This window comes from Haliotis cracherodii, unplaced genomic scaffold (genome assembly GCF_022045235.1).
Source record: "Haliotis cracherodii isolate W230 unplaced genomic scaffold, xgHalCrac1.p SCAF_6, whole genome shotgun sequence".
NCBI lineage: Eukaryota > Metazoa > Mollusca > Gastropoda > Lepetellida > Haliotidae > Haliotis > Haliotis cracherodii.
Window position 1 is genome coordinate 3,170,356 of NW_027266319.1, and position 288,358 is coordinate 3,458,713.

General features: G+C 40.4%; 8 protein-coding genes across 13 annotated transcripts in view; 6 read left to right on the plus strand and 2 right to left on the minus strand.

Moving 5' to 3' along the window:
* The first annotated feature begins 617 nt into the window (after positions 1-617).
* LOC139445039 (uncharacterized) lies at positions 618-26,597 on the plus strand. 3 transcript variants are annotated; one of them, XM_071226103.1, is made up of 7 exons: positions 618-703; positions 6,486-6,607; positions 11,807-11,878; positions 16,406-16,550; positions 20,274-20,422; positions 22,823-22,955; positions 24,559-26,597. In XM_071226103.1, coding segments are annotated over exons 1-7 (858 nt in total). In that variant the 5' UTR covers positions 618-701; the 3' UTR covers positions 24,794-26,597. The 3 variants fall into 3 exon arrangements, with proteins under 3 accessions (XP_071082204.1, XP_071082202.1, XP_071082203.1); XM_071226101.1 differs by lacking the exon at positions 618-703 and having other exon boundaries at positions 6,164-6,607; XM_071226102.1 differs by lacking the exons at positions 618-703; positions 11,807-11,878 and having other exon boundaries at positions 6,164-6,607.
* Positions 26,598-110,460: 83,863 nt separating this feature from the next.
* LOC139446058 (uncharacterized) lies at positions 110,461-191,049 on the plus strand. Of its 2 annotated transcripts, none has more exons than XM_071227326.1 (4): positions 110,461-110,756; positions 184,393-184,540; positions 186,705-186,871; positions 190,441-191,049. In XM_071227326.1, the coding sequence occupies exons 1-4, from the start codon at positions 110,699-110,701 to the stop codon at positions 190,536-190,538; spliced, it is 471 nt and encodes a 156-aa protein (XP_071083427.1). In that variant the 5' UTR covers positions 110,461-110,698; the 3' UTR covers positions 190,539-191,049. The 2 variants fall into 2 exon arrangements, with proteins under 2 accessions (XP_071083427.1, XP_071083428.1); XM_071227327.1 differs by having other exon boundaries at positions 186,705-186,847.
* A 1,358-nt stretch (positions 191,050-192,407) lies between these two features.
* Positions 192,408-193,478, plus strand: LOC139445410 (paternally-expressed gene 3 protein-like). Its single transcript, XM_071226550.1, has 2 exons — positions 192,408-192,797; positions 192,837-193,478. The coding sequence occupies exons 1-2, from the start codon at positions 192,408-192,410 to the stop codon at positions 193,476-193,478; spliced, it is 1,032 nt and encodes a 343-aa protein (XP_071082651.1).
* A 5,036-nt stretch (positions 193,479-198,514) lies between these two features.
* LOC139445489 (uncharacterized) lies at positions 198,515-218,189 on the minus strand. The gene is made up of 5 exons (XM_071226631.1): positions 217,432-218,189; positions 209,097-209,205; positions 206,788-206,918; positions 204,399-204,546; positions 198,515-199,093 (listed from the first exon to the last, which is right to left on the minus strand). Exons 1-5 carry the CDS (start codon positions 217,472-217,474, stop codon positions 198,838-198,840), a joined length of 687 nt encoding a protein of 228 aa, XP_071082732.1. The 5' UTR covers positions 217,475-218,189; the 3' UTR covers positions 198,515-198,837.
* A 2,623-nt stretch (positions 218,190-220,812) lies between these two features.
* On the minus strand, positions 220,813-238,063 carry LOC139445149 (uncharacterized). Of its 3 annotated transcripts, XM_071226251.1 has the most exons (6): positions 237,904-238,062; positions 231,049-231,190; positions 230,287-230,429; positions 228,553-228,715; positions 223,815-224,073; positions 220,813-223,452 (listed from the first exon to the last, which is right to left on the minus strand). In XM_071226251.1, exons 1-5 carry the CDS (start codon positions 237,947-237,949, stop codon positions 223,839-223,841), a joined length of 729 nt encoding a protein of 242 aa, XP_071082352.1. In that variant the 5' UTR covers positions 237,950-238,062; the 3' UTR covers positions 220,813-223,452; positions 223,815-223,838. The 3 variants fall into 3 exon arrangements, with proteins under 3 accessions (XP_071082352.1, XP_071082353.1, XP_071082351.1); XM_071226252.1 differs by having other exon boundaries at positions 220,813-224,073; positions 231,049-231,187; positions 237,904-238,063; XM_071226250.1 differs by having other exon boundaries at positions 220,813-224,073.
* A 14,853-nt stretch (positions 238,064-252,916) lies between these two features.
* LOC139445106 (uncharacterized) lies at positions 252,917-257,958 on the plus strand. Its single transcript, XM_071226198.1, has 3 exons — positions 252,917-252,968; positions 253,768-255,763; positions 256,900-257,958. The coding sequence occupies exons 2-3, from the start codon at positions 253,786-253,788 to the stop codon at positions 256,965-256,967; spliced, it is 2,046 nt and encodes a 681-aa protein (XP_071082299.1). The 5' UTR covers positions 252,917-252,968; positions 253,768-253,785; the 3' UTR covers positions 256,968-257,958.
* An 11,985-nt stretch (positions 257,959-269,943) lies between these two features.
* On the plus strand, positions 269,944-272,415 carry LOC139445412 (IgGFc-binding protein-like). Its single transcript, XM_071226553.1, has 2 exons — positions 269,944-270,870; positions 272,215-272,415. Exons 1-2 carry the CDS (start codon positions 269,944-269,946, stop codon positions 272,413-272,415), a joined length of 1,128 nt encoding a protein of 375 aa, XP_071082654.1.
* A 10,237-nt stretch (positions 272,416-282,652) lies between these two features.
* The window catches only part of LOC139445547 (ZP domain-containing protein-like), a 23,740-nt gene continuing 18,034 nt past the window's right edge, over positions 282,653-288,358 (plus strand). The window contains exon 1 of the mRNA XM_071226691.1: positions 282,653-282,755. Coding sequence (XP_071082792.1) covers positions 282,669-282,755 — 87 coding nt within the window. The 5' untranslated portion in view covers positions 282,653-282,668. The remainder of the gene's footprint in view (positions 282,756-288,358) is intronic.

Sequence of the window (288,358 nt, forward strand, 5' to 3'; positions counted from 1 at the left end):
TATTCCCAAGATGGGTACAATGCGTGAAACCTATGTCTTCCGCAGTCACATTGCCAGCGGAGTAAAACCATACTCACTCACTCACTCACTCACTCACTCACTCACTCACTCACTCACTCAGTCACCCACCCACTCACTCACTCACTCACTCACTCACTCACTCAGTCACTCACCCACCCACCCACTCACTCACCCACCCACCCACCCACTCACTCACTCACTCACTCACTCACTCACCCACACACACACCCACTCACTCACTCACTCACAACCACCTACCCACGCACCCATTACCAGCTCACTCATTCACTCTTACTCGCTCACTCAAACCACCACCCACCCACACTCACTCACTCACTCACTCACTCGGAGCACTATAACTCGCCTGTAGCAGGAATGTGGTTCTAATAACACGACGCATTAGCGTTGAACGCTGTGTCTTTGTCACGCCAGCTCTACCCAGTGTTTCCCGCAGAACTCCAACGTGTGTCGGTGTGTGGCTTATCTCTACTGCATGGACGGAAACGACGTCGCCTCGGGCGCCCTCCACTGCGGACATGCATGATCTCATAAGACTGCGACTTGTTACATGGGTCTGTCACTATCATCTGTCTCGCTGACAAATGTGATACATATGACACCATACGTGCTCAAAACAACCCAACAGAGGGATTGCTGCCTGAAGTGGAGCATGGGATAACATGTACGTGGCACTTGTTGTTGTTGTTGTTGTTGTTGTTGTTGTTTTTGTATCCACAAACCGGACAAAAATATAATTGTTTATATTATTAATGAATCAAGAGGATAATATAAATGTAAATTGTGTCCTTGATCAGTTATGACTTATAAATCATTTATATGATTTTTGTCATTCATTTTAACGGATTAGAATGAGTGCGTGAGTATGGTTTTACGCCGCTTTTTAGCAATATTCACGGCGGGGACACCAGTTAACGGATGAGAAACATATAACGAGTGAGAGTATTAATATATTTTCTCTTTATCAAATCACAGCTGTTGAAATATATCTTGGTAGACAACTCGACATACAGGAATAAGCACCTTCTTCAATGAGCACTTGTCACTGTAAAGGGGGTGGTCGGGTAGCCTAGTCGTTAAGGCGTTCGTTCGTCACGCCGAAGACCCGGGTTCGATTCCCGACATGGGTACAATGTGTGATGCCCATTTGTGGTGTCCCCCGCCGTGATATTGCTGGAATATTGCTAAAAGCGGCACAAAATCAAACTGACTCACTCACTGTTACTGTAAAGATCGTCAGCACTGCAGGAATCCGCCCTTTTTGTATAGATTTAGTATTTGTAGCCAAATCGACCGACCCATACAAATGGAATGTGATCAACCTTTCACATTTGTTTTCATTTTATCAAGTTAAAATATTGTTGGAGGGAAGCCCAAGGTCACGCAAGTCGTTACCATTTTGATAAAACCCACAAACACAGTCACAGTGCTGAGATGCAAAGGGTCGTGATCAATGCAAATACGTGTCAAGGATTCGAACTCAACATTAGCGGATCCTGCATAACTATGGGGCACAACTCTGCTCGGTGATGTGAAGCTCCTTGTGTAGAACCACTGGGGCCAGGCAACATCTGGTCTGGTTCCGGAAATATGACTTAAACAAAGGGTCACATAAGTTAAAACAGAATCACATTTCGTGTTTACATGTATATGACTTTAACAAAGAGTCACAAAAGTTATGGGTACAATGTGTGAAGCCCATTTCTGGTGTCCCCCGCCATGATATTGCTGGAATATTGCTAAAAGCGGCGTAAAACCATACTCACTCACTCACTCACTCACTCACAAAAGTTAAAACAAAATCACATTTCGTGTTTACATGTATATAACTTTAACAAAGAGCCACAAAAGTTAAAACAAAATCACATTTCGTGTTTACATTTATGACTTTAATAAAGAGTCACTTCAGTTAAAACAGAATCACATTTCATGTTTACATGCATATCACTTTAACAAAGAGTTAAATAAGTTAAAACAGAATCACATTTCGTGTTGATATGTATATGACTTTAATAAAGAGTCACATAAGTTAAAACAGAATCACATTTCTTGTTTACATGTATATGACTTTAATAGAGTAACATAGTTAAAATCGAAACACATTTCGTGTTTACATGTATATGACTTTAACAAAGAGTTATATAAGTTAAAACAGAAACACATTTCGTGTTTACATGTATATGACTTTAACAAAGAGTTATATAAGTTAAAACAGAATCACATTTCGTGTTTACATGCATATCACTTTAACAAAGAGTTATATAAGTTAAAACAGAATCACATTTCGTGTTTACATGCATATCACTTTAACAAAGAGTTATATAAGTTAAAACAGAATCACATTTCGTGTTTACATGTATATAACTTTAACAAAGAGTTATATAAGTTAAAACAGAATCACATTTCGTGTTTACATGTATATAACTTTAACAAAGAGTTATATAAGTTAAAACAGAATCACATTTCGTGTTTACATTTATGACTTTAATAAAGAGTCACTTCAGTTAAAACAGAATCACATTTCGTGTTTACATTTATGACTTTAATAAAGAGTCACTTCAGTTAAAACAGAATCACATTTCGTGTTTACATGCATATCACTTTAACAAAGAGTTATATAAGTTAAAACAGAATCACATTTCGTGTTTACATGTATACAACTTTAACAAAGAGCCACAAAAGTTAAAACAGAATCACATTTCGTGTTTTCATTTATGACTTTAATAAAGAGTCACTTCAGTTAAAACAGAATCACATTTCGTGTTTACATGCATATCACTTTAACAAAGAGTTATATAAGTTAAAACAGATTCACATTTCGTGTTTACATGTATATGACTTTAACAATGGTTCACATAAGTTAAAACAAAATCATATTAAGTGTTTACATGTATATGACTTTAACAAACAGTCACATAAATTAAACCAGTATACATTGTGTCAGGGTGTTTATGCAGCTTTCAACCACTGACCACGTTGGTGAAACCTACGAGCACGGGTATGGTGCTAACAAACCTAGAAACATAATCAGGGCGAACCTGGGACTCGAACCCAGCAAGTCTAACGGACACAACTCGACCTCAGACGACTATATCCCCCGAAACTGCTCTCGTTAATCTACCACAAAATCATCTACCGATGTCATAAACGTAGCATGATACACGTGCGCAGATTTCTGTTTAAAATATCTAAACCAAATAAAAATGATGATTATTTCAAAAAGAACAATCAACCCCCAAGATGGACTGAGTGCCAAGTGAATTACCACTAACTGAGCAGTGCGATTAAGGTTGTGCTGGGTCACATCCTCAATCAGTTAACGTCACAAAACGCAATTTGGCAGAATTAAGTAATCGAAAGAGATCTGTTAGTGTTCACAGAATTGTGATTAACACTAGTAGCCCTCAGTGTGATCGACTGGGGTTGTTCAAACATTGCCTCCACTGTATATGATGGATCAGTTTTGGATCAATGACGAAAAATGCGCGAAAGGAAAATGTTAAACTTTGCCTTGGTCTGACAGAAGGGATAATTATCCACTGAAATATTTTTTCTGTAGATCTGTTTTTGATAACCAAGAAAAAATATCTCCGTTTTAACTCTTTATATTCAGCAGAACCCGAAAACGTGGATTTTCTGGATTTCGGCTCGTAGGTACGCTTAGAGCAACAACATCGGATAGTATCCACGTGTTGTTGCTTGTTGATCAACTATAAACAAAAAGTGTTTCACGTGTTTCGTCATATTACACTATTTATTATTTTGGATATGTAAATATTGATGCACACAACTGTCCTTGTTCCTAAAATCTGACAGTGCCACCGGACAGTGAGTGAGTTGTGTTTTACACCGCAAGGAGCCACATTGAAGCCAGATCGTTTTAATGGGGCGCATGGTGGGCTTAACATGCGAATACTTTAACCACCAGGCCACCAATGTAACCAATTTCACCAGACTATTTTCAAATATATCTCATTCACAATACTATTATTGTCGTTATGTAACATAGCAACCAGTAAAGAATTTAACCTATTAAACAGACACCTTTCATCGTTTCGCATAAAAAAATATATAAATGTTTTGTTCGATCAACTATAATTCATTCAACATTCAACTGGCAACCATAGCGTCATTAAAATTGATTATTTCGTGCATGCTGTTTAAAATGGCATGCTCTCGCCTGTGCATGTTCTAAAATTAGAGATTTTGCCAGACAAAACATCACAAAAACATTACTATTATTGCTTTTTCGCTACGCTGTGTCCCACTGGGAGACATCAACCATAACGACTAGCAATGATTGCTCTGACAATGGCACTTTCTTCACACAAATGACTGCCGTTACCAACAGGGGAAACTGTAGAGCCAACAGAATGAGCTTTGTTTCCTACTGGTGTTTATGACGAGTGACAGAACATCCTCATTCCTGTTGCCTTATCAAGAATCAGATAATACTGCGTCTAGCCAATAACCTCTGCCTGGACCCTTATCTTCTACGCGTTGTAACTTACACCCTATACAGCCTAACGCATAGATATGGTGAGTGAGTGAGTGAGTGAGTGAGTGAATGAGGGTGGTGGGTAGGTGGGTGGGTGAGTGAGTGGGTTCTTGGTGAGTGAATGAGTGGGTTCTTGGTGAGTTAGTGAGTGGGTTTTGGGTGAGTTCTGGCTGAGTGAGAGAGTAAATGGGTTTTATGAGTGAGTGTGGGTGGCTGAGCGGGTGGCTGAGTCAGTGAGTGAGTGAGTGTGTGTGGCTGAGCGGGTGGCTGAGTGAGTGAGTGATTGAGTGAGTGGGTTTTTATAGGCGAGTGAGTGGGTTCTTGATGGGTGAGTGAGTGTGGGGTTTTTATGAATGAGTGAGTGTTTTTTATGGGTTCTTGGTGAGTGAGAGAGTGAGTGGGTTTTATAAATGAGTGAGTGAGTGTGGGTGGTGGTTTGAGTGAGTACGTGAGTGGTTTGGTTTGAGTTTGTGAGTGAGCTGGTAATGGGTGAATGAGTTGGTGGGTACGTAGGTTGGTGACATGGGTAACTGAATGACACGTCATGTCAGCTAAATGTTGAAGAAAAAGTGAACCAATTTATTACCTTTTTAGAGAAAATATAAGCACCAAGCCTCTTCCCATAATTAAAGGAAATCATTGCTAACCCAAGAGCACATGTGCTTACAGACCAAGGATCATAATCAGAGGAATCATAGGATCCTGGCACGAATAAGGGACGCAACTGCGACATCCGTTTGTTTGTCATAAGTATGTACATGCATGCATGACCTGACGAAACACCGTCATCAGTAGCATTCACATTAGTTTCTTAGACATTCGCATCTTTTTAACTGGATGCTACTGTTAAGATAATGACATAATTGAACTCACATCTTGTTGTGTGTGAGGGAATCGTGTTTAATTTACACGTTTACCAGTTCGACGTAACCTACAAGCAAGAGTAGGGCGGGTCTTAAACTCATGACCAGCGGATCCTCCTTGCAGCCAAGGGACGCAACTCATGTGGCCACCATTGTTTCAACAACAAAACTGTATATGCAGGTGAGTGGCTGGAAACAGTTCCTGTAACTATTGTGTTTAGAAGAAAGGCACTGTTGGTTGAGGTTAAATTTGATAAAGTTCCTTGTCTTTGCTCCTAATATAACAAAAACGGACATCCCCTTCCTTGTTTATCTAGGACAATGCAGATTTCCTTGACACTACCAAACATCCGTGAACAGTGTGAGTGAGTGAGTGAGTAAGTGAGTGGGTGGGTGGGTGAGTCAGTGAGTGAGTGAGTGAGTGAGTGTGTGAATGAGTATGTGAGTGAGTGAGTGAGTATGTGAGTGAGTGAGTGTGAGAATGAGAGAATGAGTATGTGAGTGGGTGAGTGAGAGAGTGGGTGAGTGGCGTTCTGTACGTGTTCCTTAAAATTGAACAACCACACCAATTATTTAAAAAAAGGAGGAGGATATTAAATTTCCTCCGGTAACAGAAGGTAATTTGAAACATTTCATCTTTCCATATTTTCCCGATTTGTCTTATTCGTCCACGCAGCTTTAGAATCACAAGAGTTAACGCAGGGGCACGCATGGTAATGCTAATCGTTCTCCAATTCAGATTCCAGATACGCAGTGAGTTGGGGACCACGGGTCTGCCATGAAACGAGGGAAATAAAACTTTACTCTGTGAAATAGTCCGCCCTCCGGGAGAGATGCGGAAACATATTTATTCCTGCCTAATCGTGTCGCAATAGTAAAAGACGGGCAAGGAATCACACGGAACGGCAAACGCTCTTAAATCAACAGTTATGAAAATGTATGAGGAAAAACTTCAATGAGGCCGCGCTGAGAACGCACTCCAAGTCTATCGTTAGTGAATCTGTTTGCATCGCGATTGACTTGGAAGGAAATTTGAATTTCGAGATAGCACGGCTAGGCCTTGATGTTAATTTGATTATCGTTAGGGCAAGGCTAGCTTCCGGACGACCGGGCTCCTGCACGGGACCGTCCGTGAACGGCAGTCACATCACCGCCATGGCTGTGACGGGGTCGCTGTGTCTTCCCTGGTTGGTGTTTCTGAGTTTAGGTAAGTATTCACGCTACATCATTCATGTATTCAATGTTAAGTGATTTATGTCCTCTGATCATGTTCTACATGTTGACGCGGGTTTGTGATGACTCTTTTGTTTATGGAGGTCCTCTCTTTCGTGTATGGATATTCATAATTATTTGCAATATTTCTTGTATTTGGTATGTTGTTTTGAGTACGATTTTATATTATGTTACACGTGTCAATTCTGTTGTGGAACAAACCCCTGCCTATCTCCATACCTCGAGTGAGTGAATGGTTTGGGGTTATTAAAAGTATTTCAGTAATGTCACGTCATGTCAGTTTAATATGTAAGGGAATCCCCAAATAATGCCTGTTTTGGAGTGAGTGAGTGAGTGAGTGAGTGAGTTGGGTTTAGCGCCTCTTTCAACAGTATTCCAGTTATATCGCGGCGTGTCAGCTTAATGTGGGAGGAAAGCCCGAAGTGATGTAGGTTTCAGACGTTTACCACTTCGTTGAAACCCAGGAACGGGTATGGTGCTGACAAACCTAGTAACTCGTGGCGCCTTAGATGAATGGGCCAACCGTGCACCCCATTGGGCCATTGTATACCAACGGTAATAATCGTTGCGAATCTAGGATTTGTCCCACGCAGGGGTTATGATGAAGAACATGATGAAGAAGACATGTACGCCATTTCCACATGTGTCGAACATGGATGAGTCGAACTTATGGTTATCTCGAAGTGAGTGAGTGAGTGTATATTGTTTTACGCCGCTTTTAGCAATATTCTAGCAATATCACGGCGGGGTACACCAGATATGAGCTTTACACATTGTACCCATGTCGGGAATCGAACCCGGATCATCGGCGTAACGAGCGAACGCTTTAACCACTAGGCCACCCGACCGCCCTTGTCTCGAAGTAAAAGCATAGTCCATGCGTATTCCTTCTTTATTCATCATTTTCGGTTGTGTCGAACCTCGGATGACTTAAAGTATTTACGTAGGTCCCTTCAACTTCGACACAACGGTGTTTGACTGTCACCACAAAAACGTGTATACTGCTGACAAGGCCGAGGTCGTATTGAGACCTCGAACTCGAACACGTCGAAGACAAATATTCGTGTTCGATTAAAGATACAAAATTGATGCCCCATATATCTGAACAGATGGCATAGTTTGATCTGTTGAGTTTGAATAATGTTAACCCGTGATATCGATATATCGTCAAATTAACTCCTAGTACAAACTCCATCTTACATGTCATGCTCTCTCCATTGAACTCCAGTTAATTCGAAGCTGTTGGAATCTGCAACTTGCTGTGCAGGTATTACCTTAACTCCCAGCCTCCAGTGCTTTTGGTTTCTAATCCCTGTTCATACTTACAAACACATTACATTAAACAGACATATCAGAGTTATCTACACATTCTGATGGGGATGACATGGAACACTTACTTTTAGACACAGTAGAGTGCTGTGCTATCCGGGGTGGGGTAGAATATGTCTTCAGCAAATCATGCTTACTGTAAAAGGAGACTATGCTTGTCTTAGGAAGCGACGAAAGGGATCGGGTGATCAGACTCGCTGACTTGGTTGATGCATGTCCCATTTGCTTTGATCGATGCTCATGATATCAAGCACTGGATTGTCTAGGCCAGACTCAATTATCTACAGATCGCCGTCATATAGCATGAATATTGCTGAGAGCGGCGTTAAACATCAAACAAACAAACAAACAAACAAATATCATAGGTTCCTAACCTTCTTTACCAAATACGCATCGGATTCTGACGTGTTGAATTTGTATGCACGCTATATCTTATGTACTGACAGTCAAGCTTATTTCCCTATATTTTTCTTTTTCCCCTTAATCGTTCGTATGGGTTTTTACAAGACGGCGAATGGCCAGTCAGATAGTTCGGTATCGGTGTGTATAAATATATTACAGTTGTTCTATTAATTCTAAGCTTATCATGTCAAACTCTTTGGGGCGTGGTTACTGCACCAGTAGTTCAAGTCTTTAGAATTGAATACATCACTATACATTCAACACGAAAAGCAATTAGACTGAACACTTTGCAATGGATTACAATCGTGTTATGGTCAGTATGTGAGTATGCATTACGCCGCTTTGAACACAATTCCAGCGATGGCATACCAAAACTTGGGAATCGAACTCGGACTTGTAGCGTAACGAGTCACCTTATAACCAGCGGACTGCTCCACCATCCATTGTGACGTATTGCCCATGTCCCGTTATACCCAATGATGCATATATCCATGAATTTCTAATTTGTTTCATATTAATTTGGACATTTTCAAAAATTTAATTGCCAGTTATACCACGTTGGATAATTAACACATACGTGGTATAGGATTCAACTATATGCGCAGTGGGATTATCCTATTCCTAATATAACGTGACTCGAGGCAGCATGGCTAGACAATAGATGTCCTTATAGCGAGGTTTCAACGTAGAACCCGCATATCCGTATGGCGAGTTTAAAATACAGGATATGTCTGCAGTGTTAGCGTCAAGGAGAACAGGACGGTTAGAAATAAAACACACTGCAGTGTATTCACTAGATGTAGGCCAGTGTTCGACCATGTTGTAATCTCAAGTTTCAAATGCTTTCAAATATCTCTACAACTACTGACGTTTTATTCTGTTCTTTTAAGCATTACCGAATACGCTTTTCACAACGAGACACTGTCAATATCGCACCAGACTTCCGGGGTCATGGTCGGCGGGTCTAAACTCAGGATTTACCCTCGTCCTGTGTTTTACATAACCGTTATCTGCATCTGCAGCGTGGCCCCTTTAACTCGAAGGGGAAGAGGTGAAAATAACAGTTAAGGAAGTAGAGGTCTGTGACGAGCAAACCATATAGATTTACCCATCAGGAACTTGAATCTATTCAAACTACGTATACACCATGTTACCAACTGATCAAGGCTTCTGCTTTTTACGCTGAACAACAAAGAGGAATATTGACTATCTGCCGACAAGGACGGTATTTCAGTTAAATGGAAGTGAACTCGCAAACGTTTAAGAGAGCTTTTAATTGAAGACCAGACTGCTCAAAGCGCGTTGGCATCCTCTGTTGAGAAAACGTGTTCACAATCATTCTCTGCTCTGTTGAAAGGAAAGACTTGAAAGTTGATTAATTTGCCGTTAATTGACGTAACTGCTTTCCGTCAAGTTCAAAAACACTAAGAGACTTACATAGATTTATCAAGGGAATTCATGCTTCCAATCTTGGCTACATTCTGAAAAGAAGATGCTTAACGCTTCCCAAGTTGTGTCAATGTGGAGAACACCAGAATTGGAAGTCATTCATTGTAATCATATTAGGAATCGAACCCGTTTTTCATCGCCAGTTCGAGATATCGCTAAACCACTAGGCTATCCCACCAACTCATTTTAAAGAAGGACTCCGTAAAGTTTCGGGTTAGTATAGGTCTTCAGCAACCCATGCTTGCCGTATAGACGACTATACTTGTCCAGAGGGATCGGGTGGTCAGGCACGCTGACTTGGTTGATTCATGTCATCGTATCCCGATTGCGTGGATCGATGCTCACGAGGTCCATCACTGGATTGTATAGTCCAGACTCGATTACTTACAGACCGCAGCAAAATATAGCTGGAATATTGCAGAGTGCAGACAATCAATCAATATCAATAAAGGAAATGGTTCAGAATATTTTTTAACTATCAACAGTAAAAATATCGAACTTGTTGAACTTGAAACATATGTGCGGGCAGAGGTCTTATCAGCACTATGGTTTGGTCACCATATTTGTGTCGAAATACGATAATTTTATTTTTTTACATTTGTGTCACTGGGGACTCGATTTAACGAGGTTTAACTGTTTAACTTAATTAATTAATGTGCAGTCTCTATACGATGCTTCGTTAAAAGATTAAAGGCGCCGACTGTTTTTTTGTGATAAAGTACACTTTTTGAGTTAAGGTGATAATGGAATGACGTTAGAGCGCTGTTAAAATTACCTCCTTCGTATCCTTGTTAACATCGTTCTTTCATTTCTGTCAAACAAGATGGCGCTTCCACATCAGTTATCGATAAATTAGTATCTTTAAACTTGTTGAATATTACCTGAAAGAAATATAGACAGTAAACTACGGTTATAACGAACTCAAAGGACCAGACAATCCAGTCGCCTTTTTGTGGCAAGCATGGGTTGCAGAAGACCTATTGTACCCGATGTGTCCACCGTACAGATGAACATGGGCTTACACTAAAGTGAAAATAAAACACTGTCCGTTGTACATGTATTCAGTCCGAGTGTCCATAACGTTCACCTGATGCAGTATCAAGTATGCCGCCTTAATACCTATACTCACGTCCAAAAGAAAGTTAACATGTGTGAACATATTTGCTGTATCAATCCAAAATGTAATGTAACGCAAATATTGCATATTTATAATAAATCAATAATGTAGATATTTAACCCCAGCATTAAGGCTAACCGGGTACCTTATCCTCAACACAGATAAATCCCACATAGGATGGAAGGGTCGGGGGTGGGGGGGTAGGGGGGGGGGGGGGGCGATTCAGCTAATATGGTCCAAAAGATGCTCGACGGGAGACATGTCTGGAGGGCGTGCTGGTCATTGCAAGACATTGACGTTATTCTGGCCGAAGAAGTCCCGACAGAGAATGCAATGAGGGTTCTGGAGTAACACTTTTTGGAGACGGTTCCCTGTTACTGTAGGAATGTGAGCACAACGTCGTCCCTGTCAGATTACCATTAGTGATGTCAAGGCGCCCCACGCCATGACGCTGCCACCTCCGTCTTGTTCACTTTCGTGAATGCAACCACGAGCGCTGCGTTCCCTTCTTCGTCTGAAGACTTGTCCTGCCATCATACTTGGAGAGGCAGGACGATGATTCTTCGCCACCCGCGTAATTGCCAACGCCTTACACGTCTGGCCCATTGGAATCTTGCCTGACGATATCTTTGTCAACGTCGTCGTTCTGTAAAGACGGTGAGCTCTGATACCAGCAGCACGCAATCTTCTTGTTACTGCCTATCGACTCACGCGATTCCCTAATGTCATGACTGCAGATGACGTCACTGTCTGCAAGGTTTTACGCATGCGCAAAGTTAAGTATCTGCGATGCGTGGTTTCTGCTGTGAATCGGGAATCTCTTGGCGGTTTTCAATTGATGTACATACACTAATGTAGTTTTTGTTCATTTTATAGCCAAAGAGCTCGTGCAGTGTTTGAAGGCAGCAAAACACGTGACTCTATCAATTTGGGGACTGCATGACAAGTGTGAGACACTATGTTGCCGATGTAAAGTTGAAATGATGTTTTGTTTTGTCGATTGTTTACACATGTGGTTGCGTTATATAATTGATGAGGAGCGGTCGGGTAGCCTAGTGGTTTAAGCGTTCGCTCCTAAACGCCGAAGACCCTGGTTCGATTCCCGACATGGGTACAATGTGTAAAGCCCATTTCTGGTGTTCCCCGCCGTGATATTGCTGGAATATTGCTAAAAGCGGCGTAAAACCATACTCACTCACTATACTATTGATGAGTTTCGATCTCCTAAATACCTGTTTTCATGTGTAAAGTTTCTTATGGACTTGAGTATAGAAAAGCCTCACGTAATGATCCCTAAACCCATTCATGGTACTTAATATTGAAGATCCTTCTAAGCCGTGTCTTTGTATAAACAGTTTCGATCAGCAGTCGCGACGAAATATTATCATGATGTTGAATCTACTGATGGTGATGGTGATGGTAGTTGTAAGGATGCATGACTTGATGAAAGTATCGCTCAACTTCAAACATGTTTGTTTGCAAGTGCTTGAACTCGCTGACGAGATATGGCTAGGTTAATTGGGTGGACGTGATGGATGGACGTGTCTGCGGTAAGCCGGAGCCTCAGACCGAGTAGTTAGCTCAAGGTTAGTGGAGCAGTCGCACACACCACAGGTTGCTTAACAGCCGCAGAGTACAGACCACAACGCATTGGCGACAGCTTTTTTACTTTCCGGTTTTCGAATTCAGAGGAGCCAGAATGATAAAATAAATCTAATTTACGTTTCTTTTTCTTTTTGAAATACGTTTCTTTTATGTTTGTTTATCTTTGATGGAGGAGACAATTTATTCGACACCACTTCAAAATCATGCTAAAAGGTACATGCTGAGGTTTTACATAAATTATTGAGCAAGACGATTAATCCAACGCAAGGGGTAGCCTAGTGGTTAAAGCGTTGCCTCGTCCCACCAAATTCCCGTGTTTGATTCCCCAGGCCCCACGAGTACAATGTGTGAAGCCCATTTCAGGCCATGTACCTTGAACTTTCCTCAAAGCGACACATAACCACATTCACTCACTCACTAATCAAACGCATTTTGTATAGCAGGCACTGGCTACTGCAAACACCCGAACAAGGATTATACAAACTCAAAATTACAGTTAAACAAAATAATAAACATATCAAACAAAATAAGCTTTTATTTTCTCCCAAATGACCCAATCACTTCATGCCAAATGTACTCACGGCCTAAAGAAAAGTTAAATATGTGAAAATATTAGTCGTATCAAACAAAATGTAAATAACGGAATTTCTGTTGGCAGTTGTTTAATACATCGGGTTTATGTTTGTAGCCAAAGTGCGCGTGCAGTATTTGTAGGTAGACAAACACGTGATTTAAACCAACTGCATGATAAGTGTGAGACCTTATGTTGCTAATGTAAGGATGAAATGATGTTTTGTTTGCCCCATTCTTTATAACTGTGGCTGCGTTATACTATTGATGAGTTGGGATTTTCCTAAAATTTACTTTTTCATGTGTAAAGTTGTTTTTATGGTTTTTATATACCTACTCACAAGCCAAAATTAAGTACACCACAATATCAATTATGTGGCCTAACGTTGTTCCAGAGTGCTGACAACGGACAACAGAGTCGGCATAGAGCGAATATTACATACAAACCTCGTTTATCCGGTCTCAGCTATTCCGTACTATCACTGATGGAAACGTTTAACCACTACGTACCATCGACTCGTTAATCCGGACATTTGTAATACTGACAGTGACACTCGGGACGGTACCGTTCGGTTGAACGGGCCGCACTCTCACGCCAGGCATACGGCTAAATTTAAGAACTCATATTAAATTTAAGAGTCATATCAGTGTAAACAACTGGTACAGGTCAGTTAGACTGGGATTTTGATGACGAATATTTGACCTTGTATTCTCATATGTTTAGAAACACAATGTTTACATTGAAATTCTGGCATCCGCGCACCAGATAAACATTTTATTGCAGCCAGCGTACTGCCCCCCGGCATCCTGAATACCACTAACAGGGCTCCCCTTTTGCGCATCAAAGTGGGATTGGCACCCTCATCATAGGAAGTAAACATAGTCTAAACATATTCTCAAGTACACAATTTAAAACTTGGTTAAATCGTCTGTCTATTTGATAACGGGGAGAAGCGTGCCAGTCATTCCCTATTGTGTTCGAGGTCACGGCGACCCAGGCCGCTGAGGCACAATCCGATGCTCCTCCTCCTTGAGGCCGGTGCTCGTGGGGTTGAAACCCTCATAATGATCCCGCCTCCTACATCAAGCCGATCTAACGGAGTTAGTGAGTGAGTTGGGTTTAACCCCTGCGTATCTCCTTACATCGAGTGAGTGAGTGGCTTGGGGTTATTAAAGGTATTTTAGTAATGTCACGTCATGTCAGTTTTATATGTAAGGGAATCCCAAAATCATGCCTGTTTTGGAGTGAGTGAGTGAGTGAGTGAGTGAGTTGGGTTTAGCGCCGCTTTCAACAGTATTCCAGTTCTATCACGGCATGTCAGCTTAATGTGAGAGGAAAGCCAAAAGTGATGCAGGTCGCATACGTTTACCACTTCGGTGAAACCCACGAGCACGGGTATGGAGCTGACAAACCTAGAAACATAATCGGGGCGAACTGGGAAACGAACCCAAAATCATAGGTTTCTGGCGTGCCCAAGGGACGCAACTCTGCACAGAGAATCGTGTAACCGGATAATTTTATGATGAATGGGAGAGTTAGTGGAGATTTACCCCGGCTTTAGCAATAGTCAAGTCATAACACGGTTTGGGAAATAGAGTGGGTGAGTGAGTATGGTTTTACGCCTCTTTTAACCGCTTTGGTGTTCTCATCTTTATACTCTTTAATGACCAATGACCTAAAGCTGTAGAAAAACGGTTGGTCCAGTCGATTTAGGCAGAGTTGCGTCCCCTAGGCATGTCAGGATACTGTGATCGTGAGTTCGCATGACATATTCGCCCCTGATTTCTTGCCTGTTTGTCAGCAACCTGTGCTCCTGAGTTTCACTAAAGTGATATAAGTTTGGGTAAACTTCAGCTTTCCTGACTCATTATGCTTAAACACCGTGACATGGCTGAACTACATTCCGAGGGGCGTTAAGGAACGTCGAGAGCACTTGTATGTAGATGGAACCAGGAAACTGCTGCACAGTAGGGAAGTCGAAGTCAGGACTCAATGCAGTAGTGAGTGAATGAGTGAGTGAGTGGGTGAGTGAGTGAAGAACGGTAGTATTTAACTGTTGTTGTCTTCGGCAACTTTCAGACGTTCATTTACATCATGGCGTGCAGTCAGCTTCCCATCCAATTCAAATCATATAGCCCCACACACAGTAGTAGTTGTAGTAGTAGTAGTAGTAGTTATAGTAGTAGTAGTTATAGTAGTAGTAGTAGTTATAGTAGCAGTAGTTGTAGTAGTAGTAGTTATAGTAGTAATAGTAGTTATAGTAGTAGTAGTAGTTATATTGGTAGTAGTAGTAGTAGTAGTAGTAGTTATAGTAGTAGTAGTAGTAGTAGTTATAGTAGTAGTAGTAGTTGTAGTAGTAGTAGTTATAGTAGTAGTAGTTATAGTAGCAGTAGTTGTAGTAGTAGTAGTTATAGTAGTAATAGTAGTTATAGTAGTAGTAGTAGTTATATTAGTAGTAGTAGTAGTAGTAGTTATAGTAGTAGTAGTAGTTATAGTAGTAGTAGTAGTTATAGTAGTAGTAGTTATAATAGTAGTAGTAGTTATAGTAGTAGTAGTTATAGTAGTAGTAGTAGTAGTTTTAGTAGTAGTAGTAGTAGTAGTAGTGATAGTGGTAGTAGTAGTAGTAGTAGTTATTGTAGTAGTAGTAGTAGTAGTAGTAGTTATAGTAGTAGTAGTAGTAGTAGTTATAGTAGTAGTAGTTGTAGTAGTAGTAGTTATAGTAGTAGTAGTAGTAGTAGTTATAGTAGTAGTACTAGTTATAGTAGTAGTAGTAGCAGCAGCAGCAGTAGTAGTAGTTGTAGTAGTAGTAGTAGTAGTAGTAGTAGTAGTTATAGTAGTAGTAGTAGTAGTAGCAGCAGCAGTTGTAGTAGTAGTAGTTGTAGTAGTAGTAGTTATAGTGGTAGTAGTAGTAGTAGTTTTAGTAGTAGTAGTAGTTATAGTGGTAGTTGTCGTAGTAGTAGTGGTAGTTATAGTAGTAGTAGCAGTAGTAGTTATAGTAGTAGTAGTAGCTATAGTAGTAGTAGTTATAGTGGTAGTAGTAGTAGTAGTTATAGTGGTAGTAGTAGCAGTAGTAGTAGTTATAGTGGTGGTGGTAGTAGTAGTAGTAGTAGTAGTAGTAGTAGTAGTAGTAGTTGTAGTAGTAGTAGTAGTAGCAGTGGTAGTGGTAGTAGTAGTTGTGTAATCAGGGCGAGTATATGAGATTCCAACATGCAATCATAAAACCCAGGGAGCTCCAATGACGCATGCCATGAGGTTGAAGCAACATTTATATATATGATATGTCATGTTTCATGTTAAAGCGTCACAGACTAAAGGTCAGGGCTGTTCCAAGGCGTTTCTGGAGAAGGTACAGGTGTGCCACGCCGAGGTGGACGGCATGCCACTTCTCCTTCACGACACCCTGCTGGCAGTGGACAGCTTTGAAAAGATCACCGCTCACTGCAGGTCGGTACAATCAGAAATAACGACCAGCTGACGACTACAATGGTGGTGCACCACACACGTACACACGGACTAGATACACGATATACACACAGAGAATCAGGTTAATACGAAGACAGCACAGACCAAAGAGTAACTGTTTGTGACGTAAGGACTGTCGTAATATATGTACATAAATCATAGTGCGTTATTGTAATCACTGGGAATGACATTAATTATACACAGAGTAATGAAAACGCAACAGTCGTGTTTATTTAATTTTTTAATCCTCAGCAACAGCGTAATCGACAACAACGATCGACAAAGAAAAAACAAAGGAACATGAAGAGAAATATACGACTTAAAAGAACGCCCTTTTTTTCTTTGACGAAAGTGGATTGTTTTATTGAAACACACAGTCTTCCAATTGTGGGTGTTATTTAACTTGTGAGTGAGTTGGGTTTTAACGCAGCTTTTTACATTATTCCAGTTATATCACGGCGTGTCAGCTTAATGTGTGAGGAAAGCCCGAAGTGATGCAGGTCTCAGATGTTTACCACCTCGGTGAAACCCACGAGCACGGGTATGGTGCTGACAAACCCGGGAACCGGGGCGAACCGGGATTCGAACACACAATCAAAGGTTTCTGGCGTTCCCAAGGGACGCAACTCTGCACAGCGAGTCGCGGCGTCTTAGACGGCTGGGCCACCCGTGACCCTTTTTAACTTGTAGTATAAAGGGTAGTATATAACGATAGTCACTGTCCCAACGCGTGTGAAGTACTATGCTACGTCAGGTTTGTTCTGGTTGCATGCCAATACTTAATTAATTCCATTTGAAGAAGAAATAAACTACATTTACATCACGTTGTGGCCACGTGGTCATCTTTTTGCAATGTGATTAGAATCGCGATATATCGCTTTTAGCAATGTTCCAGCAATATCACCAAAAACACCAGAAACACGAGAAATCGAACCCAGGGCCGTGGCGTGACGAGAGAACGCTTAAACAACTAACCTACCCCACCGCCCCGCAAATATGCGAAAGTGTTTTCCACATTTAACCTGGAACACATTTTTTCGAATTAAAGAATTAATTCTGGGAACATGATGTGTATCAGTCGCCCTAGGTGCCGTAATTCAATGTCTGGTGTTGCGCCCCTCGTGTGCGTCACAGTGATATCCTTGTAGGTCGGAGTCCCCAAATCGCCTTGATTTGGATTCTTGCCTTCTCAGCACCGTCCCCGGGGGTCACCACTGTGTTAAAGGACAAATATCTGCAATACTTCCGACTATCCTCCAACATTAAGCTGAAACGCCGCGATATAACTGAAATATTGTTCAAAGCGGCATAAAACCAAACGTACGGACACATTTTATTAAATGTAAAGGAAGGGAAATAACTCTTTTGTCCTTATGTGTTGTTAGTGACAGAATCGTTGGCAAATGAAGCGCCTGTATAATATCTGCTATATACCCGCACTCAAATATTGATGTAGCTCAGCTGATACGAAGCACGTAACTGTACTACAGCGTGTTATTCTTTCAGTCGTTTGTTATAGTTACGTGATCTTTCGCTAATTTACGGGCTAAGCCGACTACTAGTGTCAATTTGTTTTAAAACTTGTCGTTGAGAGGACTTTTGAAGTTAAAATAGCAATAAAGAGAAAACAAAAAACAACAGGGTTGGGGTAATAAGGGAGGCGGTGATCACATTGTTGTGTATGCATGTTATCATACCCCGATTACGTGGATCGATGTTCATGATGTAAATAACTGGATTGTCTGGCCCAGGTTCGATTATTTACAGACCGCCGTCATATAGCTTGAATATTGCTGAGTGCTGCGTTAAACAACAAACAAACTTCTACAACTACTTCTACTACTACTACCACTACTACTACTACTACTTCAACTACTACTACTGCCACCACTACTATTACAAGCATTACCACTACCACTACCACCACGACTACGACTACGACTACTACCACTACTACTACTACTACTACTACTACTACTACTACTACTACTACTACTACTACGACTACTACTACTACTCCTACTACTACGACTACTACTACTCCTTGTAGGGGGCACGGGTGGCCCAGTCGCCTAAGGCGCCGCGATTCGCCGTCCAGAGTTGCGGCCCTTGGGCACGCCAGAAACCTATGATTGTGGGTTCGAATCCCGGTTCGCCCCAATTATGTTTCTAGGTTTGTCAGCTCCATACCCGCGCTCGTGGGTTTCACCGAAGTGGTAAACGTCTGAGACCTGCATCACTTCGGGCTTTCCTCCCACATTAAGCTGACATGCCGCGATATAACTGGAATACTGTTAAAAGCGGCGTTAAACCAAACTCACTCACTCACTCACTCACTCACTATTCCTTGTACCACCACTATGCGAACGTGTTTTGTACATACAACGATATATATATACTCTTCAAGAAAGGAAATGCACAGGTAGATTTTTAGTAAATTTAATGTACCTAAAAATCGATATATTTAATTCAATACCATAGATACAAATATGGAAGTTTTGAGCCTGATAGATACATGTTGGCGTTGAACAAATGAATTGAAAAGTGTTCATTTTCACCTAAGGCCACAAGGTTGCACTGAACTCGTGTGACCGCCCCGGGCAGCAACCATGGCTCTGCATCTCCTCGGCACTGACTGGATAAGTGTACGAATTCTGTCCTGTGCGATTCTGTGCCATTCTGTTTGTAACGCGTTGGCCAGTTGTGGGAGTGTCTGCGGCGTGTTCTGATCTGGAGATCTGGAGATGCCGACGGCCAGGCCAAGCCGTTGATGTGGGCATTATGAAGGTAGTCTACCGTGCCGCGAGCTGTGTGCGGCGGAGCGTTGTCCTGTAGAAACAGCCCCTTCTGGCGGTCAATGATTGGAAGAAGATGAGGTTGAAGAATTTGATTAATGTAGCGATTTGCTGTCAAATTTCCAAGAAACACAACAAAGTCTGATCTCGTAATGTAGGATCGCGATTCATCGCTCAACCACACTCGTCTCCAGTTTCTCAAATTCCAAGGCTGTAATTTATGGCACCAACGCAAGCGTCGCTGTCGATGGATCTGTTGCAAAACAGTGATAACTGGTCTTCTGGGTCGAATCCCAGCCTCGCGAAGATGGTTCCTGACAGTCTGGTCCGATATCATCCTGAAACTAGGGAAGCGTCCTACACTGTCCGTAGCTGTGGCATAGTGACGACGTAGGTGGAACAGTCGAATACAGCGATCTTGTGTAGGGGTGGTAACTCTCGGTCAGCAGGTTCTCGGACGGCCTCCAGTGGAATTGTACTGTGTGTATTGGTTACAAAGGCGGTAAATGGTCCTATGGTGGACGTTGAAGTGGCGTGCAACAGTAGACTGCGATTCACCTTTTTGAGTACGTCCTATGGCGATGTTCCGATCGACAGCTCTGAGTCTAAGCATTTTCGAACTTGAAAAATGTTGACAACTGACTTATTATAGGCTTATGATTGCCTTTTTATAGCACAAGTGTGAAAACAATGCCGTTTATGACATTGCAAATCGACAATGGCTTCGTTATGTCTGTCTGTCTGTCTGTCTGTCTATTATTAACCGGGTTGTAGCGTTCGAGAGTCGTGTGGTTACAAACTGTGGTTAGCCCTACTAAATACTTTGTAAAACCCTTTGGAATCACAGCAGCTACAAAATGGCGACAAACCTTCGTTTGATAGCTATACAAACGTAATGTTGTTATTGCAGACGCAACGCAAGTGCCTTCGTCAGGCAGTGCTTCACGCAGCTGTACGAGTGCCCGGAGCATGTAGCGACCAGGGAGCGTTGTGATCTGGCGTCTCTGTACCCGGAGATACTGGCACAGAGAATGGACCTCACGTGTCGATTCCTGGATAGTAAGTACACCCTCAATAAACAAGTCATGACAGACTTCCTGTAATCCATATTTCGCGCGGCGGTGAAGCAGGGAATTAAAACATGGGCCTGGCACACTGATTCTTTCACATTTGTAATATTGTCAACCGCTTCCGTTATACCCATCTGCGTGTGGAGTCTCGCACTCTATAAGTCTAGGGTTTCTAACAAGAGAGAGGACCTTCATTTCAATACGATATTGGAGGACAAGGCATTATATGAATATTATATGAATATTATTTTAATGTCATTCATTTTAATGTACATAATGTTTAAATTTATGGATACCTTTACAAATTCAAGTGGCTTTATGATATGCTGTGTTTGAAACAGCTTTAATAAATATGAATCAAATTCCTCATCAGGAAACAAAAAAACAACCTTTATCTATCGAATACTTCCTTTGGATAAAAATGAAATATGAAAAAGCTTCTACTTACAAAGCTTCGTTTTGTCAGTTGCACATATTTAATGAAGTATTGATATATAAGTAAATGTTAAACTGTTATACGTTGGACAAACAAGCAGAAAATATGTTTTATCTCCCACAACGGAGATATATATCTCCTGTAGAATGACAGTAACGACAAAGTCGATCTTCTCTTGGAATATTTTCCCACCTGCCCGTGTCTATGTGTAAATAATGACTTCCCCATTTAAATCTATTAAGTGTCTTCTTGAATTTGATACTCATCGATATTCCGAGATACTTTTTGGAACATAGTTCCGTTAAAATACCACTTCTCTGACATTTAAAAAAAAAAACTCTTCTGAACACTACATTTTTAGTATTTTCTTTATTTACCTTCATTCCTTATTCACTGCCAACGTCAGACAAGAGGTCAATTTGTTATTGAAGCTTGTATATACTGTGTCAACTGCATTAATCATGTCATATGCATATTACAACGTTGTCAAATTAGTTAAAAGGTCCCCGACGAAGATACATGTACCTCTGCATTCTGAATGTTTTATCATTTCAATATATTCGTTTAAAAGTAGGACAAACAATGTGTGACTTATCTTGCCTTGTTCCCACCAAGCAATTAACATAATCGCTTACTCCTTTTTATGTATTTACACACGAGTACATTGACTTAAGTAGGTTTAAACATTTCCCGGTTATTTTTTCACAACAAAGTTATCAGAAAGTGTTGCACTGAATCAACGGCTTTGGAGAAGTCGACAAATATTACATAAATTCTTCCACTTCGCTAGGATAAGTATTTATGATTCACTGATTGCGGTATGAACATACTATCTATCGATGAGTATCCTTCTCTGGTGCCAGCCTGTTCCTCGTAAAACTTTTACTATTCATTTCTGGCCACTCTGTGATTCTCTTATTTAAGATTCAAGATTTTCCCAATAACTTTCAATAAATAGATACCTCTATAGTTATTTGGTTGTGCCATGTCACCATCTTTGTGCAACGGTTGAACACTGTCATCGCTCCATTTCTCTGGAAACTGCCCTTCGTCCAAAACTTTATTAAATGTGATAGATAAGGTAGGATGTATGTCAAAGAGTGTTCTCCAAAACCTGTCCATCAGATCCAGGAGGTTGATTCTTAAATTCTTTAATCGCTCAAATTATCTCCTCCTCGGTGATGCTTCTAGTAAACTATACACTTTAGATCTCACGTATTTCATCTTTCTCAAATTCATGTCTCAGAAATTGTTCCAATTGTTCCAAATTATCATTTATAGCTTGTTGATTGTTCTCGAATAATTTCTGAAATACTGAATCCATCTTCCTAGCGTTATTTCTGAGGTAGCGGAATGCTTTATAGTCATCCACAAACCCTTCATGCTATATTTACATTTAAATAATTCCCGAAGGGTTGTATTCTTATAAACTGTCTTTTTCTGGTACGTACATTTTTGAATTTCTTTCTTTCTTTAATACACACCTGTAAATCAGAATTAGCATTGCTTTCCTGAATTCACTCAACAGCGTATATTTAGATGCTTTCAAAACATTCTTCATCCCAACAAACAGGCTGCTGTAAGGAATGAAAACATTTCTCCCTCTTCCTAAAGCATTCACCAAACTGATGTAATAGATATGTTAGGATATCAACAGCCCTATCTGTTAATACTGAATAAAATTATACAAGGCATTAATTTCATTGCCAAGATCTGCGATTCAATTGAATACCATATCGTGCAACATCTTATCCTTTAACTATTTTTGTGCGTAAACCAGATTTGAATAAGGAAGAGAACATTTGGATGTCAACTTCTTTTGTCAACGTTTCGGAGTATATGCTTACTCCATCAGGTGAATGGTTTTGTCACTTTATTTATGCATGCGTTAACTTCATAGGCAGTATATATGTGTAAGATAAATTATTTACATAACATCAATTGCTTTTTAAGCTATCAAGAGAGAGCTGGCTTGTGTAAATGAAAAGACCTGCGCAGTGAAGAATTGCCTAGCAACAATCCCCCAACAATCTGACGTCATCTCATTTGCTATTCTGAGCCCACCGCGGAAAGGAAGTAGTTGCGAGTAAGCTCCCTTTACTCTTCACTTTTAGACAGACATGGTGTTACAGATCTGATGTGACACTTCTATCGTCCATTATTTTCACATTCATGATTTACAACTGATTTCACATTTATTTGGACCGCCTCCGTGGTCTAGTGGTAGAGCGTCCGCCCGGAGAGCGGAATGTTCGGGGTTCGATCCCCGGCCGCGTCATACCAAAAGACGTTAAAAGATGGTACTTGTTGTTACCCTGTCTGGCGCTCGGCATTAAGGGGCTAAAACAAGGACTGGTCGGCTCGGAGTCAGTATACTGTGTCTGAGTGGGGTATTCATGTTAAACTGCGGCATGGTATCTCAGTGGGCTAGCACTATAAATCGGCATCAGCCCGGACTAGTACAAGCAGCCACACAAACACACACACGTACATGCACGTCGCTATATAAGTGCACTTATCTTGGACGCGACGTTAAACCCAATTTCACCTCACCTCACCTCACATTTATTTGACTGATTTGCAGTCTATATGAAAAATATAATTTAATATTGCACTGCTTTATGTGACAACAGGGGATGCCCAGCACGGGAATCGTTTATAAATAGAATAATCAAACTGGCTCTTAAATGAATCCAACTCTTTACACATCATGAAACTGTCTATCGGACGGGCACTCAGTTATTAGCTGTCATATGTATCTCGTTCTTGGTAGGTAACGAAGGTGCGGAGGTACAGAAAGTTCACTAAACAATGCGCCTTATTTGTGCGCGTCATTGAAGAGGATTGGAGTGGTTGAGTTGACTTGACTGAACATCAGATGTAGTGAACGTATTGTAAAATGCAAAAAGTAAGCTTTCAGTCGAAATATCCCCTAAACATAGAGTGTGCATGCAGTCATGCGCAATCGGAAAATGTTTAACATTGAATGAGTGAGTGAATGATGTTTAACACCGCACCAAGCAATATTTCAGTTATACCTCGGTTACATGTATCAATAAAAATGTAAGAAGAAACAGTTAATATTATGAGCAACTTGCCAAACTACCTGTGGACGATGACATGCTATCAACCTAGCTGCCGTGACGGTGTCTTTGGCCTGCTACATGTGGATTTGTCCTTACACAAAGCCACAGGCTGTCCGATAAAAAGTCACTCACTCACTGACCTGTTGATATAGTATTGACAGACACACACAACTGATCACACTGCGGCCATGGCTTTCAACCGTCCCGCTCAAAATATGAAGATTTCGAACGTCAAAATAATACCAGTTATGAACAAATCGAATATTGCATTAATTATACCATACCCATTTCATTCTGCATGCCGCCGTATGGTAGCCTAGTAGCTGTAACGTCACACCCACATTGGTATAATGTGTGAAGGCGTTAAAATCTACCTCGTCGTGATGTAGATTTTGTTATATTTAGTGTAAAGCTTTAAATGCCTCGGAGAATTTTCTGTCGATATGAATATTTACAGGTCACGTCAGACCAAAAAATTCATCATTTTAAGTCATTAACGGATATTTCACTTTTATGGAAATCTTGCCAGAGTAGATCGAGATGGAGCGTATGGTCAAATGTTTTCACTTACTATTAATTATTTAATGGTTTTTCTCTTTGCAGCTGGCTCGATAAGGTGAAAGTATGTTACGAGACACACTTGCGAAGAGGATGCTCGGCTATCATAACGAGCTACATGACAGCCATGTTGGACACCCACAAGCCGCCATCTTGCTCGCCCCAACAATACACACCAATGTCCTTGACATTGTCAAGTACGGCAGATAAAGCGAACTCAAAATGTGTCTTATCAACAGTGGTGGTATTATATGGTTTACTTTCGCATTCAAGGACGTAATTAATTTTTTTGGACGACCATCTTGCCTTCTCAGTGGTACTCAGTATTCTCATGTCTTTCGCAAGGTCTTTGTTACATGTCACGCCGGTTTGTATTTTCACCATTGTGAGATAAATACCGTTATAACAGATGGCAAAAATCAATTGCAGACCCTATAGAAATGTACGTGGGATTGAATTCTAATCCGAGCTTTTCTTACCTCACCATCTATTGCAAAAAATCGTCAGGTACATGTAGGCGTTATTGGTCCCCTATACTTAAGCCTATCGGAATAACCATAACTGGTAAATGCCTTTTTGGATTTGAAGTAGGTTAATCGAGCTTCATTTGAACAACCAATTGACAAAAATAATGTTTATTACAAACCATTCCATATATCCAAACGTTATTTCCAAGATACAAATGCAATTTGTACTTATTTTTTATATATTAAGTCGTCATTCAGTCTCTCCATTTCTGCGCAATTCAAAGCAACTCAGAGCAATCCAGAGACATCCAAAGCAATTTTCATCCAGGTCAGCTTGGAAATGGAGTTCATCGTCTCTGACATTTTGGTATTTGCAGCCATTCCCCAAATGGAAAGTTGACATGAATGTTAATTACATGTTCCTTCAATTTTTTTTAACTTTGCTTGTTATTTTTCATGCCGTCTTACACAGTTATATAATTCCTAATGCACGCATGTGTGTGTGTGGGTGAAAGCATGACATGAAAATGGACGCCAGGTTCAACGCTTAGAGTACAGTAAATAATTTGTTTATATGTGAATGAATGCTTTTCTTGTCGTGTATGTCTTTAACGGCCTATGGAATGTATTTCGACGGAAACTCGAAACTTATAGTTCTCTGGTGTTGACGTTGTATTTTGTGTTACATACTTGCTAAATGGATTTGAGGTGTTTAAAGTTTGAGTTTTTTTTGTGTTATGTTGGCTGGTTTGTGGAATGGGGGCGTGAGGCATGCTCAACATGCTTAGTGTATGTATCAGAAAGCAGTTAGTCTCATTTTAAAGCCAGGTCGCAATGCTGAGCTCTACCGTGACTGTGAAATTGACAAGAATTTACAAAATGACTTGATAAATTTGATACATGTCATATCATTTCTTCCTGTTGTTATCGCTGATTTTCATCGATCCATTCAATAAGTTTTACCGCTATTTAGCCTAAATGTGTCGGAAACCGAGACAGGTTATTCTAGAGCGTTAACGTAAATGTATACTTATTTTCCCGACAAATATTTGATTTGATAACAAGTTAACTTGGAAACATAATTACACGTCTCCTTGTTTATTCATATCAACAAATTCTCCATCAGTAAATATTCTTACAATCTGTGAAGATCCGGGGTAGAATAGATCTTCAGCAACCCATGCTTGCTGTAAAAGGCGACTATACTTGTCGTAAGAGGCGATTAACGGTATCGGGTGGTCAGATTCACTGACTTGATTGATGCATGTCATCGTATCCCAATTGCGTGGATCGATGCTCATGATGTCAATCACTGGATTTACAGACCGCCGTCATATAGCTTGAATATTGCTGAGTGCTGCGTTAAACAACAAACAAAGCAAACCCAATTGCGTGGATCGATGCTTATGATGTCAATCACTGGATTGTCTGGTCCACACTCGATTATTTACAGACCGCCGTCATATAGCTCGAATATTGCTGATTGCGGCGTTAAACAACAATCAAACGTTATATATAATCCGTGTCATGTTCCATTTATCTATGTTATATTTATATTTTCCATTCTGTAAATATTGTACAATATGATTTTAGGAGGGATCACCAACATAAATAGATACTATCTGACCTGTTTTGTATTGTTCATTATTTCTAAGCATAAGAACACCATGTAAATATAGGTCCAGTGAAAACGTACTTACGTCCTGTTGCTTTGTCCGTACGACAAAGGGTCCTTGATTACAATGTGAATCCAGACATTGAATCCTGACATAGGGAAGCGTGCCCTTTTCCAGCAGACCTAGGAGGTATCAACTCAGACGAAAGGCTTCCCTAATGCTAACAAGGCGATTGAATAAAGTTTCTTAAAGCAAAATGGCAAGAAAAAAGCCTCCATCAGTTCTAAAATCTAGGTGGAATTTTCGACAGTGCGGTGCAACTTGTCAGGATCTGTGATTCAGCTGCTGAACATGCCAAATAGTGTTTCAGTGACTACCAGTTTCCTAATGTGTTTGACAGATGTGCATGTTCATGTGTGTTATCAATGTTATGCATCCCGGGAGTAGTTTACCTTATTTTCCTAGTTGATCTGTCGAAATTACCTGATTTTCAGGGATTCAAGCACAAACGCTGGAAGCTCTATTGTATTCATCGGTTCATTATTTTGATTATGTCGCTGATTCTTCTACCAAACATAGCTAAATAACCAGAGCCCCGATTCTGTCCAAAATGTGTATTTACTGTCTGCTGATTTAGGTGACTGACATTGTTTCTCCTTTGAATTTTATCATTGGTCACGTGATTTGGAAGCCATATTGGATTCAAGATTTTCAGAGTGGAGTTTACTCTGTCATGTAAGTACATGACCTTAAAATATTCCTCCTTGAACCTAGTAAATAAAATGATCTCCATACTTCCGTCATCAAACTGTCTAAGCCGTTTCAGGATGTATTTTACGGCTATATTAGAGTTTAATTCAGATCGATTATTTCCTCATAAATTCTATTTTAAAAAATCATATTTTATAAACTACTTCATCGAAAATATTGGACGATGCATCGAGTTTTGATGCCAAATGTTTCAAATTTTGTGTTCCTGTTTCCATGTTAAAGATTACATGGCGTGGCGGCCATATTGGATTCACGATTTGTAGATTGTATTTTACTATTTTAGTGTGTCTTTAAAACCCTACGCCTTTGAACCTACCAAATGAAAAGTGTCATATCTTTCTGAGAACTGTCTCCATAGATAATGCATCAAACTCTGTTTTTTATATCCTTTTCATACGGCTGTATAAGATTTCAATACTGATCGTTTTCTTGTCATTGGTTCTATTAAGTTTATTCCCGCGATCTTTGCCGCAGAGATAACTGAATGACGAGTGGTCCGATTCTGCTCAATTTATTTTTACGGGGATGTAGACTGTGGAGTATCAAGGGCAGATAATTCAAAAACCACTTTTCCCTATTGCTCCGTACCCAGTCATCCAAATACTGTCATGTATCTGCTGCTCAAGACTCTTGACAGTTTATGTTATTTGGTCATCAGTTACGTGGTTTGGAAACCATATACACTTAATACTCCGAACCTACTACACATATGAAATTGTATTATTAGATGTAACTTCCGATCAATTTATTTTCTCATAAATGTGAAGTTAAGATCATATATTTTTCATGGAAAATATAGAAGTGTGCATGAAGGTGTGTTTTGTGCGTGCTTTTGTGCATCATTTGGAGTCCTTAAAGACTGCTTTCAGCAATACTTACCATTTTTGTTAATTGAGTTATTTATAATTTCTGGTCGTAAGCCTGATCATGAATCAGTGGAGCTAGTTGTTTCCCAATCACTTGTTGGAATGACGTAACATTGCAAGATGTCATCGCCTTGTGGCCCAGAGAACGGAAGTGCATTAGTTCGAGCCAGGGCCTTATCATACGCAAAGACATTCAGATGTATTACTTGTTGCATAAACGTCCCTATATATGTGCAATACTCTTGAACGCGATGTTAAACACCTTTTCACCTCACTTTTCACCGCGGACCTGGAAGTGATGTCCGGGCAATATTCATGTATGTTGGCAGATGCTATGGTATGAGGACTTGTTTGTTTAGTTTAATTGTTGTTTAGCGCCGCAGTCAGCAAAATTCAAGCTATTTGACGGCGGTCTGTAAATAATCGAGTCTGGACCAGACAATCCAGTAACAGACATCATGAGCAGCATTCTACGCACTTGGGATAGCATATCATAACATAAGTCAGCGAGCCTGACCATCCGATCTTTTACGAAAGGTATGCTCGCCTTTTACGTCAATTTTGTGTTCCTGAAGTTGGTTGGTTTGTTGTTTAACGCCGCACTCAGCAATATTCCAGCTATATGACGGCGGTCTGTAAATAATCGAGTGTGGACCAGACAATCCAGTGATTAATATCATGAGCATCGACCCACGCAGTTGGGATCGATGACCTATTCTACCCCGCTGGTATATCGTATCGTATACGGGAAGCACGTGTAGAAAGGTTTTAGCGGTCACCATCGCTTCCCTTGGTCCTGACGTAAAACATCGGTGAAGACATAAGAATGACATAATTCAGTTTGTCGCCCTTGTAGTGTCCTTGTTTTCATGTTTATGGGTATATCATTTATTTATAAAAAAACACATTCTCTTAAGATTGTTGTGTACATTTATAAAGCATTTACCCCTCTTTATTTTACATGTATTTCGATAAAGTGTACTTATAAGTATTCTGTCTCTGAAAAGGGAATCACAAGAAGTGCTCCAAAGTGTACACTTGTTATGTTCACACACTGATTCATGTCGTGAATCTCACCACGATAATTCCTGTCTCACTGAACGTTAAGGTCCCCTTGCTGTATGTATAATGTTGTGTACATTGGACGCTGGATAGGACAGGGTTTTCTACCATTGTTGCATCCTCGATTTTCCAATGTGTTATATCTCTCCCAATTAGCTTGATTTAACAAAACGAGGTTAAGGATTCTTGTATGTCCCGAATTCTTTAACGAGTTTTGCAAAATCAGTATGACGTACTTGTGAGTGTTATGATGTCTCCTCAACCTATTATTTGTTAATCGTTTTGAGCTCCCATTTAGAAATATGCACTGATCACGACCGAAAACCACAATTGTCGACTGACGTTAACGTCTTCAGCTATGACGTCGTTTATAGTGTAACGTCATTCCTAACTTGTCACAATAAGATTCGAATGACGCCCACGATGCCGTCTGGATGACGCTAACAATACACCGGTGAGCGTCAACCACTGATATTTGCCCTTGTACACCGACGAATTTTCTGAACAAGAGTAACTAACCCTATGGGTAATAGAGGATATTCCAGGTGTGGAGTGAAATATCATGTTTCTCTCATCGAGTGACGGGGGAAACCCTACTCGATCAGTACAACATTCTTACCTGATGATCCGATCATCCGACAAGGAGTAGATTAGACGTTGTACACTTCCCACGCATCAGTTTGTGGTTGACGTCATCCACATGACATTCTTGAGAAAAACATCCATCGAGAGAAACATGTTAGTTCATTCGGCACATGGAATATCCTATTTATTATATACCTTTTTTTAGTTGTCTACCGGGTAAATAAATTATTTCCTTACAAATGTCAAACCTTCAAACGTAAATTATCCTTACCTAACACGCAGTTTTACCATCTTATGTAAATGCGACTTAAAAAGTTGTTCCGTGATTGCAACATCTTTAAAGATATAATTTGTTAATGGTAACAAAACATATTTTATGTCAAAATAGTTCTTCATCATGCATGCGGATGTGATTATATACAAAATCAGCTTCAACAAAAAATATTCTTGAAATCTACGAGACCGTTGTTGGAGGCGAAAGCATACAGGCTGCTCATGTAACACAAATGGCGTTTTGCAAAAGGAACATCCTCGATTGACTAGTTAAACGAGAAATGTAAAGTATATATCGAACATTTTCAAGGAATAATAAACGGCATGAAGCGATATCAGCTCCATAAATGACCATTTGTCACCATTCTGCCTTCTCAATGTGGAACTAACGTAAATAGGAAGTCAACAGTTTGTGCGCACGCATGACACTTACCATAAAGGGAAGGTAACTGTTGTAAGACAATAGTTCTGTCAAATTGTTATGTTCACTGCAGTGAAATATCAAGTGCTATGTCCAGTGCAATGGAAATATGCCTTTTCTCAACTTCAGAAAATTCGGTCTTTCCCACTGAAGTATATATAAGTTCATTTAAAAATATCGACACTCTGTGATGTTCTGCTTTGGTCATACTGACGACAAGTCTGGAGGCTTATCGCACATTAACACAGCTTTTATGATCTGAAATCAAAGTGACATTTTTCATTTTTTCACGAGTAGATGACATAGATTGGTACCTTTTTGACTGATAAACACAGACTTGAAACCTTCTTAAGAGTTTCGCCCAGTAAAACCTTCATACATGACCAGCCTTAAACTTTTCTCATGCCCAAAGCAAACATGTTCTTATCAAAGCTGTGACCTTTCCGTGACAAACCTAACCAAGAAAAACTCCCAAGGATTTGCAGGTGTGTTGATACGAGCCTCAGAAACGTCCCTTTCACAAAACTAGACACACCTAACGCTGTTTTTTTAACCTGTGCTAGTAAAACACGAAGACTTGAATGTTATGTAAAATAAAAGCGACAAAACCCTTTCCATAATTATAAGACATATCTGTAAAACATGTTCACAAGAATTGTGATGGACAACATTGATTTTTCTTTTGCTTAATCAGTGTAAAATGTTTTCCTGACATCCTTGGATTGACATCACAGCATAAAACGTTTTTCCATGCCAATCCGAATTTATTATTTTTCTTTGATGTTTATTTCTGACGATGAATACATTATGATATTAATATGATGCTCTGGTCAGCACTAACAAAGTAAAAAGACATTATGATAATTTATTCCTCGAAGAAAACAAACGATTCATTGTTCATTGATGACGGTGTCCCAAGCACCGTTTTCCAGACAGTCGTTTGATAAAATGGTGTCAAAACCTACACTGAAACGTCACTTGATTATAAAGAAGTTGTTTATCCATCTCCTTACTTAAGAAGTTACGTGATATTGTTGCTCAGATAGCTCATGGCCACAAGAACATGAAGACATAAAAAATAGGATTGCTTTCTGATAGTCGTATTTAATTCATTTTCAAGTCTTGAGGATAGTGTTTTACAATACGAATGACTACGATAGTAACGAATGTGGCGATTAAAGCTGTTACCTGGCAGCATGGCAGTTTAGTGCGGCTGGACAGCCCAAAGTCACGTAGGTCGTAGTGGCTGACCACATTGATGAAACATAAGCATGCTGCTGACAAAGAAAGGATCATAAATAGGGTGACTATCAGAGGATCCCATTTCGTTCATCCACGTAACTATGCACAGAAGGCCACTGGACCATCATCGACTTAGGCCGTCTCATAACAATGACTGAAAAAAACATGCGTATGAAGCTGCCAGATCAAGGTTGATAATCGGATCCAGCTGGGATGAATCCTCAACCTGCGGATCCTTGTACAGCGTCTCAGAATGGGTTTTCTTTTCACTCAAACAAAAACAACCGGAAACTTTGATTTTAAGGACATGAACCATTATCATCCTTCAGTTTCACTGAAACTCGAATGAAACAAATTAGTTCTTGCTCTATCTTTGAAAATCTTTTAGAGTCTTTACTTGGAGATGAAATTTACAAGGATGAGTAGGATCATCGTCTGACTTGTACTTGTTCATCGCGTGATAATGAAGTTACGTTCACGCATCATCATCACAAGAACCTAAAGGCTTAACAAGTGTTAAGTAACACTACAATGAGGTCAGCAATTTTAGATTTAGAATAAATCGTTTCCTTAAAAATAAAATAGAATGTTAGTTTTCAAAAATATATTGTCCTGTGATCGAGCTGAAACCTTGAGAACATGATAATGATTCTAGTTTAGTGGTACGGTAATCTGCATCTATTGGCCATTTTTAACGGTGTTGCAAATTTAAAGTGAAATATCTTGCATTTTAGAACGACGATTTAAAATGTTTCACAAACGGAAAGAATATGTGCTTCATATAAAGTGGTGTCAATTTTGGGTTTATGAACATAAAAACATAACATTTGGCCATGCGTCACCAATATCATAATAAATTAACTGACAGAGCGACACGCCCTTAAAGAGGGGTAGTGTAACAACTCAGCTAACATTGTCAATACCAGGTGTGGTTTAAACTTCATATGGTATCTTGATAAGGAAATAAGAACAAAGACAATTTTTGATTGATCCATTCCAGTGTGACCAGAATGCATTATGTAATGAAAATCATTTTCTGAGTTGTTTTGAGGGGTCTGTTCTTTGGAAGCATTCTGGCGTGACCACCATTTGAGTTGAAACATGTGAGGCAGCATCGGCGAAGCGATGACACCACATGCTTGAAAACAATCTGTTGTATGTTGTCCAAATGTAAACAAAAGATATACCCGACTGTGCTAGCGTATCTGTCTGGTTCTGGTTCTGGTCCTGTCGTAGGCGTCGTTTTATCTCATCCACGAATTGTTCTCTTGGGTGAGGTCTGGAGACACAGCTGGCCAAGGCAGAACAGCAATGTCATGTTGCCTAAAAAAATATGTTACAACATGTGCAACGTGTGGGTGGACATTATCCTGCTGTAACGTGACGTTACGGCGGGGCGTTTGCACAAAGGGTAGGACATGATCTCGAACGATGTCATACCGGTAGAGTACGCTATTAAAATTGCCATTAACGTGAGTTGTGATGCCACTCCATACCATAACACGTCCATCCCCAAAACTGATAAAGTGGAGTAACGCAAGCATCGTTAAAACGTTCGCCTGGACTCCTGTAGACCCTTGTATGACCATCAGAGCTGCACAGATGAAACCTAGACTCATCTGTGGACAGTATACTGTCCCGGTCTTGTCTTCTGACTCTCCTATGCCGTCTAACCTAAGCTAGGCATGCCTGACGGTGGCGTGCTGTGCACTCTTAATCGGTTGGGAATAATTTTGCCACCCAGGTGTAAATGGAGCAGTTTCGTATTGATTATTGTAGTTGCGCCAACCGAATATGGTTGTCTCGTTGACGTGACGTCTCAAGTGGAAGACCCGCCCGTGGCAAGTCGTGAGCCTTGCCCTGCACGTGGATAACGTCTCCAAAAAGATGATATTATGTTTCGATGAACATTCAACTGTTTTGAGCCATTGCTGTTTGTAATGTACCAACGACGCTAGGAGATTTGGATTTCAGCAAACCGTGGCATTCTGTTAGCGTTCTTTACGGTTAGACAAAAATTTATGATTGCTAAGCAATCATTGTATGGTGTTCACATTTAAGGAAACCATGAGTAGCATGCTCCCAACAAACATCCAAATTGTGTGCCGTGCAGGTACATGCACCTGCAATCTCATTAAAATCAGATCTTTGTTCTCTCTATCGCAAAACAAAGGTCACGTCAGAACGATTTCTCGGGAAGTTATACCGACCAATGAAATGACAAAGGAAAAAATCGACATGAATATAATCCAATCAGAAAGCGGCTTTCTCGGGTTTTAGGGCATAAGAATCAACCTGGCGACTTCCATTCCAGACTCCCCTATGAAAAATATCGATTCCATGTTTAAAAACTGAATAAAGAAATGTCTAACAGATGGCCGAGAATGTATGGATGTACTTCCCATGAGCTATGAAAAGTCGTTTCAAATGTTTATGCCATTGAAGCGAGGGACAGAAGATGATTTTAACAGATTCAGTCAAACAGTTGGTAGGTGTCGTTTGAAATACCCCGTGTTAATCTTTTCGAGGTTACCTGATCAGAAAACACATCCTAACTATCACTTTCCCGATCTGGTAAGCGACGTTCTGATTTGTCTCATGAAAGGTCGTTCTGACTTGGCCCGTGATGGGATGTCCATAGATCTTTTATAAGCGATGGCATTAACTGAGATCTGATTCTATAAAGATTGATGCACGTGCAAATTGTGAATCACGACCTTACAGTCGAGATATCTTCATGAATGTGTAATAAAAAGATGCGTAATTAAATTTCAGAATGACTGAATTTTTATTATTTACTTCATATTAGTTTCTTTTTCCGCTAGTACATCTAGATTACTAAACGATTATTTTGCAACGTTTTTATTTCGTAATGTATCTAACAAGCAAAAGAGAGTTAGACGCCTTTTGAAATACACGAATTGTAATAAAAAACAGAATCAAACGGGAACAAGGGTAGTAATTTACTTATTACTCATTTTAACTTTGTACATATTAAAAATCAACGTTGAAAAACGACGTTATTGGCGTAAGAGTGACCCGTGAATGCAACATTTCTAGCTGATGATTCGACATTAGACTTGTCTCGCAAGGTGTAACCTAGCAACAAAATGTGCGACTTTCTCTGAGTTTGATTATACGCAACAATATGATGACGGTTCATATTTAGTTGGTTGGTTGGTTTCTTGTTTAACGCCGCACTCATCAATATTCCAGCTATATGATGACGGTGTGTAAATCATCGAGTCAGGACCAAACAATCCAGCGGTTGATATCATGAGCATCGATCCACGCAATCGGGATCGATGACATGCATCAACCAAGTCAGCGAGCCTGACCACCCGATCCCATTAGTCGCGGAATAACATTTCTATAGACAACCCAGTTTAGTGAAGGTGTGGGCGCGGGGAGCCAGTGAGACGATGAGCTCTGTTATGAAATTGGTTGTATCTACACCATCTGTTCAATTTCGGAGCGCTACATCACGAGACTGCATCGGTTGACATGAGGACGACATTTCTAACAACCGTCCACTTGGTCCAAGGGCCGCTACTCACATTTACAACACGAAGACGTGACGAAGATGTTTTAACTAGACTTAGTCTTGGTCACTGTGCGGTCAACGCCTACACAAGTGTTGATGATAAGAGGTATCATCTCTTTGTGACCAATGTAGTGATAATACGCCTGAAGCATTTCAACATTAAAATGTGCTCGTTATGTTAACATGAGACAAAATCTTAGCAGCGCGGTGCTCGAGAAAAGTGAAACGTTTCCTCTTGCAATATTGGGCCCCTACATGCAAGGCAAGGGTATGTGACTGCACCAGACATGTATGAGGCAATGTAACAGTATGTCGTCTGGTAGAGTGAGTGAGTGAGTTGGGGTTAACGCCGCTTTTAACAGTATTCCAGTTATATCACATCCTGTCAGCTTAATGTGGGAGGAAAGCCCGAAGTGATGCAGGCCTCAGACGTTACCACTTCGGTGAAACCCACGAGCACGGGTATGGTGCTGACAAACCTAGAAACATAAGTCATTTCATCAGAGTAATCGGGTACAATATGAATTAATTCCATTGGTGCAGTAAATCTACTTATTATCTATTTATTATCCTAAAACATCCTCAAATAGACTTTATCTCTGGTTCAGGTCGCCCTCAAGCTATACCACAACCACCACCACAATCTCTGCGTAGAAGATGTAGTGATAAATGCTGAGATGATTCGGCGTTTGCTCGTTACGCCGAAGACCCGGGTTCGATTCCCGACATGGGTACAATGTGTGAAGCCCATTTCTGGTGTCCCCCGCCGTGATATTGCTGGAATATTGCTGAAAGCGGCGTAACACCATACTCACTCACTCACTCACTCACTCACTCACTCACTCATTAATGGAAGTCTGAACCTTTATATTACCACAGCGCTTGCGCTGCTACAACACACATATGAGAGTCCGTTTCACGTTACATTATAGGCAACTGCAAAAAGTCACGGACATATTCAATAATAACGTGTTTTGTGAAAACTAGTAGTGTCTGTCGAGAAACGATTATCTCGGCTAGAGTGGACAGTTGCACAGTACTACCGACCCTCCATAAAAATTACCAACAAATGTCAATAATTGTCCGTCCGCACACGATGTTATTAAACAGTTTTTAATATGAAAAATGTGTTGTCATTTTAAAAAAAAAGGTGTATAGATATTAAACGGGTGATTATCTTCACCGGCAATTCACGTGACACTTGACAAGAATGCTTTTTACCATAACCATGTTTTCCTGAGTATAAAGAATTTGACACTTCTATCATGCAGTCCAAACATCCACATACCAACGTCACATTCCCATCACTTGACGGCTCAAACTTTTAGGAAGTATAATGTGGGGCTTGCCCTGAATAAACCTGATAAGCAGCAGTGCTGTGGCAGCATTTGTTGTATTATTCGAAAGGTCGCGAGTGTCGGCTGAAAGGTTACATACTGATTTGAAACTATTACCGACGGTTGTATCGGTGGTGTAGTGTTAAAGAACTGTCGGAAATGCTAGAAAAAATGATTTTGCCCTTTAAAACAAAATAGAATGTTTCACAGGCGGTAGCTATTGACATATAGATTAAGTACCGATCTACCTACCTGTGGTTTGAAGTATTTCACTCACAAGGAGTCTTATCGAGTCTTATTTTACAGGAGAAACACTCAAACGAAACAGTCTAATGAGGGAGGTCTGACTATAGAAATATGCGCATGCGCTTCCGTCATAATAATTATGACATAGCCTGTGCGAATGCACGGGGCGGTGTGAGGTCATCACCTCGGAACAGGTGTTAGGTAATAACCTCAGGTTAAAGGCCATTTCATACGGGCATGACAACACGAAACATCATTTTTATCTGTAAAAGTGGATTTTAGGCTAAGCACAGTTCCAGTTAGGCTAGGCTAAAAGCAGGTAGATTTGCTTAATTTTGATATATGCTATTTTCATAGCCCTATGATTCGCATTTGATAAATGAAGTCATAAAGGTGTTTTTCTAGCATTTCCGACAGTACGTTAGTTCTTAGTATTCCGCTTCTTCTGTGGGGTTGAATGGTGGTCTTATGAGCAACGGAACCCGTTGAGTATCGTGTACATTCCATTAACGTTAGCTGATATTTATCCGAAATCTGTCGAGATAGAGCCGATATATTTGGTTACATTTTGCCTCTCATTTCGGAAGGTAATGAAGTCTTGGCGTTTTCCTCAGTTCAATCCAGGATAACAAATAAATAAGCACGTAGTGGCTAATGAGGCTGTGTTAAACAACAATTAATTATCAGCTTTGAACGTTAGTATAGATCACTTAATTGCTAAAAGGGCAGTGGTGTTGCCTAGTGGTCCAATCCTTTGCTTGTCGTGCTCGGGGTCCAATTGCCCAAATGTGTACAATGTGTTGTGTAACGACCATTTCCAGAGTCCTCCGTCGTTGTGTTGCTAGAGTATTGCTAAAGGCGGTGTAAAACTGAACCCTCTCACTCCACCTGTCCCAGAGGTGGTGAGGTGAGGTGAAATTGGGACTAGACCACGGAGGCGGTCCCCAGAGGTGATGAACAGACTTCCATCATTTATTTCTCGCATATCGGATGTGATCACCACTGCAAATGTAGACAGAAGACATAAGAAGGATGGCAATGGGGATGAATTGGAATGGAGATGAGCACAGGGACGTAACGCTAGACTGGCAGTTATGGTGCCGTTGAACACTGCCTAACACTGCAATTCTAAATATTCCCACGGCAGTTACCTGTTTAATCAACAAACTAGACATTGACTGGTCCTACCAGGACGATTGGAAAAATGTCTCATTTGAAAATGTTTTGTAAAACCTCGAGATTGTAAATGCTGCCTTGAAACGTTTCACTCAGAGTCGTTGCATGTCACAAACTCATGCATCGGGAGAGAAACACGTATCCACATTACATTTCATGGATGCAGGCTTTAATTCTGAGTTATGAAATATTGTTTTTCATTCAGACAAATGAACAGACTGGAGCTGTTTGTGCTCAGTTGCCTCCTTCATATCAGTTAACGGTTATCACCGAGTCCTTCTGTCCGCGATAACAACCATGGACACATAATCATTGAGATCCCGACAACATTTTAGCCCTCGGGACAGAACACAAAGCTTCCATTTGGTTTATGCATTTCATATTCCTACGGGGCAATTCATTCCACAGATTTTCAGATGAATGGTTAAATCTAATTAGTCCCACATGGCATTAATCTGATTTCAGTACATTGTAGTGGGGTATGTGAACAGCTTGCCTACGGGCGACGTTTTTTAACGGTAGGATGTATCCTGTGCTGTCTCCTTTTCATAGTTTGAAGGTCTGGAATAATGTGTTTCATTCGGTTTTTCTCTCGTGCTTAATTGTAAATCCAGCAACGCTTCTAACCTGACGGGAAGACAAATTAAGTTAGACAGTTCTTTGAGTAAAGCTCTTGTCCCTTGTTCCGCGACCAAAGTTAGTGGTCTTAATGATTGACACAATGATACCAAGAATTATTTTATTAAAAAATCACTGTGGTTAGATAATATCAACTGTCGTTCTGTTCATATCTGAAACGTTTTGCATTAGGTGCAAATGTACGAAAAAGCTATGGTTGACGTCCACACACTGCTGCCAGAGATGCTGGGGTGCCTGGATCCTACCAGTGTAGAAGGCTTTGTCCTGGTGGTGTACAAATCATCCACAGTAGAAATGACGTCATCATTATTTGCAAAATGGTTGGCAGACAGTTCTTACGTCAAGTGTGGGAAGAGACGGCACCAAGTCTGGTTACTACGGAGGGTGTTCGAGCTCAAAGCCACCGTTATACATGGCAGCCTTGCATTGTTCTGGTGGATCATCACGTATGTGCACTAAATATAATAACTTCGTCACCACTGCTTACATTAAATTGTACTACATTCCTGACAACTAGTTATTGTAAAAATACAGTGCCATGAACTTCTACTGAATCTTATCAGAAAGAGTGAGTTTGGTTTTACGCCGCGTTTAGCAATATTCCAGCATTATCGCGGAGGGGGACACCAGAAATGGGCTTCACATCTTTGTACCCATGTCGGGAATCGAACCCGGGTCTTCGGCGTGTCGAGCGAACGCTTTAACCACTAGGCTACCCGACCGCCCCCTCATCAGAAAGAATGCAATGCAGTTACAATTAATGTTTAACAATAAGTTACACTGCCTTAAAACACAGAGGATGTTCAAAGCCACAGTTATACATTGCAGACGTGCAATGGCCCTGTGGATCAAAAAGTATACGCGGCAACTGTGTGGATGACATTACTAACGGCTGGATTTATTCGGGGTTTCCATTACAATACTCAAACTGTTATGCATCGTAGCACGACGTCATGAAAAGGCTTATTTCACACGAAGGAAATAACATGATGAATTATTTTGAGAGTTTGAGTTGTGCTTGATGATGATGACAAGACTAGAAAAGAACATATACTAGGTGTTCATTATTCAAAACTTCAGATAAGAAAATATACCTTTATTCTCCCATGACTTTGGTAAATACTCGATTTTGATTGGTAAATCAGAAAAAATCAAATAACAATAAACGCCCCTCTGATTGAAACAGCCAATTTGACCGTATCACTACAGAAGCAAATCTTTTTAGAATAGTACATGTACTTCAGGTAATTATCGGTGGGCATATTTAAATTATTATATGTACGATTATATGCTTCAAGTTGCGGTTATTACGATATTCATTGGTTTTTTGGCAATATTTTCATGCTGAAAACACGATAGAAATCTGCAAAAAAAAGAAATTGTACTTGAAGCCTTGACAACAGAGCGCTGGCTACTTGGCGCTTTTCTTTGTACGACTGTGACGCCACATCTTTTGCGTCACAATGAGCGATATATGACGCCACAATAGTGAATCGCGGTAAAGAACTTTGGAAAGCTTGCTTAGTTTTCATTTAGGGTGCTTAGCGCATGTCAGCTTACGATTTGCAGTGCTACATGCTTTTAGTCCCTGTCATGAGAACCCACGCCTTTTCACTCAATACATTTGCTTACACCAAAGCTCAAGCTGCGCGTTCGGTGCCAAATTCAATTTATCTCCTAATTAAACAGAAATGATATATTCCAACGACAGTCAGACAGCTTACCTCAAAATTTAACCGCTCTAAATTGACTTTAGAGTGGGTGAGTGAGTTTGGTTTTACGCCGCTTTTAGCAATATTCCAGCAATATCACGGCAGGGGGAAAATTGACTTTAGAACGCTGGAGGTTTCTAATGTTACATTTAGGGTTCTATAACGGGTCAAAGATACGTTTATTTGTTTGTTGTTTAAAGCCGAACTCAGCTATGTGACGACGGCCTGTAAATACTCGAACTCGACAAGATATTCCAGTGATTGACACCATGAGCATCGATCCACGCATTTGGGATACAATGACATGCAACCAAGTCAGCGAGCCTGACCACTCGATCCAATTAGTCGCCTCTTACGACAAGCATAGTCGCCTTTTACGGCATGTATGGGTTGCTGAAGACCTGTTCTACTCCGGATCTTCACTGGTCTCACAAAGAAACGTCAAACACTACATATGTCCATTTAATTTGCAATCTTTTGTCAACCTGTAGACGTGACAAATCCGCTTATTGGCGCTGTAGTAGCAGCTAATGGTTAGGAAGTTTCATGAGCTTGATGTGTTTGTATTGTTTTCTTGACATTTTGGGATAGCGAAGTGGTTGAAGCGTTAGCTCCTCATGCCGAAGCCCCGGATTCCATTCCTCACATGGGTACTATGTGTGAAGCCCATTTCTGGTGTCCCCCGCCACGATTTTGCTGGAATAGTGCTGAAGGTGGCGTAAAACCTTACTCAGTCACTTAATCTTAATCTCAATTAACTCAAACAGATGAGGTAGGAATGGATGCAGTGCTGTTGTTGCTCAGTGTCATACTATGATGAGATACTTACAACATTCATGTAACTAACACACAGAATATACCATTCCTTGTGATTCTACCAAAGTCGACTTGTACTCACATGGACACTTGTACTCACATGGAAATACCTTACAAACTTATAGGCTGTGAATGTCAAATTCATGTACGTATTTCGAGCAACACTTTCGGGCAGGTCAATCAAGTCACTGAGACGAGCGAAGTCTAACCTGGAATCCCCACCGTGAATGTAAATAAATAAATAATCGTGTGAGGACCAAACAATCCGGTGACTGACATCAAGAAAATCGATCAACGCAGCGAGCTTAAAACTCGTAAGTCGCCTCTTATGACACGTTACAGAACAAGTTTACAGGGAAGCACCTCTGTGAATGCACTCAGTGTACACTGCACACATGTATCTTACGGTTACATCTCCTCCTCTTTCATGATAGAATGCCCTGCGGTTTCTCGTCTATATCTAGAAAACAACACAGTTCTATCCCTGGCTTTTGATGCATATCTACGGCTATCTACTGGGAGATCATAAGAAACCATTTCATTGCAACTTGGAATTCACACATCAAAGCCAAATGGTGTACAACCGGATTCCCTCGGAGTGTTAAGGCATCATATACTAAATATACCCTGTAAATTACTCACAAGTGAATATATGTCTTCATATATCATCACTAAATAAGCCTAATGTGGATTAGAAAACAGAGAGGTTACCAATCCCCCTCAAGTAATTAGGGTAAACATTTTGGCATATATTTTTTGCTTTGATCTTCAATATCTGATGGCATCAAGACAGCATCAAGAACATAAATCTGTTCCACAGTACATGTAATATCTCATTCATCTTTATGTCTGCACTGAAGAGGCCACATGCCTACAGTATGAAAAAAAAAGGTTTTTCTATACGTCATACAATGATAAATCAAAGTTAACAATTGATGCCAAGTTGCACTGCTAGAGGAATTCAACAGCCAATGGAAAGACAAAGCAGTATTCTTATATATGATTGGTTGTTGGTTTGTTGTTTAACGCCGCTCTCAGCAATATTCCAGCTGTATGACGGTGGTCTGTATATAATCGAGTCTGGACCAGACAATCCAGTGATTGATATCATGAGCATCGATCCACGCAATTGGGATCGATGAAATGCATCAACCAAGTCAGCGAGCCTGACCACCCGATCCCGTTAGTCGCCTTTTACGACAAGCATAGTCACCTTTTACGGCAAGCATGGGTTGCTGAAGACCTATTCTACCCCGGAATCTATAACTATAACTGCCTGTGACCACTTTTCGGAATGTTCAATGATTGCGGGCCTTTGTACCCTGTGTTGTTACGCGTTGCAAGATAACACTGTTTTCAGAGCGTTGTTGCCGTCATCATCGTAGAATGGAGATAAACCTACTGTGTTTTGAAATTTAATGTAGTCCCACTGTAGAGTAGATACCTCTTATTAAAATATTTGAAACCTCGCGCTCTACAGTGTGATTACATCAAATTTCAAAACACAGTAGGTTTATCTCTGAATTAATTGAACCCGTTACTTGTAATCATACGCAACATGAACTACATGGTCGTGTGACCCCCAGAAATGAATTCTTCCTCGTAAGCCAGGACCCTTGTGTATCCCCAGTTGGTCAGGTCATTATCTAGCAACAAGGGCATTGCTAACCAGTGATTCATTAATCTAGAATTTGCGGTTGAGAATACCTCTGAGGATGGCTGTTCTGTGATCTTTACACTTTGAGTTAACAGAAACATTAATTATGGCTGGAAGGCAAGTCAATAATTGAATATTATTTTTTTGGAAAGTGACTACATTCAAAATGCAGAGAACACATCGGGAATCAATTTTTGAAAACCCCAGAAACGTTAATGTAATATTTTGTAAAGCTCATCTTTTGTTGTCAAGTAAAAAGGCAAATATACAGAGTAGGAATTGTTACATGACTGTTATACGAACATCTGACTGCTGAAAGGGAGATGTTTGATTGTTTAATTTGGTATGACTGATTCTGTTTTCATACCTATTCAACTGTGAACATCTTGTTTTTAATCCATGTTTCAAGTCAATAATAACGCTTTCATTTCTCAATTACAATAAAGATGAGTGTTTTTCAAATAGTCAGAAATTGGTGGTATTTTGTTGTAGAAATAGGGCATGGTTTTTTTTCTCCATGCTGATGTTTTTCTTGTTCTAATGTTTTCAGATTTCTTTACTCCAACATGAGGTGAGTGAGAGAATGAGTTTTAACGCCACTTTGAAGAGTACTTTAATTATATCACGTCGTGTCAGCTTTATGAGAGAGGAAAGTTTTGTTTGTTTGATATCACACAAAGCAATATTCCAACTATAAGACAGCGGTCTGTAAATAATCGAGTCTGGACAAGACAATTTTGTGATCGATATTGTGGGCAATGATCCACAAACCTGGAAACACAACCTGCCCAAACAACGATTCCATATGTTTGAAGCACGCTAAAGGGACGCAAGTTTGCACAACGAATTAGATGATTCTTATGCCACCCGTATGAACTTAGCAGCAAGCATCCCAACCACATGCAAAACAACTTAATCTAATGAGCCTGATAGAGACGTCCAATACAAACACACAACAGCAAATGTCACTTCATCCACTTTAGGTCATAATGTTCAATTTTAACCTCGTGCACCTGAACACATAGAACTTGGGAAAATAGATCGTGAGACGTCGACTTCATATTGCAATTCGACTATGCATATATGTATTGTAAAAAAAGTTCCGTTTGATTTACCCATGCTTACCGTAAAAGGTGACTACGCTTGTCGTAAAAGGCGACTGACGGGATTGGGTTGGTCAGGCTCGTTGACTTGGTTGATGCATGTCATCGATCCCAATTGCGTGGATCGATGCTCATGATATTAATCACTGGATTGTCTGGTCCAGACTCGATTTTTTTATAGCTGGAATATTGCTGAGTGCGTCGTTAAACAACAAACAAACAAACAAGCAAACAAAACTCATGCGCTGAAATGGTTATACTCCTTTTCAAACTCCAGTGGTCTTTGTTTTAGCTCCAATGGTAATGTGGTTTGCTTTTCTCAAAATAAAAACAAATCTTTTATCATTGCTTTAGAAATTAGTTCCTATATCCATGTTGTCTTTGTCGGTTTTCTTAAACCTAACGTATTTTAACAGCAATAAACAAACACTTTGCATTTCTATTTAATATAATTCCGGTCTCTGACATCTCTTTTCAAATGACACACGGTTGACCCTGTCGTTTTAGACGGCGCAGTTCGCTGTGCGTCTCCTAGACGTATCAGAAAACTATAATCGCGTGTTCCAATCCCAGCACCATACTCATACATGATTCAGGGATTTCCTCCCACATCAAGCTCACACGCTGTAAAATAACTGAAATTTTGTTCAAAGCGGCGTTAAAGCACAGGTCACGTTAGCCACGGGGAGTCCTTGGATAGGTGACCGTGTTCAGCTGCTTGGCTCCTGGTAGTTTCTTTGGCCTCGGTCCTGCCCCATACTGAAGCACACGTAACGCATGTGGTGTCTCTTTGGGCAAGTGACTTTGTTCGTAATATGCAACCACTGGTCAGCCAGCAGTAAGTGGGTACCCGGTAAGATGATATGACAATGTGGCTGTTAACCTTCTAGCACATCACAAGCAGCTTAGGTCGTTTACTCCCCTTGGAGATGAGAATGCCAGGACTAACAATGCGCTTTAAGCATGGTATTCAGCATGGAAGAAAGTACCATACAAATGGACAATTAGTGTTATAAATAAACTCGCTCAATCTGATAAATTCGCTGTGCAGAGTTCCCCGTTCCTTAAAATTCAGTTCACCTAATTCACAGACTTAGCTCCTTTACGGACGTACATGCATGTATGCACATTTGTAATTTTGTGACTAAGTTGGATCACTGGGCGCATTCATCTATATTCATAGATTATGTTTTGTTAAAATTTTACAAAATATGAAGTGACTATTGAAAGCGCGACAATGCGACAACGCGACATTTTGATGAAATGTCGCATAGAATTTTGACGCGTTGTCGCGCTTTTACGAAACGAAGCAAGTTTTCGCATGTGCTTTATAGTATTGAGTGTATGATCTAATTTGATTGGCTGAATGTGAACTGGCTGTTCACCCATGAATACAAACTGAATGGGACCAAATTTGGCCTTAGTTATTTTTAATATGTATGTTCAATAGGGCCAACCTGCGGATATCTATAAAAGTTGTATTAAAAGCTGGAAGGACAAATGGAATAAGTGTCTTGAGGTGAATGGAGATTATATTGAAAAATAAAAGTGCAAAAGATATTCTGCGACTTGGTCTTACATTGAAGTTGCAAAACTTATTGAACGCCCCTTGATAAACCACCAGGACTTACAACGGACTTGGTACACTATTGACATAATACTCTACACTTGAACCAAGCCAAGGTAATAGTGACAAGAAGAACTGACACATGTAACACAGATGGTAGCGAGAAGAACTAGACATCAACAGGTTGCTGGTTCATAAATGGGTGTTTTTCCTTACATATGACGTGATGTAAATTACAAGTAGGGTTTGGTGGCAAGAACGTATCAAAATTGTGAATTATATTCATCTTCAATACTGCATGTTTGACAGGCACGACATGCTTACACTTTTCGTGAACACCTGGTGTCATCACTGATTTTCAGTGATCAATTCACATAAGTTTCACCGCTATTTTGCTTATTTTAGGCCCAATGGAATATGTTTCGCGCTTTTAATAGTAACAGCTTTTTTTGTCTAGTTTTAACAAAACATGATCCATGGTTGCAGGTGAATGCGCCCAGTGATCGAACTCAGTCTGTAAGTTAAATGGTCGTCGGTTAACTGAATTTTAAGGTATTAACTCCGATTAATTATACATGATTCAAATACAGACATGGCAAAAACATTATTGTGTGTGTGTGTGTGAGTAAGAATATAAAGTCACATCGGCAATATTTCAGCCATATCGTGACTAATAAGGGTTAAACATATAAATATATGGGGACTTACATAAAAACCTGCCAACGAGGGACAGTAAAATAACTAGACTTATCACAGAAATTGATTTAAAACTAGTATGTAATATAAAATCAATAGCACTATACATAACATTACATTATAAAAACGGGCCAGAGATCGCCAGCAACTGAAGGTAGATCACCATACTAAGGACCATGGGGACTTACAGTACCTTTGCTACCTGTATGGACCCCAGCAGGATTTACATCATCCCTTCAGTCGCTGGCGATTGTACATAATTTTAGCCACAATTAAAATGACAGATATTCTACGTTTAAAAGCGTAGTAGATATAAATATTGTTTGAATGACATGGACTTACGATATCCTCTAAGGGGACAATAATTTTACACTACTTTAATCCCCTTCGAGGAAACGACCACTAACAATCTCAGATATAATTCATTCTACTAATTGTAAAAAAACATTTTACACAAAACATATTAATTTATTATACAAATTTCTTTCTTTAAAAAAAAATAAATTGTTAAATGAGTACTTATGGTAGTAAAAAGATCCTTTATAGATCTAACCTGGAAATATTTATCCCTTGTGATGGAAACATCAACACCGTCAAGCAAGACATGCATTACGGTGATTCTGTCATCACAAGGGATGAAGAACGGAGGATCCTCACCTTCCAACACATATTCATGGGTGTAACGGCAATGGCCAATACGACATCATCGTAAAATGACCTCTTCAAATATGGACTGACAACCCAAGTAGGTGTAACCGATATTTGGTTTGATTTCATGTAATTTATTTATACCTACTTGGGTGTCCCTAAGAGATTGTTGTGGAACCATTGGGATAATCACTGACTATTTTTTTCCAATATTCTTCATTGAACAAAGTGATGTTTGACCAATTACCTGAATCTTCTCTGATAAGTCTCCTATTATGACATTACTTCAAAGAATTCCATGTCAATATTTATTCACACGACCATCAATGTCAAACTGCCAACTTCAACTAACACACATTTTTATAACAGGATGTTTTCAGTGCATTAATATGAACTCGTATGTTAATTAGGGTGACAGATTATATCTTCCCCACTTGAGCTCCAATGTATTTCTTGTATGTAGGCAAGGTACACAGCAGTAGATATAACTTCTAAACTGACATATGAAATGTCTGATTCCAGTTCAATCCTACGAGACACTCTTCATTTCAAATGACGTACATTGTTGCACATGTCCGTGCAATTCAACCCTCACTTTGAAGCTGAAAATAATCAAAATACATCACACACACATTTCAATATTTGGTGTTCATTCTGATATCATCGACATAAACTTGAGCCATAAAACCAAAACGACATCTGAATCTCATCAAGACACCAATGAGAATCGTTTAGTATGTTTTGCAAAATATACCAAAACAAATACCGGAATGAACTTGCAGCCAAATTGGACAATATTTATTTAACAACCATTCGCGTTATAACACACCTGTTTCACACTGAGGTGCGATACATATACTCAAAAACAAAAGTTTCTGTGACACCAATATTTTAGTGTATTTTTCGAACAAGTAGAGTTTGGTTTTTAATAGTGTAGTACATGTAAGAAATCAAGTCACAAAAGCTACAGAAAAGCATGCATTCCATGCAAAAGTTGACTTTTATGCAAGTCCAATGCATTTCACCATCCAAGAATGGGTATAAAAACATGTGCGTTAACGGGATTCAATATGCATTGTTTAGCAACGTGCTGACAACAACCACTCAGAAAAAACAACAAAATTACGCAATTATTCAACATTACGAAATGCCACGCCTGTCCGAAAATGAGCGTCTGCGAGCCATTGGTATGCTTGAAGCAGGATCGAGTCAACGTGATGCTGCAAGACAATTTAACGCCCAACAGCAACACCATTTGGTGTTTATGGCTACGTTGGCAACAGACGAATGCAGTCAGAGACCATCCTGAGAGTGGCAGGCCACGCGTAACCAATAATCGACAAGACAACTTGATTCGAACAACACACCTACGAAATCGATTCCAGCCAGCAACAGTGACTGCAAGAAGCATCCCTGGCCTTCGACGAATATCTTCACAAACCGTACGTCGTCGCCTCAGATGTGCAGGGATTGTCGCCAGACGTCCCATTTTGTCAGGAAACCACCGTCAAGAACGTCTACAGTGGTGCAGACAGCGTCTACGCTGGACGGCCATGCAGTGGGGACAAGTTCTATTCACTGACGAGTCTCGTTTTCACCTCAGCCACAGCGATAGACGGATTCGAGTGTACCGACGTCGAGGTGAACGTTACGTCGATCATTGTGTCATGGACGATCGGTTCGGGGGCGGCAGCGTTATGGTATGGGGTGGGATTACAGCAAAACAGAGGACCCATTTGATAGTGGTAGAGGGAAACCTCAATGGACAGCGCTACCGCGACGAGATCATCGGCCACGTTGTTCTACCGTTTTCGCGTCGTCATGGCCCAGGCATATACCTTTTAACATGACAACGCCCGGCCTCATATTGCTCGACTTGTTCAGGACTCTCTTCAACAAAACAACGTGAATGTCATCCCCTGGCCGACTCGCTCCCCTGATCTCTCACCAATCGAGCACATGTGGGATGAGATGGATTGGCGCCTTCGACGTCAACCACGTGTTCCACAGACTCTCTTGGAACTTCGAAACATGCTCCAGCAGATATGGACAGATATCCCACATGACTTTGTGCGACGTCCTGGTCCATTCCATTAGACGAAGATGTGTTGCTTGCCTCGCAACCAGAGGTGGACACACACGCTATTAATTTGTAAATTGACATTTCGGCTTGTTCATGTTTTTTTTATGAAATCACGCATTTTCTGCGTCATAGACATAGACGTGAAAGGAAATGTGAACGGGTTTTGTTTATAATGAGGGCAAAGTGTGTATGGATACACCATGTGCAAAATGTAAACATCGAGCCACGCCACTTCCTTGTGAAACAACACGTTTTGCGTTGATAGGACTATTTGGCTTGTCATCGCGACTTCACATGATTGAATAGTTAGCATGCCAGTATAACAATATACTTCATGAAAACAATCATGATCGTTAATGATTTTTGTTGATTGTCGTATTTACTGCATGACGGATTTAATCGTCGTAGATCAGCCAGAAATGACAAACGGCAGTGTGCCGTCATATGAAAATATCACACACATAAAAAAAGATTCAAATGTTGCGTTTGGTCGGTCAGTCCACCTTTATATCTGACTGGATTTCATACATCTTTGATGGACTGCACTTTTGGAGTTGGATTGCTAATTATTTTTCAACATTGTCGGCTGGGAGGGCCACATATCTCCACCAACGATGCTGGAGCGTCTGGAACCCACAGCTGTAGAAGACCTCTCCCTGGTTGTGTTGAAGGTCAGCCATAGCATAAATGAAGTCATCAGCATTTACACAATATCTGCCAGACAATTCTGTCCTCACTTGTTTGGAAGGGGGACAATCTGACGATGCCACATCTGGCCAAATCAGAGCTTGTTCAATAAGTTCAAAGCCACAGACATGCATTGCAGCAATTTGTTTTTGTTTTCTTGTTTTTTCCCTTCCCCACTTATTATTTCGAAACATCATCAGTTGGATTGGCCGTGTGTTACAACGTGGTCAGTGCAACCATAGCTGGTACACGTGTTTATTGTCCTGGTGGAACAAAAACCCTTTAATGGGTTTTCCAATTTTTAATTCGGAAAGAAAAGACTAGAACTGGTTGTGTCGAGTTGCCTTATTCTCATCTGATCAGTTTCCGATTAGTGCAATCACTCTGCCCGAGAGAACAACCATGGACACATCATCATTGACGTCCTAAAAACCTCTTAGCCCTCGAGACAGAACACAAAGCTTTAATTTGGTTGATACATTTCATATTCCTACAGGCAATTCATTCCAAAGGGTTTTTTCAGATGAATGGTTAAATCTAATCATTCTCACATAGCATTAATCTGATTCCAGTACCTTGTAGTGGGATATGTGAACAGCCTGCTTACGGGCGAGGTTTTTTAACGGTAGGATGTTTCCGGGGCTGTCTCCGTTTCATAGTTTGAAGATGTTGATTGATTTGTGTCATTTGTTTTTTATGTTGTGTTAAATTGTAAATCCAGCGACGCTTTGTGAAATGATGGGAAGACAAATAAACTTAGACAGTTCTTAAAGTAAAGCCAAACATGTCTCTTTTTTTCCGAGATCAAAGTTAGAAGTCTTGATGATTGACACAAAGAATTATTACAGAAACCAAATCACTGTGGTTAGATAATGTAATATAACATTTCTGTTCCAAGCTGAAACTTCTTGCAATAGAGATAAAAGTACGAAGTGTGGCTGAAAAGGTCTGATTATTTTTGATGATGATCCCCTCCGAGGCCACATACTGTTGGCAACAAAGCTAGAGTGATTGGGTCCCATTGTTGTAACAGGTCATCCAAAGCAGCAATGATGTCATCATCATTTACATAATGTTTGGCAGACAATTCTTTCTTCAGGTTTTGGAAGATGTGGAAATCGGACGGTACCGAATCTGGTGAAAACAAAGGATGTTCAAGGAGTTCAAAGCCACAGTTATACATTGCAGACTTCGGGATTGGGTGTCAGGCTCGCTGACTTGGTTGATGCATGTCATCAATCACGATTGCGTGGATCGATGCTCATGATATCAATCACTGGGTTGTCTGGTCCAGATTGGATTATTTACAGACCGCCGTCATATAGCCGGAATATTGGTGAGTGCGGCGTTAAACAACAAACCGACCAACCAACATTGCAGATTTGCATTGTTCGGGCATATCAACATGTAACACGTAACTGTCTCGATACCATTGCTAACTGATGGATTTGTTCGGTGTATGTATTACGAATACTTACACTGTTATACATACTAGTACTATGCCATGAAAAGGTTTATTTCACACGAAGGCCGTGATGAATTATTTTGAAAGAGTTTGATGTGCTTGATGATGATGATGATGATGATGATGATGATGATGATGATGATGACGACGACGACGAGACAAGACAAGAAACCATTCAATGAGCTCATTGATGCCTCAGATACAAACATGAACATTTATTTACCAGAATAATTAGACATGTGTCTTTCCTACTCAACATGAAGTGAGTGAGTGAGTTGGGTTTCACACCCCCTTGAGAAGTATTCCAGTTGTTTCATGACGTGTCAGCTCATTGTGAGAGGAAAGACATTTAGGAGGTATTCTTAATATAGAGGAAAGTAACCTCTAAACTTTACTTTAAACTTGAATTTGAAACAGAACGCAATGTGGTGAAAAACACAATCATTGGCAGATTACAAGCTGGAGCAACTCAGCAATATGTGTCCAGGCACTTTGGCGTATCCCGACAGACAATCTCCGCATTATGGACCCGGTACAGCACAGAGTTGACGACAGACCAAGATCAGTGAGACCAATGGTGAAAACGCCAGTACAAGATTGATACACTACCACAGCAACGTCTACAACCACACAGATCTCTGGGCTACTCAAAATTTCAGATCAAACAGTACGCAAAAAATTAAGGGAGGCCGGACTTTTTGCATGAAGACCTGTTCGACGTCATGTATTGTCCCCATGTCATCTAGCAAACCGTCTGCATTGGTGTCAACAGAGGATGAGATGGGCACGTGCAAGGTGGAGAAATGTACTGTTCACTGATGAGTCCCGTTTTCTACTCACACGTGCTGATGGGCGCACACGTGTCTACAGACGTCGGGGTGAACGTTACGCCCCCAAGTGTGTGCAGCAGGTTGTCCCATTTGGCGGCGGGTGTGTCATGGTATGGGTCGGAATTCATCACGGTGGTAGGACGCTTCTCGTGCATGTGGCAGGTACATTGTCAGGCGTGCGTTACAGAGACCTGGTCCTACAGCCTTATGTCTGCCTCACTTCAACGTTCACGGTGGGAAATTCCAGCAAGACAACTCTCGACCGCATATTGCACGTGTTTGTCAGGACTTTCTACAGCGCAACAACAGACATTACCTTGGCCAGCGCGGTCACCAGATTTGTCCCTAATTGAGCATCTGTGGGACGAGTTGGATCGACGTGTGCGCAGGAGGACCCCCCCCCCCCCCCCCACCCCCCCCCACCCCCACACACACACACAAACACACCACCCACCCCAAACACTTCCGACGCTTCTTGTGGCACTTCAGCATGAATGGCAGCACATTCCACAGTGTGTTATTTACAACCTGATTGCATCTATGGGTCGTCGGTGTCAAGCGGTAATCACAACCGATACTGACCCCTGTGACATTAACTCTTTTGCGTTCGTGTGTCTGTGCAACACGATTAATGTTTTGAACATTGTGTACATTGATCCTCAAACGGTGTTTCAATTACGGTTTCTGTGTCCTATTTTCAAACATTGCTTTTATCTTAAAATTTTAAAGACGGTGTCAAGTTTCTTTTTTTGTAGAGTATATATTATTTAAAGGTTTTTGAGTTATGCTCCCGAAACGAACACCACCCTTATAGAACCTAAGTCCAACTTGTTGCCATGGAAACGTAAAAAATTAAAATTTGTAAAATTCCCAAATAGCATCAGGCACAATTTCACCACTGGAGTGCTAGGAATGCAAAGTTTGATGAAGAAATTTTTAACAGTTTTCGAGTTCTGCTCCGGAAACGATTCAGACAGACGGACAGACGGACGGACGGACGGACGGACGGACAAGCCCATAGCTATATCCCCCCGCATTATATGCCGGGGGAATATTGACTACCTCGCATACAATACGCATTGAGCTCCCTGTTTGCATCGATTCTAGTGACAGCATGGACATCCATAACATAGACAACATCAGTTCGACAAGTAATCTGTTTACAACACTGTTTACAACACCAGAGCACAATAGACTACATTATAATATTACGCAGATCACTGAATAAGTTTCATGTTCAACCGAGAAAGGTGAATCCTGCTTGAATGTTTGTTTGTTTGTTGCCGCACTCAGCAATATTCAAGCTGCATGACGGCCTTAGGGACCAGACAATCTAGTGATTGACATCACAAGCATCGATCCACGCAATTAGGATCGATGACGTGCTTCAACCAAGTCAGCGAACCTGACCAACCTATACTGTTAGTCTCATCTAACGACATGCATAGTTGCCTTTTACGACAAGCATGGGTTACTGAAGATCTATTCTACCCCGGATCTCCACATGCTTGTGACAGGGGGGCGGGATACACAGTTAGGGCAGGTGGCTTTTGTCTGCTAGATCAGTGCTAACTTTAGTCTTACACTGGAATGTCAGTGGTTCGATAGATTAGCTATTTTAGCTGGTTTTCAATCTTTAGAGGATCATCATCCTTTGGCAGTTACTTCTCAAGAGATGAGTAGTTCCCTTATTGGCAACATTAAGGAGCTTATAGAGCAGATATTAACTATGGGCAAGACATTTACATGGCTATTAAAGACCTATGATGGGAGTAAAGTAAATATCAAATGACACAAGTCACATCTGACACATCAGATGTGTCAAAGAAGTTCTCAATTAGGTTATTGTAGCGAATGTAAAGACGTAGGATGACCAGCGATCCAGTATCTCACTGATTACGTCAAATAAAAACGACAAACCCATTCCACTGAATCCCCATTGTCCGTTGTACGATTAAATAAATATCATAAGCGTTGTTTCGATTTTACGGTGTTCTAAAAAAATATGTATCAACTGCAAGGGAAGGTGAAATTGAAAATTGTATCAACGTTCCATTCAAATTTGACATTTGGCATGTGGTTTTTTTTTATTTTGGAAGCACCAAAAAACAAAGTTCAGATGTTAAGTACTGAAGAAGAAATATAAACATGAAATGTTAAGAGGCCGCGGCAGATCATTGAGGCCAGTGTGCATTGTTCTAGAATATTTAAATTAGATGAACGTCATGTTCTTAAATGCTCAAATTATATAAATGCACATATTTCATGTTTTATCGCAGGCGTATGATGTGTTCGGAGTCGTACATTAGACTCTGATTTGGGTAGAGATTTCTTTTTGAGTATGGAGAGGGCTTCATCGCTCTTGTTTATTAATTTGTTAAACTTAAACACGAGTTTAAGCAGGTCGATATTCGGGGAACAAAATACATGATACGTTGATCTCATATGCACAGTTCCCTTTTGGGATACTATGACATGCATCAACCAAGTCAGCGAGCCGGACCACCCGATCCCGTTAGTTGCCTCTTATGACACGCATATTCGCCTTGTAAGGCAAGCATGGGTTGCTGAAAACCTATTCTACCCGAGATCTTCAAGGGTCAAGCATTGCCGTAAAAGGCGACTATGATTGTCGTAAAATAATCTCATGATATCCCCTCCCCACATATCCGAAATGAAACGACAATCTTCGATTGAAATATCCACTGAAATCGGGGGTATATAGCGTTCCGTTCGTCCGTCCGTCCTTCCGTCCGAGCTTTTGTACGGCCCATAACTTTTTAACCATGCACCCTAACTTCACCAAATTTGCTACACACATTGACCACAATGAGTACTTGTGCTAGTTTGAAGATTCTGAACTTTTTAATTTTTGCCGTTTCCATGGAAACATTAGGAAACCTAAACCTTTAGGGTGGGTGTTTTGTACGGCCTATATCTTTTTAACTATGCATCCTAGCTTCACCAAACTCTCTACACACATTAACCACATTGAGTCCTTGTGCCTTTTTGCTAGTTTGAAGATTCTGAATTTTTATATTTTTGCCGTTTCCATGGAATCATGGTGAAACATAAATTTTGGGTAGAGTTTTTGTACGATCCATGTTTACAATATTATGTATCCTAGCTTCAGCAAACTTGCTACATTAACCGCTATGATTGTTTTTTATCTTTTATCTCTGAAAGTTTTGTCTTTTGCTGTTTTCATGGAAACATGATGGAATTTAGAAATTTTGATGACTGGTTTTGTATAGCTAATATATTTTCAGAAATTGTTTCCACACATGTAGATCATCATAAGTATCTGTACTTTGTGATAGTTTGAATTTATGGATTCTTTACCATATCTGTTAAGGATAGATGAAAATTATTAATTTATTGATTTTATTATATGATATTGTTCCATTTTTACGTGTTTTTATATCAACAATTTTTGGTCCTTTTGATCATTCTTCTTATGTAACTCCTCAATAAAATTTTTATTCAAAGGTGTTCATGGTGATCCACTTCCTCGTAGTGAACACTGTTAACATGGGAGATTTGGTGTGTGTGTGTGTGTGTTTGGGGGTGGTGGGGTGATCTTAGTTTTTAAAACATTGAAGTTAAAAGCAGTTAATGTGGAATGTCTTCATATGTGGAGCAATGGTGTATATACAGACTCCGCAGACACCAGTCGGTTTTGGTGACCTTGACCCCATTTTCAAGGTCACAGCAGGCAGATCTGCTTTTGGAGTTGGAAAACGGTGTTGCCGCGATATCTCAAGAACTAATCGCTGGATTGTATTCATATTTGGAACTGTGGTGTATATACAGGCGGGGGCCATTTCGTCACTTTGTGACAAATACTTGTGTTTCTAGAGTTTCATCGAAGTGGTAAACGTCTAAGACCTGCATCACTTCGGTCTTCCTCCCCACATAGAGCTGACACGCCGTGATATAACTTGAATACTGTTAAAAACGGCGTTAAACATAACTCATTTCAAAAGCTGTTTCTGGGATTTGTGGCGAGTTTAAGAATGACACTCGTCTCCGTAGTGGTTCCCTCCTGTGGAATGATTGTTGAGACAGCAATCTCTTAATCTTTTATCGATAAATACATTTGCTAATGTTGAGGTTGCTGTGTCCGCACACTGGACATTAAACTCCCGCAGAGGCATTATTTGAGACAGGGCTGGTTGTCTGGCTGACATGTCAGAAGATGAAATCACTGCAGAGTTGGAGAATCAGGTTGTCAGGGCTGTTAAACGCTTTACTGTTTAGAAAGAGAACGGCACGCAAAACACAAATACCTATTTGTTGACCTTGGCACGTGCATCTCTTCCTCAATCTATTAAAGCAAGCTATAACAAAATCGGGGTGGAGGTGTATGTCCCCAATCCACTCCGATGCTTCACTTGTCAACACTTTGGCCACGGGTCTCAATCATGTCGTTACACAGTCGTTTGTTATCGCTGTGGTGGCGATCATGATTGCACCAGTTGTGTAAAAAGAGTTCAAGTGTGCCAACTGTCGAAATGACTATGTTGCTTCTTCGAAGTCCTGCCCTGTGTGGCAGACAGAATAAAAAATAATGAAAGTTAACTGTGAACAGAACCTGCCATACCTTGACGACAAAAAGCTGTTTAAAAACCAGTCCACAACTCCCTCAACCTTGAATTGAGGTCTCTCGACCCGTCTCTACTTCTTCTATTCAATGTCAGACAGATTTGTCTTGGATTCTTCTGATCAGCCTGTCCTTACCAAATCTATCTCTCCAACAAAGTCATCTGAAAGTCAGCCCTGTTCATCAATCAGCCAAAATACAGTCCAAACTCAAACTGTGCGTCAATCTGACCCAGTCGTCAAAGAAACAGCTGTCCATTTATCTAAAAAAGAAAGGAAAAAACTAAATCGACAAACTGCCAGGATATCCACTCCATCAGAGGTACCGGTTCACAACTCCTTTGTGCTCCTGGACATGGAAGTAACCCCATCTCCAGAGACCAGAAGGAGGACTTCTTCCTCACATTCTCGTGAGCGATCGCCAATGGAGCCACCGTGAATCAATCATCACATTTAATACAGTGAACTGTAGAGGACTTAGTAATAAGTATAACAATTTAAAACTCTTAATTCAAGATTTTAAACCATCAGCGGTATATTTGCAAGAAACATACTTCAAAGAAACTGACAAATTTGATACAAGAAGTTATTACTCCTACAGTATCTTTTCAGCTCCTGGTGCTAAGGCCACGGGGGGTTCTTCAATCTTAATAAAACAAGGTGTTATCCATAGCCCCATCCATCCTGCAACCCCCCTTCAAGCTGTTCCCAAGTATTTTAAAACCTGTCCTCCTTCAACAAAATGGAACTTTACTAAGGCCATTATTTGAAATACTTGCATCCAATAAATTAAAACCTGATCTGTTTCGTGTTGGTACTGACGCTGTAAAATTATCTTCTGATGAATTAAGCAAAATCTCGTCAAAAGTCCTCGTCAAATCCACACATCCGTAAACCATGGTTTAATGAGGACTGGAAACAAGCTAGGACGGCATGGAAAAAGGCAGAAGACTACTTCCGTCGCCATCCCATGGTACATAATTTGAATAAATTTAGAATTTTAAAAGCTAACGCCAGGCGTACTTTTAAGCAAAATAAACGCCAATCTTGGATACATTATGTTTCTAAAATAAATTTACGTACGCCTATGTGTAAGGTATGGAACATGATACAGAAAACAAGCGTATAGTTGACAGTCATCTATATCCCCCGCCCATTTTAACCCGTTATGGTCCAAAACCAGGTAACTGACCCAACATTTCTCTTAGCCCATTTTAAAATAGCTGCAATGGAAATTGTAAAATAAACATTTCTTAATATCAAATGGCACTAGTTCAGTATGCGCTTTATATATATACATGCAATGTTTGGCAAGGGAATATTTAACAGTTTATTTGTTATACTCCTTACGTAAACCAATCCTATATTAAAACTTAAATGCAACTTGTCATGGAAACATAAACAATACAAATTTCTAAAAGTGCTATTTATCAAAAGGCACCAGTTCAGTATGTGCCTGGTAGACATGCAAAGTTTTGTAAGAAAGTATTTAATAGTTTTTGAGTTACGCTCTGGAAACGAACACCAGCCCTGTAGAACCTAAGTCCAACTTGTTGCAATGGAAACGTAAAAAATAAAAAAATATAAAATTCCTAAAGAGCAAAAGGCACCAGTTCACTGTGTGCCTAGTAGACATGCAAAGTTTTGTAAGAATGTATTTGGGGCGGGGAAAAATTAAAGGTAGGGGTTCTAATTCTAAATCTAGCATCCATCATCTTAAGAATAGGGATGAACTATTAACTAATAAATCTGATATTGCAAATAAACTCGGTAAAACGTTAGCAAAACATTCATCTTCCTCCAACTATGTACCTCAATTCCAACAATATCAAAAACAGCAAGAAATGAAAACTATTAATTTTAAATCAAATAATGGGGAAGACTATAATGAAATAGTTTCAATCCATGAACTTCATACGGCTCTTGGACAAGCACATGATACTGCTACAGAAGCTGATAATATACACTATCAACTCCTGAAGCACTTACCAGAACCGTATTTAGAAACCCTTTTGTTAATTTTTGATGATATATGGACATCAGGTAAATTTCCTTATTCATGGCTTGATGCCATAGTTGTACCCATACCGAAACCTGGACGGGATCATAGTGATCCCTCAAATTATAGACCCATTTCATTGACAAGTTGCATTTGTAAAACCATGGAATGCATGGTCAACAATAGATTAAGATGGTACTTGGAATCTAATAATTTAATTACTAATATTCAGTGTGGCTTTCGAAAGTACTGTTGGCAATTTGGTTTCATTAGAATCATTTGTCAAAAATGCAATAATTATCAACCAACAAACACTGTCTATCTTTTTCGATTTAGAAAAAAAGAACTTCTTGGAAATACGGGATTTTAAAAGATTTACATGATTTTAGATAGAGAGGCCGTTTGCCTCAATTTATATCCAAGTTTTTAACTGATAGACAATTTCAGGTCTGCCTGGGTTCTACCCTGGCTGTTCATTATAATCAGGATCAGGGTGTCCCACAAGGCAGTATTTTGTCTGTCACATTATTTAGCATCAAAATCAACAGTTTATCGAAATTTTTAAATGATTCAATTGATGGATCACTTTTAGTGGATGATTTAAATATTTCCTGTAGTGACAAAAACATGTATGCAATTGAAAGGCAACTGCAGTTATGTTTAAATAGTAATTTTCCAAGATTAACCTATATCAAAGGTGTGGAATTTGATCCAAAGGTTTATGGGCAAAGGCTCAAAATCAAGTATTCATCATGTTAAGGAAGGGGATAACTTCCTGGAAAACTATTCAGATATTGAAAATTAGCTTGGTTAAACGTTAGCTAAACACTCTTCTTCATCAACTATCTCCCAGAACCTTGCAGAAAAAGAACTGGATTTTGCAATCATTATCTCTCTACCTAAACCTAGCAAGGATCATTCAGATAATCGACCTATATTATTAACTGGCTGTGTTTGCAAAACTAAGGAACGAATGGTTGTTTGAATTGGTTTGTTGTTTAACGCCGCACTCAGCAATATTCCAGCTATATGACGGCGGTGTGTAAATAATCGAGTCTGGACCAGACAATCCAGTGATTAATACCATGAGCATCGATCCACGCAGTTGGGATCGATTACATGCACCAACCAAGTCAGCGAGCCTGACCAGCTGATCCTGTTAGTCGCCTCTTACGACAAGCATTGTCACCTTTTACGGCAAGCATGGGTTGCTGAAGACCTATTCTACCCCGGCTCTTCACGGGTCTGGTTAATAAGAATCTGATTACAATTATTCAATACAGTTTCTGTAAAAACCCGCGGTTCTTTTGACCATCTGGTACGTTTAGAATCTTTCCTTTAAAAATGCTTTTGTTACTGAACAACATACTGTATCTATCTTTTTTTATTGAGTTTATGGCATTGAAAGATCATGAAAGATCTTCATGACCTTGGTTTGAGAGGCCGGTTGCCTCATGTAATATCCCAGTTTTTAACAGACAGACAATTTCAAGTTTGTGTGGGTTCTACCCTGTCCGATCATTACAATCAAGACAGGGAGTCCCACAAGGCAGTCTGCCACTTTTATTAGTATTAAAATAAATAATCTTTCAAAGGTTTTAAATAATTCATTGATGGATCACTTTTTGTGGATGATTTTAATATACCTTGTCGTGGTAAAAATATGCATACCATTGAGAGACAGGCTGCAACTGTGTCTAAACAAAATTCTGAAATGGTGTCTTTAAATTGGATTTAGGTTTTCCAAATCCAAGACAAACTGTATACATTTCTGTCGTCAATATATACCTCATAAGGACCCGGAGCTGTATTTACATGGATGGTACTGTAATCAAAATTGTGGAGGAAGCCAAATTTTATCAACATTTATCCTTTCTACCACGCATTAAATATCTTAACGCTAAATGCCTAAAGGCTCTTGACCTGTTAAAAGCTGTCTCTAATTCAAATTGGGAAGGGGATCAAACAACTATCCTTCATTTATATCGTTCACTTATCCGGTGAAAACTTGATTATGGCTCCATTGTTTATGGTCGAGCCTGTCAAAGCAATTTTGAAAAGTTAAACACAATACACCATCAAGGACTACAGCTCTGCCTTGGAGCATTTAGAATATCTGTTGACAGCTTATACACGGAGGCTGATGAACCTTCCCACGCCGTATAAAATTATCTCTACAATATATCACTAAATTGGCTTCGAATCCTTCAAACCCAGCATATGCCTGTGTATTCAATCCTGTTTATTAGGAACTGTTCAATTATAAGCCGAATCTCGTTCAACCACTTTGGATTCGTATCTAACAACATGTCACTGGTGCTAATATGGATTTAGATTTAATCACCTCATATCAACGTCTGTCTATTCCTCCTAGGCAGTTGGTTATACCAGTGGACCTCTCACTTACCTCTTTAAAAACATCTGACACAAATGATTTAAAACACCAACAGGAATATTTACAATTATTACGCAAATATGATTCCTATCGTTCAATCTTCACGGATGGATACAAGGATAGTGGCAAAGTTTCCAGTGCCACTGTACATTGGATCAAAAATCGCATCTCCTAGAATCCCAGACAATAGCTCTATCAGTCTGACGGTAAACAATTTATCATTATTCCGATCCTCTTTCATTCCTTTAAGCACTAAACAACGTCTGTCTATATCATACACATATCCTTGACATTTTATAATTGTACAATGATCTGTCTACTGGTCAGTGCGACATCATATTGTTGGTTATTAGGCCACGTTGACATCGTGGGCATAACAAAAGCTGACGCTGCAGCTAAGGCTGCCCTTGAAAAGATTGTCTCTAACATTCTGATTCCACACTCTGATTTTTCATCTTTGATAAGAGATTATATCAAACATTTAATGCAAACAAAGTGGAATACCCAGTTAGGTATAAACAAACTTCATGAAATAAAACTAACTATAGGATATACCTATTCGGGTTGCCAGTCTCGACACGATGAAGTTGTTTGACGGCTATGGCAAATGCGACATCGTCGTATTTCATGTAATAATTTAGTCTGGACCAGACAATCCAATGATTGATATCATGAGCATAGATCCACGCAATTGGGGTCGATGACATGCACCAACCAAGTCAGCGAGCCTGACCAGCTGATCCTGTTAGTCGCCCCTTACGGCTAGCATTGTCGCCTTTTACGGCAAGCATGGGTTGCTGAAGACCTATTCTACCCCGGCTCTTCATGGGTCCAAAAATGTGTTTTAAGAGGCAGATCGGGGGCAATGTATCCAAGACTTAATTGCACTGCAGCAATATCAGATGGTATTCTTATTCCAAGTAGTGGAATGAGAGAATTGTTATTTTTTATTGTAGAGATTTTCGTAAAGAGGATTAGACTGGATTGGATTTGGAAGATCGTAATTTTGATATATATTACAAAGATAGTGTGACGTTGTTGAAGAGGCGGCTCATCAGCCTCCACATACATCGGCCTTTGTATCGGCAGAGTTCTGAAGGTTTCAAGGCAATGCCTGAGTCATTGATGGTGAATAGGATCTAGTATTTTTACATTGCTTTTACAAGCCCGACTGTAAATGATGAAGCCATAATCATGTTCCCATTCCCTCTCAGGGATTGAGGCAACTTTTAGTAGGTACAGGGCCTTCAGACATTTTTTTCGTTAATTATTTAATCTGAGTCAGAAAGGTTATGAGGTGATCGAAAATTATACCCGGAACTTCTTTTACAACTTTAATAGGAGTGTCATCTAAAATAAGTTCCGGAATTTTGTGCTTTTTCTACAAAAATGAATACAATTTTTCTTAGATTTTGATAATTTAAATCCATTTTCTAAAGACCATTTGTGGAATTTACTTAAACATAATTGCAGTTGCCTATTATTTGTATGCATGTTTTTGCCACGACAGGATCGGAGATACTAAAACCATCCACAAAAAGTGATCCATCAATTTAAACATTTAAACGTCCGATAAGCTATTGATTTTAATACGAAATAATGTGACAAACAAAATATTGCGTTGTTGGACAGCCTGAGCCTAATAATAATGATCAGACAGGGTAAGACCCACGCGGACCTGAAATTGTCTGTCAGTTGAAAACTTGGATATCAATTGTTCAACGGTTTGTTCTGTGGCGACTGTGTCAGACTAACCTAAAGTCGGAGTGATTGGCTGAGTTTGTACTGTATTTTGACTAATGAACAGGGCTGACTTTCAGAAGACTTTGTCGGAGAGATAGATTTTGTTGGAACAGACTGATCAGAAAGAATCCATGACAAATCGGTTTGACAATGGATAGAGTGAGTTGGGTTTAACACCACTTTTAACAGTATTCCAGTTATATCGCGGCGTGTCAGCTTAATGTGGAAGGAAAGCCTGAAGTGATGCAGGTCTCAGACGTTAACCACTTCGGTGAAACCCACGAGCACGGGTAAGGTGGTGACAAACCTTGAAACATAATCGGGGCGAACACATCATAGGTTTGTGGCGTGCCCAAGGGATGCAATTCTACACAGCAAATCGCGGCGCCTCAGGCGACTTGGCCACCAGTGCCCCCGACAATGGATGGAAGAAGTTGCGGAATTGTTCAAGGTTTTGGGAGATGTAAACTGTTTTTTTTCCCAGCTTTTTGGCATCAATGTATCAGATGTTTTGTTCACATTTAACTTTCGTTGTGTTTGATTCTGTCTGCCATATAGACCAATACTTTGGAGAAGCGACAAGGTCATTGTCACAGTTGGCACACTTGGTATCATATACACAACTGGAGCCATCATGATCGCAACCACAGCGATAATAGACCACTGAGAAACGACATGATTTAGATCGGAGTGAAGTGAAGCATCTGAGTGGATTGGGGATATTCACCTCCGATGTTGTTATAACCTGCTTTAATGATTGTGGAGGAGATGCATGTGCAAAGGTCAACGAATAGATATTTGTGCTTTTCGTGTCGTTCTCTTCCCTGACAGCCAGGTCCTCGAACTCTGATTTCAACTTCTGACATGCCAGCCAGGCAACGGGCCCGGTCTCGAATTATGGAAGAGTTTAATGACCTGTGTGGGGACACAGCAACCTCAACATTTGCAAATGTATGGATCGATAAAAGATTAAGAGATTGCTGTTTCCGCAAATAATCCACCTGGAGGGAACGACAACGAGTGACATTCTTAACCTCGCCATTAATCCCAGAAAAAGCTTTTGAAATTGCAAAAATGGTTGAGTTTCATGGGTAGTTGATCCTCAATCACAAGGAATCTAGCCCACGAATCTAAATTTTGAGATACATCGTCTGTTGAATTGTCAGTTTCAAGACGCCTCCCCATTTCAATCCGATTTGAACAAGGTTGTTTGCGAGCTATAATGACAGAAATAGTTCAGACCTCTGCTCCCCACCCACCACGGTGCGCCAACAAGGACGGTGCCACATGTTCATTGCAACGGAAATCCAAGATGCAAACACTAGGGATACAGGAGTGCTGTACTCCAACAAATATGACGCGAATAGCTATAATTATCTACCATCGCTATGCAAGACTGGTTCGACTTATTGGAGACATACATTATTTGGAAGTCAACATCACCTTCTGGCGTAGGACTCTAGGCATTTTATAACTAGACAGTTTTATCATTCTATTGATAGGACCGGGCCCATCCTACCACCCGTCTAGGTGAAGTAAGGGTCGAAGTGATGTGCTGGGCAAAAGGAACACCGGTTCCTGCCTCCAGTGCCCTCAACCACCCGTCCTCCACTGACACAGGGATGCAACCCACGTTAAACTGGTTGCACAACTTGTCGCCTCTCACGACCAGCAATGGGGTGCTGAGGACTCATTCTATTCTACTCCGGGTAGCCACAGGGGCATTTTGATAATGTCCTGTTCTCGCGTTGTCGCCCTTGTCGATTAATGGTGCGCATTTGTAGTAAGGAAATTATCTACGCATGCGCGGAAATGGTTATGCTCCTTTTCAAAATCAAGCGGTATTTTGTTAGTTCCATTGGTTCTCCGCTCTATACACATACATCACTTATGGGATTTCCTCCCACATCAGACTGACGCGCTGTGGAATAACTGAAATTTTTTTCAAAGTCACGGGGAGTCCTTGGATGGGTGACCGCGTTCGGCCTTTTGGGCTCTGAGAGTTTCTAGAGCCTCGGTTCTGCCCCCTAGGGCGTTCGGGTAGCCCAGTGGTTAAAGCGTACGCGCGTCACGCCGAAGACCCGGGTTCGATTCCCGACATGGGTACAATGTGTGAAGCCCATTTCGGGTGTCCCCCGCCGTGCAGTTGCTGGAATTTTGCTAAAGGCGGCGTTAAACCATACTCACTAACTCACTTGGTCCTGCCCCACACTGAAGTACATGTGACGCATGTGTTGTCTCTTTTAGCAAGTGACTTTGTTCGAAATATGCCACTGTTCAGCGAGCAGTGAATGGGTACCCGGTAAGATGATATGGTAATGTGGCTGTAAGCCTTCTAGTACATCACAGGCAGCTTAGGTCGTATGGTCCCCTAGGAGAATGACCGGGGTGATGATACGCTTTGAGCATGATTTTCAGCATTGGAGTGTCATACAAGTGGGCTATTATTATCATAAATAAACTTGGTGACTCACGGTTCGTCCTGAGAATGTTTCTTATTTTGGACCTACGTCACTTCCGACTTTCCTCCCACATCAAGCTGACATGCCATAAGAGAAATACTGTTCAGAGCGGCGTTAAACAATTTTCATTCACGAATTTCGCAATAATGTTTCTGCGTATATTTAAATCACATATACTGAATCGGAGTTAATTCATCAAACTTCAGTTAACCGACGACCCTTTAACTCACAGACTAATTTCCGTTACAGACGTATGTATGCACATTTGTAATTGTCGTGACTGAGTTCGACTCTGACTGAGTCGGATCACTGATGACACCAGGTGTAAGCATGTCCTGCCTGTAACACATTCGGTATTAAGATAAATATAATTCACAATTTTGATAGGTTCTTGTGACCGAATCATACTTCTGATTTATATCCCGTTATATGTAAAAAAAACCAAACATTTATGAACCAGGACTTTTAAGACCCCGGCAGTATACGAGTGAGTGAGTGAGTGAGTGATTATGGGTTTACGCCGCTTTTAGCAATATTCCAGCAATATCACGGGAGGGGGGGGGGGGGGGGGGGGGGGGGGAGACACCAGAAATGGGCTTCATACATTGTACCCATGTCGGGAATCGAACTCGGATCTTCAGCGTGAAGATCGAACGCATTAACCACTAGGCTACCCGACCGCCCCTGGCAGTATACGAATCTGCGAAGTCTTGATTTGGGGTCCCTCGCGTTACCACCTGTCCTACAGAGACTATTGACGCCACGTTTGTCAATTTTTTCTTGTCACCATTATCCTGGCCTGGTTCATTGGTACAGTATTGCGTAAATAGTACTAGTGTACCAACTTCATTGTAAGTCCAGGTAGTATATGTGTTATGCAAGGGCCTGTGACAGGAACAAAACCCCAGAAATTATCAGGAGCCAAGCACCCGAACACCGTCACCCACCCAAGGACTCCCCGTGACTAACGCAAACTGTGAAATAACTGAAATATTGCTAAAAGCGGCGTTAAAACAAACTCTCCCACTTGCTCAAATCCATGAATTGTCTGTGTAGAGTGGCGTCTCCTAGGCATGGCAGAAACCTTTTAATCGGTTCGAATCCCAGCACATAACACATGCATCATTAACAATTTTCCTTCCGCTTCAAGCTGTCAGGTTGTGAAATAACTGAAACAGAGCGGCGTTTAACAAAACGCACTCGCTCACTCGCTCAAATCCACCAATTCGCTGTGCAGAGTTGCATCTCCAAGGAGTGCCAGAGACCCATGATCCCCGGTTCGAATGAGTTAATGAGCTAAACTTTTAAACCGCATCGGGTAATATTGCAGCCGTATAGCGATGACAAGATTTCCGTTATAAGATATCTGTCAACAATGGACAGTAAAACAGTAGGCTCCATCACCGTTTAAGAATACAACGAATCAGATCAAAATTTATAAGGTCGTTATATATATCATAAAATAGATTAATAGATAACGCCAAATCAATTTAAAACAGGCTATAGTATATATATGATAATGGTGAGGATCATAACCAAAACAAATTCTATTCGTGAGCTGCATACCTCCTTGGAGCAAGCTCATGATACTGCCACAGGTGCTGATAGAATATGCCGCATCAGTAGCCAAAATGATATCTGACGAAATTCTCTATTTTCAAGACACGGGAGTTTGTCAAAGGTGTTAATTTATGCTTCAGGTATACTGATTCAAAGTCCAAAGCACGAGAATCTGATGGCACACAAGTTCAGTAGCGTGTATGGCCAACATGTGCGTTGACAACTGCCACACAACGCCTCCGCATGGACCTTGTGATGCTTGTGAACACATGATTGGGAAAACGAGGCCATTGTTGCTGCAAAATGGTGCCAAGATCTTGCAAATTCTGTGAGTGGTTCTGGAGAGTGCGCAGACTTCTGCCAAGAGCGTCACAGACCTGTCGATGGGATTATGGTCGGGAGACCTTGACGGCCAGTCCATGACGGTGACTCCCGCATTCTGAAGGAAATTCCTTGTCAAAATTGCTGTGTGGGGTCTGGCATTGTCGTGTTGGAAGATGAAACCGGGTTCATGTGCTGCCATATAAGGCAGAAGTTCTGGTGCCAGTACCTGGTCGCGGTAAGTAGCAGCGTTGAGGTTGCCACGGATGACAAAAAGCCTGGAACGTGCATTGCCACAGAAAGCACCCCACATCATGACACTTCCGCCTCGAAATATGTCAACACTGGGCGTAACGTTCATGACGGCGCCTCCACAACCTCGCCCTACCATCAGCAAATCGAAGATTAAATCGGGATTCATCACTAAAGACGACTTGATTCCAATTCCTCTGGGTCCATCGTAAGTGTCGCTGTGCCCACAATTGACGTTGACATCTGTGTAATTGAGTCAGAATCGGCCCGCAGTATTGCCGTTGCGCTAGAAGGTGAGCAGTTCTCAGACGGTTTCGAACAGTTTGCGCACTCAGTCTACCCCTAAACAGTTCATTTCTGGTTGATGTAGCCGTCAAAAATCGGCTATGGAGGTGACGTAAGACAGTCTGACGATCCTCTGCATGTGACGTCACACGTGGTCGACCTGGCCGAGGACGATCAGCGGTGGTACCCGTTTGCTGTAGACGCGTCTGTAAATCATAAACAGTCCGTCGACTACAACCCATCGTCCTTGCGACTTCAGCTACGGACGTTCCCGTCTGCAACCTGCCGATGACACGTTCACGTTGCACATTTGAAAGGCGTGGCATGACAAATGGCCGTAAAGACTTTTGTTTTCCTGTGTTTTTCTTTTTTTGTTAATGACTGCTAACAAGTATAGCTGAAAACACGTGCGGTGTTATGGCCACTTGACCAGTTGCACGTGAAAAAACACTTTTGCCACTATAGTGCTGTGCCTATGATTTTGATCGATTTCACCTGCACAAAAACGGGTGTTATCTGAAGACAATACGTGGCCATTACTGTTTAAACACACAATAAGGGTCCACAATGATAACTGGTCAAAATGTTAAAAATTTAGGATTGTGAAGTCTTTAATTTGGTTCAGTATATATTGCTGTTTTGATGTCATTCATACTTTCCCACTGATTTAACCACTAAACACTTGACTTGCCTTGGCATGTGTTTGTGACGATATGCTTACCTTTTTCCGAAAAGCTGGTATCATGACAACGTGATGGGATAGTTATTAATAAAACATGCCTGTGAAATCAAACAATGGATTTCCAGCTGCATCATGGTGGTCTGCTGACAATTGAAATCTGACGTCAACTAAGACAATGGAATATATCCACGTATTTTGAAATACACACGTACCATGGCTCATACAGTGAGTGTGAGTGAGTTCACATTTAACGTCACGTCGGCAATATTTCAGCCATGTCGTGACGAGAGAAAGTATTACATTCAAAATATATATATTTAGACTGTCGTTGAAGGACAGTAAAATAACTAGACTATAGTATAGCATAGAACCACAAAAAATGTATCACCATACGTAACAATACATGATAAAAACGAGCTACAGATCGCCAGCTACTGAGGGCAGGTCATCATACTAGGGATAATGGGGACGTACAGTACCTTTGCTACCTGCATGGGCCTGGTTCATACGGAATAAATGAGTTGTCTTGTTTAATAACTCTCGAAACTCCAATACAACTAGCTGGTATCTAATTATATAACCAGGTCTTGGAACGGGATTGCGTTTGGACATCGCTGACACTTTTTCCGATACATTCCGGCAGGAGATATTATAACAGATGACCTTTCTTTCACTTCAGTAAGGTTTGCCAGTAATTCAGGATTCTACCACTGTGGATACAGCGGAAATAAGCAGATAGGTGGCAAGTTTCCCTGATGGATTACCTTGCTAAGTGGTCTCGACAGCTCGTCATGCGCTGGCTTCATTTTGTTCGTAATGATAGTGTTATGACTCAGAAATGGTAGTGCTGACATACTGACGTATTTAGGTCAACCGGCGCAGAGTTATGAAAGTGTCTTCTTACTGTATTGCTAAACGAACACATTTCACTTTCACTATTTTCCTTACTCATGAATATGAGGATCTCTGCACTTGTACACAGTAAAAGTACTTTAAAAATAACTTATCGTTTTAATTTCAACAAATCAGTACATGTGGTATCGTGTCACTGGAGAACAGTGAAGATACGTGATAGAATAGCTCTTCAGCAACCCATGCTTGCCGTAAAAGGCGACTATGCTTGTCGTAAGAGGCGACTAACGGCATCGGGTGGTCAGGCTCGCTGACTTGGTTAATGCATGTCATCGTATCCCAATTGCGTGCTCCGTTCCTGACTCCTGAATAGTGTTGGATGCTGGCAGGAATTTGATGTTTTCAGATAGGCATCTCAGTCGTATTGGCAAATAGATGAGACGCAAATCAGGTCATCCACTGCCTCTAATCGCCAACGCCTCGCTGTAATATAGGTACAGCCAGCCATCTAGAAACTGTCCCATTTCTAAACTTCTGAAACGATTAAGACTGCCATGTGGTCAATAACCAAAAGAAGTCACTCTAATACACTCTTCTTGTTACAATCAAGCCACTACATCACTCGACATTGTACGAGCGTTTCAGTCATTTGCTGTCACTGTCATTCTCTACAAATACACTTACAACATCCTCAGTGGCGGAGATACACCTCAAAAGTTGGATGATACACGAAGTACAGTGCTGGTCAAAACAGCATTGTATAATACAGGGGTGGTATTTTCCTTCAAGTTAGCAATGATACTAATGAGCGCATCCATTATTCTCAATGTTTAGCTTGAATCCATTTGATGAATCTGCTTATAGTCTCATGCATTCCTCATACATAAGGTTGTAAAGTTGAACAGCTTGAATGTAATCCTTTAGCTTCTGTACAAATGTCTCGTAGACTTGCATCCCCAAAGCGCTTTTCCATGATGGTCAGTAGGTTGCAGATTGTGTGGAATAACCCATGATGCAGGACAAGGCTTTACTTCACGTTTCAATGTAGCAATCTTGGCATATATAGCTTGATTGAATACCACTATTGATTTCAGCTTCAATGCATCTTTGATATTCAGAGCCTGGCAGAGGACCTAAGGTACAGTTGACTGGGGTGTTGCTGGTGCATCAGTTGTTGGGAGGTCTTGACATCCTTTCGTACCTCTATGTTGTTGAATCCTGTCAAGCTTGAAGCAGCCTGGTTGGATGGATTAGCTTGACATCAAATGATCCAGACAAGGTCCTTCAACTTCATGAAATGAACATGACTTTACACTCACTCACTCACTCACTCACTATCTCACGGATGGTCACATATGTACACCACGCAGTTGCGTACATCTTATCATATTCAGTAAGGCATGAATGCAATTTTGAAACACCATTTTGGTTGCTGGAGATCTGCAGCTCTCTAGTATAGATATAGTGTCCATCGCAGACAGGTTTTTTCTCAATCTTAATGTATTTATTATTAATATCTTATTTCTCGTCACGACATAGCTGAAGTATTGCCGATGTGATGTTAAATTTTAACTCACATTTTGCAACACATTATATTACACCCACTTTCGCGCACATCTTGTGTAGGTTGATCATTGCCGATTGCAACATCTAGATGTTGGTCACGTATATTAATATCCTGTGGGGGAACTTTAAGGTTTATGATATCCTTTGCTTGTCGTACCCATCATTGAGGATATGATGGTCAGGTTCAATGACTTCGCTGTTTACATGTCCGGCTGGCGTGATGCGTTTTCCTTGCTTTCAGACACTCATTTGCCTGGCCCAGACTCGATTATTTCCAGACTGCCGTGGTAAACCGATACAACCACAGCATATCAACACCAGCAATCACTTCCATCGGAAAGATAAACATAAGATACATTACTCTGTCCTTCATCAATGTGTAACTCATTTATCGTCACAGGGTTTGTTGTTGATGTCATTTTATAGTACTGCTAACGCAATATCTGGTTGATATTGCACACTCAATTCGATGTTACTTGGACCAATTATCACATTTTAAGACACTGGGAAATGGCACAAAGGCCCGGAGTCCAAATCTTCTGTAGCTTAGATATAGTAGGAATATCAGTATCATAGTACCACCGAGGGCATCAGTTGATTAAAACCGGACTTCTTTTCACACACTATCAAGCCTTTGAACAGTTTTAAAAGCAAACTGATTGATTTCTTTCGGTAACTATAGCAGGGAATTACTGAAGAACAATTTTGGGGGAGTAATGATAGTTGTTCTTTGATGAGTTGTCCTTTGTTGAGTCAATTATGCATGTGTTCGCTGCACGCTCACTTCCTTCAATTATTCCGAGCCCCAATCCCTAACAGAAGATATCGCAATCATATCAAATAATCTAAAGACCGCTACAGGGGCATATGGGTTTTCATCATCTCAAAGAAAACAAAACTGGCTATGATAGCCATATACATTGCAGAACATGTCCACTGCAGAGAAGGGACTTCTTTAACAGGCTTTTAAAGGTTGATAGAACAGAAAGACAAGGACATTAATGGATGGCCTGATGAGGAAACAGGAAATGGGCATATAAAAACATGCATAAAAATAAACTTGTCATCAGTAATTACCTTGCTGTGGCTTATGATGATCTCAATAAGTGCTCAGTATCAGACCCAGCATGTGCCTCTCATCTTGCAGTTTAGCTAGACTGTGCTGTGAGACTGGTTGAATTGTGCTGGAAGGCTTGTTTAACTGTGCGGGGGGGGGGGGGGGGGGGGGGGGGGGGGGGGGGGGGGGGAGGAGGAGGGGCTGGCTTTCTGTAAATGATTAAGTTAAAATTTCACGTCACATCGGCAATATTTCAGCCATTTCGTGACGAGAACTGACTCATAACACTTAGATTTATATGAAATAAAAAACCTGTCCGCGAAAAACAGTAGAACAACTTGAGCATCACAGTTTCGATTTTAAACCTAGTTGAGAACATTTAAACGAATTCATTTTCAATCAATACAATATAAAAATTGGCAATAGATCACCAGCAACCACAGGTAAGCCACCTTTCTAGAGACTGTGGGGACTTAACATACTCCACCACGGTTCCCCAGCAGGATTTACACCATCCCTTCAGCTGCTGCTGAAGGTACGCAATTAAGCCATTAGTTTAAAATATTCTACGTTTAAAACTGAGGTATGAATAATGTACTTTAAATGATGACTTACTTATCCTTTCAGGGGGACAATAACTTCACGCTACTTCAGAAAAAAGAAAGACTGGGCTCGGACTGATTGCCAGTCCTTTCACATTCTCGGTGTGAAATACTTGACTTTTGAAGTTTATAATTATTCCTATTCTAAAGAAAGAATTCTCAATCTCGCACAGAGTAATACTTCAAACGCCTTGGCCTTGAAAGGAAGGGTGGACCAAACCGTGGAATGTTATATCCCATTAATGCCAACGTTTAATATGGATCTCATCATTAGTTTGTTTGCTTGTTGTTTAACGCCACACTCGGCAATATTCCAGCTATAAGACGGCGGTCTGTAAATAATCGAGTCTGGACCAGACAATCCTGTGATTGACATCATGAGGTTTGGTTTGGGTTGTAGTTTTACTTTGCACTCAGCAATATTCCAGCTATAAAAGGGGGCACGGGTGGCCCAGTCGTCGAAGGCGCCGCGATTTGCTGTGCAGAGTTGCGTCCCTTGGGCACGCCAGAAACCTATGATTGTGGGTTCGAATCCCGGTTCGCCCCAAACAATTTTCTAAGTTTGTAAGCACCCTACCCGTGCTCGTGGGTTTCACCGAAGTGGTAAACGTCTGAGACCTGCATCACTTCCCTGCATCACTTCGGGCTTTCCTCCCAAATTAAGTTGACACGCCGCGATATTACTGGAACAGTGTTAAAAGCGGCGTTAAACCCACCTCACTCACTCACTCATTCACTCCAGCTATTAAACGGTAGTCTGTAAATAATCGAGTCTGGACCAGACAATCAAGTGAATAACATCATTTGCATCGTTCCATGCATTTGAGATACCACTATGCGATGCATCAACCAAGTCAGTGAGCCTGACCACCCGATCCCATTAGTCGCCTCTTATAAGCATGCAAATAATTGAATACAAATGTCATGTGAAGTTTACCGAAACAATACGTTTGTTGTTTAACGCCGCACTCAGCAATATTTCAGCTATCTGATGGCGTTATGTATGTAATCGAGCCCGGACCAGACAATCTAGTGATTGACATCATGAGCATCGATCCACGCAAGTGGGTTGGTTCGTTGGTTTGTTGCTTAACGCCGCACTCAGCAATATTCCAGCTGTATGACGGCAGTCTGTAAATAATCGAGTTATCATGAATTATCATGATTAATATCATGAGCATCTATCCACGTAATTGTTTGTTCGTTTAACGCCGCCCACGCAATTGGGATCGATGACATGCATCAACCAAGTCAGCGAGCCTGACCAACCGATCCCTTTAGAAGACACATTCTTGTTTATCTTCCCCGGGACCCCACGGGGATCATATTTAGATCTATGCATAATCAAAGCCATGCAGGTTTTGGAGCTCTGAATGTTTTTATTTATTAAGATCTATGCATAAACATTCAGAGCGACAAAAAATACACGACTTTTTAACAATGGCGATGGCACCCGGTCTCATTACCGGTTTTGACTGAGCCATAAACATAATTTTCACTAATATTTTGCCTTTTAATCCCAATGTGATCCGTTTCGGCAGATAATAGACAGTTTTATCTCCACGCGTTCTTATTAATTAGGTTACGGATCCGCCGGCCGCACAAATCAATATAATTCTAGTTTAGGTGAGTGAGTAAATGCATTACGTCACATCGGCAATATTTCAGCCACATCGTGAAGTTATATATTTTTCATACATATATTTAAAACTAAATAAAACCTTTCATCGATGGACAGTAAAATTACTAGAATATCACAGATTAATGTTTAAAACTACCATAAAAAGATATCATTAAAAGAAATAGTACACTAATCAAAAAGGGCTATAGAACGCCAGAAGCTGAAGGTTGATCACCATGCTCGGGTCCATGGGGACTTATAGTACTTTTGCTACCTGCATGGACCCCAGCCGGATTGACATCCCCTCAGCTGTTGGCGATTATTGACAAATTTAGCCAGATTAAAGGAACATATATTTTACGATTAAAATTGTGGTGGAAAAAAATTACTTTGAATGACGTGGTCTGATGTACCCTCTCTGGGGGACAATCATTTTACACAATTCTAGCCCCCATCAAGGGTACAGCCACAAACAATCTCAGTTAACAAGCTTCTTTCTACCAATTCTAAAATGTTTACAATCTCATTAAAATCAGATCATAGTTCTCGCTGTCGCTAAACCAAGATCTGAGGACATCCCATTACGGGTAACGTCAGAACGACCTTACATCCGACCAATCAAAGCATCGCTTTCCAGATCAAGAAAGTGACAGTCGGAATGTGTTTTCTAATCATCGATCTCGAAAACGTTAAAACGGGGTATTCCGAACGACAGTTACGGCCTGTACGACTGATTCCGTCAAAATTATCGTCTATCTCTCGTTCCCGTGGGATAGACATTTGAACGGAGGAGACTTTGCACAGTACGTGGGAAGCACTGGCATACACTCTCAACCACATGTTAGACATTCCGTAATGTTCCTTTGTTCAGTTTTAAACATTTTAATCGAGAACTGTGTCGACATATTTTTCAAGCGTAGTCAAAATGGAAGTCGTCAGGTTGATACGAGTACCGTAAAGCTCGAGAAAGCTGCTTTCTAATTGGATGATGTCGACTTCTTGTTAGTCTTTTCTGTGGTTGGTCAAAGTTCGAGAAAGGTCGTGACCCGTAATTGGATGTCCTCAGATCTTTGTTTAGCGGCAGCGAGAACTTCGATCTGATTTTAATGAGATTGAAATGTTTATTAATTAGAAAACATACAATCAAAATTTATTTAATAATTCTATTTCTTTAAAAAAATCAATTAAATGACTACTTACCTGATTAAAAAATCCTTGAGCATGAAACCTTGAAACAACAGGATATGCTTGACCGTGATTCTTTCATCACAAGGAATGCAGAATGGAGGATCCTCACCTCCTTTTAAAATATATTCATGAGTATAACGACAAAGGCCAATACGACATCGTCTTAAAATGACCTCTTCAAATCTGGACTGACAACCCAAGTAGGTACAACCGATATTTGCTTTTACTGCATGTAATTTATTGATAGCTACTTGGGTGTCCCACTTCTGCATTAGATCTCTGATGTAACTTCTAATGACAGGTTTATAATCACTGTATGGTATAAGAAGTGGTGTCACAGATTTGTCGAGTGCTGCTTTTGCAGCAGCATCAGCCATTCTATTACCAACAATTCCAACATGGCTTGGTAACCAACAAAAGACGATGTCGTATTGGCCAGTAGCAAGGTTATTATGAAGTTCTATGATGTCGAGTAAAATTGGATGCTGACACGAAGTGATTATAATAGCCTGAAGACAGGAGAGAGAGTCTGAAAAAATTATGAATTCCTTATGTTTATTTAGTTAATTAACATATTCTAAAGCAGTTAAAATTGCTGTGAAAATGGATGAGTTATCGAGTAATCGAGTTGATAAAGTTCTAGATAAAGTTCTAGATCCAATGATAGTGGCGCTGGCAACAGCATCACCATCCTTGGATCCATCAGTAAAAATAGATTTATAAGTATCATATTCACACCCTAACTGATTGTATTCTTGTTGATATTGTAGTTGATTAGTGTCAGATTTCTTTAGTTTAGATAAGGTAAGATCCACCTGTGACTTTACCAACTGCCAAGGAGGAGAATAAAGCAGGCGAAAAGGAGATATATATTCAAGATCAATATTTGCAGCAGTAATAAAAGGTTTAATTCTTATTCCGAGAGACGGAATAAAAGATAATTTCTGACTGTACAGATCCTCATAAAGAGGTTTGGTTTGGTTTGGTTTGGTTTGTTGTTTAACAATTGGGATCAATGACATGCATCAACCAAGTCAGCGAGCCTGACCACCCGATCCCGTTAGTCGCCTTTTACGACAAGCATAGTTGCCTTTCACGGCAAGCATGGGTTGCTGAAGATCTATTCTACCCCGGATCTTCACGGGTCTCCTAAAGAGGATTAAATACAGTTTAAGCAGGGTAAGGCTGATTAGAATATAACGTTGTGATGTACTGCAGAGATAGTTTAATACGGCGTAGTTTAAGTGGCGGCTCATCGGCATCAACGTACAGACTGTCATTTGGTTGGTCGGTTGGTTTGTTGTTTAACGCCGCACTCAGCAATATTCCAGCTATATGCTTCATTTGGAGAAGTTCTGAAGGATCCAAGACAAAGTCTAAGCTCCTGTTGATCCTGGTGACCCTGGGATCGAGTAATTTAAGGTTACTTTTACAAGCTCCACCATGGATGATGGGGCCACATGAGGTAATCTTTATTTCTGTATAAATTACCACCAAAGACAATAAATAGATCTTAATTGTGCACCGCCCCTTTTCACTAAAGCTGTATCCGCCAATGAACCATAATCGTGGTTAGAACGGACAAGTGATCTAAATAAGTGACGGAGGGTCGTTTGATCTCCTCCCCACTTGGAATTAGAAACAACCTTTAATAAATCTAGTGCCTTCAGACATTTAGCTTTCAAATATTTGATACGTGGTAAGAAAGTAAGGTGATGATCAAAAATTATTCCTAAAAATCTTTTTACAATTATAATTTGAGTTCTAGATAGATGTAAATCTCGGTCCTTATGTGGTTTAGATTTTCGACAAAAATGAATGCAATTTGTTTTAGACTTTGAAAACTTAAATCCGTTCTGCTCATTGATTTTATTCGGACAAAGTTGCAATTGTCTTTCAATCGTGTGCATATTTTTACCTCGACATGACACATTAAAATCGTCAACAAATAACGACTCGTCAACAAATAACGACCCGTCAACAGAGTCATTTAAAACCTTAGGTAACTATTAATTTTCATGCTAAACAACGTTACCGATAATATGCTACCTTGTGGGACACCTTGATCTTGGATCGTAAAAAATAGACATGGTGGATCCCACACGAACCATGAAATTTCTATCCGTTAAAAACTGATATACGAAATTAGGCAAACGCCCTCTAATACCATGTCATAAAGATCTTTTAAAATTCCATGTTTCCAGGTGGTATCATACGCTTTTTCTAAATAGAAAAATATTGAAACCGCATGTTGTTTATTAAAAAAGTTTCCAGTACAACCAATTGGTCAACGGCACTTCTATTTTTTCTAAAACCACATTTAATATATACCATATGAGTAGGTTTTTGTTTCTAAATACCATATGAGTAGGTTATTTACCATTCTTTCCATGGTCTTGCATACACAGCTAGTAAGCGAAAGCCTATAATAAGAAGGATCAGTATGATCACGGTCAGGCTTTCGTATTGGTATTACAACAGCATTTCGTCATGATGAAGGAAAATTCCCAGTTGTCCAGATATGATCTAAAAAAATTACTCGGCTAAATGTTTGAATAACTGATAATGTATATTATCAGCACCCGTGGCAGTATCATGAGCTTGCCCTTGGGCGGTATGCAGCTCATGGATGGACAAAAAAATCGTTATAATCCTTACCATTATCAGAATTAAAATTAATTTTCTTTCTTTCTTGTTGGTCTTTAAATTTTTGAAATTTTGGTGTATAATTTGATGAGGAAAAATGTTTAGCTATGATTCTCTTAATTTGTTTGCTTTTTCACTTTTATCGGCTAATAGCGTGTCACCCTCCTTTAGATAGTGAACACTAGATTTTGATCCTTTACCCTTTATCCTTTGCACCATATTCCAGACCTTAGATATTGGTTTTCGGGAATTTATTGTAGAGACATAGCTTTGCCATGATTGGCGCTTATTTTGTTTAAATGCACGACGGGCTTTTTAATTTAAAATTTTAAACTTATTTAAATTGTGGACAGTTGGGTTCCGGCGAAAATATTTCTCTGCCTTTTTCCTTGAATTGCTTTGCTAGCTTGTTTACATTTGGTGTTAAACAATGGTTTACGTATATGTGGAATTGTAGAGGATTTCGGTATACATTCGTCAGCAATTCCATTTAAAATGTCAGAAAAATCCTGAATAGGATCGGTAGCATCAGTGAAATATTCAGGCTTTATTTTAGTTAAGCAAATTGTTTGAAACAAAGACCAGTTTGCCTTTGTAAAATTCCATCGTGCAGAAGGAGGAACATCAGACGGATTAACATTTGATAGTTGGGAAATGGTCACTTCCACAAAGATCATTGTGGACAGACTAATCGAAATCTTTGAAAAGATTAGAATCAGTGAGTGACAAATCCAAAGAAGAGTACAATGTAAGTCCCGGTTGCTGGATGCAGACATGTATGGGTGACATCATTAAAGATACATAGATAATCATTGGATTTAAAATCCTCAAGTACTATACCTTTAGTATTTTATATGTACCACCCCAGAGAGGATTGTGGCTATTCAAATCGCCCGTGATTACACAGGGCTTAGGGACCTGATTGGAGAGTGTTTGAAGATCAGACTCCTAGAGAGCTGACGACGGTGGAATATACAAAGAACACAATGTAAATGCAACGTATATAGTTAGTCGCACTGCAACGGCTTGCAGATAAGTATTAAGTATGACAGGATTGTGGATAACATTCTGTCGCACAATTATTCAAGATCCTCCAGTGGCCCTATCCCCTGGAGGAGAAAACGAATGATACACGCTGAACTGACGTAAATTAAATTGGTCCGACTGCTTTAAATATGTCTCTTGTAAGCAGAATGCTGATGGATTAAAATGATGGACTAATAGATCTGATTCATTAAAATTAGTCTTAATTCCTCTACAATTCCACTGTACAACTGTCTTTTCGGGGGATTGACTGGGGACCTACTCCTCACCTTCCTTGAGGGCAACAAGCTATGTGCCCTGTAATGGCTGATGTCGGACACATCCATGTCCTCAAGGGATCCAAATTTATTAAGAAGTTGGATCTTGTTATTTGCCCCTTTTGAGGCTCTGCCACTTTGATACTTTTTAGAAGGTTCTGTTTTTGATCTAGATTTGTTCTTTGCAAGTTGTTTGACGGGTATTTCTGACTGAGATTGTTCAGATACTTCAGTTGATGACTGGTCCTGAGTAGAAGCTGCAACTTCATCACGGGATGCTATGGATTGAGTCAGTACTGTGATGTTTGAGAGCTGGAATTCTCTCGTGGATGTCTCACCTGGGCTGTTACCTGGACCTGGACAGATAATAAAGTAGGACCAGAGGTTTTAGTTCACCTATAATCGGTCTGGTAACCTGTGGAATGACAGGTAACATGTTTGGTCTTAGAAACCTGCAGAGAAGCAGAAACAGCAGAAGCAAAAAATGGTCCTGGTTGTTCCTGAGCAAGAACAAACTTCTTTGCTTCGAAAAAGAAAATGTTCTGTCCAAATTTTGAAGTTTCCAAGTAGGACATTCCTTGGATGAAGACGGATGGTTGCCAGCGCAGTTGACACAGTGAGGAGGTTTGTTACAGAAGGCACTGTCTTCGCATGTTCCAGCACATTTGTGACATGCAGCTGGATCATGGCATGACTTTGAGCCATGTCCTTACTTTTAACACGAGTAACACCTCAAAGGATGAGGGATGAAGTATCCACCCTTTAACTGCGTTAACCAGCTTTAAGGGATTCTGGAAGAAGTGGGAGACAGATTGTAAACAGATAAGTATTGGTTTTATAACTTCATTAATTCTTTTTGCCATGAAACGTTTGACAGCAGTAATTAAATCCTTGGGAGTGTAACTCTGTCAATATTTCTATTTCAGTCATATCAGAAAGGCATCGTCCGATATCACGAACAATGCCTTTACTACAATTTAGTGTCCTGTGAGGGGTAACCTCAACAGGAACAGTAGCTAGTAATTTTGTTGAAAGAAGAATTTCAGACTGGATTTGTTGAATTGGATCAGTAGAGAACAAGATCAAATTTCTTTTTATTTCCTTGACTTCACCGACTAAATATTCAATACCTTTAGATATAGCAAATGGATTCAGTTTTAGTGGATCACCGTTTGGAGCAGACATAACGAGAAATCGATACCAAGCATCGCGCGAGCGTTTTTAGAGTGGGGGTACCAAGGTAGTATTAAATATGATTCGCCCTCCTAGCTCCCCACCCACCATGGAGTGTCTACGTGGACGATACCACACATCTGTGGATCTCCAACAGACGGCACAAGGGATACCAGAAGGGTATACTCAAGCAGAAGTATTAATTAAAAGATCAATAAATCCACCAGGTTGGCCCATGAGCCACCATCTGTTTCTTTATGAATATCAATCGGAAATTTCTGTTCGGATTGACAAAGTCAGAACAAGGCCAGGACAAGGCCAAGAAATTTAACTTCAGTTTTATCAATCATCTGATATCGTTCAATAACAATCAAATAGACAATTCCCTTCCACTGATGTATCCATCTGAACTAGAAATAAGGGAGACTGATTCATCCGTTCACTTGACGTAAAAGGTGACTATGCTTTCGTAAAAGGAGACTAACGGGATCGGGTGGTCAGGCTTGCTGACTTGGATAATGCATGTCATGGATCGCAATTGCGTGGATCGATCTCTGGATTGTCTGGTCCAGACTCGATTATTTACAGACCGCCGTCATATAGCTGGAAAATTGCTGAGTGTGGCATTAAGCAAACAATCAAACAAATCATATTTAAATCTATGCATAAAGATTCTGAGTGACAAAACATTCACCACAAGACTGTATGACTTGGGTGTGCGCAATCCTAGCCAATATTAATTTACATAGCGATGAGTTGGCTTAAAAACACCGGTTGGTGATAGTTACATTGATTATGATAGGATTACGTGTCACACAGGAGACAATTTTTGACGTTATGGTAACCACCTGGACAGAGTCTTCAGTAATGTCATTTGATAACATCACACTAAATTTAAAAACAAGCATTTATTTATTCACATACAAATTTAAATTTTATTGTACAGACAAATTTTTCTTTCAAATAGCTGATGATAAGATGCCCGCTGACGCGGGAAAAGAGATCTTTCAGATTTACGCTTTGATAATGTGAATCCCTTGCGATTGCAAAGTCCACACAGTCAAGCAATATATGCTTCACGGTGAACCTTTCATCAGAAGGAATACACTTAGGAGGTTCGTCCTCATCTGTCTTAAGCAGATATTCGTGTGTAAACCGACTGTGGCCAATACCACATCGTAGTAGAACGACCTGGTCACGTCTTCACTGACAACCCAAGTACATGTAGGTATGACCGATTGTTGGTGTCAATTCGTGAAGTTGATTGCTTCCTACCTGGGTGTCCCACCTCTTTTGCATGAGATACCGAGTGTAACATTTGATAGTTTGCTTAAAATCACTGTAGAGGATAAGTAGTGGAGACAACGGTTTGTCAAGAGCTGCTTTAGCTGAAGCATCGGCTTTTGAGTAACCTGTTATGCCTACATGACTTGCTAACCAGCAAAGGACGATGTTACATTGACCAGTAGAAAGATCATTATAAGAGTTCTAAAATGTCTAGAATAATAGGGTGATATGATGAGACACTTTGAAGTGCCTGAAGGCAAGACAACGAATCAGAGATGATGAAATTTTTAGATTGGTTTTGATGTTTGATATAGGTCAAAGCTGTAAGGATAGCATTGGCCTCAGCAGTAAAGATAAAACTAGAATCTGGTATTCTTGAGGAGGGAGTTCTGGATCCAATGACGGTGGCATAGCAACTTTGCCACCAACCTTGGACCCTTCTGTTAAAATGGACCTGTGAGAGTTATATTGAGTTCGCAATTGTTGTAACATGTTGATAAACCAAAGGATTTGTTTTATATTTTTAGAGGAATGGGTGCCGTCTGTCCGTCTTTCTGTCCGTCTGTCACATTTCGTTTCCGGAGAAGAACACAAAAAACATGAGAGATATCTTAACCAAACTTGGCACATAGATAGGTCTAGTGGTGAACTGGTGCCTTTTGATAGTTTGGGATTTAAATTTTTATATATTTTTCGAGTTTCAATGACAAGGACTTTGACTAAGACCGAAAATGGCGATAGTCCTTGTTTCCGGAGCAGATCTTGAAAACCGTACGATATTTCTTCACCAAACTTGGCACATAATGTCATCTCGCAGTATTGAATACATTTCCTTTCGTGTTGGCTAGTTCTGCATTGCTTGTGTGTATGTTCTCCAAAAGTGTCATGGACAGGGTTGTCGCATTCACTTACTAACTTCATGCAGAATGAATGTGAACATGTCCTAGTTACTGGGGATTTCAACTGTGATCTGATCTGATTGAAACACTGAAACTTGAAGCGTTCTTTAGTGTGCGGAAAATGACTCAACTCATTCACGCTCCAACTCACTGTCTTGGACCTACACTGGATTTGTTGTGTACTGATCAAGCCAGTACTGTAGCATTCCAAACTCCAGTCTACTATTCAGATCATCAGGTGATTGTTGGTGTACTTTTCAGTTCACCCCATGGTGACTCCTGCTCTCATTTATCTCAAAGTAAAGTAAGAACTCCCTTACTTCTCTGATTATTGTTTAAGTTATACCACAACTCATTACAAATACAACAGTGTAACTGATCTTAAACCTATTCAACTGTATAAACACTGGCCCCTATTCTGTATATATTCTGTCAACCATACGCTGTACTTAACACTATGTTCAAAGTAACACGGGTAGCAACAGCTTGTAGAGTAGTATTGAGTGGCACAGGGCTATGGATAATGCCCTGCCTCAAAAGGACAGAAGAACCTCCTGTAGCTTTAACACCAAGGGGGGAAAACGCGTAGTAAGAACTGTACTGGCGGATATCAAATAGATCTGTGTTTTTAAGATTATGGTTTCTTGGAGTCAAAAAGCTGACGGTTGAAAATATTGGATAAAAAGTTGTATTTCATTAAAATTATTTTTAAGACCTCTGCAATTCCATTGTATTAAGTTTTGTGGATTCATGGTGGTGCTTCCACAGGATAAATGTCACGCGAACGTGAGGAGTGAGTATGGTTTAACGCCGCTTTTAGCAATATTCCAGCAATATCACGGTGGGGGACACCAGAAATGGGCTTCACACATTGTACCCATGTCGGGAATCGAACCCGGGTCTTCGGCGTGACGAGCGAACGCTTTAATCTCCAGGCTACCCAACCGCCCCTTCGCGAACGTGAGGAAGACTTTGTAGTACTCCTTTCGGTTTCATGTGTTGTTATCTTCATGTCCAGAGGAACAAAAGGGGTAAAATAGGTCTTCAGCAACCCATGCTTGCCTTAAAAAGCAACTATGCTTGTCGTAAAAGGCGAGAAACCGGATCGGGTAGTCAGGCTCGCTGACTTGGTTAATGCATGTCATCGTATCCCAATTGCGTGGATCGATGCTTATGATATCAATCACTGGATTGTCTGGTCCAAACTCGATTATTTTACAGACCGCCGTCATATAGCTGGAATATTGCTGAGTGCCGCGTTGAACAACAAACCAACCAACCAACCAACCCAATTGCGAGGATCGATGCTCATGATGTCAACCACTAGATTGTCTGGTCCGGACTCGATTATTAACTGACCGCCGCCGCCATGTAGCTGGAATATTGCTGAGTGCGGCGTTAACAAACGAAGACATTTCTGTTGTTTTGTGAAATTGAATATCTGAACAGGTTATTGTGTACACAGACTCATCATAAGATGGGTCTGGCATAAGATCAGTTGAGTCTTCCTATTCCTCTTGGATGTAATCCACATCATTTTTATCTGTACTATCAGTGCCCATGTAGAAATGATCACATCTGACAAGTAAAATGACAAAGCAATGATATATTATAAACAGTACTATTATATCCACCTCTATCTCCATAGTTCTGATCACAATGCATTCCTTTTGGGCCACCCGTGAAGATTCCGGGGTAGAAGAGGTCTTCAGCAACCAAGGCGACTAACAGGATCGGGTTGTCAGGCTCGCTGACTTAGTTGATGCATGTCATCGTATCCCAATTGCGTAGATCGATGTGCATGATGTTAATCACTGGATTGTCTGGTCAAGACTTGACCGCCGTCAAGCGTAAAACATCAAAGCAACCATCCAATCAGACGTTGTTTGATCAAGGTTACAACATTTAATGCCTCAGTAAAGCTTTCAAAAAGTTTTAAAGTAGACATGTGGAGAACATTTCCAAATTGTACGCATCAGTGAAAAAAAATGATGGCCGATGCAATTACCTATTTGGTTTGTACTATGTGTTCTCATATTTATTTCGGCTAAATGATTGACTTGCCTTTGCAAGTGTTTGTGACGGGTGCCACCGGTGGGGCAGGATATGCTCACATATTTGCGAACACCTCGTATCATTACTTTCTTAATAGTGATTCATAAACACATGCTTATGATGAAGTCGAAATTGTACAATCGACTCTGCTTTATGCAGAGATTTTTAGTGGATATGGAAAAGGTTTTGTCGCCTTATTCATTAGATATATACTGTAAGGATAATTCAATTCGGCGTTGTTTTAGAGATTGCTCATCGCCTCAACATACAGACTGTCAATAGGAGTAGTTCGGAAAGATCCAATCCATGTGCCTGTCATATGTCAGTAATACCTCTTCTGAGTCGCAGCGTTATCATTAGAAAATGAATCAAGCACGCGAAGAGCTGTCGAGACTACTCAGCGAGGTAATCTATCAGGGAAACCTGCCACCTCTCTGCTTACTTCCGTTCGTACCGTGAGTGGTAGAATCCTGAAATACCTAAGTTGACTGAGGCCAACTTTACATACACGAAAGAAAAGTCATCCGTTATAATGTATCTTGTCGGAATGTATTTGAATGGCAGCGATGTCCACACGCCATCCCGGGGCCTTGATCGGTCAAGTCTCAAGCATGAGTCGAATGACATTCTTTAGAAAATGTCTGAAGAAATCAATCATCAACCTGGTCAATATGGTAACAATAAATCATAAATGTCTCCGTCTCTACCTAAATGGCGTTTCCTGTTACCTAGAAGTAACCAGACGAGTAGATACTTTTTGTCGGAGATGTTGATTTACCTTCTGACGAGACTCTACTGTACTTATAACACGGACATATAACAAGTTCCAATACACAAATCCTTATGGGTACTAGTAAATCCGTGAAAGTGAATTCGTTATTGGTTAGATAGATAGATGGTCGGCAGCTCAGTTCTCTTCCTCTTCCGCCTATGTACCATGGTGGCGAACTCTGTCTGTAACTAAACAGCTCCAAGATTGTTTAGAAGATACCGAGACGCATATTGATATTGATCGCCCAGCTTATATTTTGAAGCAGGCTGTACCATGTTAAAACATTGGCACACTGACCTATATATCTTTGACGAGATATACTACTCAAAAGAAGTTAAGGATCCCCTGATTCTTTCATATTACTAAAATAGTTAATCTCTCATGTCATGACAGATTACCTTTACCATTATGAAAGAATCGGGTGATCCTTAGTTGTTGTTGTTGGTTTGTTGTTAAGCGCCACACTCAGCAATATTCCAGCTATATGATGGCGGTCTGTAAATAATCGAGTCTGGACCAGACAATCCAGTCCAGATAGATAACATGAGCATCGATGCACACAATTGGGATACGATGACATGCATCAACCAAGTCAGGGAGCATGACCACCCGATCCCGTTAGTCGCCTTTTACGACAAGCATAGTCGCCTTTTACAGCAAGCATGGGTACGGGTTTCGGGCGATCCTTAACGTCTTTTGAGTAGTATATAAGGCCGACCCTATCTATAGCATTAACATGGATTATCATGAGAGAAAACGCGGTTCTTTCATAACGGGCCTTATTCAAATCAAGTGAAGGTTCATCGCGATGGATTATTTTTTACCCCGATCAATGGATCAGTGCGATTTCAATTTTCATTTTCGGCTCCGGGGAGAACACAAAGTGGGTGATAATGCAGAGCCAGTTTGTTTGATCCAAGAATCATATGTGCCTTCTTGGTAAGTTAAATATAAAAAAATGATACAATATTTTAGACTCGTTTTCGACTATCAAACTTGATTTGGTTAAGTCCATTTAATTATTGCACATTTGCGGACTCGGTTGTTGCATGTCATCTTATCTCAGTTGCGTAGAAACTGACCCGTGAAGAACCGCTTCATATAGCTGGAATATTGCGGAGTGCGGCGTTAAACAACAAACAAACAAAACTAAAAACATATCTAGAATGCTGACATTAACTTATCTTTCATGTGACTTTGTCTGAACGTTTCGTAAGTGCCATAGGAGTTCCCATAAATCAATTTAGAATAATAATCTTTATTGTGAATACTCTTTTTGTATTAGACCAAAGGTAATTCACCAAATTCCAACAAAACCCTAAAGCCGTCCAGTTTCACAGACTGCTCAGTAGCTTATAAAATTCCTACATTCCCATATGGTTGACATTTACCTTGAGGTTCTTCTCCATTTGTTTTTTGTAAATATCAGAGGCACTTTCTTCCCTCTTGTCCCTATTCGTTTGTGCGTTTCACACAACTTTTACCTCAGATTTATTAAGGCTCTGTTTTATATCTCTGGTTCCAGACTACAATTTTCATTTTTCAATCCACTGGAAGAGTCTGAAAGTTTGAGGCGCTGTATTTTTCCGCTCTGTTTTCTGTGGATGGATGCTCATGATATCTATCACTGGATTGTCTGGTCCAGTCTCGTTTATTTACAGACCGCCGTCATATAGCTGGAATATTTGAGTGCGGCGTTAAACAACTAACTAACCAACTCTCGCAGCGTGGGCACGGGCGTTATCATGCTGAAACTCGATAACATTTTATGTTCTTTGCAAGGAACTACAGCCGTATTTTCCTGCACAGGAAATGTATGTGAGGGAACCATTGGAGCTGGATCACAAGGCGGCCATAACAATTTACTGGCTTGCCTTCTCTGCAGAGTTTAGAACAATCAGCAACCTGTTTTGGGTTGGTATCTAAACCGTGCATAAATGTGTGCATGATATCTGCATAGAAAAGCTATGATGCAATCTCTGTTGCGAAATATAGCCCTTATGAAATTTCATTCGGAAATCTTTACTGATTATCAGTATCTTGGATTTAATATGCTTTCGTAAGCAAATAGAGAATCTGTTCACATGAACAGAAATACTCCAGGAGTATATATACTTATGAGTAAATATACTTTTACTAGACCTCATCAGTTGTAGCAAATATACTTTTATTCATGTCTCTTTACTACTGGAGTATATTTACTCACGTAAGCAAATGCGTTCACATGCCACCATAAGTAAATTTACTTATGTAAGTATATTTACTCACGTAAGTAAAAGTGTCCATGTGAATGGGGCTTTAGAAAGAATAAAAACAAAAAACAGAGCCAATAATGCTGTACGGTAATTATTATGAAAAAAATGTAAGATACGTCTATGGCATCTTCATAAAACTAAAAACTCGCTGGGCAAAAAAACAACTGACGTTCAATCTGTTATTTCTGCAATTCATTTGAAACGAGATAATAATCACGTCACTTCCGGAAATACATGTAGCACAAGACAGCAAAAGTTAGTTTTTGATGATAGGTGGTCATTATAAAAGGAACAAATAGTGTTACACAACTGATGACCTGTCTGGCGCTCGGCATTAAAGGGCAAAAAACAAGGACTGGTCGGCTCGGAGTTGATATACTGTGTCTGAGTGGTTATTCATGTTAAAACAGCGACATGGTGCCTGGCCGTCAGCTTGCTTGGTACACCGCTCAGGGGCCGCACTGATGACGTCGCGTTTTCAAAGACGTATACATTGTATCGAAAGTGTTACAACGTTCTTATTTCTTCACATAATGTAACCACAACTAAGTTGATTGTGTCAACTGTATCTAAAGTCAATACGAAAGATCTATGCACCGCCCAGTTGTTGTTGGTTTATTGTTTAACGCCGCATTCAGCAATATTACAGCTCTATGATGGCGGTCTGTAAATAATCGAGTCTGGACCAGACAATCCAGTGATTGACATCTTAAGCATCGATCCACGCAATTAGGATCAATGACATGTATAAACCAAGTCAGCGAGCCTGGCTACCATGTAACTATTAGTGGCAGTCAATGTGGCGTGTTGAAGATCCGGGATAGAATAGCTCTTCAGCAACCCATGCTTGCCGGAAAAGGCGACTAAAGGCGAACAAATATCTGGTAGTGACGATGAACATGTTCCTGTTGCCCTCTGCATAGCCAATGAACATGCTGTGAGGATGACTAGTTTCTAAACAAAAAAATGTTATTTCATATTCTTACTCGTTATTACCTTTGAGACCCGTGAAGATCCGGGTAGAAAAGGTCTTCAGCAACCCATGCTTGCCGGAAAAGGTGACTATGCTTGTCGTAAAAGGCGACTAACGGGATCGGGTGGTCAGGCTCGATGACTTGGTTGATGCATGTCATCGATCCCAATTGCGTCGATCGATGCCCATGCTATTAATCACTGGATTGTCTGGTCCAGACTTGATTATTTACAGACCGCCGTCATATAACTGGAATATTGCCGAGTGCGGCGTTAAACAACCAAACCAACCAACTATTACCTGATGAAAGGTCAGATGAGCTACAGAGCCCAAATGGCTCTTATTCTATATAGTCATTTGAAACCTAGAATCGTGCAACTACAAATAACGCGTCAGTAGAAATACGAGTTGTTAAATATCTGGAAGTTAAGGTTTTTACTAGAAAGTCACTTTGTATGCATACAATTTCATATATTTTGAACATATTCGAAGGACAATACATGTAGCTAACGACACAGGTTTACTCATCCTTCGTATAGGTAATAATGATTCAACTTCTGACGATTTTGCCTTTTGATGATTTGAGCTTTTTGTTAATAAGTTTTTTTTAACGATGACAAGTTGGACTTAAACTGAAAATGAGGGTAGTGCTCGTTTCCGGAACAGAACTGCAAAGCCGATTAATATTTCTTGTTGCAAAATTGCTTTGGAGATGAGCCCAGTCGTGAACTGTTGCCTTTTGATGATTTGGGATTTTGAAAATTTTTGAAGGCGACTAGGCTTGTCGTAAAACACACCAACCAATGTTGAGACGACACTGTTGGGTCTCGTAGCACGTTTAATTTAATATTAAGATATTTGCACGGCAAAGGAAATTGTATTGATGACAAGTTTTTTTTTATGCATGACGTTACAGGCCCATTTCCTGTTTCTTCATCAGGCCATCCGTTAATGTCCGTGCCTTCCTGTTCCATCATCTTCTAAATGCCTGTCAAAGACGTCCTTCTCTGCAGTGGAAATGTTCTGCAATGTATATGGTGGTCATAACCAGTTTGTTTCTTTCTGTGGATGACGTAAAGCCATATGCCCCTTGTGTGTAGGGGTATTTGGATTACTTGATATGATTGTCACATCTTCTGTGAGGGCTCGGTATTATTAATGGAAGGCAGCGTGCTGCGAAAAAAGCATTATTTACTCATTAAAGGACAAACATCACTCCCGATAAATTTACTCTTCTGTAATGTCTTGCTAAAGTTACCTTAAAAAAATAAATTCATTCGCTTTTATAACTGTTCAAAGGATTGTTAGTGTGTGAGAGGAAATCATGTTTCAATCAAGCCATGCCCTCAGCTGTATTACGATATTGATATTCTAACTAAATCTGACCGACTGAATAACTGGACTTTAGACCTTCGTGTAATTTCCCCCCTTTTCAAATAAGTCAAATTACCATTGGATTGAGACCGTCTCCGTGGTCTAGTGGAAGAGTGTCCGCCCGGTGAGCGGAAGGTACGGGGTTCGATCCCCCGCCGCGTCATACCAAAATGCGTCAAAAGATGGTACTTGTTGCCCGGAGAGCGGAAGGTCCGAGATTCGAGCCCAACCTCGTTATTTCAAAAGACGTTAAAAGATGGTACTTGTTGTTACCATGTCTGGCGCTCGGCATTAAAGGTTTGAAACAAGAACTGGTCGGCTCGGAGTCATTAAACTGTGTCGGAGTGAGGTATTCATGTTAATCTGCGGAATGGTATCTCACTGGGCATCAAATTGGCATCAGTCCGGACGAGTACAAGCACACACAGACACACACACACACACACGTACACGTGCATGCTCGTCGCTATATAAGTGAAAAGATCTTGGAGGCGACGTTAAACCCCATTTCACCTCACCTTCACCATTGGACTGAATATGTGTTATCAACAAGATATGCAATTAGCAATACTTTAAAATGAAATCGACCACCCGTCTAAAGGATTCCGGGGTAGAATAGGTCTTGGGCAACACTATGCTTGTCGTAAAAGGCGACTAACGGGATCGGGTGGTCAGGCTCGATGACTCGCCCAATTGCGTGGATCGATGCTCATGATATCAATCACTGGATTGTCTGGTCCAGACTCGTTTATTTACAGACCGCCGTCATATAGCTGCAATATTGCACAGTGCGGCGTTAAACATCAATCAAACAAACCAAACCGTCTAACGGGGTCGGGTGGTCAGGCTCGCTGACTTGGTTGATACATGTCATCAATCCCAATTGCGTGGATTGATGCTCATGATAATAATCACCGGATTGTCTTGTCCAGACTCCATTCTTTCCAATACAATTCTGGCAAATAAACTTAAAACCCAGCTTAATACATTCGTATATAACAGTACGAAATGCTGTTCATCTTCAACAGTCATATTGCTAACAGGACACATACGATAACATAATTCAATACATTGCCATCTACCCTCGTTCTGTCAGCAAGGTAAACATTACCTCTTAATGTATATTATAAACACTGCGTACATGTTTGCTATTGTAAATACCCAAATATCTTTCAGGTTAAAACAGTGTTTTATATTCTTCATTCAACACATATCATGTACTACTGTTGAGTGTTGACATCCAGGTTTGACGAAATTCATCTACAAACACGTTTTAAATACCCCAATGAAAGCTCATGCGAAAATAAAATGTTACGAACAGATGCTACCCAAGTATTATGACCAATGTTGTCGAAATACATCAACATGTTATATACATTTTTTGGAATACGCCCTTCATGCATTCTGGTTAATTTTAACCAATACTTTATGATACGGACCTGCGTATTGACATAAAGCGGGTAGCGAAGACGTTCACCATAGGCAATGGCATTTGCTTTCCCACCTTAAAAGACGTTTACATGCCAAAAGATGAACTCGTTCTAATGGATCATACCGCTGATAACCCCATACTTCTGACTCATATACAATTATTGGTATTACACGTGTATCAAATATTTTAAAATATTCTATTGGATCAATATTCCTATTTTATCCAAATTAATATTTATTTCTATCAAAGCCCGTTTTCCACAATTTGCTAGATCAAAAATACACTTTGTCATCTTGAAAGTTGACGAAAATATTACACCTAGTATTTATAACTGTTAACTATCCTTTAAACCACTTGCTTATCAGAATACAGAGAAGAGTCAATATTTAAAGATGTTCTGAAAATTATTGATAAAAATCATAAACGTAATAAGTAAACAAAACATTTCGATAAATCATAAGAAATATCTGAACAGTGTTCATTCTACGATTCCGACAATATCATAAGCATGTGATTAGGAATCACTACAAATAGTAATGCTACCAGGTGTTAAAGAAAGAGGTGGCATCCGTCACAAATACATACAAAGGCATATCAATAGAAGACGCTATCCTTCGTAAGTACAGTGTTAATGCGCATTGGAATGTCCAAAAGCTGTAAATCATATCAACCAATCAGATTTTGACGCGGCCATGCAACATGGTGCTGGGGCCATCATTGTCACTGTGCTACAGAGACAAATTTCAAATCATATGTTGAAATAACACCTGCATACGCCCACTCACAGTACCCACCAAAAGTTAATGTGACATCAGCATATTAATTCATTGTGTCCCCTTCGCTCCGTGGCATGGCACACGCAATCTCCCAAAGAACGTAACCTGCCAAAAGTGATAAATGAAAATGCCTATTTGAATAACACGAAGCCCGCATGTCCGAAGGAATTCGTGCAGGGTATGTACATCTAAACAAATAACCTGTCAGTTAAGAAGGTCACTTTGCGATATCATTGGCTAATTGTGTGTCAATGCTCCTGGAAATAGCTCTGATAGTGAATGATCTACACTTGATCCTACACCATTGCATAAGTCAACATGTATTCTGTGTTTTTTGTCGGAAATGTTTTCGAAATTAGGAAATAATTATAACCGTGCCTACGGCTTTATGGTTTTTTTCAACCCCTCCTGTACCATGTTGAAGTTGTGTTGGCCTGGATGATAGACAGACTGAACTGAAGAGAGTTTATTTTAGCACTCCTCAACACCTGTACAGTCTTGCATCCCGCTGGGGTACCATGCAGGAAGCAGATGTACCGTAAGTCCCCATGGTCCCTAGTATGGTGGCCTTACTTTGGTTGCTGGTGATCTCTAGACCATTTTTATAATGTATTGTTCAGAATAGTCACATTTTTATGGCAACATGCTAGTTTTAAATCCATATCTGTGATAGTCTGGTGCTTTTACTGCCCTTTGTCGACAGATTTTAATGTCTATCTGAATGTATTATTACTGTATAACTTGATTTAGTCACTATATGGCTGAAATATTGCAGATGTTACTTTAAATCTTAACTCACTCACTGTACAGTCTTGCTTGACATCGGCATAAGGATAAGGATCTATGCCGAAACGTCGCCTTTACACTATTTAAGTTGTAATCCATAAATTACCAATACCATAACTTTCGAATTTAGCAGAATAACGAAAAAAGTTCATATTCTGTAGAATTACAACTGCCATGTTACTAATTATTTTCTGAATCAAAGGGAGTCTTTTTTATATTCCTAGCATGTTTTAAATTTTCGTCCACTCGCCCGCTCCCTCAAAGGTGGATTGCTGAGGTTCAATTTGATGCCTTTAAAACACACATGGTATGTTCCTTACGATGAGGTGGTCTGTAAGTGGAGACTTTATGAGACAGAGCTATCAGGCAACGGATCATGAAAACATGTCACATTTGATTTTCCCTCAGGATTAATGTTCGAAGAACAATTGCTCACAAGTCAGAGAGTGTTGTTGAGTCTTTTCCTCCAGGCCTTGTATAACATACACAGACTCATTGGTTTTTCGTATGCCCAACAACTATCCCTATTAGTGGCAAAGATGAAAGAGAAAAAATAACAGTCTTATGATCAAATGCTGTGCGGTCAAAGGCGTTGCAGAAAAGGCCAATGATATCAGCACGGTTATTATTAGGACTTAACTTGGAAACCGATTTGCCGATGACTATCTCTCGGGATCCTTATCAGCTTTTTAGTATAATTATTTGTTTTGCTGATCACAGACTGAGCGAAAGCGAACTAGGCGGATTGTGTCCAATTTAGAGTGAGTGAGTGAGTGAGAAAGTAACGCCCTATGTAGATGATGTTGCAGATGGTAGAGAGTGTTCTTCTTAATGTTGTGTTGGTGTTTGGTGGCAGTGGGTAATCTTTTCGTGGACATGGCGTAGAGTGAGTTAGTTGAACGTGAGTGGCTGGACATACGAACTAAATATACGAGCTAAATATACGACATACTAACTAAATGTAACACGTTGCTCAGAAGTTGTATGAAAAAGGATCCAACATTCGAGGCCTCATTTAAAGATTTCAAAAATGTTTATGACGCATCAGTGACAACACTTAAGTCACTGTATTGCCTTGTACCATTTCCCGATTTTTTAGGTGAACAATTGACTTGACTTTGCATGTGTTCGTGATGGCCACCGCCGCAGGGTCAGAATACGCTCACCTTTCAGCGAACATCTGGTATGATCACGGTTTAATAGTGATGCATGAACATGCTCATGACATAGTCGGTATCGTACAATAGAGATTTCTTGTGACTATGCAAAGAGTTTATCGCCTTTTCTTTTTTTTGAACTCATTGCGCTCTGCTTTCCTACGCTATGTGTATTTTCAGGTTTGCCGTAAAAGACGACTATGCTTTTCGTAAAAGGCGACTAACGGGATCGGGTGTTAAGGCTCGCTGGCCTGGTTGATGCATGTCATCGATCCTACTTGCGTGGATCGATGCTCATGATATCAATCACTGGATTGTCTCGTCCAGGCCCACTGGATAGATCGCTGGATGGTCCAAATGCAATTGTATACTTGCCGCCGTCGTATGGCAGGAGTATTGGTGGGCGCGGAGTCAACACACACTTACTTTAATTTTAAGGGAATTGTTTCGGCGCGACTGCCGCTAACACCTGGTGTCATCACTGATTTTCAAAGATTCAGTCACCACGATTTTGCCTTTACCGCACTCAGCAATATTACAGCTATTTGACGACGGTCTGTAAATAATTGAGTCTGGACCAGACAATCCAGTGATTATCATGAGCATCGATCCACGCATTTAGGATACGATGATATGTATCAACCAAGTTAGCGAGCCTGACCTCCCGATCCAGTTAGTCGCCTCTTACGACAAGAATGTGTTGCTGAAGACCTATTCGATCCCGGATGTGTTTCGGCATGTCATAGAGACTGACTGGTCTCTGGATTGGACGTTTTGAGTTATGATAATGGAAGCTGTTTTTCTCCTTTTCTCTTTCAAGTATTGTTGGGAATTGTGACGCATACTCAACAAATAGCACCAGAAGAATATTTTTTTGTAATTCGTAAGAGTTTCAGGGTCTGGTTTCAGATTCAGGTTATAGATTTCACGAGAAAGTAGAAAAAATCAATTTCACAGCAAATACAGACTTCCTTCGCCGACACTTAGTCACACGCGGAGTAAAAATATATTGACAACCAGTCATGGCTTGCTCATTAGGGTTCATTCGTATTTCAAGAAACTATGTCAACGCACTAAATCAGTATCAGTCCGTCAACATCTAGAGTGACAAAGTATGGATGTAATTTGATGGTACGATACATCATTGAATACATTATCCATTAAACTTAGTGTTAGCGAACAACTATATAATAATCCTATCTAGTGAAGAATTGACATGCCTTTGCATGTGTGTGCGGTAGCAATTGGCGCAGGATAGATCTCCAGGTGTCACCACTATTTGACAACACATGCGAAGAGTCCGTATAGAACACACCAGAGAGTGCCAGAGAGATCAACTGATTTCTTACGGGAGGACTGCTGTACAGCGTCAGACACGTCCCTTTTTCATGCAAATTTTGTGACGGGCGAGTTTTACCGGTCGGGATTACCTTTTCCCCCTGATGTCATCACTGATTGTCAGTGATCCATTCATTTAATATCCACTGCTCTTTTGCCTTGTACGCGCAATGGAGTCTGTTTCGTCGGATAATCGGTTATTTTGTAACTATTATTTTCCAAAAGGAGTAAAAAATTCAAGACAACTCTAATGCTTTTAACAGTTTTTAATCATTTAATCATTGGATTAATGATTACTTTGTCAACTTAACGTTTCAATATCGTTTTGCTAAATATGTCTGAAAGTTTTTATACGCCCTGGTGCAAAGAAGTCACGTCATGTGTTTTAACAATGTGTAAAATATTGCCTGTTGCGCAAATGATTCATATTAGGTGACTGATTTGGGTTTGACGCCACTTAAAACCTTATTTTAGGTTCACCATGGCTTCATGTGGAATTCTGGCAGCAATTAATAGCAGCAACTCTGGGAGTAGTTTAACTAAGGGCGACTGTCCCAGTTTCCCTCCTTCTATAAAAGAATATCAGCGTAAATACAAGGTTGCAGAAACATGTTATAACCGAAAGGAGAAACACCAAAAATATATTAAACTGGAGTCAATGATTTGAATAGTTAAAAAAAACTTACAAAGTACTTTAAGGTAACACAGGCGGCCAAGAGTTGTATCAGATTCCTGTGAGACTGGGATTATTATCTCTAGTTGTAAGCACCATTTCCCGTGCTAGTAGATTCTTCAAGTAAACGTCTAAGACATTCATTACTTCGAGATTTCCCTTACATGCAAGACCCGTGAAGATTCCGGGGTAGAATAGGTCTTCAGCAACCGATGCTTGCCGTAAAAGGCGAATATGCTTGTCGTAAAAGGCGACTAACGGGATCGGGTGGTCAGGCTCGCTGATTTGGTTGATGCATGTCATCGATCCCAATTGTGTTGGATCGATGCTCATGATTGTTAGGTTCAGACTCGATTTATTTACAGACCGCCGTCATATAGCTGGAATATTGCTCAGTGCGACGTTATACAACCAAGAAACAAACTTATTAACTTTGGAATTACACTCGATAATAATAATGAAAATATTAATAGTAAAAGCCACAAATACTTTTGCTGTACCCGTCCTTTCATATTCTTTTGGTGTTGTTGATTGGACGAAACAAGAAATTCAGGGTATTGACACCCTCACACGATTAACGTTGGGGCTCTTCATGATAGAATTGTTTTGTGCACACATGTATTTGTCTGATGATCCTCTTGTGAAGCATGTCAAGACTCATGATGAAACCAAGGCATTCCACAGTTTTCGAAAACGAGCCAAGGATGTGGGACATAATCTCAATGTCGGTGTTGACTTGTTGATGGTTCTGTATTGCTGGATGGCACAGAAATGAGTGTCAAGCAAGCAAAGAGCCTAATCAAGTCGGCCCAGACTTTTTCAAGGAGAGGCTATCTGAACGACCACTGCATCGAGGATATGTGCAGTGTGTTGAGAAGATCAGCAATCCTGAAGTCCTTCGCTTGGATGATGTTGTCTGGCCTGAAAAGTGAAACAGAAGGCTTTCTGTTTGCTGCTCAGGACCAGTCACTTCCCACTCGAAACCGTGTGTGATTTTGCATCAAAATATAAATATGAAATGTAGTTTATACAAGGAATTTAATGAGACTGCCCAGCTTTAGTACAAACACAGTATCTTAAGCGACATGATGGAGTGGCTCGATCCTTTGATTACCGTCTTCGCTATGCTTAAAGGTCCATCCATTGTACGACCCTGAATATGTAGAGGGGGTCACGGAAAATGATAAATACAATTTTTTTGGAATAGGCACATATACAGCTATAACGCTATTAGCTCTTCCCCCATGTGGACTCGGGGTAGAATTTGTCCACAGCACCCCATTGCTAGTCGTATAAGGCGACTAAATCGGGCAACCCGTTTGCCGTGGGTTGCATCCATGAGTCGGCAGAGGAAGGGATTCTGGTGGTTGAGGACGACGGAACCGGCAATAGAGTTCCTTAGTCCTGTGCATCAATATCATCTTGCACCAGTTTATCTACATGTTGAGCAAATTTGTTTTAGTCTTGGCTGAATGATATGTTACTAAAATTCCAAATGTATTGTTTATATTTCTACTTTGCCTAGAGTCGTATGCCCAGAAGGCTGTGGCTCATGGGCCGATCTGGTGTATCCCTATGATGTTAGTTTGCTGGAATTCCGCTTACGTATGGCATCGCCCTGTTGGCGCTCCGTGATGGTCAGGGAACAGGTTTGCTGAACCACACTATTAACAACCATGGGTAAAAAAAATTAAAAAACAAAACAAAATGGCAATTATCAGAATCTGATTCTGAACTTGATTCATCGGATGATGAAACTGTGACGAGGTGATTGTATTCTGAAAGGGATACTTGGCCTCGGTTCCTTGTAATGGAAGCTAAGGGTGATCGTACTCTAGCTTCATATTCACCATTTCTTTTGGAAAAAGGACTAAAAGGTTAAAAGGTGAGTTGAAAGATGTACAGAAACTACGTTCTGGCGCTCTTTTGTCAGAATGCACAAGAAAATCACAAGCCATTAATTTAATGACATCTACTAAATTGGCTGATATACCAGTCACGTGTTCCGCCCATAAGACACTGAACTTCAGCAAAGGCCTGATCCGTGATCGTGATCGCAGTCTAGCGGATGAAACCATTGATGAAATAGTATCAGAACTTCGCAGTCAAGGTGTGATTGAAGCCAAACGCTTCACATATCGCAAAGATGGCCGTGTTTTTTCCATCCAACACATACCTTTTGACTTTTGATACGACAGCATTACCAAGTTTTATAAAAGTTGGTTGTTTTTCTATGCCTGTGGACCTCTACATCCCACGACCGACTCGGTGCTTCAAATGCCAGAAATTTGGGCATGGACAGAATTCCTGTACAGGTAAGGCTACATGTTTCCGATGTGGTGGCATTGATCATGAAGGGAATACCTGCACTTAACCTATGAAATGCTCAAACTGTCAAGGCAATCACATGTCCTCTTCAACTGACTGCAGTGACTGTAAGTTTCAATGCATTATACAAAAAAATCAAATGTGAGCAACAGATCAGTTTCACAGATGCCAGGAAACAGGCAAGATTAGTCGCACCTGCCAGTCTTATGCTTCTGTTCTTAAAACAGTTAAAACGGTCACAACAGTACCCGTACACTGTCAGATAGATCTGTCGTGGACAATCGGAGACACACCTAAGCAAGTGTCTGATATCAATATCAAAGCTCCAGTTCCACCTCAAGACACAGTTGCATCATAATCAACAGGAACAGAAATAACCACCAAAACTATGACATCAACTAATGTTGACATTCCAAAAGAGAAACATGAAACTGACCGAATGCCAAAGGCACTCAAAAATCCCATGAACTCTACAACAAGTATGGGTCGCTCGAGGATATGGATACGGAAGTATCCCCTAACATGAGCACTAGTGGCCGTACAAATGACCACTTTCCTAAAAAGAAAGACAGAAGTTGCTCCCATGTTATTCATGAGTACCACAAATTACTTAATTCAGTGGAATTGCAGAGGTCTCAGGAAAATTTGTAATGAGTTACACCTTTTAATACAAGATTATATGCCGTCAGTGATCTGTCTCCAAGAGGCATATTTAAAACATACAGACACGTTTGACGATACAACTGTCACCATTTCTTTTCTCCTCCGGGAGATAAAGCGACCGGTGGCTCTACCCTAGTAGTCAGGCAGGACATCATTCAAAGTGCTGTTAGTTTAAATCCTAATCTTCAAGCTGTTGCTTTCCGACATACTTTGCACACTGCATTGACTTTGTGTTCTCTGCATATACATGTACCACCTCATATGCTCTTTAACAGTCTGAGCTGCAGAATCTATATGATCAGCTCCCAAAGCAATGCATAATCATGAGCGATTTAAATGGGCATAACCCTCTATGGGGAAGTGCTAATACAAACAATAAGGGGAAAGTGATTGAAAATATTATTTCTGATAATAATTTGTGCGTCTTTTAATGTCGATTCAAACACCTACATACATCCTGCCACTGGCACTTATTCTGCCCTTGATCTGTCTCTCACAGATTCAAACGTTTACAATGAATTTGAATGGTCTGTGTATGATGACCTTTGTGGAAGTGATCACTTCCCCACTGTCCTTAAAACTGTAACACCGAATAATGACCCACCTTCATCACGGTCTAATTTCACAAAGGCAAATTGGTCCTTGTATGAAACATTATGTGTTGAAATATTGAAACATGACAATTTCAGAACTGTTCCAGATCCCACCAAGTTGTTCTCGTGTCAACAATTCTTTAAGTCCTCTGCAAATCCTCATATTCGTAAACCATGGTTTATTAATGACTGCCAACAAGCAAGAATGTGTAGGAAGAAAGCGGAAAAATATTACCGCTGACATCCTACAGTACATAACTTAAATACTGTGAAAATTACTAGTGCCAAGGCATGACGTGCTTAGAAACAAAATAAGCGCTAGTCTTGGAGAAACTATGTCTCCAAAATTAATTCACGCACACCCGTGTCCAAGGCGTCGAACATGGTTAAAAAAATAAAAGGCAAGGTTCCAAATCGACTGTACACCATCTTAAAGACGGTGACACATTAATAACTGCTTAAATTGACATTGCAAATAAACTTGGCGAAACTCTTGCCAACAATTCTTCATCATCAAATTATGTTCCTGAATTTCAGAGATATCAGAAACAACAGGAAAAGAAAAAAGCTACTTTTGATTCTAGTAATGGTGAAGATTACAATGAAGCTACACACCGCTCTTGAGCAAGCTCATGCCTTGGCAAATGGTAAGTCCAAATGTAGACCTCACATTAACTAGACTTAAGAAATCTGATACAAATCCACTAATTTAAAAACAAGAATACAATCAATTACAAAACACTTATGACACTTATAAATCTATATTTTACAGATGGATCCAGAACAGTATCTTCACGTTTACCCGATAATAGTTCTACATTCACAGCAGAAGCACACGCCAATTTAATAGCAATAACATATATCAAGAACGAATCCAAATATAAAGAATTCATTATTGTTTTAGATTCACTTTCGTACCTTCAGGCAATTAAAAATATGTCTTGCAAACATCGATTTTTAATTGAAATCTTGAGTCATTTAATGATCTTGCGACTGGCCAATATGACATCGTCTTTTGTTGGTTACCAAGCCATGTTGATATCACTGCTAAAGCAGCACTTAACAATTCTGTGACACCACTTCTTTTACCATACAGTGCTTATAAACATATTATTAGATCTTACATCCGTGATCTGATGCAAAAGAAGTGGGACATCCAAGTAGGTATCAATAACTTACATGAAATTAAACCAAATATTGGTAAAACCTATTTGGGCTGTCAGTCAAGATTTCAGTTCATTATGCGACGATGTCGTATTGGCCACTCGAGATATACACATGAGTACATACTAAAAGGTGAGGATCCTCCGTTTTGTATCCCTTGTGATGAAAGAATCACGGTCAAGCATGTCCTGCTTGACTCTATTGATTTTTCCATCACAAGGGATAAATATTTCAGTGTTAAAACAGGGAAGGACCATTTTAGTAAAGTTCATTCTAATTTAATACTATGTTTTTTTAAAAGAAATAGAACTTATTCATAAATTTTGATGTATTAACTGTATTGTTTTAAAAATTGGTAGTGCTAATTAATAACTTAGTTTGTTAGTGGCTGTATCCTCGAGGGGGGTTGAAGTAGCGTAAAATTATTGTCCCGCTAAGAGGGTATATAAGTCCCATGTCATTCCAGGTATTTTTCTGCATGCCAGGCTTTTAAACGTAGAATATTCGTCATTTTAATCTTTGGCTTAATTGATACACTGTCGCCAGTGACTGAAGGGATGATATAAATCCTGCCGGGGTCCATGCAGGAAGCAAAGGCACTGTAAGTCCCCGTGGTCCCTAGTATGGTGATCTCCCTTTAGTTACTGACGATATCTAGCCCATTTTTTATATTGTGTTGTTCACTGATACTTATGACTTTTATATATTCTCAACTAGTTTTAAATAGAATCTGTGATATTCTAGCTATTGTACTGTCCATCGTTGACAGCTTTATATATTGTATAAATACATGTATTATTAATGTACTTCTCGTCACGATATGGCTGATATATACTGTCGATGTGACGTTAAATCTTAACTCACTCACTCACTTGTTGTAAGAGGCGACAAACGTGATCGGGGATGTCAGGTTGGCTGACTTGGTTGATGCTTGTTATCGTATCCCAATTGAATTATTTTACAGACCTCCGTCATATAGCGTGAATATTGCTGAGTGCGGCGTTAAACAACAAACAAACAAAACCATTGTACTTGGTGCCTTACGTTTGGTACCTCCAAATCTGTTGACTACCATTGGAAGATTATTCCAACCAACTGTCTGGAATCTGTCGGGAGAGGAAGGGGACTATCAAAATAAGGGCACCTCCTGTTACATGTATACACTCTTTAAGGCGTATCATTGGTGTCTTATGGTCGGTGATGGCGAATACCGCAGTTACGTCCAGTAACACAATAAGTGCTACACACTGTGCATTCACGACACTCAAGAGATCGTTCTGTAAAAGCTCTTCAGAGCTATGACCTACTGTGTACGCTTACTGCGCTATTTCTCCATGTTTATTATCTACCATCTGCTTCTGTACGTGGCTTGCAAAATTTACAGATAACAAACAACGTTTCTTTAAAAGAAATTCCCATTAAGTATTAGTGTTCATGAAGTTCTGACTCTCTATTAAATACTGATCAGTGGTAGTAAGTATTGGGAGAAGTGCTTTTTGACAGTTACATGATGATGTTAAAAGAAGAAAGATGAGAAAAGATGTCAAACTGAATGCTAGCAGTCCAGCTATGTCATAACGGGGATTTTATCGAAAAAAAATATATTCTCCGAGAAAATAATTGAAAAGAAGTAATTATGCTTCAGACTGTGGAAAAGAAAAGCAGTGGCCTGCCACAAAAATGACATTGTTGCAAGGTGTTTTTCATACAAAATATCCAGGCTCAGTTTTAATTAAAAGCATCTGTTGCAGCTGTAGCTGAACAACTATCTAATCTCCAGAGAGGTCCCAGCCCCGTAACCATGGGACAGTGACAAATGCCAAGATGAACGCTACAACTGGGAGAAGGCGTTGGTAGGATACGTTAAGGAGGAACGCATGACCACGTCACCTGGCAATAGAATCCAAGAAGGGACATTGTTGCTCTGTCGCCCTTACAAAAACAACAACAACAACAAAAACGCGAAACGTGTCAAAATTAACCAAATGTCCCTTCTAAGAGACCCGTGAAGATCCGCGGTAGAATAGGTCTTCATCAACCCATGCTTGCCGTAAAAGGCGACTATGCTTGTCGTAAGAGGCGACTAACGGGATCGGGTGGTCAGGGTCGCTGACTTTTTTTCAAACTTTTTTTATATTGTTCCCAGAGTTGTAGATTAATACAGTATTCCATCAAAGACATATTTCGGATTGCGTAGAATGGCACAATACACTCTTTAAAAAATTAAAGGGTTGGAAACAAACATTGTCCTATTTCAAACCAAAACGGTTGCGACACACAATCAGACTCAAACATATCATGTATCAACAGAGAGTTATGAATCAAATGCCGAGAATAAAGGTTACCATTTTTTGTTAAAGTTATTTTTGTCATCCTTTTTATAGCAATAGATTTCTCGATTGATTATATGTTTTTAAATAGTTTTTTTTAAAAAGTATATCTAATTTTGGTTTGGCTCCTTTAATTCCTCTTACATGAATATGCCTTTTTCCCAATAAAACTATATGATTGATTAATGTATTAGAGTAGTTAGAACCAAACTAAATAAGATATTGTGTTAATTTCATTTTTTTTGTGAAAGATAATTGTTAAGCCAAAGTTCGAGATCATTCTAAAATTGTTTGGTTACATTACATTCACATAAAAACATGGCTGGCGTCCTCATTGACAGCATTACAAAAGCTACATCACTGTTCAAAATGCATTGTTAATTGTTCCGTCTTTGTGTAGATAATTCCATGTAGAAATTTGTAATGAAAATCTTAACGTTTGTTCCTTAAGTTTATATCAGTTTATATCTATAAACAGTAAATATCGTTTTCCAATGAAAATCAAAGTGAAAAATTGATTGCCATTTATCACAAACTTTAAGATTTGTTTCATTTGATATGAATTTATCATAAAAGATTCTAGCGCCTTTTACAGGCTTCATCAGATCACTTAAGCAACAAGGGTTACTATATGTTGTTTTTTTACAATATAATCTGAGCGAAGAGAGTTTTAGTGCGTCAGTAAAGGCTCTAATGCTAATCATGCGTTATCCACCTTCCTCATATTTTCTTGTCAAAGTGCTCCTTTTGATTTTGTCTTTTTCATTATTCCAGATAAAAGTGTAAAAGATTTTGTCAAGTGACAAGACAAAGTCCTCAGGAGGGTTAGGTAGCGTCGAAAATATATGAGCTGGTTTTCACAATGCTAAAGTTTTTATGACTGTAATCTTTCCTATTAGCGTTAGATTTATTTTTCTCCAATTGGGAAGCAATCTATTTATTTCTTCTAGCTTTCTTTTTGTATTGATTACCCTGAGTTCACTTAAGTTTGGATTAAACATAATTCCTAATACTTCAAATTCCTTATTGTGCCATTCTATTTGTAAGTCTTGACATGATAATATAAACGATCATTGCTACCCGCTTTTGAGCCTATCCATGTTGTTTTAGTCTTGTCTACATTAATTTTTAAGCCAGACATTTTGTAGAATTTATTTAGTGTTTCTATTGCTGCATATAAGCTTTCATCTTTGTCATTTAGAAATAATTCAGTATCATCAGCATAATGCCCAAGTTTGTATTCTTTGTCATTGACTGTAATCCCATCAGTTTTATTATTATTTCTAATCATACATCATAGGATTTCAGCTACTAGGAGAAAAATATAAGGCGACAATGGGTGTCCTTGTCGACAGCCTCTTTCATTTGTAAACAATTCTGAAATATGCCCTTTTTGTATTATGCTTGATGTGGTATCCTAAGTTATCATTTCTGGTAAAAATCCATATAATCCTGGTATATTTTGTCTTTTTGATTCAAAGATAATATCATATAACAACCTTGTGTTTTCTGAAATAGATCTTCCTGGAACAAATCCTGTTTGAGTATTATGAATGAGCAATTCCAACTTTGAATTTATACGGTTTGCAATACAAGAACTAACTATTTTATAGAGTACATTCAATAAAGTGACTGGTCTCCAGTTTTTTTTATCAATGTTTTGTCTTTGTTTGATTTTGGTATACAAGTTATAACTCCTCTTTTCATTGTCATACTCATTTTGTCATAAGCTGAAGTCAGGCTCGTTGAGTTGGTTGAAGCTTGTCATCGATCCCATTGCGTAGATCGATGTTCATGATTTCAATTACTGGATTGTCTGGTCCAGACTCGATTATTCAAAGACCGCCGTTATATAGCTGGAATATTGATGAGTGCGGCGTAAAACAACAAAACCGACCAACCAAGTCTACTATGATTCCATAGGCCTAGAACCTAGAAGTAAGGATTGTGCCCGTTCATATATCTGGAATACCCTAACTGCAGCCGAACTCATGTTCCCTCTTTTGTTACAACCCTTGGTGTAAACATGTTCACATTGTGAGTTGCGTATAAACCCTAATTGTGAAAATAATTCTACTAGAGTAGCAGGATAACACTTAATGTAAAACTGTTTTCATGAAGGTTTAATACGCAACTCTCAGTTTGTTTGAAACCAAGAGCTGGAGTGACATGACGAAAAAAACATTTAGGGTTATCACTTTGACATAATACTTATCGGCAAACTTCACAGGTTTAAATGGGTAGAATAGATCTAGACCTTCAGCAACCAATGCTTGCCGTAAGAGGTGACTATTCTTGTCGTATTAGGAGACTAACGGGATTGGGTGGTCAGGCATGCTGACTTCGTTTCCCAATTGCATGGCTTGATGTGCATGATGTCAATCACTGGATTGTCTGGTCGAGACTCGATTATTTACAGACCGCCGTCATACAGCTGATTCATATTGCTGAGTGCGGCGTTAAACAACAAACAAACAAACAAACAAGGTCCCGTTACTATCCCAAGAACGGATAACAACGAAAAGGAAGCCTTTGATAAATTGACATGTAGATATTGTCCGACTTTGATCAATATATATTGCATGTCATCGTATCCCAGTTACGTTGACCGATCCTCATGTCAATCACTAGACTGTCTGGTTTAGCCACGATTATTAAAGATCGCGGTCACATAGCTGGAATATTGCTGAGTCGAAGTTGGATCCTGAATATATGTAAGTTTACAATATTAATATCAGTATCACAGCATTGCCATGTTTACAACACTAACCAGCCTTGTGCGCGTACTCCTGTTGACCTCCAGTTCACAAGTGCTACTGTGAAATATTCAAATCTCGTTGTGAAAATGAACAGACCAAATATATCCGGTTTGCCTTCCGGACCAGTTGATGATCCCGAATGCTCATTCTCTTCTCCATGTGTACAGGATATTAAACACAGGATTGAAAAGATCATCATGAGTACTGAGACGGAAGTGTTCTGTTAGCTACTCTGTTGATGTTTTTGTCTGCCAGTTACATTGGGCCCATGGCTGAGAGGAATTCTAGGACACTAGTTTCACCAGCGAATCGTCCATACCATCAAGGGGGCACGGGTGGCCCAGTCGTCTAAGGCGCCGCGATTCGCTGTGCAGAGTTGTGTCCCTTGGGCACGCCAGAAACCTATGATTGTGGGTTCGAATCCCGGTTCGACCCAATTATGTTTCTAGGTTTGTCAGCACCATACCCGTGCTCGTGGGTTTCACCGAAGTGGTAAACTTTTAGACCTGCATCACTTCGGGCTTTCCTCCCACATTAAGCTGACACGCCGTGATATAACAGGAATAATGTTAAAAGCGGCGTTAAACCCAACTCACTCACTCCATACCACCAAAGGTAGGAAGCCACCCAAAGGACTGTGATGCTGGTAAAAGAATAGTCACAAGAAGCCAACCATGTTGCCACAGAACTAATTACAAGACCTTGTTGAAAAGGACATTTTCAGAGAAGTTTGAAGGTCAAAAGTAAAGCGTTTCTTTGTCAGTGGTATGGCACCATGAATGAAAAAACTATGCTGAAAGACTACTTACAGAAACGTGGTACGAAATCTACAATAGTAACGTTATTCATCGGTAACAGGAATGGTACATTCTCTGTAGATGGTTACAAGGTTATGGAAGATCAGACCCGTGACGATCTGGGGTAGAATAGGTCTTCAGCAACCCATGCTTGTCGTAAAAAAGGCGATTATGCTTGTCGTGAGAGGCGACGAACGGGATCGGGTATCAGGCTCGCTGACTTGGTTGATGCTTGACGTCGGTCCCAATTGCTTGGATCTATGCTCATGATGTCAATCACTGGATTGTCTGGTCCAGACTCGATTATTTACAGACCGCCTTCATATAGCTGGAATATTGCTGTGTGGAATATTGAGTGCGGCGTTAACTTCAAGCTCTACTGTTACTTCACAATGACACTTAGGATGTGTTTCGCACAAGATCCATATTTATAAACCTACTGTTACTTATTGAAGTGTAGGCATCTTCCGATCTCGTAATAACCTCTTGGGAAGTTTTACTTTCTATTGGTAAGACATGGTATGAGGTTTTACTGTTTCCTAGATGAAATTCGTACTTTGTGTTTCAAACGTCAAATGTTCTTCAATCGAAGACAGGAAATTAAAGTTTCCATTAGAGATGGCGGGAATCGACCCTGCAACCTCACATATAGTGTTTAGTTTTGTAACCCACCGTTTTCCCAGTGAGCCACCGGGACAGGTGATGAAAAGTTGTTCAGTTTTACTTGACATGACTTCAGTTTGTGCTGCATGCTGCACGTTGTCTTTCTCTCGCACACTTTGATCGAATTCCTTTTATACCGCCTATTGTTTCAACAAAAGGTAACCCGATGTTTTCTTATTTTATTCTGGTATTTCTTGCATTTAGAAGGTTCATAAGTTGGATAAAACATTCCTCGGTTTTGGTTCGCGGTTTTGCATTTCAACAATTTCTCGTGCAGCGACTGCTTTCGCCAACAATCGTAAACATGAACATGAACAGGCTTTACAATTGTTTCGTTATAACGCGCCAAATGTAAATTAGATTTTTGTTTCAACTAGCTCTTTTGACGGTTTATAAGCCAGAGAAAACACAACCCCTCGGTTCAGGTGGTAAATGTACACACTCGGGAGTCGGTATATCCTTCTCCCCCGTGTTTACATTTTCAACCTAAACTTCGAAGGCGTGTTTTCTCCTATACATCTAAATCGCCAGATTTGAAGCCACAAATATCGGACAAATCGGTTCGCCGTGTACGACAGCGTCATGTGGAACCCCGGACACAGACACTAGTTGGCACGACAGTGAGATTCGTACCCTCATTTCATCCTTGGACAGGAGGTGCCAGACAGTACTTCCGACAGCGGATCGTTATTTTCTGTGTAATGTCTTCATGTTAGGCATCTTCCTATCTCGTAATAACCTCTTGGTGTGTTTTACTGTTTCCCGGTAAGACCTGGTATGAGGTTTTACTGGTACGGACATGTTATTTCCTGTGTAATGTCTTCATATCAGTCACGTGTCCACTGTAGTCCTGTTTGCAATGTCACCGGGCATCAAGCGTTCAGATGTGCAATAAGTAAGTGAGTTGGGTATAACGACGCTTTGCACAGTATTACAGTTATACCACGGTGTGTCAGCTTACTGTAGGAGTGATTCAGGTCTCAAAAGTTTACCACTTTGATGAAACTCATGATGGTGCTGACAAACCTAGAATCATTACCAGGATTCGAAACCACAATCACAGATTTGAACGATTTGCGGCGCCTGGGCCACCACTGGGCCACCCGCGCCCACAGATGTGAAACAAAATATAACCGGCATTAGTCTGGACGAGTACAAGCAGCCACACATACATGCGTGGGTGCACATCGCTCCATACGTGTAATAACCTTGTACCGACACCAATCCCCATTTCACCTCACCTCGTTTCCAATATATTTTATATAGTAAAGTACGGTTACAACGAACTCAAAAGGACTACTAATTTTAGTTCGTTATAACCGTAGTTCGTTATAAGCATCTATATATACAGCATAACTACAGCAAATAGTCGGGACCAAAAAAGTAAATTCGTTATAACCTTAAGTTCGTTATAAGCGTGTTCGTTATAACCGTAGTTTACTGTACAATGTTATCATTATCTATTTTCACTTTCATTTTTTAAACAAATATGATTTGTCTACAGGAAAATATGATCATTCAATTATCCTGACACAATCCTGGTCGAACCCAAGATCAACTGTCATTCATGACCAGGAATATTAAAATGCAACAATCTTGGTTTCCATCCAGGCACGGTTAAGGGGCGTAACTCTACACAGCGAATTCCAAAGGCTCACACCTCTATAGGCGTCAATAGGATTATGTTACAGTGTACATGCTTGCTGTAAAAGGCGACTGTGCTTGTCGTAAAAGGCGACTAACGGGATCGGGTCGTCAGGCTCGTTGACTTGGCTGATGCATGTCATCGTATCCCCTAGTTGCGTATATCGATGCTCATGATGTTAGTCACTGGATTGTCTGGTCCAGACTCGATTATTTACAGATGTCGTCATATAGCTGGAATAATGCTGAGTGCGGCGTAAAACAACAAACAAACATAAACAAGCAAACGTAATGTTGAGTCCAAGTAAACAATTACAAATCAACACACGCGCGTACGACCGCACGTATATATATCATATACAATCACGCATTAAACGATATATTTTTTTAAGTATAAGTTGATCACAAAAACACAAGGTTTCAGTGCACGATCACATTCCATGCAACCAGATCTGTGTACCACGCGCCTAAACGCAAACCACACGCCTAAACGCAAACGCACGCTCTCAGGCACCGATGTACATATACACGACAACTGCATCACACAACCACACTCCACCACTGTCACACACAAACATACAGACACGTTCCAATAATTCAACATCAAAACCAGAAAATCAGAGACTTGTGTTCAGACAGAAACAGCAAGGATATTAACCTAACTTTATGACTGCAGCTGCTTGAACTATCAAGCCAAACAAACACGAGGGATGGTGGGATTGGTTTTTTTTCAAGAAAGCATCCATCATATCAATTGTACTTTGATGGAGCTCCACAGCATAGTGTCGGATCAATATGGCCTCTCTAAACACACCATTTAATTAGCCCAGCTAGAGTAACCCTCCAATCCAACGACCCAACCTTGACAAGCACTTACACATATAAGTCAATGCTTTAATATACTTGCCATTATTCTTGTAAAGTAGACACATTTAGGTTCATGCAGAAACGACATCATATGCTAATAGTGGACCCAACAGAAGGGTCGCCTTGTTGCAGGAACGATTTATTTTGCAATGTCATTTGTAACTTGTTAGAAACAAAAGTAAACCGTAGCACTAATTTGATGTAAATAGCGGACTAAACATGGTACCATTAAGTTGTCAAAGCTCTGTCAACATCGCGGCAGACTGAGTGTAGTAAGAATAAGATTGTATCTTGATGTTACAGGCTACTGAAGGGTTGTGTAGTCTCTCCCAAACCGTCTCCTTCAAGCCGCGTGGTTATTGGAACCAGCGCAGCGGCTTAGCCGGAGAACACTAGCATGTACAATGTCAGGAGTCCGCAGTTTACCCTAGACGTTTGTTTGCTGTGCCGGGCGTCTGGTGTATATTGATATTTATGGTCTTGCCAAAGTGACGTCACAGCCTCGTTTCCGTACGGTTTTCTCCAATATAGGACATGTATAAATGTGCCCTCAACTGCATCTGTATTTATGGGGGTTTGGAAGCAGGACCATTTGGATAGTTCATTAGATGATTAATCATCACTGTTTGGTTTAAGATAAGAGTGACACTGCAATGTTTGGACACGGGTCAACAATACATGGACTGAGCAGAAGTTTCCTGATTTGAAACCTTTCAGTACACTTCCCAGAAACAGATGTAAATCACCAGGCCTTGGGGCAGCTTCATATAGTCAGTAGCAAACAATGGATACAGTATCAAGCCGGCTTCTCAGAGCAATATGTTTTGCGTTCATTTGCCAAGGTAAGTTTTATATTGATGCACTCATTTTACCTGTTGCTTCCTGTGATCGGAAACTAAACCCAATATCATTTACACAACGACCATTTATTCTTACTTCAAAAGCAATTGGATACACTTAAGGTGTTGTGATTTAAAATTCTTCCAATGCTCTTGGCAGAATCCTATCGGTTAAAGTTCTTATACTTCGATAGTGATTCACAAACTCACGCGTATGATATAGTTGTAATCGTACAAAATATTTATATGATTATGGAGTGGGTTTTGTCGCTTTAATTACTCGTGAAATGTTCTGCTTGATTTAAGTAAAGATATTAATATACAAGTAGAGATTGCTGCACTGCAATTGTTCCCCGCCGTATAATGTCATGTGCAGACGAAGGACTTATTAGCAATGGAAGGAGAGGATTCGTTTTAAGTTCAAATTGTTTTTTATTAATGTAGTTAATAAAATGTATCTTTTGAAAGCACAATAAAAGCAACATTGTCTGTCAAGGAAAACCATACTGATACACATATCCATGTACACAACTTCATAAAATGGAAGGTTCAAAAGTTACTCACTAGGAAAGCCACGGGTGCTTACCATAGATTCACTTCAGTTTTTGATATGATATCCCTGTAAAGGTAGCAATAATATTGTTTAAATATATGTAATAATATAATAATGTAATCAAGTTCGTTTTTAATACAAAATTAATTAATTAAGCTAACACATTCATAACGCTCATATTAAGCACCAAGAAAGCGAAAAATATGGCGATTTTCGACAGTTTTAAGATTTCATTATGGAGTTGTACGCTATCTTGTTTCTGTTTTATTTTCCTTGTTGAAGTAATCGGAAAATGGCGATAACAAGAATTTGAAGTACGGTCTATCACATCACGCGAGAAAATACCGGGATATAACTCTGTTTTCGAAGCTTTGTATAAATAACACGTGCGAAGATTCGTTCGATGTTTGATATCGTTGAAAAGCTCTAAAAATCAATAATATTACAGTGATCTCGCCAGGCGTATGTTCGTAGCTGTAACATGTTATTTTATTGTATACAAATTGGTTTCTTATAACGTTTTTGCCGTAATCTAAAAATATAAGGATCGTGATTAGCCAAAATCAAGCACATGACATAAGGCAGCCAATCAAGTAACAGCAATGGATACCATCCTCATGTGCGTTATTTAGTGAGTGAGTGAGTATGGTTTTACGCCGCTTTTAGCAATATTACAGCAATATCACGGCGGGGGACACCAGAAATGGGCTTCACACATTGTACCCATGTCGGGAATCGAACCCGGGTCTTCGGCGTGACGAGCGAACGCTTTACCCACTAGGCTACCCGACCGCCCCTGCGTTATTTAGACGAAAGATTTAGACGAAAGTCTGTTGTTATGTCGTGTTATTTTGAACGTTTTAAGCAGGACATCGCTACCTTTATTTAAAATGTGGAACTTCGATAAATGAATAACATGACAGGTAGGTTCATGAAACTACTCATATTTTGACGTGGTTACGGTGTGGCCGGTACACCAGTCTGCTGTGTTGAAAGAGTTAACAAGCGTACCTTGAAGCTGGACCCTGTTTCACCAAGCAATCTCAGTGTTATGATTCATATACCATGTTTACAGCTTAAAAAAAACTACAGGCCGTATGGGCCTGCTGAAATTTAAAACTATTAACCCGAGAACAAATCTGCCAACCTCGGGCCTAAGGGCCGATGTCTATTTCGAACACCGAATACATCAAATGTCATTCTTGAACATGGTTTGACAGCAAATATCAATCTTTCTGGTCTAAATGTTAGATGGTTTAAACAAATCAAACCTTTGAAATTGTAAACACAAAGAAACGTAATGAATCCACTGTGAATAAACTTCGGTCCAAATGTCAAAATATGTTCAAGCATTCATTAAGGGATTCTCGTATATCCAACAGCAATTTAAGAACATAGAGGTAGGTCAAGTCTTCTATAAATATTGAATTATCTTACATATTTTAAACAAAACATACCTCATAGGTCACATTTCTCAAAACTTCGTCCTTTCAATCACAAACTAAAAATTTAAAAACATCCACCCGACTGGAACTACGTCTCTGTGAAAAATTGAATGTCTCAGACGATGACCAACACTATGAACTGTGAAAAGAGAATCACTTCAACAAATAATCCCCCATCATGTTAAAGAATTTGGAACACTCTGGTAAAAGGAACAATTCTTAATAGTTTGTTGTATAATAGTTTATTACAGTTCTTTAAGGGGCACGATTTGCCCAGTCGCCTCAGGGCTGCAGAGTTGTGATCCTTGGACACGTCAGAAACCTATGACAATGTGTTCGAATTCTGGTTCGCCCCGGTTTTGTTTCAGAATTTGTCAGCATCATGCCCGTGCTTACTTCGGGCTTTCCTCCCACTTAAGGCTGACACGCCGTGATATACGTGGAATACTATTCAAAGCGGCATCAAACCCAAATTCCTCACACACGGTACGGTTTGGTTAACTGGGTCTGTGTACTTCTGGATTAGATTTGAGGAATATTACTATGTTCAACCCAACGATCGTGAATATATCATGCAGCCGTATTATATTTTAGGATAATAATTGCCAACTGCAGACCAACCCGTATATTTCCTATGTATCCAGAAGCAAAGAACATTTGCGGGTTTATAATCTCTGCCGGAAGTTAAACAGTCACAGCAATAAACCATGCAGAACCGTAAACCACCGCATGAAACGGTATGAATTATACATTACATACAGTGAATTACTTGAAACAATACTGTGCTCAACTATGCACAGCAAGCACCATACATGTGATTATGAAGACAAGTAATTACAAACTTCTCATATCAAACCTGTTGTTTTACATGTGTTGTTTATTGAAAAAGTCATACTTTATAGAGGTCTGGTATTTAATCGTGTTGAACAATATGTTGCAATAGCAGTGTGAAGGGAGAAAGAATGAGTCCGCCTTATACTTCAAAGGTGGTGCGCAATAGAGCTATCCGGGTAAGGGAGATAATGACTTACCCTCCAAACACGCGGCAGCTTACAGCTCGACTGAGACACTATGTTATTTTTTTAAAATCTTTTTTGTTTAACTCCACACTCGGCAATATTCCAGCTACATGACGACGATCTGTAAATAATCAAGTCTGGACCAGACAATCCAGTGATTGACATCATGAGCATCGATACAAGCAAAATTTGGATACGATCAAGTGCATCATCAACCACGTCAGCGAGCCTGACCACCGGTTCCTGTTACTTGCCCTTTACGGGATCGGATGGCCAGGCTCGCTGACTTGGTTAATGCATGTCATCGTGTACCAATTGCGCGGATCGATGCTCATGATGTCCATCACTGGTACAGCATTGCAAGGTCAGTGCTATAAAATACGCCTATAACTGAAGGAGATAATCGCTTAATGCTTAGTTTATTCTGACAAAATATAGATTGGTTAACTTTAGCGAAATGAGATATATTTCCCCGAAACAATTTTAACTCTTATAAAGACAAAATGAACAAATTGCATGGGTTATCTACATTACGAAACATGATCAAGTCACAGAATGTGACAGGCGATTGGTAAAACACGTCCAGGTTAAGTCACTTTCGCTTCATTTTACAGACTCCATTTTTTTAGAGAAACCAAAATGGCGCACTCATTCAGCCAAAAACAAACAAACCCTTGAGACTTAAGGACCAGCATTTCTTGTTAGAAATATGGGGATACGGGTTGCTCGGTCGTCTAAGGCGTCACAATTCGATGTGTAGTTTTACGTCCCCTAGGAGTTAGAAAGACAGATTATGATCCTGTGCTTGCCATATCCTGCTCGTTGGTTTTACCAGTGCGGTTAATTATATACCGTCTTAGGCCTGCATCTTTCCTCCCACGTTAATTGCCAACATATATAACGGAAGCAGTAGTTTGCCTTTACACCCAATGAAATTGAGGCCTATAATGGAGAGTGATTATTTATCTGGCGATGACGTGTTCTATTATACACATGATTTATCCAGATACTTTGTTTCACCTACATTTAGAACCACTGTTTCTGTAAAATATAGCATTGATAATCATAATTCAACGAACATTGATGAAATAATATGTACATATTCCTTTTCATTCATCACATTCACAATATGTGCCGTGCGTTAGGCAGTGGGGTAGCCTAGTGGTTAAAGCGATCGCGCGTCACGCCCATGACCCGGTTCGATTTCCCTCATGGATAAAATGTGTGAAGTCCATTTCTGGCTAGCTGGATGAGATACCATGCCACAGTTTAACATGGATACCAGACACAGCGTACTCCAAACCGACCAGTCCTTGTTTTTAACCTTGTCGCAAACACCTAGTGTCATCTCTTATTTTCAGTAATCCATTCATAAACCTTCTTTCCAACACTAATCTTCGCCTAAGGAATGAGTATCGACTTATATGAGAAACTGATGTACAGAGAACTCATAGCAGGAGTAGTGTGGGAGGAAACAAGTTGAGACTGAACAGACATTTTAAGAGTGGTATTTGTGTTGAACCATATATTTTGAACTCGATTCCCAGGAGTAAATGAAGTGCCTTAGCCAAATTCAGAAGCGGAGTAGCCCCAATAAACATAGAGACTGGACGACACACAAATACACCGGTGGAGGAGAGAACGTGTTTTTACTGTAAGGATGAAGTTGAGGATGAAATCCATGTTTTATTACACTGTCCCCTTTATAGTGATATACGTTTTACCCTCTTAAGTAAATGCGGGGATAAATGTTGTTCTTTTAATGATATTACAGATGTACAGAAAGTTAGTTTCATCTTAGCCCATCCGGATGTTGTTTTTTAATCCGCCAAAACCTGCAAACCTTTAATACAGAAGCGGAAACAAGTTTTATACTGTAATCGGTAATGGTTTTATTTTGTGTATATTTCATGATATTTTAATGGTATATTTTCTATGTTCTTAGTTTTGTAGTGATAACCTTTTATGTGTATATAGTCTCATGTTTTGTGTATTTTTAGTTCATATATAGTCTCTCGTAACCCTTAAAGGGTGGCTCACTTTTTATTGTATTTTGTATAGCATATTTTTACCCTGTACTTGTGAGAGGAGACTTAAATAAATTATCTGTCTATCTGTCCATATTTGAGACTGGATCTCCTGTCGCTCTGAATAATTAGGAACTAGGCAGATCACCTTTCGACTCGTTTTGTTTCTTGCGAAAGACGAGACCAAGATGACTTCAACACCACAAAATGTAACAAATGTCTAATACGTGGAGAAATAATGTTCACAATGAACATGTACTGTACGCGTATATGTTAAAGATCCTGTGAGACAGTTTCAGCAAATTAGGGAAATTAATGTCATGAAGTGCGCAAGGAACATGGTGACCAAGTATATTCACGTTAGTATATGAACACGTATGTGATACCGTATTACTTTCAGGATAAGGAAATTAATGAGTGTAGAGATCACATTCTCAGTCACAATATAGCGAGAACATGACTTGAAGTAGAAATGAGAGCCTATTACTGATTGGCGCTATCAGCTTTCTCAGCCTGAACAAGACTCATCAGTTGCAGACAGCGCCGTCAGTTTCCGTAGAACATAACCCCGCACCCCCCCCCCCCCCCCCCTTTTCTTTGAAGATCTCAAGTGCACTGCTGTCTAAGTGGGCTGATACATGCTTCTAGAAAATACAGAACGGTCTAAATCTGACTATAAAACTTTTTTGTGTGTATGCTTGTGGTTATTATTGCAGAAAGGGAAAACCAGAATGATCCATGTTGCTGTAAAACTTTACTGTGAGTGAGTGAGTGAGTTGGGTGTAACGCCGCTTTGACATTATTCCAGTTATCTCACAGGTCTTAGACATTTACCACTGTTTGAAACCCACGATCACGTGTATGGTGTTGACAAAACTAGAAACAAATCGGGACGCAGCGTGATTCGAACCCACGATCACAGGTTTAGGGACGCAACTACGGTTATGCACAGTGAAGTGTCGCCGGTGCCCCTTCTAACTTCAGAGACACTTCTAATAGCGAAGGCTGAGAGGAAGTCATCAAAGTGTGCTTTCACTGTGCATAGTCCCTCAGTCGTACAATGATCCGATGATCGTTGATCTGATCGTCACATTGTTTCCCTCGCTCGGGTTCTCACTCACTCATACGTAACGTAATTTAATTTCCCTGAAGGACAGGTTCGTGACACTGGAGAATCTGAACGCTGCAAAGCGACATTAACTGATGCTGGCTATACGGACCGGTTCGTGACACTGGAGAATCTGAACGCTGCAAAGCGACATTAACTGATGCTGGCTATGCGGACCGGTTCGTGACACTGGAGAATCTGTACGCTGCAAAGCGACATTAACTGATGCTGGCTATGCGGACCGGTTCGTGACACTGGAGAATCTGTACGCTGCAAAGCGACATTAACTGATGCTGGCTATACGGACCGGTTCATAGTTTATGGTTCAATTCAGCGGGTAATATAGGACTTCGTGACCATATCAGGTAAATTTGACATATTGTAGAAATTAAATGTATACGTACATTGTGTATTGACTTTTTAACCATTTCAACAGTTTTCTTTTTTTGCCTGATCTGAGTTATTTTATGGAATTAGTTCTTCCTTTTCAGAAATAACAAAGGGATTACTTGGTATGTTAGTACGTAAATTAGACAATGAAGCAGATTAGATGAGCATTTCATTTCCTCTACTCACTTTGCTCTGGTTTGAAAACATTTTTGATGTTTTGGGAGCAAATAGACCTTTAATGGTCCAAGTCGACCTTAAACAACCATACCATACCATACCATACCATACGGACATTCCTATACAAATCCATACGTTCTGATCTCTCACTAACCGAGCAACACGTGAGTGTTGCGTTCTCTGGTCATGCACGCCTCTCTAAATCTGTATCTAGAGGCCTCCTTCCCTCATGAACATACGGAAGTTTACATGATTAAGCCTTGAGTTCCAGGATACATGACGGGACATCGTGAGGCTACACGCACATCCATGTTTATTCACAGCAGAAACGTGTCAGTAACGTGAACAATATGTTCAGGGATATAGATAACAAGATAACAACATACCGGCTTGGCGAACTAGGTGTTACAATATATGTTCAAAGACAAACGTAACCGTTAAAGTGAATATTGGTCATTATCATGACTATAAGGTCTACTTGAAGTAGACACAAATCTATAGATAACAACTTCTTTAATTACTGTACATGTAAAGGTGTAGGTATAGGTAAAGATATAGATCCTTATACCGTTGGCAAGCAAGGCTGGACATCTACAGTGATTAAAGAAGTTGTTATCCATAAAATTGTTTCTACTTTGTCAACGGTCAACTTCTAAGTTGCCCATCAAACAATTCAAGGTCCTTACGGATGTATTGTTTGGATGGCTGTCTCTGTAGTTTGAAACCTGCTCAAATTTGACAATTCAGTTTGGGTATTTGAATAGTGTTCACGCCAATGTAACGCCAATGATACATGATTGTTGTGAATCAAATGCACACGTGGCCTTAAGGTTGAACTGGGGCGCGTTGCAAGCCACGAATGGTTAAGATTAAGCAAAGTAATTGCGCACAGCTCGAAGCGCTTGCGCACTCTTCCAAAATGGCGGCGCAACTACCGCTTGGTTGCTTTGCTCTAATGAAGAACGTAATAGAAGAGGCTCGATGACTGGTCGTCGATGCATTTATGACTACTTTGTTGATGCAGAGAAGACTGGGGGTGGTGCGATTTTAGCTGCCTTTGCTAATTTCCCAGTTGATACACTCAAGAATTTCTTATTCCGCGGTCAAACTCACACGCCATTTTGGTTTGAGAGCGAAGCGACCTTAGCCAGCGATCGTTGAAAGTTAGCGCACCTTTGTGAGGCGAATGGCTTTGCATCGCTTGCAAGCGATTGACGCTTTGCAACGCACCCCTGATGACGGAAATGGTTTTGTAGCTTTAACTTGTCGTATGGTTCCTTCTCTGAAACAAACTATAAACAGTGAGCGCTTTCTTGTGAAACTTTACATTGGCTGGAAATTCACATTTCAAAAGAAACCTGGTAGAGAGGACATTTCCTTTTTCCATGAAAGCTTTTACAACAAAGGATGATACACCCTGTTTTGTGTGGAGGTTTTGGGAAATGAAACAGATGGTTTATGAGATAATTTCTGTGTTGTTATTGGCCTCGAGCAAACGCATAACATGCTCATAAATCCTTTGGGTCAGCGTATTTCTGACCAGCGATAGTGCCACTAAACTACAAAACTTCATAACACTGGCGTGTAATATGATCAATACATTTCCTTGGGAACAGTCACTGGTATGTTACAAATGCCACATTCACTATCATATGGCTCTTGAAAACTCATAAAAGACAAAGGATTGGACATTTTTCATTGATTTCACAGTAAATTGTTTTTAAGACATTTTGATGCTACAGTCTGGGTTATGTAATAAGTCTTGCGGGAAATTTTATAAAATCATGACGCTCTTGCAGTTTGGTCAAACCTGACCACCCGATTCCGTTCGTCGCCTTTTACGACAAGCATGGGTTGCTGAAGACCTATTCTTCACCGGAAGGTGATGTTTGCAGACATATTAAATAATTTGTCCTTTAGTTATATTTTGAAAGGATGTCATACACAACCTACACAAACTCCAATATCATCACACTTATTTAAGCGACAGTATAGAAGCTATGGTCTCAGGGGAATGTAAGAATCACGTCAAAGCTTCTTTTTTGACTCCAGCATTATGGTGTTGTTAGATGATGTACTGACATATTGCAGACAGTTCTAATCACGTCATGATAGGTCAATATTCGCACTCTGGTCAGGGTTGTGTGACCCTCCCAGGACTTCTGGTTACTTTTGTCAATGGCGATAGGCCAGGGAGTTTAAGAACTGAATGACCATACTATCGTTACTCGTAATGATAGTATGGTCATTCAGGTCTTAAACTCCCTAAAGGAATTATTTTCATGTGTGTGATAATACGATCTGTCTGGAGTCATCGTCCTTTCAGTTGGGTAATCCGCCGTACGGTCACTAATCAATTGTCACGTCACAATGAAGTGAAGTCACATCAAATATTATGTCAAGAGGGAGATCGGCCAATCCGATAGGTAGATACTTTAGCGAGTAATGCCACCAACCCGAACACAGTGCCATTGGCGTCCCAGTGTAAAGTGATTTCAACTGGGGATTCAAAACCTTAGCGGATCAAATTATGGAGTTCAAACGTTTTTAAACGCCACTGAAGTGACCACGTGACTTTTAACTAGTTCAGTGAAAAATTCGTGAAACTAGATGGGCTTTATCGGTATCTACACAAATGTCAAAATATCTAAAAAATAACCTTATATGCCTTTTTCAGCTTAATACAAATAGCTTTAACACAAACCAGAATCAATGAATCATGGAACGTCTCTACCACTTTATTGACGTGATACCATGCGCCAAGTGTGCGCCAAGGCCGAATCATGGAACATCCAGTAAATAATACAAGATGGGGATAACGTTATTGTCAGATTGACATTTGGGAAGCAAGAGCACATCTAAAATATTGATTTATCTAATTGGTACACTTTTATCATTTCTCAACAGACAAAGTGATGGCTAAAGAAGTTAACCCTCAAGGTTCCTGGCTGTCAAATGGCTTCGTATACTACGCAGTGCTGCACTGTGATGACATCGCGGTTTCAAAAACGAATACATTGTATTCAACGTCGTTATTTCGGCAAACATTGAAATTAATTTGTATGACATTCAACTCGAGTTCATTGCCTTTCAAGCCGTAGCTAAATTCAGCTAATCAAAATGATATATATAAGCACTGCCAAGCCATCGGTGAATGTGCCGGTATTCTAAGTTTCCTACTTTTCTACATAAACCGTAATTTGGAAGCACCCGAATGTGGCAAGTAAACGCTGTTGTTTGAAATCTGGAGTTCAAAATAAGTCATACCATTGAAAAGTGCATATCGTAACGATGACAGACACATGACATTCATGTCGAAGCATGCATTCATTTAAAGTTGTCCGTACGTTTAACTTACCAGTAACAATCCCAATGTGATTTTGTGTATTTTACGTCAAACCAAAATTGACGGAAGTTGTCGTGATTAGTTCATACACAGACTGTTTCAAATATAATGTTGCAAACGAATGGTAGTTTGGATTATATATCTTGATGAAAACGCGGTAACGTCCGTATATAGTCTACAAAAACAACAACACAAAAGTAGTAAAATCGTAAATATTTGTAAGGTTTTGGCGACATCCATACAAAATTAATGACACAATTGAATTGGTCATTTCATCATGGGATTGATTTGTGCTGAAAGCTTGAGGTACTGCAGAATTTTGGTGAAAAGATGAGCAAATCGCAAAAACACAGCCACGTGAGAGCCTGGCAGGGAAACACGCCAACATGACATGCACGTGCAACATCACTTGTTCGGTTATTAAACGTTGGGTTTACAGCAAGTGAACAGCGACATGCCACGACTGACCGAGGCCCAAAGCAACAACGCCATCGGCCGACTGCAAAAAGGAGAATTATCTTCAGCTGTAGCCAGGCTTTTCCACGTAGCACCAAGCACCGTTACAAGACTGAAACCGTTATCAAAAACACGGAACCTTCCTAGATCCGGTCGCCCACTCATCACTACAAAAACACAGGACAGATTCATACGGCTACGTCACTTACGTGAAAGAACTACAGCGAATACCTCTGAAACTAAGGCAATACCAAGATTGTGTAGGATATCAGCCCAGACAGTGAGGAACCGTTAACGCGCTGAAAGGATTCGCGCTAGACTATCAGCTAGAGATGTCATTTTGCATCGTCATTTTGTCACCTGCATCGTCGGCTGCAACGTGAATGGTGTCACGGTCACAGAGTATGGCCACAACTGCGATGGAGTAACGTTTTATGCCTCGCCGTGCGGGGAACGTTATGCACGAAACTTCATACAGGAAGTGGACAGATTTGGTGGCAGTAGTGTGATAATATCGGCAGCCATCTTCTTCATTGGTAAAACAGACTTGGTGTACGTTCTGGGCACGTTAACGATTCAACGTAACACGGCTGAGAGAGACACTTCGTCCACACGTCATTATGCAACACGCGAACGTCATTTTCCAACTTGACAACACCCGACCTCACGCGTCAAACTGACAACAGCCTTTTTCGGGAATGACAACATCCGGGTCTTGCCATGGCCCTTCGGGCCACCAGATTTAAACCCAATCTATCATTTATGGGATGCACTGGATGAACGACTGCGAGCACGTCAGCAACAACCACAGAACCTCGGACAGTTGGAAAAAGCACTGCAGACAGCGTGGGTGAACATTCCCCAGGCCATAATTCGGGATCTTATTGCCTCCATGGGATGACTATGCCACATGACCTTCACCTTGAAAATCTACTATTCCCTGCGTGCCATATGGAATCTGGCTCAATGACAATGTTGTGTGCCAATTTTGAAGAATCGATCACCATCAGTTGATTTTTTTATATGATATATAAAATATACATCTAAAATAACTTTTGCATTTCTTTTTATGCAGAGTATACATTCGGTGTCCGTGCTCTTGCATAAGTGACAAAATCAACTTTGGCGTAATTGATGTCGGACAATACCTGATCCAAACAATCCTCAACTTAACATCGCTCAATATTGGACATTATTATTATTTCTTAATAATTAACAAAGGTTATACTAGTGTACTATCACCAAAGAGTATGTACACGTAAATTCTCATCAAAATCGTTGTAACGTATTCATCGGCAGCAAATCTATTCAACAAACCTATTTTCGATCACTCGGAACTCGGGCGCCATGTGATACTTGTAGCATCGCTTCGTTGTGCAAAAACACACTTCGTTATTTACACATCGGGTCTTATAAATGATGTGTTGTTAATGGGTTAAATCTAATTCATACAAAGCTTGAAACGCTAGAAAATAGTTGGACAGTTTTATTACTTGAAGTTGAAAGCACAAGAAGTGTAGAGTATTTGCTATTTTTAATACAAGGAAAACGATCACTTACGCAGGTCAAAGAGGGAAATATTATAGTTTTGACAGTACGGTCATAATTCATATCAAGAGATTAAGTGAAAGAGAAAATTACGAAAATATTAATTTCTGCGTTTAAAGTACTGTTCAAAGTATATACAGTGCATGTGCTGAACAATCTGAAGAAAGTTGTTTCTCTATGACCACGAGAAAAAATACATCATCGTCTCACCATTTGGCACTTGGCTGCCATACTTCGACCTTTGCTCAGAATATACGTGTATGGCAAATCCATGAAATAAAACTATTTCTTTCATAGTTTTTATATAAATCCGACTTTAATTTTTTTTTTATTTACGCCGTGGTATACACGCACATTTAGAGACATACGGGATACTTAATTTCAAGTAAAGTTTACAATTTCACCCCATTCTACTAAAGGAAAGACTTGAAATAGATAATGATCATAGATATATAAAGCGAATGCAATTATTTGTCAGAACAGAAAAATCAGAATATTAAATAGTTTTTCTGTATTGAACTACGCAAACTCGTTTATATAAATAGTGTTCAGTAATTATATCTCGCATCCCTTTTTTAACTTTTAACTTTTATTGTGGCTAAAGTAAACTAGAACATGGAAGAAACATATAATTCAAGACTGTGAAAACCCATCTAGATAAAGACAAGACTGGATGTATCTTGGTCATTTTATAAATAATACAAACTAAATCAAATATGACTAAATACGTATGTATTCACATGGCATTGATCGAAGTATTTCATAATTAAGATAATGTATACTATTTAACAACAACAAAACGAAATTACATTTACATTGAAAACATTCAGAAATCAGTTACCTACCCTGTGTGTAATTACTATTAATATTCATGTTATTAATTGAACCATTCAAGAATAATATATGTGGTTAAAATATTACAAAGGCTGTTTAATCTTGGATCCAGTTTGACAACTCTCTCACTGTAAAACGTTCCATTTCTTTATGTGACTAAATATATACTATTATCTTGTGGACCGACTCCGCCCGGAGAGCGGCAGGTCCGGAGTTTGCAATTGACCCCCGGCCGCGTGATAACAAAAGACGTTAAAAACTTGTTGTTACCCTGCCTGACGCGCGACATTAAGGGGCTAAAATAAGGACTGGTCGGCTTAGAGTCAGTCAGTATACTGTGTCTGAGTGGGGCATTCATGTTAAACTGCGGCATGGTATCTCAGGGTGCTAGCACTATAACATCGTCATTAGTCCAGACTAATACAAGCTCTCTCTCTCTCTCTCTCTCTCTCTCTCTCTCTCTCTCTCTCTCTCTCTCTCTCTCTCTCTCTCTCTCTCTCTCACACACACACACACACACACACACACACACACACATACGTAGTTATAGACGTAATTAGGTGTCCATGGCAAAACCCGTGTAGCCATTATGAGACCATTATAAGACCATTATAGAGCAGACGATTGGTCACGCGAGATCAAACCACCCGCATCAGTCCAAAACGACATGTGCACAGTGGCGGGAAATCACCGACCGCCTGCTGGCCTACACAAATAAAATTGCAGATTATACCGTCATGGAACCAAAACAATCAAAGCGTTTACTCATTACTACCATATCAAATAATAGTTAAAGTGAGTATTCCAGTTACATCACGGCGTGTCAGCTTAATGTGGGAGGAAAGCCCGAAGTAATGCAGGTCTCAGACCTTTACCACTTCGGTGAAACCCACAAGCACGGGTATGGTGCTGACAAACCTAGAAACATAATCGGGGCGAACCGGGATTCGAACCCACAATCATAGGTTTCTGCGTGCCCAAGTGACGCAACTGTGCACAGCAAATCGCGGCGCCTTAGACGACTGGGCCACCCGTGCCTAAACGTTAAAGACTTGTGGTAGAGCATCATATGAAAATCGAGAATACACTCTCAAATTATATCGATTATTACATAAGGGCTAACATCCATTGCAGAATGTTGGAAATACGAACCTTATCGTGTTATGATACTATATTATCTGAGGAGATTTAAAATGCGTATTAGATAATATACATACATTATCAGTTATGAATTGCTTTGTACAATCTGTGAATAACAGCGTGTTCCATGTATATAAATATACGTTTATGTATATAAATATACAACGTAAATGCAAGAAAATAACTATCCTAGATTGTCTGCCGAAACTGATTCCACTTGACGTAAATTATATGAATGGACCACCGAAAACTAATCAGTGATAACACCAGGTGTTCGCGATAAGGATAGGCATGTCCTACCGGTAGCAATCGCCCTTCATATAATTTGCATAAGACGGAAAATACTATTTGAGCAAACCAATGACATGGGGCCGTTATCACAGGTACAAGACCTGAAAAACAAATCGAAATCGAACTTCAAAGCACATCGCGTCCGTGACCGAATAGCCCACATGTAATAAAGGGACGCAACTCTGCACAGCGAATCGCGGCGCCTTAGACGACTGGGCCACCCGTTCCCCCTGATCATGTTTGAAGTTAGGTTGATGTTTTAAATAGTTGTATTATCTCTGTATCGAGCGTATGATCGACAGAAACTAGGGTCGAGGTACCTGAAAAACGAACTTGACACAATTTATTTACAATATGGCGTCACCTTATGCTTAGATGTCGTGGCCACACTCTCCGTTTGGGACAAAATGTGACACGTTTAGGGTAACTCATTCACACGGTCAGGTAGGTTGATAAGTCACATGTGATTAGTGGTCATTTCAAATGAAAAGGGCCAGTTGTTTGCCGGGTCTGGCCACTCAGTGTTTACCCAGTGATCATGCACTTCGTGCATCACTAATATAGGTTGGTTGGTTGGTTGGTTTGTTGTTTTGTTGTTTAACGCCACACTCAGCAATATTCCAGCTATATGACGGCGGTCTGTAAATAATAGAGTCTGGACAAGACAATCCAGTGATCAATATCATGTGCATCGATCCACGCAATTGGGATCGATGACATGCACCAACCAAGTCAGCGAACCTGACCACCCGATCCCGTTAATCGCCTTTTACGACAAGCTTTGTCACCTTTTGCGGCAAGTATGGGTTGCTGAAGACCTATTCTATCCCGGAATCTTCATGGGTCAACTAATATAGGCGACCGACATTTAGGGTATGATTTTCGGACTGGTTCTATGTTCGTTCCCTTTCCGAATGTTTAATGAGACGTATCGAATTCTGACAAACGTTAAAAAGTATATCAACATCCGTATGTATAATTTATCATTCAAAACTGACTCCCACAGGAGGTATCGCTTTGGTGAGATCAAGCGAGATTTACATTGTATATCGCAGCAGTGAAATTGCATCACAATGCTTTGCAGATTATTGTGACGTCACTGTTACTTGACGTCACGATCAAATGACATCACTTATGGCTCTGCTAATGAAGGTGTTAGCAGTACCTTTTACACTTAAGACACTGCTTCTTACTGTCAAACTGGAAAAGTTGGAAGAATAATGTTGGTTCATACATACAATCTCACCCGAGTGTCTTTGGATATCAAATATATCAAAACGAGTTGACAAAAGTGGAAAAACTGCGAAGCCGAGGAATTTTTCCATTTTTATTAACGAGTATTGATATATTTGATATCCAAAGACACGAGGGTGAGATACACACAATGCTGAATATATTGAACTTATTGGTTATCTCAGTTCTACAGAAACTAGATTACTGTGAATTATGAACGTGCAACTGAGTTTCACTTACTGAAAGAATATACTTCTTTCCCATTTAAACCCTATATTACTTCAGACTAAAGGAGTTCGAGTGACGCAAAATAAAGTTGGTTGGTTGGGGTTTTTTATGCCGCACTCAGGAATATTTCAGCTATATGACGGCGGTCTGTAGATAATCGAGACTGGACCACACAATCCAGTGATTGATATCATGCGTTTCGGTCCATGCAATTGGGATCGATGACTTGTACAACCAAGTCAGCGAGCCTGACCACCCGATCCCGTTAGTCGCCTTTTACGACAAGCATAGTCGCCTTTTACGGCAAGCATGGGTTGCTGAAAACCTATTCTATCCCGGATCTTCACGGGCCCGCATGGTATAGCGAGAGCTTTGACTGTAACATGCAGTATTTGTATCTCTTGTTGACTTTTGCAGTGTGTAAATTTTACATCAATCAAAATACACTTTTTCCTATGTTCTCATTTCACCTTTTCCAAGATGGCGAGAGCGGCTGATTTGCGAATGTTCGTCTGAAAATACCCGTGTCACCCGCGCCCTTTGACATGCCACGTCACAAGGTTACAGGTGCCCTGGTCAAACAATAAAGTTCGATGTGTTAATCATCAACATTATTAATTAATACATCAAATGTAATAATTAATTATAAAATATAAGCTATAATCTTTACTTCTTGTCTACATTTTTAAATCAGCGCGATTAATACAAGTGGAACATAATAAGCTTTAACAGAGAGCATGAATATTCATGACGTAAAAATAGCCTATGTGAGAGACAACAGTGCGATCGAAGCTGTCAATGAGACACGATAACGATGACATAGATAAATTTTGGCAACGACGATGATTAGGGGGAGTCAGACATATCCGTCGATTCTCAAAATTTGGCTCCAGTTCCGAAGAACTAAGCGGTAAGTAACATAATTTCGTTTTACGGTAGACTACACTGAGAATGGCCAATGTCAATGAGATGAGATGGCGGGAGTATGATTATGTTTAATTCTTTTAATTTTGGTAATTGTAACATACTAATGACAGTTATGACGTTTCAGATATTATATATGTCTACCATATCATTATCGTCCCTGAAGAAATTACCCCAGGGTAAACAAACAGGCTTTCATGTGATTCTTTTGGCTTTTACACTAATGGTGACTTGCAACTTGTAGAGACTCGTTAATGACCCAATACGCATGGTGAAAAAATCAGCTGTCGTGGATGTTTTGTACGAATTCACATATTCAATACGCTTGCCGAGCTATTATACTTACTCATAGTCACGTTAATGCTTTATAGTTTTTACACAGTCAGTTTGAGAAATTTTATTGTGTGAAATTTGAAAATTACGAAAAAATGAAAAATATCATTGTTACGCTACTTCTTTTCCGGGCGAATGTATGCAGTTTTCACAGCGTCACTCTGAAATACACTCTGTACATATGCATGTGGCAGTGAGAGGGTTAACAACATTAGAAAGGATCCATTTGGAAATGAAGGGTAATGGGAGACGGCACTATCAAACCAGTAATGTAATTGTTCTCTTCTAGGTATGATTCAGCGTTATGAGAGTGCATTTCTCCAGAGAAACAGATTTCTAATTATCAATAAAGAGATCCATATTCCAGTTCAGTTAGAAGTATTTTCCCGCTTCTGTGCGCATAAATGTTATTTGATTGCATGATTCAAGTTCAGGTCAACGGAGTAAGAAGGAATGTTGAACGTTACGAGCGAATCCATAATAAACGTATGTCCATACACACGGGACCTGGGATAACATCATAGCGGACATAATCAACAACAAACAAACACAACACATTAAATTAGAAAATAACAATTAACCCCAAACATTCTATACCTTATATATGCTTGATGCAATTACCAGGACAATATTCATCGCCGTCAGTGCAAACTTCTGAAAAACTGCAATTGCGTGATATTCATATTCTTGTTTCAAACATTCTTGTTTTCAGACAATATATTAATCGTTAAGGTCACGTGAGGTGTATTACGATTTTCACACGAAAACAACATTTACATGTCTGCTCATATTCTGTTTTCGTAACAGATTCAGAAACGACAGTATGCATCAGTCGTGTCATCCAGTCTTGGCTATTTCAAAGCAGCTACTAATTCCTTCCAACTTCTTTGAGAGGTATTTGGCAGTTGGAGCACTAAGTAAGGATAAGATATATGAATCAACAGCTTCGTTATCACAATTAGGAGCGACGTCTTGGTTCAGTTGCTTGACAACGGTCTTAGAACACACACTGAAACGTCGTTCCTAATTGCAAGAAAGAAGTTGTTCATCCATTTATCTTATCCTTACTTAATTCCTCCCAGACGTCTCTCGCTTGATAAGTTACCAAGGTTACCCGCATGTATTTTTGTACGTTCATCTGATAATACTGATTAATTCAAAAACATAATACCATCTAAATTATGTCGATCTTGAGATATCTAGGAACGTAAGTTCATGGTAAATGGTTCATATTTTTCATAAATATAGCCCTTTGTATTAACACAACGATTTATAAACTCTAATGACACAAGAAACTAAGCCGCAAGCATTTGTTGTTAATCGCATGGTCACGACCTGCCGGAAAAATGAAACACGTCTTTATAAAATGCAGTAAAGGTGAGGGTGAATTGAGGTTAAACACTGCGTTCAAGATTGTGGCATTTACACAGCGACGTGCGAGTGTATGGAAGGGGGAAAGAGGGGACTGCGTTTACTATTCCAGACTAATCCTTGCAGGCTGATAGCTATCAAGGTAATTACTTACAAGCGACTGTCCCTCCACAGTCCATTTGTATCCGTCAGCTCGTCTTCATCTCCAGTCCTGCTTCAAGCTCTCGGCCAAACATCAGCCATAATTGCTGGTGTTATTTTCTCTCTTTCCATTTTGCTGGAAATTTACAAGATTACATTTTATGGCATCTACTGCGTCTTTTACCTAAATACACGTGGCTTTTTGCATGAGCAAGTGCACTGTGTGCGTGTGCACCGAATCTGAGTGAGTTCTTATGATGAGCAATAAGAGCAGGGGCCGGCTGGTATTTTGTATTTTGTATTTTGCGTCGAGATAAGATATTTTTCAGCTAATGTGCGTGGCTTGAGCGGTTTTGCCATCCAAATAACTTGTGAGTTTTTGAACCTGATATATTTTTGTGCAAGACGTGAATCTGCACTACAGGGAGTATATGGTGCTCCTCTCGTGGTTGTAATATCTCTGATAATTCAGTTTCTTGATTCTTGGCGACAAAACCCTTTCTATATTCTGAAAAATATCTCTGTTGAAAGCACAGTCGGTTGTACGATTCCAGCTATACCATGAACATGTGAATCCCTATTGAATTGTAACGACACCAGGTGTTCTGCTTCGCCGGAGGCACTCCTCACACACACACGCAGAGGTATTTAAAAACAGCTACAATCCAATTCTTGTTTAGTTCAGCAAGTGTGAAAATTGGACATTTATAGTCAGTTAACTGCCTTGCCTGGGGAAGATGACGTCAGATTGCTTCCAATATACTGCATACTTAGAAAGGTTTTGTTGATCATCATAACACCAAGACAGATCTAAATTGAAATGAGGAGATTAACTGTACATTGCCCGGATGAATCAGTCAGTATATATTTGCTGAAATTGTCAATCGATATACATGTTGCCTAATTAAAGACATTGGCTCTTATATATACATATACACACCTTCGGATGTTCACCTAAGTTACTGGTCAATCAAGTCGGACATTGATTCCGCTGAAGTCACTGACCCACGCTTAGGATAAACACAAAAATACATGTGCCCTGGACATACAACATTGGGAATAACAAGGTCTTTATGTGTACGTACATAGAAACAACTGATCTAATGAGGAGCTCTACAAACATGCACTTTGAATGTCGAGTTAAAGCTTCCATAAGATCAAACAAGCGTACGACCATAGCACAGTCTTTTTAGAAGTCGACCAGTATCGCCCATGGCGTTTTGGCAGCGTCCTTTGTGATCGTTGGCTGTGACGTTGACTTAATGGGGATGTTTCCAGTGTCGTCTATTTCTGCTGAACGCCGTTGGTGATTGCAGGCAACAGAAACAGGATGGTCCTCTTGAATATCATTTCAAAGACAGGGTCCCACGAGATACATTGTATGTACCATGCGCGCTGTAGACGTCTCCACTGTTGCAGTTTCACCTTTTTCTCTCCAGCAGTCACCATTAGCTTAGAAAGGTCACGACGTGTCTGCTCAATGTGGGAGAAAAGCCTCTGTTAGACGATTGTCATTCAGTGAAACCGAAAATAGCTGTTTGGTACTTAGGTACCAAGGATGACAGTCAGGACGAAATAATGCAAACCAAACACATGCAAAGGCAAATCAATAAGGCTATTGATGCCTGCGGAATTGTGTCAGTATCGTGATTCCCCATACCTCGAAATACAAACAACAGGAGGCTAGACATACATGTATAACAAAAAAATAATACCTTAATTGAGTTTATAGGCCAATAGCATACTCCCATTTACTTATCATTAAGCATGCCATCGAGGCTGACATAATTCAAGGCGAACTTTTGACATATTTAGAAGACCAATCAATGACAGCTGTTAAGGTTGATTTTATTCCAAAGCAGCTAATTGGGGAGTAAAATTCCGAGAAGTAGTGTTCAAACAAATTTCGTGAAAGAGGAAGATAAATGATTCATAACTTGTCGTATCCTATTTCAGTACGACAGATTTGGAACTCGTCGTTACAGATAGGGACAGTTGTACGTGACGGAGACCACTCACGCCCTCCCGAAAAAGATTCGCTTGCGTCATTCCTCCCGTATGAATAGTTAACTACTTAGACATACCCCATGGCCTTCATCGCCAGCTGTCTAACTTCATTCTCTATTTCCAGAGTAGCTGCATCCATCTTGGCAGTCCGGGGTATACTCGTTAATTACGTTGTGTGCTATAAATTTAAAGCTTGTACTACAATCCTGTGTCCCGATCCATAGAGCGATCTTAGGGCTAAGACGATAGTAACTCCCATATTTTACTACAGACTTACTACACTCGTAGCGTTTAGATTGCTTAGTGAAACAGGGCTTTAAAAAATGAGAACAGACGGCGAATACTTCCAAATTTGAAAAATTAATAACAATTCTTTGTTGACATGGATTATATAAAAATGATATCCGCGGTAGTTTTTTCGACGTGTCCTACAAATAGTTGGAGGCATGCATAACATCATGCTGAATGCTAGGACGTCATAATGCTTTAACAGGATTCATCCTGCTCAACAGAATGCAATGAAAATACAAGAAGAAGTTGTTTTCATAACGAAAATATAACTCAGAATACTATTAATACAATGCCCATGTCGGTTATCTTGAGTATATATCATATTAGAATGGACAATACCCTGGGTAATCTGGGGTGCGCCCCAATATACCCGCACTACCTCTATTTGGCATGGATACCCGTGAAGATCCGTGTAGAACAGGTCTTCAGCAACCTATGCTTGCCGTAAAAGACGACTATGCTTGTGGTAAGAGGCAACTAACGGGATCGGGTGGTCAGGCTCGCTGACTTGGTTGATGCGTATCCCAATAGCGAAGATCGATGCTCATGATATCAAACACTGGATTGTCTAATCCAGATGCTATTTTTTTACAGACCGCCGTCATATAGCTGTAATATTGCGTTAAACAACAAATAAACCAATATTAGGCAGGGAGGTAAAGTGGTTATATAAGCAATGCAATGAATTACCCCGTAATGGACGTTGGTGACTTATTGTGTACCTAGTTCTGCAAAGACGGATGTTTTCTTCTGTATCGTATATTCGTTGTACGCAGTTGTTTCATGACCTTTTGAAATGAAAGGCACAGGTTTCTATGTAAATAATAGCGACAAAACCCTGTTCATGTACATTTGACTCCAAACAATGATTTTAATTAACATGGATTCTGTTTGTCGTGTGACATTTCTAAGCAATGTCTTGCAACTGAACCCGTCTGGAACCGGGATAACAGCGATACCTGATCTCTGAATGCATGCTAATTACACTGCGGTTTATATACCATCTCACCACGCGTAGGATTGCATGCCATAATGAAGGATGGTAGTCTGGATGTCTCCATAGCCCGATAATATATTGAATAAAACGCCAATACCATCAGAGCTGGGCAGCCATTGGTTGGTGATACATCAACAGAACTAAGAGAGTGCCTTATCTCGCGTCACGGCTTATTATGGAGTTATTGAATCTTGTTCTGTTTAGTACATATAGGTAGAAGTGTTACGATACGAACCGCAGGATCAGGCAGATACAGAAATTATTAGAGGATTATGTGTGTACAATCGGGTAATATTGATATATTATTCTTAAATATTTGAAACCATAGACCCAGAGAAGATCAAGGCTCCAGTAAAGTCCGTGACAGATTCCATTTCATTAAACCAAACTATATTATAGAGAGAGTGAGAGACAGAGACAGAGAGAAAGAGAGATGTGAGGTGAAATGGGGTTGACGTCGCGTCCAAGATTATGGACTTATTTTGAGATGTGTTTATACGCCACTCGTGTGTAAGACCAATTTTATTATAATAAAGATCTTGATTATCGATCACATTCTCTGGACTGGGCGCCGCCATTTTGTTTGAAGAAAATGCAGGTGAAAGGAGAGGTGGAGTGTGATTTGACAATAGGAGAAACAGGAAGGGACATAACTCGAAACGGCCACTGGTGGCGCTACGATCGAGCCATGAAATTCAAGCCAAGTTCGGCAAGGGTGAAAACTAGACTTTTAAAGTCAGTTAACTCCCTTGCCTCTTGAAGATGCATAATATAGTTTAGTTTTTAAAAAATCCGAATTTCAAAGTCCAACCAACAACTGTTAACTGTTCTGGAAACACTGAGTGGAATGAAGTATGATGACCGTTCTCATCTTGAAAAGATATTGTGAATGAAAATAAAACTATATAAAGGCTTTTTACAGCCTTTTTTCAAATATTTATATCTCTCATATCATAATCCAAATACTAATGTAGTGTTCAGTATAGTCACTGAGGAGAAACGTCCACATACATCTACCTTACAAAACTAAGATGTCCATATACAATCAGTTCTGAAGATTTGTTAAATCTAATTATAAACTGAGGGCAAAGAAAGTTATACCTCTGATCTGAATTTATTATACATTCGATTATCAAAATATCTGAGGTTACCGCTATTACATGAACTGCACTGGAGCTTAGTAAGCTCCCAAGGAATACTCCTACGTGGTTGTAACCTTAAATTGATATAGATTGATTTAAACTATTTTTTTAAATCACAAAACACACAACTGCTGATGGGTATCTTAGACATTTTATCTTTGCAAATAAATAGATTTCTCCTTTTGGAACAAATTTACATTTCAAACATGGTAGGGGTGGTGTTGTTGCAAATTCATTTTTTACCCAAGCCTTTATTGAACCAATTTATTTTTACACAAAATTACCCAGCCACAGAATACCTTTTACAAACTGTTGCAGAAATGAGTGATGGTTAATAGACATAATCAAATTTAACAACAGTTCTTTTCAATTTTCAATTGCATAAAAAACAAACTCGGCAAACTTATCGTTTTTGCCTTAGAATATTACCATTGTCATACTGTGTGTTTGTACTGGATAGCGGAACTCTAATGTGTGTTTGTACTGGATAGCGGAACTCTACTGTGTGTTTGCACTGGATAGCGGATCTCTACTGTGTGTTTGCACTGGATAGCGGAGCTCTACTGTGTGTTTGTACTGGAAAGCGGAACTCTACTGTGTGTTTGTACTGGATAGCGGAACTCTACTGTGTGTTTGTACGGGAAAGCGGAACTCTACTGTGTGTTTGTACTGGATAGCGGAACTCTACTGTGTGTTTGCACTGGATAGCGGATCTCTACTGTGTGTTTGTACTGGAAAGCGGAACTCTACTGCGTGTATGTACTGGATAGCGGAACTCTACATCCACATGTTAAAGTAACAACGTAGAGATCTTAGTCCTTGTAATACGGAATGCCTATAAAGAGCCGTTGGAAGTCAAATTATAAGTTTCTGTTGATCATTTATCTTACGATACGGGGGTGGAGGGGTGTGTGTGGGGGTGTGTGGGTGTGTGTGTGTGTGTGGGGGGGGGGGGGGGGGGGGGTGTCACGGGTGGCCCAGTCGTCTAAGGCGCCGCGATTCGCTGTGCAGAGTTGCGTCCCTTGGGCACACCAGAAACCTATGATTGTGGGTTCGAATCCCGGTTCGCCCCGATAATGTTTCTAGGTTTGTCATCACCATACCCGTGCTCGTGGGTTTCACCGAAGTGGTAAACGTCTGAGACCTGCATTACTTCGGGTTTTCCTCCCACATTAAGCTGACACGCCGTGATATAACTGGAATACTGTTAAAAGCGGCGTTAAACCCAACTCACTCACTCACTCTTACGATACGTTAATCACGGATCCAATCCGCGGGTCTTAGACTTTCCAGACTGACCAAGAAGGAGCCTTGAAGTAATTTGAATCCCATCAACTTCACATGCGTCTTTCATCTCAGCAACATCAACAGCATCTGTGATCTGCCCACGACAAAAGCTTCTCATTCCCAGATCAGCACCTTAGCTAACACGCTATTGGGGTTCTCGAAATGAATATTTGCTGCAACCTTAAAACCCATCTGATCAGATACCCTGCCGGCATCGTCTTTGCGGAAAAAATCACATGAAATATCCAATATAATATATACTTTTTGTGTAGTTGTCTACCGGAAAGTCTGTACCACAGATATAGATATGCCAATGTACAATATCAACTATAGCAACAAAATACTCTTGAAAAATACGAGACCGCTGTTGGATGCGAAAGAATACATGCTGCTCAAGTGGCAAATATATTACTCTTCTCAACTTATATGCACTGAAGTATATAATAAAAGCGAAAATCCATGGCATACGAAGTAAGCGCGTACATCTTCACAAATCCTGAACTTGATACTTCCAGAGAACTGACAAGTCTGAGTTCAAACGAAGATAATTCTTCTTCCGATTGACATCTCCAAACAAAACTGATTCTATTTATGCTGCTTATAGGCCGTTCTTACTGACACTCAAATACATCATCGCAGATAGATCGTAGCAATCCTCATGTGTCTCTCTAGTCTGAGAGATACAAAACGTGGTTTAGGACGGCCTGTCAAAACGGTCTAGATGTTTCATTGATATGTACTCTTCGGGGACGTCTCAGGGAAGTGCAGGTTTTGTGAAATCAAGGCAAGTTCGACATGGTTTACAGCACTGGCAATACCTGTCTGCTTTCAGAATGAGTAATGGTGCTTGGATAGATCCTATAGGGGGAATTATCTTTAACAGAACTGATATTCATAATGCGTTTCAATCCCTTGTCAGACAGACTCTGAAAGAGTAATGGACTTAGAAACAGATATCGTAACCAAGTGACTTAGGATATCAACACAAATTGTCATAATAACATTATAGTTTTACAGACCAAACATCTGGTTTTGTTATTTGTTTCGTTGGTATCAAGGACATTCATTGCTCAAATTATTGGCAGTGAGATGACGTTTGTTCTGCAAATAGCCTCTCATGGGGATGCAAGTCCTTACCAAAGTTCTAAGAAGGACAACAAAATATGATGTAAAAATGAGCATCATTATTTTTTAATGGTCATGCATTGTTAAACATGGTGTCGGTCATTTTGTATACTATTTGCAAAGATACTCTCAAGACATTTTCCCCACAAACGTCTCCCCTTTCACTATTAAAATTATCACTTGAGGAAGTGAATACATTTAACGTGGATTTGAACAGTATTTCCGTTAAAGCACGGCGTCCCAGGTTTTGGTGAAGGGAAGGCCCCACGTGGTGTAGACTGTATTATCATACCTCCAAGTCAGAATGATGAGATCTGATGGTCGACGTGATCTTGATAAAATACTGTGTAACCCGCCTTGTAGGGAGGGTAATAAATTTCTCAGCGGGGCAATAAATCTCTTATACCCCGCCACGAGCACTACAGGCTGCACTGCATTTCTGAGAGACAGAAGAAATCCTTTTACCCCGCTTCAAAGCAAAAAAACTGCACGCTTTTTCCGAGTCAGTGGATGTCACGTGACATAGCCCAAGCTAGCCCAAGCTCAATCGAGCAGCTGTTTTCTATCATGTTAGAATTTATTTGAAATATTTCACAATTTCATATTAAAACATGTCGGTAAGATAAATTCGTTGTAGCAGGATCACTCGGGGTACATGGAGTCCCTCGTGGCTCGTGGTATAAAACCTAAAGCGGGACGCATCAAACCCCATGTACCCCTCAGGATCCTGATACAACCTATAGTCCACCTGATGTTAACCCGTGCAGTTCTAACCCGTGCTGATGTTAATCCGTGCTGACTTTATAATGCTGACACAGTGAACATCGTTAATCCGGGCGTATCTTTCCGACAGAAATCATGCGGATTACAAGCTTTACAAGTTTGATTATGAGGAGGAGTGACAAGCAGTAGCAGGTTAAGTGAAATGGAGTTTAACGTCGTGTTCAAGATTATTGTACTTCAATAGTGACGTGCATGTGTGTGTGTGTGTGTGTATGTGTGTGTTTGTGTGGCTGCATATACTAGTCCGTACTAATGCCGATTTTATGGTGCTGATCCACTGTGATACCATGCCGCATTTTAACATGAATACCCCACCCAGACACAGTATACTGACTGCGAGTCGACCAGTCCTTGTTTCAACCTCTTAATGCCGATATTCAGACAGGGTAACAAGTAACATATTTTTGGTATGACTCCACCGGGAGGACGCTCTAACACTTGGCCACGGAGGCGGTCGACAAGCAGTAACAAACAAACGGAGAACATATGATGGCAAACCGGAACAAGAAATGATGTCACCAATTGGACAATGGCGTCACTTACGATTTAAAACTGAATTGCCACTTTGGTTTCTACGAGATTACATTTTAGGACAGGGAAAACCATGTCGGTGTTAAGTTTCTATCTCGATCAGTACCTGTGTTTTATCACGGGACTTTCTTGTATAAACCGGATAAAGCAGGGTTTGTAATTGGGGCACAACTCCAACAAGGGTCCGGTACAAGCGGCTTTACTATTGTAACTATAACATCTATCCAATTAAAGAAGTAACAGTTCTCATATGTGATTATGTTTGATTGTTTGTTTGATTGTTGTTTAACGCCACACTCAGCTATATGACTACGGTCTGTAAATAATCGTGTCTGGGCAGACAATCCAGTGATTGATATCCAAACGCGATCCACGCAATTGGAATGCGATGACATGCATCATCCAAGTCAGTGAGCCTGACCACCCGATCACGTTAGTCGCCTCTTACGACATGCATGTGTTGCAATGATACTCTCATTCTCTTGTGTAGTAAATATAAAAAGAAAAGTCAGTGGTACCGTCATCATAAGAACAAGAGATTGTTGTGGAAGGACATACTGGCATACCAGCAGGCTTATGTAAAGTATAGGATATAGTACGTACGATATTGACAGTGAGTGAGTTTGGATTACAGCCGCTTTTAACAGTATTTCAGTCTTGTCACGGGTGATGAAGGTGAAATGAGCACAAACAGTATGTCGGAAACACACCCTGAAACATTCTGACGATTCTGGGGTTCAGCCCACCGTCAAAAGATCCTGCACAACGAATTGCAGCTCATTAGACGACTCGGTCTCCTGTATACCATATGGGATATATGGCACATGATAGGATAATTAACATGACAGTTCCACGGTGACGAATTGTTCATGAGAACATCGGGGCTAATAACAATAGTCAGGCAATTTAAGAGATGTTGGGGACTAATTGTAACAGACATAACGTTGTAGGTAGTCCAGCTGACTTACCAGAAATATTCGCAGGAGAAATCAGAAACGATAAGTGTACCCTAGCTGGTCACTTCTTGGCCTCACTTAGGGATCAGCTGTATGAGTCATTATATGCTCCACACCCATACCCACACACACACACACACACACACACACACACACACCCACACACACCCACACCCACACAGCCCCATCTCCGACCCCGCACCGCGCATACCCTCCCCCCAACACACACACACACACACACCCACACACACCCCCACACACACCCACACCCACACCCACACACACACAGCCCCATCTCCGACCCCGCACCGCCGCGCATACCCCCCTCCCCCCCAACACACACACACACACACACACACACACACACACACACACACACACACACACACACACACACACACACACACACACACACACACACACACACGCACGCACGAGAACGTCCCCTTAAATATCAACAACCTTTCGTGGATAATCAATACCAAGACATATCTTGAGGTAAAACATTCATTGCCGGTGTTGTGAAACTCTCCATCAAGAGTATAGTGTTGCTGGAAGACGTGTGGCTGTAAACTAATAGTAGAGGGGCCCTTTGTGTTATAATTAGGTGAAACAAGATCACTTGAAATGATGTTCTCGTAAATATCTCTTACGGTTCTTATCCTGGCTTCATTTTGATCTGAGTAACTCATACGTTTCAAATAACGAGTCATTGATTTCAATTGTGTGTAATCAGAATGTACTGTCGATTTTACATATCAAAACATCAGATTACAGAACTAGCTGAAATCTGGAAACATTGAATTCTGTATCTAATTTGAGTGTGAGCTTTAATTCTTATAATCTAATAGGATCTTTGATACGTCTATATCTATAATAATGGGGTTGAATCGGTTCAAAGTATGATGTTCATTATATTTTATCACTTGAATGTGAAATGGAGTTTCTAGTTAAACAATGAGATGTTAATTTTTGACATTGTGTAGTGGATGGTCGCATTGGAAAAATACCCTTAATGTTTCATGATGAGGCTTTTGTTCTGCCCCTCTCTCCTCACATACAGACCGCCTCCGTGGTCTAGTGGTAGAGCGTCCGCCCGGAGAGCGAAAGGTCCGGGGTTCGATCACCGGCCGCGTCATACCAAAAGACGTTAAAAGATGGTACTTGTTGTTACCCTGTCTGGCGCTCGGCATTAAGGGTCTAAAACAAGGACTGGTCGGCTCGGAGTCAGCATACTGTGTCTGAGTGGGATATTCATGTTAAACTGCGGCATGGTATCTCAGTGAGCTAGCACTATAAATAGGCATCAGTCCGGACTAGTACAAGCAGCCACACAAACACACATTCGTACATGCACGTCGCTATATAAGTGCAATAATCTTGGACGCGACGTTAAACTCCATTTCACCTCACCTCACCTCTCCTCACATACCATGCTGTGACATCAATGTTGCGGCACAACAGTTAGTTGTTCACGTACTCCACTCATCCCCTCCAGCAATAGGATGCTTTTTCCGTCAGAAACGGAACGCGATATTTGAATGAAAACGTGTTGTAGGTTAAGACATTATATCTGATCGGAAATCAAGACTGCTTGCTCGGTTCTGTTCCATTCTCGTTGGGTTAATAGGGAATTGACACGTTTATCAAATATACCACTTTGATTATTCGACTTTTTGTTGTCATGTAAAAGGCTTTTCCATCTTGATTACTGACAGACACAAAAATCAGAAACAGACAGAGTTTTGTAAGAAGCATATGGTATTTTGAAAACTTGTGAATGAAATTAATGCGACGAAACTCTCTCCATATTCACGCGACATCTTGGCGAAAACTTGTCTGTTGTACGATTCCGACTATATCATGAACATGTGTTTATGAATCACTATCAGGTGTTCGCGAAAAGGTGATCGTATCCTGCTCCAATGGTGAGAATAAGTATTAACGTATTAGCGAATATAACCATTCAAATAGATTGGAATCGGCATACAATAATAACAATAATAATAATAATAATTTATGCATTTGTATAGCGCAGCATTTACTGTGCATAAGTGCTCTGTGCGCTAAACAATAACCATTCAACAATTAATTACACATTGTTGATGAGAATTGTATTAATTTTGATGATTACACAAATCAAAAAAGCAAAACCCGTAAATGCATGAAATCTTCAGATGAAATTAATCGTATACAAAGATTGGTTGATGGCAACATTCACAGAATCAAGTTGAGCTAGGATTCAACGAACACTGGCCTTCCTTAAGAAGAACTAACAAAAGCAATTCTTATCATTAAAATATTCAAACATCCATATATACATTGGTATGATGGTGGCGTATTCTAGATGAAGGTTGTCGGTTTAAAACACCAATTTATATTATTGTATGACTCTTCATGGAGCATTAGGAACCCGGAAAATAAATCTTGGGGAAATATTTATTCAATTTCCAATTTATTGCAAAATAGGTTCAGATATATGTTATCTCTAAATTTGATTTTACTTACGTCTGTAGTCAAAGTCACCGGATATCTAACTAAAAGATATTTGTATCCCTTTGTATATTGATCATGTTTAGATTCCAGTTTTCAATCACGGAAAGTAATAATCGTTAGTTATAATACATTGAGCGGTATGTGCATAGGAGAATTCAAAGCATCATTTCTTTCTGAGCTATTAAGATGTAATTCACTCGGCAATTTGCGTCTTGAAATCACCCATTATGATTGATACCTTCGTGTTTAGATTGTACGTTTTTACTGCTTTGACATTAAGTTGTACCGTTTAAAGAGAGTTGTGTTCAGTGGATCTCATATTTCATCGCTTTTAAGTTGTCGCCTCAATTTGTCCACAAACTTCAAACACGATACTATTGATAGTAAAAAAATACCCCAAACACGTAGACGCGACAATCGAATAACATGTTTTGTGGCGCTTCCGTTTCATGCAATGCATATATAGAGTTCAAGCGAAATTGGCTTATTTTTCGGAAAAACTCTCTTGGAAAAAAACACATGGACACTAATTGAAAGACATATTTACCTATTTCACTTAGTTCTAATTAGCGATTGGAAACTAACCCTCTTCACTTAAGCTCAACGGAAACGACAACGTGTCATATAACCTTATGGCAAATCGCTTGTTTCAAAATGTCAAGTCAAGAGAGAGTGTAAGATCAGTGTTGTGCGTCATCCGCACCCTTCGGCACGAGCAGATCAAATTAAGGTTTACCGATGGAACCGATTGGCCGTTTTTTTATGTGGAAATGTTGATTGATATAAACTATTTACAGAATTGAAGGGGTCAGTTTACTGTGTCTGTGTATTCATGATAAACTGCGGCATGGTATCTCGGTGAGCTAGAACTATAAATCGGTATTAGTCCGGACTAGTACAAGCAGTTACTTTACCTGACTAAATATATACTATTATCTTGTGGACCGACTCCGCCCGGAGTGCGGCAGGTCCGGAGTTTGATCCCCGGCCGCGTGATAACAAAAGACGTTAGAAGATGGTACTTGTTGTTACCCTGCCCGACGCGCGGTATTAAGGGGCTAGAACAAGAACTGGTCGGCTTAGAGTCAGTCAGTATACTGTGTCTGAGTGGGGTATTCATGTTAAACTGCGGCATGGTATCTCAGGGGGCTAGTGCTATAAAATCGTCATTAGTTCAGACTAATACAAGCTCTCTCTCTCTCTCTCTCTCTCTCTCTCTCTCTCTCTCACACACACACACACACACACACACACACACACACACACACACACACGTGCATTCACGTCGTTATATAAGTGCAACAATCTTGGACGCGACGCTAAACCCCATTTCAGCTCACTTTACCTCTAGTCTCAAAGAATCGTAATCTCAAAGGTAGTCATTGAATTATACTGGAAGATCTAAAGCAACACGTGACCGAAATACAATGGCCACATCAGACGTTCAGCAACTTAATTTACTATATCTCGCAGATCAAACAAGTACTTGAGTAAACATTGTACTATGTCTGTGTTTGTGCCGAAAAAAAACATGCTCAATTGCTACCTACAAACTGACCGAAATGTGTTCTGTATTTAGCATAACAATCCAATCCAGGTCGATGTGTCTGTCTTCGCAACGTACCCTAAACATATCTTCAGAACCAGACTTATCAGCAGAAATCTGTTTAGGTCTTCCGATGGTGAACATAAACTGTTATATGAGACGTAATTGCCTCTCCAACTCCCTCCCCCGGTCGGGTCTCCATGATATATAGTGTGTGATAGAGGCTTCCAACTCCAGGTGGAGATGACGTTGTATTTAGCTAGCGTGGAGTAAACACACTGGGAGCGTGGAGTAAACACACTGGGAGCGTGGAGTAAACACACTGTAAGCTTAACGGAAGGTGGTAAGGAGATATTCAGCAGGTCTGGAGGGTCTCTTACGAACGAGGAGTTGTGCTGCCTTTGACGAAAGCAATGATTAGTTATGCGATTTCGACCTGCATTTTGTCATTAATTATGTGGATCCATGGCAAACGGTAAATTCCGAAGCAGGAACCGAAGTTGATTTTGTTTGCACAGTGTATCAGATTATGGGAACAGGCGTGTATGGATGTAAGGTTTGGAAAAGGTTCATGAATAATACCATCGTTGCATCTCACATGCCAGCAGAAGTCACCTCAATTAACTTGGTTCTAACCACGTTCTCAATTAAGTGAAAAGTACAAAGTTAAAATGCAGTTGACAGTTATTCCGATTTGGAAATTGCATAGTTTTTTTACACAAATATGTTTATACAGGTATTTACTGACGGCAACAAATACAGGAATATGGAGCGTGGGTGAGTATGGTTTAATGCCGCTTTTAGCAATATTCCAGCAATATCAAGGCAGGGGACACCAGAAATGGGCTTCACACATTGTACCCATGTCAGGAATTGAACCCGGGTCTTCGGCGTGACGAGCGGACGCTTAAACCACTTGACTACCCGACCGCCCCACAGGAATCTGGAAGCGTAAGGCTAGGATATGATGATCTCATTGTATTTTCCGGCGCGAAGGAATTTTAGAATTGTCACATGCATTTTCTTTTTACAGTTAAGGGTTTTAATGATTTGTTAAGCGTCGTATGACTGCTTTTGAACATCTGTATGAATTATAAGTCATCGTATCCCAATTGCGTAGATCGATGCGTATGATGGCAATCATTGGATTGTCTGGTCCAGATTCGATTACTTACAGACCACCGTGACTGGGTGGAGTCACTTTGTGATAGAATTGTATTGTGCACTTTTGCACACATTTATATATCTGATGATCCTCTTATGAAGCATGTCAAGACTCGTGATGAAAACAAGGCATTCCACAGTTTTCTTAAACGCGCCAAGGTTGTGGGACAATATCCCAATGCCAGTGTTGATTTTGTTGATGGTTCTGTACTGCTTGACGGTCCAGAAATAGCTGTTAACCTAGCGAAGTGCAATATCAAATCGGCCCAGTTTTGCAAGGAGAAGTTATCTAAACGACAACTGCATCAAGTTTATATGCATTGTGTTGAGAAGATCAGCAGCACAGCAGATTCCTTCGCGTGGATGACTTGCCTGAAAAGTGAAACAGGTTTTCTGTATGCTGCTCAGGACCAGTCACTTCCCACTCGAAACCGTCAATGTGTGCTTTTGCATCAAAATGTAAATATGAAATGTAGATTATGCAATGAATTTAATGAGACTGTCAAACACATTGTCAGTGGATGCCCTGCTTTGGCACAAACACAGTATGTTAAGCGATATGGAGTGGCTCGATCATTTTATTACCGTCTTCGCCATGCTTGTGGTTTTGACACAAAGGTCCATCCATGGTACGACCCAAGATATGTAGAGGGCGTCATGGAAAATGATAAATACAAAGATCTTTGGAATAGGCCCGTACACAGCCTCGGACATATGTCAGACAACCTGATCTTGTCATTTTTGTAAAATCTTATGAAATCATTTATATTATTGAATTTTCTGGCCCTTATGACACTAATGTGATTGACAAGATTCAGGAAAAACATGGCAAAATGTCACGCTTGCATCCCAAGTACCCAGTTGTTCGACTCCCCATTATTCTCGGTGTCTTAGGTTTGGTACCTCCCAATCTGTTGACTGACATTGGGAGAGTACCCGGGTTTGCTATCAGGAATACAGCCCTTCTGACAATCTGGTTAATGCAGAAGGCTGCAGTGTGCACTACCCGCAGTCAGGCTACCAGGCTACCAGGCTACCAGCTCTAGGGGCAGCCAGCAGGACCGCACTACCTAGGGGTGTGGCCGGGGCCCATACCAAGACTCAGAGGATTTAAAAAGTGATGACTCTCCTACAATAAAACTCTTTTATTGGAAAATATCTGGATTGAAATCTAAATTAGATGACTGTGAATTTGTTTCATATTTACATTCATTTGACGATGTAGGCCTCACAGAGACGTGGATTCAGAAGTTAGACTTCCAGAACAAGTTTGCTGATTATTTATATTATAATAGACCAAGTGATAAGTTAGCAAAAGCAGGGAGACTCTCTGGTGGCATCATAGTTATGGTTAAAAAAACATCTGAAAAAATATATTAAGCGGAATTGGGTGAAAGAAAGTGGTATTTATATTCTATTAGATAAATTACAGTTTGGTACTGTAACAGATACGCTATACTGTTGTGCATATATACACTCAGAAGGCTCAACCTATTATGATAAATGTGCTACTTCTAGAAATTGTGTACTGATGTTTAAAGACGAGATCCTGGATATTTTAAATCAGATGGATGACGTTTCATGTATTTTGGGGGAGATTTTATCAGAACAGGGACAGAACCCGACTTTGTGGAACAGACGTCATTTTGGATTATCTTGAAGGGCGTGATAACTCGTCTTGGGATTTCTTGATAGACCATTTTGATTTGCAGAGATACTTTGTTAACACTATTTTGAATAAGTTTGGTACATGTTTGTTGAACCTATGCTCTGTCTTAAATATTCATATAATGAATGGTTGTTGTGGCAGTATTGGGGACTATACATTCATCAGTAGTACAGGGGCAAGCGTAAATGTCTATATCATCTCCACCATACATATGTTTGAACTCTGTAAAACATTCGACATAGACACACGGCACGAGTCGCAACATTTTCCATTAACAATGGCTTTACGTACGTGTACGCTTCACTCAGTCATCGAGGTTTATGGACAAGAAAACACAACAATGGTTTGATTGGGAATGTCAGTTACAAAAAAAAGAGAGATGTACATGCCTCAACAAATTCAGAAGAGATAAAGATTTACAGTCTTTAAGGGAATATACAAGAATTTGAAATCTTTACAAAACCACGTGCAGGGAAAAGAAGATTATATTTCTTGAAAAGAAAAAACAATATTTGGAAGATAACATTAAGTCGTCGAAAGAATTTTGGACAACCTCCACAAGTTAAATTCACAATATGATTTTTAAAATAATATTGAAATTTATAAATGGTATGATTATTTCAAAAATATGTTTAGTGGTAATGGTGTTGGGGATGATACCTACTTTGAATTATCAGATCAGGAAACATGTGATAATGACATAACTGCTACAATTCTTCACTCGCCATTCACAAGAGAGGAAATTCAAAAAGCTATCTACGATTTGAAAAACTGCAAGAGTTCCGGCATAGATGGTTTAATTCCAGAATTTCTTAAACATTCTGTTAATATTCTACTCCCATACCTTGAATTACTGTTTTACATGATTTTAAAAACGTCTTATTTCCCAAAACAGTGGACTATCGGTGTTATTGTTCCACTACATAAATCAGGATCACATACCGATACCAAAAATTATCGAGGAATTACCCTTCTGAGTGTTTTTAGCAAAATATTTGTTTCTGTTATTAATAAAAGGCTCACTTTTTGGTCAGATTCATTAGATAAAATTTCGGAAGAACAAGCAGGTTTTAGACAAGGGTATTCAACCACGGATAATATTTTCGTACTTAATGCGATTCACAAATACATGCAGAGAAAAGGTAGAAAATTTTATGCAACTTTTGTAGATTTCAAAAAAGCGTTTGATTCTGTAAACAGAAATATAATGTGGTCATTGTTTCTTTCGAATCGTGTGAGTAATAAAATGGGTAAATTATTAAGCAATATTTATCAAAATGTAAAGTCATGTGTTTAAAATCGGGGAATATACTCTGATGTCTTCACATGTAACATTGGTGTACGCCAAGGCTGTTTTGTTAGCCCCTTCCTGTTCTGTTTTTTCATCAATGAACTGGCTGCACAAATTAAGGAAATTGTACGGATGGTATACAGCTGCATCCAGATATTGTTAAGATATTTCTGTTGCTTTTTGCTGATGATATAGTCCTGTTCTCTAGAACGATAAAAGGTTTTACAGAATTTGATAGATCAACTGGAGCGGTACTGTTCTAATAGTAAACTCCAAGTGAACACTGAGAAAACGAAAGTGTTAGTTTTCAAAAAGGGAAATAAACTATCAAGTAGGGAAAAATGGTTCTTCAACTCACAACCGTTACAAATTGTCACTTCTTATAAATATCTGGGGGTAACCTTCACAGGCAGATTATCGTTCAATTACCACACCAGTTATGCAGCAATGAAAGCAAAAGATACTAATGGGAATATTACATAGTTTAAAAACTTTCACTGATCTTTCATATCAAACCTTTTTTAAAATATTTGATACAAAAATTACTCCAATTCTTTTATATGGAACAGAGGTCTGGGGGCATACTGAATACATAACTATTGAACTGGTCCATCTATATGCTTGTAAACGATTCCTTGGCGTAAAAAAATTCTACATCGAGTGTTATGGTTTATGGTGAATGTGGACGTGTACCACTTTACATATTTCAACATATTAGAATTATCAAGGATTGGTTCAAGATTCTTAAAATGTCTATTGATAGATTACCTAGAAAATGTTACAACATGATGTTATTTTATAAAAAAACATGGAATCCGCAATTGGGTATATGTAAAGTCGTTATTAAATGATTGTGGCTATGGGTATGTTTGGCATAATCAATGTGTACCAAACAATCCAGATTCATTCATAGTATCTTTACGCCAAAGACTAAAGGATATATACTTACAAAAATGGGCATCGCATGTTTTATGTTCAGAAAAATGCAATTATTACAAGCTTTTAAAGACAACAATTTCCCCAGAATACTATTTGTTTGACTTCAACTTTAAAAGGTTTAGAATAAGTTTAGCACAATTTAGTTGCAGCTCTCATAGACTTAGGATCGAAGTAGGCAGGCGTGGAAACATAGACAGAGAATTGAGAATATGTGTGCAATGTGATTTAAATGTGATTGAAGATGAGTTTCATTTTCTGTTAGCTTGTCCAAAATACGACCACCTTAGAAGAAAATATATTGATCTGCCTTGCTATGTACATCCCACTCTACAAAAATTTACAACGATCATGTCAACAACGGATAAAGATACTCTAAAAAATATATCAATGTTCATTTATCATGCTATGTTAATTAGAATATGACCTGTTAAACGGATCTGTAACCCACTCCCGAAAACAGAATTGAACTATGGGCCTGAGGCCTTTCAGTATGGAATGAAACTTATCCTATCAAGTGTGGGGGAATCTTCACATTCTCCGAAAAGTTCTGGATGGGTTCGACCAAGCAGCGCTTCTTGGGAGAAGTCCCATTCGCTGTCTGTGCTGCGTGTAGAGGTGGCAAGGGCCATGAGCTGATGATGAGCCTAACCAGCCTGACTGTGCCAGGATCACCCAAACCCTCGTTGCTGTTTTTTAAAAATGTTAATTTGTAAAAATAATGATAACATTAATATTAATAATAATAATGGCATTCTTCAACTGAAACATGGCAAGGTAGAGGAGGGAAGGTCAGTCAGTTGACGTCGGGGAGGAGTTATTGACCATCTTGTGAGTCACAGGGCTGCAGGTTAGAGTTGGTTGGTTGGTAATATTCCAATATTACTGAAGTAAAATGTACATTTACAGGTAAAATGGTGATAAACTTAGAAAATATTCGTGTGTCACTTGGGTTGGAGAAGATCTCAAAATATTTCTCTTGTACTTAATTGACATTTGCGTTGATGGGGTAGCAATTAAGGATATGTAATGCATTATATTTGCTTGGGAAAATGGTGGAATAGTTAAAAGCTGTGAGTATTGGAAGGTTGCGGTTTTGGAGTCAAGAAGTATTTGTTGTTTTATTTCCTCCCGCATTTTACAAGTCTGGGGTACCCTCTGCTCATAATGGTTGTACACTATGTCCCGGTTTCGTTTTTGAGACCAGACTTAAACCTTTTTGTTTTAATTATCAATCCGTAGACTTAATGGTATTGAAAACTCCATAGCTTGGGCAGTTCGGTAATTCGCGCTAAATCTAAATTAAAAAATGGTTTCCCTCTAGCTCTCTAAAGTGTAAAGAACTTTCCTAATACAGAATCATTGTCGTGTACCTTGCTATGCAAGTAAAATGTTACATGCATCATGGGGGCAGTGTTGGCAAAACAAACGCAGCGTCATTTTGTTGTTTTAGAAGATGCACATCTCGAATTTTCTCAATATGATTTCTTTTGTGTGGATTAGATATGTTATTCAGACTGCATTACTGCCATTATAACGGAGTCGCGTTTTAAAACTTCTATAGTCCGTGTTAGACTGCCATCATTGGACTTAGAATAATGAGAAGTTACTGTTTTCGTTCGAATTTTTCTCCTGTATACTTGTCGATAGGACTTCTTGTGACTGAAATACGTCGAAACACAGGTAGGTCGATCGGTAGTTACTCGATATTACAATAGCAAGAGTCTGTGATTTTTTAAACCTTTTTTAACAGGCAAAATGCATTTTTCTAGCATTTCCAACAGTACCGTAGTTCAGCTGTGTGTTTCTTGTCTGCCTAGCCTGCGTTTACGCCCGTGGGGATTCCTGTTTGGACAAGGTCCCCAGAAAACAGGGTGGTAATAAGGGGCGACTAAATGGATCGGGTGGTCTGCTCGGTGACTTGGTTGATAGCATTTCTTCGTTCCACGACATCGTGAATTACAATAACTATCACTGGATTGTTTGGTCCAAACTTAATTATTTAACAGGCCGTCATCATACAGGTGGAATGGCGTTTAACAACAAATGGGAAAACAAACAAATTCAATGCTGCTTTTCTGGTCACCTTCACTGCCCTGGCTCCACCCATGTCCCTCTCCCCTCCCGATCTCCCCCCTCTCCCTCTGCCCCCTCCTCTCTCCCCTCTCCCTCCTCTCTCCCATTTCCTTTACCCCCTCTCCCCTTTCCCTCTCTTCAACTCCCTCTCCGTCCCCCTTCCTCTCTTCCCCCCTTCATCTCCCCTCCCCTTCCCTCCTCTCCCCTTTCCCTCTCTTCCCGCCCCTCTTCCTATCTTCCCCCCTTCCTCTCCCCTCCCCTTCCCTCCTCTCCCCTTTTCCCCTCCCTCTCTTCCTGCCCCCCTTCCTCTCTTCCCCTTTCATATCCCCTCCCCTTCCCTCCTCTCAACTTTCCCTCTCTTCACCTCCCTCTCACTCCCTCTTCCTCCTCCGTCCCCTTTCCCTCCCTCTTCCTCCTCCGTCCCCTTTCCCTCTCTTTACCTCCTTCTCACTCCCCCTTCCTCCTCTTCCCCTCCCGTCTTCATCTCCCCTCCTCTTCCCTCATCTTAACTTTCCCTCTCTTTACCTCCTTCTCACTCCCCCTTCCTCCTCTTCCCCTCCCGTCTTCATCTCCCCTCCTCTCCCCTCATCTCAACTTTCCCTCTCTTTACCTCCTTCTCACTCCCCCTTCCTCCTCTTCCCCTCCCGTCTTCATCTCCCCTCCTCTTCCCTCATCTTAACTTTCCCTCTCTTTACCTCCTTCTCACTCCCCCTTCCTCCTCTTCCCCTCCCGTCTTCATCTCCCCTCCCCTTCCCTCCTCTCAACTTTCCCTCTCTTTACCTCCTTCTCACTCCCCCTTCCTCCTCTTCCCCTCCCGTCTTCATCTCCCCTCCTCTTCCCTCATCTCAACTTTCCCTCTATTTACCTCCTTCTCACTCCCCCTTCCTCCTCTTCCCCTCCCGTCTTCATCTCCCCTCCTCTTCCCTCATCTCAACTTTCCCTCTATTTACCTCCTTCTCACTCCCCCTTCCTCCTCTTCCCCTCCCGTCTTCATCTCCCCTCCTCTTCCCTCATCTCAACTTTCCCTCTGTTTACCTCCTTCTCACTCCCCCTTCCTCCTCTTCCCCTCCCGTCTTCATCTCCCCTCCTCTTCCCTCATCTCAACTTTCCCTCTATTTACCTCCTTCTCATTCCCCCTTCCTCCTCTTCCCCTCCCGTCTTCATCTCCCCTCCTCTTCCCTCATCTCAACTTTCCCTCTATTTACCTCCTTCTCACTCCCCCTTCCCCTCCCTTATCCACCCGTTTCTCTGCCTGGTTTCGCTTGTGCAGCTGCCTATTAAAGTGCCCGTCACTACTTGACTTGATGTGAGTCTGCGTCTGCCTTCTCGACCAGGTAACGTGTAATGTCATAACTTCTGATCGGTATTATTATTACTGGTTGTCGTAATTACTGGGGCAGATAACCTGTCTCCACTAGTTCTATTACTCCTACACAGGAGTGTCCCCACTCAAAAACACCATCTCCCTCGGCATTAATCACGAGTCAGCAACTGTCTCATTCATTTGGTTGTCAGAGCCAGCCCATCTGTACACAGTCTTCAGCGACACGACTTTTATCTCATGGCTCATTCATTCGCTGAAGATTAGGCAGACTCTGTTTCCTTTTCAATAGAGAAATAAAAAAAAGAACATTTGCAAAAACCTATATTTTCAAACATTGATTAATCTGTTGAGCGATAAATTACTAAAAGAAATATGCCGCTGGTAGTGTTCGTGTGTTAATGACAAGACAAAGAAGTGCTCTCCTTCCCTCGGATGTTTTTAGGCTTTAATTTACCAGGATAGGTTGACAGAACATGAAGCTACGAAAGGGAACCTTTCTGGTCCACTGAATATAATACTTGCTCACATCTCTAAGGCAATAATCATTAGTTTTAATTATTATTTCTAGATTATGTAAATACAGTAAAACTACGGTTATAACGAACTCAAAGGGACTACTATTTTTAGTTCGTTATAACCGTAGTTCGTTATAAGCATATATACAGCATAACTACAGCAAATAGTCGGGACTAAAAGTAAGTTCGTTATATCCGTCAGTTCGTTATAAGCGTGTTCGTTATAACCGTAGTTTACTGTTATAGGAACAAATTGTCCCTAAAAGAGGCTGGAGTGTGTTTGTTTGACTTTCACAAGTCTCTAAGGCAATAAGTATTAGTTTAAATCATTATTCTTAGATTATGTAAATAATAGAGACTGGAGTCCTTCTACTGTCCACATGTCTAGACTTGCCTATTCTGTTTTATCCTGTGGGTCAGAACAGTTATTCGTCTAGCCTTGTCATCTGTGAACTGTTGGGAGGCCGGATACGCACATCAAGTAACATTGATGTGTACAGAATCATTCAAATATGAGGTAGAAATACTGTGTCCTCCGATAAAGCATTAAAACGCGAGATATACAATTACATACATACAATATATAATAATTATTTTAAAATGTATTTCTGTGTTTGTCAATTCATAGATTATTCAAAACATTGCCAGTTATCGATATATTTAACAAAAATACCGTCATTCATATCAGACCGCCTCCGGGGTCTAATAGTGAAACAGTGTCCGCCCGAAGAGCGGAAATATCGGGGTTTGATCCCAGGCCACGTCATACCAAAAAATGTTGGTACTGTTGTTACCGTCTGGCGCTCGGCATATGCATTAAGGGGCTAAAACAAGGACTGGTCGGCTAGGAGTCAGTATACTGTGTCTTAGTGTGGTATTCATGTTTATCAGCGGGATTGTATCTCAGTGGGCTACACCGAAAGAGCTGAATACATACTATGTGATCAGTCGGCCCGCTCGCATGAGTAATTGCACTTCGTAAAGAGTTACTCATGTGAATGAGACGTCGCGTCTGGAGTCATGCAATTCGTCAGATGCCCCACCAAGCCGCAAAATGAAAAGAGGTGAACTGTTTCAGCCAATCTCAAGTGGTTTAAATTCTAACTTGTTTGATAGGCATTACTTAGAAGTTGACGGATGACAAGATAGACACAATTTTTATGGATAACAACTTCTTTAATACTGTACAGTACTCTTTACAGTATTAAAGAAGTTGTTATCCATAAAAATTGTGTCTATCTGGTTTAAATTCTGAAAAAGACCCCAGAGGTCTGCAAGTAGAGATATGAAAATTGAGTCCTCGCCATATTGTATCGATTTTTTATTTCCAAAGTTACCTACACTTGTGAAAAGGTCTGAGCTTCGCCCTTGCTAGATACTAGACTAGTCTGGTATTATATTATTATATATTATTATATAGTAATAATATTAGAATATTATTTTGATAATGATAATATTTATCCCAGTAATCTGACTCGATAGCCGACCGAGGAGATTGTTTGTAAACACTGCTTCCTGACGCCCAAAACACCCGAAACATTGAATGTCGACCATGCAATTGTTCCGTGCGCGTGGGTCATTCTTGATTTTGGACCCGTGAAGATCCAGTTAAGAGGCGACTAACGGGATCGGGTGGTCAGGCTTGCTGACTTGGTTGATGCATGTCATCGTATCTCATTTGCTCGGATCGATGCTCGTGATGTCAATCACTGGATTGTCTGGCCAAGACTCGATTATTTACAGACCGTCGTCATATAGCTGGAATATTTATGGGTGCGGCGTTAAACAACAAACAAACAAACAAACAAACATTCTTGGTTTTGACACTTCAGGGAGAGTCATGAGTAGCATTGATTACATTCACCACTATAACACGTCAGCTCTTTATTATCGCTCTATTGTAGTACTGTGATCAGATGAAGAATGCGACGTCTCCAATGTGGTGAACGCCGTAGGGCTACTGGCATGTTTCAAACTCATAAACTGAAATTCAGCGAGATGGAGGCAATATGTTCAATGAGTCTCAGTCTGTAATTTACAGACTTTGGAACAGGCTTCTGCAGAAAGCCAATCAAACAATCAGAAAATAGGTTTAAGAAATCGAGCCAAAACAGCCAATCAATCATGGAAGAATGACACATGATTGATGAAGTCATCTCGAATTAAAGGTTCGTCTTTCTTGCCTGTTTGCCTCCTATTATACACAGCCAACATGTTCTGTTGTTGCCATGTTACACCTGGTCTCTACCGTTACTTAGCCATCTCTAACCATCACTCGATACCTCCATATCTCTGTAATCATCTGTTATTCTAAAATACTATTTACATTTTACGACATTATACTTGCACATGTATGCGTGACCCTGATCCATACCCATTATATGATGCTTACATTTATCAAGACTAAAACAACTATTAATTATATGAGAATAACCACTCAACGTCAATTCCATATGAGGTAGCCTCACTGTTTTTATGTCATTGCCTGTTTTTTATGTCATTGCCTGTTTGACCGTTTTCCATCAGCGGTGTATACATCTTGAAACTTCACATACTTGATCCCACTAATGATGACACCTGCATTTCTTCAAGACGTTTGAATCTGATTTTCTACATGTCTGCCATATTGAAAACACGTTCTATTCTGGCCATTGCCTGGCCATTTGACCTCGTTTTGACCATTCTTAAATATTCTCTCAAAATAGATACTTTGCTCTGGAAAAATGTTCTGAGACATTGCCAGACTGCTGACCTCACTGTTATGTAGAAAATATGCCAGTTATTAAAAACTGGTGGATGTTACATACCGTTTTTTCTGTCATATTGTACATGTAGCATATGGTTAGCGGCTGAGAGTAGTATGTTTTAGAAAAAGTTGCACTGCTTACTTTGTCGTATCCGATTGCCCGTTTTCAGCATATCAAAATTAATTAATTTTACTCGGGTTAAGTCACCGTCTTCAACTTTCCAATCATCAGATCTTCCTTCATGTCGAGCGATATTCCAGCAGATCCATCCCTTGTTGTTTACATTTCACAAATGCTGAGGTACATGGCTCTAATTTGGAAGATCGTCATACGACTCGTAGTCAGAAGTTGTACCGACAAAGGTTACAATATTAAAGGTCTCAGTAAAGTTTTCAAAAGGTTTCATGGTGGACACGCACCAGTGAATGTTTAATGAGCTGCTGGCTCGTGTTATGTCAAATCAAAAATAAGGTGAAAATGAACACTGTATGGCTGACAAGTTCAGTATCTTGACTTCTGAGAGTTTACAGGGTTTCTGTTCGCTTCCTGCCTCACCTGTGGCAAATGACTTTGCTCGTAGGCTGCTTCTGTTCAACATGGGTACCCGGGAGGATGAGATGGTAATGTGACTCTTAACTTTCCTGTGCCTTACAGTTAGTTTTGGTTTGTTTGTTTGTTTGTTTGTTTGTTGTTTTACGCCACAGCTATATGACGGTTGTCTGTAAAAAATATGACAGCAGTCTGTAAATAGTCTGGACAAGACAATCCAGTGATTGACATCATGAGCATCGATCCACGCAATTTGGATCGATGACATGCCTCACCTCAAGCAAGTCAGCGAGCCTGACCACCCGATCCCGTTAGTCGCCATTTACTGCAAACATAGTCGCCTTTTACGGCAAGAATGGGTTACTGTAGACATATTCTACCCCGGATCTTCACGGGTCAGTTTGCTTTGGCTGTATACTTCCCTGGAAGCTGAGATTAAGAATGAAGTTGGTTGATTAAGGTTACAACATTCAGGGTCTCAGTAAAGCATTTAAAAATTGTTATGGTAGACGCGTGGTGAACATGTCCAAATATGACGAATCAGTGACAAAAAGAATGTCCTATACAGTTCCAAATTTTGACTTTCAGTTGAACAATTGATTTGCCTTTACTTGTTTTAGTGACGGGTGCCACAGGTTGGACAGGATACGCTCGCCATTTCGCGAACATCTGGTATCATCACTGTTGGCAGTGACTCATAAACACATGACCATGATATATTAACAGTTATGCGTAATTCACAGTATTTATAGTCTTAAACATTTACACTGTTTGTTTGTTTTTTAATACCGCACGCTGCAATATTCCAGCTAATGACGGCGGTCTATAAATAATCGAGTCTGGACCAGACAATCCAGTGATTGACATCATATGCATCGATGAAGTCAGTGAGCCTGACCACCCGATCCCGTTAGTCGCCTCTTACGACAAGCATGGGTTGCTTTGATACTCTCATTCTCCTGTGCAGTAACAAAACGTCAACACCTGAGAATAAACATTATAGTCTCGATTATCTGCCGAAACAGATTCCGCTGTGAAAAACCTGAGAATAAACATTATAGTCTCGATTATCTGCCGAAACAGATTCCGCTGTGAAACACCTGAGAACAAACATTATAGTCTCGATTATCTGCCGAAACAGATTCCGCTGTGAAACACCTGAGAACAAACATTATAGTCTCGATTATCTGCCGAAACAGATTCCGCTGTGAAACACCTGAGAATAAACATTATAGTCTCGATTATCTGCCGAAACAGATTCCGCTGTGAAACACCTGAGAACAAACATTATAGTCTCGATTATCTGCCGAAACAGATTCCGCTGAATGTAAAAGGCAGACTATTGATTACAATCATATGAAGGCATCACTGAAAAGGTTATATTGGCAACACGCAACCTGTCGTATTGATATTAATTGATTCTCGGAAGCATCATTTCATACTGGCGAAAAACTGCATGTGCAGAACAAATGAAACTAGTCATTAGTATTTTACTATTTTTGTCGTAAAGACTAAGCATACATTTTCATAATGATATCCAAAAGAATATTCTTGATCCATGTTTGATGAGGATATGTCGTTTACAGTCTCTCCACACGCAACAGTTGCGCAGAGAATGGCCATGCCACTGGGCATCTTTGTATTTGTATTTACAGACAAACATGGAACTCAATTGACTCTAGACTTAAGGGTTCGCCAAGATACGTTTGTACTGGTTTATGAATGCATGAGGCAACTAGGATAGGTTTAGTGGTCAGCTACCATGGTCGGATAATTCCATGGCCCGTCATATACCTACTGAAATAGATGTCATCTACAACGGGCCACATGTGACAAATTCGCCCAAAATGACCGTGTAGTGATGCGTCGGGGGTTCGAATCTCAGATTCGCCCTGATAGTACTCCTTGGTTTGACTGTACCATCCCCGCGGTCGTTGGTTTCAATAAAGCAATAACACCTGAACCATTTTGTGACATTCATATGGTACCAAATATACCCGCTGTAGAAACACGACAGAGATAAAAATATTTAGCACAGGACAAAATCCATACCAAGCCACATAAGACAAGAAGGTATAACCACAGACCGTATCTAAAATAGATAGAGCGACAATAACCATTTCCATAATCATAAGAAATATACGAAAAGACGTGTCCCTTGCACATATGAGTTTATCATAGGGTGTGTTTATGAATCACTGTCAAATAGTTGTTATGTCAGGTTTTCCCGAAAAGGTAAGCGTGTCTTGTCCCACCTGTGGTACCCGTCACAATCACACGCAAGGGTAAGTCAATTGTCCACGGGACCACATGATACAAGTCAACAAGGGAATAGCTCGGACATGTTTGTCAATGATGTGTCAAAAGTGGAAATGACCTCCAAAACACGTTCTTGAAGCTTGCTAAGCCTTGGAATGTTGCAACCTTGATCAAATAACTTTTGAGCAAGGGACGTATATGATGCTCTTTGAAATCTTCGAAGAAAAAACATTTTGAGAGAACTTAAAAAAATGTGAAATGTAGACTGCAAAGGATGGAGCTGCAGGATTATTTCTCGACATGAAACGACAGAAGACCCTACAAATTATGATATCAGGGCCCTATAATGTCAGTAAATATGTCTTCACGATGTGTTAAGAGGAGCAAAATTACTAATGATAAAACTCCACAACATGGTAAGTGTCTTCTAGGATTTCCCTACCAGAGGGAACAGCACATCACAAAGGTCATTTGCGTCTCTATCATGATGTGATATCCATTGGACCAAACACAACTGGTGCTGTATTTATGACGTCTGAAAACTCCCAATGAAAAGATGTGTGATCTGTGATGTATTTATTTCGCTGGGTTTCATTGCTGAAGATCATGGGTCTTCCACGGACGGCTAGGATGATGTCCTCGTGGGTGTAGTTAACTCATGATCAGTGAAAGTTTGTATTTTGATCTTGTCTCTTCCATGTTTGATATTCACAAAAGCGTGTGATAGATCCTTGAGATTTTTCATTTGATTTAATTATACTGACGGAAAGAAATAAGGGAACATATAAAAGCAGAACATATTTGGTGTGATTTTAATGAAGCCCCAAGAAATCCAAAGTTTATTCGGCAATGTGTAATGTTGTTGGGTTTTCAACAATATCACTAGCAAACCTTTTTCTCGAATTTAAACGACAAAAACTTTCCATAATCAAAAGAATCCTTACCATAGTCCATGTATCATTCCGTTTATATCATAACATTTGTTTATCAACCACTCTCACATAGTGGTGATACCATTTTTCGCGAATAGGTAAGTAAGCGTGCCTTGCTACACCGGTTGCAGCCATCGCAAAAACATGCACAGGCAAGTTAGTTCATCGGCTGAAAAACACTGGACCATTATTATGTTCAAAATTGGGAATTGCTTCAAACATACTGAACTCTTCGCAGAAAGAACAGAAAGGTCCTTTGTACCTTAAAGTTGTGAAATGTAGACATCAAAGATAGGTGTCGCTTGAATGAAGTTCTGCATAAAGGAAAAGTTGATTATTAAAAGTTGAAGTCACACTTCTTTTCATGCAGCCAGAAACGTATATTACACTAAGGGGCTTACTTCATGAACACGACAATAATCTATGGACGTGCTCTCTTATTATTGTCGACCCGTGAAGATCCGGGTCAGAAAAGATCTTCAGCAACCCATGCTTGCCGTAGAAGGCGACTATGCTTGTCGTAATAGGCGACTAACGGGATCGGGTGGTCAGGCTCGCTGACTTGGTTGATGCATGTCATCGATCCCAATTGCGTGGATCGATGCTCATGATACTAATCACTGGATTGTCTGGTCCAGACTCGATTATTTTCAGACCGCCTTCATATAGCTGGAATATTGTTGAGTGCGTCGTTAAACAACAAACCAACTAACCAACCAATCTTATTTATGTCGATCAGTATACGTATTACCTTTACAATTTTGTGTTTGACACAGCACCTATGTCTGTGTTTGAAGTCCGATAAACAATTATGATACAATTAATTCCCTGTATATCGTTATAGTATAGAATAACGGACTCCCGGAGCTCCCTGCTGTAACAACTCTTTGGCGAGGTGATAATGGGAATACAAACTTATACAATACTAAATGACCGCAATATTCATCCCTGCTAACATACAACCCTGTGCATCGTGCCTCGCGTCAAGGACGTGTATATATCGTGCAAGTCCTAATTTACTTGGCGACGAGGGAGACAAGATCCGCCTCATCAATCAGAATAACATTGCACCTATTCAAAGTCAGCCAATTTCCCGTTTCAAGCTTTAGTTTCTGAGGCAGAAGTAATCCTCTTCAGATCACTAATATAAAACTAAAGAGGATAGTCATTGTTCTCTCCATAGTATTCCTCTTGATAGATGGGAGCGTTCGTGTGGCCCAGGAAGTTCCACATCAGAACTACAGGGGGAGCACGGACGATTTCCGACAAGCTTAAGATTGAATTTCCTTCGGGTCTGCACATGATGCGTTGATTAAATAGTAATGTGAGAAACGAAACAAAGGCAAATAAACATCACGGCAGCATTGGATCTGCGGCTGACTGGCCAAATCCTCGATGTTGTACCGTCGCTTCAGTACGTGATTCCATATTGACTCAACGGCCAAGAAAATGGCTACACACGGCGCCGCCTTTCCCACGTTCAACAATGGATAGTGTCCAGACAGTATGTTTGTTTGTTTGTTGTATAACCCCGCACTCAGCAATATTCCAGCTATATGGCGGCGGTCTGTAAATAATCGAGTCTGGACCAGCCAATCAAGTGATCGACGTCATGAACATCGATCCACACAATTGGGATACGATGACATGCATCAACAAAGTCAGCGAGCCTGACCACCCGATCCCGTTAGACGACTCTTACAACAAGCATAGTCACCTTTTACGGCAAGAATTGGTTAGTGAAGACCCCTTCTACCCCGGATCTTCACGGTCCGACAGTATGTCCGCAACCATCAAACTACTGTACATTGTCTCGTCGCAATTAGCAGCACCTCCATCTACAAAATAAGCAACAATGACTCAGGCACACTTATCTAGTCCAAGTAACTTTATCCTAAAGATAGAATGCAACATTACATATTTTGATGTATGCACCGCAATGCGGCTTCCGGATGTTTCCAGATACTCTTGCAATATTCCAATAGGATCCAGGGTTTCAAACAGAGTCGATTTTCTGCTTTTGGAAAGGTTATTACACGGGTAGCATGGAATTGAACTTGTCCGATGTCTGATGCAATTCCCTATTTTCACTTTAACCATATGTTCCTGTGTTTGTTGCGTGTGTTTGTGACGGGTGCCTCCGGTGGGACAGGATACACGTCCCTTTTCGCAAACACCTGGTAACATCACTATTTGATAGTGATTCATAAGCACATGTCAATGAAACATTGGGAATCGTACAATGGGATTTTGCAATCGCTTTCTTATGATTTTGGAAATGGTTTTGTCGCATTTTGTACCTTTGCATATTTCAAAATTCTAAGCAAATACATGTCCAAAATGAAATGGTACATTGCATCACTTGTGTAGCATTCAGCCGCCGCTATTGATCAATCGATCATATCATATGCATCTTTATTATTTCGAAACACTTCACTTGAAACAATGGGTTGTGATGTAGTCAAGTCTCGAATTCCTCATTGATTGTAAATGGTTCCAAAACAAGCGTCACAGTGAAGAGATGTGTAAACGCGCATGTAACGTCACACCTTTTCTCCAATTAATTAAGCAGAACTGGACCATATCGTGTTGATCAGATTCCTTCTATCAGTTTATCTATCCTATTGTGTCCGTCGCGGCATGCCCTCGAAGATGAATGAGTGAGTATGGTTTAACACGCTTATAGCCATATTCCAGCAATATCACGGCGGGGGACACCAGAAATGGGCTTCACACATTGCACCTATGTCGGGAATCGAACCCGGGTCTTCGGCGTGACGAGCGAACGCTTTAACCACTTGGCTACCCGACCGCCCCCCTCGAAGATGATATATAGAAAGTTGGAGGAGCATTATTCCACAAGATTCACGTTTTGCTAATTCAGGATATCAAGTTCAGCCAAGCACTACTACAAGTGCTGTATTTCTACTGGCATGGTTATCCTTCTTTATTGATTGAGAGATGGGGGCTTCAGTGTGTAACACTGCCGAAGGGTAGTGCAGAGATTTCTGAGACGCATTGAATGCTAAACAAATATAACCTGATCAGTGCGAACGTCTGAGGTAGCTTTCTACACATGTAGTAATGTGATTAAATACACAGAAGACCACGAACACTTACTTCATAATCTACAGGTTTATCCAATATTGTTTTTGTCAGACGAATATCTCTGTTGACGACATGTTTTCGAGACGTTTGTTTAGTATTAACAGCTGGTATCCTTCTAAGGCGTGGGGGCGTAAGTGATTACTTGTGACGGCACTCTGACCGTTATTTCAGTTAACGGTGTGTGTTAGCTTGATGTGGGAGGAAAAGCCGATCACGAATTGTTAGACGTGCCTATACCTTGATGTAACTGCCAGTTCTTATCGCATGGGTATGTTATTTGACTTGTCACAATTCAATCAATATTGTCGTATTATGACTCACTGAGAATTGAAATGGAATTTGTTCCTAAGAATATAATGATTTTATTATCTTAACTGTGAAATTGTTTCGTTATTCATCCTTGATTTTTAATACCACTGAAATGTTGAGTGAGTATGGTTTTACGCCGCTTTTAGCAAAATTCCAGCCATATCACTGTGGGGGACACCAGAAATGGGATTAACACCATTGATATAGATTACTTTTTGTTTGTATGTTTTAACGGTCTTCTATACTTTATGTCCATCAGGAAGTATACTATGGTAACCTTTTTTGACATTATTGATTAATCTGCCACAGTGAAATGTCAAGTTGCATTTGAGACTGCATAGTGTCTCCTTATGATAATACAATGGATCCTGTCTGATTCTGCTAGCTGAACACACCTTGTTAGCAGAATTCAAAGGCAAATGAACGAAATCTAAGCTGTACTGCTGCAGATTTTTCAAACGAAAAAATTACAATAAATGCAGTATCTCTTTCACCAAGCCTAATTAACTGGGTTTCCAAATTGGTGATTGATGAAATAAATAGTTCAGCAAAAATTATTTCTGAGCTTGGAATCCATTTTGCAACGTGTTGTATCCAGTTTGAATGTTGTACACATTCACTGTCGTTTTACCATACTGGTTCATTGTATTGTACGAAGTGACGATTGTAAGATTTACTAAAAACCATCTCAAAATATTTACGTGAAACTGGGCGAATGAAGTCAGATAAAAACGTATCATATTCCAGACATTCCAGTTCTATCGGGGCTATCATATAATAGGGCTATCATATTCCAGACACCAGAAAACGTACGCGTGTGCTTAAAAAAATAGTACCCATGTGGGAAGCGAACCCGGGTCATTGTCATGACAGGCGTACGTTTTAACCACTACGCTATACCACTGCCCCGATGAGACACGGTGAACGTAGCTCTTCAACAACTGGTTGCATATGCACATTTAGATATTTGATATGATGGTCAATACTTCACGTATTGTTGCCTCTACAGCTGCCTTCAACCACTCGTGAATAAACACAGTCGCAATACATTGAAGTGGTAAACTAATCACAATGAAATGAGCTCGTGTATAATTAAAAGCGACAGAACACTTTTCGTAATTATAAGAAATCTCTACAAAATAAAAACGACAAAACCCTTTCCACCTTGATAAGAAATCTCTGCCTAAAACAGTCGATTTTACGATTCCGACTATATCATGAGCATATGTTTATGAATCACTATCAAATAGTGATGATACCAAGAGTTCGCGAAAACGTTAGCGTATACTGCCCCGACGGTGGCACTCGTCACAAACACATGCAAAGGCAGGTCATTTGTTCACCTGAAAAAAACACGTGAACCTATGGTACAAATCAAAATATTGTATTACATCGGACATCTTTTTGACACTTAAATTTGGAAATGTCCCCCACATGTCTAACATAAAACCTTTTTGAAATCCTTACTGAGGCCATGGATTGTATAACCTTGATCAAACAACTCCTGAGCTTGAGGCGTATGACGCTCTTTGAACTCTTGGTTTAAAGTGCATGCTCGATTGAATTTCAAAAGTTGTGAAATGTAAATACCAAAGGCTTGGGCTGCAGGTATATTCCTCCACATAAAGGGAAAAGTTAGCCATTGGAAAGTTGAAGTCATCCCTCCTTATCCTGCAATCTTATGTAGAGTGTTTTGTCTCTGAATCTTTATGCATAGATCTAAATATGAAAACAGATGAGGCGGTGTTCCTTCACCATTAGCTCAGTTGGGTAATCAGTGGAAGGGAATTGGCTATTCGATGGTTATTGAACGAAATCAGATCATCGATATCCCTAATGCTTAAGTTCCACTTCTTACCTTGTTGCGACTTAGCCAATCCGTGCAGAAATTCACATGCATAAAGAAACAAATCAGAAAGACGAGGAGCGCAATTGTGGCTATGGGGATGCCTACTTCTTACCTAATTGTCTTACCCCGAAATTTCACATAGATGTCATCAATGAGGAAATCCATTGTAAGATTCCCACTACAACCCCAAGAAATCAAGAGATAATTGGGCAACGATGGCTCTTTCGCCCCACTCAACAATATCAATGGCAAACCAGTTACTGAAGGATAGGACAAAACCATTTCTATAATCGTAAGAACTCTTTACCAAACGCAGAGTCGATTGTACACCTCTCAAACAACTTTTAGCAGGAGTCCTCTGCGGCTCTTTGAAATCTTCCTAGAAGGAGCATGCTGATTTTGTACATCAAAGGCACCAAAGGCTGGAGATGCTGGAACAATGCTCGACATGAAGGGAAAGTGGACAACTGGAAAGTCGAAGTCATCCATCTTGTTGTACAACCTTGTGAATAGTGTCTTGTATAAATATGAAACGGATGAGGCGGTTTCACTTGTCTCTTTTATTTCTAGTGGGTCAATCAGTGGACGGGGATTGGCTATTTGACCAACATTGGACGACTTCAACAAAAGGACGTTAAAAACCCTACTTCATGGTTGAGAATTGTGCAAAGCCTACTATTTGCTGACATTGAGGCAATGCAAACATCAGACGACCGCAAGGCCGTAACAAATGTTGCACACAATGTCAAGCGAGAAGCATTGCCGCCAATGCGCCGTTAGCTGCATGAACGTTAATTGGTCTGAACACTCTCTGACTTCGTTGGTTAAACATAGTGTCCATACTGTTAAGCTGCATGTATTCACGAGTGATGAAGGAACGTATTGAAGTATCAACGATGACTGTATAGGTGTGAGATACGTACACGGCCACGTGGAGATATTACCTATGGAATACTTTAAAGGACATTGTTGCGCTCTCGCAGTCACAACCTGTCATACACACCAAATAATGTAGAAGGTGTAAGAGCCAGAGAGTTCGAGGTATCTTTAATTTCTGAGCCTTTACGAAGGCGTGACAGTGATGAGCGTGTTCCTGTGATTACAGTAATCTACGCTTATAATGAACACGCTTATAACGAACTGACCGATATGACGAATTTATTTTTTAGTCGCGGCCATTTGTTGTGTATATGCTGTATATATGGTTATACCGAACTAAAATAGTGGTCCCTTTCGATTTCGTTATAACCGTTGTTAACTGTATTTCCATTCCGGTTTATAATCAGCGAATAGGTTTTCGATATCGTCTGTTGTGTCAACAGTTAAAGTTTAGTGGTGTATCAGTTGTTATTTTTCGATAGGAATATATTTTGTCATGTCTGTTCGACAGTTATTAAAGTTTTTACCTACAACTGCACATAGGTAATCTCCGCACTTGCACACAGCAAACGTATTTCAAAAATAAATTATCTTTTTAATTTCAACGAAATCAGTTTATGTGTTATCCTGTCAATGGAGACCCGTGAAGATCCGGGACAGAATAGGTCTTCAGCAAACCATGCTTGTGGTAACAGGCGACTAACGGGATCGGGTTGTCAGCCTCGCTTACTTTGTTGATGCATGTCATGGCATCCCAATTGCGTGGATCAATGCTCATGATGTCAATCACTGGATTGTCTGGTCCAGATTCGATTATTTCAAAGACCGCCGTCATTCAGCTGGAATTGCTGAGTGCGGCGTTAATCAACGAACAAACAAAACATGCACTAGACCACACCCATACAGGTGTATTGAACACAACAATATAAATTTTTTGAATGAACCAAAGAGTGTTTTACATTCACTTACTGGTGTTTTCATTTAAGAACAATTTGACAGTGTGTTTATTTGAAGCTGGAAACAAATATTTTACTTCAATCTTTCCGTTAGAAGCAAACCGTCCTTGTTATCTCGATACATTAACTGCATCTTATCATCATGGATGAAGTCAACAACATACCCCAGTTGTGTAGCTCAGTGCTTTTGATCCAATGCACTTCACATAAAACATCGCTTAGCTTGACAACTGTCATTCTGAACGTATTGCGGACACTAAAACAATTCAGCATCTCATGGATGATACAAAAGTCAATGCGTTGAAAGAAAGGCGGACAATTTGTCTGGAACTACATCCGTTAGTGTCCATACGTTTAAAAACAATTGCAGTCTTCAAACAACAGGGTAGCGTTGAGTGTAAGACGACATACAAAGCCGCTTGATTCAATCGAAAAGGCGGAAAGGAAATGCTTTCTTCTGTCATGTTGTTTTCGTAACACATGGTGCGCAATCTAATAGAGACACTTTTCAAAATAGCCATCTATAAGAATGCGTTAATGTCTTTGACGCCGTTGTCATACATGTCGCCAATGCTTGTTGGATTAAAGTGAAAATGTCGTAATTGCAATATCTACTCTCCAACTTAGTTCGCTTTTTACACCGCTTTAAACGTTTTTTCTGTGATAATATTAAGGGTTTTGTCGAATATTGGGCGAAACTCCAAGTGATGTAGGCCTTAGATGTTTACTACTTTGTTGAAATGCGCGAGCACGGACAGGGAACTGACAGCTCGAGAATCATTTAGGGCCAATGAGATGGGTTGGTTGAGAGGCGGATACAGCTTTTTTTAAAGGGGGGGGCGGGGGGCAATTGGGATCGATGAAATGCTTCAACCAAGTCAGCGAGCCTGACCACCCGATGCCGTTAGTCGCCTTTTACGACAAGCATAGTCACGTTTTACGGCAAGCATGTTTTGCTGAAGACATATTCTTCACGGGTCCTTTAATATGGGACCTGCCGCTGCATCCTTATAAAGAAAAACGACAAATCCCTGAGACCCGTGAAGATTCCGGGATAGAATAGATCTTCAGCAACCCATACTTGCCGGAAAAGGTGACTATGCTTGTCGTGAAAGGCGACTAACGGGATCGGGTGGTCAGGCTCGCTGACTTAATTGATGCATGTCTTCAATCCCAATTGCGTAGATTGATGCTCATGATATCAATCACTAGATTGTCTGTCAGACTCAATTATTTACAGACTGCCGTCGTATAGCTGGAATATTGCTGAGTGCGGCGTAAAACAACCAACCAACCAACCTTTTCCATAGTCATAACAAAACATTGCTATCGGCTGAGCGGATTGTACGATTCCGACTTTATTCTGAGCACATGAAAAAATATGAAAAAGATATGATAACAGGTCATTTCGAAATGGTGAGCGTTTCCTGCTCCACTAGTGGCACCCATCACGAACACATGATTTTGAAAGTCAATTGTTCACATGAATAAATATCCGGGGAAAATATGGTACAAGTCAAAAGATGGAATTGCGTCGGACATCATTTTTGTCACTGATGCGTACAATTTTGAACTGTCCTCTACGTGTCTATCATAAAACGTTTTGAAAGCTTCACTGATGCCTTGAATTTTGCAACCAGCATCATACAACTTTTGAGCATGAGTCGCAAGATATTGCGAAGAAAGATCTTGATCGATTATATCTCACAATCTTTGCCAAGTAGGCACCAAAGACTGGAGCTCCTGGGATATCTCGGGTAATAATCAGTCTCATGATCAAGTATCTGCCAAAAAGTTCAAGTAGGAAAGCCACTGGAAGGGAATGGCTATGTAACAATTATTGAATGATGTCATATCATTGATATACCTGAAGTTAAAAGTCTTGGCCAGCTTCCCGTGTTTTGCCTGCAATTCATTTGCTTAAAGAAACAGCTCGGCAGGGTTTAGGTTTAGGTTTGTTTGTTGTTTAACGCCGCACTCAGCAATATTACAGCTGTATGACGGCGGTCTGTAAATAATCGAGTCTGGACCAGACAATCCGGTAATTGACATGAGCATCGATCCACGCAATTGGCATACGATGACATGCATCAACCAAGTCAGTGAGTCTGACCACCCGATCCCGTTAGTCGCTTATTACGACTAGCATAGTCGCTTTTTTAATGTTGTTCAAGTTGAGGAAAAAAATATCCTATCCAAAATCATTTTAACCCTAAGGCCTTATTATATACGATCAATTCATGAAACGTTATCCGTGGTCTAGTGGTAGAGCGTCCACCCGGAGAGCGGAAGGTCCGGGGTTCGATCCCCGAACGCGTCATACCAAAAGACGTTAAAAGATGGTACTTGTTGTTGCCCTGTCTGGAGCTCAGGTTTAAAACAAAGACTGGTCGGCTTGGAGTCAGTGTTCTGTGTCTGAATGGGGTATTTTTGTTAAAATTGTGGGATGGTATCTCTAGTATGCTAGCACTATATATTGGCATCAGTCCGGACCACTACAAGCAGCCACACAGACACGGCACCTCACCTTATTGATCTATATAATATGTGAAGAAAATGCTACATATCACACCACGACGGGTGTTTCAACAATTAAAGGTGAGCTACAGTGATATGGCGTTGATTTGATTCCCCCAAGTCTGTTATTTGTATGACTTCAATATTAGCATGGTTAGATGTGTTCTTGATACTGGATACAATATCCACTCAAAATGAATTGCCATTATCCCTTTCACAAATGAGAATGTTTTGCTATTCGTGTCATAATAAATGCTTCGAGACATTTCTTCGAGCAATGTGTTGTCCAAGTTTCAACAAATTTGCTAATTGCAACAAAGATGTATGTGTTGCACAAAACTGAGAAGGACAATTAGCTATAACGTTTAAGTTGTTTTCCAAGTCGTTTTGGAGAGGCCTAAATGTACTTTCATAATGTTAAACACACCTCAATGTGGCTATCGATCATGATACTTCAGAAAGTTCAATGGTTGCTACCTAGACCTTCTCTAATGAGACCTAGCACATGCATCTTTTTATTATATATCTTTAAAATATTTCCTTGTAAGGACAGACCGCCTCCGTGGTCCAGTGGTAGAGTGTCCGCGCGGAGAGCGGGAGGTCAGGGGTTGATCCCCGGCCACCTCATACCAAAAGACGTTAAAAGGTGGTACTTGTTGTTGCCCTGTCTGGCGCTCGGCGTTTTGGGGCTAATACAAGGACTGGTCGGCGAGTGTATACTGTGTCTGAGTGGGGTATTCATGTTAAACTGTGGCCCAGTCGTCTAAGGAGCCGCGATTCGCTGTGCAGAGTTGCGTTCCTTGGGCACGCCAGAAATCTATGATTGTGGGTTCGAATCCCGGTTCGAACCGATTATGTTTCTAGGTTTGTCAGCACCATACCCGTGCTCGTGGGTTTCACCGAAGTGGTAAACGTCTAAGACCTGCATCACTTCGAGCTTTCCTCCCACATTAAGCTGACACGCCGTGATATAACTGGAATACTGTTAACAGCGGCGTTAAACCCAACTCACTCACTCACTCACTCACTCATGTTAAACTGTGGCATGGTATCTCCGTGGGCTACATACCATAGCTAGCATCAGTCCGGACCAGTACAAGCAGCCACACACACACGTCCAATAATCTCGGACGCGACGACAAACCCCATTTCACCTCACCTTGTAAGGACAAGAAATGTCTGATATTCTTAATCTGCATCCACTTCTTTATCATTTTAACCACTTGAGGTTATTTTGAAAATAAACCATTTTGCATCGTCACACAATGTTATAATAGATCGTTATCCTTTATTGGACTGAAACGTTTTCCAGTGAATTCCGCGATTTTTGTTTGTGATGTGAATCCAATTAAGATCAGACCAACCACCATAACACAAAAAGTAAACATAAAATAGCTTAACCTCTCCTTTATCAGAGCTCGTGTTTCACTATTACGTTTTCAGAGATCCAGGAAGCATGGCTATGTAATTGACATATTGGATGATGGGTGAATTGTTAAGGGCTCATCAGTATCCTTGATAAACGTTTCCGTGCAAACCAGCAATGGGGAAGCCTATCATAGCTGCTCATGTTGGCTTGGATGCTGCCACGAAGTAGACGGGTTGGATTTAAATAAAAGCGATAAAATGCATTTTCATAATCATAATTGCATAAATCTCTACTGAGGATTCCGGGGTAGAAAAGGTCTTCAGCAACCCATGCTTGCCGTAAAAGGGATCGAGTGGTCAGGCTCGCTGACTTGGTTGATGCATGTCATCGATCCCAATTGCGTGGATCGATGCTCATGATATCAATCACTGGATTGTCTGGTCCAGACTTGATTATTTACAGACCGCCGTCATACAGCCGTTAAACAACCAACCAACCAACTTTACTAAAAGCAGAGTCCACTGTACGATTCCGACTATATCACAGGCATGTGATGATGAGTCACTATCAACGTACCCTGTCCCACCAGTGACACCCATCACAAACACATGCCACATGGGGATCCGGGATAGAAAGTGTCAGAGGCGATTAAATTGGGCAACGTGTTTGTCTAGGTTGCGCCCTTGTGTCGGTGGAGGATGGGGCTTGTTCCTATGGCCCAACACACCACTTCGACCCTTACTTCATCTATACAGGTTGTAGAATTCTATCAATCGGCTGCTCACGCAATGCAATGGGCATGGGAAACCTGTTTCGTCATATAATATTAAGTGTTTTAAACATGAACATTATGATACAATCATTGCGTTACTTTTTCCTAAGGTCTTATGTCAGAAGGCGGTGACTCGTGGGCCAATATGATTACACCGACGGTGCTTTTCCTTTAGAAACGTTGCTATTCACGTCTCTTTCCTGGAGTAGAGCACCCCGTAGCCCTAAGTTGCAGGATGGCTTCCGCTGCAATCTCGTCCTTCTTGACACTCCATGGAGGGTAGGGAGCAGGCGTGACACCAATATTTTAGTATATTTTTAAAACAGGTAAAGTTTGGTTTTCAGTATTGTAGTACATGTATGGAATTAAGTCACAAAAACGCAACTGCTACAGAAAGCATGCATTCCATGCAAAAGTTGACTTTTATGCAAGCCCCATGCATTTCACTACCCAAGAATGGGTATAAAAAAACATGCGCGTTAACGGGATTCCATATGCATTGTTTAACATCGTGTCGACAACAACCACTCAGAAAAACAACAAAATGATCACGCAATTATTCAACATTACCAAATGCCACGCCTGTCCGAAAATGAGCGTCTGCGAGCCATTGGTATGCTTGAAGCAGGATCGAGTCAACGTGATGTTGCAAGACAAGTTAACGTCCACAGAAACACCATTTGGTGTTTATGGCAACGTTGGCAACAGACGAATGCAGCCAGAGACCATCCTCGGAGTGGCAGGCCACGCGTAACCAATAATCGAAAAGACAACTGGATACGAACAACACACCTACGAAATCGATTCCAGCCAGCAACAGTGACTGCAGGAAGCATCCTTGGCCTTCAACGAATATCTTCACAAACCGTGCAGGGATGTGCAGGGATTGTCGCCAGAAGACCCGCCAGACGTCCCATTTTGACAGGAAACAACCGTCAAGCACGTCTACAGTGGTGCAGACAGCGTCTACGCTGGACGGCCATGCAGTGGGGACAAGTTCTATTCACTGACGAGTCTCGTTTTCACCTCAGCCACAGCGATGGACGGATTCGAGTGTACCGACGTCGAGGTGAACGTTACGTCAATCATTTTGTCATGGAAGATCGGTTCGCGGACGGCAGCGTTATGGTATGGGGTAGGAATACAGCAAGACAGAGGACCAGTTTGATAGCAGTAGAGGGAAATCTCAATGGACAGCGCTACCGCGACGAGATCATCGGCCCTGTTGTTCTACCGTTTTTGTGTCGTCATGGTCCAGGCATTTCCTTTCAACATGACAACGCCCGGCCTCAATTCGCTCGACTTGTTCAGGATTCTCTTCAACAAAACAATGTAAATGTCTTCCCCTTGCCGGATCGCTCCCCTGATCTCTCACCAATCGAGCACATATGGGATGAGATGGATCGGGTCCTTCGACGTCAACCACGTGTTCCACAGACACTCCAGGAACTTCGAAACATGCTCCAGCTGATATGGACAGATATCCCACAGGACTTTGTACGACGTCTGGTCCATTCCATGAGACGAAGATGTGTTGCTTGCATCGCGACCAGAGGTGGACACGCTCTCTATTGATTTGTAAATTGACATTTTTGCATGTTCATGTTTTTTTTATGAAATCACGCATTTTCTGATGTCAGTATAAACCATTTTAGTACTTACAGGAGTCTTTTATCTGTTGCAAACCGAAATTGTTTCAGATTTGGTAAAAAACTTTGCATTAAATCTTATTCAGTGTCACAGGAACTTTTGTTGTTCAGTATGTATCATTACACTATGGCTCCTAACACGCACTGCTTCATCAAAAGCTAGCAATAAAGACACCTTTCGCCCTCATCCGATGAAGAAATATCTGAGGAATAGTTCACATTGGTCATTTCATCTAGGGATGAAAGTCCTCCAGAACTTAACCCGTTGGAGATATCATTGAAAGTGCTGTGGCTGATCAATCCTTGTGGATACAGTAATCTGTCAATGTGCTGGGCCTTCAACAGTTTGAAACACCCAGGTTGATATATCTGTGCACAAGACACTACATTCAAGAAGAGGCATCATTCGTTATCGGTTTCGCTTTCTGTCAGACAAGACTGAAAAAGAGATAGCAGCTGAATTAAAAAATAAAGGTCACCGTAATGAAGCGGGTTTACCAGGAAAGCGGAAGATGGAAACATCAGATCCAAACTTACCCTATCACTTTTTCTCAAACAACGTTTCCAAAGTCCACAAAATCTAGTTACATTAACATCAGAATCGAGGTTTATGTCCCAAACCCACTGGGATGTTACACGTGGGAGAACATTGGTCATGGGAACAAAACATGAGTGCAGAAGTGATCACGTGTGCCAACTGCGACGACAATTATAAAATGTTGTCCTTTTTTATTGGGAAACAAAACATCGAAAATCAAGCATACTTATAACATACCGTACACTAGACACCCAATAAAGTAAATCACTTGGCGTCTTTTCCCCACTTCCAGTGGCAAAGAAACTAAAGCCCCATTTACATGGACACTTTTACTTACGTGAGTATATATACTTACATAATTAAATTTACTTATGGTGGCATGTGAACGCATTTGCTTACATGAGTAAATATACTCCTGGAGTAAAGAGACATGAGTAAAAATATATTTGCTACACCTGATTAGGTCTAGTAAAAGTATATTTACTCATAAGTATAAATGCTCCTGGAGTATTTCTGGTCATGTGAACAGATTCCATCAAATGCCCCTGTACAGTTTGGGAATCCCCATGTCTCCTGGAAGCCATTCATGACAACCTTTAATTCGTCATCTACTGGATGCTTCACATATTTTGCCAACAAATTTTCTGTAATTGCATTGCAGATATCATACACACATTTATGCACGGTTGAGATACCAACCCCAAACAGGTTGCTGATTGTTCTAAACTCCGCAGAGGAGGCAATCCAGTAAATTGTTATAGTCCAGCTCCAATGGTTCCCTCACATATATTTCATGTGCAGGAAAATACGGCTGTAGTTCCTTGCAAAGAACATAAAATGTTTCGCGTATCATGCCAAAGTTATCGATCCACAGTTTATCATCCAATGATCGTTTGACGACATTGTTCCACCAGTGTTGAGAACGTTCTCTCTTCCTCAGTTCTCTTTCCTGGCATAATCCTAAGACTAATCCCATACTAAGAAAGTATGGAAAATCTCTCTTTCGCCTCTGGTTGACTATCTTCGACAGCGACATGGCCTCAAATGATGAAAGTCCACAATTTATTCATGAAATGATGTTTACTTCTGCCTTGCATAAACTTCATGTGAACGCAATTTAAATATACTTTTGCTTACATGAGTAAATATACTCCATGAGTAAATTTGCTTACATGAGTAAATTTTGTCCATGTGAATGGGGCTTAACGTCGCTGAACAATAACGCACTTCTATCTCTCTTACCCTTGATGACACCATTCTGGTATCTCAAGACCACCCAACGATATCTACAGATGCCACCCAAATAGAGAACATCTCAACTCCATTTACAGATCAAATGTAAGAACCCAGAACAAGACTCTAGAAGAATCGAAACAGGAACATCTCAGGCCTAATCACGTTAATCGGTAAAAGACAAAGAGAGAAAATTCAGATCACGCCAACACTTGGAGGTGACTTCTCCTGTTGCAACCTTTGTAGGTGTTCATGATCAGTTGAGCCTCAAAAGATGGAGGTCTGTCATTCACACCCAGTCCTGGGACCTAACACTTCCTCTCCCTCAAGATCTCCAGTTGAGCCTCCATGATCTGTTCGGGTGATATCATTCAAAGTACTTACAGAAGACTGCGCCATAATCTTAATGATTTACAGCTACTTAAACAACATTTTAAACCATCAGCTGGATGTATTCAGGAACCATGCTTAAAACATACAGATCAAATCAACATAGGATGGATAATCCATATAATTTCTTTTCGCCTCAAGGGGCTAACGTCACTGGAGGTTCTTCAAGTATGGTCAGGCAGGGCGATACCCACAGCCCTGTCTCCCTGAATACCACACTTCAAGCTGTTGCTGTTCATGTTACCATACACATTGTTTTCACTTTGTGCTTCCTCCATGTTCCTTCGTCTTCTCCGCTTCAGCATATTGATCGTCAGGCGCTTTATGACCAGCTTCCCAAGCCCTGCATCATCACTGGTGATTTTAATGTACATAACCCCCTGTGCACATACAATCAACAAGGGGAAAGTATTGGAAGATTTGATTTCTAACAACCATATATGTCTCATACAATTTTATGGATACCCATGCTTGCCGGGAAACGGGTGGTCAGGCTCGCTGTTTTGGTTGATGCATGTCATCGAATCTCAACTGCGTAGATGCATGTAAATCACTGGAATATTGCTGAGTGCGGCGTTAGATTCTTACACTTATTCTTATCAAGCTGTAGTGCAACAACCACGTGAAGAGTGGTATTTATGCATGGTGCGTAGTGATAGGAAGCAGATTAACATCAGTATGAATTAAAAAGGTGTTTGAATTAATAAGCTCATTGGATACTAATTAAAAAGTATTTTGCTTGATTAGATCTCAATAGGCAGACAGGATGTAGGACCCTTGATCTCTGTTAATCAAAGGTGTCTGATCGCGTATTTCTATGGTTTCTAGGTTTTCGTGAAGTCCTGATGATTGGTAGGGGGGACTTGGATTTGTGTACTGTGCAGGAGGTTTCGCCAATGTACGAGTCACCACAGGCACAATTATTCTTATAGATCACTCCTTTTGGAGGTTACTTGTTGGGGGAGTTTACGGCTATTATCTTGGAGGATGGTCCTGGGGGATAGGGAGCCAGTGAAGACGGTATCGATGCCTGCTCAGTGCTTAAGTAATCTGCTGATTTGATGTGAAGTCTTGCCTAATTAGGTAAGGTGATTCTGAAGGGGTGGGCTCTGGTATGGTCGGTTTGGGTTTGCACTGGAGTGTGGCGGAGATGGTAACTTGGTAGGATACTGGATGATGTTGATGAAGACCTGCTGCAGATGAAAATGGAACTTTGCTAACGCTAACTGGCCGTACTTAGATCTTCCTTCGACCTTCCTTCGACCCGCGTTGAGTCATTGTTGCTTATTGTGTAGATAAAGGGACTGTTAGCTGCGACGAGACAATGTAGAGCAGCCTGATGGTCGCAGACATACTGTCGACCCGTGAAGATCTGGGGTAGAATAAGGCTTCAGCATCCCATGCTTGGTGTAAAAAGCGACTATTCTTGTCGGGATCGGATGGTCAGACTCGCTGACTTGGTTGGTACATTGTATCCCAATTGCGTGGATCGGTGCTCATGATGTCAATCACTGGATTGTCTAGTCCAGACTCGATTATTTGCAGACCGCCGTCACATAGCTGGAATATTGGTGAGTGCGGCGTTAAATACTAAATAATACCATACAAGTATAATTTGATCAACTTTATCAAGCAAGTTAAAACAGCATCTGTTTATTGATGTTCCTGACTCACAGTTAAACAAAATAAAATCCTATCTTAGCAAAATTATGTTTCAAAAATATATTCACGTACGCCAAAGTATGGAACATGATCCAAAAGATCAAAAGTAAGAGTTCTAGATTCAGCCTCCGTCATCTTGATAATTGGGATGAGTTGCTAGCTGATAGCACAGATACTGCTAATAAACTGGGTGAAACGTCGGCAAAACATTCTTCCTCGATTAATTATGAACCTAAATTTCAAAATTAGCCACAAAAGAAAACACTTATTTTAAAACAGATAATGGGGAAAACTACAATAAAACTTTTCCATTCGTGAGCTTCAAACTACCCTCCTGTAGCTCATTATACCGCTACATGAGCTGATAACATACATTATCATCTCCTGAAACATTTACCATATCATAGAAACCCTTCTGCTTTTATATGATGACATTTCCTTCTTCATTGTGTGATGCCATAGTTATGTGTTGCCCATTTCTGGTGTCACCCGCCGTGATATTGCTTGAATAATGCTAAAAGCAGCGTAAAATCAAACTCACTCACTCACCATAGTTGTTCCCATACCCATCCCTCAAATTATGGACCAATTTATGGACCAGTTGCGTTTAAAAACCATGGTACAATAGATTGACATGGTACTTGGAATCAAATGAATTAATATCTAGCGTTCAATGTGGTTTTCGTAAAAAACCACAGCACTACTGACCATAACGTTTATGTGAAGTCATTTATTAATAAAAGCGACAAAACGCTTTCCATATTCATCAGAAATGTATGCCAAAAGCAGAGTCAAGTTACGATTCCGACTATATTATGAGCATGTGTGTAAGAATTACCATCAAATGATAGTCATGATAACAGCCTATCCTGCCGTACCTGTGGCATCCCTCACAAACACATGCAAAAGAAAGTCAATCGTTCAGAAAAAAACACAGGAACGTATGGTACAAGTACTAAAGTGCAATCATAAAAAAAACAGCAAGTAGTGTCTATCTTTTTCGATCTACAAGAAGTATATGACACAACATGGAAACAGGATATCTTAAAAGATTTACATGATTTGGATTGATTGACATTTTCAACTGATTTTTTAACTGATAGGCAATTTCAAGTCCGCGTAGGTTGTTGTACTCTCTATTGATAAAAGGCGCAGATTTGAATCTATTGCGTGACGGAATTTATGTAATGAGACGATCTTTTTTTGGTGTCGTGTTTATAGACCTGCCACGCCCATGTCTCAATGCAACCCCACCCGTTTGAGGGTACTTGTCCCACAGTTGATAAATTCCATTTTTTGGACAACCAAACATTCGGGCAACCTCGGATATTGAGGCCCCCTCGCCATTTTGTCTGTAGAGTGAGATACTGTCTCGGAGGCATTTGTAAGCGTGTGCTTAGCTTAATTGCATCAGTGATTGTGATTTCCCCTATAGGCGCACACACTTTGGCTTCTGTGCATGATGTGAAATGTCATTATGTTCAGATATTGCGTTCAGATACTTTGTTTGTTTGTTGTTTAACTCCGTACTCAGCAATATTCCAGTAAAATGACGGCGGTCTGTAAATATGACATTATGAACATTGATCTACAATATAGGTGAAATGTTCCTCAACTAGTTTTAAATAGACTCTGTGATATTCTATCTATTGTACTGTCCTTTGATGACAGGTTTTTATAAAGTCTACATATATGTGTTATTAATTTATTACTTCTCGTCACGATATGGCTGCAGTATTGCCGATGTGACGTTAAATATTAACTCCCCCACTCACTCAATATATATGTATAGATTACATCTCTAGAGTGCTATAGTGTAGTCTATAAAAGCCCCCAGTACTATTCTTCTTCGTCAACACTATCGGTTTTCTGATGGAATGGCCTGGTGAGCGAAAGCAAAACAAGCGTGCGTCTAATTATCAGTTCCTCGTAACTTCTCACAGGGGCTCGTAGATATTTGTAAACTGACAGGAACTGGCGTATACTGGTCGTTGTTACTCGCAGCGTTTCCTAGTTGTTCTGTATCAAAAAGCACCCAGGTATAACTGCGCCTCATCTCCGTACCCTGCCCAAAAAGCGTTTTAGACAGTCGGTTTCTGCTTCTTACTGGGCGTACTCTGCTCTGACTTGTGTATAGACGGTCTGTTTCCGCTCCTAATTGGACGTACGCTGCCTTGAGTTCTTTGTAGACAGCCGATGTTTGCTACTAATTAGAGGTACACTGCCTTCAACTTTTTGTAGACAGCCAAACTTTGCGCGTAATTGGACGTACACTGCCCTCAACTCTCTGTAGGCAACTGGAAAGTAAAGTCTTAAGCACAAATAGGCGAACTATCTCCATCTCGATATCTCCAGAGATGTTCCTAATGCATGATGTCGACTCAGTCCACAAAGCTGCGCGTGGACAATTCGTACATGAAGCGTGTCATAGACAGTCAATAGACGTAGCTTGTCATAAACTGTCCGTACATGAAGATTGTCATAGACAGTCCGTAGACGCAGTTTGTCAAAGACAGTCACTACACGCAGCTTGTCATAGACAGTCAGTTGACGCAGCTTGTCATAGACGGTCCCTACACGCAGCTTGTCATAGTCAATCAGTAGACGCAGCTTGTCATAGACAGTCCCTACACGTAGCTTGTCATAGACAGTCACTACACGTAGCTTGTCGTAAACAGTCACTACACGTAGCTTTTCATAGACAGTCCCTACACGTAGCTTGTCATAGACAGTCCCTACACGTACCTTGTCGTAAACAGTCACTAAACGTAGCTTGTCATAGACAGTCCCTACACGTACCTTGTCGTAAACAGTCACTACACGTAGCTTGTCATAGACAGCCCCTACACGTAGCTTGTCATAGACAGTCCCTACACGTAGCTTGCCATAGACAGTCCCTACACGTAGCTTGCCATAGACAGTCCCTACACGTACCTTGTCGTAGACAGTCCCTACACGTAGCTTGTCATAGACAGTCACTGCACGTAGCTTGTCCTAAACAGTCACTACACGTAGCTTTGCATAGACAGTCCCTACACGTAGCTTGTCGTAAACAGTCACTACACGTGGCTTGTCATAGACAGTCACTACACGTAGCTTGTCATAGACAGTCACTACACGTAGCTTGTCATAGACAGTCCCCACACGTACCTTGTCGTAGACAGTCCCCACACGTAGCTTGTCATAGACAGTCACTACACGTAGCTTGTCATAGACAGTCACTAAACGTAGTTTGTCATAGACAGTCACTACAGGCACATTGTCATAGACAGCCCCTACACGTACCTTGTCGTAGACAGTCCCCACACGTAGCTTTTCATAGACAGTCACTACACGCAGCTTGTCATAGACAGTCCCTACACGTAGCTTGTCGTAGACAGTCCCTACACGTACCTTGTCATAGACAGTCCCCACACGTAGCTTGTCATAGACAGTCACTACACGTAGCTTGTCATAGACAGTCCCTACACGTAGCTTGTCATAGACAGTCCCCACACGTAGCTTGTCATAGACAGTCACTACACGTAGCTTGTCATAGACAGTCCCTACACGTAGCTTGTCATAGACAGTCCCCACACGTACCTTGTCGTAGACAGTCCCCAGAAATAGCTTGTCATAGACAGTCACTAAACGTAGTTTGTCATAGACAGTCACTACAGGCACATTGTCATAGACAGCCCCTACACGTACCTTGTCGTAGACAGTCCCCACACGTAGCTTTTCATAGACAGTCACTACACGCAGCTTGTCATAGACAGTCTCTACACGTAGCTTGTCGTAGACAGTCCCTACACGTACCTTGTCATAGACAGTCCCCACACGTAGCTTGTCATAGACAGTCACTACACGTAGCTTGTCATAGACAGTCCCTACACGTAGCTTGTCATAGACAGTCCCCACACGTAGCTTGTCATAGACAGTCACTACACGTAGCTTGTCATAGACAGTCCCTACACGTAGCTTGTCATAGACAGTCCCCACACGTACCTTGTCGTAGACAGTCCCCAGAAGTAGCTTGTCATAGACAGTCACTAAACGTAGTTTGTCATAGACAGTCACTACAGGCACATTGTCATAGACAGCCCCTACACGTACCTTGTCGTAGACAGTCCCCACACGTAGCTTTTCATAGACAGTCACTACACGCAGCTTGTCATAGACAGTCCCTACACGTAGCTTGTCGTAGACAGTCCCTACACGTACCTTGTCATAGACAGTCCCCACACGTAGCTTGTCATAGACAGTCACTACACGTAGCTTGTCATAGACAGTCCCTACACGTAGCTTGTCATAGACAGTCCCCACACGTAGCTTTTCATAGACAGTCACTACACGTAGCTTGTCATAGACAGTCCCTACACGTAGCTTGTCATAGACAGTCCCCAGAAGTAGCTTGTCATAGACAGTCCCTACATAAACCACGTAGCATGTCATAGAGTCACTACATGTACCTTGTCCTAGACAGTTCCTTCACGTAACATGTCATAGACAGTCCCTACACGTAGCTTGTCATAGACAGTCACTACACGTACCTTGGAATAGACAGTCACTACACGTAGCTTGTCCTAGACAGTCACTACAGGCACATTGTCATAGACAGTCACTACACGTACCTTGTCGTAGACAGTCACTACACGTAGCTTGTCCTAGACAGTCACTACAGGCACATTGTCTTAGACAGTCACTACAGGCACGTTGTCATAGACAGTCACTACACGTAGCTTGTCATAGACAGTCACTACACGTAGCTTGTCCTAGACAGTCACTACAGGCACATTGTCATAGACAGTTACTACACGTACCTTGTCGTAGACAGTCACTACACGTAGCTTGGAATAGACAGTCACTACACGTAGCTTGTCATAGACAGTCCCTACACGTAGCTTGTCATAGACAGTCCCTACACGTACCTTGGAATAGACAGTCACTACACGTAGCTTGTCATAGACAGTCACTACACGTACCTTGTCGTAGACAGTCACTACACGTAGCCTGGCATAGACAGTCACTAAACGTAGCTTGTCCTAGACAGTCACTACAGGCACATTGTCATAGACAGTCACTACACGTACCTTGTCGTAGACAGTCACTACACGTAGCTTGTCCTAGACAGTCACTACAGGCACATTGTCTTAGACAGTCACTACAGGCACGTTGTCATAGACAGTCACTACACGTAGCTTGTCATAGACAGTCACTACACGTAGCTTGGAATAGACAGTCACTACAGGCACATTGTCATAGACAGTCACTACACGTACCTTGTCGTAGACAGTCACTACACGTAGCTTGGAATAGACAGTCACTACACGTAGCTTGTCATAGACAGTCACTACACGTAGCTTGTCATAGACAGTCCCTACACGTAGCTTGTCATAGACAGTCCCCACACGTAGCTTGTCATAGACAGTCACTACACGTAGCTTGTCATAGACAGTCCCACACGTACCTTGTCGTAGACAGTCCCCACACGTAGCTTGTCGTAGACAGTCCCTACACGTACCTTGTCGTAGACAGTCCCCACACGTAGCATGTCATTGACAATCCCTACACGTACCTTGTTGTAGACAGTCCCCACATAGCTTGTTATAGACAGTCCCCACACGTAGCTTGTCGTAGACAGTCCCTACACGTACCTTGTCGTAGGCAGTCCCCACACGTAGCATGTCATAGACAATCCCTACACGTACCTTGTCGTAGACAGTCCCCACACGTAGCTTGTCATAGACAGTCACTGCACGTAGCTTGTCGTAAACAGTCACTACACGTACCTTGTCATAGACAATCCCCACACGTAGCTTGTCATAGACAGTCACTACACGTAGTTTGTCATAGACAGTCCCCACACGTACCTTGTCGTAGACAGTCCCTACACGTAGCTTGTCATAGACAATCCCCACACGTAGCTTGTCATAGACAGTCACTACACGTACCTTGTCGTAAATAGTCCCTACACGTAGCTTGTCATAGACAGTCCCTACCCACAATCTCCGAAGAGATTGATTTACAGATAGTCACAAACTATATTGTTTTCCCTTAAAATAGGATCGGAACACGTTTTGGTGGGGACAGCTTCCCTTCTTACAAAACGGCCAGCATTTCCAGTCAACATTTCTCTTATAATAGCTGAGACCAAAAATTTTTTTGAAACAAAACCATTTTCTGAGGATGAGCAAGTCACGATCTACCGCCAGCGCCCACTATTTGCTAACAGTAGCATTAGCCTAATGGATAAACAATAACAATGTTTTGCATCTGGCATAGGAACATTAACACTAATTAGGAACCGTCCGTTGTGCACCGACTGAGGCACATGTGTTCTCCCATATGTAACATATCGTTACGACGTGACGCCTGTGGGTTATTCCCTTAACTTCGTGCATTAACACAATGATATCTTTGCTTAATGTTTGGGTTATATAGCAATTCTACCCTTAATGTAATTTAAAGCGAGAAAACCCTGTCGTTATTCATGAGACATTTCTGCTAAAAGCAGAGTCGATTGTACGATTCTTAATCATAATCATAATCAAGTGTTTTTGAATCACTGGCAAACAGTAATGACACCAAGTGTAAGCGTATGCTGCCAAACGGATGGAATCTGTCACAAACACATGCAAATGCAAGTCAATTGCTCACCTGACAAAACATGGGAACATATGGTACAAATAAAATAAGGGAATTGCATCGGACATCAATATTGTCACATATACCTCAACTTTAAAAAAAGGTCCTCTTAATGTCTACCATAAACCTTTTTGAAAGCTGTACTTGAATGTTGTAACCTTTATCAAAGAACTCAACTAATTCTATTAAGACATATATAAACAACGCTTAACACAGCATTGCTTATGTAACCCAGTCATTGTGTCCCACTCTTCCAGAATTCAGAGATCGTGGGTTCCCAAATTTGCCATTACTACGAGTCTGGTTTTTAAGCACCATGCCTGGTTTTTTTTATCAAAGTTGTAAACGCCTAAGACGTTAGGCAGTCAGTTTGTAAGGATGTTTGCTAGTGCATATGCGTTTTCGAAATAAGTTAGTCTGACTATGGCCCTTTTCCTTCCGGTGTCAGTCTCAAACCTCAGCATCATATACGGAAAGCCCTGAACATAAACGGCAGGAAGAGCAACCTGATCCAAACTGTGGCTATATAATTTTGTGTAGCAATAACAGGGTTTAATGAAGACTGTGGTAAGAAATGAATTCGTACCTACATGACACCTACCTTGGTTGTATATCTGTGCCGAAAAGTGCAAGTTTTTATATTATCTAAGATAAGATGTCTAAGGTACCCATCAGCACTTGTGTATTATTATTCTTTTATTTTTTAAAAGTTTTAAATCAAATTATATTGTAAAATATAAAGCCATGTAGAAGTATTCTTTAAGTGATGACTAAGCATTATTGGAATATAATATCGCTAACTTAAGGTATTTTCACTTGAAAATCAAACATATGATATACATGTAATCAACTAAGCCGTAGATTCGTTAGACACATAAACCGACTTTTCACTATGCAATGTACTTCATGGCGACAAGGAGGGATATTCTGGAATTTACATTTGTCCATGGGCGCTCTTGTTTGTTCAGAGTAAGGGCTAGCCTATACATTCAAATATGCGGCACCATGTACATGTATGTCATAAGAATGAGTATTAAGAGTATGTCTGGAGATATGGCTCGCCAAGTAGTCTTCACAAGTTACGCTGTCTTTGTACCGCGCTCTAAGGCTTCACCTTTCAGTAGAATCAAGACTCGGGACTAAAATATCAGAATACATATACATATATGGTATCAACCATTAATGGGAAGAGGTATATCTATATAGGACCTTCGTGAATGAGTGCAGGCGTTCTGACACTTAGCCACTGCAACATCGATCACGCCTGATCTTCCACGGTGATCAAAACAAAAGACATCTGCCCTTCGTTGTCTACCAAGGTTACTAAAAGACCAGCTGTAGCGGCGTCGATGTCCGAGTCGACGGCGTCAGGTACTTCCCTCTGAGGTACGCTTGACTAGCTCGTGACCAGTGTTTTTATGGTTGTTTTGAACAGGTAAACAGTCCATTGGCGTTGTTATAGTCAGTCTGCTGCACCAAAGGAGTCGCACATGTCAACAAGTTTCAACATTCAAATTCAAGTTTTCTCAGTCTTTGTTATTGAACATCAATCAAAAGTTCATGCAATTCCCTATGTTGACTTGTACCATATGCTCCTGTGTTTTTTTCGAGTGATCAGTTCATTTGCCCTTGCGTGTGTTTGTGGAGGGTACCACCTGTGGGCCGGTGATTAATACATCCTAAATACATAGTCGGAATCGTTCAATCGACTCTGCTTTTTGCAGAGATCAGTTATGATTATGGAAATGGTTTGGGGGCTTTTTCACATTCACTTTTTGATAATTTCAGATAATACATATTTTGCTAGTTTTTAAAATTGCTCACGATGGATATATTGGCAGCCGATTTGGATAATACAAATGTCAAACCCTGGTTTTTCAAGAAATGTCACCATCGGGAGATCTCATTAGAAAAGACTTTATTAATACAAAGGGACATTAGTTCGACCCCATAAATCTTTGCATATTTTATCAATCACTGGTTTATGGATTATTTACAGAGCGCCATTGTGTCGGTGAAATATTCCTGACTGTGGAGTAATATAACATTCTCGCAAGAAACAACATCTTTTATAAGCAACGCAATTCAACTTAAATGAATTTAATCAGGTTTATATCAACTTGTGTATGACTCAGTAAAGCTTTCAAAATGGTTTATGCTGGACATGTGGTCATGACCAAATTTGTCTCATCAATGACAATAATGATTTGACTTGTACCATACGTTCCCATGTTCTTTCGGGTGAACAATTGACTTGCCTTTGCATGTGTTTGTGGTGGGTACCCTTGGAGTGGTTAGATATGTTCATGTTTTCGCGAACACCTTTTCCGCCATTATGTAACTGGAATAGTGCTAACACTGGTATATATGACCATCTATGAGACATATCATGAGATATATGACCATCTATGAGACATATCTTGAGATATATGACCATCTATGAGACATATCCTGAGATATATGACCATCTATGAGACATATCTTGACATATATGAGCATCTATGAGTACCATGCAATTTAATCAGCCTGTAGATGTGTTTTATTATGTACTGTCCTTACAACAGACACCAATTACCGATGGTATGTCATTTCAGGCCTGTCCACAATGGTGTCAGGAGAGTGTCCCGCCGACGCTGAGAACAGAATACAAATGTGCACCAAGCATCTCAATCAGTTTAGTAACAGCAACAACAACAACAACAACAACAACAATAACAAAGAGGCCCTCACCAAATATTGCAGGTACTCCTTTCATAGTTATTCATGACGATACGATACTTGACCATTAAAAAGAGTGACATGACACTATTGTCTACACAGAAAGTAGAAGTTTCAAATAACTTTGTGACCTCATGCAAGGATCGGCTGAGGTCAATGAAATCTTTCAAAAACGTTGCTAAATGAGCAGTCAGTTTGAGAATATTTGATAGGTCGCATATCTTTTAAGAGTTTAAAGTTACCATAACTCGAATATTTGATTCAACATGTCAAATGAGATCATGTGCCTAGGGTTATAGTTCGATTTATATTTGTACAATTGAAAGAAGCTTTTAGATGAAACAAACATTTAATTTAAAATTAGGTGGTCTGGGTATTTGTTTTTGCTCGTTATTAAGTAAACAGGCAACTGTTATTATATTGCCTTGTGCCACAATTCAGACCCTAAACCAATATGAAACTTCTTCAACTCGAATTCTGTTAATGACAAAGGGACACGCCCTAAAGGAGGTGTGGTGTAACAATTCAATTATTATAGTCAAAGTATGACCACCATTGGCGTTGATGCAGGCGAGACATCGGTGATTAATTGACGACACTAGACAGGGGGATGTTGTTCCCCACAGATTTAGTTAGCCTTAGTTGGCCTTAGACCGACTCATCTCTTACATACTTACATCTATGCATACTGACAAAAACACTCTCCTCAAGACTGTATGACAAGAGGCATAACTTCAACTTTCCAACAGTCAACTTTCCCTTCATGTCGAGCTGGGCCTTTGGTGGTCACATTTCGCAACACTTGAGATACAATCGAGCATGCCCTTTCTACCAAGATTTCAAATAGCGTCATACGACTCTTGTCAGAAGTTGTTTGATCAAGGTTACAACATTCAAGGCCTCAGTAAAGCTGACAAAAAGTTTTATGGTAGACATGTGGAGGACATTTCCAAATTTGACACATCAGTGACGCGTACACGACATTTTTCAAATTGCCATTAACAATAATTGAGTGGTGATACCACTCCTTGTGATTACACGTCCAACCTATGAGTAGCGTCCGCCCTATGAGTAGCGTCCGCCCTATGAGTAACGTCCACCCTATGAGTAACGTCCATCCTATGAGTAACGTCCACCCTATGAGTAACGTCCGCCCTATGAGTAACGTCCGCCCTATGAGTAACGTCCGCCCTTTGAGTAACGTCCACCCTATGAGTAACGTCCACCCTATGAGTAACGTCCACCCTATGAGTAACGTCCACCCTTCCACGACTTGGAGTAACGCAAGTGTCGCTATAACGGTCTCCTGGACATCTGTAGACCCTAGCACGACCATCAGAGGTGTTCAGATGAAACCTGGACTCACATCGGAACTGAATACTGTCCTGGTATCGTCTTCAGAACCTCGGATGTTGTCTAATCCAAGCTAGGCGTGCCTGACGGTGACGTGGAGGCAACATTGTGTGTATCTGGACGATGGGGCCGGTTGTTGTGCTCTTTCAACGGCTGCATACGGTTCTGCCACTAATTGGTCCTAACCCAGAGATTGTCCGAGCTGTCAATGTGACACTTTGGTGTCGATTCCGTAGATGAACCGAAAATGGTTGACTTGTTGACATAACGTCACACGTGGTCGACCGACCCGTGGAAGGTCATAAGTGTTGCCCTGCTGTAGACAACGTCTCCAAAGAGATGACATTGTCTTTTGAGGAACATAAAAATGTCTGCTGACGTTCTGCGTCATTCCTATTTGTAGCATACCGACGGCGTGTAGACGCTAATTTTCAGAAAGCCGTGGTAATACATGTTTATGAGCACCTTATAGCTAAACAATCATAGCTAAACAAAGTGCAAGAGTATCGTACTCCCAACAAACACGCAGAGATCATAATTTGCACGTGCAAATTGTGAGTCATGATCTTAAACTCGAGAAGATTCTCATGAATATTTATTGTCAGTTGCATTATTACATTTCAGAATATTATAATTGAACTTTGTATGAAGCACATTTACAGTTTTCCGTTATATTTTATATTATATTATTTTAAATATGCGTGCGATGCAATCCAACGTTATATCAAATGTTAAATGCATGTCGCAATCATTGCAAGTGACCTCGTCAACCTATGAAACTTTAGAATCTATGTTGATTTATTGAAGTCCAGTAATATTATATGTCTGAACGCAGAACCCTGAAGGAAGCCCCGGCATGTCTGCAGCAGATCCTCCACCAATGTCAAGGAGACACAGGCCTCGGTTCTATAGAAGTCCTAAAGAATGTGACCAATCAACTGAAGGCTGCATTTGACAAGAAGTGCGAACAAATTTGTGGTCAGTGCTTCTATGACATTCCAAGTAGGATATGTTACTTCTTACAATATATTCTTTGTCCATGTGCTTGCTTGAATGATTGCGTATGCTGTGTAGCTGCTGTGTTGCATATAAATATCCTAAATTTGTTACGTTTTCAATATGATCATATTCTGCAGTCTCCATATTAAACTGACCACTCAGGCGAGGCCTGTCGACGTCTGTTTCCACAGGAAATTATAATTCGTTAGGAACCCCATGTGGTTTCCATGTTGCAATAGGTCCACCGCATCATATATGCTACTCAACATTTGGTAGGGATATTCTAAAAGTAAAATGAAGCTCAATATGCATCAGGTTAAGCACAAATCACATCCTACTCGCATGAAAACATCTCCAGGTTTATCCCCTCAACAAGTGTTGAGTAGTATGATTGCACTGGGCCACAGCTTGGCTCAGTGACTTGGTTGACTTTTTGTCAACAATTAACTAAGTTATCAAATCAAAACAAGTTACAATTGTAAAAGTTAACAAATCAAAACAAATTACTGCACCGCAATGACAACAGCAGTACACACTAGAGTTGTAGTACAATATTTAATGGCTGTATAAAATGTGACAGAAGTGGAATTGACAATGACAAGAATAATAGCCTCTCTGCAACAGAGGTCAATCTTCAGAAATCCAGCGTGAAATTTGATCTTCACACAAAAGCTGGTCTTCATGCTATTTTTGATAAATTGAGAGATGAAATACGAGATGACAGGCCCGCGCACGCTCCACTTATATAATCTAACTTAAGTCTAGCTTCCAGCACTTTCCACGCAGTGCTTGACCAGTACAGTGCCACTTGAACATCACAAAATATTCAACATGTTTCTTAACATTTGACGTCTATCCATGTATTTCCGGAGGTTTACAGATAATTGTAGCATCTAAATATAATAATTTTTCACCACTGCTTACATTAAATTGGACTATATTCCTGACAACTAATCATTGTACAAATACAATGCAATGAATTTCTACTGAATCTGAAAAGAACAAATGTAATAAAGTTACAATCATTGTTTAACAATAGATTACATTGCCATATAACAAGACTTTAGCTAATGAGGCATCAATGTGTTCATTGCAAGCAAAAATAGTCCAGACCCAACAACAGGATAATTAGTTATGGAAGGTTTTTCATTTGACTTTGAGTCAAATAGGTCGGACCAACTCATTGGATATTTAGCAACACACCCGAAACGTGCAATTGTTGCAATTCCTCTGTGTCACTCTTCAGTGAAATGTCGTCAAATCGCACAGAGCCATTAGTATTGTTGAGTTGCCTCATCCACAGTCTCGTGTGAGCTCTCTAATCTTTCTTTAATGCAGTATTTGTGTCCAAACCTTGTTTTTAAACCAATAGTACAGTGAAAGATCAGGCCACACACCATCACTGCATCTGACACATGCTACCACCGAGGGGAAAGAAGATATAGATGGCTTTATACGGGCTCATAACATTTTCCCGATTAAACCTGATGTGTACAAATAATTCCAAAGCCTAACACGATTAACCGAGTCGAATGCCTTTTCAAAGTCAACAAAGACAAAAAAAGACAAACTTTGTTAAACCCGATTGAACATTGCATTTAAAGTGAAAACATTATCCATTGCAGAGTATCCATGTCGAAAATCAGCTCGTGTTTCTGTAACTTTATCTCTCAAATTTCCCCAGTTGGAAAATCTGGTATTTAATAGGGAGGTATAAATTTTACTTACTAATATACCCAAGAGATATATTATATTACTCTGTAATTATCTGGATTTTGTTCGTTGCCTTTCTTAAACTTTATTCCTTGACACGTGGTGCTTTTGTTACAAAACGTTGTGACCATATATATATACTCACCGCAAAAAGAAACGCCAACCTCAGAAACATAAAGGGAAGTATGTACGTTAAGAAGAAATGTTTCCAATGTGTACCAATAAATTCTTATCACGATATGCTGCATGTAATTTCCAAACTTTACATGCTAACCCTGAACGATGCAAATTGTACATCTCGAGTCATGGATCTATGACGTCACATATGATGCGTTCATGGGCATCGGCTCATACAACATACCACTGTGTTCGTTTGTGCATCGAACAAATCTAATGTCTCTAATATGAGTAAGTCTTCATAAATTAACCAACATGTTATGGTATTCGCGTTTCTTTTGGCGGTGAGTATATTTACAAATCTATCTTGCGAGATTAAGGTCAATTTGTCAAAAACGAAATCTAATGTCATCTGAAGTTTACTGAGAAAACAATATGTGAGCTTCCAATGATGACATATATATGTACAATTTGGGGGTCATCACGATGGGCGCCAACTGTGCTCCCCTTCTTGCTGATCTGTCTCTTTATACATACGAATCAGAACTTCTTCTCATATCAAAACGAGGTAATCTGGCCAAGAAGTTTAACTTAAGCTGCGGGTATATCGATGATCTGATATAGTTCAATAACCATCAAATCATCTTCCAATGATTTACCCACATGAACTAGAAATAAAGGAGACCAGTGAGACCGCGTCCGCCGTTTCATATTTAGATCTGTGTATAAAGATTCAGAGTGAAAAAACACTCTCCACAAGACTATATGACTAGACAGATGACTTCAACTTCCAACTGTCCCTTTATGTGAAGCAATATTCTAGCAACTCGAGACCTTGGCGTCAACATTTCACAATTTCTGAAGTATGATTGACCATGCTCTTTCTACGAAATGTCATAGAGCGTCATACGAGGCTAGTTTAGAAGTCAAGGTTACATCGTTCAAAGGCTCAGTGAAGCTTTCAAAACGTGTTATGGTAGACACGTCGAGGTTCCCTATTATCCCGAGAATCAACCAACTTTTTAAATAAAAGTCTTGAGAATGGACCGTTTCAGAACATTTCAACATTTCAATGATATTATCGTCATGTTCAGGGGACAGGGTTAATTGCTGGCTGATCTCTTAATCCGTGATGGGCGACTTCAGCATACATTCCTGAAAAAAATCTAAAGAACATTTCATTATTATTAAACACATTCTTAAAATGCTCAAATCAACTTCCCAAGTCCCTCCAAAAGATTAGTCCTTCTTGAGACATGATTGTTTTTCTTTATATATGCTATTAGTTAGATTTTGATAATTAACCTTTACGTTTCTCTATATTTTGCAATTCTTGCAATATATATGCAATAAACCAGAACTTTGCTATCCATAATGTTGTACGTTTTCTTACTTACTCACCACCTTCAAGAATGCCAATCAAACAGTTAGTACGTGGAACTGTATATGCGATAGAAAGATTTCAATTTGTGTTGCTCAATGCATGTTATATAGTCAATATCTGACTGGCCAACGAAATCTCAATAATCCATTTTCCTCTTTGTATGTCTTACTTCTGTGTTGTCAAATGTCAAATAGTGGCATATACATTGTAACTATGCATTTATCTGTGGATGTGTATATATATAGAGAGAGCGATTGGTAAATGTATTATGTTATCAGTACTTCAATCTCAGTTATACGTGTTGTATTTTAGCCTGAAACGTTTCATGTAAGTAAAACACTGCGTTCATATTTTCCAGCACCTGACGCAAAGGCGATCAGCTCGTCATCGATGGTTTGGCATCATTTAACATTGATCCTCGGTGGCGTCCTCTCGACAAGGATGTTGGCATTGTGATATGTACACTCTACTTCTTGATTCTCCTTGGCAGAGACAATGGATAAACACTGTGTTTTCAAGAACCTGAATATCAGCTTTTGTGATCATGCAAATCTCCATGAGGTGCCTTTATCTATCCACTTAACAGATTCGGGCGCACGTCAACATATATGCAGAATAATCAGAACGCATCGTACATGGAAACGTATGGAAACGTGGTCATGCTTCATTCTTGAACAGGGTGTGGGTGACGGATAGAGTCCGCCTTGGATCTGTATCCCCCTATGCAGACAAGGGGCTATCTTTCATCCGCTTCAATGAATCAAACAGACACTTTATTTCAGTGACCATTAATAACCTTATACCATATTGTTCCTTGTTTTAAATGGGTATATTTACATGCATGACGGACATGATTATGTAAGGCCAAATTATCGCGCCATGTTGAATTATCTCAATGATAACGTTAGAATGAACTGATTTGAATGCATTAGACCACAGGACCATGTAACAATAAAAATATAAAAAAAGTCGCCTCCTCTATGATTTGTTTTGCGACTTTTATATTTTTATTGTTACATGGTCCTGTGATTAGACTGTCACTTCAGCTGTACCACTGAATTGTATTGTAGCATTAATATTACCATATGCATGTTATGAATTGCCTATATTTGTCTATGTTTCACGTAACCAATGCATTTGGCAGCCGTTTACATATTGTATTGAAGCTGAACAGGTTTCAAATACTGTTTGAAACCTCAGTACAGAATGTGGACCGTCACTGATGCACATAACATGACACAAGTTGATTATACGCCGGTAATTAGTGTATTGTAATAGCTGTGTGTCATGATAAGAGTGAAAGATCTGTCAGCTTTAAGCTTGGAATGTCAAATACGTGTTTGTGTATGTTACAGTCGTTTCCGTCCTTTTTCGTTCCATCTGATAGCTCTCTGTGAGATGGCGGGGTAGTTGGTCTATGTCAAAAAGTTAATGGAAAGGTTTTGGTGAAGCGTTTTCTAATATTTGAACATGTGCAAGCTTTTGGCCTCTGATTCTCTTAAGAGATGAATATAGATATAATATCACCTGTGAAACGATCATTGTGGGTCAAGGGACGACTTTCCCACAGTTCTTAAAATTCGATAAATGGACTTTATCACTCATTCTAGACTAAATTATGCATTAGATGGAGTTCAAACCTTCCCAACGTTACAGAACAAACATCTATTTGGCAGCCTTTTGAACATGTCTGATAATTTTCATTATATTTGGAAGGTTTCCATATATTAACAACTGCAACGTTTCCAGTGTCGTTCCTCGTCCTTCAGGTTCATATCATCGGTTACAACTTAATTTGACACTTCACAGTCTTTTTAATTCATCTAGGTTTACATTTTCTTCATATGTTACACATATGTAACAAGGTACAACGTGTAACATATCGGTATACATGTGTGACACATTTGTAACACATTACAATGTATACATGACACAGTCGCATATGAGATTGATATATTATGCGCCCCTTGTGAGTGACTGAGTTAATATTTAGCGTCGCATCGGCATTGTTTCAGCCATATAGCGATCCGAACAAATTGATACATATACAATTGAGTCGTGAATACAAGTTATATTTTTAAAGACAAATTTGTCAAACATATTTGGGCATAACAATATCGCGCCCCTAGTAGCAGAGCAACGTTAACACGGATATTTCTTAGGATTGGGAAAGGTTTTGTTGCCCTTTTAAATAAAGTTTGTTTTCTGTAGATTAAAACTGAACCTATTGTTAATTCAGAGAAGAATGATTAACCAGTTTATATGCGGAAAGAAAAATCAAAAGCAGACAATAAACATTAACTAGTATTGCATCAAATACAACACATGTCAGCCAACATCACTCATCTATTCAGTGACGAGGCAGTGTGTGTTCAGTTCAGTGACGAGGCAGCCTGTGGTCACTTCAGTGACGAGGCAGTGTGTGTTCAGTTCAGTGACGAGGCCGCCTGTGGTCACTTCAGTGACGAGGCAGCCTGTGGTCACTTCAGTGACGAGGCAGTGTGTGTTCAGTTCAGTAACGAGGCAGCCTGTGGTCAGTTCTGTGACGATGCAGTGTGTGTTCAGTTCAGTGACGAGGCAGTGTGTGTTCAGTTCAGTGACGAGGCAGTGTGTGTTCAGTTCAGTAACGAGGCAGCCTGTGGTCAGTTCAGTGACGAGGCAGTGTATGTTCAGTTCAGTGACGAGGCAGCCTGTGGTTACTTCACTGACGAGGCAGTGTGTGTTTAGTTCAGTGACGAGGCAGTGTGTGTTCAGTTCAGTGACGAGGCAGCCTGTTGTCAGTTCATTGACGAGGCAGCCTGTGGTCAGTTCAGTGACGAGGCAGCCTGTGGTCAGTTCAGTGACGATGCAGTGTGTGTTCAGTTCATCGACGAGGCAGCCTGTGGTCAGTTCAGTGACGAGGCAGCCTGTGGTCACTTCAGTGACGAGGCAGTGTGTGTTCACTTCAGTGACGAGGCAGCCTGTGGTCAGTTCAGTGACGAGGCAGCCTGTGGTCAGTTCAGTGACGAGGCAGCCTGTGGTCACTTCAGTGACGAGGCAGTGTGTGTTCACTTCAGTGACGAGGCAGCCTGTGGTCAGTTCAGTGACGAGGCAGCCTGTGGTCAGTTCAGTGACGAGGCAGTGTGTGTTCAGTTCAGTGACGAGGCAGTGTGTGTTCAGTTCAGTGACGATGCAGCCTGTGGTCAGTTCATTGACGAGGCAGTGTGTGTTCAGTTTAGTGACGAGGCAGCCTGTGGTCAGTTCAGTGACGAGGCAGTGTGTGTTCAGTTCAGTGACGAGGCAGCCTGTTGTCAGTTCATTGACGAGGCAGCCTGTGGTCAGTTCAGTGACGAGGCAGCCTGTGGTCAGTTCAGTGACAAAACAGATCGTGTTTTATTCAGTGATAACGCAGGGTAAATTGTTTTCACTGACTAGGCCGCCCATGTTCTATCCAGTGACAAATCGGTACTTGTTCCGTTCAGTGATGAAGCAGCGTTTTGATCAGTGTCCGCACAGTCCATTAACTGTTCTCATACGATGCCGTCTAATGTCTGACAAAGCAGTACACGTTGTGTTTAGTCGCGGGACAATGAACGCTGCATCACCGTTCTACAGAGAGCTGAGTATGACTGCTCACGACTTGTAGTGTCCATGTCCCTAGCAAATAAAAGATAGCCGGCATTGTATTGACTTGTCTAGCCAGCGTTAAGGAAGATAACCGATAGCTCGCAGAAGTTATCTGAAAGGGCCCAAAAATCAATTCAGTTCATTGTACGTCGAGCGTCCTAGCATTATATAATAACCGCTGTTACCAGAGTGTCGTTCTTAAAGATACAGTCTGGATATGGCCCTGTGGTGCCTGAATCTTTTCAAAGTTCCTGTTTATCTTTTGAGGTAAAAAATGAATGTAACGAGGCGTATAGTGAAAATCGTTTTCTTGAGCTGGAGACGGATAGAGCATCTCCTTCAGCGGTCGCTGGGAACAGTTTGCACTGCACAGTTTAACGTTGTATGCGCTCGTTGGTACGACAACACCGCGAAGGAACTATTATAATGCACTAGTGATACCATATATATATTTCAGGTATCTGTCTTTCAGGTATTCTCATTGCAAGCTACTGATAAATACACTGAACATAGGTTGTATAGTTCGAAAGCCTAATGGCGCACTTTAATATGCTGGTAGCATAATCGAAATATCACGCTACTTCAATTATATTTTCGTAATTTTGATTTTTTTCTCTCGTTATTTTAGTTTTATTTTATTTTTGAAATCGAAATTTCGCTTGTTTTTCTCGTATTTCCGAGTATTTTTCTCGTTATTTCGAAATATCGAGAAAATAATCGAAATTACAAGAAAATAATCGAAGTTACGCGAAAGATCTCGAAATTTAGACCAAAAAAAGATGAATAACTGAAATAACGAAAAATACTCTCGAAATTTCAATTTTAAAAAAAAGAATTGTGCACCCAAAGAGACACCATAAGGCTATCGTAGTACGGTACCAGATGGAATGCAAATATTCAGTTTGGACGGATTGTAACAGTAGTTTACAGTGTCTCGATGTTCATGCATGTCATACAAGGCTTACATGAAATCACCAAACACTCCCAATAACTGAAGGGGCACGGTAAGCCAAATCATCTAAGGCGCCGCAGTTCGCTGTGCGGAGATGTGTCCCTAGAGGGTGCCAGAAAATTGGAATCCCAGATTGGTCCTGGTTAATTATGGTTAATAAAGTTTATCAGCATCATGAACGTGCTGGTGGGTTTCACAAGGGGATTAACGTGTAAGTCCTGACTCTCTGCAGACTTCCGGGCCCACTTCAAGCTGGCCCACAAGTACATAACCAAAATACTATTCACTTTTTCACTCAAAGAAACGAAAGTTTGTCGCCACAAAAATAGGAGACATTTCTGCAAAAGAGAATAGATGATTAAGGTATATACACTACAGTCAATGTGGAAAATGTGATTCACTTAGGAAATTTACAAAATGCGTAGAACGTTCAGTCATATTCCTACTGCAATTACAGAAGATGTCTTAGGAAATATGATTTAGTTTAAACTAGACAGTGTTTATTCTAAATTTAATATCGGCCAATTAGGTGAAGGAGGTGAAATTGGGTTTTACGTCGCGTCCAAGATTATTGCACTTATATAGCGATGTGGATGTGTGTGGCTGCTTGTACTGGTCCGGTTTGATGCTGATTTATAGTGCTAGTACACTGTGATACCATGTCGCAGTTTAACATGAATACTCCACTCAGACACAGTATACTGACTCCGAGCCGACCAGTCCTTGTTTTAAAAGCCCCTTAATGCCGAGCGCCAGACAGGGAAACAACAAGTACCATCTTTTAACGTCTTTTGGTATGACGCGGCTGGGGATCGAACTCCGGACCTTCCGTTCTCCGGGCGGACGCTCTACCACTAGACCACGTTCCCGGCCATGACATACCTTTCGTGTGGTTTTGCAAAAGTATATTTCTGAGGATGATGAGGATCGACGTTCAATGGGCTTTGTTAATATCATGTTGGGCAGCCAACCTGCATATTCTTTGAGCAGAATGTTTGCGATGTCATAATGTATCTAATGTTTTTTTCTAAGTCATGTAATAATTTTGACTCTAAATGTACATTCGCTTATGTTCTTACTTATGTTTCGTCGTTAATATATGTTACACTTTACCAATAAAAATGTTAACTAAGTAACAGAAGAAATGTTTGTTGTTTGTTCAAATAGTTTAAAGGTTTGCAGTTCTTAAACTGTTCGGACATCTATCCTAACCAGTGAAGATCTGGATTAGAAGTTGATTACGTTGCCGTTAATTGGCTTTCCGTCAAGTTCAAAAGCACTGAGTGAGTGAGTGAGTGAGTTGGTTTAACGCCGCTTTTAACAATATTCCAGTTAAATCGCGGCGTGTCAGCTTAATGTGGGAGGAAAGCCCGAAGTGATGCAGGTCTCAGACGTTTACCACTTCGGTGAAACCCACGAGCACGGGTATGGTGCAAAACTAGAAACATAATCGGGGCGAACCTGGATTCGAACCCACAATCATAGGTTTTTGGCGTGCTCAAGGGGCGCAACTCTGCAAAGCGAATGGCGGCGCCTTAGACGACTGGGCCACCCGTGCCCCCTCAAAAGCACTGAGAGTCTAACGTAGATTATCAAGGGAATCAATGCTTCCAATGTCGTCTACATTCTGAAAAGAAGACGCTTTTAGCTCTTTTCAAGCTGTATCAATAAGGAGGACACTAGAATTGGGAGTCATCCATGGTACTCACATTAGGAATCGAAACCCCTCATTTCGAGAAATCGCTTAACCACTAGGCTATCCCAGCAACTCATTTTAATGCAAGCCCCGTAAAGATCCGGGTAAGAATTGGTCTTCAGCAACCCATGCACTTCGTACGAAACGACTAACGGGATCGTGTGGTCTTCGTCAAAGCATTAGATCGTATCCAAATTGCGTAGATCGATGCTTCATGATGTTAATCACTGGATTGTCCGTCCTTGACTCGATTATTTACAGACCGCCGTCATATAGCTGGCAATGTTGTTGAGTGCGGCGTTAAACAACAAACAAAAACACGTATCCCTTGGTACCAAAGACAAGCATTGCAGAACAAGTCAAATGTGATCAATTTGGAATGAAGAATGTTGACCCCTTGTAATTTTCATTTTATAGTGAAAATGATTCAGAATATGAGAAGTCAGTAGAAATCTACTCTCTGTGTAGTTTCGATATCAACAAAATGATAATAAATAAAGCGACCAAACCCTTTCCATATCCAATAGAAATCTCTGCATAAAGCAGAATCGATTGTACAATTTCGACAAGATCATGAGCATGTGTGTATGAATCACTATCAAGTAATGATGCAAGATGTTCACAAAAAGGTGAGCGTATCCTGACCTACCGGTGGCACCCGTCACATACACATGCAAAGGCAAGTCAATTGTTTACCCTTACAAATAACGCGGACCTATACTATTCCGGCTGTAACGAATGTCAATCGAATTTGTCTCTTTATGTGTCGAAGTTCGTTATTCGCATACGATAACATTTAGTTCCACTCCAACCTCCAAGGGTTGGCACATCTTTTCACACACAGAGGTATTGTATCGAGGAACCAGATCTGATTTGAATGAGATTAAGTTCCAAGTATATAAGAAATGTGTTCAGCAGTCTTCCGTACATCCCACATGACTGTAATTTTGAGTTTTACTGCAAGCTAAACACACTAAGTGTTTAAGAAGATGTATTTTAAATAAACAGTGTGACATGAAAGTAATTCATTAACTTACATTCTAACTGTTTTGCTTTGTATATATACACTGTAAAACATCAAAGCCAGAGATTAAACAATGAGGTGAGGTGAAATGGGGTTCTAAGATTATTGCACTTATGATGTGTACGGTGTGTGCGGCTGCTTGTTATAGTCCGGACTGATGCCGATTTATATGCTAGCGTATTCCATGCCGCAGTTTAACATGAATACCCCACTCAGACACAGTATACTGACTCCGAGCCGACCAGTCCTTGTTTTTGCCCAGTAATGCCGAGCGCCAGACAGGGTAACGATAAGTGCCATCTTTTAACGTCTTTTGGTATGACGCGGCCGGAGTCGAACCCGGACCTACCTCTCTACGGGCGGATGCTAAACCATTAGACCACGGAGGCGGTCACTACAACGATGAACTTTACAACCATATTAGAATTTTACAACGTTACTATCCTACAACTACTTTACCTTTACTTTACCACCACATTACTTTACTACCCCGCCGTGATACTGCTGGAATACTGCTAAAAGCGGCGTAAAACCACACTCACTCACTTTACACTAACACATTACTTTACTACCACATTACTTTACTATTAGACTCGTGAAGATCCGGGGTAGAACAGGTCTTAAGCAACCCATGCTTGCCGTAAAAGGCGACCATGCTTTTCGTAAAAGGCGATTAACGGGATCGGGGGGTCAGGATCGCTGACTTGATTGATGCATGTCATCGTATCTCAATTGCGTGGATCGATACTCATGATGTCAATCACTGGATTGTCTTGTCCAGACTTGAATATTTACAGACCGTATTTAATATTGCTGCGTGCGGTGTTAAACAACAAAGAAAGAAAGACTTTACTATTACCTTACTTTTATACAACTACATTACTTTTACTTAACTACAATTTCACTACTGCGTTACTATTACAGTAGTACCATACTTTACAACGACTTTACTATTAGAGTGACCTTGACATTCAGCATATATGTTCATTTCGTTAAAACTATGAGATAATAGTTCTTTGAGAGGTATTTAGAAGAATTTATTTGCATCGTTTTATTCATTTTATCCTCTGTGGTGTGACAGAGTGTCTGTCCATATGTGAACTGAAGTTTGTCATATGCAACATCCTTTCGTGCTGTAATTGATTTGAGACGCTGACAAAGAAACAACTGAATTTCTGTGACGCCATTTGTATATTTCAAAACACCTTCACACACCTTACATCAGATGTAAACATAATATGCAAAATAACATGAATCATAATTTGCATATGAGTATTGTTCTAAGAATACCACAATTCCTTATTAAATAAAAAAAGGTCGAATTTGATACAACCGAATTTTGTCTCGCGCAAAGTTATGAAAGATGATGAATTCTATATTCTTTTTTTCAAAGAAGAACAATTTGGTATAATCTACACTGCTGCTTATAATATTAAAACCCTTCATATAATAACATTGACTCTTTCATTATCATCAGCTACCACAACAAGTGCACTAGACCTAAAGCCAACACAATAATATATGCCGCTGTCATCCTGGAGCCAGTATTGGTGATGGTCTCTTGCTGTGATGGTGTAGAGAGAGTTGGACGCACGGTCGTGTCCACGTACGGTCCGAACATGCACGGTGGCTTGCTGAATAGACGGATGACCTTCATGAGGACGTTCCGGGCATTTTCTGGACACTTCCTGGTCAGCTTACTGTCCACACAGTCCAATGTGTCCTCTACATGTCTGGAACAGGACATACAACAATCTGTTTGATACCCATTGAATGTATCTTGAATGACTATTTCATTTCCGTTGCCGGGGAGTGTTTGACCTCCGGGGGGGCGGGGGGGGGGGGGGGGGGGGGGCGGACAAGTTCAATTCCCGACATGGGTACAATGGATAAGGCCCTTTTCTGGTGTCCCCAGCCGTGATATTGCTGGAATATTGCTAAAAGCGGCGTAAAACCATACTCACTCACTCAATTATATATCGTCCAGTCTAATGTCGGTTTAAGTGCTAGCCAACTGGGATGCCAAGCAGCAGTGTTTTGAATTTATTTTGTTTTTAATCTAATTCACAATAGGTGCCACGATTTTACAACAAACTCTACAGGACCACGTGGCTGGCCTAACGGGTCGCACGTTGAATGTGCAGGCTTAGTAGACATGACTTGGGCAGAGCTTCTGATATTCGCTCTATCATAACATGGTCCATTTTCTGATGTTTGTTAATAATGTGTACATGAAACACTAAGTCCTTAACACAGTTATTAAACGTACAGATTTATTCAAGAACTTTACATTTATGCACATAATATTGTGCCGTTAGTGAAAGATAATTGTGTATCGTTTCGTCTGTGGACGCACTCTTTTTCACTCCAAATAATACTGTATCTCTGTACCTTTCAAATATCATATCATTTACATTCACTTTCATCCATTTAAAAAGACAGATGTAAACAAGTGCAAAAGTGAGCGTGGCTCACTAATACCCCCGACCCGTCTAGTGTGTCAGTAGTTACAAATTAAATAGCTAGGATAGGGTTAGGGTCTGAAAAAATCATAAAAAAATGGAAAATTAATAAAAACAAATAATTTTCTTTTGACTACACCCCTTCATATGACACAGATTATATGTTCTAAGTTTGAGATGAATCCACTGAATAGTTTAAGAGAAATCGCGCGGACAAAGTTTTCAGATGGACGGTAGGGTTTGAAAAATTCATTTAAAAAATGGAAATTTAATAAAAACATTAGTTTTTCTTTGGACTGCACCCCTCCATATGACACATATAAGTTTGAGATGAGTCCCCTGAATAGTTTAAGAGAAATCGCGCGGACAAAGTTTTCGGACGGACGTTAGGTTTTGAAAAATTCATAAAAAAATGGAAAATTAATAAAAACATTTTTTTTTTTTGACTGCACCCGTCCATATGACACAGATTATATGAACTAAGTTTGAGATGAATCCCCTGAATAGTTTAAGAGAAATCGCGCGGACAAAGTTTTCGGACAGACCTTGGTGTTTTAGCCCGATGGTCGAGCTAGTACTGTTCCCTAAATAACGTAAGCCTTCTAGTTTTAAATCTATGTAAGAGGTAAATTAACTGTTGACATAAAACACATTATTCAGTCACTTCAGCGTATGTTGATATCAAGTTTCTGTCCCAATACTATTCTTATGTTTACGCTTCTGCTACTTTTGTTTGTCAGTCTAGAAAATTCTGGACTGGCGTGATTTTATCTGGTCTTGTAAATTTGCAAAGTTGCCAGTCCGGTGGTGTGACTGAGATTTTTTTGGAATTTTATACACAGCGTTTGGTATTACGCGAACCACCGAACCACTGACCTCCCTCTCTCGGTTTAATTAAATAAATCATAACAATAATTTCTCACGATGATAGTCACATATTCACAGCTCACTCGTATAAAGAAAATAGCGCAACACAAATATCCGCCTTCCCCTGCCAAGCCTGGATGTATTGACACTAACGCACATCAAAGAGACCAATGCTTCTCCTGGAAAGAAGCTGACTGATCCTGTTCCTTTGACCTTTTTCACATGACAAGCATGACAATTACGACGTATGAGGAACATAACTAATTATGTTATAACGAAGTGATATTTCTCTCAACAACTGCGTTTTCCTGTTCCAATGTGGTTTGTTGTCCTCTTACTATCATACCTTGCAGAACTTTGGTAATATTAGTATTGGTTTTCCCTTATTAGGAATTTGAATAAACTGACCAATAAAATCTCAAATGGTAAACGTGAAGATAGATAACGTGGACGTTTCAGGGCTACTCCTTGAATACTAGCATATATAGTAGTATAGGTAATGGTGATTCTGGCTCACTTCCACTGGAGCCAGAATTATACCCCTAAACTGCTACTACAGAGGGAATTTATTATGCAAAAGCGATGATGCAATTCAACGATCGTCATGATTCGTATTAAAAGAAACATTAGCCACCGCGGCTAAGGTATCTAAAGCTGTGGCCAAGGGTTGGCTAAAGAAACAAGCGATGTGGCAAATAGACTTACCGGCACCGCGTTATATACCGAGGAAGAAGTTTGATATTTTTACAACGAATGAAGTTCATCAGGCTGACCTCTTGTTTCTCCCCCATGATAAGGTGAGACGCAAAACGTATAAATATGCTTTAACGCTATACTACTGCTGATAGGTTTAATGTAAGGTAGGATTAATGTGCAAAGATATCAATAAAACGAGGAAGCCAATGGGACTATCAGGAGAAAGGCCAATTAAATACCTAGACTGTTGTTATGTAGTAAATATAAAATTAAATGCTGTTAGCCTGTTGTGCTCTTATGCTGTGATGCTCTCATACTGTTATGTTATTCTGTTAAGTTCTTTTTATATTTCTATTTTGTTATGTTGCTATTCTGTTATTTGTTATGTTGTTAAGCCTTATTCTGTTCTGTTGTTCGGCTGTTATGTTTTAATGTTGCTATCTTGTTATGCTGTAATACTTTTATTCTGTAAAATGCTATGTTCTTATGATATTATGCTGTTATGTTGTGTTGTTATGCTGTGATGTCATGCTATGTTGTTACGTTGTTATGCTGTAAACTTGATATGTTGTTGCGCTGTCATGTTATTATGTTATTATGCTGTTATGGTGGTCTGCTGTTGTGATGTGTTGTTTTGTTGTTATGCTGCCATGTTGACATTTTGTTACCCTTGTTATGTCCTTATGTTACTATTTTGTTGTTGAGTTTTTTTATATTATGATGTTGTTATGCTGTTGTTAAGTTGTTATGATGTTAAATTGTTATGTTGTTATTGTGTTATGCTGTCATGTTATGTTATGTTATTATGTTGTTGGAATGTTATGTTTTAAATGATGTTATGTTGTAATTGTTATGCTTTAATGGTGCCGGGTATCCTAGTGTTCAACGCTTTTGCTCGTCAATATTTGAAGCCCATTTCTGGTGTCCCCCGCCGTGACATTGCTGGACTATTGCGAAAAGTGGCGTAAAACCATACTCACTCACTTTATTGATGTTATGTTGTTATGCTTTATTCATTATGTTGTTGTGTTGTAATTTTGTCATGTAATGTTGTTACAATGTCATGTCGTTATTATGTTGGAAGGCTGTTATGGTGTTTGGCTGTTATGTTATTATGTTGCTTGGCTGTAATGGTGTTTGGCTGTTATGTTATTATATTGGTAGGCTGTTATGGTATTTGCTGTTATGTTATTATATTGGTAGGCTGTTATGTTATTATTTTGCTTGGCTGTTATGGTGTTTGGCTGTTATGTTATTATATTGGTAGGCTGTTATGGTATTTGCTGTTATGTTATTATATTGGTAGGCTGTTATGTTATTATTTTGCTTGGCTGTTATGGTATTTGCTGTTATGTTATTATATTGGTAGGCTGTTATGTTATTATTTTGCTTGGCTGTTATGGTGTTTGGCTGTTATGTTATTATGTTGATATAGGCTGTTATGGTGTTTGGCCGTTGTGTTATTATGTTGATATAGGCTGTTATGGTGTTTGGCCGTTGTGTTATTATGTTGATATAGGCTGTTATGGTGTTTGGCTGTTATGTTATTATGTTGATATAGGCTGTTATGTTATTATGTTTGTAGGCTGTAATGATGTTATTGTGTTATGTTTCACCAATTTCGCTAACACCTGGTATCATTACTATTTGATAGTGATGCATAAACACATCCTTACGATACGGTCGGAATCACACCATGGACTCTACGTTAAGCTGGGCGTTCGAGCATGGGTATGGACACGGTCTTTTTGTGTATATTGACAAACAATCACTCTTTACACCCCATGTCTTCAAACATTTAGATGCTCATCAAAGATTTGGTAACATGATTATTTGAATCAGAGCTATGTTAATCCTGAAACGTGTATTTGTTCATTAGTCCCATGGCTTTTAAGTGGGATGTTAATATTCAGTCGGTGTGCTAAACAGGACTTACGTGTTATATTTACATAATCTGGTTAATGAATACCTCTGAGTGCGGTCTGTTTATTTTGTGATTCGCTCTAATGACCATTTGGGCTTCAGGGTTCGCAAAGATTGTCTGGTAATGATTGCTTTAACGGAAACGTCGTGGTTAGAATATATAAATCTGTGAGCTAGGCTCTGGTAATTTAACAGTCAAGGCAAGTTCATTTGTATTATTAAATTTGTGTATCTTCGTACTAACATTGTAGACAGTAGTCAGTCTAGCGGTCAAGAATTACCCTAATTACACAGAATATAAAACGTCAATGCCAGAGAATAACCAGTCTCGGTTATCCGCCTTTACAGATTCCATTGGGCGTAAAAGCCAAGATAGCGGTGACAATTACATGAATGGTTCACAGAAAACCAGTGATGACACCAGGTGTTTCCGAAGAGGGTAAGCATGTCCTGTCCAACCGGTAGCACCCGTCATTCACACAATTTACATAACAAAAACGTAAGCGTTTGTTTAATGCCAGACGCCGCCATAAGACGGCCTATAAACAAACCAGACAATCAAGTGATGTAAGTAAGGATAAGATATATGGATGAACAACTTCGTTATTACAATTTGTAGTGACGTTTCGGGGTAAGTTCTAACACCGTTATCAAGCAAGTGTTAGAACTTGCTTGATAACGGTGTAAGTACCTACACCGAAACATCGGTCCAAATTGTAATAAAGAAGTTGTTCATCCATACATCTTTTCCTTATATTTTTACTTAATACTCCAACTTTGAAATAACTCTCAGAAAAATCAAGTGATGGACAACAAATAGACCAAAAATGTGATGACGATAAAACGTCAACGCCAGATAATAACCAGTCTCGATTGTCCAACAAAACAGGTTCTCTTCGGCGTAACAAGGCAAAATACCGGTGAAAATTATACGAATGGATTGCTGAAATCAGTGATGACACCAGGTGTTCACACAAAAGGTAAGCATGTTTGATGTCTAAATGGCCGGCCACCAGTTTCACGATGCCATTTCGCCGTCAGGCCATTTCGCCGTTGGCATTATAAGAAGCTGGTTCTTCCCCATACTTACTCGCATGTGAGCTGCATCCCTGTCTTGGGGTCGGTCCTGGTAATATTTCTCCTTGCTATCCTTTGAGCGAGGTGTGCCATGCGTGACGTTGAGCACATCCTCATGAAAGGCCGGACCCGTTGAGTGCAATTGACGTTGTCAGCAAAGACTGCATCAAGAACCACACTACCACATTTAAACATTAAAAACATCTTCATGCTTCTTAAATAGACAGACAATGCAAAATACATGAAGACGGTTACCTACAATGTATACTTTTATACAGTCGATATCGATTTGGCAGTAGTAAATGTGCTAATTAATATATCATTAATGCAGTTCATAAACATACGGGGCGGTCGGGTAGCCTAGTGATTAAAGCGTTTGCTCGTCACGCCGAAGACCCGGGTTCGATTCCCGACATGGGTACAATGTGTGAAGCCCATTTCTGGTGTCCCCCGCCGTGATATTGCAGGAATATTGCTAAAAGCGGCGTAAAACCATACTCACTCACTCACTCACTCACTCACTCACTCACTCACTCATATACATGCACTCCACACAGCGGACTACGTAAATCAAGTGAGTGAGTGAGTATGGTTTTACGCCGCTTTAGCAATATTCCAGCAATATTGGCTTTACATATTGTACCCATGTCGGGAATCGAACCCGGGTCTTCGGCGTGACGAGAGAACGCTTAATCCACTAGGCTATCCCACCGCCCCTTGTCTGTGGTAAGTAAGTATAATATGACAGTGAGGGCCTGTTAATCGGGAGCTTACAGTTCCCCACTCAAACTCATGTATGATTAATACACGTCCGGCTTAATTGATTTTTATTGTATAGTAATGTTCGTTGAATATAAGTATATTGGTCCTGAAAGCGTGAAAACAGATCACCAGTCTTTCACTGTATATCACTGAACATGGCATAAAACATCATGTGGAGTATTAATATGTTCTGTTTTAGAAGGTATCTCGGATCACTATAACGGGAGAGTGCTTATTGAGCTGACTGTCTAACTTAATGTTAGCATGGTAGAACCACCTGCAAAGATCCCGGTTAGAATAGTCCTTCAACAACCTATGCCTGCTGTAAAAGGCGACTAATTATAACAGTATCGGTTGGTCAGGGTCGCTGACTTGGTGATGCATGTCATCGTATCCCAATTGCGTGGATCGATACTCATGATGGTAGTCACTGGATTGTCTGGTCAGACTTGATTATTTACAGACCTCCGTCGTATAGCTGGAATATTGCTGAGTGAGGCGTTAAACAAAATAAACAAACAGAGCGAGTGAGCAAAATGAACATCATTTCTACTGGCTCACCATGCACGTATTTAATGTCAGATGTAAGCCCCTTTGTATGGTAGTGTGCTTACAAAAGAACCTTTGTACCGTTAACCGGCGAATCACTAGAGTAAATCGTGGTGCCATAGACCACTAGGCCAGGCCCTATCCAATATTCTGAAGTTACATTTTACATTTACATTTACAATAACGAGACATTAATCTCAGTTTTAACGCAGCTGTGAACAGTATGTTAGTGATATCAAGGCATGTTAGCTTGAAAACGGTGAAAATACACGGGTGCTCTCGTCAGCATCATTCACTTTAATGATCATCGTCGATATATTTAACTTAAATGATCATCATCAATATAATTAACTTAAATGATCATCATCAATATAATTAACTTAAATGATCATCATCAATATAATTAACTTAAATGATCATCATCAATATAATTAACTTAAATGATCATCGTCAAACACACTTTTTAAAATAATTATCATCAATAACAATTACTGTAATGGTTATAGTTATTAACAATCACTTTTAATGATTATCGTCAATAACATTCAATTAAATGATCATCGTCAAAATAATTTATAATGATTATCGTCAGCAACAATCACTTTAATGGTTATCGTTATTAAAAATCACTTTAAATGATTATCGTCAATAACATTCAATTAAATGATTATAGTCAAAAACATTTTTAATGATTATCGTCACTAACAATCACTTTAATAATAATCGTTATTAACAATGATTCTTATCACTTTTAATGATTATCGTCCATAACATTCAATTAAATGATCATAGTCAAAATAATTTATAATGATTATCGTCAATAACAATCACTTTAATGGTTATCGTTATTAAATATCACTTTAAATGATTATCGTCAATAACATTCAATTAAATGATTATAGTCAAAAACATTTTTAATGATTATCGTCAATAACAATCACTTTAATGGTTATCGTTATTAACAATCATGTTTAATGATTATCGTCAATAGCATTCAATATAAATGTTATCATCGACATCATTCACTTGTATACTCGCCAATTCACTGCCGGCAACGCACTTCATGCAATAGTTTCCGAGGTTATACTTACGATCAGTGTTGTCACAATATAATGCCACAGCTTCTTTCCACGCGGCCGTATCGATGGTCTGTCTCAGCTCCGTTTCACATTCTGACTTTATCTTCTCCATGCATTGTAACGACTTTGATATCCTTTGACGACTGAAATGTCCATAAATAATACCAACGTTTAAGAAGAAAATATACTTCTTGTGCGACAGTTGACAGCTCTTTTGGCCGTGGAAATAAATGCAAGAAAAATCTCAAGGGACATTATTTTGCTAATGCTCTTTGTGCACCCTTTAGGCAGAAAGAAACATCTCCGCAAAAATTATGTGCGGCTTATATTTGTGTGTCATCTATATTTTTTCTAAATGAATTAAATTATCTAAAGCGTTCTCGCCTGCTGGTGAAATCTGAGCTTAGTTCAGACGGAAATCAGCAAGAATTACGCCACTTTTTATTCGACACGAAAGAGTGAGTGAGTTTGGTTTTACGCCGCTTTTAGCAATTTCCAGCTAATATCACGGCGGAGGACACCAGAAATGGGCTTCACGCATTGTACCCATGTCGGTAATCGAACCGGGGTCTGCGGCGTGACGAGCGAACGCTTTAACCACTAGGCTACCCGACCGCCCCTCACACGCAACAACATTAGAGTGAGGCAGTACTATGTACATCCGTACAATGAAACCCCGTTTTTCCGGTATACTGTGAAATCTCCCAGATTAAGACATTCACAGATTAATCGAGGGTGTCTCTTTGATTATATTTCCACATTAATTGTTTCACTGTACGCCAAACTCATGCAGCGTGGGACGGGTTCAGTAAACAGAGCCGTGTGGGTGTTATGTTACGCTAACGCGCTTTCATCTGTCTCTCTACCATGAGCTCCTGTTTGATCACCCATATTGATGATTGACAGTTTTTATACACAACTGTCTTTTTCAATGATCTGTTAACTGAGAAATACTCGGTTCTTAGATTTGATAAGATTAAAGACCGGTGAAGATTCCGGGAGAGAATAGATCTTCAGCAACCAATGCTTGTCGTAAAAGGCGACTAACGGGATCGGGGGGTCAGGCTCGCTGACTTGGTTGATGCATGTCATCGATCCCAATTGCGTGGATCTATGCTCATGATATTAATCACTGGATTGTCTGGTCCAGACTCGATTATTTACAGACCGCCGTCATATAGCTGGAATATTGCTGAGTGCGGCGTTAAACAAAACAAAACAAAACCTAACAAGATTAAGACAAATTTGCGTTATGCAAAGCACTTTTAAATGCAAAGATTTATTTTCGACTAATTCAACTGCATACATTCGTATCAAGAAAGGGGTCGGCAGTGAGTTGGGTACACACTTCGTAACCATGTTTGGAGTCGAACCCAAAAATTCTAATTGACGAGGGAGCACTATATAAGACTTACGAATCTGAACGTAGAGATTGTATATAATGTATTTTGTTAATGAAAAGAGCTAACTGCCCATGCAAAGCAGCTGCTCAATATATCTAGCGAGTCATATCAGGGGACAGAAATCACGCCAGTCTGAAAGTCGAACGGAATTTATGGCGTTCGCTGGTATTATACGATGCTTCAATGTCCGAGTCGAAAACGAGAAATACCGAAACTATTGATAAGTGCAAGGCAAACGTACGTCAGTGCTATTTGTGTACATATAAACGTCCATGTTGTTAGTGTATATATATAAACGTCAATGTTTTACGTGTACAAATTAACGTCAGTAATTGATGTGTTCATGTCAACGTCAAAGATTCAAGTAAACATTGATTAGCTGAGTTCATGAAAACATCAAACTTAAAAGGAACTCGAATGTCTTGCATATGTCAGAGAAACAAGACGGCAAATTGATAAACGTTAGACAGCGAATTAAAGGTAAATCAGTGCATGAATATCATGGACCAGCGACACCGGGTGTTGTTAGACGGTTGACCTAGTTCAGGGCCCGCGAAGATCCGGGGAAGAACAGGTCTTCAGCAACGCATGCTTGCCGTAAAAGGGGACTACGCTTGTCGTAAAAGTCAACTAACGGCTAACGGGATCAGGCTCGCTGACTTGGTTGATGCATGTCATCGGTCCCAACTGCGTGGATCGATGCTCATGTTGTCAATCACTGGATTGTCTGGTCCAGACTCGATTATTTACAGACCGCCGTCATATAGCTGGAATATTGCTGAGTGAGGCGTTAAACAACAAACCAAACCAAACCAAAAACCTAAGTCGGCTTACGATAAGCATGGGACATGGGGACCCTTTCTGCCCCAGACTCCTCACAGGATCATATATATAAGAATGCCCTACCCTGTTACTTACACGCACATACTACGGGCACTGTCTGGTCCGCTCATGTCCATCAACTGAGACTCGAAGCAGCGCCGAAAGGCGTCAAGTTTACAGCCATCATTCCCCAGGGTGTATCGCACTGAAATAAAATTGATCTCAATGATGGATATTAATACGACACTTTTTGATTAGGTTTTTCTTCCTTTTTTATTTATTGAAATCAAAATCCGCTTGTACGGATAAAATCACTTTCATATGTACTGCTTCATAGAAAATATTCCGCTATCTGTTAATCAAAGATGACACATTAAGTTTACTGGCTATCACGATACACCCAACCAGCCTGAGGCATGTTCCAGCCTGAAGCATGCTTATAGCCCTAAGGTGTTCGTCACGTTGTTGAGTTGACTTCAGACAATAAGTAGATGGCAATGTGTGATTTAAACAGGTGTTCGATCGACTGTATTCACGATAACGACTGAATTTAGTTTTATAAGCATCATTTTCCATGACGCCCTCTACGTACTCTGAGTCGTAACGTGCAAATAAATGGTGATTCATTTCATCAGGTGGGGAAGGGGCAAGACGTTGCTCTGAAACGTCGTTGCAAAGAATGAAAGCAGTTGTAATCCTCCACAAAGTGTCACTAGAAATGGAACTGATTTTATGACATGTGGCACCTTTCCTAGAGTGTGTGGATAAATCGATACTCTTCGTGGACATACATCTTAACAAGACATTGTGCTTAGCCCTGAGGCGTGGTGGCAAAGTAAATATGTTGACAAGGTTCTCGATTTCGGACAAGGATTCTAAGAGCTCACAAGTTAGGCATAACTTTGTATTTTCTTTTGAAGCAAATACTTCACGTTCACATTTCTGCAACAATGGTTGTTTTCGACCAGAGTATTGGTGAATAGAAACATATGGTGCCAAGAAATACTTAATACAAGTTTGGTATGTCTGTAATGTCTGGGTTTGGTTTGAAGTGTATATTTGATATTGGCCAGGCCACACATTATTTGCAAGATGTAAGGTAAATGAGGTTTAATAATATTTCATTCAGGAAAACATAACCAAAATCTGTGACCTACAACTAAATACAATTTTAGTGGTAGCTTTCCGCACCGGATTTTTAATCGCATTACACTCATCCGTTTGATTACCGTGTTTACAGCTTATACATATTCAGATTCTTTATTTCTCCATAGACCACCGACGGTGGTACAAGAGCATATAAACAGCAGAGAGACAAATATTACATGTACATCGCGAAGGCTATGTGCATGTAGATTAAGCATTCACAGTGCTAAATACAAATTATACATATTTTTATAGACGTTTTAGCTCGTTTAGTTTGGTCGTTGAAAATAGCCTTTTTAATGAAAACATATTTGACAAAGTTAAATATCTGCTATGAATACGTGAAAGTCTTTTGTTATCAAAGCTTGACATCGAAATATATAATGGAATTCATCAGCTATTGCCGGGGAGTTACAGAGTGAACAGGGACGTTGGTCTCTGGGTACATTATTCCAGCGGCCAGTCTCATATTTATCAACTAATGCCTTTTAGTAACAACATTGGATGAGGTAAAATGGGGTCGCGTCCAACATTATTGAACTCATATAGCGACGTGTGTGCGTGGCTGATTTATAGTGCTAGCCCACTGAGATACCATGCCACAGTTTAACATGATTACCCCAGACCGAGCCGACCAGTCCTTGTTATGGCCCCTTTAAGTCGAGCGTCAGACATAGGAACAACAAGTACCATCTTTTTAAGGTCTTTTGGTATGACGCGGCCGTGAATCGAACCTCGGACGCTCTGCCACTAGATCTCAGAGGCGGTCAGTAACATTCATTGTATAGAATAGAACCGAGGACGGCAAGTGATTTATTGTTCTCAAGCAGGATGTTAGTCATAAAGACTAGTTATAGATTGTCAGTTATACAAAAATGTGACGTATCCAATGTTGTTATTTTTGTGGGATAGACAGAAATAGAACAGTATATGAATTCCAAGATAGATAAACACGACAAACAGGTCTGCATAAAAGCGACAAAGCCCTTTCCTTATTCAAAAGAAATCTCGCAGAAAGCGAGTCGAATGTGGGCTTCCGACAATATCATGAGCATGTGTTAAAGGTATAATTCTACCATGATTTTGGAATTCACTCGATTCTGATTGGACAATCAGAGGCTATTAAATCACAATAAACCCCTCTGATTGAAACAGCTGGTTTGACGGCCCCATCACCGCGGAAGCTAATATTCATAGGATAGTACTATTTTCAGTCATTGTCGGTAGGCATATCTAAAAAATTATATCTACAATTACAGGTTACAAAATGCACAGATGCGGTTACTACAATATTCAAAGGTTGTGTGGCAATTCATTTCGCGCAGGAAACACGATAGAATTAAATCTACAAAGGGAATGTATTTACATTTTGGAGACAAGAGAGCTTAGAATTTTGGCGCTTTTCTATATATGACTGTGACGTCATATCTTTTGCGTCACAATGAGTGATATGACGTGATAATGATGATGTGCGATGTAGAGCGAAAGCCTTGCAAAGCTTGCTTTGTTTTCTTTAGGGATGCCCACCTCCTGTTAGCTTACCAAGTTGCCGTGTTTATATGCTGTCTATGCCCCTCATATGTTCGAGTGAAGTATAACGCTGTAAACAAACTGCTGCGCGTTCGGTTCCAAATTCAATTAAGCGCGGTTAAATCTACAGATAACCTAGCTCTACATTGAAAACACACTATGTTTATCTCCTATATCAAATAAATTGTGATGACATCAAAAGTTTTTTCGAAAAAGTCAGCGTATCCTGCTCCACGGTCTATACGGTCGCTCACATCAACAGACATACATGGGTTGCTGGAAATGCATTTTATCCCGGACGTGTCCGGGGATGACATACAGACTAGGAATGAACATTTTGATCAATATCCCAACAGAAATCCACTGAGTAAACATGTAAAAGATGTGAAAACGATGATGTAATTATCAATGTGTTCAGGAAATGTTGACATCCCCATAGATTTCAATGCTTTCGAAAAGTGCATTAGCGGAGCAAACGATTTACAAAAAGGGTTAGTGCACGGTTTAGACATGTTGAAAAGTGAATTCCCAGCTGACGTTATATTTTAATCAATAAGGAAACACGCTCCAAATGAATCCTCTAACCCATTGAATTTGGATGTTTGCGCTATTTGTCCATGGGTATTCTGCACAGATAAACAAAATGAGTTCCATCGGAAAAATACAACGCTTGTGTATAACATGACACAGGGATGTGTCTCCGGAGTGAGCGACGGAGTGAGATCATGGATGCCACATGTGGGACAGGATACGCTCACCTTTTCGCGAACACCTGGTATCATTACTGTTTGATAGTGATTCATATGCATATACTTCTTTTGAATATGGAAAGGGTTTTGTCGCTCTTTTGTTATTATTATTATTATTATTATTATTATTATTATTATTATTTACAGATAAAAGTTTAAAAAAGGCAGCAAAGAGGGTTTGGTTGATCCTGGCATAGTCAGGCTAGTTAGGCTCATCATCAGCTCAGGGCCCTTGCCCCCTCCACACACAGCCCAGACAGTGAATGGGACTTCTCCCAGGAAGCGCTGCCGAGTCAAAAACACCCAGAACTTTTCGGAGAATGTGAAGACTCCCCAACACTGCAGCCTTCTGCATTAACCAGATTGTCAGAAGGGCTGTATTCGTGGTAGCAAACCCGGGTACTCTCCCAATGTCAATCAACAGATTGGGAGGTACCAAGCCTAAGGCACCCAGAACAATGGGGAGTCGGACAACTTTGTACTTGGGATGCAAGAGTGACATTTCGAAAGCGAGGTCCGCATGTTTGCCATGTTTTTCATCAATCTTGTCAATCACATTTGTGTCAAAAGGGACAGATATAATGATATAAATTATTTCTTTGGATTTATCAAAAAGGACAAGATCAGGTTTTTTGGCCTGGATACGTCTGAGGCTGAAAATGGGCCTATTCCAAAGAATTTTGTCTATCGATCATCTTCCATGACGCCCTCTACATATTCCGGGTCGTACCATGGATGGACCTCTGTGTCAAAACCATAAGAATGGCGAAGACGGTAATAAAATGATCGAGCTACACCATCATGTCGTTTAAGATACTGTGTTTGGGCCAAAGCTGGGCATCCACTGACAGTGTGTTGGACAGTCTCATTAAATTCATTACATAATCTACATTTCATATTAACATTTTGATGCAAAATCACACATTGACGGTTTCGAGTGAAAAGATGCTGGTCCTAAGCAGCAAACAGAAAGCCTTCTGTTTCACTTTTCAGGCCGGACGACTTCATCAAAGCAAAGGAATCTGCAGGATTGCTGATTTTCCCAACACTGCATATAAACTCAGACGTAGCCAGGCCAACAAACCTGATGTTGTCCTTTTTGATATATCCAATGAAATCATTTATATCATTGAATTTTCTGTCCCCTTTGACAAGATTGAGGAAAAACATAGCAAATATGCGGACCTCGCTTTCGAAATATCACACTTGCATCCCAAGTACCAAGTTGTCCGACTCCCCATTGTTCTCGGTGTCTTCGGTTTGGTACCTCCCAATCTGTTGACTGACATTGGGAGAGTACCCGGGTTTGCTACCACGAATACAGCCCTTCTGACAATCTGGTTAATGCAGAAGGCTGCAGTGTTGGGGAGTCTTTACATTCTCCGAAAAGTTCTGGGTAGCTTTGACTAGGCAACACTCCCTGGGAGAAGTCCCATTCGCTTTCTGGGCTGCGTGTAGAGGGGGCAAGGGCCCTGAGCTGACGATGAGCCTAACCAGCCTGACTGTGCAAGGATCACCCCAACCCTCTTTGCTGCATTTTATTTTAATCCGTAAATAATTATAAATATTGTAAATATACAACTAGCACCATATGTAAGCACCCTTGTCAACAATCCTCAGCCTCTAACAATCATGTGGCCTATACAAGCACCCCTGTCTACAACTAGCACCGGATACATGCACCCCTGTCAACAAGTCCCAGCCTCTAACAATCTTGTAGAATATACAAGCACCCCTGTCTACAACTAGCACCATATATAAGCACCTCTGTGAACCAGCCTCGGCCTTTAACAATTATGTAGCCTATACAAGCACCCCTAACTACAACTAGCACCGGATACAAGCACCCCTGTCAACAAGTCCGAGCCTCTAACAATCTTGTAGCCTATACAAGCGCCCCTGTCTACAACTGTCAGCCCGAACAAATATCTCCTTCAACAAACGTTAGTTTGTCAAAATATTCTTGCTAACAAATATGGTGGAAATATTGTAGAAATATCCCTGCTAAAAGGTCTTTGCCTGTGCAGTATCATTGCCTTCAAACATAAACGTATATCGACATCACTTACTGCAACACTTCACATGTACAAATAGCCCTACTTATAACCCTTAGCCGGTATAAATATCACTGACTACAAGCCATGGCCTCTACAAATGTCATTGTCTACCACTAGAATTACATACAGCCTTTACAGCAACCGTTTGCGTGTACAAATTACACTGCTAACAACCATTTATAACATTTTGTCCGACACTCCATGGCCATTAAACAGCCACATCAGTTGTCTGTAGACGGTGTTGATTTCTATTCAAGGCTATGCGCATACATCCGAAACTTTTTGAGAAAGGTAAGGTGATAGAGGGAGGGCAGAGGACAGGGTTGACCAGGTCGTCAAAGGCGCCTCTATTTGCCTTTCCGAGTTGCGTCCATTGTGCCTGCCAGGAACCTAGAATCGTTGATCAGACTCTTAGATTCGACCTGTTTATGTTTGTCACAATCATACCATTGATCATAGATTTTAACAATATGGCAAGTATCCAAAAACTTCTCCATTCTCACATCAAGCTGACACGCCGTGATGAAACTCACTTACTGTTTAAAGTGGCGTTAAACAAACTCAACCAGTCACTCACTCTAGATAAACATGGACCCAGCCCATACTTAGGGGCTACATAGCATCTTCCGGGTCAGTATATTAAGGTGATGTAACAATATGTATGATGTATGTTCCAGCGGAACATGTAGTGATACCAGATACGGCTTCAGCAATTTAATTCCTTGAATATCGACCCATCACTTATATTGAAAATAAAAAGCGACAAGAAAACAGTTTCACAGACGTAAAAATCTCTACTAATAAGAAGTGTCCGTTGTACGATTGTACTATGTTAGATTCCGACAAGGATGTGTTTTTGAGTGTCCCAAAAGTGTTATCGACCACTGACAGTTGTGGATGAAGCACTGATTTCATTTAAACCCAGCAAACTCTACAGCTTCTATACACGTCCGTGGCATGAGGCAACCGCGCGTGAACCACTCATTGTATTTAATTAGTCGTCATCCCGTCAGATGGCAGCACTTGACTTCGCTGGCCAAATCTCGAGTGGCTGGACCATACATTAAATGCTCTATGGCTATATGTAACATAATGCCTCGACCGTAGAAATACTATATCAACTCTCAGAAACCACGACCCCGATTTTTTAAATTAAATTATGAAGTGTGAGCTACTTACCTGGATGCAGTTGAAGACAATTCGTACGGAAACACATCGTAGCAGTAGCCGTGAGAAAATTGAACTGAGGTCAGTTTTAAAAGGCGTCATTCTCGTATTACTTATGTTCCTTTAAATGGTTTACTGTAGAGGTGACGGAAACAATTAGATGCATGCCGTTTGTAATGGGGGAAACCACACAAGAAGTGCACGAGATCCCGCGAGACGGAAGTCAGGCGATCAAATATGCCCGCAGCGTAGAATAATACATTGATAACGGTAATATTACAGCAATTGGACCAATTATTTAGATTCATGTACACACATTCTTTTGCAATATGACACGACCTTGCAATGGGACTTGTTCAGTTTTTTCTTCATTCATTGTGTGATATGACTCGGGTAGGTTAGTTTGTGGATGTTAAAATTGTTTGTTAAATATACTGCGATACCTCTGGCCGTGTGTGTGTGTGAGTGCGCGCGAGTGTGTGTGCCTGTGTGTGCCACAGCAAGGTGTGGTTTCATATGGGTACCCGATATGTGAGGTGGATGTAAAAACCTTCTAGCGCCCCTGGGCAGCTTGGGTGGTACAATCCCCAAGGAGTTGAGAATGACAACTGGAATGCAAACGGATCCACTCGTCGGGGATCAAATAAAACCGCATTTGAGCAGATACTAGTACCTGGATACCTAGGGCATATAGGTGTAGAGTTTAAATTAAAATTAAAACACATATACGTCCGCAAATATCTACCAACACGTATTTCAATAACTGTGTAGGAAACATCTTGAAAAATTCACTGCAAGTATATACTCTAGCTCATATAGTTCATTACAAAGCATTTTTTCCGGTCAAAAATAAACTTACTATTAATAGGTTTATGATAAAATGTAGATTTCCGTTAATATTGCTGAAAAGCTCAAAAGCGTAGTTCGTGGTGTACGTGTTGACCTTTACGTAAGTATTGATGAAACAAAAACTACGTTTATGTATCACTGTTCCACATTCAAATGTAGATGTTTACATACAGTGTATGCCGATCTATTTAAAAGAAAGGGTCTATGTTTCACTTTCACGCAAACAATCCTGGGGGTCCCAGATGTAAGAAAACCCGGCCATTTACACACATGAAAGACTTCCCATGGATTCGCTGTTGGAGTAGGACATTCTGAATAACATGGCGTGTGCATTCACAGCTGTAGTACATATCTGCCTGATGCCAACGTAAGATGAGGTTCAAGATTACCACATCACTCGCCATCAACCGTAACCTTAGAGCGGCATGGAAACGTGTTGATAAGCCGGTATGTGCATTACGTTCAGAATTCAATGGACTTTAACCGCTTTCCATAACTTTTCACTTTGGCTTTGGACTGAAGGCGCCCACGGGAGTGTTTGATCGACACTGAGTTACTGTTAGAGAAATGTAAAGTCATTCCTCATACATCAAAACATCATACTACGACAGTTGCCGCTGGAGGAACGTGTTTGTAATACGCTGAGACTGGAGGTCCGTGAGTTTGTGTGTTATATTCGAATTTTCAAATAGAATTAATAAAACATATTATGACAGTATGTTCATCATAGATTAAATGATTTCTCCATTCTCTCATCTACTGCGTGGTGTAAATTTAAGTCAAAGCGACCGTTCGTCACTCAGTGGGTTCGATTCCCAGTATTGGTCTCAATTTGGGAAATAGGCTCTGCGCAGTTTAAGTGATGGGCAAAAGGCGGCGAGGAACGATAATTCAGGACAAAAAGAATTAAAGGGATTGTAAAATTCCACTTACCGCATATCCATAAAAGGATTCCTGAAATCTCAATTAGATTCATCTTTGAACAAGATTCGACAAGTACTAATAAAGCTGGGCAACTCCAAGTTACGTGGTGTGTGTTTTGACACAAGCTTTTCTATGCGAACCAAGCCTCTCTCAAATTGCCGGTGTAGTTTCCTTCCGACTGGGCGCCAAAAGTGCCCACGTGGCTTAATTGTATTGAGTCAACGCGTGAAAGCGCTTGATATTCCGCCGATATAAAAACGTTGAGGAGTGATGTAAACGTGTGAAATATAATCTTTATAACACCATGTCCTGCCTCCAGAACGACGGCCTTCTTTGACGGCCTACACTAGCACAACTTGAAGATCTGTTTCACTGATAAGTCGAACGGGCGATTCTCTTCATGTGAACGTTCGTGATTGTGTAGTTGCCATGCATTGCATGTGGAGAAGTACTGCTAATCGTTTCCAATGAATTCGTCGTAGGTGTCCGAATGTTGCACATATGTACCCTGGGAAAGTCAAAACTCTTTGATATCATAAAAAACTGTGAATACAAGATGAGGAATTTATGGATGCATGATGCAGTGGCGAAACATGAGGAAGCACACTTGTTCGTCTTTGATGCCTCAACATCTGAAACAATATTCCTCTATAATCGTAAAACTTTTTCCACTGCGGTGCTGGAGTAGACTGCCCCGGCCAGTGTTTGCGGTACAAGACTCAAGGGCTAACTGACAGATGCTGTTTGCGATGGCTAGCACGATCCGGCTCCACCACGTTCCGTGGGTAATGTCACGCTCGCATCCTTATGACTTGATAGCTGTATGGAAGAAATAAACACATTCACCGAAATTCCTTTCCACGAGTAGCAGATATCAGCCTGTGTTTGTGTAAGGATGCTTTAACTTGAGGAGCATGCGCAGCCCAAAGGAAACATCGATATATGTTTAGTTATGAAACTTGGCTATATATCATTGTTGTTGTATTATCAATATCAACAAAACAAGGCATTCTGATTCTGCATAAGTCTTTATATTGCGAGTTTTATCCATTAACACAATTAACTCTGCACTGCGTAGTTAAAGTGAACGCCCATGTCGGAAGCACAATCCGTCAAAACAAGCGTTGTTCCTGGTCTTTCGAAGTCGTACCATGTAACATCCATATTCGTTGTCATGGACAGATCACTACTACTACTACGACGACGACGACGACGACAACAACGACTACTACTACTGCTAATAAAACAATGATAAAAATATCAAAAATAAATATTATAACGGAGGGTATTTTTTACGGATCAGCGTTCATTCCAATTTCTTTCTCATCTCCCTTTGGAGCACACGACCTTCTCAATACCTTTACATTCTATCTGGTGCCAGTTCGTTGTTTCGTGCACAGAGGTCAATTTCGAAGCCACTTGCCTCAGGGGACTCATGTAGCATGTGTTTCTGTCCCTGATCTGATTCCCACCAAGATGGAAGCTACAAATTTTCTCGCGAACACTTTATACCCATCTGTTTCTTTATGCATAGGAGGACACTTTATACCCATCTGTTTCTTTATGCATACGAGTACACTTTATACCCATCTGTTTCTGTATGTTCGAGGCGCTTTAAACCCATCGGTTTCTTTATGCAGAAGAGGACACTTTATACCCATCGGTTTCTTTATGCAGAGGAGGACACTTTATACCCATCTGTTTCTTTATGCATAGGAGGACACTTTATACCTATATGTTTCTTTATGCATACGAGGCGCTTTATACCCATCTGTTTCTTTATGCATCCGACGACACTTTATACCCATCTGTTTCTTTATGCATACGGGGCTTTTATACCCATCTGTTTCTTTATGCATCCGAGGACAATTTATACCCATCTGTTTCTTTATGCATACGAGGCGCTTTATGCCCATCTGTTTCTTTATGCACAGGACAATTTATACCCATCTGTTTCTTTATGCATACGAGGCGCTTTATACCCATCTGTTTCTTTATGCACAGGAGGATATTATACCCATCTGTTTCTTTATGCACAGGAGGACACTTTATACCCATCTGTTTCTTTATGCATAGGAATCGGAATTTCCGCTCGGATTGCCAAATTTGAAAAAAAGAATTAGCCAAGAAGTGTGACTTAGGTTTCAATAAAGGTCAAATAACCCGCTACCACCCAGAATGAAGACATATTAGCATAACTACCATTATTGATTTATAAACACTTGATTATGATATCCTCTGCACGTCCAAACCGTTTTCAAACTGAATTTCCGACCAAAATGCACGAGGAATTGATCGAAAACAGACCAAGTGTTATGGATACATGTGGAAATATATGTGCATTCGACAATATCACTAACATATATGAAAACCGCCAAAATAATGACATTATAGCCAATTGAACTTGTGATAAAATCACTGTAAAGTAACTGCAACCCCTTTACTTCAATGTTGGAAACCCCTGACAATGTAGTATCTTCGGAAAAAGCAGGCCCTGGGACGTTATCTCGACCCAGACAAGAATGGCCAGGGAAAATATCTGACAAACAGTTCAACAATAGTCCACGTTCATACATTCAAGCTGGCCGAAGTGTGCGAGAAACATTTCCCCATTTTCAAACACATTCTGGAAATCCTTACGGTCTTTACTTCTGTGACTGTATTCTACAAACTAGTGGTTTGACTTATTTCTTACGATGACGCTAAGGATATAGTCGGAATCGTTTAACAGATTTTGCTTTATGCAGATATTCTTATACTAATGGAAGAGTTTCGTAACTTTTTTTTCTTTATATGACAGTACGGTACCCGTGAATCACTCGGGCGTGATGCTTGCCGAGGACTGTCACCCATCCACATCTCTCCGCCACCAGCGCAGCTTAACTTCACATGATGTGTGACATGCGCCGGTGATTGTCCCTACACATACATGTGAATAAAGCGACAAAACCCTTTCCATATCCAATAGAAATATATGCATATTAAAGCAGAGTCTATAATACGATTCCGACTATATCACAAGCATGTGTTTAGGAATCACTATCAAATAGTGATGATACCAGGTGTTCGCGAAAATGTGAGCGTATCCTGCCCCATCGGTGGCATCCGTCGCAAACACATGCAAAGGCAAGTCAATTGTTCATCTGAAAATACACGAGAACATATGGTGCCAGTCAAAATAGGGAATTGCATCAGACATCATTTTTGTCACTGATATGTCAAATTTTGAAATATCCTCCACGTGTCTACCATAATGTTTTTGAAAGCTTTAATGGGGCCTTGAATGTTGTAACCTTGATCAAAGATCTTTTGGACATCTTCTGACACAGTCACGCAGTCATCCCTGTATGTCATACAACAAAACAAATGTCAACAAACACTCTGAACACAACGACCATTTTATTATAAAGGAACTTTACGATATTTTTTTCAAATATTACATGTACATTCAAAAAAGAAATTACTTACAAACATTAACTATAATTGATATTTAACACACACACATACATTGTATGGCATACACGATGTAAAATAGACAAACACAGTACATCTATAGACAATATGCAACTTGGTATATCATAAAGTGATATTTTACTCAACAAATTGAAAGCACGCTAAGACAGGAATGAGTATTTTAGTATTAAGGGCGAATGGTTTCGTTCTAAAAATATTGAATAATATCTATACTTTTGGAAATGAAAATATTACACCTCGACGAATCGAACAAATTCATGAGCTATCTTGCATAGAAATCCCTCATCTCCGTATAACATTCTGCAGAAAAGTTTGATAAAACATTTACTTTTTAATCCATCTTAGTCAATAAATCTGTCCGTTCTTCACATTAAGCATAATCTTCTTTCACAGCTGGACAACTTCAAATGGCACTACGTGTGTTATATGGACAGTGACTTTATAACATGCAAAAGACAATATTTCTTTTACAAAGTAGTACAAAAGAACATGAAGGTTTACCTTTCTTGTTTTGAGTAACGTAATTATAACGCAACATTAACATAAACGTATCATAACAAGAGTGAGCTGGCACAGATATTAAATACGGTCAGCTTAACACGTCTACAACCATTTTCAGCAGCCCATTACTGAACAAGACACTTACATATTTATCGCTAACTGTTTATTGTGTTTGTTCACGACCTTAAATAATGCCATTTCAATCCAAACGCATTAACACATATACACTGCCGGGCGAATGAAAGCATACACTCATGTTTCATGGTGGAAGACACAAACATGTTTTTTCGATGGTGATATATTTGATATTTGTTTTGTCATAGGCATTCATGCATCATATCAATTGGAATGTCACACCATGCCAGCCTAATAGCGTTGTGATAACGTTTGTAATGTTTTGGTCAAATCAAATTTTCAAGTGTATACTTTCTTTTGCCCGGCAGTGTACAATACTTGACTTGACTTAGTCTTCCCAAACCTCAATGTACCTGGTGGAAATATATACACATGATATTGATACAAAAATTGAGATTCCAGTTTTGCCTCATAAAATGGTGCACTTCGCAAGTACTGCGTCATGATACAAAGAAGCCGAGGAAGCAACACATTATGACATTTATTGGAACGACTTTTTTTATCGGTGTCGGAATTTTGAGCATGTCACTTTCTCACAAACATAGATGTGCTTCGATAGACATTTGATTCAAGTGGATTTTATTTTAAAAAAATGGTTATCCAAAATTGACAAAGTTTGTCAAGGCGTAAACCTTACCAATCTGTTCGCTTATGAAATTTGTCATTTCAAAGTATATCTCGTTTCTCGTAACGACAAGAGGTGTGCTAATGTGTTGTTGAAGCACCAACGTTGTTCTAATAAGCACCACTGTGTGATCTAACTGGAATTACATATTGTACATTAATAATATTGAACTGCATTAAAGTGTGTCCATGTGTAATGCGCCAAATTCCATTTACCAGGTGAATCGATGTGCATTCTCAACTGCCTGGGGATCATCCAACTCTTGCCTATGGTGTCACCACGATCGTCACGTATACTCCATTGTGGGGCCGGACCGAAGCCCTACAATCTTTCAGGAGTCAAGGTCCCGAACACGGTCACCCATCCAGCTACTCTCCGCCACCAACGTTTTCTTCACCAGATCTGTGCCCCCACAATTAGGTGATTATGCACGGTGAACATATAATACGTGTAAGCATCTTAGGTTTCAAATCGTCATGTGGAAAGTAACGCACTTGTGTACAATTCGACATCAATACATGTATAACATAACATCGTCATCTGTTTTACGTTAGATAATTCTATGAGGTATGTTTTATTTCAAATACGTTTTATGTTTGGTTGGTTGGTTGGTTTCTTGTTTAACGCCGCACTCAGCAATATTCCAGCTATATGACGGCGGTCTGTAAATAATCGAGTCTGGACCAGACAATCCAGTGATTAATATCATGAGCATCGATCCACGCAATTGGGATCGATGACATGCATCAACCAAGTCAGCGAGCCTGACCACCCGATCCCATTAGTCGCCTTTTACGACAAGCATAGTCGCCTTTTACGGCAAGCATGCAGTTTCATGTCGTTTCTGATGGCCTTATGTAGATTCTTAAGGATAATACTTTGTTCAATCTGAATATGTATTATATACTGGGCAGTTATTGTTATTGTAGTAACTGGATTCTTCCTGTAGTTATCATGACCATTAAACTACACTATCATACTCTGATTGCTTCAATGGCATTGGGCGCAGTCTAATACTGGAGGACTTCTACAGCAGTACTACAACTGAAGAGGATGCTGCTCCAGTAGAAATCAAATCGGAATAAACGAATTTGCAATAGATGTTGTAGATGTAAATCTGAGGGAGGGGGGGGGGGGGGGATAAACGAATCATGGTTACACTGAGTAACTCCCCTTTGTATGTGAAGACGTCCTCAACGTGATGACGTTGTCACGCGCTGAGATGGGTCTTGTGTAGGCTTCTCCAACAACCTACTGTCACAAGGCAGACCACGGACCAGATAAACGAGGTTTTACTGTGCATGACACCCGGGAAAACATTCATTAGCACGAATAATTAGAAACATCCGTATTATCTATATATCTTAAAGAGGAATTACAAACATTTAACAACTTATATTTTACATATATATATATATAATATCCAAAGCAAGTCCAGACCATGCTTGTAAGAGTATTTTTCGGGTTCTACGTATAGAAAGATATTCTCATTACCTGACTGAGTTGAGGCCTTTTAAGACAAAGGCCTTAATTTCAAAAGTAGTATAATGTTATATTAATATATTACACAACAGATGTCAAAGATATTAACGGAATGCATCGTAAAAATAAGTGGGTTTAAACATGCCTGTTTAAAACTATTCCGACATACACTTACAAAACATGGCATTTCCAGTTTTATTTACACCATTGACCGAAGGCACATGAATACACTAACGACCAGTGTTACAGTGGCTGGGAGTGACAAGGCGGCGGTGTTCGTGTCGTTGATGGTCTTGTAGCTAGTTTTGTTTTCTGCGGGATGGCAGACTGGAGGGAGAAACTTGTGCAAGACGTCATCCATGATTCTCTCGAGCTTCGGCGGGCAGTGCTTCAACAGAGTCTTGTCAAAACATGTCATCAGGTTCTCGGACAGTCTGCAATGGAGGCGATTGGTTTTTATAAATTGGTTTTTTAACAGGTGTGTGTGTGTGGGGGGGGGGGGGGGGGGGGGGGGGGGATAAATAACTTGCAACATTTCTTATTACCGCCGAGTGAAACATCAAAGTATCTGCCCCAAATATAAAAAAAACAAGCTGATTGAGTTTAGAGATGATCTAAAGATAGATTTAGATCCACATTGGTTTCCGCAAGCGACCCCACGATACAAACTCAAAGCATTGCTGATCACTTCAATTAGAATAGGTCTTCAGCAACCCACGCGTGCCGTAAGAGTCAACTATGCTTGTCGCAAGAGGCGACTAACGGGATCGGGTTAACGTTGTCAGGCTCGTTGACTTGGTTGATGCATGTCATCGTATTCCAAATGCGTAGATCGATGCTCATGATGTCGATCACTGGATTGTCTGGTCCACACTCGATTATTTACAAACCGCCGTCATATAGCTGGAATATTGTTGAGTGCGGCGGAGTGCGGTTGTGTTGCGGATTGAGGGGAGAGGGGTTGGCGAGGTATTTTGGGACAGGCAGGATATGTTTTCCTTCCCCAGTTTAAGTGTTCGGCCACCATCCTTGTTATCCCTTGCACATTATTTGTATCAAACCAGACGAAGAATGATAAAACCACCCATCAATTTTGCCACCTCTTACGACTAGCATTGGTTGGTGGGAACCAAGTTTAACATGGGACCCTGTTACGTATACAGAAGGGTAACACATACTGGCCGGTGACCAAACGTCGCTCTCAATTGTAATAAAGAAGTTCATCCATATATCTTAACCTTACTTTGTACTCCAACTTCTAAGTGCCCATCAAAGAAGTTACACCCTGTATGGTATTGCTTCAAGTTTGTTTTTTGTTTAAAATAGAAAATTAATTAGTGGATGCTCTGTACAAGAAAGGGTCAAGAGAAACTGTGTGCTGAGTGAGTTTGGTTTTGATCGAGTCGGCGAGCATTCAGCCGTCTGCGGTACAATGGTCTGCAATCAAACGCCTTCGCTGTAGGCCAGGAAGGGAGGCGACAAAAAGGGAGAGAACTCTGGACTCCTTCATGAGGTTGAATCTATTTTTAACACGTTTCAGCGGCGATACTGCTGTGGTTACACTTCCCGTGTTCAGCACACATGCACGAACGCTCCTCGCGCCGGCCGGGAAGAGAAGGAAGGAAGATGCAGTGACAGAACAGGCGTGGGTAGTTGGAAGTCGTGGTGATGGGAGGGGCAGGTGACAAGAGCAGGGGCAGGAGACATGGTCAGGGGCGGGGAGAAGGGGCGAATAAGGAAAGAGAGGGACAATGGCAGGCGGCAAGAGGGCTGACTAGTGGCAAGGGCAGGATACAAGAGCAGGAGCACACACCGGACGGTAGCTGAAGATGAAGCAAGGGGCATGTTAAAGGACACGTGATGGTAACTGTTGATGAAACAAGGGGCGTGTTAAAGGACACGTGACGGTAACTGTTGATGGGGCGGGGACGCGTTATAAAACACACGTGACGGTAACTGTTGATGAAACAAGGGACGTGTTAAGGGACACGTGACGGTAACTGTTGATGGGACAGGAAGAGTTATAAAACACGTGACGGCAATTGTTGATGAAGCAAGGGACGTGTTATAAAACACACGTGACGGTAACTGTTGATGAAGCAAGGGACGTGTTATAAAACACGTGACGGTAATTGTTGATGAAGCAAGGGACGTGTTAAAGGACACGTGACGGTAACTGTTGATGAAGCAAGGGGCGTGTTAAAGGACAGGTGACGGTAACTGTTGATGGGGCAGGGGCGTGTTATAAAACACGTGACGGTAATTGTAGATGAAGCAAGGGACGTGTTAAAGGACACGTGACGGTAACTGTTGATGAAGCAAAGAACGTGTTAAAGGACAGGTGACGGTAACTGTTGATGGGGCGGGGACGCGTTATATAACACACGTGACGGTAACTGTTGATGAAACAAGGGACGTGTTAAGGGACACGTGACGGTAACTGTTGATGGGACAGGAAGAGTTATAAAACACGTGACGGCAATTGTTGATGAAGCAAGGGACGTGTTAATGGACACGGGACGGTAACTGTTGATGGGGCAGGGACGTGTTATAAAACACGTGACGATAATTGTAGATGAAGCAAGGGACGTGTTAAAGGACACGTGACGGTAACTGTTGATGAAGCAAAGAACGTGTTAAAGGACAGGTGACGGTAACTGTTGATGGGGCGGGGACGCGTTATATAACACACGTGACGGTAACTGTTGATGAAACAAGGGACGTGTTAAGGGACACGTGACGGTAACTGTTGATGGGACAGGAAGAGTTATAAAACACGTGACGGCAATTGTTGATGAAGCAAGGGACGTGTTATAAAACACGTGACGGTAATTGTTGATGAAGCAAGGGACGTGTTAAGGGACACGTGACGGTAACTGTTGATGAAGCAAGGGGCGTGTTAAAGGACAGGTGACGGTAACTGTTGATGGGGCAGGGACGTGTTATAAAACACGTGACGGTAATTGTAGATGAAGCAAAGAACGTGTTAAAGGACACGTGACGGTAACTGTTGATGGGGCAGGGACGTGTTAAAGGACACGTGACGGTAACTGTTGATGAAGCAAAGAACGTGTTAAAGGACAGGTGACGGTAACTGTTGATGGGGCAGGGACGTGTTAAAGGACAGGTGACGGTAACTGTTGATGAGGCAGGGACGTGTTAAAGGACACGTGACGGTAACTGTTGATGAGGCAAGAGGCGTGTTAAAAACACCTGACGGTACTGTTGATGAAGCAAGGGGCGTGTTAAAGCACACATGACGGTAACTGTTGATCGGGCATGGACGTGTTATAAAAACGTGACGGTAACTGTTGGTGAAGCAAGGGGCGTGTTAAAGGACACGTGACGGTAACTGTTGATGAGGCAAGAGGCGTGTTAAAAACACGTGACGGTACTGTTGATGAAGCAAGGGGCGTGTTAAAGCACACATGACGGTAACTGTTGATCGGGCATGGACGTGTTATAAAAACGTGACGGTAACTGTTGATAAAACAAGGGGCGTGTTAAAAGACACGTGACGGTAACTGTTGACGTAACAAGGTGCATGTTTAAAACACGTGACGGTAATTGTTGGTGAAGCAAGGGGCATGTTAAAGGACGCGTGACGGTAACTGTTGATGAAACAAGGGGCGTGTTAAAGCACATGTGACGGTAATTGTGAATGAGACAGGGACGAGTTATAAAAAACCGTCACGGTAACTGTTGGTGAAGCAAGGGACATGTTAAAGGACACGTGATGGTAACTGTTGGTGAAACAAGGGGCGTGTTAAAGGACACGTGACGGTAAGTGTTGATGGGGCGGGGACGCGTTATAAAACACGCGACGGTAACTGTTGATGAAGCAAGGGGCATGTTAAAGGACACGTGGCGGTAACTGTTGATGAAGCAAGGGGCGTGTTAGGGGACACGTGACGGTAACTGTTGATGGGACAGGGACGTGTTATAAAACACGTGACAGTAGCTGTTGATGAAGCAAGGGGCATGTTAAAGGACACGTGACGGTAACTGTTGATCAAACAAGGGGTGTGTTAAAGGACACGTGACGGTAACTGTTGATGAAGCAAGGGGCGTGTTAAAAGACACGTGACGGTAACTGTTGATGAGGCAAGGGGCGTGTTAAGGGACAGGTGACGGTAACTGTTGATGAGGCAAGGGGCGTGTTAAGCGACACGTGACGGTAACTGTTGATGAAGCAAGTGGCGTGTTAAGGGACAGGTGACGGTAACTGTTGATGAGGCAAGAGGCGTGTTAAGGACACGTGACGGTAACTGTCGAAGCAAGGGGTGTGTTAAAGGACACGTCCCGGTAACTGTTATTGGGGCAGGGACGTGTTAAAGGAAACGTGACGGTAACTGTTGAAGCAAGAGGCGTGTTATTGGACGCGTGACGGTTACTGTTATTGAGTCAGGGAAGTGTTAAGGGACACGTGACGGTAGATGTTAACTAGGCAGGGACGTGTTATAAAACACGTGACGGTAACTGTTGATGAAGCAAGGGGCGTGTTAAGGACATGTGACGGTAACTGATTAAATAAGAGGCGTGTTAAAGGACACGTGACGGTAACTGTTATTGAAGCAGGGACGTGTTAAAGGACACGTCGCGGTTACAATTCCTTATTCTGACTTTTGACATATGTTGTATTTGTTTTCCCGTGCTTTTTAGGTGAGACTTGACATGCCTGTGCACGTGTTTGTAGCGGGGGATACCGGTGGGACAAGATAAACCAACCTTTTCGCGAACACCTGGTATAATCACTATTTGCTACTGATATACAAACGCATGCTTATTAAATAAAGTCGGGATCGTACAATTCAGAGCTTTTGGCAGTGAGTTCTTATGAGTACGGAAATTATTTTGTTTCGGTGTGGGACAGGACAGAATCCCTGGAATCCTATCCTTGTGGACATACATACCCGCAGATAAGCTGATACAACTCCCTCTGGTTAGTTTTGCCCTTCGCTCCGAAGTCCACTTGCTTCAGCCCTCTCTGTACCTGAGCTGCATTCGTGAAGTTCTGCACACAAGTGTTCATCTCCTTCCTCGATTTCTTCATGCAGCTGGCGTTGTCCGCGAGGACTGAAATATACCGACAATCATGATGAAGATGCGGAGGAGGAGGGGGTACATGTATACACGTGGGGATAAATGAGAGACTGACAGCTAATAATGTTGTGAGCTCTAAAACCTGATTGTACGGCTGCGACTATATATTAGCAATACCGTTTTAGCAAGAAATTTAGATTCAAAATTACTTCGTGGGAAGATTCAGTGACACAATTCAGCCCCTTAAGCTCAGTTAGTCATGATTGTCATCCTAGGTCCGTGAGCACCAAACTCGAGATAAGTAAGTGAGTGACTATGGTTTTACCCCGGCTTCACACATATCCCCATTGTGGGGAATCGAACCCGAGTTTTAGGCGTGACGAGCGAAGGCTTTAACCACTAGACTACCCCACCTCCCCAACGTGATAAGTGGTAGACGTCTAAGACCTGCATCACTTTGGGCTGGTACATGGAGTGAAAGACAAAAACGGCTCACTACTTATCAAGGTCAGACGTCAGCACACAGTCTCCATATACAACAACAGATAGTAAGAACAGCAATGGAATGTAATAATAATCTGTCAAGAAAATAGTGTCACCTTCATCTGGTCATAATATAATCAAAACATTGTATTTGATAAGAAAACACAAATAATCTGTTCACATAGTGTGTATTTCGTAACTGGTTTGTGATCGTTTGACATGGCGATTAATTAAAATGGTACCACATAAAGTGTTATTTCATTCGTGAAATATTGAAATTTGTATTTCAAAGAAATACAATATTTTATCACTTGATACATAATATGATACATGATTAGTCTGTGTATCATTATGAACACCCAAACTTTCATTTCGTGCTTTTGGTCATGGCAATCAAAGAGTCGTTGAAAGCATGACGCACAGGCATTGCTTAAATTAATGCATGGTATTTTCAATATAGGTGGGAACGCAAGAAAGCAAACGGACTCCACTCCCTTAATTAATTGAAAACTCTCTGTTTTAACAAGTCGAAATCGTTCGTATAACTGGCCGTTTTTGCGAATGTAATTAATGCCGTCCTATTTTCAAAACATTCTTTGTTTTCCTTTGGATTCAAGTTCATGAGCGAGAGAAATTATGTGATATAACCGGGGGAATAAACGAGAGGAGGACTGCTGAAACGAGTCCCTGGCAGTTAATGTGACTGGGGATTATGTCATTATAGGATGGACACATGTACTGGACAGTATAACATAAGCATAAGTCAGTAAGACAACGGCTTCTACAAAAACGTCTGTGTAGCACGTGCAGACCGTGCTTGCGCTGTGCCTTCCACGGTTTGTCCCCCTACGTGTCATATACACATTTCTATACAAAATTACATGATAGTTTCTTAAAGAACTTCATCCGTCATGGGTCTTAAAATAAACAAAATTCAGATTTTGTTGGGTACAGGGTATTCATGGTCAAGTACCGTATTAATGTTTCATATACTTTTCTGGATTTCGAGTTATTTTGCAATTCATCGTTCTCATTTGGAGTCAAACGGACTGTCTGCGTGTTCGGTTTTGGAGTAGTGAGAGAAGAGGTGACAGCTATCTCTATTGGCAAAAAGTACTGACATTTTTTGTTCTTGCACACTTCCTTCACTGCGGATCTCCAGGACTCCGGTTTGATGGGGAGGTCCTTGTCCTCTATCCCTGATTCTGTGCAGTCCTTGTAGACAGTCTCCATACAGTCGATAGCCTTGTCTATCTCGCCTCCCCTGTTGAAAGTCATTGATGCATGGCATACAAACACAATAACACATGTGCGTGTAAAGGATGACGCCGATGGGGTCGGATACTCGCCTTGTCACAAACAGAGAGAGGATGTTTTTGTTTAACGCCACACTCAGCAATATTCCAGCTTCATGGCGGCGGTCTATAAATAACAGAGTCTGGATCAGTCACGAGCATCGATCAACGCAATTGGTATACGATGACATTTATCAACGATGTCAGCGAGCCTTACCACATCATCCCGTTGGTTGGTTCTTACGACAAACATGGGTTGGTGAAAACCAGTTTTAACCCAGATAATCATGGAGGTTTCGCGAACACCTGGTGCCATCACTGTTTTAGCAGAGATTTCATATGATTATGGAAAGCATTTTGTCGCTTTTAGTTAGTTTTCGCTTTCCAGATTATTTCACTTATATAGCGACGTGAGAGCACAGAATATGCCATTGTCGACTGTGTTGCCTACAGTCAGTGTTTCAAGACACTGAAAGGTGTAGCGAAATAAATGTATTGAATCCAAAGTACATTATTCTTCATATCATGTCAGGGAAAGGATTTATTTCTTGTCGGAAAACCTCATGGCAAATTATTTTCTCAACTTACTCGCATATCTTTGTGGTGTATTCAGGGTCGGTGATAAACTTGTGGCCCTGTGCCGACTGGATATTCACTTCAATATCCTGTGCGCACGACTTGATGATTTTGGCGTGATTAGTTGGACATTTCCCTGCGTATGCCAGACCTGCTGAAATAATAATGATAATATTAATCAAAATCATAATATGAGTATGGCTTGACTCCGCTTTTAGCAATATTCTACCAATTTCACGACGGAGGACATCAGAAATGTGTGTCGTTGTTCACACATTGTATCCATGTAGGGAATCGAAAATGGGCCCTCAGCGTTACCACAAACGCTTTTAGCACTAGGCTACCCCACCGCACCAATGATTAAATGGTTATGGTAAAATGTAATAACAATAATAGCACTAATTAGTGTAATAGTGATAATTTAAAAAAAATAAAATCATTAATTTGATTATTTACGGGATCTCGTAATGTGGCTAGAATATCGCTGAGTGTGACATTAAACTATGAACACACTCACGCAATCTCTGCACAACGAAGATATCATCATGTCCTACTAATCCAATGCTGAGTAAACAAAGGCGAATCGAGCAAAGTGATTTTCCTTGCTGAGTTCAATCACCCGTCAAGCTAGGTCAAGATAACTTCTCTAACTGTGCAATTTTATTTGTGAAGTTGCGTTGTGCACAGGACCACATGCAATGGCTGACACATTAATGACATATGTCTGACACATCACTGATTCATCACTCGCACATCACTGACATACCGCTGACACATCACTGACACATCGATGGCTCATCACTGAAACATCACTGAAACATCACTGGAACATCACTGAAACATCAATCGCACATCACTGAAACATCACTGACACATCACTGACACATCGATGCCGTAACACTGACACAACATTATCAAATCACTGAAACATCACTGGCACATCGATGCCGTAACACTGACACAACATTATCAAATCACTGAAACATCACTGACACATCGATGCCGTAACACTAACACAACATTATCAAATCACTGAAACATCACTGGAACATCACTGACACATCACTGAAACATCACTTGAACATCGCTGAAAAGATTACTGACACATCACTGGAACATCACGGACACATCACTGATACAGCACTGAAATATCACTGAAATATCAACGGCACACCATTGAAACATATCTGACACATCACTGAAACATCACTGGAACATCACTGAAATATCACCGGCAAACCATTAAAACATCACTGACACATCACTAAAACATCACTGACACATCACTGAACCATCACTGACACATTGCTGAAACATCACTGACACATCACTGGAACATCACTGAAATATCACCGGCACACCATTGAAACATCACTGACATATAACAGAAACAACACTGACACGTAAAACAGGGACTGCAGTTTTATAGTGTTCAAATTGTCCTTTTCAATAGACAGAATGTCACCTCGTTAATGCTTCAACCATGCTTAGCCAGAGATGCTAAATATATCATGGCAATACTAAAACATCTTCTGGTTCACTAACTACTAAGCCAGACACCTGCGAATACCGTAAGTAGATTTCGTGAATCATGGTGACGTAAGTCAAAAGTGGGAAGAGAAATAAAAAAGGGAAGATAATGAGTAGCTTTTTAGAATATGGCAAAAACAGCGTTGCTTCTTTAATGGGAATCGATTTTCATATCTACACAACGTTTTTATTTGATGACTGTTATAATGAGACCTGCAGAATTAACTCCTTGCATTGGTTTATACATCACAGAATAAATTCACTTTACACTAAAACGATTAATCGATTCAGCGACAAAAGACGTAATACAGAATGATGACTTTACCAACTTTGGTACATAAATGGAAAGAGATGTGTGATTTTCGTGCTTTCATCATGAAGTCCACTTCCAATCCTTCATTGGTATCTAGTGTTCCATAGTGTCTACGTTGCCCGTCTACACGGCCCACTTGTCTAAATGGTATCCTCCAAGACCACCCATAATGCAGACCGCTCATAATCACAGTGGTAATTGTCTGGCGCACAGCTGATCCTTTGCCTGCTACTTGTTGAAATTATTATGAGATGAGCCTCTCACAGAAAGACAAAAGTTTGACCATTTAGAATTTATTGGTCATTTTCATAAAAGGCATTAGTCCAAATACGCTGACTTGAAACCATAGTATGCTTTCTGTAGAATTTAGAAAACAGATCAAAGAGATGTGTACAATTCAACCTAATTAAGTAAATGTCTCAAGAAGCTCAGCCAGTGTTCTGGCCACTACGCCTTTCCTCAGTAAACAATCGGATTTTAGTATATTTGTATACTCTCTTCCTTGGAGAAGGGGCAGCTCAAAAGTCTGTGTATTGACTTTGGCTCTTTCTGACATCTCTATCTTCTTGGTGAGTTCCACACATCTGTAATGTTGGATGCTGCTGCTGCATGGAACCGTTCAGTCTTGAATGGCAACCTTCCAGGCTCTGGTGTGTCCATGGTCCTACAGTAGGGCGGTGGTTCCAGATGCGCAGCGTAAAGCGAGCGTAATCATTATTGATACGACATTGTCGTTCATGTCATCACACCACGGAATTCCAGGTGTGTCACTCACGGCTTTCAGCCATGCATCTTGAACACACACGGCGAAATGGAAGTTGTGGTAATCCGGATTCATTTTTTAACTTGTGGATCTTCCTTGAAGTGAACAGCAAGTCAACTCCATGAGTCTCAATATTGCCTGGGTATAATGGCAAAACACAGCCTTAAACTTCAGTTTGTGAAACGTTCCTGTCGAGGCTTGAATGACAGTTAACTCAAAGAATATCTAAATGATAGTTGGACTCGGTGGTCTGTTAAGGATCTGCATTACATGATCAAACAAAACAGTCGTGGTGCGTTGTTCTCTGGTGGTCTGGAGGAAGCCATAACACCATGAATACATAGTTGTACCTGCTAAGCATGAAGCTGTAGTGCTGATTACACAACTGGGGGCAGCTGGAAAAGTTCTATCCATGTAGCTTGCAACGGCTGCTTGTGGTTCTGTAAGCTGGTCATTGGACAAAAATGCTATGACTTGATCTTCACCGTCACTGAGTTACAGGAAACATGTGTAACTTTGGATAGTCGTCTATTGGTTTTCGAGGTTGACGTCAGCTCTTTTCTGAGTAAGGGTTGGTATGTTGGTGACACCAATATTTTAGTGTATTTTTCTAACAAGTAAAGTGTGGTTTCAATATTGTAGTACATGTATGGAATCTAGTCACAAAAACGCAACTGCTACAGAAAAGCATGCATTCCGTGCAAAAGTTTACTTTTATGCAAGCCCCTTGCATTTCACTACCCAAGAATGGGTATAAAAACATGTGCGTTAACGGGATTCGATATGCAATGTTTAGCATCGTGCTGACAACAACCACTCAGAAAAATATAAAATTACGCAATTATTCAACATTACGAATAGCCACGTCTGTCCGAAAATGAGCGTCCGCGAGCTATTGGTATACTTGAAGCAGGATCGAGTCAACCTGATGTTGCAAGACAAGTTAACGTCCACAGAAACACCATTTGGTGTTTATGGCAACGTTGGCGACAGACGAATGCAGTCAGAGACCATCCTCGGAGTGGCAGGCCACTCGTAACCAATAATCGACAAGACAACTGGATTCGAACAACACACCTACGAAATCGATTCCAGCCAGCAACAGTGACTGCAAGAAGCATCCTTGGCCTTCGACGAATATCTTCACAAACCGTACGTCGTCGCCTCAGATGTGCAAGGATTGTCGCCAGAAGACCCGCCAGACGTCCCATTTGGACAGTCAAGCACGTCTACAGTAGTGCAGACAGCGTCTACGCTAGACGGCCATGCAGTGGGTACAAGTTCTATTCACTGACGAGTCTCGTTTTCACCTCAGCCATAACGATGGACGGATTCGATAGTGGTAGAGGTAAATCTCAATGGACAGCGGTACCGCGACGAGATCATCGGCCCTGTTGTTCTACCGTTTTTGCGTCGTCATGGCCCAGGCATTACCTTTCAACATCACAACGCCCAGCCTCATATTGCACGACTTGTTCAGGATTCTCTCAATGTAACAATCCAGGAACTTCGAAACATGCTCCAGCAGATATGGACAGATATCCCACAGGACTTTGTGCGACGCCTGGTCCATTCCATAAGACGAAGATGTGTTGCTTGCATCACCAGAGGTAGACACACACGCTATTGATTTGTAAATTGACATTTTTGCATGTTCATGCTTTTTTTTATGAAATCACGCATTTTCTGAAGTCAGTATAGCAAATAAAACACTTACAGGAGTCTTTTGTCTGTTGCAAACCGAAATTGTCTCAGATTTGGCAAAAAAACATAACTTTGCATTAAATCTCATTCAATGTCACAGGAACTTTTGTTGTTCAGTATAATAACTTTCTTGATCATCAGTAGGAGGATGGTTGTGGTAAGATGTGTTTCTGACATAGTTCCTGACAGTAGTGCACTTGCCTAGGAACGTTCGAACGTCAGACTCGCTGACTTGATTGATGCATTTCATCATATCCCACTTGCGTACTTCGATGTTCATGATATCAATCCCTGGATTGTCTGGTCTAGACTCGATTATTTACAGACCGCCGTCATATAGCTGGAATATTGCTGAGTGTGGCGTTAAATAACAAACAAGGGCTGCAGGTGGATATCACAGGAGGAAGTCTGTGATATTGTTTTAGTCGTGTGTACACCTCTCCAGAGAGTAACAAATTGTGCAACACAGGAATGGAGTGCAGCGTTAAACAACAAATAACAAACAAACAAACAAAATAAGACAATATACGTTTGAGTTACTTTTAGAAGCCAGGCTGCGCTCTTTGTTAATCCAGTAATATGTTTTGATTACAACATATTGTGTTTACGTCTTGTAGGGAACAGTCTAAATGTACCTGTATATATCAAATGCAATACCTTTTTCATCAAGACTTGCGATATATAGATATACGTTCCAGTATGTTCAAATCTGTTGGTCTGTTACCTAAAACTGAATACTACCAAATCGAACATAGCGATTTAATCAGAGAAGGGGGTAAAATGCAATATTGCTCATGGAATCAGATCGATCTACATCAGACGGTCGATGGTGCCAGAGAACTAGCGAGTGGAAATAACCCAGTTGTATCATGTAAGCCTGCAAACCAACCCTGCAAGGACCAGACAAACCAGTGCGTTAAAACAACTAACAATGTGGTGGTGTTTGAGTTTTATGGTACATTTAGATGATGTTTTCATTCGATCCACTTTAGCTAGTATAAGAGTAACGCAATGTTTCAGAGCTTTATCATTTGCAGAAGCCGAGGTATGCCATTAACTGCCCGAAGAAGGAAAACAAATTTCCCTTGAGTAATAAAGAACGGTGTTATCTGATTCATCGGAACAGCAAACAAAAAATATTTTTAGAATTTGAAACCAAATGTAGAACACAGAGACCAGCTTTTACAAGTTTCTACCGCTGATGTGGCCGTGGAAAGGGCGCTGTCAGTGTCTGCGTGGATGATAAACTCGCACTCCCTCCATTGATCTCTCGTACCCCAGCGCTGAAGCCGCTCTTTTTAGCGAACGAAATTAGAATGGATTATGTTTAATCCGACACCACATGGGGCATGTAGGAACTCTTGCTTTAGACAAAATACACTGTAGTCGATAACATAGTAGGTCGTCGTGACCATCATGCATTGTCAGCGTAGATACCGTGCATATTTAAGTCCACAGTGGCCTTGGGCTGACGAATCATCAATCATTAATGTATGTGCATATATTGTTGGTGTTACACGGTATTGCGTCACTGATGCATGCTCGATCTACCACGAGTGACAATTGATCTATTGGCTGCCAGTTATGACATTTGGAATGTCACCAATTTATGCTTCCATTTATATACAATTATCAACCGGATAAGCACGCTCGTAAAAAAGTAACTCTGAGACTGATGTAACAACAATATCATAGCGAAAATCATGGCAGCACAGTCGATGTGGACGCCACTATTAGCAACAATTCGCTCTGTACGTTCTGCAGTCAGAACGCATCATGAAAAACCTAAATGAAGCTGTATCAGATGAACTTGCTTCATGTTTCACGACGAGGAATCATTAATCATCATCCTTTCCAAAATGGCGAAGCAGACATTGGCGTCATCGCCCGATCAATGAAAACGTCCCACAAGTGATCCGTCTACACAATGGTGTTCCGTCGCGGCATATATAATGCGATGCGTTAGTCATGATCATCGCTACTGTGACATAATAAAACATTGATCAGAATGACGAACCGGGCCATCCCGCAAATTCCCTGGTCGGAGTTTAAATGTAATTTGCAAAGTATAGTATTGACAACGAACTCAAATCGCAATTGCAAATTACAATGGACATTTTTAGTCCAATTTTATCAGTTCAAATGTAAACATAGAGAAATAGTAGTATTACAAAATGTGGGCTGAATATGAACTTTGACCTTTGGTGCTGCTATCAATGCCAATGTACAATGCAGCGATTGTTATATAATGGACCAATATCCGGAACCACAGCCCGGGTCTGGAGGCCAAACTGTAAAACTGTTTATCAGTCCCCCTAATACTTGTCATAATCTGCAAAATGTATTGTTACAGAAATATTCCATACGCTATAAGGCAAGCTACATATATAATACATGAATGATACATTTTCGAGGCGCGTTCATGTTGACATTTATTTAACAAGCTGACTCTATCCTTGCCTCAATTGATAGGAAAATGATGTGGTATTTTGACCAACCCTGGAATCCATAATTAGCAATGTCCCCTTCCAGTGATCACTAGTGGAGTGATACTTACCATAAGCACACAGAACCAGGGCTGTCAGTGATAAGTAAAACTCCATGGTTCTTCAAGGAAACGTACACGAGACGATTGCTGCCTCTGTCTAGAAAGAAGATTTTTTAATCAGCTTCTGCGGTGTTAATACATGCAAGTACCAGCATTCCTGGGAAGCGGAAGCGCTTTACGCTGACCCTCTGTCACGGTGAACCTCAAGGAATGAGGTTGCCATGGAAATCGATGATAGCGCAAGGCCTTGATGCGGATAACACACGCCGGAGTCTAACAACGATTGCGGAATCTGTATTTGTATACAAGAATATAGTTGTAATTTATTCTCAAGTTATACTAACAAACTCATAAATATAAGAAGGGTACACCTTAACGTAATCCGAATTATTAAAGTCATTCCGTAAAGCGCCAGGCTTATTTCACACAAATAGATATGTCATCACTGCACTCTTATATCCAACATTACGAGGACATCTGCAGCCCGTGCGGTGGTGATGCTGGTGTTTCTTGTTTAACGGCGTACTCAGCAATATTCCAGCTTCATGACAGCGGTCTGTAAATAATCGAGTCTGGACCAGACAATCCAGTGATTGACATCAGGAGCATCGATCCATGCAACTGGGATAGGATGACATGCATCAACCAAGTCAGCGAGCCTGACCACACGATCCCGTTAGTCGCCTCTTACGACAAGCATAGTCGCCTTTTAAGGCAAGCATGGGTTGCTCAAGACCTGTTCTATCCCGGATCTTCACGGGTCGCAACCCGTGTGGACCATTGTACTATTTAAAACAATAAGCTCCGATCGGAATAAAGTGTAAGTGGAATATATACTGTATGGTATATCCGATATATACTCGCCGACAAAAGAAACGCGAATATCATACATTTTGGTTGGTATATGAAGAATTACTCATATTCACGAGAAATTGGATTAATTCGATGCACAGACGAACATACAGTTATGTTGTGTGAACCGATGCTCATGAACGCATCACATGTGACGTCATAGATCCATGATTCGAGATGCATAGTTTGTCGCATGCAGGATTTGCATGTAAAGTTCCGAAATCACATGCATCACCTCATGTAACTCTCAACCTCATGTAACTCTCAACCTCATGTAACTCTCATGCTCATAATACCTCAAGCCCATGTAACTCTCAACCTCATGTAACTCTCATGCTCATAATACCTCAAGCTCATGTAACACTCCCACCTCATGTAACTCTCAACCTCATGTAACTCTCATGCTCATAATACCTCAAGCCCATGTAACCTTCAAACTCATGTAACCCTGAACCTCATGTAACTCTCATGCTCATAATACATCAAGCCCATGTAACACTCAACCTGATGTAACTCTCATGCTCATAATACCTCAAGCCCATGTAACTCTCAACCTCATGTAACTCTCGTGCTCATTATACCTCAAGCCAATGTAACCTTCAAACTCATGTAAAACTCAACCTGATGTAACTCTCATGCTCATAATACCTCAAGCCCATGTAACACTCAACCTGATGTAACTCTCATGCTCATAATACATCAAGCCCATGTAACTCTCAACCTCATGTAACTCTCATGCTCATAATACCTCAAGCCCATGTAACACTCAACCTGATGTAACTCTCATGCTCATAATACATCAAGCCCATGTAACTCTCAACCTCATGTAACTCATGCTCATAATACCTCAAGCCCATGTAACTCTCAACCTCATGTAACTCTCATGCTCATAATACCTCAAGCCCATGTAACACTCAACCTCATGTAACACTCAAGCCCATGTAACTCTCAACCTCATGTAACTCTCATGCTCATAATACCTCAAGCCCATGTAACTCTCAACCTGATGTAACTCACACAGTCACGTTTGGTATTACGGTAAACTACGTTTATAACGAACACGCTTATAACGAACTGACGGATATAACGAACTTACTGTTTTGTCCCTAACGTTTGCTGTAGATATGATGTATATATGCTTATAACGAACTACGGTTATAACGAACTAAAATTTGTGGTCCCTTTGAATTCTATATAAGTGTAGTTTACTGTAGGTTATTTTTCTATAAGTATCCGTTTCACACTGACGTGTTTGGAAAACACATACAGATAAACAAACCATACACAAACACACACACACACACACACACTATATATATATATATATATATATATATATATATATATGTATATATATATATATATATATACATCTATATTAGTGGACACTTCAAAATACAATTGCTCAAATATGCAGTTAAAATCTACGGTATTGGGTTTGTCCTTTTTATCATCAAAACAACGCAATCCAAAATAAGCATTTAACGTTATTTGCACACTAAAAATATTGCCTCAGCCTCTTTCAATAAACTGATAACATTACACGAGTGGGCACGGGTGGCCCAGTCGTCGCGATTCGCTGTGCAGAGTTGCGTCCCTTGGGGACGCCAGAAACCTATGATTGTGGGTTCGAATCCCGGTTCGCCCCGATTGTGTTTCTAGGTTTGTCAGCACCATACCCGTGCTCGTGGGTTTCACCGAAGTGGTAAATGTCTGAGAGCTGCATCACTTCGGGCTTTCCTCCCACATTAAACTGACACGCCGCGATATGACAGTAATACTGTTAAAAGCAGCGTTAAACCCAACTCCCTCACTCACTCATATTGCACGAGGTATTGCACTCAGTGTTTGTTTCCTGGCCACCGCATACTTCACTACAGTGGGGGTTTCTCAGAACAGCATGATTTCCAAGAACCGCCGGCTATCGTTAAAGATGCAAGTTGGGGAATAGAAACGTTGTCGCTGGATATTCAACACCTACCTACCTACCTCACGCAGACACTGGGGACATTTTCAGCGTTTTTCAGGTTTATCTCTTAATTATATCCACTTACAATTCAGATATGATGCTTCAATATGCAGTACTTAATGTTCACATTCAAGACAATATTGAGAAGTACTGTAGATTTCTCCATCTTTACTTTTATTCAATCATTCCTGTGTTGCACAATTTGTTACTCTCTGGAGGGTGTACACACGACTAAAACACTATCACAGACTTCCTGCAATATTCCAGCTATATATGTAAATAATCGAGTCTTGACCAGACAATCCAGTGATTGACACCGTGAGCATCGATCTACACATTTGGGATATGATGACATTCATCAACTTCACCAGCGAATCTTACCACCCGATCCTGTTAGTCGCCTCGTACCACAAGCATAGTCGCCTTTTACGGAAAGCATGGGTTGCAGAAGACCTATTCCTACCCGGATCTTCACGGTGTGTTAACATAAGTTGCCCAAATAGGAGGATTGACACTATGATTGGTAATAAATAGCCGCATGTCTTAAACACTGATGCGCGCACCTGAACAAAACAGCCACAAATTCTTACAGCGATGCGGGCACCTGCGAGATATAGAGTGAGTGAGTGAGTAAATGTTGCTTTGAGCCGCATTAACAATATTCCAGCTATTCGCGGCATGGAAAAAAAAAAAAGTTTTAGAAAAGAACATAATATAGAAATGATGACGAAGATCACTTAACTTTCAGTCCCTTAGCACAGTAAACAGTAAAAACCGACATTAAAAATTTAAATCTACATCTTTTCATGCAGTTTATTTCCTTCAAATATGCCAAAAAATGGTGGTTAGAAACAGTATTGAAAAAGTCAGAAATAATTTGAAAAGTTGACGAATTAGTGGAAAATCCACTCATTCTGACAAAAGGTGTTTGATAGTCACTGACTATGACAAGAAATACACTGAGCAGGATCATCTCCCTTCAATAACATAGAATGAGTAAAATGACTGTGTCGAATACGACACCTTCGGATTACAATTTCATCCTGACGTCATAATCCAGTAAAGGAATGAGACCCAGTCAGGGGTTGTATGGCGTGAAGCTTATTTAATACTTCCTTATACCACCTTTGCTGCCACACATTTCCAACATATTGGCAAATATCAGGTTTTAGTCAGTACATGGAAAAGTACTCATCGATAACGATTTCCCAAGAGCAGCTTTAGCTGCAGAATCTGCTTTAGGATTTCCCTTGATGCCAACATGACTGGGAAGCCAACAAAAGATGATGTCATTATTAGCCACGGACAAATTCAAATGAAATTTCAAAATTTCCATTAAAAAAGGATGGTCAATTTTACGATTGTTGATTGCGTGAAAGCAGGATAAACTATCAGAAAACAATGATAAAACTGATCTCTTTCGAACGCTCAATAAGTTGCAAGTCTGACAGTATAGCCTTAGCTTCTGCCGTAGAAATAGAACTTCCATCATTTAACCGTAATGATAGAGTACCATCATGTGTAACAGCTGCAGCTGACACCTTATCACCATGTTTGGATCCATCAGTGTATATGTTGGTATGCCCTGTATATTGCTGTTTAATTTCTACGGAGGTTTGTTGATGTGATAAGGAGTTAGTATCTGCCTTTACTAAATTGACGCCCGTCTGTTTTCACTGCCACGATGGCACTTCAGGCAGTTTAACATCAGCAATTGAAGCACTATTTAGATCCACATCTTTAATATGTTGTTAAATACGGATACCAAGTGGGGGAATTGCTTTAGGTTTCTTTGCATATAAAGTCTGATAAGGGGGGTTAAAAACGGTGTTACATGCTGGATTGGAAGTATTGGAAGTTTCGTAACGTATTGCAGTGTCAGTTTTTAACATCTGATATCAAGATAAGGTTCATTAGCTTGAACATATACACTTTCAACAGGGGAAGTTCGAAATGCACCCAGACAGAGTCTAAGACCTTGATGCTAAATGGTGTTAAGATCTTGAATGTACAATTTACGAGCTGAACCATATATGAAACAGCCGTAATCAAGTTTAGGCCGAATCAATGTCCTTTAGAGATGCAACAGAGTTTGTTGGTCTCCACCCCTTTTAGTATTTTAAACTACCTTAAGTATATCAAGAGCTTTTAAGCATTTAACTTTGAGATTTTTAATATCCGGAATAAAAGACACATTATTGATAAAGGTTATTATAAAACAATTGTTCTGTTTGACCACTTTGATTGGAGTTTTGTCTGAGACTTGGGTCATGATGTATTGTGACGTTTATCAAAAATGGATACCACATGGCTTGGCTTTGAAACACTTAAAACCATTTTCCAGTGACCACTTGTAAATCTTGATCAGGCAAAGTTGTAATTGGCTTTCCATAGTGTTCATCTTTGTGCAACGGTATGAAACATCAACAATGTCCCATCAACATTTTCTGTCAAAACCTTTGCAAGGCAATTTATATTAACACTCAAAAACTCATAAAATACTACATTGAGGGACCCCCATTTCCTTTTTCAAATACACCAGACAATGTGGAAACAACGCTGACTTTTAGACTTCCTGTCTTCTAAAAATCGTGCAATAAAATCAGGCATGCAGCCATGAAAGCCCAAATTGTGTAGATTCAATACTTCAAAGTCGTACCATAGGCTTCTCCAAATCACAGAAGATGGATACAACATGTTTTTTTGCGGACAAATTATTCCAATCTCCCGATATGATCAACAGTACTCCTCTGAAGTTTAAAACTAGATTGAATGTCTGTTATTAGATTATTTGCTTCAAGACACCAGACAAGTCGCCTGTTGATCATTCGTTCCATAGTTTTGAAGACACAGCTAGTTAATGCTATTGGGCGATAATTAGAAGGGTTTGTGTTATCCTTACCTGGTTTGGTGATAGGAATGATAGCTCGTATCAGGAAGGAGGAAAATTACCCATTTCCCAAATATTTTTAACTCTATGTAACAGGGCTAAAAGAGAAGATTCTGGATGATGCTTCAATAACTGAAAATGGATATCATCTTGCCCAGTTTCTGTATCATGAGCCTTGATCAAAGCATCACTTAATTCATTTAAGGGAAAAGCTTCATTATAATCTTCGGCATTATCAGAGTGAAAATTCAGACTTTTCTTTCCCTGCAAATTTTGAAACTTTTGAAATTTAGGATCATAATTGACAGATGATGAAATGGTGTTTATCGTTTCCGCCAGCAATGTCTTTTTTAGATGGTAATGTAACATTACTAGGTTTGAGATGTTGAATAATGTTTGGGAATCCTTAACCCTTTATTCTTCTGAGTATATTCAAAACTTTATTGAGGGGAGTAAAAGTACTTATTTTGGGTCCAACTTTTTCGTTTAGTGACCTTGATAGTTCTACGAGATATGGCTCTCAGCATTCGGAGCTGTGTTAAATTGGGTGTATGTTAAATAATCTTTCCTGATTCCCCCTGGTATTCCTAGCTTTTCTACAATCATCAATGTACCATGGAGTATGTACACGTGGGTTTGTCGAGGTTAAGGGGTTAGATTTGGTAGCAATATCAATAATTCCTTCTTAAAATGATTTTATTGCTTTAGTACATCAATATAAATATATATTTATGTTAGCTTTGCACAAAATTTTAAATGAATTCCAATCAGATTTGTTAAATTTCCACGTAGAAGAGTGAGTATGGTTAAGCAATAATCCAGCAATATCACTGCAGTGACACCAGAAATGGGCTTCACACATTGTACCCATGTCGGGAATCGAACCCGGGTCTTCGGCGTGACGACAGAACGCTTTAAGCACTAGGCTACCCCACCGCCCCCTCAATGTATCAGAAGGTGCATCTGCCAAGGTAGTGACCAAAGTAGTTTCAAGAATAGTCGCTATCGCTAAACAAAGATCTGAGGAGATCCCATTGCGGGTCACGTCAGAACGACCCTTCATCCGACCAATCACAGCGTCGCTTACCAGATCATGAAAGTGACAGTCGGAATATGTTTTCTAATCATGCAACCTCGAAAGCGTTAACACGGGGTATTCTGAACGACAGTTACGGTCCGTATGACTGATTCCGTCCAAATTATCGTCTGTCTCTCGCTTCCGTGGGATAAACATTTGAACGGAGGAGGCGTTGGACAGTCCGTGGGAAATCACTGCCATATAATCGCAACCATATAATATATATTCCGGAATGTTCGTTTGTTCAGTTTTCACAATTTGAATCGAGACCTGTGTCAACATATTTTTCAAGCGTAGTCTGAAATGGAAGTCGCCAGGTTGAAACGAGTGCCGTTAAGCTCGAGAAAGCTGCTTTCTAATTGGCTGATGTCAACTTTTTGTTAGTCGTTTCAGTCGTCGGTCAAAGTTTGCGAAAGGTCGTTCGGACGTGATCCGTAATTGGATGTCCTGAGATCTTTGTTTAGCGGCAGCGAGAACTTAGATCTGACTTTAATGAGATTGAAATAGTCGGAAAATGATCTCTACCACACGAATCATCATCAAAAGAGAAGGATCTGATATAGATAAATCTATGGCAGAGTATGTACCTTTGCCTGGATGTAAATATGTATCGTTACCGCCAATAAACAGACATAGATTATGTTTCTTAAACAAGTCCTCTAGCACTTTACCTTTGTTATTGTGACTTGTTGAACCCCATACAAGCAAGAAAGATTCGAGGAGCTGATCAATAAGAATATCGAGATCCTTGACGTGATGAGCTGAAGAAGGAGATATGTTTTATGAGTGAGTGAGTGAGTGAGTGAGTGAGTGGGTGGGTGGGTGGGTGAGTGAGTGAGTGAGTGAGTGAGTGAGTGAGTGAGTGAGTGAGTGAGTGAGTGGGTGGGTGGGTGAGTGAGTGAGTGAGTGAGTGAGTGAGTGAGTGAGTGAGTGAGTGAGTGAGTGAGTATGGTTTTACGCCGCTTTTAACAATATTCCAGCAATATCACGGCGGGGGACACCAGAAATGGGCTTCACACATTGTACGCATGTCGGTAATCAAACCCGGGTCTTCGGCGTGACGAGCGAACGCTTTAACCGTCAGTCTACACGACCGCCCCCTTTCATGAACATAAAGTAATGAATCATGTATTGTAAAACGTACTGCCACTGCCTGAAGGTTCGTATTTAAAGACACAGGACCGTGTATTGTTACATGTTTAACCAAAAATGATGCGCCACCATATGCTTTACGAATTAATGGCTTTAGCATGGTGACATATTTTATACAGTTTATCACTTTCTTTCAAATATGTTTCTTGAAAGATGAAGGCTATTGGATTATAGGTACTTGTTAAAAGCTTAACGTTGTCATTATTTGCCCTTAAACCTCGACAATTCCATTGAATTAAGGAGTTTTGATTACCCATTTATGTCGGAGTAACATAATCTACCATTTTTGGGGGGTGAGTGACCACTGAAATGGCTACTAGTGCTCACATACTTCAATATCAATATCTTCAAGAACTCCTTATCTGTTATAGAGTTGCACAGTATCTTTGAGAGCCTGAGGCACCCTGTCAGTTTGAAGTTGTTTTTTTTCGTAATGGGAACATTGATAGATTTGTTCGGTTGGATATTTATTTGTGTAGATGATGACATTTCTCTTTGCTTTTATGACGTTTCGTTTGAATCTGAAATTGTATTTAAACTTAATTCATTAGATTTAGATTCGGAAAGGTGCTTTGGATAGTCTGGTGTTACCCACGTCAGGTCTGTTTAACAAAGAATTGATGCTCTCACCTTTTTGATTGCAGAAGCATATAATGAGTGTATGGTGTTCACAGGGACGGGTCATGTTTCTTGTTATCAAGAATCAGAGTAACTGATTCTCTTCTCGCATTTACGTTTTACCACAGTGGCCTCTTATTTCAATACGGAGCTGTCTGTTGAAGATGCCATATTGTCGCCTTTGCAATGTAAGCTCTGTATGGTCTAGGGGGGCACGGGTGGCCCAGTCGTCTAAGGCGCCGCGATTCGCTGTGCAGAATTGCGTCCCTTGGGCACGCCAGAAACCTATGATTGTGGGTTCGAATCCCGGTTCGCCCCGATTATGTTTCTAGGTTTGTCAGCACCATACCCGTGCTCGTGGGTTTCACCGAAGTGGTAAACGTCTGAGACCTGCATCACTTCGGGCTTTCCTCCCACATTAAGCTGACACGCCGCGATGTAACTGGATTATTATTAAAAGCGGCGTTAAACCCATCTCACTCACTGTATGGTCTAGGTGCACGTCTTTCCAGCAAGATCAAATTCTCTGAGGCAAGTCAGTGTATTCGTGCAAGAATTTTGCCCATGGCCAAACTTCTGGTATGAAAAGATCCACGGGCATATCAAAACATCCAACTTTAATAGAGTCAAAAGATAGGTGTTCGACGGGAACACGCGGCCATCTTTACAATAGTTAAATCGTTTTAGCTCAATGACATCGTGACTTCGAAGTTCAGACACAATTTCTGCAACTGATTCATCAGCGAGATATCTATACTGAACAACAAAAGTTCCTGTGACACATTGAATAAGATTTAATGCAAAATCATGTTTTTTACAAAATCTGAACCGATTTTGGTTTGCAACGGATCAAAGACTCCTGTAAGAGTTCAAATGGTTTAATTTGCTATACTGACTTCAGAAAAAGCGTAATTTCATAAAAAAACCCATGAACATGCCAAAATGTCAATTTACAAATCAATAGCGTGTGTGTCCACCTCTGGTTGCGATGCAAGCAACACATCTTCGTCTCTATGGAATGGATCAGGTGTCGCAAAAAGTCCTGTTGGATATCTGTCCATGTCTGCTGGAGAATGTTTCAAAATTCCTGGAGTGCAACACGTGGTTGACGTCGAAGGCGCCGATCCATCCCATCCCACATGTGCTAGATTAGTGAGAGATCAGAGGATGACATTCACCTTGTTTTGTTAAAGAGAATCCTGAACAAGTCGAGCAATATGAGGCCAGGCGTCGTCATGTTGAAAGGTAATGCCTGGGCCATGACGACGAAAAACGATAGAACAACAGGGCGGTTGATCTCGTCGCGGAAGCGCTGTCCATTGAGATTCCCCTCTACCACTATCTAACGGGTCCTCTGTCTTGCTGTAATCCCACCCCATACCATAACGCTGCCGCCCCCGAACCGATCTTCTTCCATGACAAAATGATTGACGTAACGTTCACCTCGACGTCGGTACACTCGAATCCGTCTATCGCTGTGGCTGAGTTGAATAGAACTTGTCCCCACTGCATGGCCGTCCAGCGTAGACGCTGTCTGCACCACTGTAGACGTCCTTGATGGTGGTTTCCTGTCACAATGGGACGTCTGGATGGTCTTCTGGCGACAATCCCTGCACATCTGAGGCGACGACGTACTGTTCGTGAAGATATTCGTCGATGGCCAAGGATGCTTCTGTTGCTGGCTGGAATCGATTTCGTAGGTGTGTTGTTCGAATCCAGTTGTCTAGTCGATTTTTGGTTACGCGTGGCCTTCCACTCCGAGGATGGTCTCTGACTGCATTCGTCTGTTACCAACGTTGCCATAAACACCAAATGGTGTTTCTGTGGACGTTAAATTGTCTTGCAACATCACGTTGACTCGATCCTGCTTCAAGCATACCAGTGGCTCGCAGACGCTCATTTTCGGACAGGCGTGGCATTTCGTAGTGTTGAATAATTACGTAATTTTATTGTTTCTCTGAGTGGTTGTTGTCGGCACGATGCTAAACATTGCATATGGAATCCTGTTAACGCACATGTTTTTATACCCATTCTTGGATAGTGTCAACTTTTGCATGGAATGCATGGTTTTCTGTAACAGTTGCGTTTTGTGCCTTGATTCCACACATGTACTACAATATTGAAAACCAAATATTACTTGTTTGAAAAATACACTAAAATATTGGTGTCACAGGAACTTTTGTTGTATATCTATATCCCGGGTAAGACCTTTGTAGAAATTAAGGGTCTTGTGTGCAGAACAGTTAATTGGAATGTTAGCTAATTTTGCTGATGTCATTAAATTTATTGCTTTTGATTTCGTGGCACATTTAATCAAAAGCCCTCCAAACCACAACTTTGTAACCTCTTACAAGTCACCAGCTTTGCCTTGTAGACCTTTTTCCCAAAGGAAATGGTGAATATGAAGAAAGAGTGTCATCACCCTTTGCTTCAAAACCAAGAAACCAAGGCCAAGGATCCCTTTCAGAATTCAATAACCTCGTCACAGTTTCATCCGCAGAAGAGTCAAAGTTCGGAATCTCATACTGATAGTTGCCGTTTTGGTTTTTGCTTTGTTTTGTTTTTGTTTTGTTTTGGTTTTTTTATTTATTTTTTTTTTTTTTTTTTGTTGTTGTTTTTTTTGGGGGGCGGGGGGTTGTTTACCCATGGTTGTATTGATAGTGGTTCGGTAAACCTGCTCCCTGCCCGCCATGGAGTGCCAACAAGGGCGATGTCATATATAAGCGGAATTCCAGCACTAACACAAACGGGATACAGGGATGTTATACTCGAGTAGATCCAGAGGATCAGCCAGATTGGCTCATGAGCCACCGCCTTCCGGGCATATGAACTAGGCAAGTATGTGAAACAACTTTATGAACAGAAGACTATTCAAAAAGGAAATGTACAGTGTCAAGACTAATCAAAAACGTCATACATAGGGTTTGACATAGCCGGCCGATTGATAGAACCAGGCCCATTCTACCATCCGTCTGGGTGAAGTTAGGGTCAAAGTGGTGTGTTCGGCAAAAGGAACTGAAGGAACTCAAGGAAAGGAAGTTGCTCCAGTGACCCATATCCAATTCCCCTTCCTCCACCGACACAAGGTCGCAACCCACGGCAAACAGGTTGGTCAGTTCGGCCGCCTCTTACGACCGGCAATGGGATGCTTTGACACATTCTACCCCGGGTTCCGTATAGATAGGAACGTCTTCACATGTGGATAGGAGCACCTGAAAGAACGATCGCTGTATGTATATGGTGCCTCATAATGAACAAGGCCTTGTGTAACCTAGTCTAACACCGCCGGTTTTATCAAATTCAGGTATTTGTTCACCGAAGTCTACTGATATAGTTCATTTAACCTTATTTTTATGAATATTGTTTTTATTAAAATATCCCTAATGTGAAATTATGCAAAATAGAATGTATATTAGCAATGATTACAAAATGTATAGTTACTCGTATTTAAAAACGAAGTGATCAATAACCTGCCATGTATATTTCATTTCATTGCTTCCTGTTGCATAATATTGCCATGATTGCACTCAGCTAAGTAATTTCTTTGAAATCAACATGGCATCGCCCATTGCAGGGGGTGGGGGGGTGGGGGGGGGGGGACAGGTTGGTTGTAGAAATAGTTACAAAAAAGACTGACTTGATTTTATTTCTCAACAAACTTTATTGATAATAACAACGGAATGTCAATTATTTTGAAATTGTAACTCGTACCAGTTGGTTGAAAATAGCTCAGTAATATATATTCAGAATGCATTGTTCCAAACCCCGAACTTTATTCATGCAGAACCTGACCTACGTCCGTTACTGTACCGTTACTCGCACCGTTACTCGTGTCTCGTTCTAGCAACTATGTATCTCATCCCCTAATTATATTACGTTCCTAAGATATTGAGGATATGTCATGTGTCGAGTGAAATATCATGTTTCTCTCATCGATCGCCGGGGCCAAAGGTGACATGTTAAAGAGTGCCGAAGCCACGAGTTAAAACTATCACCTTTTCCACAGTCATGAGATGAGAGTGAGTGAGTAAAAATGTAACGTCGCATCGGCATTATTTCAGCCATATAGCGACTCACGAGATGAGGGAAACATGATATTTCACGAGACACATGGAATATCCTATTGAATATATACTTGTTGTGCAGGTGTCTACCGGAAATTTAAACTAGTTCATTACAAATGTAAAACCTTGAAACGTAAATTCTCCCTACACAAAGGGACGGTTCACCACCCCTTGTATTTGCGACTTAAGTAGATTCGTGTTTGCAAAATATTTTAAAAAGTATGAAAAAATATTTAGGGTCACGATTGTTCTTCATCATACATTTTGATATGATTATATACAAAATCAACTTTAACAAAAAATATTCTTAAATACATGTACTAGGAGACCGCTGAGAGAAACGAAAGAATACACGCTGGTCAAGTAACAAAAATGTCGCTTTGCGAAAAGAACAGTTTCGATTGACGAGTTAAATGAGAAGTTTACTGTTTATAACGAAACATTTTCTAGAATAAACGGCTAGAAGTGATATTAACTCCATAAATGACCTTCTGTCATTATTTTGCCTTGTCAATGTGGACCTAACGTAAACAGAACGTCAACAATTGTGTACGGGCTTGTCACTAACAACAACGGGTGACAATTAAAGGGGAAGTAACTCTTGTATGACAATAGTTCCGTCAAAGTGTTATGTTCACTCCAGTGAAATATCAAGTGTTATGTTCACTGCAGTGAAAATATCAGTCTTTCATGCTGAAGTATATCATAAATTGTATATCGTTCTAAAAACTGAGTACGTTTTCCCCACAACTTAGTATCACGTTCCCTCCACATCACTTCGAGCTTTCCTCCCTCATCAAACTGACATGCCGTGATATGACTAAAATTTCCACAATTAGGTATCTCGTCCCGACAGCAAAGTATTTCGTCTCAAAAACTTATATAATAAGTACCTCGTTGTTACAGCTTAGTATCTCATTCCCACATTTTAGGTAAACAATAACAAACGGTTGTAAAAAGACAATTGTCTGCTTTTTTCAAAGGATTAAATTTAAAGTTACTCAACTGTGTTTGGTCGACGAGACGGTTCAACGTTCGAATTTGACAGGCACCACACATCCTCTGAGTTTACATACATTGTACGTATCCATTGTATATACAGTAAAGTACGTTTATAACGAACACGCTTATAACGAACTGACGGATATAACGAACTGAATTTTTGGTCCCGACTATTTGCTATAGTTATGCTGTATATATGCTTATAACGAACTACAGTTATAACAAACTAAAGTTAGTGGTCCCTTCGAGTTCGTTATAACCGTAGTTTACTGTACATTGTACTTTAGCCTACATGTAGAATGACCCGTTCTTGGTGCGAATCCTCAGTTTGCATCCTACAAGAAGCTGATTTGCATTTAACGTAACTCGTCAACAAGAGTCATCAGAAGATGACAAATCCCCTGGGCCCCATAAATTGAAAAGAACAAATAATCTGCCTGTTACTGGTACTGTAAGTCCCACTGTATTTCTATCTAATCTGTCTGTCTGTATGCAAGAGTATTTATTGAACTATCAAGACAATATCAAGGAACTGGGATTCGGAACTTTGTGTTTTTATGTCAGGTACACATCACTATGAAACTATGAACACTAAGAGTCAAATCAGAATTGTTGCCATGGAAACAGAAAAATATATAAATTTAAAACATCCCTAAATAGCAAAAAAAAAAAAAACGCTAGTTAAGAAACCTGATCGTTCTGTGTACACAGTTTCAAGAAAGAGTATCTATAGTTTTAGAGATGTGGTCCTACAAAAAGTGTTTGTCTTGAACATAGGAACATACGCACTACAACTGTAGGATTCTACCTCACTTAGATATGCATTCTATATACAAGCTATTCATGGGAAAGGGCTATCAAGTTCGCAGTCGATATGTCTAGATCTCACTATCTAGGTCAACATCAACAGGCTGTTTTTAACATTACGTGATGCATGACCGATCATAAGGGTATACACAAGGGTAGATGTATTCATGCCGCTTAATAAATATGTTAGTACGTTCTTCCCTGATGTATATGAAATGACCGGGTGTGTAAGGTACAATGTATGCACTATTGAATAAACTAGTTTCAAGGACAGGTCATCTCAAAGAGAGATCTCTGTTCTGAGGAAGATCTTTTTCCAAGAAGCCCATTCATAAGTATTGTGATATGTGGTGAGGTATGGTATCCTGTTCAGGCCATAAATCCACCTTGCCACATACGAATAAATGTGAAACCGTAAAAAACTGTAACCGTTCCCTGTTTATTGTGAGTGAGTGATTATTGCTTGACACCGGATCGGCCTTCTTACGGCTTTTCACAGCGAACAGTGTATTGTAAACCCGTGTTTCTGAACGTTGGCCCTCATGTACTCCCATAGAAACAATCTTTACCTATACATAGTTTAGTGTTACTCTATCAGCCGACAAGGCGTGTAACAGCACAGTCTTATCTGCTCTACACTTGGTACGTACATTTCATTCTATGTCTATTTTATCGAAAAATTGTCTTCTCTAAACAACTCAACGGGACTTATAACTGTGGCCATGCGATAATATAGCATGCCGATTAGGTCATGAAAAACATCTAACATATTCAGTACATCCTGTTACATTTGGAGACGGTGTGTTATTATACTTGGTATATGGTGTTATGGAATTGTACAAGGTACTCTGCTTTTAGCAGATATATTTTATGTTTTATCGATTTTACTTTTATTTCTGCAACAAAATCTGAAATTCCTGTTTTAAAACGAAAGTTTGCATCTTAACCCTCAGGTTGTTTTATCCGCGAACTTTCTGAAAAACAAAATCCATGACACCTGAGCCTCCAACTGTGCCGGTCAGATCAAAATATGTAAAGAATAAGCGAATACATATTTTCGCTATTACTTTCTTCACAGATCGAATGTCATTAAATATAACCAGTGAATGAGCGAAACAGTTGAGAGATAATATCTATGTATCAAACTACCGCACAAACAATACTTATTTATAACTCAAGTTGTAACTGTCAAACAACACAACAAGAAACTGAAGTGTATTCTGAACATATTTACCTTTATGGCCAGCAGATTGAAATGAAAGTTAGACAAAGACAAAACGAATTTGAACCAAACTGAAGCAGAGTAAAATGAATGTGAGATTCATCATAAACTGTGTACTCTAAATGCTCTTACATGTGAAAACCGAAAGATCCTAACTGTCCTGTATGTCGTTACGCTCAGAGATGCTTTGATATTTATACATAAGCTCTTTATTTGTAGATCTGTTCGTCTATCAGAATGGCCAACATAGTCAGTGTTTTCATCCTTCTTATGGTGGCATTTCGCGCAAGAACATTTGAGTGTGGTAAAGATGATGACCCCTGCAAGATCCAGCTGCTGGTTGAACCCCGACTTACCATGATGGATGGGTCCAGGCGAGTCATGCCTACAAATGGAGGTCTTCGCTATCATAATGACACAGAACTTATTCGGGATGCAGCGGTACTGAACAGTGTTCTTACAACTGATGGAGTCTACGCCAGACTTGTCATCAGCGTCAACGGAACATTCCCTGGTCCAGAGCTTATCATGTACGAGGATCAAAATGTTGAGGTGTCGGTAACCAACGAGCTCCACACAGACAGTGTCACGGTTCACTTCCATGGCATGCATCAGAGGAACACTCCCTGGATGGACGGGGTGGCCTACATCACCCAGTGCCCTATTCTGCCTGGGTCAACATTCACTCACAAGTTCAAGGCTTCACCAGCTGGTACACACTGGTATCACTCTCATATTGGGGATCAGAGAAGCATGGGGCTCTATGGTCCTCTGATTGTCAAGAAAAAAGAGTCGCCACCAAATGTTATCGACAAACACATCATCATTATTCAGGACTGGAACCATGACATGGACCCAGAAACAGCTTACCAGAAAATGATATTTGGCATTTATGATTGTGATGAAAACTCTACGGCTTGTGAAAGATATAAAGAAACTCAAACTCTTGATGGAGCGTCGTTTAGCCGATTTGAGTTCCACAGCGGACTCATCAATGGGAGAGGAAGATACCACTATGGATCCGGTCCACAGGAACATAATGGGGCACCTCTTACAAGATTTGAAGTAGACGCAAATAAGACATATCGCTTTAGAGTGATCAGTGCAGCAACTCTCTATCCCTTCCGAGTCTATGTGGCTGGTCATCCCATCACTATAATTGCTTCTGATGGAAGAGGTCTGAAACCTATTCCTGTGGACTCCTTTGTTATTCAGAGTGGTGAGCGGTATGACTTCTACTTGGAAACTAATCAAGAAATAGGAGACTACATGATTGTGGCAGAGTCTTTGGAGGTCAACAAAACCAGTATGCATATCGCAGAGGCTATTCTTACCTATTCACGTGGTGTAAATGACTCAAGTAACAATGCACTGGTATCAAATGAGAGAACATGCAGTGAGATTCAGCCATGTCTAATATTTAACTGTCCATACCGATACTACCCCGCAGGGCAATATCGCAACTGCACCACATACAACTACGCTTCTGGAACTGAAGACGACGAGGACAGAGATGAAATCTTGAAGGAGAAACAGGTGAAACAGTTCTTTCTGAACTTCGCCTTTCCCGGAGAAACAGGAAACACTCCTGGCTCTGTAAATGGGCGACAGTTTGTGTCCCCTAAAGTATCAGCATTAACTCAACCTTCAAAAGTCCATGCTGCGTGTTCAGACCTTGGAGACAAATGTGGGGCTGACAAAATATGTAGTTGCACGTACACTATAGACATCAGTGAAGGTGATATTGTGGAACTGATTTTGTTTAACATGGGAAAGGGCAGAGGTTGGTCTCATCCGGTTCACATTCATGGTCATTCAGTCTACGTCTTGGCTTACGGGTTCCCTCAGTATGATACTTCTACTGGGAGGTATATGTCGGACAGTGACGATATAGAGTGTGAGGATGACTACTGTAATGTTGCTAAATGGAGAGGAAGAGTGAAGAGACAAATAAACGCTCAACGTAACTCAACAAAGCGTATCCCTCCCCTGAAGGACACACTGATTGTCCCAAGTGGAGGCTATGTCATTACACGATTCAAGGCCGACAACCCTGGTGTCTGGTTCCTCCACTGCCACATTGACCTCCATAACACGAACGGAATGGCCATGGCTGTCAATGAATCCTTCTCCAAACATCCCAAGCCTCCTCAAGGATTCCCTGTCTGTGGTGATTACACAGATTTCAAACTGCCACCAGTGTCCGGCGCCAAAGGTAGGTATTATCCAATCTTTTTAACCAATCAGTTTGAATATTTCAACTAGAAGTAGTATGTTCACACATATGTGACTGTTGTAATACCAGCGTCCTGTACGTATTAAAGGATACTTGTGGCCTTATGAATAAATATGCCAAGTACATGAAAACATCTATTCAAAAGACTTAATGCAGAATAGAACATATAAATAATAGAATAATACTGTTAAAAGACATTTTAAAACTTTTCATAGGCCTAGGTGTCCTTCACATTGTACATCTATCCTATGACTGCCATTCTCTCTTCTCCTCACTTCGGTTCAGCCTCTGTGCTGACCATCTGCACAAAATGTATACCACATGGTCTAATTGGGTGTGACAGGCCCGGGTGCTCAGCATGGTCCAGCTATGCAGTGTAGGTTGTAAGGCGAGAGGTATTATATTACCTGATTCTGATGGTATCTCTACATTTTGGGCTGAGAATCTGCACTGATTTACATCACAAAGAATGTAATTTAATACATCAAAACATATCAAATGTTCATGAGAATCGAATTGGTATAGAAATCCTTCAAAGTACTCATCAATAGGAGGATGGGCCAGAAAATAATGTCGGTATGTGATTCAGGATTTGATGTTTTAGTAAAACTGGTTTCAAGAAGACAATAAGTTCATGGATCATGACTGCTTGGTAGAACTGCAGCACCAACAGATGATATTTAGTTATTGTGCTTCCTGAGCGTTTTCAGGGCTTCATCGTGTTACATGTGATGTCTTTCATTGGAAAATGATTTTTCTCTCCAGGTATGGGTAACAGGTGCATGTAAACATCTCCTCACAGGCAGCTTAGGCTGTGTACGAAACACGGAGATGAGACTGCGATTTGAATTCACACTGGCGATAGCGCCATGTACTTCAAACATACACCTTGTATATCATATTTATTATTTGTCACGTCCATACATACAGTATCATAATATGATAGTGGCCTTACATCATGGGAAGTATAGGACCTGCCAGTGCTCACGCAGACTATACCATGGTTGAAATAACAATATTTCTTTTGATGAATACTATCAAACGTTTGAAATAACAATAAATCTTTTTCATGCACACTATCAGATGGTTTGAAAAACAATCTTTGTTCATTACAGCTCCGCGTCTTTCACTCGACATGTTCCTTGTGCTGTTTCTGCTCGGACAAGGTGGCAGCATGGGGTAACTGATGAAGTGACCATCACCATCACCGTCACCGTCACCGTCACAATCAGATGGGTACAGATTAGTTATCACTTTTTTGTTAATGTCAAATGTGTTGTGTCATTATACAATGCACATAAACGATCAACATTTTACTGACAAATGTCACATCTGAAAACGAACTAGGAGCTGTTTAGTTTTCGTTTATTTGATATTTGTACATATTTTACACATCTTTATATATTCCATTATAGCAACCTACATGAACGTGAAGCGACCAAGTGTATATACAAGTTATTATATCGCAACACATATTAAGGCACATTGGAGTTGGAAATAGAACTCCCCAAATCCCTTACGGTAACAAACTATATACCTATCTGGAGAGAAGAATAGTCCTGCTAGACAGAGGTAAAATGATCTACAACGAAGCATTGTTACAACGGTATATTCAAGAAGTTGTTATCCATACATTTTGTCGACTTAGTTTGCAAATCAAGTGCACTGTTCTAAATACATGTAAATGTACATTCCAAAATGGTCCCTGAATAAGTTTTACGAGGTTCAATGGTCATGTCACGTGACGTTATTGTGATTGAACGTTCGTTATAGATGTTCCCACAGATGATAGCGATAGAAACTTATCCAGCCCAACTGGGAGTTACGATCATCTTAGCGCTGAGGTCTCTTTGTGCAAGTGGGCGCTGGTTAATTGTGTACCATTGTATCCTGGTTGCGTGGGACTTCGCTCATGGTATAATTAAGGAACAAACAACTGAAACACAATCAGTTTGGCGTACTTACATTTCTTTCATCACTTTTGGAATAAATACTAACAATCCGTGTTATGGTTTGTTGTCAGTATAGACTGAGGCAATACTGCAGATGATTGATGATAACGATTATCCTTATCAAAGACTGTATTAATCAATATATTCTAGTTACACAGTGACGGGGATACATACATGCAAAAAAAGCCTTTCTGGATAAAAAATAACTCGGTAAAAGTTAAAGCAGTCCATTTAACCATTAAAATTAATCCATTAAATCAATGTCCCTAACATACGGTGAGCAGTATGTTATAATCGAATTACCTGTATCTGAGATTTTTCTATTAAGGATAGTATACAACGTATGTTTTGAGACTCAAATATCCTTCCAAATATGAAACTTATTGTAAATTATAAGTTATCATTATCAATGAAAATGAAAAACAAAAAGTCTTAAGGCAAATGTGTTGACGACTTTCCCTTGATTTATAGTTGAACCATTGACATGCCTTTGCGTGTGTTTGTGACATGTGCAAACGCTGTGTTAAGATCGCTAACACCTCGTATAAACACTATTTGATAATGGTTCATAAAGACATGCTTCTTTTATAGTTGGAATCGTGCAATGTGCTCTTGTGGATTTCTTATGAGTATGGAAAGATTTATGTGACCTTAATTTAAACAAGGAGACACACTGACATTTACGTGTGTTGCGTCTCTTACAAAACATGATTCATGACACGCAGGGTAAATACGAGCCACAAAAACAATCCCATATTTATAAGAAAATCTGTACTAAAATCAGGACCCGTGAAGATCCTGGGTAGAATAGATCTTCAGAAACCCATGCTTGTCGTAAAAGACGACTACTGTGCTAGTCATAGGAGGCGACTAACGGGATCGGGTGGTCAGGCTTGCTGACTTGGTTAATGCATGTCATCGATCCCAATTGCGTGGATTGACGCTCATGATATCAATCACTGGATTGTCTGGTCCAGATTCGATTATTTACAGACCGCCATCATATAACTGGAATATTGGAGTGCGGCGTTAAACAACAAACCAACCAACAAAAAATTAAAAGCAGGGTCCATTGTACGATCACCACCATGTCATAAGCATGATGTATGATACAACGTGTTCGCCAACCATCCCTGATCTCTACCAGAAACAGCAGTCTTACACAACTAGGATGCCTAAAAAAGGAATGCCCGAGCTGGCATCACATTGCTGCACCCAGGACGTCAGACAGGGAACCCAACACCTGCCTATACCCGACAGATAGAGAGCCCATTAATGAACGCTGGCAGTCTGACTCATCGACAGTAAGCACTGTAGAAAACAAGCCTGCACTTGTTAACCAGGACGCGGGACGCTATCAGACATGGGACATGATACCCGGTACAGTCGTTTGCAACACGCCCACGTCAACTCTGGCAGTCCGACCAATCGTTAAAGTCGTTAAGACAACCAGTTAGCAAAGCCATAACGGGTCAGATGCGATACGACTTGCTTTCAGTTAATACACACAGACGTGTTACATTCTTAAGAAGCAGACCGCCTCCGTGGTCTAGTGGTAGAGCGTCCGCCCGGACAGCGGAAGGTTCGACATGTTCGATCCCCGCCCGCGTCATACCAAAAGACGCTTATAGGTGGTACTTGTTGTTACCCTGTCTGGCACTCGGCATTAAGGGGCTAAAACAAGGACTGGTCGGCTCGGAGTCAGTATACTGTGTCTGAGTGCGGCATGGTATGCCAGTGGGCTAGCACTATAAATCGGCATCAGTCCGGACTAGTACAAGCGGCCACACAAACACACACACACACACAAAAACACACACACAGACACACACACACACACACACACACACACACACACACGTGTATGGACGTCGCTTTAACAGTGCAATAATCTTGGACGCGACGTTAAACCCCACTTCTCCTCACCTCACCCATCTTAAGAAGCATATCGCTACAAAGGCACAAAGGAGAGTGAGATGAGGAATGCTGTGTATTGTCTTCTGATGTGAGACAAAACAGGGCACACGTCTAAGGGACACAACTCTTCACCGCGCATTGCTACCGCTTAGAAAAACGGTCATGAACCACCCATTTTGAATGTTTTCTTTGATTTACGTATGTCACTATACTAATATTCAATATCTTAATAACCTCTTCATCAAAACAAACCGAGACATGTGAACCTCTTAACATACATAATAAATGCTTTTCGTACCAAGCTCTAAAAGCTCACTCAATCAATATCTCATAACAAAACATTCTCAGGAAAACCCTCCTTGTTATGAAATAAAATCCTCCGTGTGTGCACCTATGACCTCTGGAACGCACCAGGGTTCAGTATTAGGTCCCATTCTCTTTAACATTTACATCTAGCCTACTGGAGATAATGTATTCCGAAACATGATGTACACTTCCATCTCTATGCCGACAAAAGCCAGATCACCTAAACCATCGAAGGATCACGCAAGTAATCAGCAGATCGGGACAAGCAGCAAGGATTAAGATACAAAGAAATAGGTGACATCTAGACTGAACTACTGCAACTCGTTCTTCTTTAACATTTCGTTATCCTTACTGTCAATACTGCAACGGAATCAATTTGCAGCTGCAGCAGTAAGGGTTGTTACTCGAACCTTAAATTTTCACTATTTAAACAACAGATTGGGTGTGACAGGGGTGGGTGATTGAGCCTTCTCAGTCGCAGCCCATAACCTCTCGAACAATCTCCCTCTCTGACCCACTGACAGCAGTGGGCGATGGAGCCTTCTCAGTCGCAGCCCATAACCTCTCGAACAATCTCCCTCTATCTCCTCGGACAGCAGTGGGCAATGGAGCCTTCTCGTTCGCAGCCCATAACCTCTCGAACAATCTCCCTCTACCACCCCGGACAGCAGTGGCTGATTGAGCCTTCTCGGTCGCAGCCCATAACCTCTCGAACAATCTCCCTCTACCACCCCGGACAGCAGTGGGCAATGGAGCCTTCTCGGTCGCAGCCCATAACCTCTCGAACAATCTCCCTCTACCACCCCGGACAGCAGTGGCTGATTGAGCCTTCTCGGTCGCAGCCCATAACCTCTCGAACAACCTCCCTCTACCACCCCGGACAGATGTGGCTGATTGAGCCTTCTCAGTCGCAGCCCATAACCTCTCGAACAACCTCCCTCTACCACCCCGGACAGCAGTGGCTGATTGAGCCTTCTCAGTCGCAGCCCATAACCTCTCGAACAATCTCCCTCTACCCCCCCGGACAGATGTGGCTGATTGAGCCTTCTCAGTCGCAGCCCATAACCTCTCGAACAATCTCCCTCTACCACCCCGGACAGCAGTGGGCAATGGAGCCTTCTCAGTCGCAGCCCATAACCTCTCGAACAATCTCCCTCTACCACCCCAGACAGATGTGGGCGATGGAGCCTTCTCAGTCGCAGCCCATAACCTCTCGAACAATCTCCCTCTACCACCCCGTACAGCAGTGGGCGATGGAGCCTTCTCAGTCGCAGCCCATAACCTCTCGAACAATCTCCCTCTACCACCCCGGACAGCAGTGGGCGATGGAGCCTTCTCAGTCACAGCCCATAACCTCTCGAACAATCTCCCTCTACCACCCCGGACAGCAGTGGCTGATTGAGCCTTCTCAGTCGCAGCATTTATCAACTGACTATGAATTTTATCAACGCCACTAAGCACCTCATGATGAATAGCGCCATACAAATTTATTTACATGTAAATTTATTGAGTGATTTTACAGATTAAAATATAAAAATGCAGCAAAGAGGGTTAGGATGATATTTGCACAGTCAGACTGGGTAGGCTCATAATCACCTCAGGTCCCTTGCTGCCTCCACACGCAGTCTGGATAGGTCTGAGGCTGTATACGGGCATATTCCTAAGAATTTTGTATTTACCGTTTTTCCACGAGGCCCTCCACATAGTCTGTGTCGTACCATGTGTCCAAACCACAAGCATGGCAAACATGGTAATAAAAGGATTCAGCCACGCCATCATGTCACTTAAGACACTTTGTTCAATGCATAATCTACATTTCATATTTACATTTTGATGCAAAATCACATATTGACGGTTTCGAGGATTGACTTGTCCTGAGCAGCAAACAGAAGGCCTCCTGTTTCAGTTTTCAGCTCACCAGGTTCACGGCGCATGTACAGGTTCAGTCACCGGAGCTGGTCACGAATATTAGCCCTAACAGGGTAATGTCCATTTTATCCATGTTGGAAATGGAACTCGTGTGGAGTGACGAACAATTGCTTTCGCTACAAGGCTACCCTATCGCTTCCCATACTGACTACAAACGCAGACTGGGGTCTCGATAAGCCATCGTCCATGATGATATGTCAGATTATTAACAAATCAACCATGTTGTCATACAATCAGAAAACCTTTGTGGGTCTTGATAATTCATGTCACAATTGCTATTTACTGAAATCGTCTACCAGTGGTATATTGACAATAAGGAAAGTGGAACATCAAGATCGATTATGGGCCATAAAGACATGCAAAAGTAACAAAAAAGCAGCGGTATCAATGACTTTTATAGGTAGACTTCAAGTGGACGTCAAGGTTGAGGTTAAATCTAACAATGAAGCTACACATGTGGCAGTGTATTATTTCCCAAGTCTGTATCCCAAACCCTTGAGAATAAGTAAAGAAACGAACCCAACTCAAGTCTGGAATGATTTGGTAAGTCTAGAATGCCTCACCTCTAAGCATTGTTCTGTGATCATTTGGATGTGTTTTTTTTAACATTTTGTAGATATTGTTATAGCGCAGTGTGTTGTATTGTTACACAATGATTGTCACATTGTTACATTGTAGTTGAGATTCGGTAGAAGCTCATTGCATTGTATTCTGACAATGATTAGTTGTCAGGAACGCTGTACTGTTTAATGTAAGCAGTGGTGAGGAAGTTACTATGTTAAGATGATAGTGTGATATATAAACTTCCGGAATACCGATGACTAGTGTGGAGCCTTAGGTGAGATTCTGAAAGCTAGTTAGATTGTATTTGAGGGGACAAGGGCGTGTCTCTTGCATCTCTCAGACATGATCTCACATTTTACATCCAGACCAACTTTCAGGTGACGATCACTCATCACCCCGGATTCCCAGCCTAGGCATGTGTCGGAAGCTTGACCACTGTCGCTGCTGAGTGAATATATTATTATAACAGAATTTTGCTATCACCACTGTTTTTGCATTTGACACTGACCACTGCCATCATATGATATATTGCCATTGAATAGTGCACTACCACTTTGTTGTGCACTGCCATTGTAATTGCTGTGCAGTGATTTGTATTGTTTTGTAATGTTGTGAATTATGTAATACATTGGTTGATTGTACACCATTTGTTGTTTGTTGGTTGGTTTCATACCAGGTTCTTTTACGTACAGATTTCTTGGTTAACATATTGTTTCAATTTGGAAATCGATACGTCACAATAATATACTCTTAAAGAAGACAAATTTCGGTGACTAATATATATTCTTAAATACGATAAATTTATGGGACTAAATGTTAGTCTAGTGTTTCCATTTCGGACTTTCCCACAAAGCATTTACAAAAGACTGCACGTGTCAAGTACAGTAAACTGGAGATGACTGACTGGGAGTGAAAATCCAACGTTTCACCTGAGTGACTCATCTGAACATACCTTGTCAAACAATGCGTTCTAGGATTACTCTGTCAACAATGGGTAAACTGAAAACTCGGCGGTTTGTTTCAACCAGGAAGGTGATTGTGAGTTGATACTTTATATTACAGTCATTAGCGTTAACTGCACATATACAACGATAAATAATCCAGTCCTGTAAACCATGTGCACCGATCACACCATCGGTAATGTTGACACGCACTAACAGGTCACCGCGCCCGACGCTCTTTCAAAAAAGATTGAATACTCTAGACCCTTTCTTCCTCAGAATCTGCACGGAGCTTGACTTCCACATCAATAATGAATGTCATCTCTCTCAGTGATAGCTTTAGTTTCACAAACACACGAACGTGTTTGTTATAGATATCGAACAACACTTGTAGACACGTTAAAATGCCGCATTAATAATTCGTTATTAAATAAATATAGTACCAAAGCACCACAATTACCTTTCGTTGTTATCATTGAAGTGGCAAATATCTACCGTCTCACTCATGGTTGAGTTTGTTAAAGTCATATTGAGGTCAGGCTCGCTTGGTTGATGTTTGTCATCGTATCACAACTATGTGGACCGATGCTCATGATGTCTATCACTGGATTGTCCCGTCCAGACTCGATTATTTACGGACCGCCGTCGCATTGCGGGAATATTGCTGGGTGCAGCGTTAAACAAGAAACAACAAAAATCAGTAAAGATTTACACATATACACAACATAGTAGTAGTAGTAGTAGTAGTAGTAGCAGTAGTAGTGGTAGTGGTAGTAGTAGTAGTAGTGGTAGTAGTAGTAGTAGTAGTAGTAGTAGTGGTAGTAGTAGTAGTAGTAGTAGTAGTGGTTGTAATAGTAGTAGTAGTAGTAGTAGTAGTGGTAGTAGTAGTAGTAGTGGTAGTAGTAGTAGTATAGGTAGTAGTGGTAGTGGTAGTAGTAGTAGAAGTAGTAGTAGTAGTAGTAGTAGTGGTGGTAGTAGTAGTAGTAGTAGTAGTAGTGGTGGTAGTAGTAGTAGTAGTAGTGGTAGTAGTAGTGGTAGTAGTAGTAGTAGTGGTGGTGGTGGTAGTAGTAGTAGTAGTCATGGTTGTTGATTATTGTTTGTTGTGTAGAAGATGTTACCGTTGTTGTAGTATCAGTATGGTGTTGTCGCTGTAGTCGTACCACTGCTAGTAGTAGTTATTTGTAGTAGTACCCATTGTGATTCAGGCGCATTACGAATCCAGACGGTTTCTATGACAACATGACACTAATTAATATAAGTAACATTACCACCACCATCGGTCAGTAGATGGCGCTCCAGTTACATTCCGTTATAACAAGGTCGGGTAGGCGGATTAAGCATCTAAGGATACCTCATTGGGACTTCGTGCGAATAATTGTGGTCGACTGGTCGACGTCCTGCAAATACCCCAGCTAAATGCCAGCCATTAATGTCCCTCTTTTTATCAGTACATATTACTTTTAACTGAACCAACCATCACTAGACATAACAATTAAAAACTGAACATTCATTTGTATAGAAATAAAATTTAAGGTACATCAAACAAACTTTGTTTTGAAAATCTGGCATCTTTTACATAACATGAGTAACTGTCCCACGAAAAAAAATAGTTATTAGATAAACATCCATTTGATTTCAAAAGAAATGTGTGGATAGCTTGTCAATACCAGTTTATGTTCCTTAATCTTTCCGTGTTGACATCTGATTGAATTCTACTAACACAATCGATCGTTACATTTGCCAGAAGGTTAGTACAGTTTGTTTGTTTGTTTGTTTGTTTTTGATGGTTTGTTTAACGCTCCACTCAGCAAGATTCCAGCAATATGACGGCGATCTGTAAATTATCGAGTCTGGACAAGACAATCCATTTTTTGACATCATGAGCATTGATCCACGCAGTTGAGATACGATGACATGCATCAACCATGTCGGCGAGTCATCCGATCTCGTTAGTCGCCTAGGCCTCTTAGGTAGTAACGACAAGCATAGTCGCCTTTACGACAAGCATGGGTTGCTATTCTAACCCGGATCTTCAAGGTTAGTAAAGAGCGAATGTACTATCCTGCCTGGTAGATTGCACATGGCTTTGATAAATCAGTGGAAGGGAACTGGTTTTTTTTGAACGACCCAATACAATCAAAGCTGAAATTCAAATTCACATGGATAACAAAAAACACTGATTTATCAAAGCCCCGCTTTTTATATTTCGGACCAACAGTCACTCGCAACGCCGGGATCCTAGCTGTGCACTCAAAATGGCTCAGTTTTATTGATCTATCAGTTCAATCATAACCTGTCCGTTTCATTAGAGAATTAGAGTGCTCGCCAAAGATGTTTAAGTAAGTTCTAGGACCCTATACTGAAGAAGTGAAAATCAGCAAACTCGAGTGACCTTGTATCACATGCAGTATACAGTATTTCAAGAGATATATACAGTATACCACATGCGGTAATATACAATGTACCGCGAGCAGTGTGCGCTGGGCAGTAGCGCACATTTCCTCCCCCCTCTCCCTCAAGCAAAACCCTCGTGAGGGAGTGACCAGGTCACAGGTCAGGCGTCCACTGGACAGCTGTTTCACTGGGGGCTAGTGAGGGATGCGGGAGGCCGGCCATACATACTCTTGGAGTTGTGGGACTGCAACTTCATGATGTTGTCTTATAAGGTCAAGAGTAAGATCACCAGGACGACCACTGCACGTGAGGCATGTGGGTTGTGGACGAGATACTACATAGCATAGCTGTATTACCTTATAAAGAATAGTAATGAATGTTAGAAAGAGATATATCCATCAAGACCGGCGCGAGCTGGGAGTTGAGATCTGGGAGCTGAACACGAAACAGCTAGTGAAGCTCCCATGCACAATAAAACGTTGTGGACCCGCAGACGGAGTTGTGTTGTATATTGAAGAAGTATCCCCTAGAACAACATACATTTTCTACGGCGGATACTTGTTTGTCAGCGACAGCTTCAAACGAATGAGTGACTGAGTTAAAATATAACGTCGCATCAGCATTATTTTAGCCATATAGCGACGCTTGAAACGAAGGGCATGGTCTCCGTCAGACTACAAAAAGAAAACTGTGGTCAACGCGCAGCGTTTTAACACTAGAGATCACTAGAGTTTTCGAATGATTTGTGTCGGGACTGATCTGATTATGCAGCCGCGTGCGTTCATTCATAAACAAACAACTTCGGAAACAATGCCACAAAATACGCTTCGAGGTGGACACTGATGGCACAAATTAAGCCGAGCATCAAATGTTAGTCTAGACATCTGTCCAGATAGTTTAGACTAACTTCATGTCACCACGCTTTACATTAATTCAAATTGAAATTGTTCGGGTGTATCACGCTCTGTCGGACATGGCAAATTGACAGTTTGATTATATAATGTCTGAAGTAGATGTATGCATACATGAGGTAGAACGCAAAGCGAGTTTTATGTCTATTTGGTTGAATATATTTATAGTAAATGACATACATACCTTCTGTTCTGTGTCGGAGTAGTAAAAGGTTTCGTAATATCTAATGACGTCTCGTGATTTTGTATGAATTAAAAGAGTAGTTGCCAGAGGTCACGAATAAAACGAGGTCAACTTGAACGACCCACGTGTGACGTACGGATTTAGTACCTCACCCTCTCTATCTTCACCCCATGGGAGTGATTGAGTGAGTTTGGTTTTACGCCACTGTCAGCAATATTCCAGCAATATCACGGCGGGGGACACCAAAAATGGCTTCACACATTGTACCCATGTCTCACCCCGTGGGAAGTAAAGTCGGAATATCATAGTATCATTAATGTCATCATTTCTCAGTGATTTCTACGCAAATGTTTACCACTTCTTTGCCATTAAAGTCTGTTTCGGAGATGGTTATTCTGGCGTTGGCTTATTACATATCATGAGTATTTAATGGTTTAGTCACTTTTATTTAATAATCTAAAACTACAACAATCTAAATTTCTCACACACTACCAACATTCCAGGGAATATTAATGAATCAATGGTCTCATATGAAGTCTTTGTTATGGTAGCTTTCAGAACCGGCCATTGAGCAGACTTATTTTGGTGTGTGTTTAGCATAAGCATACCTGCGGCCAACATATGCCAATCACATTTATAAGACCCAAACCGTCCACATGTAAGACACATTGTGACAACTTGGATCAATTTAGTATCGTATTCGTGTGTTATCCTCCAGCGCATTCACTTCATGAAACTTTCAAACAAGCGGCCATCTTCTGAAAAATATTGAAACTGGAATGTCCTGCATCGTCATCACATCTACATTCAGTCTTGTCAGTTCACTACTAAAAACATGACTAAACACTTTGTAATACAGAGACAATTTTGAAGACGTTTGTGCTCAGAGTACGCCCCATGGATGTCAGGATCCGCTAGCGCTTGGTTCGAATCTCTTGACACAACAGGTAAGATGAACAGTAGGTACGATGCAATTGATAGGTTTATGAAACACCTAGAATTCTAATCTCGTGAATGTCAAAGAAATAAAAAAAATTCATAAGAAAAACGAATGAATGTACAATGAATATATATGTAATGAATGCATAATGACTTTAACCATTGTTTCCACCACAACCTCCACTAATGTGCTACCACAGCTGAAAAACATGAATGTCAAACATACATTTTGTGAAAGAAATAATTTTTTGAGCTAAAAACATATTTTCCTTGAATAAACAAATATTGTTATCGTACTCAATAATTTAGCTGCATTTATGATTCTGATTGACTTGGAATATTGCTGTTTGTCTGTCACCAATGTTTTGATATTTACATCAATCAAATCCATCTCCTTGTCTTGATATATCGCATTCCCAGGACATTGACGTTGCTATAGGAAGATTGCGCTGATTGGAAAACAGTCTACAATACATTCTATGACAACCGTGTAGAAGCTTTTCACTATCTTTTCATGAATTAAGAGGTGGGAACAATACTGAGTGCATAAACTATTTAAGTGACTCATATCAAGACAAAACAAAAAGAATCAAGCTGCACGGGCGGATAACGAGGTCTTCCTAGAACGGACTAGAAGCAATACTGAATCAATACCCCAATCTGCGACGATTAAAATAAGAATCGGCTTCCATCTGTACTCTATTGGTTAGTGGACACAGCAAAAATGGAGGTCGGTCACGTACTGTTTTGGACAATTCTTGTGGCATATTCCCCAGATTCCGTACAGACAGGTGAGAACAGGTGCATGAGTTTTAAATATGTTATTGTACTTTAAGGACTATTTTTCTATTCTTAGTGGTAGAGTTCTTGAAAAGATATAAATTAATGTTCGTACCCAAACTTTATTCGGTCTCACGTTTAACTAATGAATACTTCATATATAATTAAATGAATTTTGAATTTATGTGAAATTAACGTGTCAAAAATTAAATCCTTTACTTGCTTTTTCAACGGGAAATATTAAGATGATGTAGAGTTTATTCCTGCTGCCATCTAAGACGAACCACAAGATTATATTTGTTTAAAAATCCCCAAATAAGGGGATAACACAAGTTCTTTCAGGGCTCACCTAAACTTATGTCACATTGATTGTTAGTTAATTGTTGGATGAGTGATTCATAACCTGGATTATAGCTAAAACCTAACAAAAGTGATATACCCATTAAAACAAGGAAACACCGATCTGCCATCTGACAGACAGTTATAGGGGATATTCGAAATTCACAGACAATTACAGAAATACAAAGCAGTGTCGAGTGATGGTAATGGATGAATTATAAACGAAAGGACTTGGTGTAATATGATAATCAACAGGGCATATTGGCAGTGTATTGTTAGGGTGCAGGCAATCAAGAAAGGCGTCTAAAAGTAAAAGTTTGAGATGACTCGTGGGATGGTCCGACTCAGTTTGACAACCTTTCCAAAATGTTTTAAAATCAGGAATGACCCCTTTACCACGTGCAAGGACAAGTTGCATGGTCTGCGTTAGGTTTTGGTTCCGAAACCATTCTGTCTTTTGCAGTCATTTTTCAATGCTCATCTTTCGTCTGACGACCGATCATACCAGTTATATCAATAATTCTTTAGAGAGTTGATTTGAAAAGAAACTCAACAAATGTCACTATAACGTCACATCGCTCACTCACAGACAAACACAGCGCTAACATGTTCGTTAGGGTGATATTTGCAAATCAGCTGGGAAAGTAGCATTTTCACATTCTCACCTGTCGACCCATTTCTTTGACCATAAGCTGCAAGAAACATTAAACTAGCAATTATTGCTGTAATATCTTGTTTCGTAGCCTCACACAGAGGAACCTCGTTCACCGTACCGATACTACCCGGGGAGGATGGACAATTTCCTGGCGAACTTCTCATCTCAAACTTCAAAAGTAGAGGAGCGGCTGGCACCATACACCATCATGCAGGAAATACATCAACGCCATTTAACGTCACCAGACAACGTGGTTACGGATGGACTGTAACTCAAGAAAATACACTGTCTAGACATGCACGTTCGACTAACAACCTCTCTGTTACATCAGGACGTTTGATTACTGTCATGGCTGTCAGCTCGTCACTTGGACCAACAGACGGTTACCTTGCCATCGCTGTTCAAGAATGGGGCAACGAGTACTATGTCATCACTCACGACGAGGGACGTAGTCAAGTGGCCATCACTGCATCTGAAGCCATGACCAGTGTGTTGGTCACTTTACCGCCTGGATGTGTACTGGTCATGGATGAAGTTGAAGTAATGGCTCCAGAATATGTCAACGTCACCTTGGATCAATTTGAAGTCCTTCTTCTCCAAGCTGATACAGACCTCACTGGAACCTACATTCAAGCAGATAAACCTGTTGGCGTGGTCAGTGGGAATAGATTTATTGGGGGGAGAACGCATCTGGTTGAACAGCCTTTGCCAATCAAAACATGGGGGAGGAATTATGTGTCTGCACCGAATTCCGACAGTCACTGGGGTCCAGTTGATACCTATAGGATCATCTCCAGTTTGTATGATACAAACATACTTGTTGGAAACAGAAGTTATAATATAGAAGTATCTGGGGCATGGCTTGATGTAAACATTGGCACGCTTGTGAAAATCGTGTCAGACAAACCTGTGATGGTGATGAAATTCAGCAGTAGCAGCATCAGCGGGACTCCGACATGCATGGCAGTTCTTGTTCCCGAGGAACAGTGGCGCTCTCGATACACGTTTATTACACCTTTAGCCTTCAATAAACACTGGGTCACTATCGTGGCTCACACAGATAAAGTACAATCAATAATATTGGACGCAAACCCCATACAGGCCCAATGGTCCTCTGTTCCAGGAACCAACATTTCTGTTGGCGTGAGAGAAGTATCTGAAGGAAGCCACTATCTGGATGGGTCTGGCAACCACGCTGTCTATCTGTCAGGTGCTGGGAATGGTTTAGCCGCATATTGCTATCCAGCGGGTATGGGTGTGGATACCATCAATACTGTAAGTATTTGAGCAATCTTCAATATGACTGAGTGAGTTTGGATGTAAGTCAGACGAATGATCCCTCCTTTAATATATCCGATCACGTAACCAGATACCTCGCACATTGTGTATGTCAGTATGGCTGCAATAAAAAGAAAATATCGTACTTATGCCAGATAGGAGCAACACCCATGTTAAGCATGCGTCATTTAGAATAGACAGTGAGTGAGTGAGTTGTGTTTAATGCTGCTTTTAACAGTAGTCCAGTCATATCACGGCGTGTCAGCTTAATGTGGGAGGAAAGCCCGAAGTGATGCAGGTCTCAGACGTTTAATACTTCGGTGAAACCCACGATCACGGGTATGGTGCTCACAAGCCTAGAAACATAATCGGGGCGAACCGGGATTCGAACCCACAATCATAGGTTTCTGGCGTACCCAAGGGACGCAACTCTGCACAGCGAATTGCGGTGCCTTAGACGACTTGGCCACCCGTGCCCCCTAAAATAGACAGTGTATGAGTGAGTAACTTACATAACGGTGAGTCAGTTAAATGTCAGAGAAAAGTCCGAAGTTACGTCATTCGTAGACGTTTCTCACTTTGAGAAACCTCACCAGCACAGGTATGGTGCTAACAATCCAAGCATGACAATGTTATCGAGCTCAAGATAAGCGGATCCTGGCATACCTAAGAGAAGAATCAATCCACATTGAATTGTGGCACATTAAATGACTTGGCCAGTAAAGATACCTTCTTAAATGTTACAAAATTCGTACTGTGTTATGACATTCTCATAGGGTTCACTGGATTTAGTACCACTTAGTACCAAAGTGTCAGTGTAATACACTAAAAATTTCGTCTTTACTTGCATGTGTGTTTGTGTATGTACTTAAGGTATATGTACTAAAGAAAGCAGTTTTAAGAACATTATATATTATTCTTCAGAACTGGACATATCTGGCACCGAAGGTCAATGAAGTACCATGCAGGCTGGATAGTTCCCTTTACTTACAGGAACTTACTTCAAGTACGATGCTGCCAGCAAACCCAAGCATGGGCCCTGGGCTGTTGACCATACAACCCTCTTTTTCATCTGAAATTGAGATGTATACGCCTTCAACTTCCCAACTGTCTTCAAGTCAAGACCTTTCACTTTTAATACCCCCAACCGCGTCTCACAAAACAACAGATTTAGAAATATCTAGTTTTGACAGTGCCATTGTGGAAGAAAGCCAAAGTGTTCAGCATTCCAATTTCCTCAGCGAGGCTTCTGTAAGTATCAAATCACTCAAACCAAATTTCACTAAAGATCAACTAAAGGACATGATTGATCACATCCGACTTAATCTGCTTCTCAAACAGAAGAATCTGTCGACCTACAAGAGAAAGCACACCAGTGCCCCTGATCCGCGCGTGTCAGCACGAGCTCTGGGGACCTTCGGTGTTGTGATTCTCATCTCTGCTGTTTGTATCCTGATAGCCATAGACCTGCCAGTACTTTGCCATGACGTCATCAACCTGGCGCCATCGAAACGGCCCAGAATGGACAGACGGATTCGGTAGGGTTACTGGGCTTCTGAAGTCAATGACGTCAGTCTGCAGCAGCAATGGAATTTGAAAGTTTTACTTTTATTTCTCCGTTGAATAAGAACTTTCTAAACAACACTTTCCTTCTAATTGGTGGGCTTACCCTCCTATCCGACTATTTTGCTCTCTATTAAATACTTAAATTTACTCCGTCAAGATCCGGGTATAAATTGGACTTCAACAATAAAAGCGACAAAACCCTTTCCGTATCCAATAGAAAGTCTTTTGTACGATCCCTTTATATCATGAGCATGTGTTAATGAATCACTATCAAAAAGTGATTTATACCAGGCATTCGCGAAAAGGAAGGCGATCCGTTAAATTTGGAAATGTCTGCCGTAAAACCTATTTAAAGCTTTGCTGAGTCCTTGAATGTTGAAACCGTGATGACAAAGTAACTTCTGAGCAAAAATCATGAAATTATGGTGAAAAGAACATGCTCGACTGTGTCTAAAAAATTGTGAAATATGAACACCAAAGACTGGAGCTGCTGGTTATTGAACGATATCAGATTATCGATGTACCTGAAGCATACGTTAAACTTCTTGGTCAAATTATTTTGTTTTGACTCAGCCAATCCGAGCAGAAATTCCGATTCACGTGAATAAATGAACAGATCCACAAGAAAGGAGCACAGTTGGTGCCCATGGGGATGGCTTCTTCTTGCCTAAATCTTACCCCGAAATTGTACACAGATGTAGCCATACGTGAAGATTCGGGTCAGAATAGATCTTCAGCAACCCATGCTTGCCGTAAAAGGCGACAATGCTTGTCGTAAGAGGTGCTAACAGGTCGGCTCGTCAGGCACGCTGACTTGGTTTGATACATGTCGTCGTATCCCAATTGCGTGAATCGATGCTCATTATGTCAATCACTGGATTGTCTGGTCCAGACTCGAATATTTACAGACGGAAGTCATATAGCTGGAATATTGCTAAGCGCGGCGACTTCAGTTGGATGGCATTTTATTTCATTTTATTTCATTTTTGACAAATTGTCCCGAACCTCTGAAAACAGATATGTAACTGTATCTGTAGTCGCCACGTTATGTAGCTAAAGCCCCATGAATCAAGAATGAAGTTTTTTTTCTGAAGTTTGTCATCTGGGATGGTATTGTACTAAGTTGAAAATGTTTTGGTTATTTCTGAGGCTGCAGAAAGTCAAGCAATTCCTTTGTGCTTTTGAAAAGCCACATGTTATTTATTCCACTTTACTCAAATATACAGAAAGTTATTCCTCATTAAGGATTATGGTAAGTCTTTAAGCTTCTAAGGATTGGGTGTACTTTTGCTGGAGCGAGCAATATATTTCTCTTTGTAAGTATTTTTATGGAGCTTTGGAATCCAGTAGCGGAATGGACATGTCTTCATGTTTTAGAGTCAAATCAAAAGTACTGATGCATGGTTTTGGCAGACTTCATCCTCAGCTAACACACTGGCCTTATAAATGGCATTATTTGATGCAACCAATGCTTGTTGGAAGAGGCGACTTATTATGTAAAGGGATTGGGCGGTCGGGTTCGCTAGATGCATGTCATTATATCCCAGGCCAGTTCCGTCGGTCGATGCTCATGATGTTAACAATGGATTGTCTGGTCCAGACTCGTTTGTTTACAAATTGCCGTCATATGTCTGGTATATTGCTAACGTAACTAAAACTGAACCTCTTCTAAAACGATAACATTTTTTTCATGCCTACATGAAGCAATTAATGACATGTAATGATTATCATGTTGTCTTAACTTGTCCCTTGTATTGTATTATGAATGACGAAACCGTTCAACCTGCTTATTGGGTAAAATCCATCTTTCCAACTTCTTTGCTCTCAATTAAATATGTTATAGTGCAAACCACTAAAATGGAAAGAATTATCATATAAATGCCTGTATGTTATCAGAAATCTGTGGGAATCTCTAATCGTCTAAGATGCCGCGATTCGCTGTGCAGAGTTGCGTCCCTTGGGGACGCCAGAAACCTATGATTGTGGGTTCTAATCCCGGTTCGCCCCAATTATGTTTCTAGGTTTGTCAGCACCATACCCGTGCTCGTGGGTTTCACCGAAGTGGTGAACGTCTGAGACCTGCACCACTTCGGGCTTTCCTCCCACATTAAGCTGACACGCCGTGATGTAACTGGAATAATGTTAAAAGCGGTGTTAAACCCAACTCACTCATTCACTCTAACTTGATAGCAGTCCGCTTTCCCTAACGACGGACTGCCATTCATTCTATTGCGATGTGACGTCACTGGTGTCACGTTTCTTGTTTGTGACGTGATCCTATATTATGTTCTCTGACGTTGCTATTTGTACATAAGTGACCGTTGAGAGCTTTTCTTCTCCATAATTTTTATCAATAATGTCTCGATCGTAGTTTTTTTAATGTACTGTCTTTGCACATCACACTTAATTATATTAATGATAAACACAAAACAGTGTAGAAAAACGGATTTATGTACCAGAATCTTCATATGAAATATGTGAGGTGGGTGTTGGAAAATCCATGATGGCTGTTACTGACGGTATACGGTCTCATATTGGTTTAGTAGTTCTGCTCTCTGATTGGTTAATCTCACTTTCTAGGCATAATGAATAAACATATAAATATATATATTTGACTGCTACAATAATTGCTTGTTGGTCTGAATTATTACCTGTGACGACAGAATGTTACCACTGAAGATCGTTTGTTTGAATGTCAGAATCGCCCTTTTGACCGTTGGAACCCTAAGTTTTTGTAAGCTTTTGCCTTCTTCTCTCACCCGTTCCCTGACTGAAATACACAACACTTATTTCATACACATTCTGTCATTTAATCATTATCTACGTACAAGCGTGTCTCTTTTTAAACATCAAAGCTCCCGTCTGCTGCTGAGCAAATCAATGTGTTTTCAATTTACTCTATCTTCTAAACTGTCATGTTTTTGAATGCTGGTTTACCCTTACAATAACATAATTCCATCGACTAAAGTGTGTGGTTATGAACAATCCCAGTGATGATTAATTCAGATGTACAGTACAAACGTTGGTGTTCTGAAAACATATTTGTATTGTTTGTGGCAATGAATTCGATTGTTATTTTTCTTTTGAATTTACAGGAAATACCTCAAATTAATATTGGTAAGCAAAATATGTTGATAACAGGGATAATGTTATTGCAGCCAAGCGATGTTCATTATTTATATCAGTGCGAAATGACAGATTGAGATTATTAGGATTGCTTGTCTCAGCCGTAGACCTGGCACTTAACAGTCAGAATGGAAATGAGAAATCAGCGTGGGATATTGTTATATCTTTCTCCTGTATCAGTCTGTTTATGTACAGAAATTGACAGATTTGAAAAAGGGGATATATTTTTCATAGCGTCTTCGAATGAAAAATAAGTATCACAATATTTCTACAATGTCAATGGCAGTGTGTTTCAAAATAGTAGTGCTTATGTTGTGCAGAAAACATTCTTGATGTTTGTTTAGAAACCTCCCATTTTCCTGACCCACTTCTTGGGCAGATTATATTATGTTATGTGTTATTCATCTCGAATCCTAGCTTCAGCAGGAGCCACTGGGCGTGGCAAAATGACAAACAGAAACTGAAACAAGCCCTGATCAGTTGTTTTGTTGCTAGTTTAAGTTATGTTTAAAATGAAGTGTGATGGGGGAGACCGTTCAACACACACAGCATGGGTGGACCTGAAGACTCCGTTGTCCACCTGAGTGGCAGTGGTCCCAGGCACATAACAGACGGCACACACAGCATGGATGGACCTGAAGACTTCGTTGTCCACCTGAGTGGCAGTGGTCCCAGGCACATAACAGACGGCACACACAGCATAGATGGACCTGAAGACTTCTTTGTCCACCTGAGTGGCAGTGGTCCCAGATATAACAGACGGCACACACAGCATGGGTGGACCTGAAGACTCCGTTGGACACCTGAGTGGCAGTGGTGCCGACGTAGCCTCCTACTCTACCCAGCCGGAATTAAGTTGGACGACATCGACAGTGTAGTTGGTCCCAGCAATATTTCACGTTCTTGTGTTATCCATTTTGACGGTCGGTAACAAATAAACAACCTCAAGAAAATCCTGTCGTTTGGCTGAAAAGGACGGTTTATTGAAAGGTAGACTCTTCAACATCACGCTCTACCTGTATATATTTTAGTGAGGGATATGTATTATCTCGATGCTGCTTGATAGTTTGTATTGAAACGTAAACATAGGTTTTCTGGTAGCGGTAATTTCTTTCTTTTAGTAATGAATAAGGAAGTTGAAGCTAAAACTTCAATTACTATTACCCGTTCCAATGACGGATACTCTCGCTTATGTCACTATAGTGGTAGTTAGTTCATAAATAAAATGCCACTCAGCGTCTACCTTATTAGATTCTACATCACTTTCCAAATGTATCTATTTCAGTGAGGATGTGTATTTTCTCGATGCTGCTTGATAGTTTGTATTGAAACGTAGACAGGTTTTCTGGCAGCGGGCATTTGTTTTGTAACAATAAATAAGGAATCTAAAACTTCAATACCATCATCCTTTCCCATGACGGACACCCTTGTCCCCATCCTACTTTAGTATTTAGTCCGCTAGTTGAAAGATAATGACCTCAATGGTTGAAAGATAATGACCTCAATGGTTGAAAGATAATGACCTCAATGGTTGAAAGACAATGACCTCAATGGTTGAAAGATAATGACCTCAATGGTTGACCTCAATGGTTGAAAGACAATGCCCTCAATGGTTGAAAGACAATGCCCTAAATGGTTGAAAGATAATGACCTCAATGGTTGAAAGATAATGACCTCAGTGGTAGAAAGATAATGACCTCAATGGTTGAAAGACAATGCCCTCAATGGTTGAAAGATAATGACTTCAATGGTTGAAAGATAATGACCTCAATGGTTGAAAGATAATGACCTCAGTGGTAGAAAGATAATGACCTCAATGGTTGAAAGACAATGCCCTCAATGGTTGAAAGATAATGACTTCAATGGTTGAAAGATAATGACCTCAATGGTTGAAAGATAATGACCTCAATGGTTGACAGACAATGGCCTCAATGGTTGAAAGATAATGACCTCAATGGTTGAAAGATAATGACCTCCATGGTTGAAAGATAATGACCTCAATGGTTGAAAGATAATGTCGCTCAGTGTCTACCTCACAATGTTGATTTCAGAATTGGAAATTTCAATCCTAACAACCAGAAATTTCAAAGAATGCATGGTAGTCCTGTTGTTGGAACAAATGTCTTTGTAACATCTACTGACATGTATTCAAAAGCTCATGATAAAGTTGGAATTGTACAATCGACTCTGGTTTGTGAAGAGATTTCTGACGACTATGGAATATGGTTTGTCGACTTTTTGTATTCCTGATGATGGTACACCTTTACTAACTTTTATAAGAATCCACTACGCGAATAATACAGTTTGAACATTGGTGTTTCGATTCTTACCTCAATGAACCGAAAAACAAATACACGGTCAATCCTTCAGTAAATGATAACAAAACGTTGAATGAAACAATTATGTTTTATGCATGCTTACCTGAGTTTTACCCAATCAAGCAATTTCAAATAATACATGACCCTAATTCAAACCTGGCTAATGTTGTTCTTCATAAATATATCGTTGGTATAACTGGAATATTACCGAGTGTGACGTAAAACAACTACCAAGAAACAAAATATTTGTGGTAGCCGTGTTGAACAGTGCGAGATTAAAAGATTAACATAATATTTGTCCTATAAATATTGTGAGCAGTCAGACTGGAACAGAATCATATACTGAACAACAAAAGTTCCTGTGACATTGGCAACGTTGCCATAAACACGAAATGGTGTTTCTGGGGACGTTAAATTGTCTTGCAACATCACGTTGACTCGATCCTGCTTCAAGCATACATGGCTTGCAGACGCTCATTTTCGGACAGGCGTGGCATTTCGTAATTTTGGATAATTACGTAATTTTATTGTTTCTCTGAGTGGTTGTTGTCAACACGATGCTAAACATTGCATATGGAATCCCGTTAACGCACATGTTTTTATACCCATTCTTGGGTTGTGAAATGCATGGGGCTTGCATAAAAGTCAACTTTTGCATGGAATGCATGGTTTTCTGTAACAGTTGCGTTTTTGTGACTTGATTCCATACATGTACTACAATATTGAAAACCAAACTTTACTTGTTTGAAAAATACACTAAAATATTGGTGTCACAGGAACTTTTGTCGTTGAGTATTTTTTTTCAAATGTATCAAGAACTGTTGATACACAAAATGAGAGGAGAAATATGTAATTCATAGCAAGTAGTATGGAAAAAAATCCAGGAACTCCTGAAATGGAACATGTAATATTATCAAAAATATATAGATTAAAAAACCCACAAAAGTTGCATGCATGACTTGCATTTTGTTATGTGTGGAAAATTCAGCTCCAGCGAGTGCTGCACACCACCTGTGCGCGTGCCGCGGTCTAAGGGACATAACTCATGGGTTTCACGTTGACAAATATCCATTACATGTACATGTTGGCGATCAAACGTAAGCTGTTTACCATAATGATCATACAATGTTTTCACTTTACACGCGGGTGGAGTAGGGGATGGGGGTCTATAGATTAGTATCATATCTACCTATAAACCACTTTATAATGTCACAGTACATCGCATTGAAAGGAAATTGATCCCTTAAAGTCAAACACTTTTACTGTATTTTCTTTAGAAAATCTCTGTCAGAAGTATTCGGTCCGACTTGGCCCGGGCTGTCAAAATCAACTTTAAACACACAGATGTATCATCAAATGTGTTTACATCTATGGATTAGCATTATATCTACCTATATACCACTTTATCATGTCACATATTGCGGTATTTAAAGAAAACAAGGTGCTCAAAGTGAAGCACTTTTCCCTCAACATTCTCAACATAGTCTCTATCAAAAGTGTTTGGCTTGTGTTGGGTTTGACTTGGCCCGGGCTGTCAAAATCAACATTAAACACACAGGTATGATCAAATGTGTTTACATCTAAGGACTAGTATTACATATACCTATATACCACTTTATAATGTCACAGTACATCGCATTGAAAGGAAATTGATCCCTTAAAGTCAAACACTTTTACTGTATTTTCTTTAGAAAATCTCTGTCATAAGTGTTCGGTCCGACTTGGCCCGGGCTGTCAAAATCAACTTCAAACACACAGATGTATCATCAAATGTGTTTACCTGTATGGATTAGCATTATATCTACCTATATACCACTTTATAGTGTCTCATCTCGCGGTATTTAAAGAAAACAAGGTGCTTTAAATGCGATGTACTGTGACATTATATAGTGGTATATGGGTATATATATTTCTAGTCCATAGATGTTTGTTTGTTTGTTTGTTTGTTTGTTTGTTTATTTGTTGTTTAACGCCGCACTCAGCAATATTCCAGCTATTTGACGGCGGTCTGTAAATAATTGAGTCTGGACCAGACAATCGAGTGATTGATTACATGAGCATCGATCCATGCAATTTGGATACGATGACATGCATCAACCAAGTCAGCGAGCCTGACCACCCGATCCCGTTAGTCGCCTCTTACGACAAGCATAGTCACCTTTTATGGCAAGCATGGGTTGCTGAAGACCTATTCTACCCCGGATCTTCACGGGCCCATAGATGTAAACACATTTGATCCTACATGTGTGTTTAATGTTGATTTTGTCAGCCTGGGCCAACACAAGCCAAACAGAGTATGGGTAGAAGAGGTCTACTTTAACCAACGTGTCTCCATTAAATACGATGTACAGGGACATTATTAGGTGGTATTTACTTAGATATAGTAATATCCTATAAATGTGAACGCTATGCCGACAGATGGAAATGAGTATCACAATAGCTAGGAGTATTTGATACGTTTCAAATCCTATTTCGTTTAACAATTGCTCTTTTTGATGGTACCTAGATCAGCGAGGCTTACACGCAGCTCCACTTTCTAGTTTTCAAGCGATTTACTCCGAAATACTTAATTATTTTCACGTGTTTTGTTGGTGATTGTTCATTTATGTCACGTGTGTATGTTGCATCGATAAGATACAGATATTGTTGCCCATAATGGAGTGTGTGTGTGTGTTTGTGTGTGTGTGTGTGTTTGTGTGTGTGTTTGTGTGTGTGTGTGAGTGGAGATAATGGTCATACAAACTAACAATTGTAATCTTCTCGCGATTATCTTCTCTGACTCTGATGTCTGACATCCGGGTATTTGTCTCTGTCGAGTGATAATTTCGTTCTTAATCTCTATTCAGTTCTTCATTTGATGTTGTATGCAAGATACATTATTATGCAAGTTTGTTTGTTTCTTGAATAACGCCGCACTTAGGCATATTCCAGCTATATGACGGCAGTCTGAACCAGACAACCAAACAATCCAGTGATTGATCGATCTACGCAATATGGATATGATGATATGCCTGAACCAGTGAATCAGTGAGTCTGATGGTCCGTAATAGGCACACTGGATGGACGGGAGACAGGCGATGCTTCATCCTCGACGTTGTGAGTCAGGTGGCGGTCTTGGCCGACGCCATGACTAGCCACGCACCATAACAATACCCCTGAACGCTGTTGAGCTTTTGTCCTACAAATCATTCTTTAAATATTGAAAGTCCACGTACACAGGAAAATGCATCTCTCCAATCACAATGATAAGTTTTTGCCTCAGACTGGTCAGGATAAGGACATACTTCCATCATCACAAAATAGAAACAGGTGACACCAGACCCATTAGACTCGCTGTTGTACCCATTAGGAGAAAATGTTCCAGACAGGTGCAAGAAATGTTTGAAGCCAATATCATTCAGCCCAGTTCTTCTGAATGGCACTCTCCTATTGTCATGTTTAAAAATACGTGATAGCTCTTATCGCTTTGCTGTAGATTATAGACGCTTCAATGCAGTTACCAAACCGATATTTTTCTGCCAATGTTTTTAGTGTGCTTCATTATATATATGTGCTAGTGGCTTTTGGTAAATACCACACCGTCCAGACATAAAACACAAATCTGCCTAAATTACACCCAACGGTGTTTTTGGATTACATCGCCTCCCTTTTTCACACAATAATGCTCCTATTGCATTTCTGAAAATAATTTCCGAGGCAGTAAAAAATGAATTGGCCTTACATACTAATATATGTAGATGACTTAATATTTTCTAAAACGTTTTCCGCATCCTAGCATATCCCAACCAAAACAAAGCCTTCAACCTCACACCTGATTCATCCCAAACTGCAATAGGGTACATTTTAAGCCATCATGATTCTCATGGCTTTACTTTGAATGACGTTGTTAATTCATGTCTTTTGACCATACAAGTAAATTATTTTCCTGTTCTGTTTTTAGGAACAAACAATTAATTGGTAACGTTTCATTTGCTCGTCAGTTTTCAAATAAGGGTATATGATGCTTCATGGTCATTTCCCATCACAGTCAACACCTGTTATGGCCTCTTGAAATGGAAGATATGAAATGATTATTAAGGGTTACAGGCATCCTGTATGTCTGACAAAGGTTATGGCCTTGCTTAGAAAATATTCTGTATTGATGAGGATGGCCATATTGTGGTCGAGACTTTTTATTGAGGCTGTGTTTTTATTGAGCAGATGGAGGATAAGTTTTTTTATTTACACAAAATCGTAAGCTGTTTTTTTCCCTCCAAAAATACGGGTTAGAACTGATCTCTGCAACCAGTGTAGTGAGAAGCGACTAAGTGGATCGGGTGGCCAGGCTGAAACACAATTGTAGTATTGTGGCTAATGATTTTTAAACAACAAACAAACTAACCGAATTGTAGTTGTGTGGCTAATGATTGTTAAACAACAAACAACCAAACACAATTGTAGCAGTTTGGCTAATGGTTGTTAAACAACAAACAAACAAACATAACTGTTGGGGTACGGCTAATGGTTGTTAGACAACAAGCAAACAATATTGTAGTGGTGCGGCTACTGGTTGTTGAACAACAAACAAACAAACACAATTGTAGTGTGGCGAATGATGGTTAAACAACAAACAAACACAACTGTAGTGATGCGGCTAATGATTTGTAACAACAAACAAACACAACTATTGCGGTGCGGCTGATGATTAAAACCTCGGCCGGTGCCATATGTTGTGTCTCACGGCTGTGGTACTTAAGTTGTAATTCGATCTCGTTCTGTGATAAGACGACCTGAGTTGTGGACCGCATGTGTGTCACATTGTGTCCTGACAGCATGACCAGCACCGCGGTATGGGCGCTGATCAGCTGCATTGTGGGTGTGGCTCGGGGGCAGGTAGGTGTCCGAAATATTCTATACAGACCACCAACAACGAATATAACCACGTCGTAGTGTAGTGAGGGATAGTGTTGAAAAATTGTGAAATGTGATACAGGCATGTCATTTGATACAATGATTGCCCAATCTGTAAGAAGTTGTTGTTTTTTTATATGGACCCAAGCTTACTTATCCCCCCTGGTGGCCATGTGACCTACAAAGCCAATATGGCCGCCATCGTTTTCATATTCGGTAACATTCAGCACCCAAATGATGTAGTATCTTGAGACCTGATCAGTCCTACTACCCATTGATAGATAGGGTCTCTTATATACTCCACTACTACCAATATACATGTACACCATAGGTGGGGGTGTGGTAGGACACACTATGGCCAGGGTACATACGTGTGTATGTCAAAACATTGTATAGATAGTGTACTAGTCCTAGAGTACACACACCATATCTCCCCAACTGTCGGTGTACTGGTCCTAGAGTACACACAATATATTTTCATCAAATGACTGTGTACTGATCCTTGAGTACACACACCATATCTCTCCAACTGTCGTTGTACTGGTCCAAGAGTACACACACCATATCTTCCCAACTATCGGTGTACTGGTCCTAGAGTACACACAGCATACCTCCCCAACTGTCGGTGTACTGGTCCTAGGGTACACACAGAGCACACCATGGCCAGGGTACATACGTGTGGATGTCAAAACATTGTATAGATAGTATACTAGTCCTAGGGTACACACAGCATATCTTCCCAACTGTCGGTGTCCTGGTCCTAGAGTACACACAACATATTTTCATCAACTGACGGTGCACTGATCCTTGAGTACACACAGCATATCTTCCCCACATGTCGGTGTACTGATCCTTGAGTACACAGCATATCTTCCCAACTGTCGGTGTACTGGTCCAAGAGTACACATAGCATATCTTCCCAACTGTCGGTGTACTGGTCCAAGAGTACACACAGCATATCTTCCCAACTGTCGGTGTCCTGGTCCTAGAGTACACACAGCATATCTTCCCAACTGTCGGTGTACTGGTCCTAGGGTACACACAGCATATCTTCCCAACTGTCGGTGTCCTGGTCCTAGAGTACACACAGCATACCTCCCCAACTGTCGGTGTACTGGTCCTAGGGTACACACAGAGCACACGGGTTGGTTAGGACAACCCAGAAGGACCTGTTAGTGTTTTACTGTGTATTTACGCAAAAGTGAGATATATTCTATCATGTAATATACATACCCGTCGTAAATTATCCTGAAACTACTTCCTGATACATTTGTGTTTATATGTTTCTCAGTATGCTATTGTCTACATACTCCCTGGTACTTATTTTGTTTACAGTTACTGGTATGTTATTGTGTGTGTACTCCCTGTATATACTGGTATATATACACACATAAGCACCCGGGAATATTATTAAGTGTATTCTACATTTTATGTTATTATGTATATATTCTCTGGTATGTTAATTTGTATGTATATTCTCCTATGTATGCTATGTATGTTTTCCTTGGTTTGTTATGTATATATTCCCTGGTGTGTTACTATATATACACCCTGGTATGTCATTGTGTACACACCCTGGTATGTTTTCATGTATACACACGCTATTGTGTCGTTATATCTGCCAGCGGGTATGCACGCCATATCTAATAATCCTAGGTGCCTTCTAAGCATGTATACTGTGGCTTAAAAATGATGTCGAAGACAGATCACATTGAAATTGAAAAAAACGTTGTGGCCAGGTACACTACTGCCTAAAAGTTCATTCCCCTAACACGCGTTGAGAACGCGTGTAACACGCATGTGACACGGGTGCTCAACGGGTTGCACACGGGGTGAGCACCCGTTGCACACGGGTGTGCAACGGGTGTGCATCGCGTGTGCAACCCGTTGCACACGCGTGTGCCACGCGTGTAACACGGGACCGGGTTCCAGTTGAAGTTGACAAAATTATCAAATGAATAGTGAGATAAAACAAAACAGTGAGATGTGAAATTTGAGTTAATGATCGGCCATTGAGCTGTGTTCACCAGACCGTAAATACAAGGTCGGCCCGTCTTAATCAGTGTTCGGTTGCTAGACTTTTATGGCATGAACCATTCCACTAGGGTTCCGTCTAGCCATTGTGGCTAGCCGACAGTAGAAAAGTAGTGAATTTAGATGCGAGTTTATTGCTAGGCGAACCCCCGTGTTGACACGATCGTCGCGGGTTGGTAAATGTTCGCCATTAATAAAATGATTGTTTGTGGATTGCGAACATATTCATTTGCCCACACGAGTCATTCCATTTGATTGCAAATATAACGTTTTTCGTTCGCCAAATTTATGCTTTAGACAGTACAATTATGATATAGCCGTCACCACTACTAATGTCTCATTATTTCACGTAGGAATATGTCCCATTTCCCCACACCCCACTTTCTGTTTTGTATTTTGAAAGAATAAATAAAAGAAGGTTTTGTGTGGGACACTTTTATACTAATTATAAGAGTATGTTGTAAATGAATATGAACAGCCATGCTGTCTGACTATTTATAGAATTTGAGATCTTCACAATCACCGGGTGTGACCATGTAGACAGAATCACGTTAGGGTTTGTGATTTTTACATTTGCTCAATGACCATAGTGAGTATTGCTGGGGATACCAAACGTAACAGTTTATTATTAGAGGTTGTGAGTACCTATACCACGTAGATAGGATATATTTAGGATTTTAATCCTTCTTGAGAGGCATTTAGAAGTTGGAGTACTACGTTAGGATAAGATTTATGGGTGACTTTAATCCTTTCTTTCTCTGTGGGTAATCCTTTCACGTTGATTGGAGGAAGTCACTCAACCACGTCATGACAGGTCGTGAGTTTACTCACTAACTACTGTGAGCGTTTTTGGCATAACATCTTTTCTTGTATAAACATAGAAACGATACTCACTCACTGTTAATCTTCTGCAGTTTGCTGGCAAAGTGGGGATAAACCTCAGTGTCAAAGACGATCAAACTTAGTTCGAATCCTTGTTTATATGTGACGTCTCCCAAATGGGGACATGTTCATAAACTTGGCAAGTAATGATGAATTTTAATATTAATATCATTATCGTTTATGAAATTGTTAATAAAACTTTAATAAAATTGTGCTTCACTCTCACGAAAAATATATTGCCTGTGAGTAAATTTATACGTCACGTTTCATCGGCATTTTTCAGTGATATTGGGACTACATGAAACATGGCTAGTTTTACATTTCTGATACAGGTGCTTGACTGACTGAGTAGTTCATGATCAATTAGATATGTTTAAATCAGTCAAGTTTGCAACAATAGATGAATAAGTTGATACATTTGGACCGCAGTTACCGATTAACAACTTAAGACATAGAGACAGGGAGGAGATATATAACCAAACCTATGGTCCTGTTGAGACAGTTGACAGTTAGAACGTTGGATTAAATGACAGTAACTAATTTGAACATTCCCCAGTAATATCATAAAATACATCATAACTCATAACAGTCCTAGAAACAGCTTCCAGCCATATACTAGTATTGAAGGGACAATCGCTTTTGACAGTTTCAAAATCAACTCACCTTAAGGTGCTTGGCAAGTCAAAACTGACCTCCCTGAATATGTTTTTTAGGTTTGACAGCAACTATACTTGTGGATTTCAGAGATAGACATGATTTGTTAGCTAGATGTTATTACAATAAGCGAAAATGTCTTAAAAGTCCACAGTTTGTTAAATAGTACAAAAAGTGTGTTATAGATCTATCAACGTTTTCTTTTATTGAACATAATATTTGCACTATATTGCTGTTAGCTGTAAATAATCTAGCCTCCCCATGTACGTAACTTACATATATTTATGTATGACCAGAACAGCAAATAAAGTTCTGGTAGATAGGTACCTCGGAGATTTAACGTGCGCTTTCCGACTTAAGCCTATCTCGCACACGGGGAAGCACTTATACTATTAGGGTAAAAAAGCGTAATGATTAAATAAAGAAGTGCATCCCCCCAAAAAATATAAGTTTACAGCCTATTCTAATAAAGTTAATGGGGTTGGGGTTTGGCTGGGTGGGAGTGGGAGATAAAAGAATATTCAATAATATGGAAAAGTTTGGGCCTAGGGGTGGGGTGGGGTGGGTGTGTGTGTGTGTGTGTGGGGGGGGGGGGGGGGGGGGGGCAAGCGTGGGAAGGCACGGCGTCGGTTGGCGATCATGTGTGGCTAGAAGTCTAGTGGCGGTATCCTTCTAGTAGTCTCATGGTCAGCTTCTCATCCTGGGGGTTGGGATTCTGGTAGAGACTCTTGGCAAGGAGGGCGGCGGTATTGGCGACGTAGTGGTTTGAGGTCGGTACGCCACTACTCTGGAAGAAGTGGTACAAGCCTGTGTAGTTTGTGATGTCGTACTCGATGTCCTGTCCCCCCTTCTTGTGCACCATGACGAAAGGGCATAGAGATGTTCCTTTGGGATGTTGATCTGGTCAACCTTGAGATCCGGTCGGGCCTTGTAGTGGTTGATCGGAATGTCTGACTTTTCCACTAGTAATTAAAGTTCTTTGGTATGAACTCTTTTATCCCTGCTGACGTTATCCTAACGTTCAATTTCAGTGTGCCTCACCAAGCGTAAGAAAGCATTGTACATGTTCTGATAAACCACACTGATGCAATTAAGCAAATGAATATTTGCTGTGGGCAAATATCTATTTTCTATATATATATTTGTGGATATGAAGCATTCTACTCAATTGTGGATACACTGGGCAGACAGAATTGTGTTTATTTCCAGGCCATCCTGATCGTCGTTTACTACTATAAGGTGTATGTTTTGAGGCAAGATCAAAGGCGCCGCACAGCATTTATTAGATAACAGACGGGGTCGTCCGTTTCGCTTTAAACAACCACACCACCCTGTCTGTGGGGGTTATATAATCGGTGCGCAAATAACTGTCAAGTCCACTGCCGGGCTGATGCGGTGTCAGTGTCAGCGATGAACATGAATGCTCAAATTATAGACCTGTAGCACTCACAAGTTGCTCAGCCAAAATATTTGAAAAGTGTATATTCAATTCTCCGATAACAGCAAATATAACCTTAGAAATAGATTCAACATACAAACAATCAAACAATCAAATGTAGAGCTACAGACCTATGCTTAATAATAATTTCTTCTGGATATGATCAACCTGCGGAACCCTCTATCCGATGAAGTAACTAATGCTCGCTCATGAAAAGAAATCAAATCATTAATTAATCGTTCTGATGCAATTACTAATAATTTTGACTTCAAATATTTTCATAGATCATGCCAAATTGTCCACTTAGGTTCGGATGCAGTGACTTAAACGCTGATAAGTTTAGACGACATGTATCAGACATACCAGACTGCACTTGTGGCTATCACCTTGAAGATGAAATTCACTTTTTCTATAACTGTCAAAAAATACGATAATATCAGAAACACTGTGTATTTCTACACACATGGGTATGGTCTAAAAATGATATTACGTGGCAGTAGTGAAGCAGTTCTACAAACATGACTCTTCTTAAATCAGTTCACGACATCATTGTCAAAAGCAAAAGGTTTGAGTAGCT

Excerpts from the sequence above, each read along its gene's own strand:
- LOC139445106 (XM_071226198.1), top strand. The coding sequence starts at position 253,786 with ATGGCCAACATAGTCAGTGTTTTCATCCTTCTTATGGTGGCATTTCGC. Across the intron at positions 255,764-256,899 it reads ACCAGTGTCCGGCGCCAAAG|CTCCGCGTCTTTCACTCGAC; the intron begins GTAGGTATTATC and ends TGTTCATTACAG.
- LOC139446058 (XM_071227326.1), top strand. The coding sequence starts at position 110,699 with ATGGATACAGTATCAAGCCGGCTTCTCAGAGCAATATGTTTTGCGTTC. Across the intron at positions 110,757-184,392 it reads TTTTGCGTTCATTTGCCAAG|GCCTGTCCACAATGGTGTCA; the intron begins GTAAGTTTTATA and ends ATGTCATTTCAG. Across the intron at positions 184,541-186,704 it reads GCCCTCACCAAATATTGCAG|AACCCTGAAGGAAGCCCCGG; the intron begins GTACTCCTTTCA and ends GTCTGAACGCAG.
- LOC139445412 (XM_071226553.1), top strand. The coding sequence starts at position 269,944 with ATGGCTGTCAGCTCGTCACTTGGACCAACAGACGGTTACCTTGCCATC. Across the intron at positions 270,871-272,214 it reads GTGTGGATACCATCAATACT|AAGAATCTGTCGACCTACAA; the intron begins GTAAGTATTTGA and ends CTTCTCAAACAG.
- LOC139445039 (XM_071226101.1), top strand. The coding sequence starts at position 6,340 with ATGAGGAAAAACTTCAATGAGGCCGCGCTGAGAACGCACTCCAAGTCT. Across the intron at positions 16,551-20,273 it reads AAGATCACCGCTCACTGCAG|ACGCAACGCAAGTGCCTTCG; the intron begins GTCGGTACAATC and ends TTGTTATTGCAG. Across the intron at positions 20,423-22,822 it reads CACGTGTCGATTCCTGGATA|CTATCAAGAGAGAGCTGGCT; the intron begins GTAAGTACACCC and ends TTGCTTTTTAAG.
- LOC139445410 (XM_071226550.1), top strand. The coding sequence starts at position 192,408 with ATGTCAGCCAACATCACTCATCTATTCAGTGACGAGGCAGTGTGTGTT. Across the intron at positions 192,798-192,836 it reads GTTACTTCACTGACGAGGCA|TTCAGTGACGAGGCAGCCTG; the intron begins GTGTGTGTTTAG and ends GTGTGTGTTCAG.
- LOC139445149 (XM_071226251.1), bottom strand. The coding sequence starts at position 237,949 with ATGGAGTTTTACTTATCACTGACAGCCCTGGTTCTGTGTGCTTATG. Across the intron at positions 231,191-237,903 it reads CCTGGTTCTGTGTGCTTATG|CAGGTCTGGCATACGCAGGG; the intron begins GTAAGTATCACT and ends TTATTATTTCAG. Across the intron at positions 230,430-231,048 it reads TACACCACAAAGATATGCGA|GGGAGGCGAGATAGACAAGG; the intron begins GTAAGTTGAGAA and ends GACTTTCAACAG.
- LOC139445489 (XM_071226631.1), bottom strand. The coding sequence starts at position 217,474 with ATGAATCTAATTGAGATTTCAGGAATCCTTTTATGGATATGCG. Across the intron at positions 206,919-209,096 it reads AGTGCCCGTAGTATGTGCGT|TCGTCAAAGGATATCAAAGT; the intron begins GTAAGTAACAGG and ends TGGACATTTCAG. Across the intron at positions 204,547-206,787 it reads ATATTGTGACAACACTGATC|TCTTTGCTGACAACGTCAAT; the intron begins GTAAGTATAACC and ends TTCTTGATGCAG.